The sequence below is a fragment of the Peromyscus californicus genome, unplaced genomic scaffold, assembly GCF_007827085.1.
Source record: "Peromyscus californicus insignis strain IS unplaced genomic scaffold, ASM782708v3 Scaffold_12__1_contigs__length_115047231, whole genome shotgun sequence".
Lineage (NCBI taxonomy): Eukaryota > Metazoa > Chordata > Mammalia > Rodentia > Cricetidae > Peromyscus > Peromyscus californicus.
In genome coordinates this window covers 23,324,818-23,613,175 of record NW_026294413.1, presented here as the reverse complement: position 1 = coordinate 23,613,175, position 288,358 = coordinate 23,324,818, and the positions used below count along the sequence as shown (strand labels likewise).

General features: G+C 41.4%; 1 protein-coding gene, 1 long non-coding RNA gene and 1 pseudogene across 8 annotated transcripts; 1 reads left to right on the top strand and 2 right to left on the bottom strand.

The window, feature by feature from the left end:
- Positions 1–114,494: 114,494 nt before the first annotated feature.
- Positions 114,495–274,153, bottom strand: Tbc1d4 (TBC1 domain family member 4). 7 transcript variants are annotated; one of them, XM_052732574.1, is made up of 21 exons: positions 273,601–274,153; positions 177,375–177,977; positions 175,056–175,145; positions 171,057–171,161; positions 165,922–166,054; positions 162,626–162,717; positions 162,288–162,398; positions 160,248–160,367; positions 149,054–149,128; positions 147,494–147,720; positions 145,599–145,763; positions 142,133–142,156; positions 135,746–135,906; positions 133,706–133,915; positions 129,595–129,756; positions 128,865–129,023; positions 125,407–125,651; positions 122,949–123,108; positions 120,487–120,656; positions 118,775–118,951; positions 114,495–116,787 (listed from the first exon to the last, which is right to left on the bottom strand). In XM_052732574.1, the coding sequence occupies exons 1-21, from the start codon at positions 274,096–274,098 to the stop codon at positions 116,554–116,556; spliced, it is 3,921 nt and encodes a 1,306-aa protein (XP_052588534.1). In that variant the 5' UTR covers positions 274,099–274,153; the 3' UTR covers positions 114,495–116,553. The 7 variants fall into 7 exon arrangements, with proteins under 7 accessions (XP_052588534.1, XP_052588535.1, XP_052588540.1 ...); XM_052732575.1 differs by having other exon boundaries at positions 129,595–129,753; XM_052732580.1 differs by lacking the exon at positions 273,601–274,153 and adding an exon at positions 182,135–182,155.
- LOC128107087 (spermidine synthase-like) lies at positions 151,429–152,329 on the bottom strand (annotated as a pseudogene).
- LOC128107088 (uncharacterized) lies at positions 273,063–275,361 on the top strand. The gene is made up of 2 exons (XR_008216950.1): positions 273,063–273,675; positions 274,147–275,361. It is a non-coding gene; the product is annotated as an uncharacterized LOC128107088 (long non-coding RNA).
- Positions 275,362–288,358: the final 12,997 nt, after the last annotated feature.

Here is a 288,358-nt window from a genome sequence, read left to right as displayed (position 1 = left end):
TGTAGGATCATACAGCAAACATATTTCATATTTTCTATTACTAGATGCTCTTTCAGAAAATTTAAAGCTCTTTATTGTACTATGAGCTATATGAGAGAATGCTATGGCCCCAACCCCCACAAGTTCAAAGTACTGTCAATTATTTAGTCTTGGATAAATAATGATTTGATGTAAGGCCAGCCTCATACTAAGTTTACTTGTCACTTTTAATGTTTATTTATTCAACAAAGAAGTGTGGATACCGGTAGTTGGGCTAGGCACTGGGGATCAACAAAAAAAGATGTGGACTGTGGCCTGGACATAAATAAATAATTGAACGAGTGAATGAGTGAATGAGTCGCAAAGTGCTTGCTTTGCGTGCATAGGAACCTGAGTTCAATCCCCAGAACACATGTGAAAAGCTAGACATGGCAGCATTGACATGACTAGAAACAGGCAGATCCCTAGGGCTCACTGGTCAGAGTCTAGCCTAAGGCAAGTCTTGTGTCTCAGAGGGACTTTGACTCAAAAACCAAAGTGGACAGCTCCTGAGGAACACCCAGGATTGACCTCAGGCCTCTGCTGGCGCATGCACTCACATACATGAACATGTGCACACATGCACACACACACACACACACACACACACACACACACACACACACGTTGCATATTTAAAGAAATAGTGTTTCTGCCTGTGGTTAAAACAAAAATACAAGGAAAAATGTGTTTCAGATAGAGGCAATGGTGAAAGAGTGTAAGGCAAGAAAGACTTGGTGTGTTCAAGGAAAGAAAGGTGGTCAACACTAGAGTCCAGCAGAATGAAAGGAGGCCTGTGGGGGCGGGGGTTGGCAGTAATAGAACACACTTGACTTTGAGGAACACAAAATGGATTTTGAATTATACTAGTTCTGTGGGAAGCCCCAAGAGACTTAACCCTTGCTACATTCAGATGTACCTTCCTGTTGTCTTCCGTTAACTCTGAAAATTAGATGCTGTGAACACACACACACACACACACACACACACACACACACACACACCAGAGAACTTTTAAATGAAAAACAGTTAAATGGATGTAACACAAAAGCATCAAAAGGGATCAGTGGCCATAACAAATAACCCAGTGATACTCTCCACACTAAAGAAATACAACTGAGACTTTTCATCTCCTAAAACTGACTGCTTTCAACTTTGGATGCCTTGGAATTGTTGGGGGAATGAGAGAACGAGGGAACTACCTCAGCCCCACGATATAGTCTGGGCACGCAGTGTGGAGAAGAAGAGAGCTACATCATGCCTGAAAGTCAACCTTGACAGTAAACTGTCTTCCTGTAGCCTCTCTCAGAAGCAGCACATACCTTACAGGGACCACCAGCATCCAGTGTGTGAAAAGAAATTCATCTTTCCCCCTGTAAAAGGAGGCAATGGTGTAACCAGGCATTTCAGATCCACACTAGCCTTCACTGGCATGGCCTTTCCCTGTTAGGAATGTTACCACTAATTGATACTATTTCCCCTGTTGACATAGAATTGAGAAAGAAAAGTTCCAGGAGGGAGAGTTGATAAGGAACTGTCTGTATTATAATATGATGTAACTAGAGATGATGGTCCTCATACAAGCAACTCTAGACATTGTAATACAACGAATTACAACATCCCAGCCAAAACAACATTTAGATAATGATCAATTCCTATTACACCAGGTCAAATACAAGCTCCAAAGAATGGAAGATAAATTCATCTTTCAGTGGCCTGTGTAAATCCCTTCATTGAGGGAGGGGGAATGAAATATCACTGGAAAAATCAATATCATTATCGATTAATCAAGCCACTGTGATTTATTGGGTACTCACTCATTTGTTTGTTACAGTCATTTCATGCATTGCCTCTGGCTGTGATAAATGGTCTGGCCTCAGCTTTGGAAAGGAGGGGCACTTTTTAGCAGTCTTCCCCCTAGTCTGAGCCCTCCAGGGACAGGCATATCTGCTCCCATGTTAAATGGAAGTCTGTAGACTGCTGGGAAGCATGGCCTGGAGATTGTCAGCCTCAACCTGTATGAGAAGTCCCAGCAGCACTGAACACAGACAACACTTGAGAGTCTTCCAAAATGAAGCCCTAGACAGATCCTAAAAGCACGTGTGACATCCAGGACATACATGATGCTGTCTAACAGAGCAAGGATGATTTTTTTTTCTCTACCAATTAAAAGCTAAGCAAGAAGGGTATGACCAGGAATCTTGGAAGTCATGGTAGAGCCACCATATGATACCTGGAAATATAGACCCACTCTTGGGGTCTTGGCCTCATTAATAATAAAATTTAAGAAGAGACTCAAACAGAAGATTGAGGACAGTTAATGAGAGTTTCAAAGAAAAATTCCAGGAGAGGCAAACTGTAAATCTCACAGCTGCCTGAAGGAGGAGGAGAGACAAGATAAACTGGGACAGGGGTCAGCCACATGGGGGTGGAGGGGAGATTAGAGAAAGAATAAGGAAGCCCAAAGCATCAGGGAGTTTAAAATCACACTTAGGCTCTGGCTAACATCCAGAAGGAAAAGAAATAATTACACCTAAGTAAAGACTCTGAAAGGCAGATGGGCCCAGCCAACCCTCATGGCAGCTTGTAGGTGCTGCACTAGAGGGTAGGAATTACTGGAAGGAAACGTGTATTATCCTAATGTGAACCATCTTTCTAAGAGTCATTCCCTAGTCAGGTCCTTGACCTGCCCAATTGAGTTAACTCTTGTTAATTCATGTCTCCATCTAGAAGGAAATTCCATTCTCTACTATAACACAATGAAGCTTACTGGTGTGGATCAGACTTAAGGTCTCAGAATGTGTTTGGCATTTTCTGTATTATCTATCGTTCATATTCTCATTAGAGTACTAGTAGCCTGATTCCTATAGCGGCTTGATTAAAAAACTTACCATACAAATTTGTTTCTGTTGCCGAGGTCTCTTCAAACTGCATTCATTGGCTACATGCCTCTTTTCTGCTGTGGGAAAACTCTTGCAAGATAGAACTGTTGATTCTAAGTGTTCACTGGTCTCTGCTTTGAGTGAGTGCAGAAACAAATGCAGTAATGAGAAGTGCAGTTCTAGACATCCAAGTGTCAGAGTTGACCTAGTCAAACACACCAAGGACAGCATGGCATTCCTCTGCACTCTTACCTGGAACTTTACCCCTACTAAACTTCAAGTCACTACTTTATCCTTGCAAGGGAAGGGTAGGAACAAATATGGACATGTTGATTCTTCCCTAATTTGGTTGCCTTCCTATATCTTAGTCTGTCAAATTTGTATCTCTGGGTGGTACCCAGCAGACTGATGAAAGTGACTCTTTTCTCTCCAGGGATGTGCTACAAGGGATTCCTTGTAGATCTCTCTGATCTACTGTTGCTCTGTCCTGGCACTAAATACCTGTTCCAAGAGTTTATTCCTGAGTGGGTAGACTTCCAAATGCTTTCCTTTCTCAGTTCCTGAGCATACCTAAAAATATTTTCTGCTGTTGTTTTAGTTGAGTTTTCTTTTGCTGTGAAGAAACACTATGACCTAGAGCAACTTGTGGGGAAAGGGTTTATTTCACTTAAAATTCACATGAATCCATCATCCAGGTAAACTGGAGCAGTAACTCAAAGCAGGAACAAATACAGAGGCCATGGAGGTGCGTTTTTGACTGGCTTGTTCCCCATGGCTTGCTAAGTCCGTTTTCTTACAGCATCCAGGACCACTGGTCAAGGAAAAGCACAACCCATAGTCAGCTGGGCCTTCCCATATTAATTATCAATCAAGAAAATGTTCCACAGGCAATATAGTGGGGGAATTTTCCTCAATGGAAGTTCCCACTTCCCAAATGACTCTATATAAAACTAGACAGCACCACTATTTTTTGTCACTCCCCATCTGGCCTTTCTGGACAGGACCCAGGTGTCCCCGTGCTTCCTCTTTCCCATGGGGGAAACCCCACAGCAAGCTCTTCAACCCCCTTCATTCACCTCTTTGGCTAGGATACAAGCCTATCTAAATACAGCATCTAAGGTGAGCAAGCACCCTACAATGACTAACTCTGCCTTTGCTCTAACGAAATTCTAGAACACTTGCCTGCCTGGCTGTTCCTCCAGCTCACACCTCCAATGCAGTCAGGGCCACCCAAAGCTACAATCTACCTGAGCTCTCTTGGACCTCTTCCTGGCCCCACACTTCTGTGTTTTCCAACGGCAGACATGTCTTTCAAAGTTTAGGGAGGATCTTCTCTAAGACACTCTCAGTTGGCTTAAGAGTAGGAGCTTCAGAGCTGGAGAGATGGCACAGAGGTTAAGAGCACTGGCTGTTCTTCCAGAGGTCCTGAGTTCAATTCCCAGCAGCCACATGATGGCTCACAACCATCTGTAATGAGATCTGGTGCCCTCTTCTGGTGGGCAGGCAGAACACTGTATACATAAATAATTAAATACATCAAAAATATTCTCATTTTAAAAAAAAAATGGGGGGGGAGTAGGAGCTTCTGCTGCTGTCACACAAGAGACACATCTCAAACATCGCCCCAAGGAGTAGCCAGCATGGTTCAAAGAGCATCTTGATTTATAAGATTGCCATGGGCAATGTAATGATGGTGTAAAGCATCTTCCTATAATTTATGTATTCACAGTTGGGTCAGTTAAGGGGGAAGTTTTCATCTTGTTTCTATGACGTAGCTTCAGCCTTCCACATTCTGGAAGATGCAGGCAGAGTATCTTTCTGTGCTGTCCTTCCAATCTCTTCCTAAACAAATCTTGCTGCACCTAACATTGTTCAACCTGATTTCTTGTCACCTACTGGTGATCAGGGATAAGATTTGAAGCCTAACTCTGGATCTGCCTTGTCCCCACATACAATACAGATTCCTATGAAAACATTAAGAAGCCACACTAACTAGAATGACAGAGCATTGGCTGGAGCTGGTCCAGGAGATGAAACCTGTCCCCAGAACATAATAGAGAGACAGCATAGTTATATAACACCCAACTAGATACCTTTATCTAAATTTTCATAAACAATGTCTTTTCCCTAGACCAGTAATTCTCAGTCCTTCCCATTTTATATCACCATTTGTCTCAGTAGAAGCTTTGAAAAAAGAAAAAAAAGGCCTCTGCTAGCCATTCTTTTTCTGATGCATCTGGTAAAATAACTCCATTATTACTGAAGTGACATGTGGGTTTCTGGAACAAGCCGGCAGGTTCCTCTGAATTTCTATCCTCATCAAAGGCAGAAATATTTCTTGGATCTACTTTCTTTCCAGAGACATGAATCCCTCAGTCACCCAGGCCCAGATTCACACTAGCTTCAATTTGCAGCTTCCCCTGTAGCAACTCGAATCCCCAAGCTGCAGCTTTCCAGACACCCCGATGAAAATTTTCAACTTCTATTCCGGGCTTGTGGCCAAATCCTCATATTCCATGACCTTGCCCCTTCAACCCTGAACATCTGCTCCTGCTTTAGGATTGTTTCTAATGGGCAGATTGCTCAAATCCTGCCAATCAGAAACAACTCTTCCTTAGTCTTCCCAAGCTGTTCACTGCTACAAAGGAAAGGCTCCACACTGCTCTGTAACTTCCTACTTTGGCATCATTATCTGGGGCTTCATTTGCCCTCTCCAAGGCTATTACACTCACCTCGAATCCCCTTAGATATCTTATTTGGGCATGTAGATCTTCCTAGGAAGCACTAACAGAACAACAGAATTATCTGAATTGAAATACACTACAATTCTTCAGGTCACAAAGTAAGATGGCCTCAGTTTCATATAAGAGGTTATAAAGAGAATAACATGTTAAAGAGTTGGTGTCATTTCATAGCCTTATGTACAGCCTGATGAATCATGTTCCTCCAACCAACATGAACATAGGTAGATGCCATAATGATCCCAACATCCTCCTCTACATGGCAGGGCAGAAAGCAGGGGCCTCAAGAGGTCCGCCTGTTGAGATCCACACACTCCAATATATACAGAAAAGGAAAATATTCCCTAGAAAAGGGCTTTGTAAAAACTGTAAGTAAAGTTATAGTTAAAAAACACAGAACTAAAGAGATTTGATTTTTTAAGTGGCACCTTTCATTGAAAGCCTCTGAATGGAAATACAGCCTAAAATAAAAAGAATGAGTGTGGGCTACAGCCAATGGTGCTTGCCCATGTATTTAACCCAGTCTCTGCTGCTTATTTTTCCCAGAGAGAGATTCCTTGACTATCACCTATGCCCAGATTCCTATTTTTTCCTATATTGTTCTCCTTCTATGTATCTACGACAGCTCTTCTTGCTACATCAAAGGTCCCGTTACACTTGGCTATAAAATAATTATTCATTCAGTACAGTGCACTTGACTCCATAATGGCCATTTGGCTCAGGAACCATATTTGCACACTGGCTGCTGCTGTGTTCCCAGTACTTCCTGACAAATGCCACAACTATAACACTATTTGATGAATGAGTGAGAGAATGAACTGACTAAACCAAATGAGCTAGTCACCATCACAGACTTTCAAGGTGTTTGAAACAAATATTGACTACAATCATTTGGATTTAATGTTACATAAGCAAAGAATTTGCCATTTAATTGATATCATCACACTCACATGTTGGATCATAAAATTCACACATGCCATCAAAAAAAATTTTTTTAAAAAGGCTTATGAACAGTATGCTAAATGTGCCTATATCCAATTTACAAATATTCAAATTGCTCACTAGCAGGGCTTCTCAAACATTTTCTACTCACAACACCTTTCTGTCCAAATCTTACTATGTAAACCCAGATACAGAAAGGTAGGTCCACAAATCAAACATCTACTGACAGCAAATCATAAGCCAATTTATTTAAAACAATTTCAGTAGACAAAATTTTACCAAATGTTCATGTTAATGAGATGGGTTCAATTGTTTGTCTTTGCAGAAGAGTGAAGTCTTGGTTGAATATTTAGTGCTGCAGGATACAAAGTTTCTTCAATAGTTTTCAGGATTGATCGATACTTGGTTTTATTATCATTAATGCTGAAAAACAGATATTTAGTGTAAATACTTATAGAAAATGTTTAAGGTCATTTCAGAAATTATTCAGAAATCTGCCCTAATCTTAGCCCAGAATTCATTACATGAATATTTTATGAAACTCCAGTCAGTAACACAAATAGAAAATTTTCAAATTATTCAAACACAATGCAACACAAAAAACTTACTACTTTGATAATTAAACATTGAGAAAAATATTTGAAGTGCTGTTTACAGTGATAAGCTTGTATAATAAGCCATTATGCTTCTATACAAGGAAAAACTTTGAATGTTCAACAAAGCTCATAACATACAATAAATCCAAGCTAATGTAATCAGGCAGCATTCATTAGCATGAGAGTGTGTACAGTACATAGAACTACCATATACTAATATGTTCAGAACCAAGGCTAGAATAAAAAAATCACACTATACAACGTGGGCAAGCACTGTCCAAAACATCTGAAGTTCAGGGAGCATTTGACTTGAATTGATTTTTTTTATCATTGTGTATTCCCAACATTTTTACTACTGCCAAGTTTTTCATGCCCCACACCCCAGTATCTGGAGTTATAACCCACATCTAACTCTGTAACAACCAGATCCTCTGGTCATTTGACATTACTTTAGTTCTTTCTGACGAAAGTTTCAACCTCCTTAATGTCTAAAATAGATTATAGCAAGACCTGCAGGTGGGGACTAAGTTGAGAACCCTCAGCATTTACCTAATTAGAATTGTCTCCTGAATATTTTATTACAACTCTAGAAAAGTTCACCTCATAATATTTTGCTTTTACACATTCAAAGAGGCAAAAATTAATATTGGCAGCCCCCTGCAGTTTGGAAAAAAGGGAAGACTTACACAAAAGTGAAGAACCATTTTAGATTAAGTCTCGGCATGTCGCAAAAAGAGAAATACAGCACACACCATTGCCACAGTCACGCCACTTACAGACAGAGCAAAAATGAAAAACGAAAGGAAAGAAAACAAACAAAAGCCACCTGAACAAAAGAGAAATGTACTTCACTGCCTTTTCCCACTTCTGTGCTCCCCTCCCCCTCCTCCTCCCCCTCCTCCTCCCCCTAACCCCTGTCCCTCCCCACCCCCGCCCCACCCATCCAGCCCATTCTCTTTCAGGAGAGCAGGAGACAGTTTATCTCTGGGGCATCTGCATGCTGCTCTAATTTGAAATCCTATCAGACTGAAAAGTGACAGGCATCACCAGTGTTAATTAGAATTAATCTTATGGAAACATATTTTCCCTCTTTGGGGCTTTAGAAATGAATGGCTTTCCATTGGTGGATTATTTGATAAATGACCTGAGCCGATAGCTTCCTAACATCGGCATCACCTGGTGATGAAGAAGAAGCCTGCACTGTTGAAAAGGGCATCCCACAAAGGCATTCACTCTCCTGCTTCCAGCCATGAGCTGACCACTCCTTCAGGCCTCAAAGCCACTGGCTACTGACATTCTTCAGCCAAACAAAATGTCAACCTTGGTTGAAAGGGAGAGCTTAAAGACCCTTCTCTAAGCTAAAGTTTTCTTACAATATTTCTGCATTAGACTGTCCTGAGTGTCCAAGACCATCTCAAAAGGTTCCTTCTCTGACATTACTCACTCCTCAAAGAAGTGCTGTAAAGTTCTACTCAACCTCCCTGTAGAGTTATGTCAGTGCATATAAGCCATTTTTTCAAAACACTGAATGAGCCCATGTACCATTTCGATACATTGAGTTACCTGTTCATAACACCTCTCTTCCTTGGATGCAAGATCCTGCTCTCACTGCAAGCCCCTGCATAAACAGATCACACTGTTAAGCAAATAAATAGGCCAGTGACTGTTACTGAAAACCTAACAATAACAAGTGTGCTCCTTCCCACTCACTGCAGTGAAATACTCAGCAGAGATCTGTGGGGTGCATGCACCAGCCTACAAGTTGGCAGACATACCTTCCTACTGCCATATGGGATAGTCTTCAAAAAGGCAACCTTAATTTATTTGAACAGATTTGTGTCATTGTCCCTCTTAGGAAAAGGAGCCAGCAAAAAATACTACTTTTGTTCAAATATATTCCCTTCCCTCAGCCAGGCTTGTAATTGACTAAAACGCTGAGCATTGGTCTTTAAGGATTAAAGCATCACTATCCAAGAAAGTGATCAGTAACACAGCTAACACAGTGACAGAGACTACTTAAGGTAATTAATAAGCCTTTGTCACCAATTAGTACATTATTGGAGCATAGGATCCAAAGAAAGGGACATTAGTCTGGGAGGTGGGAAGAACCAAAGGGATGAGGCCACAGGGTGGGAATGGGCAAGGGCTTTGTAGGAACAACACCTAGCAGCACCATGAAGAAACCCAAGGAAGACATACTAACAGCCATGATAGATGAGGACCCAAGACCCTCAGTATCCCTCATACTTTTGCCTGATAATACTTATATTTTTAAAATACCTGGTCTTTTGTGTGTACAAAACACACACACACACACACACACACACACACACACACACACACACACACACACACGCACATGCACATGCCCATATGTATAATTAGCATGGCTATAGAAAAAAACTTAAAAAAAAAATCCTTGAGAAATAAGTCACAGCATTCCATATGAGCACACTACAAAAAAAGAATCCTGAAGATGTGGTGACTAAGCGATGCCTCTGTTATGTTTATGAACTTCACTAAGAACTTTGTTGCTGACATAATAGTTCCATACCTGTGAAACTGGACACTAGCTATGAAACGTGAGATAAAAGCACAGCCAATATCCACATGTGCTGGAAGACACAAGTGTACCAGCTCTTCTATTGAAAGTAGTCAGTCTCCTTCTGCCATTCAAAACGCATGATTACATATCCAACTGGTCCAACCCAATTCACATTCACAGGCTGGAGGAAATACCAATTTTTAACTTCTGGCCACTCTAAACAGAAGAGTAAAATGCAGATTGAATGAACCTTTTCAATAATATGTCATACACCAGATAAACAAGATATTAAAGAAAAATACAAATTTTATATTTTTATGGAACATTCAAGTTTACTTCTCATTAAGAATTTTAAAATAAAACCAGAAGAAATACAGTGTTCTTATATTTTAATGACACATTGTTTAAAGAGTGCCAGTAAGATGGGGGTAGGTGGACAAAAAGCATTTGCCACAAATGTTCAGTGACTTGAGTTCAATTCCCAGGTTCCAAGGTGGAAGAAGAGCAGGGATTAGCAAGCATTGTCCTCTGATCTCCACATGCATGCTGTGGCGCACACACACACACACACACACACACACACACACACACACACACACACACTTGTGCTGGTTTGGATGAAAATGACCCGAGTAGGCTCATATACTTGAATACTTGGTTCCTCGATGGCAGAACTGTCTTGGGAAAGATTATGAGGTGTGGCCTTGTCGGAAGAAGTGTGTCACTGAGAGTAGACTTTGAGGTTTCAGAAGTCCAGCCAGGCCAGCCTCAGTTTCTCTCTCTCCTTCTGCCTGTCACTTATAGATCATGTGTAAGCTTCCAGCTCCTGACTGCTCAAGTACCAGGCCTGCCTTCCTGCTACCATGCTCATCAGCATGATAATCATGAACTCACCCTCCAAAACTGTAAGCAAGTCTCCAATAAACTCACTTCTGTAAGCTGCCTTGGTCATAGTGTCTCTTCATAGCAACAGAAAAGCAACGACTACAAACCAGTCAGAACTCACACACCACATCATATGCAGACACATTTACAATAATAGTACATAAAAAGAAACTACTGATTTCTTTGGCAGCACATATTATAAAACTGAAATTATACAGAGACAATTAGCATAATATGCAAATTTGTGAGGCATTTTATATTTTTCAAAATAAAACGTATTCACATATAAAAATAAATCAATTATTAAATCCTGAAAAAGTTGCAATGAGATTAAAATGTTTGTGCACTGTAAAGGAGTAAATAGATTAGCATAATCTGGAAAACAGTTTGGCAATAACTGCTAACACTTTAAAAATTATTCTTTTCTTTCATTCAGTAATCCTGTTCTAGGAACCTATCCCAGAAGAAGAAACATGGTTTCCACATTAAGAGCAGGAATGTTGGCAATGAGAAAATGGCTCTAACTGTGGAGTATAAAAAAGCAAAGTATAAGTAGTACCTAACTAAAGAGGGATAGATAAAAACCTGATATCATCTATGCCACAGACTGTTACCTGCCTCTGCAGTGAATATTAGAAAATATTTATGATGCTAAATAAAAGCAAGAAGGACAGAAAATTCATATAAATCTTGAAGGTTATTTATTTATTTATTTAGTGTGTGTGTATGTGTGTGTGTGTGTGTGTGTGTGTGTGTGTGTGTGTGTGTGTGTGTGTGTGTGTGTGTGTTTGAGACAGGGTTTCTCTGAGTAGCTTTGGAGCCTTTCCTGGAACTCACTCTGTAGCCCAGGCTGGCCTTGAACTCATAAGATCTGCCTGCCTCTGTTTCCTGAGTGCTGGGATTAAAGGTGTGCGCCACCACCACCTGGTAGTGATTTTTAATTCATAAACTTCATGCAACAAAGAGAAAATACCAGAAGAAAACACTAAAAGTCTGAATCTCTGGTAAAGGGAAATGCAAGATAATTAAATTGACTTTTTTTTTTTTTTAGTTTTCCCTATACTTACAAATGTGCTATAGAAAGGCACATTCCTATTAGAATCATTAAAAGTAAACCAAAAAATTGTCACTTAAATAAATAAGTCATCCTTCAAGGAATTAAATGTTTTCCCTATTGCTGAAAATGTTTAAATTTCTTTCTCAACAAAGAGTTTAATTTCAGTTTGCAATTGGAACTAGATGAGCTTTTGCTTCCTAGAAGCAGGATTTTTAGGGTGGGATGGCAAAAACCACTGTGTCAAATTCATCTGTGCATCTTCAGTCTGCAGAGCACTGAGCTCCCTCTCAGTTCCCTCAAGGGGTGGCTCTCCTCACATAGCAGAGTATGGTTCATAAAGAATATGCTTGGTTCTTGTATTTTTCAGCACTATGCACTCTGAAAACAACTGGGAGTCTTTGTGGAAAAGGGAAGAATGATGCAGATGCCATGAAAATATGAATACATCCGATGTCACGTTTCTTTAAAAATCTCTTTGGGATGGCTAATCTTGGCTACCAACTTGATTACATCTGTAATCAACTAAAACACAAGCAGCTGGGCATGCATATAAGTGATTCTCTTAATTGGATCATTTGAGGTGGGAATACTTTCTACTGTCAACCCACATGAAAGAACACAGAAGAAAAGAACTTTCCCCTTTTGTCTGTTGGCCCTCACTCTCCTTGGCAAGTTCATCTGTTCCATGGCTGAGGCATTCCTTCCCTGATATTAGAACCTGCTTCTTCAGAATTCCAACATAGACTCAAGTCTAGCAGCTCTCTGGGAGTTACCTGGGGTTGCAGCATCAAATTTGGATCTCTGAGACTTCCAACCTCATGGACTGAACAGCTGCCTGATTCTTTGCCTTTCCACTGGGAGATAATAACTGTTGGACTACCCAAACCACAGCCTGTAAGCTGCTCTAAGAAATCCATATATCCATATGTGTGTATAATATATATAAATCAAATATGTATGAATTTATGTTTAAATATAAATATATATTCATTCATTCTATCAGTTCTGTTCCTTTATAGAACCCTAAAACACTCTTTAAGAAAGAGTTTTTCAAAATGTTGTATTTGTGCTTCCATCTTCAGAGATAAGAACTTAGAGTAACCAGAGCTGTCATATGAGGACCAAGTTCCAAAGTGAACAGGAGTATTTCTTTATACAAGATGCACGTTAGCAGCAGAAGCATTTTCCTCTTTGAACACTTTCCACTCTGTTCATCTTGTGATCACAGGATCCTGTACCCTGTTCCTATGTCCTCTGCAACATCTCGCTGGGTAAGGCTGCACACCTGCTTCTCATGGACTCTCTTCCCACAACTGATCAAGGAAACTTCACCTCACTCCTCTACCCATACAAGTTCCTGCTACAGTCTGTGCTTCTCCTCACCCCAGCCAATTATAAGAAAACCTTTGTGTTCAGCCACATCTTAGTTATATCCAAAGTCTTCCCTGAGCTCTTTCCAGGCCTTATCTAGGCTTTGGCCTCTTACCGGTGTTTTGATGCCAATTAGTTCACATATCTAAAAGCAACACGAGAACGACAAATTAAATGGCATCCAATTAGCTTCATTTCATCTTGTTACACTTCTTTTAAGACTTCTCCTCATAATATCCCAGAGATGCTTGGCACCAGCTAAGGCTCACTTTCGAAAGACACACAGGCTCTCTTATAGCCTCAAGACAAGCTGGACAAGCTTCCTCTCAACTTTAGGATCTGCATCAGTTTTGTCCCCAATTCTGCTCATGCCAAGTCTGAGAAATTTGTGAACTTCACCTGACAAGTTTCCTTTCTTAAAAGCTGAGATTCTGTTCTCTGTGTTTGGTGTTACACATGTAAGGCAAACACAAAGCTTTCAAATTTTCGTTTTTTTCATTTTCTTTTACTCTTGAATTAAACCATCACAGTTCATTGATCAGCATCACTCTAACCACTTATGAACAATCGTAACTAGATATTGGTACACTAATGGAACATAAAGCATGGGGTAGATGCATTGGAACAAAAGCAGCTTTCCTCGTCGTGTGGATTTTACCTCAATAATAAGCCTCTGTGCATCAAATTGATTAGATTTCTTGTAAAAGAATAGCTGCCGTTGCAAATCCAAAATAATAGATGGTTGACATGTGACACTAATAGTAGCCAATAAAACAGCTAGAGGAAAATTTTCCCAAATGCTTTGTAAATTGATTATCTATAATACCCTATGATAAATTGACCCATAATGTCATCTGATGGCTATTTATTTAGGCAGAAATTCAGTCTGGGAATTTGAGAAACAAAATCCCAGCACCATAAAGATGATGGGAATATATTTCACCTTCTTCCAGAATGGCAGGCATTAGTAAGGTTTAAATAAGCTTTGGTTTTGCCCATATGCTTAAAATAAGACTTTTACTGACATGAATTTGGACAAGTGATAAAACTATTGTGTGTAGAGGCTTGATGGGACCTTTAGTTGCATCTCAAACTGCAAGTATCTGATTTTATGGAGGAGCAAAGAAATAAGGAAGAGAGGGAGGATAATGGAGGAGAGCAGGAGAAAGGAAGAAAGGGAGGTAGGGAAGGAGGGAGGGAGAGAGGGAGGGTGATAGTGGAGGAGGACATGAGAAAAGTAGAAAGGGAGGGATGGAAGGAGAGAGGGAGGGAGGAAGAGGGAGGGAGGGGGATAATGGAGAAAAGCAGGAAAAATCAAGAAAGGGTGGTAAGAAATCAACTTCCCAATTTCCATATTTCTTTAACAGTATTCACATTGGACCAGATAGCCAGGGTCAAAATGAGTTACCCCCCGAATTCTCCTTTGTGGTTAACTTGATGTTCCATCACTGCCAAAACCAGTTTGTTCTTTCTTCTCATTGTCTCTTCACATGTTCTTTACATTCCCTCAACCAGAAGACAATCTCAGGCATTGTCTTCATTCTCTGTACTGCCCCTCTCTACCACATGACCTCTGGACCTTAAGCCTTCTTCTCTAACCTGGCATGAGTCTGCTGTATATTCTCATTCTAGTGACTGTTTCTGTTCTCATAACACTTCAGTGGGTCTCTATTGCTAAGAAAAGCAATTTTCTAATTGTTTCTCTGCTGTTATATGTATGTCCTATACAAACTAAAGCATAAGACTTGAAACCTGGCTTCAGTGTTCTGCTCTTTATATGGTCTCTTGCCCATAACTGCTGGGGAAAAAAAGTTACCTCTCATTCAGTCTTATTTTATTTTACTCAGACAGAATCCATTGCCTTTTGTTGTATATCGACTATATTGAACTGCCAGACAGCAGTTCCTCTCCTCCACACATTGGGACCACTGAACAGCTGAAGAGAGAAGAGATGCAGAAACAGGACCAAGGTCTAGACACACTTGCACAGGCTGGGGATTGGTACAGCCTAAACAGCCAGGAACTGAAGTATGATGGTTATTTGGGGGGGGGGGTGCTATTTGTTCCTTTGTTTATTTTCTTGTTTGTTTGGGGACAGGGTCTCATGGTAGCTCAGGATAGTCTTATACTCACTGCAAAGACCAGAATGGCCTTGATGTCACCTGCTTGAGCCTCCCAAGTGCTAGAATTGGAAACATGTGATAATTAAGCCTAGTTAATATTGATTTTGAAGAAGTTCAAAACTCATCTCACCAATGAAAAGGAACAGATGAGATACATTCAAATCTATTGTACTTTCATTTCCCTTTGAGTCTTTTGCTTTGTTGTTCATTTTAACTTCATTTCTACATAAATATCCTTTAGTGATCTTGCTTTCATTTTTATTCTGCTTAAAGGGATGAGATTATTGTTCTGCATGTTTCTGTAACAAATTCTATTGAGTATTCTCTACTGCTTTTTGTATAGACAAATATTACACACTGATGGTGGGAATGTAAAACAGTCTAGCCACAAAGAAAATCAGTGTGTAAGTTCCTCAAAAACCTAAAAGTCGATCAGCTTTATCACTTCTGTATTACTATGCTGTCAGTATAGTGTAGAGGTACTTGAATATCAGTGTTTACTGTAGCACTATTCACATTAACTAAGCTATGAAATCAACCTAGGTTTCTGTCAAGAGAGGAAGGGGTGTGTGTGTGTGTGTGTGTGTGTGTGTGTGTGTGTGTGTGTGTCTGTGTGTCTGTGTGTCTGTGTCTGTATTTGAAAAGAGAGACACAACAAGGGAGTAGAAGAAAAAGAGAATATACACAAATAACATTATATTCCTACATGGAGAATTCCTTATGGAACCCAGTACCATATACAACGAACTTATAGCAATTCAAACAATATTAGTCATAACAAAGTGCTGTGGGATGTCTTTCTGTATGCTGTGAATATGCGTTGCTCTGATTGGTTGATAAATGAAGCTGTTTGGCCTATGGCAAGGCAACTTAGAGGCAGGTGGGAAATCCAGGAGAGAGATAGGAAGAAGAAAAGCAGAGGCAGAGAAGACACCATCCCACCATCCAGGGAGCAGCATGGAAAGCCAAGAAACACGTGGTGACATATAGATTAATCGAAATGGGCTGAGTTTAGTTATAAGAGCTAACTAGCAAGAAAATTGAGCCATAGGCCATGGCCATGAAATTTGTTAACTGATACAAGCCTCTGTGTGTTTACTTGGGTCTGAGTGGCTGCAAGACTGGGTAGGACACAGGAAAACCTCTGACTACAACTAAGCAGATGGTCTTCAATGATTCCCACTTCCTGATACTTTTCAGAATCCCCTTCTGTTGCATATGGACTAATCCCAGTGAGTTGCCCCTAACATAGCACCTATAGCAAGCACAATGAGATGCCATTGCATGATTCCATTCAGAAAGACTGTGACTTCCATCTCCTAGTAACTTCTCTCTATTGTCTGCTCAGTTTGGATATTTTGAGGAAGTAAAACACTCTCCATGATAAATAAGATATTGACTAGATGGCGAGAACTGACAATAGCCTCAGGCTAAATACCAGCAAAGGACTGAAGCCCTAACACAAACAGCCCTGGAGAGAGTCTGAATGTTGTGGATAACTAAGGAGTAAATGAAGAAATGGATCCTGTAGAAATTATGCCTTCAAGTAAGACCATAGCTTGGCCTGGCACCTTGACTTTTAGCCCTGTGAGAGACCCTGAAGCACAGTACCTTGTAAAACTATTTGTGGAGTCCTTGCCCACAGAAACTATGAGATGAACATTTTTAAGCTGCTAAATTTATGCAGTAATCTATTGCACATAAGTACATAATCACATGTTACCCCACCTGGTTATCTATATAGCCTCCCCAAGGCAGAATGTGAATGGTAAAACTAGGCCAATATAAAAGTCAACACCTAGTACACTAATTAGCAGGCTGATTAAATAAATGACTGACTTTACTGGGCCAATTTTTCCAGTTGTTTCAGACAGTAAATATCATTTGACTTTCTCCATGTAGCTAAATTATACATATAGTTTGTACTAACCTTTCATACCAGAGGCAATTTTTGGACTTTTTCCTGTGTCTTCTGTCACATTTCTTTTATTGTTCTTAGAAGAAATGCCTTCATGTTATCTTAATTTCTTTGTACCTAAACAAAGGGGTATGTAACTCACAGAGTGATAAACAACAGAAAGTATAGATTTGCTTTTAAATAATGATGCCAAAATAAATAAATAAATGTTTCTTCTATAATTAAAATGTGCCTTATGATAAAAGGATAGAGATGTCATCCATGTCACTTAAAATGCTTTAAGCAGAAAATTACATAAAGATGAAACTCACTTGATTCATACCAAGAATATATTATATATTAATAAGTCATGATTTTCAGATTAGAGTTTTAAGTAGATAATCAAGAATCAATACTTTTCCCATCTTATAATCTCTTTTTCTCAGGAAACTCTACCATGTAACAAGATGGCTGCTGGTATGCTACAAATCATATCCTGACATAAGAATATCCAATAGAAGGAAAATGTCTCTTCCTGTGTATCTCCTTTTTAGTGGAAAAAGGTCCCAGGAAATACATAACAGACTTCCATTTGTATCTTAATGACCAAAGCTAGATCTTGCGATATGTCTTTAATTGAACTGTGGTATGTAGACAAGAACAACGTGATTGCTAGGAGGAGGGCTGAACACCTGAACAAAAATGAAGCAGCAAAATGTTCATTTACATCCACAAAAGATAACATATAAGAGCATGTGACTGACTGATACAGAAATGTGGTTATGTGGCGTCAGCAGAGGGTTAACTCCTGTCACATAAATGATTTGAGATTGCAATTAAAGGCTAACAAGATAGAATAGAAACCATCATTCACCTACACAAGTCACCTACTTTCCAATAATCCCCTTAAACTTTACAACTGTAGCAACCTATTCCTAACCTTGGGATCTTGGTTTTCAGTTGCTCTGTCCTAAGGTATAGTACAGTGTTATGGCCTTAAAAATCAGTTCTGGAAATATGGTGTGAATGGAGTCGTGACAATTTATAAAGTAATAATCAACTGAGAAACATATGTATTTTATTGAAAAGCCTGAATTACGAGAGAATGACTTCCCTTTTATTCCATATACTCTTCATTACATGGGCTTGTACAGGTTAAAACAAAAGAATAGGGCAGCCCCTGGAAACCAATGTCACAGCTGAAAGCCTCTGAAAGAGGAAGCACAGCCTGGGATCAGATAAGGAGCCAAGTTCATTAACTTGTCTCATTGCCACTGTTAGAAGAAATAGATCATGGGTGCTAAGAATGTGAGATCTGGGGTCAGACTTAGCTTGAGTCTTGGCTCCATATCTTATTTGGGATGCCTGATTTAACCTCTATAAACCAAAAGGTCTCCCTCTTTAAAATGGTTATCATTGAATAGACCCCACACGGTTGTTGCAAACGTTAAATGAAAGAATGTTCATGAGCTACTTGATCAGTATAGCTGTTCACCACCATTACTATTTAAAATGTTCTTTGAAGCCCTTCTTAGCCACATCTGATCAACTGATTTCCTCTATCTTCCTGAACCACGCTCTGAAGTAAGGTTGACAGCTAGATGTCTTGTGTGTGGAGCAGTGGGATGGATGAAAAAGGTTCCAGAAGTGTTGTCCCACTTCAAACTGGGTTCCAATGGAACACATCTTCTCCTTCAAGTAGGAGACAAAGGCTATTCAACACAGCCCCCTTGGGGAACATACTACTTATGTCTTCCCTTCTCCAGGGGCTCAGATGTCTTGCAACTTTACCGACTGGCATGTTGGTTTGTCCTGCCAGCTAAGGCTCTATGTATTTACCCAGCCTTGTTCTCCTAGTTCTCACAAAGCAGAAAATATTGTTAAAATTCAGAATATATTTCATCCCATGATTCCTTGAGCAAATGTGAATAACCTCGTAGAAAACTGAATAAGGCATAGGGACAAAGATTTAAAGAGGCATTTATTTCTTTAGTTTTTATTCGGATTTACAATTGGCTTTTTATACTTGATGGATGTGCCCTGGTGAATCACCTTTACTCTACTTTAAAGGAATCTAAATTCATTCTCAGCCCCCTCATGATTGCAAACTCAACCTGTTAAATTGTTTTTCCCCATCACAATCACAGGGTTCTGATCTTAGAAACCTACTTAGTAAGCTGTGAGGAGCATGCAGCCAAGCTCAGGTTATTTGGGGGACATAATCTCCAGACGAGATACAAGGTGACATTTTTCTGGTATATCTTTCCTATTTTCATTCTATTGTTCTATTTTTGTTGTGATTCCAACACAGTTTCCCAATTATCTTTAATAAAACTGTGTTCAGATGTTTGGGTGTAAGAGATCCATCATCATCCATTTTCTGAAGTGGAAACTAATTTTGCTTGTAAATACAGAAAGAAATGTAGTAGCTTGACATTCTATTAAAAATTTATCCTTCCTTACTGTCATATTGGATCAAAAGACTTAAATTTTCTTAGGCATTATATACTAAATTAGCTGAGTAGCAAAATTTAAAAGAATACTAATATAAATATTAACTCATATGGAAATTCTTAGAGAATCATTTGATGAAGAACATTTTGATAGTTTGAATAAAAATGTCCCCCAATGACTCACAGGTATTGGCACTATTTGAAAGGATTAGGGTACTTGGCCTTATTGGCATAGGTGTAGCCTTGTTGGAGGAAGTGTGTCACAGGAGGTGGGCTTTCAGGTTGCAAAAGCGCTTACTCTCTGCTCCTGATGCCTGAAGATCCAGACATAGAACTCTCAGCTACCCATCCAGCAACATGTCTGCCTGCAAGCCACCATACTTCCTGCCTTGATGACAATGAATTAAACCTCTGAAAATGTAAGCCAGACCCAATTCAAAGTTTTCCTTTAGAAGAGTTGCCATAGTCATTGTGTTTCTTCAGAGTAATAGAAACACCTAACTAAGATAAACCTGATGAAAATGAAAAGTGAATGGAAAGGATGGGAGATGAGGCTAACTTGAGGAAAATCCATACTGTTGTTTCAAACCATCTTAACTACATGTATGAGAATGTATATGAAGATGCTTTAATTTTTATGAGAAATGTTAAGAAAGGCTAAATTACAACCCAAAATCTTAGTGTCCTACAAATAGAGTCATGGAAGTATGAATAAAACCAATTTAGCAATATGGATTGCTAAGACTCGGACTAATCATTTTGCTGGAATCCAAACCAAACTTCTAAGGGTAAGGCCTGATTTTCTCCAAGGGTGGGGGAATATTTCTACTGCTATTCTTTCTGTAGAATGTAAATGAGGACCCAATGGAGCTCATATTGAAATAAGAGATTCTATCCCCTTTTCCGGGGTCAGTGGGTCCACACAGGTGGGAATGCCAAGGCACTGGAAGCTTTCCTGGTGGTCAACAAGTGTGAAAAGGTGAAGAGCTCTCTTGCATTTAGACAGTCCGTGCTCCTGTCCACTCCATTTAGCAAAAAGGGACAATCATTTGAATAAGTTCTAACCTGACCCCTACAGCTAGAGGACAAAGAGTTTGCCTTACTTTGTAGGTGGTAACAAAGATGAGAAGTCATCTCTGCACAGGACATAGCAAGGAAAGCTTGGCAGCTGAAGCACCCCTCACAGGGGAGGCAGGAGCAGTGAAAGAGAAAGCCGTGTTGTCAGAGCTGGGTGCGTTAGGTCCCCAATATGTGAGAACCTAGAATCTAACTATTGTTTTGACTGAATTGAATACAGAATAGGACTTAAACTTTCTTTTCAGATGAAGACTTATCAATTGGTCACTTCAATTTATTGTACTAACTGCTTGACTCAGGTCTAGTGTGTAGATTCAGGCTGGGAAAATCAAGAATTTTAAGTAGAAAAATCCCTTGAGCTTCTTAATGTTCTTCATACCAAATTCTTCACACTTCAGAGGGAAGCCCTGTCCTGAGCTTTTAACCCTTTCATCTGCCATATTTCCATCACTATTTAAGGCAAATTCAAGAAAAACTGGTGAAATTACTATCCTTCAGTTCCCAGGAAGTTAATAGCAAAGAGAATTTCAAACCTGTTTCCAGAGAAAATATCCTTGTTTGAATCAATGAAAATTTATGTTTCACTAAAATTTTTCCCTGATTTCTTCATTTTCCCTCCTAATACAATATGCACTTGAAAATAACAAAAAAAAATGATGTTCTTCTTGTTATAGTCCCATTTCCTCACCTCAGAGCTCTATCAGGAAAGAGTTGTGGCTTCTTGTACTTTATAATTATGCATAGTTCATTTTTCTTCAAAATGCACATTTCAGTTTGCTTATACACCTAATTTGATTGGTAAAAGCTTATGATCAGCACAAAAGATACAGAAGGAAGGGATTAAACATCTTGCTTAAGATTGCTCTAAATGGAGTAAGTATGCTTTATCTTAGTTCTAGCATCTCTTAGTCTAGAAAGGCTGAATGAGAATGCATGAGCAAATTTGATTATACTACAAACAAAAGCATCAGGTACAGACTTTGCCAGTTCTCTGCATGTACACTTCACAGCTTGGTCTTCAACACATGATTTTCCATATATAATAACGCTATAAAATGAAGCAAGTCAGCCTTTAAAACACTGCTGATATTAGGAGCAACAATTCATTTCTGGCTATCGAAAAGTCACCATGGCCAGCGGTCAGATGTTTGGTACAAATCAGGGGAAAGCCAATGGATAAGTCATTTTCTTTCATTTACTTCTATCTTCCAGGTCCTATATTCTGTTTTCTGTAGAAGGAACGGCCATGTAGTAAAGACCAAGTCTTTATATTTTATGTAGGATCAATACATTTGCAGGACTCAAAAAACAATTCACCACTTATGCCACCTGCAATGCCACCACATTACCTAGTTTGATGCGTAGCTCAGATTATCATAACTCTTACTAAGCCAGAACTGTGTTTTAATAAATTTTTCTTACATATTAACTTCATATATTAATTTCTTTTTGCTGTCCCAGACCACAATCACGTAGACAAAATCATGTAGAAGACAGATTGTATATAATTGCTTAGAGATGTCAGAAAACAATTGCTTTGAATAATGCTGGGTTCCTTTCTTGCATGCTGCATGTCTGTGGCTTGCCTAAATCTCAGGATTCTTTGTTTTGTGTCAAAGGCCATCTCAACATCTATTTGCTTCAAAGTTACCACTTTTCCTTTTTATATGTGGAACAATTTGAAATCTTTGTATGGTTTTCATTACTTAATGGTGCATTCTGAGAGACTAGGAGGTAACAAGAGCTCCAGCAAGAGCTAAAGAAATACACCAGACACAGCTCTGGCACTCATGGACCTCATATTGTACAGATGGGAAGACAAATAGCAAGTAAATAAACAAAAAAACAAGCCAATTTTCAGGAGATAGCAAGTGTTGCACAGGAAACAAAAACAGAAGCAGTGCAGTCTGGGAGGAATGCTGGGGGCTGGGTAGAAAGGCTAAGGGCTGAGTGATGCAGGAGCTGGTACTTTGCTGTTTGACATCTAGCCTCTGTAACAGTGTTAATATTTCTGCCGTAGCAGACAAACACAGCCACTAAATCAAACACGTATTTCACAAAATAAAAGAATCTCGCTCCACATTAATCCCAACTCACACTTGCTTCACTTAGGATTTAATTATACCAACAACAGATAAAGGGCTGGCAGGATGGGTTGGTAGGTGGGGACACTTGCTGCCAACCCTGATGACCCAGGTTTGATCCACAAGATTCACTTGGAGGAAGGAGGGAACCTATTCATTCAGGTTATCCTCTGACCTCCAAACATGCCCACAGCAAATATATGCAATCAACATACATATATACATACATGAATTTTGAAAAATAAAAGGAACAAATCTGTACACTCACTTCTACAATAAAATAACCCACCTAAATTGGGTAAGAGCGAACTACAAAAAATTTGCATAATATGCAACTTATCAGTTTCTCTTTGATACATAAAAATATAAATGAATAAGACAAAACAGTGGGATTCTAGCCACCAAAGGAGAATAACATATTATAGATTCTTTAAGTAAAACAAAAATTACCGGGCGGTGGTAGCGCATGCCTTTAATCCCAGCATTCGGGAGGCAGAGCCAGGTGGATCTCTCTGAGTTCGAGGCCAGCCTGGGCTACCAAGTGAGTTCCAGGAAAGGCGCAAAGCTACACAGAGAAACCCTGTCTTGAAAAACCAAAAAAAAAAAAAAAACCAAAAAACAAAAAACAAAAATTATGCATGGAGAAATAGTGTTTTGCATTGAAGAAATGAAAATTAAGATATCATGAAATGAGTTTCTGCTGAAAATAGCAGCCATTCTGGAATGGTGTGCTGGTGTGAGCTCGACAGATGTGGTACTCAGAACTAAAAACAGTGAGGAAGCTCAAGTCAGCCTGTGGAAGACCAAATCCCAAAGTTCACCAGAAGCCATGAAGGTGTTTATATCACCTCAGTCAGATTATTTCTCCTGAAAATTTCAATAGAGGCAGAATAATATAAACATATTAAAGTTTATGCAGAACCATGCATTGAATAAAAAATAGAAATTAGTCCATATCCTTAGTATTAAAGAAATATTATAAAGAAGACAAGAAAATAATTACACATCAAAGTAACAAAAGATATGGTCACTGAAGTTAGTATAAGAATTTTCAAAGGTCAAGTGTGGAGTTCATATCACCAATAACAGCACTTGATATGCTGAGATAGGAAGAATATCAATTCAGGACCAGCCTGGGCTGCATAGTGAGAGCTCTTCTTAGAAAAAAAAAGTCTTTTAGAAACCTAGGAACAATATAGAGTAATGGTTTAGAACACAACTATTGAAATCAAATGAACTAGGGGAAGAATTGAATTCTGTCTTTGTCACATACAAATTAGGTGAACTAAATTCTCTCAACTGTAAGATGGAAATAATAGGCTAACAGTGAATGTTACTCGCAAAAAGCAAGTGCACAGCTGCATATCTAACCCCGCTACAGATGATGTTCATTGTTTGCAGGTACCATAATTGTCATCCTTTTACTTGGTAACATTTATTTGCAACCCCCAAATCAATTCTCCTGGTGTTCTCAAAGTCATTTGAGGACATGTACCGAGTGACAAAGATATGAAGGCTCATCTTACTCATTCCAGCTCTCATGCAGGGGAGGAGGGGGATAGAGATGCTATGGGCAATCCAGGTACCATGAGGTTACCAAGGCCAGGTAGATGGAGTCCTTACTCCAATGCAGCATCCATTGGTAGAGCATCCTCCAGCAAATCGAGGCAAGCCACTAGGTTTTGAACTTTGTTTTCTTATAAGTAAAATATAAAAAATAGAAGATGCAAAAGGAATTGGCTTTAAGATTTAAGATTATAATCTATGTGAAGCATAAGCATATGTGTTTCCATACTTCTTCTAGTACTGATGCTTCAGTATTTACTTATCTAGCATTTGAAGGAACTGTACAGACCACACATGCCACGAATAATAAGAATCAGCCATATCAAACTGAAACATCTGGTTCTCACAAAAATTCCTCAGAACAATGCTGAGATACAAACTGGGAGCAGCAGAGACCTCCCCAGGGGCTGGGCATTCAAGAAGATGGCAATGCATTCACTCAGTTCTGATTCCTAGAGACCTAGAGACAGAATACACTTGGTTGGTGGTGGAGGGGACTATCACCCACCTACAGCTGTTTCTCGGGATACAGGACTAGTTGACCACTAGCAGAAGTGTCTGGACATCGTTAGCCATGATTGAAGTTACCCTGCTTCTGCTGGCACATTAGGTCTCTAAGGTAGAGTAATTTTTGCTAAGACAACTTAACAGGACTTTTACTGAGGGTAGACGATTGCAATCAATTAGAAACCACACAAAGATTCTTTCTAAATGGAATTAGCAGCATACATCCTAAATCTGGCCATGGAAAAGATAAACAAAGAGCTCTGAGGTTGAGGCCTCATCAAGAAGGAAGCCCAGAGGATTCTATCTATAGTTTGGTCAAAAGGAAAGTACTTATCCTCAAAGAGAAAGTACTTATACTCAAGAGAAATATTATGTGTTAAATACTAAGTGTCCCAACTTGTTTATGTTTTGAATACTTTCCCCCTTTTTTATTGTAAATAGATTCTTTTCTCATATAAAATATCCTAATTATAATTTCCCCACCCTCTACTCTTTCCAGTTCCTCCCCTCCAGATCCACTCCATTTCTGTCTCTCTTTAGAAAAGAACAGGCTCCTAAGAGATACAGCCAATGACAAAATACAATATAGTAAGATGAAGCAGAAAGTTTCACATTGAAGTTGGAAATGGCAACCCAACAGGAGGAAACAAGTCCTAAGAGCAGGCACAAGAGTCAGAAACCTACTCGTTCTCACAGTCAAGAATCCCATAAGAATACTAAGCTAAAAGCTGTAATAAATATGCAGAGGACCTGGTGCAGAAACTTTAGAAGGTGAAACCAAGCTGCAAGAGGTAGGCCGCTAGACTCACACCACAGGAAGTAATACGAATCTGGTACTAGGAACCTGATCAAAACCCTATGACATGGGGAACCATAAGCACTAGGAAGAACTGAATAGTGCTGTTAAGCTGAATTCACTGAGTGTGAAACTGCCCTGTAAATAATTATGTAGATAATCACGATTCTCAGTCTTAATCAGTAAAGCCTCTCTTTTCAGTGAGCAGTAGTGAATGCAGAGGCTCATGGCTGCTCAAGGTGCAGAGAATAAATAACGATAAGTGCCAAGCCTTAAACAAGTCATTTACAGCATCCTCTCAAGGAACACTGAATAATAGGGGATGGAAAGAATGTGAGAGCCAGAATATAAAGAAACTGCAACTTAGCATCCAGACAAGGCATAGCCATGGCCATCACACATTCATGGCAGCTGCAGGTGTCTGCATGGGGTCTACACAAGAATGGCCCTGTCAATAGTCAGACATGAATGTGGGGAGGGGTGGCTGGGGTCTCAGGGGACCCTACCCCTCACTTCGGAGCTATTTGCTCCAGATAGATTCACAGACAGAGTAAATCACTGCCTTTAGTCATGTACCCACTAATGACTCCATCAAGCTCAAAGAGATAATTCCAATCCAGTTGTCACACAGATGGTCCTGGTTAAACTAAATGGGTCACAAAACAAAACCAAAAGTCATGAATCTGGAAAGAGACTGGTGGGGATGGGGGAGGGGCTGGATGGCACAGATGGGAGGGAGATAAGGACAGAATGTAGGGGAGAGAACAACAGAATGTAGGAAAATGTCAAATAACAAAAATAGTCATTTTTTTTAAATGAAGTTTTTTTTTAAAGTGAAGTAGGTCAAATCCTTTGGGGACTCCTATCCCCAGCCTTGCCTGCCACCCTCTGTGATCCCTGGCCCTTCTGCATGTGAAATGCGATGTTCTACTATGTCTTGCTCATCAGGAACCAAAACCTTAAGCCAGAGTAGCCCCGTCCTAGTAGTTGTACTGAGGCAGCAAAAGCATAATGAATCCATGAAGCAACATCGAAGCCTTTTCCCCAACGGACTGCAGAGCTGGGTCTGAATACAGGTTTGGCTACATGGGAAACGGCGCCTTTATTAATCCCTTTCCATCTTTTCTAAGTGTGTTCTTTTCCAGGCTGTTTTGTCTCACACATTTACAGAGGAGGGACAAGCGGCTTTTAATATGATTATTGGGATGCAAATTCCTACCTTAAGGAAAAGAAGTGGCTATGCCAAGGTGCTAATGGAGTTCAGCGGGAAGCCTATCACCCAGGATTCTTCCTGAGAAGTCCTCAGCTGGACAGCGCCAGAGCCCGGATGCCAAGCCGTGGGCCCCTGTCTCTAGGCAGCACCATCTGCTTCCCTGGAAATTTCCCCCTGGCATTTAGTTGGCAGCTTTAGGGTGGCCTTGAGGTCGGGGCATGTGAGAAGATGCCGCTGTGAGGCTGTCTGGCTGTTCTTCATACTTGGAAACTCATTTTCTATCATTTACTAGAATTAGCATTTGGTGAGATTGGCTTTCTTTAAGGACAATAGTAGTTGAGGTCTCCTTAGCAGGAACTTAGCAAAAAATAAAATTGGGCTCAATTATCTCTCACTGTTCAGAGAATTGTGTTTCTTCCTTAAGATAGCTAAACACAGGTTTTTCAGAGTGTGTGGAAGACCTCAAGTTTGCACAAAGAGTCTGAGTGGAAAAAATAAAAAAGGAAAGGAACGGGTCCCGAAGGCCAGCAAGTGTGGGAGATGCTGCACATCACAGCTTCTTATCACTTCACTACACACATTAAGAAGTAACAATTAAAAGTAATAACTTGGGTGCTGCAGAGATAGCTCAATTGATATCGTAGGGACATAAGGACATGAGTTCAATCCCTGAAAGTGTAAGAAAGGGAGAAAAGGGGGAGGGGTAGAGGTGGGGCACGGACAGACAGGGAGAATGCCAGATGTGATGACCAGCACTGACAGGACCCCTGAGGCTTGCTGGCTGGCATAGACAACTTGTCAAATTCCAGACCAATGAGAAACCCTGTCTCAAAAAGGTAGATGGCTGTACCTGGGAAATGACACTCAAGATTATCTTCTGACCTCCACAAGCATGTGCATCCACACACATATGAACACGCACTCACCAAAACCAACCAATAATCTTACCATGATCTAACCCACTATTTCCAAAAGTTGGGGAAACAGTTTTTCAGTTTAACACTGCAACCTTACAGACTGTAAGTTGTCTCACTTTGCTCCCTAAAAGAGATGATGAGAACACATCAAGGCACATGAATCACCAAAGGGGCTCAGTGGACTAGTGGCAGTCTTTATGGGCTGCAAAGAAGTGTGGGGGAAAGTCCTCTATTGCAGACATGCAGCAGCTATCGGAATACCACATCTATTTCATGAGATGGAGAGAATTCATTTATTTTCATTTTTCTCAATTAGGCAAATATTAGCCATGTCTGTTCTGATACCATCGGAGCACCACATATAAGAAAACTATGATTAATCTAAGTGAATCAACCAGTCATGCTCAAACTAAAATTGAAGTGGTGCTTATATTAAATGCATTAGGTGCTACACTGGAGTCATCGTGCTTCTGTAGATTTCTTTTGAAAGGCTTATTGACTACTGAATGCTCACCTCCCTCATCTGTAAAACAAGGAAGTCCTCTTTCAAGAAACCACCTTCAGCCTGACAGGACAAAGAACAAGTCCTAATGAGAAGAGCATGGGCCAGGACCTAAGAAGTACTAACAGGAAAAATGACCAAGAACAAACAAAACTCATTACAGGCTACCACTACAAGTGACCTCTCAATGACATTCTGTACGCCATTAGACTCGATCATCTTAAAGACTGGGAACATTTCAAATAACTCTCTCCATAATCATTCAGGTGTGCTAAGTAGACATGTTATGAATTTTAAACAAAACAAGAAAAATACTTCATTTCACTGAGGTACAGCAATAATACCACAGTCACACAGTGGACACTCAGTAACTATTTCGTGGCTTGAATAAAAGAATAGTTCATTTCCACATATAAGTCACAGCTTTACAATTCTACAAATTAAGGGGAAGAAAAGTCCACCAGAGTCTAAAGATGGGGGAAGTGAAAAGGCACAATATCAATAAGCTCGCTATGTGCCTAGTATTTAATAAAAGTGGCTCCCATAAGCCTGTATGGGACTAGACTAGGCCCTCTGCTTAAGCAAGACAGTTGTGTAGCTTGGTCTGCTTAAGAGGCCCCTGGAAGTAGGATCAGGATCTACCCCTGGTGCATGAGCTGGCCTTCTAGAGCCCAGTGCCTGATGTGTGACATCTTGCTCAGCCTTGTTGCAGGGAGAGGGGCTTGGACCTGCCTCAACTGAATGTACCAGACTTTGCTGACTCCCCATGGGAGGCCTTACCTTTTCAGAGGAGGGAATGGGAGTGGGTTGGGGGGAAAGGGATGGAGGAAGTGGGAGGCGGAAAGAGAAGGGGATCTGTGGTTGGTATGTAAAATGAATAAAAAAAAATTCTTAATTAAAAAAATAGGTAAAAAATATGGCTCCCATAGACTCACATATTTGAATGATTAGTCACCAGGGGGTGGCACTATTTGAAAGATTAGAAAAATTAGAGGACATGGCCTTATATGAAAAAATGTGTTACTGGGGGTAGGCTTTGAGATTTCAAGTCTATACCCAGCCCAGAGTCTCAGTCTCTCTCTCTCTCTCTCTCTCTCTCTCTCTCTCTCTCTCTCTCTCTCTCTCTCTCTCTGCCTATAGATCAGGATGTCACACCCAGCCATTGCTCCAGCACCTGCCTGCATGCTGCCATAATGATCATGGACTAGGTCTCTAAAACTGCAAGAGAGCTCTCAGTTAAGTGCTTTATCTTCTAATAATTGCCTCGGTCATAGTGTCACCTCACAGAAATAGAACGGTGACTGAAACAGAGCAAATTGCTGGAATCTATGCATCATCCAATCTCAGTGCTAAGGAACATCACAAAGTATGACTCCAATTGCTTCTAAACTCTCATCACTACTACTAACTAGGGCAGAGTAAATACCTAATAAATGAGCAGAAAGGAGAATAAATGTATTCTTCTCATCTCTTAATTTCTCAAGATAACCACTGCAGGAAGAAACTAGACTCTAACATTTTCAGAAAAATGGTGCCTTGCATCTTCCAGGATCTCACAAGCTTTGAAGTATTGGTATTCTGGTATTCTGTCTCTAATTACCTAGCTGCTTTATTTCCTGTAAAACATCTTTCAGATAATTGAGTCTTTCAATTGCTACTTTTCATTAAAGAGAATTTATCAAGCATATCCATACATTTGCCATTTTTAGTTTCAAATTTCTAAATAACTATTTGGATGATCATCAAAGATAAGTGTAATTCTAAGTTTAATGTAACATACTGCAATTCTCAAATTAATCATATAAACATCCTCTCTTGAATCAGAACTTGGTTCATATCTGTCACTTTTCTTACTTATTCAAGAAATTGCCTTGAGGACTAAGGAGATAGATCGATGCAGAAGAGGGGCTTGTTGTGTAATCATGGGGACCAGACTTCAAATCTCTAGTACCCACAGAAAAAGCCAGGCATGAGAATGCCTATGTGCCCAGCGCTGTGGGTTTAGAGACAAGAGGAATTCTGGGATGGGCTAGCTGCCAGTCTAGATTCAAGCTTAGTGAGAAACCCTGTCTTGGAGATAAGGCACAGAGTGATAGGGCAGGACACCCAACATCCTCCTCTGGCTTCTTGGCACACTTCGGCACATGCCCAGGCACACACAGAAGCACATACCCCACACTCTTGTACATACCCATGCACCCATCCACTCACCAGAAAGACAAATAAGGAAGTTGCTTTGGGACTCAAATACCTCAGTGCCTGATTAGTGGTTTGCCCTCTAGGTCTGTCTTCGCCGATGCCCCACTTTCCTTCCTGTTTGCTTTAACTCTCTCCGCATGTGTGTAAATGCACATGGATCCATGTTATTTCCAAATTCATTTCAAATCGATCACTTCAATACTTTCATTTGAAATCTTCAAATTGGCTAGGAAATTAAAGCAGAGAAAAATGGCTAAAAGTGGCAAAGCACAAAGATAAAAGCCATAGTAGCAAATTAGTGAAGTCAATAGATTGTTGCATTTCTGGGTTTACTTTAGAGACCCATTGATCTTATTTACATTGCAGTGTGTCTCCTGCGTCCTACATTCTAATGGGGCTATTTTCCTCCAAAGCCAATGGGATCACCTTTTAACGATATCATATATATATGATGTTAATATATAATATTATATATACCACACATACATAATTAACATGTTATTAAATGCCTGAGACAATATTGACCACTTCAGCCATTAAAAGATTCACACCTTTAATTAATACAGTGTGCTTTGATTCCTGGGAACTGAAGTTTGAATCTGAATTTCTTGAATGTAATAACAGTTAGAAATGGATTGTTTGGCTGATATATTAGTGATCTTGCCCCCAAAAAAAGTGTTCACCAATTAATCATCTTAAGTAGTTAATCAAAGAAATCGGGTTTACTGTTCTTAGTGACCTCTGTGCAAACAATGATGTATGGGAGGTACTGACTAAGTGCAGACCTTGTGTTTGTATTCCAGCATCTCTAGAGAGTCAAAGTCTGATTCACATACAATGCCCCCTTATGGAATATTCCTTACAGGAATATTCTGATTCCTGCAGAGTCAAAGGAGTCGCAAGCAGACACATAGAGAAGCAAAATGGACATGCTGTACTGAGAAAAGGTACCAAGCAGCATGGCAAAGCATAGAGAAGAAATATGGGTTAACATAAGTGTAAGAGTTAGCTAAGAACAAACCTGAACTAGTGGATGAGCATTTATAATTAATATTAAGCCTCTGTGTGTTTATTTGGGAACAGCTGGTGGGACAGAAACTTCCACCTATAGCCCCTCACACTTCATATGAAAGAAAGTGTTAAGAAGCATTGAAATGTCCCAAAGTCAGGCAGCAAAAAGGAAAAAGCAAAATGTCAAGACTGTTCTTGGAGCTTGAGAGAGCTAAGAAGACATGTGGATCTTACAGAGGACTTGAGTACAGATCCCACATCAAGTTGCCCTCAGTCACCTGTAACTCCAGATGCAGGCCGTCCACCATCCTCATCTGGCCTCCACAGGACTGCACTCACAGGTACTTTCCTCTACACAGACATAAACATACCCATAATTGAAAGTTAAATCTTTTTAAAAGATTGTTCTCATCAAGACCATTTTCTCACTAAAAACCTGAGAGGAGGTTCTGTCTGAAGTTCTTTAAAAAGACCAAACCCCTTTATATGTTACTATGACTGCTCCAGAGTGTGAAGAATAAGCCTCCTTGCTGTCTTTTATATGTATACGCTGATGTCTCTCTGGTGCCCCCTTAAGGACAGGCAGTAACTCCCTTCTCCAGAGAAACTGCTCTGTGGAATCTGTATTTCCAGGAAGGCAAGAAAAACAGCCAGCTTGGTCCCTACAAAGAGCAGTAAGTGCTCTGTGTCTTTGTCAAGGGACACTGATGGATAGAGGCTCCAGCCATGTGTAGCTACCTCCTGTTGGGTGACTAATGTCACCTCTGTGTGCTTGCCCTGGTGGGCAGGAAGTCAGGCAGGAGGCTGAAGAGGGGCCTGAAGCTCCCATTTCCAGCAAGGCTGTGAAGCAGGATGGATGCTTGAGTGGAAAAAATTGACACTTGACAGCTGTGGGGGGAAAGAAAAAAGAAAGGGGAAAAAAACAGACTGCTGGTTGAGATGAATCGATGATGATTCTAAGCAAATTAAGCCCTTGTTGGAAAGGGGTGAAAGGCTTTTAAAGCACCCCATTCTAAGAGGCAGCTGAAGGTTTGACCTGTTAAAGTACTCTTGGGTGCTTTCCCAGCCCCAGCCCCAGATTCTCTGTGACCATTCTCTACCTCCTTATCAGCTCATTATCTCATGAAGCAGGTGCTGGCCTTCTGCTGTATAAACAATTGCTTGGAGAAGAGAAGTGGAGGGAGGCGGAGCCAACTAGCTTTTATGTGTGTCTGTGGGCTGGGAAAGGATCACTAAATGAAAAGCTCTGGGTTGTCAGGGCCCTGCTCAGGCACACCCAAAGCAGCCCACAGACATTTCTACAGAGAAAGAAATGACACAAATACCATGTAATCGTGGTTGAGGACACTGCCCCTTCATGTGGCTATGACCACATAGTCATCTAACATAACTCCTTTGGCCCCTAAAGGCCGATTTTCAATACGTGCACTAGATAAGTGCATTTAAAAAAAAAAAAAAGCAACAACTCTGAGGACCAACACTTAACTCCCTCCCCAGTGGACACATAAAAGCCACTTAATAACATCCTAACTTGATTAATATCCCACTTTAACCTGACCTCATGATGGAGACCTCTGTTCTTATTAGAACATGGAAGATCACAGAGATAGAAACGATGGATGTTTGACTGGAAAAAAAAAAACTCTCCTGTTTCCATCAGACTTCACAGAATTAGGAAATGAGGTCAAACAGATGGGAAATGTGTCCCTTCACGGTCCGACGTATCCACAGGGACCCTCGGAGTATTAGAATTTGTCCAGTCTTAGGCTCCCAGTTATGTCAGCTCCATCTGGGGGGAGGTGGCAGGGAGGTCTCAGATACTCACAGTAAAGAAGGTGTGCGGACAGGCAAATGGAGTTCTGGGGCCAGACCATGAGGAGGACTCTTACCACACCGACCCTCACTGTGCCTCCCTGCCCCCGGTGTTCTGTGTCAGGAAAATCTCCTCAAATAACACGTGCCACTCTCTAAAAGGTCATACATGTGCTTGGCTTTTCTACAAACCATGTTCCTTCCAGTTACTCACTTAATGAACACAGCAGTCTAAGAAGCAAGTGAGGCAAGTCTTTCTGCTTATGCAGTTTGCACTGGGGATTGAACTTACGAAGTCATGTGTGCCAGGTAAACACTCTCACACTGGGATGTGCCCCTAGCTCGTGTCTTTTGAAAACATTTTATTTTGAAAGGGGAGCTCACTAAGTTGTCCAGACTGGCCTTGAACTTGTGATAATCCTATCTTAGCTTCCAAGTAGCTGGTAACGCAGACCTATTCCATCACACTTGGTTTATGGAGACGTGGCTGAAATGTTAAATGAGTTGCTGAAGACACCACGGCTCAAAAGTGGCAGAGAGGATGCAAGGACGTAGGCTCTGATACCTGGTTCAGGGTGGTTTCCACCACGGGTTAGCCTTCCCGATTCTTTGCATGATGATTCACAGAAAATGAAGAGCCTAACCCTCAAAATCACCCCCAAGAGGGTGAGGCAAGTACACTTAACTTGCTGTCTATCACCTGCTAAGAGCTTAGCATTCAGATAAAGCTTTGATGTAAAGGACTTACCGAATGGGAGCTCATCAAACATACCCATCTCCAAACCCCCAGAACTTTGGCGCTGTGATGCACTTTTGAGGTAGGACGAAGGTGAATTTTCCAGGTGGGTCCGACGCAACCACAAAGGTCTTTATAAGACGGGGGTGCAAAGGACAGAGAAGGCAATGCCACCACTGAAGCAAAAATTGGAAAGGCGATATAGCAGCTGAGAGAGGGGTCAGAGAGGCAAGGGAGTAAGACCTGTAGTAATGACTTTAAAGACAGAAGAAAGTGGCCGTGAACAGAAAAGCAATTCAAGAAATCTCAAGAAGACTTTTCAAAAAGAAGAAAAGATTATGAAGTGTCTTCTAGAGCTCTCAGAGTAACGAACCTGACCAACATCTTTCTATCCAGCAGGATCCCTATCAAACAGGACCTAGAGAACTGTGCAACAATATGTTTGTTTTATATTAAGCCACTAAATTTGAAGTTTGTTACCTCAGCAATAGGAAACAAAGATTCATGTGTCAGTTTTCCTATTCAATAGCTTCAAGATGTATTTTCCTAAAAGTTACCCCCAATTTTCTTTCTTGGATCAATGAAATTTAAAAAACAGATTGCTAAAGGCAATTATTTTGTCAGATAGGAAAAAGTAACAGCTGAGATTCACTGTGTGTTTGTTACATACAACATGTTTTTCCACATCTTATGTTTCTTTGTGTGTAGGGGAGACATGTTATCTAATTTAAGCACAGGCCATATGCTTTGTTTCCCCTACTATAAAATGAGTATGATAAAGACATATTTCATACACCCAGATATGGCAGCTAGCCTCCAAGGTGCCCCTCAATGGACATGATTTCCTGGTGTTTATGTTCTTATGCCAGGTACCTCCTAAACATGGAGTAGGCTGATGTGTGGAATCAATAAGATATTCAAAAAGGGCAGAATGTTCTTTCCAAGGTTACAACATAGACATCATACCTTCCATCATCTGTTGATTCACTAATTCAGGATGAAGTCAACTTGCAAGAGCCCTAATGAAGGGTCCACAAAGAACTCGGGCCTCCTACTAACACCCAACACTAACTTGTCTGGCATGTGGTGAATAAATCACCTTGGGAACCCTCAGATGATTGCAGCCCCAACCAGTATCTTCATTGTGACCTCAAGAGAGACCCTGAAACCACAAGCTTGCAGCACACTGTGCCCAGATTGCTAACAATTCTGAGGCTTGTGAGATAACTGCTCCTACCTTGAGCCACTAATTCGTGGGGTTGTTGCATAGGAAGAGATAAACCATACAGTTATTATGCAATTAAAATCAATCACAGAATACAGCAAGGTGTATAATAGCTATTATTTAAATCAATTGTTTATTAGTTTTCCACTACGAAGTATCATTTCTGAGATTTTTAACTCAGAAAAATTAGAAGCTTAGTTTAACTCTCATTTTCGAAGGTTTCAGCCTAGAATCAGGATCATCCATCATGTTGGAGCCTGTGACAAGGCAGTGTATCTTGACTGGAGCATTTGGAAAACAAAACAACAACAGAAATGGCAGTAGAAACCCTGCTCACCTCATGGCCAGAAAACAGTAGAAGAGTAGGGTTCACGATCCCCTATAGCAGCTTGTCCCCAGTGACCTAAGGACCTCCCACTGTGTCCCCTCGGCTAATGGTCTTGCCATCTCCCAATAGTGCTGCTCAGGAACAAGCATATAGACCAAGTCCATAATGTTAGAGCTATGAATAACCTACTATGTGGTGGAGCTTGATGAGTACATGGGATTATGAAGGTGACATACAAGCGACCCTGCCATCACCTAGCTTCAACTTGAGAGACAACGGGGAGGAATAAACACACACACACACACACACACACACACACACACACACACACACACACACACACAACTAATAAATTTTGTACAGGCAAAATATAGATTTAATAAGCCATCACAATATGTACACTTCAGCATGTATGTCTGTGGTGATATATTGTGTACCCTAATAAAATTTGCCTGAAGATCAGAGAACAGAACAAGCCACTAGATTAAACATAGATGCCAGACAGTGGTGGCACACACCTTTAATCTTAGCGCTCGGGAGGCAGAAATCCGTTTGGATCTCTGTGAGTTCAAAGCCACCCTGGACTACATGAGATTGGCTCAGTCTAGGAGAGAAAAAGAGCCAGGCAGTGGTAGCACACACCTTTAATCCCAGTACTTGGGATCCCATACTTGGGAATCACATGCACTAGGAAGAAAGTAATATGGCTGGGTGGAGAAAGGTATATAAGGTGTGAGGGGACAGGAATAAAACCTTTTTCAGCTGGAGGCTTTTTGGCAGAAGTCCTTTTTGGCTGAAGCCTTTTCAGCTGGACCACTTTTGGCTGAGGACTCAGTGACATTCAATCAGAGGATTGGTGGAGCTGGCAAGGTGAGACATGGCAGTGGCTTGTTCCTTTGTCTCTCTGGTCTTTCAACATTTACCCCAATATCTGGCTACCAAGTTTTATTATATAAGACCATTTAGATTTCATGTTACATCAACATAAAATGTCATAATAATTAGAATAAACGTGCCAAGCAGTTTAATTTTTCTGTAATTGTTTGTTTGTTTTTACTTAGTTGTTTGCTAAAACCAGGCACCAAGTGAACTAAAAAAAGACGTTTTTCCTTGTGATCATAACTTACATCTCGTTTTCAAGGAGCTTGAATAGTAAAATTGCTCTTATTAATGTAGTCTATTAATTTGTGCATTCTCTCTCTTAGCACATGTGGTAAGCCATTAAGCAAACATCCTAAAGAACCATTTGAAAGTGAGCGTACCACACCAGCCTTTATCAAGGTAATGCTGAAAATTAGGGACAGTCATTTTTTGTGGAGCATGAATCAAAAATCATCTGAATGAGACAAAAGTACCATGTCCATATAGCTCTGCTTTTCTGTGCTGAGACACCCAGCAATTTAGAACAATAATATATGCAGCCATGGTTTAGGCATTATGATTTTTTTTATCATATGCTAGTAGGTTCTCATTACTTCATGAAAATTCTATAATTGATAGATACAAAACCAAAATATTCTTTTAGTTACTAGGGAGTACATAGTGGACATTTATTTTAGACAAATTCTCTGGAAAGGAAGAGACTCCAGGGACAATCTGTTTCATGGAACACTGGGGACATAGGATCTGTCGACTCCTACCACACCTGCCTGCAGTTAGTGTAACTTCTCTGCCCAAGCCAAAATGAATTCATAAGCAAGCAGTCCAATGCTTTCTACCTTATTCAGTCAGTGAGTAAGCTATTTGCCCTGCCCTTCCAGTCACTTTCACTAGCTCCTCACTCACGGCCCAAAGGTTTTAATTGCATAAGCAGCTGTTATTGTCTCTCGAGGCCCTTCATGGAATAATGAGGAAAAAGACTCTAAGCAACCTAAGAGAACTGGTAGAATTATACATTTTGCCTACAAACTTGCAAAGATGATACATACGTATATAACGGGAGATAAAGAGCTAGCCCCTAATAATCCACATACCCCCTGAGATACATTCAAAGATGTGCATTTGGGAATGGAGACAATACCCAGGTGGAACATATGGATTCATCACATAGGATGCATCACAATTTCCAAGTACTACTAAGCACAAGAATAACATGGACTCATGAGGTCAGGGCTGTTTGAGAATCATAGGTAGGTAAGTTTGGTTGGAAGGTTCCAGGAACTAAAATGTGTTCCCAACAGGACTGTGGTAGATTTACATGTGAAACTAAGAAGATTAGATCCTAAATTGGATATAATGGCAAGGTGTGTGTGTGTGTGTGTGTGTGTGTGTGTGTGTGTGTGTGTGTGTACAGATAAAAGTCATGTCTTGAAAAGACAGCACCAGCATTGGACACACTGTAAGAAGAGAGGAGGAATGTACTCTGAGAAGTATCAACTGTCCTAACCTGGCTACCTGGGGTGCTACGTTAGTAAGTAGGAAAAAACTTTATTACATACTTGTTATGATAATAAAACTAAAGTGGGTTTTATTGAATTTTAGTTAATAAGGATGGAAAGAAGCAGGAGAGGAGGGAGATGTATCCAGGAAAGAAAAAGACAGAAACATCTCAGAAACTCAAGAAGAAGCGTAGGTGAGAGTAGTTTGATGTGAGAATACAGAAGACAAAAGCAAGGCCTTGAAGGCTCATTTGAGAGTCCGTCAAAGAGATGGTGATGGAGTATGGAGAGATGCCGTTGGAAATGTGGGCCCAGGCCAGAGGAGAGGTAACAGCTGAACAGAAAAGATCGAGCAGTCACCAGAGTCTAGAAAGCTACAATTATTAAGCGGTTATTTCCTTCAGAAATGCTGGAAGAATTTACACATTTAGATGTGTGAATTATTTTAATTTTTTAGAAGCTCATTGGTTTAGAAAACAGTAGCTTTCCCAACTGAAAGTTTGGTTTCAAGGAAATGGATGGCTGGCTCAAAATCATACAGTTATCAAGTCAATGAAGTGGCGTCCAAAAATCTGTAGACACGCAGCTTATGCTTTAATCCTTCTACGTACTTTAGAAGATCTCTCAGTCTTTTGCCTTCAGGATAAATAGATGCTGATTAAAGCAGGGATTATTTAAAGATAGATGTGTATTTCTTTTTGTGCACACACACACACACACACACACACACACACACACACACACACTTATCGACACACCAACCAGCCTTTTCATATGTCAAAGAACTCTTCACTTACTAGCTGTCCACAATCAGAGTTATGCACCACCATGGATCACACATATAGATCACACTGTTCTTTCAAAGTGTGTGATTTCTAGTTTGCATTTCTTCAAAGGAAAGCAGAACTTACAGCCATTCATTGTCTGAAGCAATATGAATATAGACAGAGTTCCCAATATGCCTCTGTTTCATTGACTACAATTTGACAGCACTGTTTAAGAACTCAATTTTCTCAACTTGACTTTGAAAAGAAACACAGCCTTCTCCCTTTTCACTCAGTCCAATAACTTGTTCAGTGTTTTGATGAATGATGCCATTGCAGTAATTACCCTTCAGAAAAGTGGTTCAAAATAAGCACAAGTCTTTAGGTAGGTGTGGTGGTATTGTGTTCCCCAAAATATTGTGCACCCTAATAAACTGATCTGGGGTCAGAGAACAGAACAGCCACTAGATATAGAAGCCAGAAAATGGTGGCACTCACACCTTTAATCCTAGCATTTCAGAGGCAGAAATCCGTCTGGATCTCTGTGAGTTCAAGGCCACATTGGAAACAGTCAGGCGTGGTGACACATGCCTTTAATCCCAGAAAGTGAGGGCAGAAAGCAGAAAGGTATATAAGGCGTGAAAACCAGGAACTAGGTTGGTTAAGTTTTTCAGGCTTTTGAGAAGCAGTTCAAGCTGAGGTCCTTATCCAAATGGATCTCAGGCTTCCAGTCTGAGGAAACAGGATCAGCTGAGAAAATGGCAAGAAGAGGTGGCTGTGGCTTGTTCTGCTTTTCTGATCTTCCAGCATTCACCCCAATAACTGACCTCAGGTTTGATTTTATTAATAAAATTCTTTAAGATTCATGCTACAAAAACAAGTTGACTATTAGGAGCAAAAATACACTGCTGTCATGAAAATGGTCAGTAGTGTCCAAGGGATGGTCAGCATCACCAGGGTACCAGTCCTTATGCACTGAAAGAGAAGGAGAGCATGGTTAACCTAGAAATCTTTGAAACACAGATGTGCTAAGAGATCCCATGCTCATGCCAAGAGAATTGTTCTTTGGAGTGATAATCCCAAATTACATTTTTAAGCATGTGAATCATTTTATGCAACAAAAGAGCAAAGCCTAATTCCTGTTTCTTAAAGAATTTAAAATCTAGTCTCTGGGATAAAAACACCTTTTTATACAAAGTACGAAAAATGCTATTCATTTTGTGACTGCTCTCTCACTCTCATTTTGTTCTAAATATTGTACCTAGACATTTAGTATTAATTATAAATGATAATAATCCCCATGGTAGGGACTATTAAGATGTTCAGTAGTGGTGCCAGGAAACTATAACATGGGGTTAACTAGCTTATATAAGATGACCTATTTGGTAAGTGATGAGTAAATTTTGAATTCTGGCTGTCTAACTCCATAGCCTCTCTAAGCTATAAACTACCATTATATGTTGATGATTGGCATGTGCCAGAAACTGGGCTGTGGCACTTACCTATTTTTATCTCATTTTGATCCTCAGATTTCTCAATATATGTACTTTAGTTATGTGTGATATATTGTATGTATTCTATACTATAATTATATACATATATGTGTGTGTCAAAAGTCTCATTTTATACCATAGCACATGTAACAGATATAATTCAAATACAAAATAATATATAACTTTGCTTTTCTGGCTTCTTATTCTTTACATACCATCTTCTGTTATTACTTACAAATAGGTATGCACTAATCTACATGAAAAATCCCTGAAGACAGAAAAGCAAACAACTTCCTATCCATATAACTCATGGAGCCAGCTAAGACTCGTGATAGGGTCATGGGATGCCTTAACACTCAGACTGATTACTCTTTTTCTAAATAACAAAACTGGAATTTTTTCACCCTAAGATAATAAATAGAATTAGAAAAATAATTCTAAATAAACACAAATCTTCAGTTTTTCCAATATGGTTATTTCAGAAAAAAAAAGCATGATAAAGAAAAAGCATCCATAATCCCATTATTAGATATACTCTGTTAATATTTTCTTATATGATCTTCCAGGGTTTCTTGTATGTTTATGTGTATACAGGAATTTCTCCACAGGCAGGCTGTTCAACATGAATTGGCAGTGAAGTTCTTAACTATTTATACAACTTCACTGCATCATGTAGAGGAACATTCTGTGCCTTTGTGCTTTGCTTATCATCCTTAGGGGTGACTAACAGGATAAGAATTTGAAAGAAATCCTTTTCTGGGCTTTCTTCCTATCTCCTTCTGGTCCCTGCTGCATATTTTTCTTGATGTAGTTCTCCTTCCTTTCAAACAATTAAATTTTGTTGTCTCCGAGCTGAGAACTGGGTGCCCTGCTTGCTCTGCGTTTTTCTCCTTGGCATTCGCACACACTCCCAGAGTTCCCATATTTGCTTAGTGTTCCCACAGACTCCGAGTCTCCATATTCCCCGTTGAGTATGTTTCATCCATAATGCTGTGGACTGGAAGTGTTTCAGATTTCAGAGATATTTGCATTTTCAAATATTTTAATGGATTTTACCAGTTGAACATCTTTCACACAGAAACCTGAAATTAAGAAAAAAAAAAAAAAGTTCCAAAATCAGAAACTTTTGAGCAGAACTGACTGTGGATTTTCTGATTGGTTTACTCAATCTGTACATGTGCTATGATGCCTTCTACTTTTGTGTTCCTGTTTGTTGTCTTCTGGGTGTGAGATTGACATCCATAAGCACAGAGTCGATTCATCTACATAGATTCATAAAACCCATCTCAAAATCAACTCCTGATATGTCCCCTCACATATGTGCTTCCTGTATGTGGTGTGCATACACATGTACATGTCCGTGTGCATGCACATATTCATATGGGAAATGTGTGCTCTCTGTCTGTAGAGGCCAGAGGTCAGTGTCAGGTGTCTTCCCTGTCACTCTCCACCTTGTTTTTTGAGTCAGGGCCTCTCACTGTCCTTAAAACTCAGTGATCTGGCTAGACTGGCTGGCCAGTGAGCTTCTGGAATCTGTCTGACCCCACTGCTGGGGTCATAGACACTTAGCACTCTGCTCAGCTTTAATGTGGGTGCTGGAGAGCTGAGCTGAGAGCATCACGTGTGAGCAGCAAGCATTTCATCAGTTGAACCATCTACCCGTCCCCTGTCCCTCCTCCTGCCTATCTTCACCACTGAGTGTAGTAAGCCGTGAGAAGCATTTGTGACTTGTCCCTTTCACTCACATCCCAGAGCCAATCCATCACCAGGTAGGTCTGCAGGAAATATCACTGAAGTCTCTCTTCAATTTTTCTCCTCTCCTGTCTTAACCTTTGTTCGAGTAACTGTCACTTATCAGTCTGCTCTTATGTTTTTTCTGCCTTAACATTTCTTCTCCACACAGAAACCAAAGTGATGCTACAAAATTAGAAATGGATCTAGTGCCTTTGCTTACAGGTGTACATGGTCCTTCATTGCACCTATGATAAAATCTGACTCTGACATTGTCTGCAATCCTGTATACCTTAGCTCATTTCCCTTTAGATCTCATCTTCTAATTTATGAAATAGAATTGACTCTCTTCTATCCTTGGGTTCTATATCTCAGATTCAACCAATTTGAATCAAAAGTATTGAAGAAAAAAATGCGTCAGTACTTAACATGAACATATGTTTTTGTCTTGTTACACACACACACACATATATATATGTCACATATATATCTTGTCATATATATATTTATACATATATATCTTGTCACATATAGAGCTGCTATACTAGGTTGATGTCTTTTGCTGTAATAAAACACTGACCAAAAACAACTTGAAGAGGAAAGGGTTTATTTGGCTTAAGTGTCCTAATGCAGTCCATCACTGGGGGAAGTCAGTGCAGGAGTTCAAGCAGGAGGAGAGGAAGGAACCAGAAAGGAAAGCTGCTTACTAGCTCACTCCCCTTGACTTGCTCAGCTTGCTTTCTTACCCAACTCAGGACCACTTGCCTAGGGTCACTTATATGTAAACACTACATCATTTTATAAGGGACTTGAACAGCAATGAATGCTGGTATCTCTGGGAGAATTCCTGGAACCAATTCCCAAAGTACATTAAGGGGCAACTTTCAGGACAAGGGAAAATGAACAAGGGACCTTGTCAAAAGCCAACGAGTAACTTTCACCTAGACAAGTGTCAGTCCTGTTAGTCACTGTAAACCTTAGAAGTAATGCAATAGACAATGAATGAAGGCTTAAAGATGGAAGAAGGCAAACACATTTGAAACCACAAGACTCAAGGAACAACATAGCAGGCCCTCTCTCTACTCACCAGAACTTACACCTCACTGAAACTCACGTTTTTCAGACTCCCTGCTGTTAGATCTCAAACCCAGGAGAAATGGCTAAACAGGGGTGCCGAAATAACATATCAAAGTAGACCTGGCCACCAGAGTCTCTCAGTTTCTACCTGTTACAGGGTGTGACTGGCATGCCCTGCCCCCTACTCTAAACTCTCCTGCTCAGGGGCTGGGCTGCCTTTCTCCCAGCGGCCCTTTCCTATATAATCCAGCCATTTTGGTTAGCCAGCCTTTTGGTCTACCTCTTACCATCCTGGCCTCTCGGTCTCCTAGTCTTCTGGTTCTCCCCTCTCTGCTCCCCTCCCCTTACCTGGCCCAGCTCAGAGTCATGTCCACTCTGGATTCTCCTAGATGTCGCTGCCTCTGACTATGCCCTCACTTTTATCTATAATAAACCTTCTCCTCCACCATACCTAGAAGCAGTCATGTCCTTCCTTTTTATATTTCTTTTTCTCATTCACCTACCTAAAAACAAAAGCCAGGCTACAGGAACTTCCTTCCCCATGTCTTTATAGAAGACAAGAAAAAAAAGAAAACATAAAACTATCTGGATAGGAAAGGACATTAGTGGTCCCCTCTTCTAGATTCATAAATAAAGATATATTGAAAGTACATTTTGCAATGCAAGGTAATACAGTCATGAGTTTTATGGATTAGAGCAAAGACATCTTAGAGCAAAGAGCATTCTGGTTTGTGTATCAGTGCGTTAGATGCTTCTATGTCATAAAACCTAAAGAAATCACTCTGAAAACTATGCAAAGGTATTTTCAGAAACACTATGATATACTAAAAAAAATTCAATTGACCCACAAGATGCAAAAAAAGAAGAAAACGAGAAACAAGAGAAAGAGAAAATAAAACAAAACTTTGCATGCCGACTTAAGCATTAACAACAACAAAAATCTCCTTGTATGTAAATGCTCTAATTGTACAAGAAAATCATTATTGGCTAAGTGGATTTTTGAATGACCCGATATATACTGTTTACTTGCTTTGAACTCGGTAAAATAGTTTCACTGAAAGTGAAAGGACAGAAAAGGTTACACCATGAGAACACCAAAGTAAGAAAACAAACAAAAAGAAAAACAAAGAAATGGTTATATGAATGTTCGATGAAGAAGACCTCAGAGCAAAGAAAATGGCTAAAGATGAATATGACGTGAGACAGGCACAGGAAAATGATGCCACACAGCCCAGTGAAACTGAGAGTCACCAACAGCCACCAGGAGTGGAAGAGAAGGGTGGGAGAATGTTCCCATGAAGCCTCCAGAGAGATCACAGCCCTGACGAAAGCTTGGTTCCAGACTTTGGGCTCCAAAATTAATTTCTCTGGTTTTAAGAGGCTAAATCTGTGTTAATTTGTTGCAGAAGTACTAGCATATTACTATTCAATATTAAGACTAGTTCTCGGGGCAGTAATAAAGACAGTGATGCTGTCTGAAATATAGCCAAAGATCTGTGGAACAGGGTAGAGAGCTGCTGTGATTTTGAGTATACCCCTGAACCTTGTGAACTGAAATGTAATCCCTAATGTGAGGTTTAAGAGGGAGAATCTTAATCCTATGTTCTTTAGAGGTGGGACCTTTGGGAGATAAATAGGATTATGTAAGATTCTTACAGTAGAGCCCCCATGATTGACTCCTAGTGACTTTATAAGAAGAGAATGACCAGAACACACACACACATACACACACACACACACACACACACACACACACAAACACACATGCACACATGCAACACACCTTTGTCTTTCTCTCTTGCTTGCTCTCTTTTGCCATTACCACCTCAGGACTCTGCCAACAAGATTTCATCCCACAATGGGATCCCTCAACTTTGTCCCACCAGAACCATGAGCCAAATAAAACTTTTTCCTCATAATTTACCCAGTCCTTGATTTTTACAACTGGCAATAGGATATGTACTAATTCAGGAATAGATCCATATAAATATATTCAACTGATCTCTTTGAAAAGATATAAAATCAACTCAGCAATAGCAATAATAAACACTCTTGTCAGTAAATAGTTTGGGAACAATAACACTACTGAGGAAAAGAATAACCTGGACCCAAACCTCACACCATAAACAAAAATGAATTCAAAATAGTTCATGAACTTAAATATAGAACATAAACTACATTTTAAGAAAAATAAATAAGATAAAATATTCAGGATTCAGTGTCAGGGAAAGAATTCTTACACTTGACATCAAAACTATGATCTATAGAAGGACAAATAAGTAAATCAAATCTCGTGAAAATGGAAAGCTTTAAAACACAATGGACCTGCCGGGCGGTGGTGGCGCACGCCTTTAATCCCAGCACTCGGGAGGCAGAGCCAGGCGGATCTCTGTGAGTTCGAGGCCAGCCTGGGCTACCAAGTGAGTCCCAGGAAAGGCACAAAGCTACACAGAGAAACCCTGTCTCGAAAAACCAAAAAAAAAAAAAAAAAAAAAAAACACAATGGACCACATGAAGAGGAAGAAAAGGCAAATATAAAATTTGACTATACTTATAATTAGTACAACTAATGAAGAACTAATACTGAGAATATATAAAGAATCATCAAAGTCCAAAAATTTCTAAGTGTACATTTAGGAGGAGGTAAAAACCATAAATGACATTCAACTGAGGAGGATATTAGAAATGAAGCATATACAAAAGTCTACCATCACTAACCATCAGGGAGCTGCGGATTTAGACAACGGGCTATCATGAAGTAACAATCAGACTGGCTAAAAATCAAATAGTGACACCATCAGATGCCGGGGAGAATGAAGAGAAAGGGGATCACTCTTAATTGCTGCCAGGGCTTATAAGAAAGGTGCATAAATTCTGGAAAATAGTTGAGCAACTTCTTGTCAAGCCAAACATAGAACTGACATAAAACTGCTGTGACATGGACTGCTTTCCTCTCTAAATAAAAGTGTGAGTTCCACAGCAATCTATGAATAGGCATAGAAGCTGTGTGCCCAATAGCCCCAAACTGGAAAGAGACTAGGTGCCCTGCAAATGGTGGCCAATAATACAGTGGTATATCCATTAGATGGGATTCTAATCAACCAAAGAGAAATAAAATGTTGGTAACTGGGTGGTTCTGGGGAATAATAATAAGGAAAAAATGCAATTCCTGAAAATTACACTCTGTGATTCCACTTGGAAGCATAACTATTGAAATGGAGAGCAGCTTTGGGGTCAGAACGGTGAGGGATGGGGATGGATAATGGAGAGTCCGTGGGCAAACCCATAGGAATGGTGATAAAAAGGTAAAAGTTAGAAATGCTGAATGGAGAAACTATTAAAAATAAGCAGAAGCTTCTATTGTTAGAAATTGGATTGTTTAACTCTTCAGTGAGTATGTCAAGGTGATTTGTCTATATATATAAATGTTATAAGACCATGAGAGCCGACTATCATTATTCTTTGGAGACAGAGTGAATTTATATTAGTAAAGTGCCTTCTAATAGATGTGCTTGCTCTCAAATACAGACAAACCTAAAATAAACAACAGGAAGTAGAACACATCCATCAGAAGCTCACATCCATTTACAGAGTGAATATTAATACTGTGTGCATACTCCACTACATGAAACTTTTCATTTAAAATCAAATCCAATAAAACATCTTTGATTCCTGCTACTGCAATCCATGCAACTCTTATAACAGATAGGAGAACGTGCCGGAGAATTGCTAGAAACCAATTCTATTTCCATCAGACTAGAACAAAACTCAGGCACACATCCTGTGGTACGCTTGTGACATTACTAAGTGAACATCAGTTGTTTGGAGTCTTGAATTATTGAACAAAAATGCCCTGACTTTATTGATATCATGACTCCTGATTTGCTAATTAATATGGCTCTCCTATCAAAATTCTACATAGAAGTACGCCCACTTAGAAGTTTGCTATTTAAACACACACTCTTCCCAAATTATACCATCTTGAGGCCTTTGTGTTTTTAATATAAAAGAAATAAATTCCCATTTCACAATATTTAAACAAAAATATTTTAATTCACATAAATGCATTATTTTTCTAGCCTTGAAAAGTCACCACAAACACATTATTTTCTACTATTCTATCTTGTTCTTATGACTCTATGTCTATGTTATGATAATTACTTTCACTGAAAGTTTGTGACATCTTGTATATGATGTGATCATTTGGCTTTGGCTATGATGTGGGTATGTAGTCACTAGAAGGTCAGTGAGTGGGATGCTTGAATCCTGGTCCATGGCACCATTAGGAGGTGATGGGATCTTTAAAGGTGAGTCCATGTTGAAGAAGTTAGATGAGTCAAGAAAATTCTAGTTCCCTTGTTTCCCACCACCAAGACTGGGCCTTCCTCTCTTTCACACACTACAGCCATGACGAGCTGTCATACCACAGGCTCTAAGCAACAGAGCTGAGTGGCCATGGGCAGAAAACTCTCAAATCGTGAGCCAATAAGCCTTCATCTTTTTCAGTTGTTAGAGCTGAAAGTTTAAAATCTTCCCGCTCAAAGAGAAACATGTATGTGCCATCTTGCTACACTACTGAATTGTATTCCATTCTACAAATGTATTAGTTACAAATCGTTGAGCGTTTCTCAAGAATTAAATATTTTACATGTCATTTTTTATTTCCTTATGATATACTGCTCCTAAGTAGAATTGCTTTATGTCATAGTTCTAAAATACCTAATAGAATGTATATATTGATGTATATTGCCATTCATCAGTTATTTGACAAACAGCCGGTGTAGAGGGGGTGTCTTAGTAATGTAGTTCGGATTTCTATTGTTGTGATGAAACAACATGACCAAAAGCAACTTGAGAACAAAAGAGTTAATTTTACTCACACTTCCATGTAACAGTTCATCATCAAAAGATATGAGAGCAAGCACTCAAACAGGGCAGGAATCTGGAGGCAGGAGCTGGTGCTGAGGCCGTGGATAGGTGCTGCCTTTTTTTTTTTTTTCTGGTTGTTCGAGACAGGGTTTCTCTGTGTAGCTTTGCGCCTTTCCTGGAACTCACTCTGTAGCTCTGGCTGGCCTCGAACTCACAGAGATCCACCTGCCTCTGCCTCCCAAGTGCTGGGGTTAAAGGCTTGCTGCTTGTTGACTCCCCAGGGATTGCTCAGCCTGCTTTCTTAAAGATCCTAGGATCAGAAGCCAAGGGATGGACACCACTCACAATGGGTTGGACCCTCCCCCATCAATCATGAATTAACCAAATGCCCCACAGATTTGTACACAGTCCAAAGGAGGCTTTTTTATGTTTGTTTGTTTGTTTGTTTGTCTGTTTGTTTAATGAAACAGGATTTCTCTGTGTAGCCCTAACTGTCCTGGAACTCACTCTGTAGCCCAGGCTGGCCTTGAACTCACAGAGATCCACCTGCCTCTGCCTCCCAAGTGCTAGGATTAAAAATGTACACCACCATCACTCAGATGGAGGTATTTTCTTAATTAAGGTTCCTCTCAGATGACTTTAACTTGTGTCCTGTTGGAGTAAAGCTTTTCAACACAGGGAATGACAATAATTATTTTCTTTGGTTTTAATGGTTTTGAATATTCTCCTCACTTGCATATTTGTGTCATTAATCTATTTTTTAAATAATTTTTTTTTGGAGAGAGGCATAATGTATCATGCCTGTAATCCAGCATTCAAACATTTGAGACAGGAAGATTGCTGAGTTCAAGCCAAGCTGGATACAAAGACCCTATCTCAAAGCATATGTTTTACACAATAATGATATGAAACCTTTGTCATATATTGTTAATGTTTAACTTTTTTATACTTTTTATTGTTTTAAAATTGTGTGTGTGTGTGTGTGTGTGTGTGTGTGTGTGTGTGTGTGTGTGTGTGTGTGTGTGTGTGTATACATTGGTGTAGGTGCCCGAGGAGTACACAAATGTCATATCTCCTGGAGATGGAGTTATAGGTGGTTGTGAGCTGCCCAACATGGGTATTTGGAACTGACTTCAAGTCCTCTACAAGAGCAATACATTGTCTTAACACTGAGCCATCTCTCTAGCTCCTTAACTTCCCATTTAATTGATATTATTTGTTTATTGGATATATAGCTATGTTCTAGTTTGTGTTATGAAATCTATAAACTTTTCAGTTTCTCTTGGCATAAAGAACATTCTTCCTCATCTTTAGGTTATTTCTTTCCCTACATAAATTGGGAATTGGAAAGCACATTGGGTTGTTAGTTTTATAATTCAAATTCATTATTTGATAGGTAGAGAAAGCAGGATTCTTGAGCAATTTCTCTAATTTCCTATGACCACATCACTCATTTCTGTTATTTCCAGGCTTTGACATCCCCCCAGATGTTAGAAATATAAGCACATAATCCCCTTTTCTTCTAAAAGAGTATGAATGAAAGATTTTGGCTAGAGACAATTGTGATAACCTCCTGAACTGACTTCTCATTGGGGTCACCTGAATTCTGCCCACACTTTCCAATTCTCTGAATGGTGCCTGATGCAAAGAAACTCAAGCATGCTATTCAACATCATTTGAGTGAAGACAGGATATTTTAGTGGCCACTGTGTTGTCCTAGTTGCTTGGATATGTGGATGTGGGTTATAATGGGTGACAACCACAGACCCTGTTGGGGTGAGGGTGGTCTTGCTAGTAGAGGTAACCATGTGTTTACTTTAGTGCTTAATGAATGATAGAGATAGCAAGAAATGGGTTCGTGGAGTCAAAGAAATATATTATAGAAGAGCAGTATTTTAAAGAGATTGGCAGTAATTTTACATCTTTTTCATTGGTCAACACAGTCTCATTTGAGTCTGGCAAGCTGTTTCTCCCAGATTCCAAACCACTGAACTTCCTTAAGTTTGTCCAATGAGGAAATATTTCCAAGCCTCTGCTTTCCTTGAGGCTATCGTATTGAAGCTGGAGTTCTATTCTTGGGCTTCAGAGATCAGCAGAGCCCAACCTTTCTCTGTTATCCTTGCCAACCAGCTATACAAAGAATACTATCCAAGGACCAAGCAATGCTTTAAAAACAAGGACCACATTTCACACCCAAATCAGCCCTATTTTTTCAACCTTGTCACAGAGCAATGATGATGGATGTTTCCTTTATCTGTGTTAAGACAACTCCGCTAGTGAAGACTGGAGGAGCCTGAAGATAAAGTGTCCTCAAGTCACTGCTGAATATTTTGCTCTCTGAAGTCATCTAACTTGGAACCTCACAGTCATTTCAATACTCTGCTGAGAAGGCTCACAAGGCCAGAGTAAACATATTCCGGCTTATCTGGATTAGCCACCACTGCCCAAGACCTTCACTTTGAAGTGCTTGATTATCCAGCCAGAGAGAGAAAAATTCTCCGAAAGATTCTACAGAGGGAAAATGTCTTCACACTATGACCTGGTTAAAAACTAAGGCTGAATACAAGGAGTACAAGAAAGACTGACAGTATAATGAGCTATTGGAAAGAATCAAGGATCCAGGTACCAAATAACAATTTAAATAAAACAGAATGAATCAGAAGCTTGTTTGCCACATTTACTGTGCATATTTATTTTTAAATGAACAAATCTCTGAACCAAACTAAATTATTTTCCCTCCTCCAAAAATTACGTTAAAAAAATCTATCTTAGACCCATCACTGAACATCTAATTATAGCATGCACTACTACTCAGTGATGTGCTTGCAACCATTTTAAGGAGACTGAGATCTCTTTGTGCACTAGGGGAGGGACAAAAGGGTCTGGTTTTTTTTTTTTCCAGGAAAATATAGATTGTCAAATGAATGTGACTTGAAATACAATCTGCTTTAACTCTGCTGGAAGTGGACCCCTTGACCTCTGGCTTCCAGCCTCCACCACCACACCCACCAGCCTCCATTTCATGTTTCACCCTGGCGGGTCCCCAGGATGCCAAGCTACAGAACTCCCTCCCATTAGCTGCAGGAATCCAGAATATCCATGGCAACCGGTCTCTAACCCCAGGGAGAAGGCAGCAGAATTGAAAGGCTCCATTCTGCTTCTACATCCACAGCTCAGTGAATTGACAGCTTGGTGGTTTCCTTAGTTCCCTTAGATTAGGATGCACTTTTCCCTCTTTCTCTGTATCATCTTTTCATCCATGGAGGTAGATCTCAGCCACAGTTAAGGATTTTTTGTTTTTTACAAAGGAGCATTATCCCTCCTGGTCACCACCTCTGCACCCATCAGAAAGCACAGTCTTTAAACAGCACTGGCATTATGAGATTTACCCAAACAAAATAAATCATAGTTCTGCTATTGGTCTTTCTGCCTTTCTATGCAAACATCCTGTGTTTAGTGTGCATGTTTTACAAATTACTGGTGGATATCTGATTTGGAGCAATGCAAGTCATGTGTGTGACATGATTTTATAAAAACTGGCAGAGAGATAACAGAACACATACAATTTTATCATGAGATTAAGTTGTAGCATCAAATAACTATAATCATGTTTAAGTCATTGTTTGTGCCACAGATATTTAGACAGGATAACAGATTGCACAGTGCTCTTGCTGTTTGCCAATGGAGCCTGAATAACTAATTTGCACTCCATGCCCTGTGGAATGGCAGCTGAGTCCCCAGTGAATATGGGGAGAAGGAGACAGAAGCAGACCATTTGGTCTGCAGAATCAAAATGAGGCAGAAATGTTATGTACGGTACTTAGTCTACAGTCGTATGCTGAACCCGCAGTTGCCTGACTATTAGGACTGCTAAAGGAGGTCAAACTGTCTGTCAGCACTTCTTAACCCTTTGAGGTATAGAAAACATTCTTGAAAGATAATATAAGCTATGGGACCTCCTCTAGGGAGAATGTAGTAACATGTGAATTAGAGAGGTAGACATGGCACATGGCTGTAACTTTGGTATCCAGTAAGCTGAGGCAAGGAGAGAGAGAGGGAGAGAGGGAGAGAGAGAAGAGAGGGAGAGAGAGAGAGAGAGAGAGAGAGAGAGAGAGAGAGAGAGAGAGAGAGAGAGAGAGAGAGAGCGCACCATCTAACCACAAGGTAAATTGGGAGGGAACACCCTCTCTAAAAAGTAACTACAATCCCAGTATCCTTGGACAGTAGGATTTCCATGAGGAAGAATGGGCTGAGATGGTTTCAAGAAATAACTGTCACATTCTCAACTTCCTTAGGTTCTTCTGTGCAAAGTATTGTGTCTTCTATTTCAGAAGCTTTTCTCTTTTGTCCTTCAAGAAAGGCAAATATCTCACCTAATCCCTCCTTCAACCATCCAACCCTGGCATTTTGTTTGGGTGGTGAGCAAACCCATGTTTCCAAATAAAGAGATGAGAGATCAGTAACTGCTATGTTGCTGTTTATCAATGCACAAGGTTTAATTCTTACTATTTCATGTGAGGAGGAAAGAGACAGAAAACCCCCACTGAACTGCTAACATAACAGTACAGTCCTGAATAAAGGAAATATGGAGGAAAACATCTTCTAGAACATCTTTAGAGACCATTTTTAAAGAAATTAACTTTTAATGATACTTGTTAAAGCACAGTAAGAAACTCTTTATCGAGGCCATCACAATAGGTAAAGGGACTGTCACAAAGTAGTCTTACAGTGAAGGAGACTGGGTTCAACTCAGTGTACAGTGTGAGCAAATAAGAGTTCATAACCTAAGTCAGAATGGAAGTTGGTGGAGGAAAAATTTACCGAGAAGACACATCACATTGGTGGTAAGAAAGACACTGGCTAAGCCAACCCAACAGAATTCTTTGTAGAAAACAAGTCACATGACAAGGTGTCACAGGAGAGATGGAGGAGGAAGCTGGTCAGAGATCTGTGGTCAGAGGTTCTTATCACACTGGCAAAGCAAGGGCTCTTTGTCATAGCTAGATCTCACAAGTAGAAACATAGATGAGACCAAGAGACTGCTAGCCTGTTAATTTTGGTCAAACAAAAAAATCTTTGTCGGGGCTGGAGAGATGGCTCAGCGGTTAAGAGCATTAACTGTTCTTCCAGAGGTCCTGAGTTCAATTCCCAGCACCCACATGGTGACTCCTAACCATTCATAATGAAATCTGGCGTACATGCAGACAGAGCACTGTATACCTAATAAATAAACAAATCTTTAAAAAACATCTTTGTCACTATTAAGAGAATGGTTTTAACTTTCACCCAAAAATTACTAAACACTCTAAATATTTATTTGATGTCTATTCTTATTGTCTGTCACTCATCAATTACTTCTTAGTTACATGCACATAAGTTATTTGGGTTTACCTAGTGGAAAAGCCCTGTAGATTTCACCAAAAATAATTCAGGTGAGTTTGTGGTAATTCTTAGTCATCCCATGCTTACGAATGGTCCAACACTTTCTTTTATTTTTGTTGTTGATTTCCACTGATCCTTAACTAAGCCTCAAAACTGGAAGAAGTAGGAAGCAGAAGAAAAAGAGAAAGGAAAGAAGGGATGGGGAAAGGAGAGAGAAAGAAAGAGAACTACAGAAAAGGAAAAGGAGGAAGAACTCCATTTCTCTCTTTAAAAAGCTATATTTCTGGGGCTGGCGAGACGGCTCAGCAGTTCAGAGCACTTTTTCCAGAGGACATTAGTTTGGAATCCAACACTGGCTAACAGCAAGCTCCAGACATGCTAACACCTTCTGACATCCATGGGCACACACACACACACACACACACACACACACACACACACACACACGTGGATATACTCACACAGACAGAAACGGAAATAGAAATTCATCTTTTAAAAATATGTATTTATGATCATAACACAAAATACACGTTCTTGTGAGAGAGCCCTGAAGGAATGATACTCAGAACCAGAAAGCAGTGTTTCCACAATCATGAAATAGGCACCAGAGAATGATGAACCCCAGAGAGAAAGCAAATAAAGTCCAAGGAGGCATCTCTTACATTTACCAGGGTAAAGTGTAGTGGGTAGTCATTCCAGCTTTGATCTGGAAGTTCCAACCCCCATTGAGACTTCGGCAACTGTCACGCCTCCAAGGCGGGGCCCAGGGAGGTGCCTGGAGACCCAAGATCGGGATGGGGAGCTGAGGAGCATGCTCTCAGTTGCTGGACCCTGAACGGTGGAGGTGGGCCAAGCAGAGCTCCAGAGAACACTGCTGGACTGCGATACACCTTCCCCAGACCCCGCGACCTACCTATCCCTTAATTTGTAAGTTACGCCATTAAATAAATCTCCTTTTAACTACGTGGAGTGGCCTTAATAATTTCACCAATAGTGAAGCCATTTCTAAAAATGCACAGAAGAATCCAGGGAGAGAAAGAACCAACTTTTGATACTGCTTCTCTTACAGTCAGAGTATCAACACAAGAAAAAAAATTAAGTAAAAATCTTTTTGTAAAACCCTTTACCTGATGGGTGATGGTGGCACACACCTTTGATCCCAGCACTCTGAAGGCAAAGGCAGATGAATTTCTGAGTTTGAGACCAGCTTAGTCTACAGAGTGAGTTCCAGGACAGCCAGGGCTACACAGAGAAACCCTGTCTGAAGGGGAAAAAAAATCCTTCCTGTTTAAGGGAGGGGGAATGATGGTCATTAAAGGCAGCTAGCCAATAATGAAAAATCAAAGAAGCTTTCCCTCCCTGGAAATTTTAAGTGGGTACCACTGGGGATGCACAGGAGCAAACAGGATTGGAGTTAGTTAAATATAATCAATAAATTGGACTATTGGTTGTAGCACATAAGGAAGAAAGTCTGAGTCCTACCAAAACTTCCTTCAACTGGGTAGAGATTAAGCAGAATGGGTGTGTCAATTTGAGTGGAATCATGTTGAGAAATAATATAGCTGGTTTGTGCTTACCCTACTGAACCAGTACATTCAATAGTACAGTTTTGTGTCCATGTTTCCATGCATTAATAAAGACAATCTACATTCAGACTCCATCTGGACGGAGAAGATTTGGGGAGAAATTAGCCTCTGTGGGAAGGAAGCAAGCATATAAAAATAAAATGGTGTTGGCTTAATAATAACCTTAAGATTGTCATTAGAAATTGTGGTGATAGTGTTTACTTGACAGGAGTTAGAGCCACTTGGGGGATGGGCCTCTGGGCATGTCTGCAGGGGATTATAAGACCTTCTCACTGTGGGTGTTACCACTCCCTAGGCAGGAGGAATCCTGAACTGTGTAAGAGTAGAGACAGCCATCTGAGCACTGCCACTCCTGCACTCGCTGCCCTCTTTTGCCTGTACCTGATGTGAGTAGCTGCTTCAAGCTCCTGATGCCTTGACTTTCCTGACTCGAGTCTATAACCTCGATCTGTGAGCTAAGGCAAACCTTATCTCCTTAAGTGGCTTTTGTCAAAGTATGTTATCACAGCAACAGGAATAGAAACTAAGACAGAAGGGAAGAAAATGAATTACCTTATAGATTACTTCAAATTTTTTTTCTCGTTGATAACAAAACTGGATAGAGGAAAGTAGGATATAATTGTGTCCTTTTAAAAAAAAAAGCAACCTTTTCCATGTTGAGCTTTTATTTTGAAATTCCTGCAAGAAGGAAAAGCATGATTGTTGACTGGTGAGTTGAGAGTAAAAATTCATTAAGCAACACATTGAAAAGAGAATGGATCTATGGCCCTACTACCCTGAATGCCCTCAGTCTCATCCACAAAGGGAATGGGCACGAGATGAACATTTAAGGAGTTGCACAGGGAAAGAGTCCTCAGGGACTGAGGTAGTAAACAGTAAGAGATGAGAGTTCAACCAGAAGAAAGTGACAGATACAAAAGAAATTGTCACTGTGATGATGGTCTGCACTTTCTTTCTCTTGATTTAACTTACACTTCATTTCCTTTCAGCGGAAAAATTCAAACATAAAATGTATCCATATCAGTGGGGTAACTATGATTTGATACAGGAACATAGTGTAAAGTATGAATCAAGTTGAACATCTTAAATCTGTGTCATCATTTTATGATATGAACTTTAAAATCCCTTTCTTCTGCTCTCTCTCTCTCTCTCTCTCTCTCTCTCTCTCTCTCTCTCTCTCTCTCTCTCTCTCTCTGTGTGTGCATGTGGTGTGTTTCTCTCTTCCCAGGCTTCAGCAATCATCATTCCACTCTCAACTATGAGATCAACATTTCTATTGTAGCAAAACAAGTACAATGTGATTTAAAAAAACACCCTGTGGGCAAAGTGATGAGGAAATTGTTTGTGACTGACAAGTGTGGCTTGATTAGAGTGGTAGATGCAGAAATCAAGTGGGAATGTATTGATTTTTTAAATAAAATAAAAATAAATAAATAAGGTACACATCTCATTCATTTTTTTAAAATATGGTAGTAGTATTCACACTTGTGTAGATTTCCCCCAGTTATGCTCAGGACACAGATGTTTGGGTGAGAAAGGTAGGGACTGAGTCCCACCAGGCACATGAGGTAGAAGCTAACCAGGGAGGGACTGGGAACACTGGGCGGGAGTGCTGATGCTAGTTTTGACTGATGCCAGCTAGTTACAGCTATTCTTTAAGTTTTGAACTTGGGAGGCAAAGGGAAGAGACTGAGTGTGAGGCCAGTCTAGGTTACAAATGAGACTATCTCAAGAAAACAGTGAAAAGTAAAGATACATTCAATCAACCTTTTCTCATGCATATTCTTTATAATCCTCTGGAAAAGCCACTGAGTTTAATCTTTAAATTGCCTAGAGTAGCAAGCCCAATTGCTGGTGAAAACTTAAAAGTTTTCAGGGAGGGTGCTAATTTTTACCCTAAGCTGAAGGACTACATAGTCCTTCATAGTCCAGGCTACATAGACTCTTTTTATTATTTTATTTTGGTTTTTTGAGACAAGTTTTCTTTGTGTAGCCCAGACTGGCCTCTGAAACTCACAGCTATCCACCTGCCTCTGCCTCCTGAGTGGTGGGATTAAAAGTGAGTGCCACCACACCCAGCTGCCATGTAGACTCTTAAAGAGAAGCTTGGCTTCATCCCATCCCCTCTCTTCCTCCTGCTCATCCCTCTTTCTTACTTGTGTGGGTGACCCTGCCCCACCAAAAAAATAGAGGATACAAGGGACAAAACTCTGAGGTCACTCCACACTTCATGCTCTGCTAAGACTCAAGATGAAGTCAGATTGCAATGCCAGGAAATCCTGCTTTGTGCCATGGTCTAAGAGCACCTCCCATTGATTCTTCAGGAATGGTGCCCCCAGAAGCATGCATCACCCTCCCCAACCCTGTAGTGGGTAGCCATTCCAGCTTTGATCTGGAAATTCCAACCCCCATTGAGACTTCGGCAACTGTCACGCCTACAAGGCGGGGCCAAGGGAGGCGCCGGGGGACCCGAGATCTGGATTGGCGGGTGCTCTCTCTGTTGCGGGACCCTGGACTGGAGAGGTGGACCGAGCAGAGCTCCAGAGAACACCGCTGGACTGCGATACACCTTCCCCAGACTCCGCGACCTACCTATTCCTTAATTTGTAAGTTACGCCATTAAATAAATCTCCTTTTAACTACGTGGAGTGGCCTTAATAATTTCACCAATAAACCCCAGTCTCTCATGGCAGAAACTTGTTTCCATTGGTGATGCACCACTATAGACACAATAGATAAAAGACTTGCCAGACTGGCCAATTTACAAATAATTTGACCCTCAACCCCCCTGATCTCTTATGCCTTTTTAAAATTTTATTTTCTACTCTATGGATTTTTCTGTCACAACATGTACCCAGTATAAAGGACCGTCTATGTCCGGCTTTGCCATCTGTGTAGTTTTGGATGTATTTCTCTTAGTTCCATTAATCCAAGATGGGACCATGACAGCCAGCTGCTCCAGTTTTCAGTCCTTCCTTCTTTCTTAATAACAGGGTTAGAGCTCTGTTCTCTTAGTAACAAAATGATGATTGTTTTAACTTAGCTAATTACCTCCCAGAACAAAATATTTCATTTCCACTTCTTTGAAATAACAATGCACTCACATGATTACAATATGGCCGGTGACATAAAACTAGATGTATTGGAAGACACAGAAAGAACACTCATCTGCATGTATGGATGGATTCCTATGGATTCCTTCTTCCTGGGACCTGGAGATGGTGTTGACATTGTCTGAGGCTGTCTTACACACCTAGGTAAATTCAAGAATAGAAGTCCAGTACTGGCTATAGTGGACCAAAAAGAGCTTGGATCTTCCAGTTACCTCACCTTTTCCCATTGTCAACATTCTAGTGCTCAGACATTGATGTCTCCTTGCTCTTTGTACCATCTTATTCCTAAACCACTATGTTCACTCTTCATGTGTAAACATCAAATGTTTCCTGATATTTAAGTCTAAAGGCTTTAGTCTGCAAACAAAGGCTCTTCTTAATTTGGCACTCACTCTCCAGTTAGACCATATTGGTCTCAATTTCTGCTTCTGTAACAGAAGCTTTATCTTTCCTTCCTGGAAAGCCCATTGCGTTTCTGTTTAGCTACCTACTGTTGAGAGAGTATTTTCTGTACCTGGAAGCACGATATAGGCAAAAAGAAATGGTTTGCTTTGTTTTGCTCATGATGTACTATGGTCATACGGGGAAAGCCTGGAACTCCCCAGTGTATCATGGGAGTTCAGGTGCTCTCTCTGTTGCTTATTTACCTGGTTACAATCTAGGTTACAACTGTTATATACCTAAGTTACAGTCTCCAGTCCATCTGAAGTGGGAATGTGTCTGTTTATGATTGAATTCCTATTAACTGACAGAATGCTTGACGTGTTTGGTGAATGAATAAATGTTTAATATCTGTAACTGCCTAGGAAGTTGCAGAAGTAGACTTCAACCTAAATCTTTGACATCGTTTCCTAGAGTCTGTTTCTTTATCTATAAAATAGCAAACAGTTTTCATACATCAAGTAGAACTTTTGCATTCAACCTACTTGCTCCCTGAGATTTCCTCACAACACATAAAGTATCTGTGTCCTCCAGATAAATGATGGCAGTACAGGCTAAAATACTGAGGTTATAAAACATTTATTACAGCCCCTGGTGCACACTAGGCAGTAAATAATGTTTAGGGGAGGAATGAAAGAGAGGAGGGAACAACAGTCACCAGGAAGACAAGATAAATAAAGGAAGAAAGATGTACAGAGACTAATGGTTATGCTCGTTACTGATTCTTTCCCTATTAGGTTGTTATAGACTTTTTAGCTGACTGTGTGGCTGTGTAAAGGAAAAGCTGATTTTCCAGTTTCCTCTAATCTAAGTATTGTGCAACTGGGTTGTAGCTACTATGAAAAGACAAATTTGTGAGGTGGCTTCTTGGACTCTTCCCCTAGGAAACATCTGTATCACATCTTTAGCTAATCCTTCATTCTTGCCTTCATGTTACCACATGGAAAGGATGTCACCTTCTTGGACTACAGCCTTGGGCTCACATCCTGGGAAGAGATGGGACCTCACTAGTGAAAGGTCTCTGTGAAGCAGATAGACAACTTATCAGCCTTACATTGCTCACCACCATCTTGTCACATGGAAATCAAATAACCTTCCAACTTGTTTGCTAGTCACAAGCAAACTAATTCCTAAATAATAGAGAACACAAGAATAAAGGAATATGAACAACCAAAGCTGCTAAAAAGCACCATACATTTTGCTCATAGGACACAGTGAAATTGAGATGGAACCAAACTGGAAAATCTGTCCCTGCATATGAACATTCATAGCACTAGAAGGACCTATTCTGTGGAGAAAATTCATCAGTGGTTGCACTCAACTCTAGATCATGCAGGCTACAACACCAGCCCACCAGGAAAGATTTGCCCACTGGTGATGTAGTGACACACTGATTGGGAAATAAACAATTGTAGTATGATTGGATTTTAGGTCTGCTCCATGGAGGGAAGACTTACTTGATATAATAAATTTAGGCAAAAGCTTGTGGATGAAGAGGACATGGGCCCCAAGGGGAATACACGATCATTGCTTCCCTAATTAAATATATTTTCAGATTGCCTCCTAAATATTTATGTTTATACCCATAGACTAGTGTGGCTTTCAATCTGAGGGAGAGAATCTCCTTTTTAGAGGGTTCTGTTTAATAGAGAAAATCATATCTGGTCAAGTGCTGAGAAAAAGTGATTCATAAAATCCCAGTCTTAAACAATGTTCTCTCTCTCTCTCTCTCTCTCTCTCTCTCTCTCTCTCTCTCTCTCTCTCTCTCACACACACACACACACACACACACACACACACACACACAGAGAGAGAGAGAGAGAGAGAGAGAGAGAGAGAGAGAGAGAGAGAGAGAGAGAGAGAGAAGGAGATAGAGAGAGAGAAGGAGATAGAATATAAGGGCCAGCAGATGGGAAAAGATGTCATGAAATGCTGTCATCTAGATATGACATGGTCATTGTGTCCATGAACATAGAACAGCTATGGTTACTGGCACAAGACTGGATACTCCAAATTGAACAGAGGAAGTACTCATGAGGACACACATCTTCACAAGGAGCTAATGATTGTTAATGGCTGCTGGAGAAGGGTATTGTTTTTCTCTAATGGTGTAACCACTGGGGACTAGGGGAAAAGAAGGGTTTTAGAGGAAAAGGGATATCAGAGAGTAATGGGTAATAAAAAATGATCAAAATACATTGTACCTATGTGTAGATTGTCAGGGGAAAGGAGAACATGCCTGGAGAATGTCGTCAATGTCACAATATTGACAAGATGTATGCACTTATAATAGGAAGACTCCTGGCTTTCTACAAAAATATAAAATACAAGAAAGATGAACATGCACTAATTTAATTAGCTGAATATAGTGGTGCATGCCTTTAATCCTTACATTTGGGAATGTGGTGATTTGAAAGAAAATGACCCCCAAAGGGAGTGGCACTATTAGGAGGTGTAGCCTAGTTGGAGGAAGTGTGTCACTATGCTGGCGGACTTTGAGGTCTCTTTTTCTCAAGTTTCCCTCCGTGTGACAGTCAGTCTACTTCCTGTTTACTGCAAGATGTAGCCCTCTCAGCTCCAGCACCATGTCTGCCTGCACGCTGCCATGCTCCCCTTCATGGTCCTAATGGACTGAACCTCTGAAACTGTAAGCCAGTCACCCTCAATTAAATATTTTCTTTATAAGAATTGCCGTGGACATGGTGTCTCTTCACAGCAAAAGTAAACCCTAACTAAGACAGAGAGGCAGAGGTATGTGGATCCCTGTGAGTTTGAAGGCAGCCTGGCCTATATGGCAAGTTCTAGGCCAGTCAGGGCTGTGTAGAAAAACTCTGTCTAAAAAATTAATAATAATAATAATAATAATAATAATTTATTAAAATATCAATTGATACCAACAAAAAAGAGAAATATAGACAGAAACATGTGACATGTGAAGGAAAATAGCAAGATAAGCACAAACCCTGCCTTCCAGGAGCAGGTAGTCTGAAGACATAAACACTCCAGAAGCCAGAACGGTGTGCTTCATGGGGACATTCATTGTACAATGAGAAAAGAGAGGGGCTACCTAGATGGTACTTGCCTCCTTTCCCAAACTAGTCATGGAGAAACTCTAGCAGAGGAAAAGGAGGAATTACCACATTTTCCACTGTAAAAGCCTCGTGCTGTTCGAAGCACTAGGGAAACTGAAATTGACTTGGAAGAACAACTGGAGGGCAGGCCAGAGAGAAGCTCTTCTCTTCTGTTTTATCTCTCCCAAGCCTTGCCTAAGGACAAGCTCCGCCTGGTACTTCATGGCAGAAATTGGTCTCATCACTGGCCGCTAGGTTATATCAGCTTAGTGGAAATGAACTCCATGCCCAGAGTGCTAATGAACATAAAAAGGGCTGATCTGGAACCCTCTGTCCTCAATCTCCCCTCTTCAGGAATCCACACCACCTCTCACCAAGATGGCTTCTCTCTGAACGCATAGAAGTTTTAGCCCAAGAAAAGTACCATTGCAGTAAGCTCTATGGAATCTAAGGAACTGTCTCCTGTGGTTTGAATGTGTCCTCCAAAGTCCACTTAATCCCCAATGCAACAGAGACAAGAAGGTCACAAAGGCCCTGCCATTGAGAATGGATTAATGTCGTCGCTGCAGGAGTGAGTAAATCATCTCAGCAGTCAGCTTCTTCTAAAAGCAAGGCCAGCCTGTACTGTTCCCTTGCTCTTGACCTCGCCCTCCCTTGCCTTCCTGCTCTCTGTCATGGGACAGCACAGATGAAAGGCCTTGCCAATATCAGAGCCATGCGCCTTGGTCTTTCAGTCTCTCGACCATGAACCAAAGGAATTTCTCTTTGTAAATACACTATAGTATTCTAATACTGCAACACAAAACCCATTAAGACTGTCTTTCTTCTACTTAAGCCCACTAGAATGGAAACAGATTAGTACACATCCTGTAATCCATTCTCAAAACATAGAAGTTAGTCCTGCTAAAGGATGTAAGATCACAAGACAAAAATACCAAGCCGTCTGAACAGTGTGACCACTATGAAACAACAGCAGGAATCATTTCTGAAGTGGATGTCTCAGAGTTAACAAAATATTTCATGTCATTAACCATCTTTCAGAAGCTAAGATATGATGTTAATAACAAGAAAACCAAAAGTCCTAAGAAAAGGAGCCTACTAAAATATTTGATATAAAATTGTAGTAGCTGAAATTTTAAATTATTGAATAAACAAGATGGGAAATGTTGGACTGTAAATGTATGAGCTAGAATACTAAACGGAGAAGGTAGTGAGAAAAGATAAGGAGATTTTTTTTAATTTCAAAGATAAGAGATATAGATGTACAAGTTTCAACTTCAAGAGAACAAGAATTTCCAAAAAATACCCAGGAGGGAAACAAGAATATAAGGATGTATTTTAAGAAATAGTGAAGTTGAATATTCCAGAATTAAAGAAAAATAGACAACCTCAAATTGATAGTGTTCACAGAACACCAGGTATAAGGGCAAGAGAAAGCTATGTCCAGATGAAGTATATTGAACATGAGGACAAGAAGATTCTTCTTTTTTTTAATTGAACAATATTTATTAAAATACAAAAATACACTGTTCTCACATTACCATCAGTGTTCTTTTGTTGGCATCCCCCCACCCGTACCACCCCCTTCAAGTCTGAACCCTTTATTTCCTCTTAAAGCTAAAATAATAACTGAAAGTTGCATCATTAAATGGACCAGAATAACACTTATCGTGGCCCCCTGCTTCTAGCTCTACTGGAGGTAGGCCTAGGGGAGGGAAGCTTCCCTCCATGGCGCCCCATTCAACAGGACTCCATGCAGAACTCATTTGTGTGTGCCCGCTGGTCACTTTTGTTGTCACTGGATTTCACGTCTCTCCTGCAGCCGCGACCCCAAGAAGATACTTCTAACTGTTTCTAGGAATAAGCCAGCCTGGGTGGCACAGGCGTGCAGCATTAGCTGCTCTGTGTGCTAAGGCAAGTTCAAGTTTAAAGCCAGCATGAACCACCAAGTGAACCCCTGTTCCAAAATTCTAAAAAGAAATGCCTTTTCCAAATTCCTTGGAACATTCTATTTTGCTTGTAGAGATTTTCATGGCCAGTGCAACAACTGTCTTAGACATACAAGCTCACAGAGTCTGAAACTTAGACACCCACACTGAGGGGTCATGGAGGAATAACTCCAATATAGAAAAAATTATTCAAGAAACTTCCAAAAACTGAGCAATCAAAAAACAATGTGAAAGGATAATTGTTACTTTAAATTTTTGAATAGAAGTGGAGCTAATGAAGATAAAAATAGAAGTCATATTAAAAATCACTAAGGACTAAATCCTGGACAATGCCAACCTTATAAATGCACAGAATCATTAGAACCAAAGGGATATTAGGCAATATAGATTCATTTTATTTTCAAGGACAAAACATGGATTTTGGTAAGTGTTTAAAATGCTAGTTGGGATAAATAAACATAAGAATGAGTTTGAAGGCAGGGCAGCTATCAAAGTAAATTTAAAATAGAATGTACAGACTGGAGAGATGGCTCAGTGGTTAAGAGCACTGACTGCTCTTTCAGAGGACCAGAGGACCCGGGTTCAATTCCCAGCACCCACATGGCAGCTCACAACTGTCTGTAATTCTAGTTCCAGGGGACCCAACACCCATAATAAAACACTAACGCACATAAAATTAAAATAAATTAATTAAAATAGAATGTAGACCTTTAATTAGAAAAAAATGAGATGCCTTTCTAGACAAAAGCAAGAACAGGAAGGGTGAGAGAGAGAAAAAAGACAATAAAAATAGAAAGTGGTAAAACAACAGTAAATTCAAAACAGTTAAAACCCAGGTCTAGTGACAACATGGCTCCAGTAGGTAAAGGTGCCTGCCCCCAAGCCTGATGACCTGAGTTCAATCCCCAGAAACCACAAAATGTATGTTGAAATACGTGATGTATGTTAATGAGATACATTTGCCAACCTCAGCACAGAAAGTCACATCTTGAGGGGCTGGAGAGATGGCTCAGCGGTTAAGAGCGCGGGCTGCTCTTCCAGAGGACCCAGGTTCAATTCCCAAAACCCACATGGCAGCTAACAACTATCTGTAACTCCAGTTCCCTGGGATCTGACATCTTCACACCAATGCACATTAAATAAAGTTAAATAAATTATTCAAAAAAATTTAAAAAAAAAGAAAGTCACATCTTGAATTGAAAAATTATCTATCAAAAATTTTAGAGAAAAGGAAAAGAATCTTCCACTGGACTGGGGATGTAGCTTGGATGGCAGTGTTTGGTGGGTTTAGTACCCAGCATCATACAAGACTGCCGTGAGACCTGCAACCCCAGCACTCCGGCGCTGAGAGCATGTGAGCCAGAAGTTCAGGGTCAGCCTGAGTTACATGACACTGTCTCAAAAATCAGAGTTGGGGAGCTGGGAGTATAGCCCAGTAGTAGAGTACTTACTTTGTTAGCATGCATACAACCTTAAATTCAATTCTCAGGAGAAAAAAACAATCCCTTTTACCAGTCATGGTGGTACAAGCTTGTAATCTGCTACTCAGGAGGCAAGGGGTAACCAGAAGTTCAAGGTCAGCCTGGTCTACACAGTGAGCTCCAGGTAAGTCAGGTAATGAGACCCTGTTTCAAATACCCCTTCAAAAAAAGTCATAAAAATACTGTCATCTCCAAGATTTAAACTAAGACACAACATAAACATTGAAAACACAAGATACAAATGGACATCACAAAGAAATGTGAGCAGAAGAAACAGTTGAGTTCACCACCCCAACACCTTAAAGAATGTTTGTTTTCCATTGGACAGAAAGAATGGCCCAAAGCTAGGACTCCATCAGATCTATTTTTTTTTTGAATCTCTGTCTCTCCTATAGGATTCTGGCAACAAAACTTCCGCACATTGACCAAGAGACGATAACTCTCCCATATGCAGTACATCAAACACCAACAGTCTGGCAATATATTAAGATAACAGCCAGATACTGGGCTATTTCTATAAAAACAGACTTTCAACAACTGTTGCACATTGTCCAAACTTTGTACAATTTTTCAAAAACGGCTATGAGGCACAGGACTCTTAGCAGTCTGTCTGATGAAAGTAGAGAAGAAGAAGGAGTGAAATTTCCCTTTCCTGCATTGCTCATGTGCACAAAGATACACTTACAGGGGCAGACTGTATGCTTCAGTATACAGAGAGCTCATCAGGAACAGACACAAGGTTCGACTCGTAAACCATGCCCAATACTGCTAAATATTGACCACTTAACTGTTGAGCCACAATACACAAAAAGAGACCATTATGTCACAATACACTGTTGAATTTGAAACACACATCTCAACAGAAAAGAAAAATTCTAACGCTAAACAAAAATTTAAGCCTCAACTCCTGAAAAATAAAAGAATGTTACAGAAACACTATAGGGTTCTCTTTATTGTGTAGAGAGAAGCATGTGTGTTCCGTCACCAGACCCGAGAGTGCAGGGGATTCAGAACAGAACTGTGCACTGAGGCATGATTGACAGAACAAGTCAATAGGAACATTTCTTCACTGAACCAAAATTAATTTTAATATAAATCACAAGCATACTGCTAAAGCTACAAATTTCATCTACACTGTAATTTTGAGACCTCATAAGCTTAAGAAATATACCTTTGATCACTTGTAAGACATTATTAGTCAAACAGCAAGTAATGGAAATTGTTACTCTAAAACCCACTTAACGTTTCCAGTATCTATGCAAGTTTCATGCATAACAATCTTTTTTCATAAACAACAAAAGATAGTACAGTGCCTTTAAAAAAATGCCTCAGTGCACAGTTCTGTTCTGAATCCCCTGCACTCTCGGGTCTAGTGACGGAACACACATGCTTTTCTCTACACAATAAAGAGAACCCTATAGTGTGTCTGTAACATTCTTTTATTTTTCAGGAGTTGAAACTTAAATTTTTGTTTAGCTTTAGAATTTTTCTTTTCTGTTAAGATGTGTATATTTCAAACCCATGCTTTTGGCCAAAATCCAGGATTTAGATTTTGCAGGTACTTTTCCTACATCAGCAAAATAGCCTGAATTTTTCCTTGTCACCAAAGCAAATGGCATCTAAAAATTACTTCAGCATAGAATCCGTTTTCCTCTCTCCTCCCTCCCAGAGTGAAATCATCACCATACTGTTTTATGATGCTACAGTCTGTTGCCATGAAAGTGATCGTAACACCATGAATTCAGAATTTCAACTTTATGACAGGCTCGCAATGGGAAAGATGGCAAAGCTGTTCATTTGATGATCCTGGGGAGAGTGGAAACAGCAAAGTGGACCAGGAGAATAAACACAGAGCTCTGAGGCTAAGTCCTTCTATGTAAGTCACAAAACTGCCTCCCACCCCACCCATAAAGGTTTCAACACATGGCCACTTCCGTCAATAATTATTGTGTGCCCAGGGTGAGAGCAAAGGACGTCTGTGCCCTCCGTGTGCCAAAGCATCTGTTCTTTGAGATCAGTACCTGAACTCTGGACCAGAGCTTGAGCTGAAGCAACAGTCAGTACCCACTTAAAGTGCTACCATTAAGGGTTTCCCATTAGCTAATAGGGGTGTTTTAATCTCATATTTATAACTCACTTTAAGGAGATCAGTGAAAAACAATTCAATATTTAATTTACAAATAAAAATTCCATGGTCAGAAGGAAAGCAGTTGGATCCTGAAAAGCAAGCACTGTGCACTTAGCTGTCCTCCTCATTTGATGTTTTATTGTGTTATATCTCCTTGTATTACAGAGAGGCTGAGCCCAGACCACATGCAGATGAATGTCACGTACCATATTCATCCAGTGGCTCAAACATACCTCCAATTCAACTTTCCATGCCCTCATCATAAACTTGGCATCCTCCCACAGACTCAGTCCTGTTCCAGAAGTAGCTTTCAGTAGATGTCACTGTCTCGCAAATCAGAAGCCTTACCCACTCATGCACCCATCAGTTTGATTCCATTGCCTTCCATATGCCACATGACACTATTCTGACAACACCCAGAAATGGAGAAATGTTACCCTTTCCATCCATCCATCATGCTGATGCCTGGAATCATTTCTCCTTGGTGTAGCAGAAACCAGTACAGGTCACTTATACTATCTTTCTGGTTAAACTCCTTCAGTTCTTTTCAGGTTCTCTTAGCACTAAGGTCCCATCATGACTAGAGGGAGATGGTCCTACATGACCTAACTGGCGCCCATTCCTCTTCTGCTCCAGCCACCCGACTTTTTCATCCTCAAATGCACCTCGTGTTCTCACCTCTTACTTTGCATGTGATTTTCCCTCTTTCTGAAATGCTCTCCCCAGCATGTTCCCATCCATCCTCCAGTTCACTCATCCAGTTCATCCTTCATCACCATTTGGCCTGACAAGTCTTCCCTGACTTTGGGTTCAGTAATCCATTTACTATCCTATTTTTTAAATATAAAATCACATTCCTTTTCTCCAGAGCGTGTATATCAATGGATAATCATATCATTATTGGAAGTTGTTTAATTAATATCTCTCACCTACCCATGTTATAAGCTACATGAAAACAGGCAAGCCATCTAATTTTTTGTTGTTGTTGTTTCCACGGTGGGTCTTTCTTGACATAATAATTAGTAATATTATATGTTTAAGAAATTTTTAAATTTTTGTCTGATGGTATCTAAAACATTGAGATTGTATCACAGGTTACATTTTTAAAATTCAGAAAACAAACAGTAAGCATAAAACTGTATCTGCGCCACTACCCAGTAATTCTATTTCTTCATCATTTTTCATGGTAGTTTTATTAACAATGGAAAAGAAAATGAAAATCCTAGAAACAACTGATTGTGCAACAGATAAAGAAAATGTGAACTATCCATATGATAAATTAGTATTCAGTAGCTACATAGCTCAAAGACATATGCCCTACCCAAAGGACATTTTCAAAAGAATGAACTCTGATATAAGCAACAATAATGCAGCAATCCCCAGACTCTTCATTCTGAGTAGAAGAACACAGTTATAGCAACAGTATCTTCTGATTTCATTTCTGTAGGTTGGAACGACAGGAAACATGTCAATAATTCTGGGAACTGAAGGGGGTTAGCCAGGAACATAGTATAACTGCCTCTGAACTGGCTTATATGGGCTGCACTGGAAAGAAAAGAACATGGGGTGAGAGATGGATTTGCGAGGCCAACATTTCTCCTCTTGGAGGTTTTGATGATGGAAAACATGTCGATAGTTGGTTGAGAAAGGGAAGAAATGGTAAAGGGGTGTGATAAAAATTGGGAGTGATAGAAATCATTACTTATTCTGAGTGTGGTGACCACTTCACACATGTATGTCTATGTCAAAAACAGTATATCTTGAAACAATGATTTATTGGTTGTCAATTCTACACTGACAAAAAAAATATAGAAATTCAGTAGAAATCATTGAGATCTGAATGTAACTGCTTCAGACTTACCAGTTTATATAGAAGCATGAAAGGCGGATGTGAAAAGGGGGGTAACAAGTTTTAAATTGCACAACTTGCTCTTTTAAAAATGTGTGTTATTTCTTCCTCCCCAAACCAGGAATCTACACCAATTTTAAAATCATAGAACTTTTAAAATCATAGAACTGAAAAGCAGCTAAAAACAACATTCTCTCTTAAAAAGTTCCAGGTACATTAATAACAAACAAAATATTTTTGTGTCCTGACTTGCTGGCAACCATTGAAGAATGTGATGGTTTAAGGCTCATAATCTTTGAGGATGTAGTACACACAATACTCTTGGAAACAGCATGATCAGAATTTTTTTAAAAATCAAGAGAAGCATAATTTTTGAGTCAGTATTTCTAAAAATAACTAGAGTAGACAACTCTTCTCCATTTACCTTATCTCCTCTTTATTTGTTCACTGGAATCTGACATCTGGGCTTAAATAAATGCTCTGAGCACTTTTGCTACAGACAAAATTTTATATCCTCTTGGTTCTGTGATATGGATGCATCAGCTATTTCAAATTTTTGCAGACTAAATAGAATATTAATGGCCCTAATGATTTTTAAATACTATTTGCAAGGTTGTTTAAAATGTCTTAGCAACAATCAATAAGATAATGAACGTGGAAATACTGTGTACGTGGCAAAACGCTACCCAAGCATAAGTGAAGAGATTAAAACATTTTTTGAAATTATTTTCTATGGAAATCAGTTGAAGGAATACAATGGATGGTAGATAACCACAACTTATTCAAGTAGAGGAGTCTTAAAAATAAATCCAGACTGCCACAGATCCCTAGACAAAGTGGAAACCCACGCAGTTCGTTGTTTTAAAACAAGAAGACATAATTTTCCATATAGAGGAAAATAAACCAGTCCAAGGTGTGTTACTTATTTTTAATTGTCCAGAGTGAAATGTGCTCTCATTGTTTTCTATTCTGAGAAGCTTAAATCTGGAATGAAAGTATTTTCATATGAGTTTTATACAGAGGCAAAGGGCTTCAGAAGTCTGGGGCATGTCGTTACAAGACGCAGTCTGGAATGATCGTGACACAAAAGGAGGTCAGACGCTGAGGGCACCCGTGCCAACCTTTCGGATGGCCTGATCTGCTTAAGTACTTTTCCAAAAAGCCCCTCAGAGTCTAGCAGGGTTGATAGTCAATCCTTCTTAGAGGTGTGTGAGTTCAGATAGTCAAATACTTTCAAGATTCCAGAGCCCAAGTGAAGACCAGAGTAGGTGGGACTTGGGAGGGGGGACCTTGTTTAATTGGTATGAGCCAATGAGCAGGTTATTCTTGATTGTTGATGTAGCACGTGAAATCAAAGGGAATTTGGTTACAGAAAAATATAGGAAATATCTCTTCCAAATACAGGAGCAAATTGTGGGAAAAAAATAAAACTAGCTAAAGACACTGGCCAAAAAATAACTTGTATTTTTGTAAAGCCCGGTTTGTGTGAAAAACCAGATCTCTAATTAAAGCAAATTCTAACACACAGAGTAGGATGAAAGTAGAGAGCACAGGAAAGCTACAGGTGAACACTTCTTAAACTCATCCTCGCGGATTTCCAGCCATCTGTGCATACCCTCTGAGAAATCTCTCCTGCCTGATCCCTGCGTGGCTGTTAAAGATGGCTTTACCATGCACCAGCCTGTTCCGGGAGCTCCCACTACTGCCCCAGTCCTCCAGCTGACCAAGGAGGTCTTGATTCCAGAGCGTCACAACAGAAGATAGAAACTCTGCACACTTATTCTCAGGCTCAGGGCTTTTGTGTATGGTTGAGCTTCAGACTTCAAAAAGGCCTAGTCAAGGGAGCAAATGATTCTTAAGACGCCAACTGTATGACACTCAGCATGTGTGTCCTGGGATTTGGGTGCTTCCACTGAGAGACTAGAGACGGAGACGGAGAGAGGGAGGGGAGGAGGGAGAAACAGAGACAGAAAGACAGAGACAGACAGACACACAGAGAGAGTGGGAGAGACAGAAATAGAGAGACAGACAGACAGACACTTAAATGTTTTGCAAAGCCAGTGCCAAGCAGACTCCTCCACAAAGAGGGTGGTTTTTCTCTTCAGTTCTGCACCCAGAGAGAGCATCTTCTCCTAATTCTCACAGCGTCGTTCCGCCGCATTCTATTGGCTGGCAGTTTCTGACCTGAGCCCAACTTCCTCCAGCCCCGTTCTGAGAGTGGCCCTTGACTCTAGTGACAGGCAAGGCACAAACAGCTCAACCACAACCTGCAACCCAGTGTGGGAGAAAGCACTTCATTCCTTCTCTTCACCAGGATAAAAACGTTTCTAGAGGACCTCAGAAAAAGAAATAGGACAGTGGGTACACTTGAAGGAAAATGTCACAAATAAAACCTCCGTTGTGGGTCTAAAGCAGGCTCTGTGGAGAGCATCCCTAGGTCCAGTGCCACCGCCTGGTCTCTGCCGCATAGCCATTTGAGGGGCGCGTGGCTGCTGGCAGTGGGAAGAGAGAAAAGTCTCTGAGAGAAAGTGAAGAAGGCTAGATTGTGAGACATCAACTACTATTGTCCTCTGAGCTTGTGGACACTATTTTTATGAGTTCAATAGCTCTGATCCTTTAACTTGCCACATTGTGTTTTATAATCACAACTTCTTGAACTATATCACTTTCATATACACTTTCTGCAAGTTTAAAGTCCTTTTTAGGTGTGAAATAGAGAATTTTATAAGCACTTTGCTAAAGGTCTGAATCCTGAGATATATGAGTGTGAATGACTTGGTTATTCGTCCAGGTTTATGCCTGTTCGCACTTCCTGATAGCAGGTACACCCTTTTAAACATTTTCTTGTTGTTATTCTCTTTAGCCTCCAATAGGAACCTATACTTGAGAAAATAAGCAAACTCTCTCACCACAAATAGGAAGGCTTTGTGAAGGGAGAACTTCCTCCAGCTCCTCCCCAAATTCCTCCCCATTTCTGACTTCTGACTGAACCCAAATACTATCTGGCATTCCCCCAACTCTTAGGATGATTTTTTTTTAGGGAGAGGAAAGAAAACAAGCAAACAAAAGATTCAGTTAGATATGACAAATCCATCCACTTTCTTCAGCCCAGGAAATTAAAGCACTGTCATTCTGTGTGCTGGTCTATGACAGAACCTGGCAAGGGTCTATGTGAGTGTGTCCAGAGCGCTCACCTCAAGACAGGGAGACACTGGTAGGGAACAAGGATGCACAGAGAAGGAAAGAAGAGATAGAGGGAGGAAGGAAGGACAGAAAGGAGGAAGGGAGGAAGTAAAGGGGAAAGCGGGGGAGGCAGAGAGGGAGAGGGAAAAGAATCTAACTTTCCCACAAGAACCCAGTCTTCCCAGACCAGCATAGAATTCCCCCAGTCTAAAACTGTAGTTTGGAAATAGACGTAAGAGAAAAGTGAGACATCAAAAGGATGACCACAAGCTTCTGACAATACAAATGACACCAGGCAGACAGCCAGGCAGGGTCCTTTGGATCCTAGCTCCTATCCCTTCAGAGAAGTATGATGATTAGTTTTTTTTTTTTCCAAGCTAGAATTAGCTGAACATTCAGTTTTGGTGATCTCTCCATGTGTCAGGACCCTGCTCATTCAAGGATAGATGGATGTGGGAAAAGGCTTCTCCATAAGAGAAACAAAGCTCAGGCCAGGCCTGTGTAGAATCACCCTTGCTAGATTTCTCCCCAACAGTATAGTGCAGGCCACTTGCAGCTCAGTGCTTTCCTACATGTGAATCAACCCTACCCCTCCCAGCAGAGCGGGACCCATTTGATGAATGGTGGCAGAGGGCTGAGGTGAAAGCAGGTTTTGATTGCAAGAATCCAGGCATTTAAAATGAGCAAGATGGCTTAACTCTTCATCTATCTGTGCTATAACAAATGATAAAACCAAAAGAAAATTTTGTATGTTCACAACACAAAACAGAAGATGGAATTGGTGTTTTATCCAATGTGTGTCTAAAGTAGAGTGATGGGATGTGTACTCTTCAAAAACTATCTTATTACATGAATAATACATTCACATATTTCAGAAAAAAGATTCAAACACTATAGAAAATAAAATGTAATGAGTTCATGTTTTTAGCTTTTGCATGCTCATATTGTTCTACCCAAAGGTGACCAAACCTAGGGCATGTTATTTCATTCATTTTTCTCTATGTTAAATGAACAGCAGATTTTTTTCTAAATATTGCTTTTCTTTTTCTATTTAACCTCATATCTCTGAAGCACCTACCCACTCCATGCTGGGATAGAGTTCTGTTTTGCTCTTTCATAGCTACAAAGTCAATGTGGCTGATGAAGAAGAACATTATAATTGTGCTTTTGTGGCTTAAAAGGAGTTTGAAAGGTTATGCAATATTGGCCTGGTTTTCCTGTAACTTTTTAAAAACTTTAAGTGGTAGCTTGCAAGTGCATGTTTAACTTGTTAGTCATTGAAAGCCCACTTAACAAAATAAACCACACTGCTCACTGCTGAGGATCAGCCTAGAACGCATTCTGCCTTGGAATCTAGCAAGCATTATTAGAGAAACTTACTGGTTCTCTCTCTACGGTACCTACTCGAAACTGGTCACGGTCAGATACTTTCCAAATCTAACTATGTTTTATATGAAAGCTATACTATCCTGTGACTCTGTAGGCTTTTAACACAACAGAGAGATGTTGGGAAGAGGACAAAAACAGGAAAGAAGTCAACTAAATTGTTTGGGGTGGTCTCTGTGCTTATTCTCTGCGTCAAAGCTGAACGGCTGGACAGCGTTTTACTAAACTCCGTGTTGTTCGTTGGATGACCCACCTTACTACTACAGTCTTTGCTCTCCCCTGTGAATGATTGCTGTCTGACTTCCAGCCAGTGGAGGACTCTTTGGCCTTTTTGTTTACCAGTGCTTGGTTATTGTGCCAGTAAACAGGCGCATTCAGAAGTTTTTTACAACCGCTTTCTATTTAAGACAATGAAATGAGCTGGAAGTTTAGAGAAAGGGGAAAATACGAACAGTATGCTGTTCTTAAAAGCTTAAACTTTTAAGACAAAGTGTATTTTAGCTACTCCCCAGGAGCTAAAAACATGATCATTTCATGTCAGCTTGTAATGAATTAGCACAACTCTTTGATCAATGACATCAAAGGCTATCAGCAGTACCAATATTACAGATGTTAGAAAATTTTGCATTGATTAAATGCCTGAAATCAATCAACCTTTTGCCATTCTCTCCCCCTCCCTCACTCTTGCAGGAAACTGATGTGATTCAGATGAATTCAAATCTGAACGCACACAGCCTCCTATGAAGGAGAAAAGAGAGAAACAGGATCAGCTGAACAATCTACTCATTATCAGCTACTGGGTCCGAACCCACCAAAGGCTAAAATAGTTCATTTATCCCAAGCACGTTCCTTCCTTTAGGAAACGCCAAACCCCAAGTGGTCCTCACACGTGAAATACCCTTGTTTATAGGACTTCCCAGTTGTGCTTCTATGGTTCACTGTGGTTCCTCTCCGGTATCGCAGCCAACAGAGTCAAAGTCTGAATGCAGCCCAGGCTGGTGTCCTTGTTCCGTTTGTTCAAGTAACTTTTCCAGGACTCTGCAGTCGGGCCAATTATCTCAGAAACAAGCAATTATAACCACATTCACAGCTCCCTGAAAGGGTGAGTGCATTCTAGTAACAATTTCTCATGAAAGAAATATAGTAATTGAAGGATTGGCAGGGCTATTGCAACAGATCAAGACCTCTCTCTCTCTCTCTCTCTCTCTCTCTCTCTCTCTCTCTCTCTCTCTCTCTCTCTCTCTCTCTGTGTGTGTGTGTGTGTGTGTGTGTGTGTGTGTGTGAGAGAGAGAGAGAGAGAGAGAGAGAGAGAGAGAGAGAGAGAGAGAGAGAGAGAGAGAAAGAAACATACACTATGTACTTGCTTTTCCATTGGAGAAATTGGTCCTTTCTATCCAAGTACACTAAATACATTCTACAGGAAAAGACTACATAGCCACTGTAAAATTGAGGAGTTTGACATTCTGGGTTCTGGCCATGTTGAAGTCTTCAGTATCTGTGTGTTCATCATCTCTTGCTTACACATTGCTGAAGGTAAGCACAATGTAAAATATTTGCAGCATGTTCTCCCCGAGGTAATACATGTAGAGGTGCTTTAGAAAGGCCGATTATCCTGCCAACCTAAGGTACATTTAGTCCTTTGGGGAATTAATTCACATCTTTATCAGTTCAGCAACTCAAATCAAGCATGTCAAGTCTTTGAGGCAACCAAGCTACCCTATATTCACTGCTAGATACCATGCTCTGAATGTCTAGAGCAGATCTCAGCCTCGAATGAATATAATAGACCAGCACACAGCTGCAGCCTGGATGCAGACATTCAAATGCGTGTCCACACTGTTTTAGCTCTGCCTGCCCACAGCTATTCTTCTAGGACTAGGTGGTCAGTTCTTCGACATTAAGGACTTATCCCTGCATCCCCCACAACACAGAATAAAAGGCTTTCTCCATCCTCCTCATCAGTACCTAGTTGTGAAATTGATTAACCATCATTCTTGATAGTTTTTCAAATATCAGACCTCTGGAACGGCAAATAAACACACACTTACTGCAGACTGCTGAAAATCTTGTCAAACATTTTACCCAAAGGAAAGAAAATTTTGCTTACTTGTGTTTATTTATACATTCCCTTCTGGCAAAAGTAAATGTAGACTATGTATGACACTATTCACGTCGGTTTGTACATACTCACATGCCTGCACTTGTGTTGGGGCAGGGAGACCACTTATTCCATTTGGTTCTGGAAACAAGAAAAGCAAACCATTGTGGGAGAGAGAGTAAATGTCTAACCTTGCTTTGTTTTTCATGCATCCTACCAGAGTATTAGAACAGAAGGGAGACAAAAGGTAATTGAGCTGGGATCCTGGGGAAGCATTTTGTAAGTGAATAAAAGGCCACAGTGATGAGTTCAGTGGCAGAGGGAGTTCCCAAGCACATCTCCGGAGACTCCGGAGTGAACCTAAAAAGAAAGGCTTTCTTTCTCAAAAATGCATGGAATGCTAGGTTTAATATTTGCCTCTTGCCTGCGCTGGTGACATCCATTTGGACCTAAGAACCCTGCCAACGCGTGACAGGGCTTGACGCATGGCTGAACGGAGACAGAGCGCCATCTACTGGCGACGGGAAGAAGGAGCGTCCTGAAGTGTCCTGCGCTGCTCCTGGCAGCAACCCTCCATCTTTTATTGAGCTACTCCTCGAAAAGAAATGATAAATTGTATAAGCTTATGATACCCCTTCCGCCTTAGCTCTCCTCCCCCAGTTAAACTTTAGAAGAAAACACAAAGGAAACATTCTTAGGAAATAACTGGATAGCAGGTATTTTGTCCCTTTGAGGAGGGGTATGGGGTAGCCTGAGAACCTACTTACTTTTACCTGTTTGGTAGGGTTCATGCCGGGGACTTCGTCTCTATGACCTCAGCTCCTCTGACTAAGGTTGCTGGATACCTGCAGGCTCAGAGGGTGACCTAACACATAGGCAGAGTGACCTGGAGGCCCTGTCTCCCAGGGCTATCCACCACACCTCCATCCCACTACGCAGACTCTGCATGAAGGGTTGGTTTTCCATCCACTCTGGCTCTCCCTGCCCAGCAGCACAATCATTTAATGTTCACTCCCCTTGCTGCCCTCTTGATTTCTGAGGAGGGTGAGGATCCTCTACCACTCAGTGGTTCCTGAGACATCTTCACAGTATTCAAAGAACCACAGGATTACCTGATTCAAAGAGTTAGCATAGGAAAGCCTGAGCTCACCCCAAGGCCCTAATGAGGAACAGCTTTCTCACTATCAAATTGGAAGAACAATACAACATACCACTTTCTGTGAGGTTTCTGGTGTGAACTCTGTTGAAATCAGAAGCCATTTACAGAAAGCACGGTGACCTGGCTGGAGGATATGACATGAGCACAGGGCTTCTCTAGGGTCCCCAGCATGCCCTTCCCCAATACTCCTGTTTTGGGAGGCCTGCCTCACCCACCCTGCTTCTCAACACAGTCCCAAGGGGACTTCTTCATGGCTGGGTTTTCCATGACCACCACAGACTTGGGCAGCCATTTCAAAAGGATGGAAGTGTGATGATGATGATGATGATGGTGATGATGATACAGAAAACAGAAAAAAAATATTTTCAAAGGATTTGATGACAATTTTTGAAAAATCAGGCAAAGGACTCTGTATTTTCTAGATTATCCCATAGGATTGAAATCTTAGCTCAGAACTTTGTAGAACATAAGTTCTCAGTGGCGCCTTGCTCTTCACAGTGCAGTCTGCCTCAATTTCTAAGCAAATTCATACTTAATGTGGAAATATGGAAAGTATTCATCTTCAATGAGGCCTTAAGTGGCCATCTCAGACGCAGAAGAGCATAACTTGAGCAGGTCCAGAATAACCACCTGCTGTAGTTCTCAAAAGTAATATGATTCCAAGATGGTGGAAGTCTTGGCCTGTGGCCCCATTGTCCTTTCTTCCTCCACCATCTTCCACATCACCCTGGCCATACATGGGCTTCAGCCATGTGTCCAGAGCAAGGCTGGTAATTCCAAAAAGTATCTGCATTCCTCTGCATTCCTCACATGTGAGGAGCAAGTGTACCCTTATATGAATGAGCATTCATGACAAGAGCATGGCCAGGCCAAGGACACCAATGCCTCAGAACCGTGGAAATGGGAAGGTCTTGTCCAAATTAGGCTCAGAGGAATGGCAAGGCCTTCCCCCTTGAACCAGTGTAGATTTTGACAGTGTGTGCAGTATCAACCACAGCTTGCTCCTCTAGGATGAATATGGCCTGGGATTGGTCCCTACAAAGACTTCCCTACCTCGATTAGCTAATCTTCCTCCCTAGTCAGTTGTACACAAGAAACAAGTTGAGTTTCCAGGCTGCTGTGCCTTTCCACTAGAGTGCAGCCCACCAGATCTTAGCTTTTCTGTACATGTGTCTACTTTTTCTTCATTTCCTGTCATCCCAATCGGGTCAAAGCATGAAGGTCTAGGCACTCAAGCACAGGCTTGTTTTGTACTCGTTGTGGATCCCTGAGCTCAATTCCTGAACGATGATGGATGCCTGCCTGCCTGGATGCTCCATCTCTCTGGTTTGGACTCCTCCGGCTTCACTTAAATCTCACTTTGAACTCTTGGGTATAAATGACTTTCCCAGGTTGAGATTTCTGACTCTTTGCAAACTTTTAGATGCCCAAGTACTTTGAATGTAGAAGAGCTAAATGTGAAAAAAACTTCAATGAACAAATTCATAAATACGTAATACTGATATTCACAGACCAATGTGACTTATGGAACAGGATCCGTAGCTCTCCAGAAATAATTCATCTCTAATGTGTGCCTGGTCTCAGCATCTCCTGGTCCTATTACCTTCCATTCTCAGTACTTTTCTAGAGATGTGTTAATGCTCCAGACTTCCTCCCTAGAACCTGGCCCATTCCAGCATGCAAATATGGACCTAAACTTGGGTCTTTCAGGAGTACCACCAAGTCATAATAGGACAGCCAGAGCTCTAGTGAGTTTTTAACTTATGTTAGCTATGACATAGACAGGCTCGGGCTGAACATCCCACCACACCCTCATTTGAGATCATCATTTAATTATTATAGTAACTCTGTAATGACACATCATCTCCATTAATTTACGAGTAAAGTAAAACATAGTATTGTTTATTTGTTTATCCAAAGTCACAAAGTGATATGGCTACATACTGAATTTGGGGAAGTCCAGAGCTCAGATCCTTATCCTCCTGACTATACTGACTATCCATGCTGGGGGCACTTCAGTGGCCATACTGCTTATTCGACGTTTTTTGTGGGTTTTTTTGCCACGATAAAACATTATGACTAAAAATATTTAGGGGAAGAGAGGGTTTATATCACCATTTAGGTTACAGTCCACCATTGAAGGAAGTCAAGACAAGAACCCAAGGCAGGAATTTGAAGGAAGGCCTTCTTGCTTTTCCATGCAAAAGGACCTCTAGCCAGGGAACTTACTTCACAGCCAAAGAACAGCAGGAACCATGGAGAATGATGCTCGATAGCCAGCTCACTTGCAGGCTCATGCTTTGCTAGCTTCTTTTATACAGTCCAGAACTACCTGCACAGGGAATGGTGCCACCCACAGTGGTCTTCTCACTCCCATATTAATTGACCATCAAGACAATCAAGACCCCAGAGACATGCCCATGGTCCAATCTGATGTAGGCAATTCCTCTCAGATGACTGTGACCTATGTCAAGCTAACAGTGAAAGCTAACCAGGACACTAGCCAGGAAAGAAAGTAAAAGATACTTCAGCAAAGGCGCAAACTTACACCAAATATGGAAGTACAAACACAATACCACCTAGTTCACTTGTCTGTTCTGTGCCCCATCAATGGTAGCTCATTTGGATCTGGGAAGAGACAGTGAAGATCCTTCAGTTGCAAGGGAAGGTTGAGGCAAGGGAAAGACAAATGGATGAGTAGCTTAAGAACTGGAAGAACGTGATAAATACAGCAGGCGTTCCTATAAAAAATGAGGGGCGGGGAGAAAGAGAGCAGAGGGGCTGGAGCTATGGATCGGTTGGTAAAGCACCTGCTGCACAAGCATTGGGACTGGAGTCAGAATCCCGTGTGGGGAGACCTGAGGGAGGAGGCAGTCTGGAATGGCTGCTGAGCTCATGCTGTTTGACTGGGTAAGGGGTAACACCTTTTTAGCAAAGGTTAGGAAAATAAACTCAGGTGCAAGCTTAAGTCAGGGAGGAATGGAGTTGACAGCTTACTTCTCCTTGGCTGAAAATGCGAAATGATTCGGTATGCCATCCCCCCAAGAGCACACACGACATAAATGATAGAGCATTTACAAAATTGCAAAATGATCTGAAAACATTTCAGACCTTCAGAAATTTCCCTTTACCCAAAATTTGGTTATATTCTCCTCACAGGATTATTCAAATACATCATGAAATGCACAGCATTGCTGTCACTTAGATGATTCCATATTCTAACTCACACATGGACACAATTAGCCTTCCAATAACTGGGGTTGTCCTCCCAGCCAGCAGAGTCCAGGAGGCAGAGGCCCATCTGTACTCCAGATTCCTGTTTGTCTCCCCAGAGGCTTCCAGGAGACCTGGCTGTGACAAGAAATTCCTGCCAGGCGAGTCCCAGGTGTGGGAAACTTGCACAAACATGGTCTGTACCTCACTTGGGAGGGAGAGGGCCAGCTGGGCCTTGTTCAGAGGGATTTAGAATTGAGACCACAAGTATGATTTAAAGCAGGCCACTTCTGGAGTAAAAGAACCACAGGATGTAACGTTGGGATCATGAGTGGAATGATTCCCTAATGTTGGAAACATGCATCCATGCTTCCCCACAACTTCAGTTGGCTGCCAGTGGAAACAGCATCAGGTATGACCTGAGAAGGAGAATTCAGAGAAGCTCTAGATGTGATGGGAAATTTGAGGCCAGTGACAATAAACTTCAGACCCACCTACATGGATAGAGTAGCCTCAACTCGTGGGAAAACGGCTCAGAGACTCACATTAAAGTTTCAACAATAGTCTTTCCTGCCCCACTCCAGTCCACATGAGAGCCACACCTGTGGAAAGAGCCTCCCTGCCACGGTGTACCCATGGCCATTGAATACAGAGGACATCCTCATGTTCAGGACAATTTAAATGCAGCTAGGAACTTGGTTTTGCTAGCAAAGAAAGGCCAATTCTTCCAGTAAAGTATGAATTTTAAGAGAACAGTGATTTTTTTCAATAAATATATGTTCAGCACAATGCATAGACATGAGCATACTGTAGCAATTATTTTTTTGAAATTATCTTTTATAAATATAAGCTTTAAATATAGTTAGCCATTAGATGTTTTATTTCACAATCCTACATTTTAAATCCTGGGTTTTTTTTTCTATTTTGACATATTGGACACTTGTAAAAATCCACTACACTATTTAGGTTCTCACAAGAATGGCAAAAAAAAGTAAATAAATAACCTGCTGCTAAATATAATTTTATGAAGTACTCAGAATTCTCTTTACTCAAATCCTCCCAGAAACTTCTCTTCGTGTTTCCTAATCAAAGCAGTCACTAATTCATCAATTCACCCAAACAGCTATTCTAAGGAGCATTCTAGACTCTACTCTAAGCCCCTGCACTCACTGGTCCACAGATCTATCACTTCACCATAATGGGCTGAATGGGCTCCCATATCCTCCAGTGGAGAGTCACTATAAGCACATCTCTTATCAATAGGTCAGCATCAAGTGATACAATGTTGGTAGTCAAAAGTAGATAGCTTCTTCTCCTCTGTGTGTGTGTGTGGCTGTGTGTGTTTGTGTATGCACATGTGGAGTCCATAAATTAACACTGGATGTTTTCCTCTATCTCAGGCAGCATCTCTCACTGAACCAGAATGTTTAAAGCATCGGGCCAATAATCCTTTTGTCCAGAACAGGTGTTATCCCAGAACTGCCACATCTGGCTTTTATGTAAGTGCTAGAGATTCAAACTCTGGTTCTCACGCCTGTGTAGGAAGCACATTACCCACTGAGCCAGCTCCTCAGTTCTGAGATCTCTTCCTGTTTAACTGTAGAGTTTTCAGGTAAATAATACCAGATCACCACTGCTTCTTTAGTTACCAAACATCTAGCAAGAAAAGGAAGGAAGGAAGGAAGGAAGGAAGGAAGGAAGGAAGGAAGGAAGGAAGGAAGGAAGGCAGACATGCTGGCAGGAATGCTGGCAGGCATCCAATGACAAGTCAGCCACTCATTCTCAAAAGGTGGTCCCAGGTCAGCAGCAGTTTAGGACTTTTTTAGAACACAAGGTATTAGGATCTAACCCTAGACATACTGAATTATAAGCTCAGGATTTGGACCAGTATGTTAAAAACAGGCAATCCAGCAGAGTCTGTGTTCATCAAAGTTTGAGAGCCATTGACTTCAACCCTGCTCTCAAACTATAGCCTTTTATATTAACTAGGGAAGCTTACTAAAACATAGGTCTAGTTTAGTAGTTCTGGAACAGGGAATGAGCTTCAGTATTTCTAACAAGCTCCCTGGTGGTGCCAATGCTGCTGATTCCCCAACCACATTTTGGAATAGCAAAGGTTCAAACCACAAAAAAAAAAAATGTGTAATTTGTTTTAAAAGTAGCCAGAAACAAACAGTTCAGAACTTGTTCTGTGGCTCAGTGACTTCATCATACACTTACTTCTACACTTCTTTTCCCTCCCAGAGTCCTTGACAGAGTTCCCCAAAACTGAACATGCCTTTGTCACAAGCCTCACAGGACACCCAACACTAGTTCTACTCTGTCTCTTTCTCTGGTCCTTTGTGTCTCAAATGATGGCTAATCTCTCAAGAAATCAAAGCAGAGTCATTTTCCTATGAAAAAGAAAGTAAGTAAACAATGTGTTCCACAGACTAAAGTAAACCCAGTCATACAGTTGTGGACATGGGAGACTATAGAAAGCACATGATGTTCAGATTGTAAAAGATCTTAAAGACCATTCCAAGGATTTTAGAGTTTGCACCATGAACAGTAGTTCCCAAACTGGCAATCCATAGAACTAAGTCCACAAGATCGACTGTATGGAATAAAGACAGAGGCAGTGAAGGGAGTCCCCCATGGTCAATAAGAATGGATGCCATAGTACCCAGCAGACATCTCCTATGAATAATCTTAGAAGCCCATAGTGGAAATAAGCACATCTACAACTTATTTGTTCTTTTTCTATGTTTTAAATTAAGATAAAATTATATCACTTACCATTTTTTCTTTCCTCCCTCCAACTCTTCTCATGTCCCCCTCTCTCCCTCTCAACTTGATGGCCTCTTTTTCAGTATGTATGTATGTATGTATATGTATATGTGTATATATATATATATAGTGTGTGAATAAATATATATAATGTATCTTTTGATTATATATATATATATGAGTGTGTGTGTGTGTGTGTGTGTGTGTGTGTAACCTGTTGAGTCTGTTTAGTGTGGCCTGTGTACATATGTTTTCCAGGACTGACAACTTTGCATTGGATAACCAGTTAGGAGACTCATCCCTAGGACAGACTAACTCTCCCTCTCTCTGCATTAGTTAGTTGCTTGTGGATTTTTTGTTTGTTTTGTTTTCTTGTTTTTTGTCTAGGGGTGAGGACTCATGAGATTCCCCCTTCCCACATTAGCATATCTAGGGATATTATTGTTCAGGTCTTGTTTAGGCAACCATATTGCTAAGGTATCATGGGTTTATCCTTTCTGTCATTCCATGAGATAAAATCTCACAACAGCTTTCCTGGGCCTCAGGTTCTTTCCACAATGCTCTTTCAGAATGCTTTCTGAGTGCTGGGGTTGTGTTACAGATGTATCCGTTGGTACTAGACACCCCATGATCTGACATCTACGTGATGGCTGGGTGCGGTTTTATGCAATGGTCTCTGTCAGTTGCAGACAGAAGCTTCTCTGATTGTTTTCCTTTTTACTCCAGTGTCATCAAATCTTTGAAAACTTTATATTGTCATACAAAATTACCATGTTTTGTGACATTTTAGGAAATGCACTTAAGGAAGTAAGTTGCGTACTTAGTGAGAAAAGATGCCTAAAGGAAGAAAATTGTGTCACCAAAGCAATACAGTGGGAAGACTAATTCGAAGTTCAGAATACATTGAAGAGAAGGGCAGGGGAGCCATCAATAAGAGAGTTTCAGAATGAGTAGAGACATAGTGTGCAGATCAAGCAAGGAGGAAGAGCGAGAAGAGAAAGGGAGTTTGAAAATTAATAGTTACATGGGAAGAGAGAACTTACTGACTGAAATTAGGGAAAGAAAGGAAATTTTCTTAAATTAGTAGCAAGTTTCTGACTAAAAGGATCATTTCTTGGCTGGGATGAACTATCAGAGTGTGAGGGTGGATATGATTTCAGATGTGGCCATTTTATGTTCACGATTTCAAGTAATGTGTCTCTCTGCATTCCTGGTATCCTGCTCATGGTTGCATTTCAATGAAAGTGTTTTACAAAGGAGAAGGACTCTAACATTGACCTGCATGTAAAACATGTAAGGAAAATGTGGGGACTCATTTAAGCAGAATAGTGTTGACCTTGTGGAAAAGCTTCAGAAAAGCTAAAATTGAATCATCTTGGCTTTTGCACACCATCTCAGTCTAAATTTACATGCAGAATGGGAAATTAAAGGTCTTGGTAGCCAGAGAAAGAAACGATGGAGAAGGAAGACATCCTTCTTCAAACATTGACTTGCATTCTAGACAAGATAAATGGGGAAGTCAAATAACCAAAGGAGATAAAAATAGTCATCAGTAGTGCATGGGGTGGAACAGAAAAAGCTAACATAGTGATTGAAATTATGTCAAGGGGAAAAAATAGAGAAAACAAACGCCAAAATGCTAAATGTGGGCAGGAATTTTAAATATACTTTACATGTGCAATATTCGGAAAGCTTATCATTTTTCTATGTGGGGAAAAAATCTCCTCCTCCTTCTCAAGAAAGAGGAGGGGGGAGAGAGCGCTTTTAAAATTGTCTTAGGCTTGTGGAAATCTATTGTCTGCCAGCATCAGACATGGTATTTACTTGAGTCCATATTCAGCCATGTACGGGATTTCAGCACTGCCACCTAGTAATTTAAAATGACAAGAAAAATAATATAATGGATGCATGCCTGATTTCTCCTTCTCCCATCCCACAATAAGGGTGAGGTGCCGGAAGACTCCTGATTATTCTCTCAGCAGAAGTTGAAAAAGACTTCCGTGTGAGGAAAGAGGATTTGAGTTCCACTTGGATGTTTCCTTGCAGGACCTGGAACACATGGATTCACTCCCCAAAAAAGAGAGATTCAGTCCCCCAAAAGAGAGGCAAGCTCTGAAGCCGTTTCGTCCAGAAGTCTGGACTTGTGGTGGCATGGCCTGAATATTTGGGTTGACATGTTAGGAGATAGGGAATTTGACAGCTGACTAGGTCCTGAGTGCATTGAGAAAGGCATTCTCACAAAATAGCCTGTGGGAATGTGTTGTTCCTTCCACCTTGTGAAGAATCAAAGGGAAGTCACCATTTGTAAACCAGGAAATGGGCCCACACCAGACATTTAATACTGGCACCTTGATCTTAGACCTCAAGTACAACGAGGAATATTCCAGCCATCCATAAGCCACCTGTTTGTTGTCTTTTTGTTACAGCAGCAAGAACAGACTAAGATGAATCTGTCTCATGCTTCCGGTTTCCCTACAGGGAAGTGTTCAGAGTGCTGGAACCAAGTCCCCCCAGTCACTGATGGGATGCTTTTAGAGAAGCTGTGTGAGACCCTGTTGGAGCCCGAGTCTTCACTGTCCCCAAGCTCACACCCTGTCTGTTCTGGCCTGGAGTTTTCTACCTAAGCAGTGAATACACTCACCGTTCGTGGGAAGAAATCCCAAGACTCCAGCTCAGTCTGTCTCCTTGTCTGGGAACTCTTCCCACTGTCTGCAGTTCTCCTTTCCACCCAATTCTGACTCCTTGGAGAGACATCCACCATCCACCACCACCCCAAGTAAACCTTCCTATTCCACCATAGCCATGAGACGTGCCAAGTGTTCCACACAGCCACGAGATGTGCAAAGTGTTCCACACAGCCATGACATGTGCAAAGTGTTCCACACAGCCACGAGATGTGCAAAGTGTTCCACACAGCCATGACATGTGCAAAGTGTTCCACACAGCCATGACATGTGCAAAGTGTTCCACACAGCCATGACATGTGTAAAGTGTTCCACCACAGCCATGAGACGTGCAAAGTGTTCCACACAGCCATGACATGTGCCAAGTGTTCCACCACAGCCACGAGACGTGCAAAGTGTTCCACCATAACCATGACATGTGCAAAGTGTTCCACCACAGCCACGAGACATGCAAAGTGTTCCACACAGCCATGAGACGTGCAAAGTGTTCCACACAGCCATGACATGTATAAAGTGTTCCACCACAGCCATGACATGTGCAAAGTGTTCCACACAGCCATGACACGTGCAAAGTGTTCCACCATAGCCATGACATGTGCAAAGTGTTCCACACAGCCATGACATGTGCAAAGTGTTCCACCACAGCCACGAGACGTGTAAAGTGTTCCACCATAACCATGACATGTGCAAAGTGTTCCACCACAGCCACGAGACGTGCAAAGTGTTCCACCACAGCCACGAGATGTGCAAAGTGTTCCACCATAACCATGACATGTGCAAAGTGTTCCACCACAGCCACGAGACGTGCAAAGTGTTCCACCACAGCCACGAGATGTGCAAAGTGTTCCACCACAGCCATGAGATGTGCAAAGTGTTCCACCATAACCATGACATGTGCAAAGTGTTCCACCACAGCCACGAGACGTGCAAAGTGTTCCACACAGCCACGAGACGTGCAAAGTGTTCCACCATAGCCACGAGACATGCAAAGTGTTCCACCACAGCCATGAGACGTGCAAAGTGTTCCACCACAGCCATGAGACGTGCAAAGTGTTCCACATAGCAACGAGACGTGCAAAGTGTTCCACACAGCCATGACACATGCAAAGTGTTCCACCACAGCCATGACATGTGCAAACTGTTCCACCACAGCCATGACATGTGCAAAGTGTTCCACCACAGCCATGAGACGTGCCAAGGAGAGAAGAGAACTAAACCTAGAAGAAAATGAGGTGGATGACATGTATGTAAATCACAGCTCTTTGCCTTAAAAAGAAACTGCATGTACATAAATACATGCACATACATACAAATACATATACACACAAAGATATATCACTCCCAGCAGTGATAATGACTGCTAATATCAAAAAGGGAACATCCTGTCAGACTGTATTAATGACGGTAAACACCATCACCTATGAAATATTCTCGCCAAAACATATCAAATCTGAATGTACTCGAGCCTCACCTTCTGAATCCTGTCTATAGGAAACACTGGCCATGGTAACACAAGGAGATCAGCAACAAAATCCAGATTTTCAAAAGCAGTACTAGACAAATGATCACATTTTGTCAGTGATGCAATTATCAGGAAAAGAGAAAGAATGTTGAGGGTGGTTTTTATTGAGACTTGATATATCCATAGATTAAAAGGCATAGACCTTTAAATCCTAATGCAAACTACTTGAGAATGACATGGAATGTTAGGAACCTGTCTTGTTCAGGAATTAATTAAGAGCTCTGAGGACCTCATTTGAAACCCCAAGCCCTTAAATTCACACTGGTTCTAGCAGTAAGATCCACAGCTTAGGGATATGCTTCAATGTCACTTTCCCAATGGAAGACAACAAATATTAAAAAGGAGATGTGACCAGTTATTTAAGGATAATTGTCAAAATATTAAAAGTGTCATTCTTTACCCAATATAAAGTTAATACATATCAAAGCTTATATTCAACCCATTCAATGATGAAGAAAATGGATGTGTGTGTGCACACATGGGTGCATGTGTGCGTGTGCACACATGTGGCGGTATTGCTTCAGACTTGCAAAGCTGGCTCTCATCTTATAGGGAAACAAATATAGTATTAACTGCATGTTGTCTATATGAAGAGGTCAAGAGTATCTCTATTCATCAAAATTTACATGCATTACTCTGGACAGAAATCATTTATATACACCTTTAACAAATCCCCATCCCCCCGGTCCATGTTCTAACAGCCCAGGCAATAGAAAGATAATCCCCAAATATCAAGACAGGAGAAATTAAAAATAACAGTTGGCCCAGATGCCCTTCAACTGAAGAATGGATAAGCAAAATGTGGTACATATACACAATGGAATACTACTCAGCAGAGAAAAACAATGGCATCATGAGGTTTGCAGACAAATGGATGGATCTAGAAAAAATCATCCTGAGTGAGGTAACCCAGACTCAGAAAGACAAACATGGTATGTACTCACTCATAGCAGGATACTAGACATGAAACAAGGATGACTTGTCTGCTACTCACATCACCAGGGAGGCTACCTGGAAAACAGGACCCCAAGAAAGACACAGGGATCACCCAATGACAGAGAAATGGAATGAGATCTACATGAACAGCCTGGACATGAGTGGGGGTAATGAAAGGCGAGGGTTGAGGGAAAGAGAGCTTGGGGGAGCGGGAGATCCCAGCTGGATCAACAACAGAGAGGGAGAACAAGGAATAGGAGACCATGGTAAATAAAGACCACATGAGAATAGGAAGAAGCAAAGTGCTAGAGAGGCCCACAGAAATCCACAAAGATACCCACACAACAGACTGCTGGCAGTGGTCGAGAGACAGCCCGAACTGACCTACTCTGGTGATGGGATGGCCAAACACCCTAATTGTTGTGCTAGAAACCTCATCCAACTACTGAGGGATCTGGATGCAGAGATCCATGACTAGGCCCCGGGTGGATCTCTGGGAGTCCAATTAGTGAGAATGAGGAGGGTTTATATGAGCAAGAATTGTTGAGACCAAGGTTGGATAAAGCACAGGGACAAATAGCCAAATGAATGGAAACACATGAACTATGAACCAATGGCTGAGGGGTCCCCACTGGATCAGGCCCTCTGAATGGATGAGACAGTTGATTGGCTTGATCTGTTTGGGAGGCATCCAGGCAGTGGGACCAGATCTTGTGCTCATTGCATGAGTTGGCTGTTTGAAACCTGGGGCCTATGCAGGATTGTTTGGCTCGGCCTGGGAGGAGGGGACTAGACCTACCTGGACTGAGTCTACCAGGTTGACCTCAGTCTGTGGGGAAGGCTTTGCCCTGGAGGAGATGGGGATGGGGGGGGGGGTTGGGGGGAAGGTGAGGGGGACGGGAGCGGGGAGAACAAGGGAATCCGTGGCTGATATGTAGAACTGAATTGTATTGCAAAATAAATTAATAAAAAAAAAATAACAGTTGGCATACAAAGGTGAGTTGGAGAAAACTCCTTGACTTTTATAGTACCTAGGAATTCAAACTCTACATGGAGCCTCATTTTTATAACAAAGACTGAGCCAATGATACTACCTAATGTTACTTGCCTATCTGTAAACCTGGTTATTGTAAAGCATGACTTCTTTTTCTTTTTTGTGCGTGCATCTTCCTCCCATAAACAAATTAGTTATTGTTGTGGAATATAAGGTGTGTTACTTTTGTTTATGTTTCATTTGTTTAGCTCTGTGAAGCTGCGTTACTGTGCCTGCCTAAACACCCAATGGTCTAATAGAGCTGAATAGCTAATAGCAAGGCCGGAGAAAGGATAGGTGGGGCTGGCAGGCACAGAGACTTTATAGAAGGAGAAATCTTGGAGTAAAGAAGTAAGAAGGAGCCAGAAAAAGAGGAAGACTCTAAGGGCCAGTCACCCAGCTACACAGCAAGTCACAGAGTAAGATTTACAGAAGTAAGAGAATGGAAAAAGTCCAGAGGCAAAAGGTAGATGGGATAATTTAAAGTTAGAAAACCTGACAAGAAACAAGCCAAGCTAAGGTCAGGCATTCATAATTAAGACTAAGCCTCCATGAGTGATTTATTTGGGAGCTGGGTGGCAGGCTCCTCAAAAGAGCAAAAATAAACAACAACAAATTATATTGAAAAGATAAAGATACCCTATAAACAGATTATTTAAGACCTCATTCAAAAGAAGACTCGCACTGCCGGTGGATATGTTCTAGGGAGCTACTAATAGATGCCTCTTTCTCCTGAGATTAAATACATAGTATGAATGATAAACCTTGTAAAGAAAAGTGGAGCTGCATTAAGATACATAAAGGGTGGCCTGTGTCAGACTGATTGTTCAGAGGACACTTTTCTGATGAAGTGACTTTCTTGCTAAAGTTACTTTTCTATTGCTTTGGTAAGATACCATGACCAAAGCGACTTGGAGAAAAAAGAGTCTATTTGGAGCATACAGTTCCAAAAGGTTGGAGTCCATGGCCATCATGATAGGGAGCATGACAGCAGGCATGGTGATGGAGCAGTAGCTGAGAAGTCACATCTTGAGACACCACTGCAAGGCAGAAAGAGAGAGAGAGAGAGAGAGAGAGAGAGAGAGAGAGAGAGAGAGAGAGAGAGAGAGAGTAGGAATGGCTTGAACCTTTTGAAACATCAAGGCTAGACACCTCTTCCAACAAGGCCACACCTCCTAAACCTTCCCAAACAGTTCTACCAGCTGGGGAGCAAGTATTCAAATACATGAGGCTATGGGGGCTATCTTCATTCAAACTATCACAGTAACATATAAAGAAAAAGAACAGGCCATGGGCCTCTTATCAAAAAAAAAAAAGAGTTTAACAGACATAAGGAATAATTACCTCAAAACCTAGAGTTACAAGTGTTTAAGAACAGCAAAGAGAGCAAAGGTAGAGAATGGTGGGGCTAGGAACAAGATTATGGAGTACTTGTGACTGTGGAAAGGGTCTTTGGGGCTTAATGCTGATGAGATGGGAACCCCTTGCAGACACCGTAAACAGAAGAACAGAATGATGTGGCTTAAGTTTGTTTAAATTAGGGGCTGAGCATGTTTAGTGGAAAGGTTTTATTTTTACCAAAACTGTAGATCTTACTGGACCAGGACACAATGGAGTTGGTGAAGAGTTTTCACAATGCCACAGTCAACACGTTTGTTCATAAATTAATATACAGCATGAAGGAAAGATTGAGAGACAACTGAATTTTTAGCCTGGAATTATCACTTGTTGAGAACTAGGTTTTTAAAAATGCATCTTGTCGAAAGAATTAGGAGTTTTAAAATATTAGGTGGGTTTTAAAAAAGAGGTTATGCCTAAGAGTATATAAATGGAAATCACCATCATGTGGATGGTATTTAAAGTCATGTCCTTTATGCATTTGAGGTTTCCAAGAGGAATTTTGTCTTGAAGTCCTTCCCAATTCACAGAGAAATGTCAGTGTATTACCTGAAAAAAAAAATCTTGTAGCATAGATAATCTTTTACAACCACCTTAAGTATTTCAGTGAGATAAAAAAAATAAACATTTCTATCCTGACAGATAGTATTCCAGCTAGATGATGTTAAAAACTTGCGATTTAATGAAAATTTAGAACAAAACATTAACATCTCCCTTCTTACAGCCCTTCTCCACTCTATGATGCATATTTTAAATGTTTGTGCTCTGTTTTCAGAAGCATACTACAAGACGTATCAAAGATACAGCTGTTACAATCATCCAGTAAGTATGCATAAAGTATTAATTAGTTGTTACCAGTCTGTAGAGTTGCTAAAACAAATACAAGGCCACACATCAGAAAATTCATGTCCATTTCCATGCTGTTTGTTTATGTCATGTCAGCACTTCATAAAGTCTGAATTTACTTTCGACACTTGAAAAAATAATTGGCTTGGGAGCAATTAATTAGACCAAGGCAGGTCCAATGCTTGGAGTTCCAATATCTGCAACATAATGCAATTCATCACAAACAGTCATACTCAAGACAAAATGGAACTTAACATCAGAAACTGCTAACCAGTCTACCATTAGGAACTCTCTGCCTCAACAATCCAAATAAGGTGCTTGCTCCACTGTAGCCAATCAAGTCCTTTCTGTGCTCGGCTCTGATCACTCTTTAACAATCTTAATTGACAGTGTTGTATAACCTATGCGAAAAATTTGAAAAGTGTTTTATTGATACTAATAAATTTGAAGTTATTTTATAATTTATACAATGCTCCTTTGAATTTGGTGTTAAAATTCCACATTGACACAAGCCAGAGAATTTATTTCTCTGGGATATGGTTCTGAAGTGCTTATTTGGCTCTGAAGTCAAATTAATGCTTCTAAAAAGTATAAAACATTTTAATCAGTGTCAATGTGAATATAAGAAATAGTCTTGGTACTCAAGTTTGTTTTTAGAAAATACAGCTTGGAAAACTTAAGCATGTGAAATTTCAAACAGAAATACTAATACAGAGAGAGTCTTGCCAAAGTTCTACATTTAGAATATAAATTAGGATGAGCTGTAAATACAAATGATAGAAGATCTCAAAGATAGGAGAAAATGGACTAATGCTTTTGTTGACCAAGTGTTAAATGATAGCACATTGATAATATATTAAAATTGACTTTGCATGTTTATTTTTGCTTTTTTAGTGTTGCTACTAGAAAATTTAAAATAATCTACATGGGTTGAGAATGTGGCTCAGTGGTAGAGTGGGTCCTCAGCATGTAGAGAGCACAGGGTTTAATTCTCAGCACAAGGTGGGAGAGGAAGGTGGCCTTAGTGTGAGTGTCTAAGTTTTTATCACTACAATGAAACACCATGACCAAAGAGCAAGTTGGGGAAATCACAGGGGCTGGCTCCCCATGGGAGGCCTTACCTTCTTGTAGGAGGGAATTGGGGGATGGGTTGGGGGGGAGGCTAGGGAGTGGGAGGAGGGAAGAGGGGGAATCTGTGATGGGTATCTAAAATGAATTTCTTAATTTAAAAAAAAAAACAAGTTGGGGATGAAAGGGTTTATTTCAGCCTTACACTTCCAAATTGCTGTTCAACATTGAAGGAAGTCGGGCCAGGAACTCAAATAGGGCAGGAACCTGGAGGGAGGCAGGAGCTGATACAGAAGCCATGGAGGGGTGCTGCTTACTGGCTTGCTCCCCATGGCTGGCTCAGCCTGCTTTCATATAGAACCCAAGACCACTAGCCCAGGCATGGCACTAGCCACAGCCGGCTGGGCCCTCCTACATCAATCACTAATTAAGAAAATACCTTAGAGCTGGATCTGGTGGAGGCATGTCCTCCATTGAGATAACTCTAGCTTGTGTCAAGTTGACACAAGACCAGACGGCATAGTGAGCAACAACAAATATATTGGTCATTGCACAGCAAAGGGCAACTAGAAGGTAGTTATGTAGCTTGTATTAGATGATATGTTTTGATGGGAGTTATGGTGAATGGTTGCTTCTCGTTGCCTTGTTTTTATCCATAAAGCATTCATTTTCTATTGAGACTTTAAGTAAGACGTGGTTTTTCTCACATGAAATGATCACATTCATTCCTCCACATTAAACTTGACAGTTTGGCAGAGAGAATGGAAAGCTGAAGCACATGGATATTATTATGCTCTTAGAGAATAAAGAGGCTCAAAAAGCATGTCCTGAATTCTGTACGATGATCCAGGGGCTCTGCCTTTAACAGGAAGTCATGAAGACATCAACATGTGTGGACAAGACTTCATATGCAGCTATCATATCTTGAACAACAGCAAATATCAACTTTTCCCAATGTCCCGCGAGCAGCCAGCCCAGGATAGACTACGAGAATCTAGAGAAGGAGCTAAATAAACAGAGACAGAAGGAGAAAAGAAGCTGGCCCAAAGCAGAAGCTGGGGACTCAGGCGCAGAAGCTGGGGACTCAGGCACACTAGCCAAGTATGGCCAGAAAGAAAGCTGGAGTTAATATTAAAACTCACTATAAACCATTCATACTGATACATATTTCATGCAGTTATTATTTATAAAACAAAACCAACAGAGAAATATTGCTCAATAATATGACTTTATATATTCATGGCTTAAATTTTTAACATTTTCATGAAAATCTAAACAGGACAATTACAGAAAGATACAGGGACTGAGTGGTCCCTCCTTGTTGAGGATTAATACGGTGCTGTGAGCATGTAAAAGACAGGAATGCCACTAAAGAGCTCACTCCTCTTTAATACTCGGCTGATGTTTGCTTCTGACTGACTATGCTACACCTGGACCCAACACCTTCCCAAAGCAGTGAAGATCCACACATGGTTACTTCAGCACTTGGAATGTGTCTGTCCTAAAGAACAGAAACAGATTGCTAGAGAGGCAAATTTACACTTAACATCCTCAAAGGATTTGCAAAGAAATCGGCCTGAGAAATAGGGATTTGAGGTTGGTGGGAAGGAATCTCTGGCTTTCTATGTGTCTGTGTCTCTCTCTGTTTCTCTTTGAATATCTCTGTTTTTCTCTCTGTGTGTGTGTCTCTGTATCTCTGTCTCTCTGTCTCTCTGTGTATGTCTGTGTGTGTCTCTCTGTCTCTCTGTGTCTCCTTTTGTGTCTCTGTTTCTCTCTCTCATTCATGCTCAGTCTAAATGTTATTAGTTTCCTATCCTATGTGGTTTCTATAAATAAACATTCTTACCTGGGGGTGGGGGTCACCTGCAGTGATTCCAGGAGGATGTGTGTCATCTGAAAGAGGAAGTTAGTTATACCACCTTTGAAAAAGTTCCCAAGCAGAGTTTTACAGGCTTTTCTCCTTGTCCATCCTTTCCTCCACTCAGTTCTTTGCTAATTTAGAACCACTGGACTAGATAAATCACCCTGGTGCTTCCCAACCAAAACAGTCCTAATTCTGACTCATTGAATCATGAAATAATATAATGGATATGGCACAATATAAAGGATCCCCTGCCCACTGAACTCACTGACGTTTGACCCCAAATAGCCTGTAGAGGGTAATGAAGTTCCCATGACTGAGCATCCCATTTCTACCCCCCCAAAAAAAAATCCTAACTCCTAACCGTTTCACTTTAACTTAGGCAAATCAACGTCACCCACAAACCAGAACCAAATTAGAACATTAAACCTAGCACACAAAAACGCACCACACATTTGCAGAATAAGCACATGGAAAGTACAAAAATCAGTTTTTATTATGAAATTTGTAAGAGCCACTCGTTTCCAGTTTGGAACTGTCTTCCTTGTGAATCATCTCCTGCCTCCTCCCAGCTGTGCAGGAGGGCGAGCTGTCCCAGCCTCCCTGCATAACTCCAGTGGTAAGGAAGGGAGAGGGGCAAACGCTCTGCTCTCATCCCACTTTACTCACTGTATCAACTTCATATTTCACTGAATGAAGAGTGCACCTGCACGTGCTGTCTTTCTTGAGGACTGGAGGTCAGTTTGCAGGTAGAACAGGGTGGTCAATGACAGGCAATTCAGCCAATGGGTGTCTTAAGTTTCCCCCTGGTTCTCTTTGGAGTCAGGTGTTGCTTTATTTAAAGTGTTAAATTATTTTGTCTTTTGTTTGAGACTAAAACAACACTAAAAGTTGCACTTTAAAAAAATAGTGTCATAGATAAAAGAGATGATCTGCAAAGTTTTGCCAGGCTTTGTGAAAATGTGCTGTGACGGTACAGGTATTTTTTGTTTTTATTCATAATTTCTGTCCTTTTAACTTCCTGCCCAAGGAAGGCCATGGGACTAGAATTCCTTTTCTGCAAGGCAGATCTTAAGACTTTCAATCTCTCTCTGCCTTGGAGGTTGACCATAAAGAAATTCTCTGACCCTCCTTGTCTGGTGGTAGATGTTAAGACTCTGTTTGAGAGAGTATATGGCCTGTGTGTGGAGGAACAAACACTAGACAGACCAACAGCAGTCTAAACTAAAGAGTCTCGCTAGGTCTCACCACCCAGTCTAATCCCATTTTATCGACAATGAACTCTCCATAAAGCATGGAGTTCTGAGACAGCTGAGTGTGTGGAGGCTTCTGAAGACAGGTGGGGGACAGCATGGAAGTTCTGCGCCCCTTCACATGCACAGCCCTGCATGTTTCTTCATATGGAGCCTTTATAATTCCTTCCCAACAAACAAGTGTGTCTATTAACTCTGAGTCATATGAGCAGCTCAAGAAAATTTAGTGTGGAAACATCCCCCCAGACAGAAGAAGCACAAGTAAAACATCCTAGGTCTTGTGATTAGCATCAGAAGTGGAGGATGCTGTCTTGGCCACTGTACCCCCAGCCCTAGATTGCCCAACATTACAGCTGAATTCGTGGACACCCAGCTAGTGTCCAGTGCAAAACTGCTTGCTAGCTTACTGCTGGGGAGAAGCTACCATACCTTTTCTAGTCACAGAAGTGATTGGTGCTATGGGTGCACACTATAGTGGTTATCCATTCTAGTTGAGTTTCATTTTTTTTTTTTTTACTGCACCTTCAGATGCCAATAGATGAGGTGTCCACCTGAGGAAATTTTAGACCGACAACAAAATGTAGCCCATAAACACAAATGAAAGTAACATTTCCAATCTCTCTTTGCAACAACAGTTTTTAAATTACTGCGTCATTCATACTATTTATAGATAATAACCACAATAAATTCCAAAGCAGAAGGTGAATATAATAAGTCTATGTGTATCTGAAGTTCCACAGCCAGAAGAGCAGAGCAAAAAGCTTTAACTGTGTGCACGACTTCACCAGCATCTGCATTTCAGACTATAAGCAAATCATGCCCACAGTTATTGTAGAAATTATTACAAACATTCTTATGAGTGGAATGTGTAGATGTAACCAACTGTCTTATTAAATAAGAAACACAGAGCCGATTCAGAGAAGAAAGCCAAGAGGTCAGAGCTAAGAGCCTTACCCTTCCTGCTTCAGCCAAGAGAGCTCTCCAAAAAGGGGGGATACTTCCTGTCTGTTCTTCTTTATATAGACTGTCTGTTCTGTCTTCTTATTGGTTGTAAACCCAAACACATGACTGCTTCGTCACTGCCTGTATGTACAGCCCTCCAGGTCCTCTATGGTATTGAGATTAAAGGCGTGTGTCTCCAATGTTAGCTGTATCCTTGAACACACAGAGATCTACCTAGCTCTGTCTACCAAGTGCTGGGATTAAAGGCGTGCACCACCACTGCCACGCTCTTGCTATGGCTCTAATAGCTCTGACCCCCAGGCAACTTTATTTATTAACATACAATTAAAATCACATTTCAGTACAAGTAAAATACCACCACAGGAATGAAAACAATAGAAGATTAAAACCTACAGACAATGCCATGTTCTGTTATCAAAGATAAATTCCAGGTGTGCATATGTGGTTTATGTCTTCTACTCAAGCATTGTTTGTTTTCTTTGTGCTAACATTTAATATTTTATCATCCAAATAGCATGTACTTACTGAGAAAAACAAGAAAGTAAAGCACTTTCTATATTATTATCCAAAAAGAATTACCATTAACACTTTCTGTGGACTTCAGAAAGGGAGGGTTAAGAAATGAGGATCAGCATTGAACTGATCATATTCTGAAAGATCCTTCCAATAATGGATACTACACCTCTGGGTCCTTGAAGAAATGTGGTAACAAAAGACCTCAAGAACTGGGTAAAACTCTGCTAAGACAGAGCACTGGGATCCCAGAAGATTGGAGGAAAAGGATGAGATTATGTTTGCAAGCTGGTAAGAAAACATATTCACAGGAACCTATGTGTTTTTAAACCTAAACATCCATACAAAATATAAATTCTAATAAATGGCTGGCTTTCTGCTTAGGTTTTTATATGTTGATTAAGATATTGATCCACTTATTAAGCAAACATTTATCAAACGTCTATAATGTACTGGCACTGCAGTTATTAGGTGGAGTAATAGTATAGGCCTAGCTCTCAAGGGTTCCATAGAATAATAGAAGACAATAACTTACGACACAATGTGGTAAACACTATTATTGAGATATGAGCAAAGCATTACGGGAGCCAGATTAATATCACAGAGAAAAACTTCTACTTCCCCTTTCTCCTTCCTATCTCTTTTCCGCATTGACCACAGGCCAGGAAGGCTCCAGGGGAGAAGAGGATGTAAGATACTCACCAATGTCAAATGGTTAAGTCCAATGAACACTAATGATGTCATTGATTTGGGACTTAAAAGATCACTGGGGAATCACTCAAAATATTGTTTTTAACATTTCAGCAAATAGGGACTCAGCATGAAGGTACGTTCTGGTGTAGTTTAATGAAAAAATTTGCCAATCTTTTACAGTAGTCTACAAAAATAGATGTTGTTCCAACTCTAGCTTTGCTCTCAGGACCTCATTATTCATGCAAAGTGGTGGCTGGGTGAAGTGTGCAGCCTAGGTCCCCTCACTGGCTTATAGATTTTGCTAAAGGGAAATAGCTCTGTTTATGTGGGCATGGTGCCATGCACCAGGTATCTCAACCCTCAGGAGGCTGAGGCAGAAAGATCATGAGTTTAGGATAGGTCTGGGCTACAAATGAGATCCTGTCCTGAAACAAGAGCAAAAGGCCCAGTGTCATCTATGGCAGCAAAGGTCTGGGAGGAACTACCTTCGAAAAGACAGACAGGCAATTGCTTCTTTAATTCATTCTGTGACTTTCTGTGTCTGTGTCATCTGACCCCTCTCTGGGGTTAACAAGGCAGGGAGGACAGAGATGGAGAAAATGGTTTTCTGTCCTCAGGATGAAATAATCCTTCAGCCCCTCCCTATTGTCTTCCACCTGTTCTCCAGGGAAACACATAAAGTTTAAGGTGGGAAATGGGATTTATGGGTCTGGCACTTGACAAGCACAACAAAGTCACTTGATGGATTTATTCACTCATTAGACTTAACCTGAGTATAATGGCAGCTGCCACCCAATTTTCCTTTTGAAAAAACCTCAGATGTGTGGGGCAATCATTGTAGGTCCACCAGCTGCTAATCTGTTTTTACAAAGTGCAGGAGTCGCTATCTAAAACCTATAACCTGTCACACTCTGTCATCCTTGCAGGGATGCAGCCATTATTTAAATTAGACTGTGAATGATTTTTTTCCTCTGCAATGGCCTTTTAGGTGGTGATATGTCATTCCAGGCCACTATAAGCTGGTGGTGAGCGTTCTCGGCATATTAGTTCTGCTCATAATTTGCTGCTTTCAGAAAAGCACGCTGGTGATATAAAAAAGATTTTGTCTCTGTTTATGCCTGGCAAAGAAAAAGAAGAAGAGTCCAAAGAAATACATTGGACATCATTACCTGAATATGAGCTGGGCATTATGGAATGTAGAAAATGTAAAGTAGCCTCACTTACTGCCAACTAGAATTGATCCTTGATGAGATGTCTCTTTTGAATAGAGGAAGAAAATAATCCCTCACATTTGATTAGTACTCAAGACTTCATAATGCCTTAAAGAGACATGATCTCATTTTGTTTCCACAGCAATGCTTTGCCATGGTCCAGGATGTCATCTCATCCTTATTCTCCTTTTACACAGAGGGGAACAGGTTCAGAACACTTTTGGAGACTCACTCAAGGTTACAAAGAGTTCATAAACTGTGAAACAAAACAAACTCAAAATTATACCTTCAGAGCCACTTCTAGGAAAAATCTGCTGCTTTCTGGGGTGGTGTTCCCACCCATAAATCCTGGAGGCCCATGACTTCCAGACTGGCCTGATCATAGTGACCTCCAGGCCACAAAGGGCTGCACTGTCTGTCTCAAAAACAACAAATGGGCCTGGGTGTACTAGCAAGTACCTATAATCCCAGCACTTACGGAGGCAGGAGGATCAGAAGGTTAACATTATCCTCGGTTAAATAAAAAATTTAAGGTCAACCTGGGCTACATGAGACCCTGTCTCAAAAAAAAGCAAGAAGCAAAAATAAACCCAAAAAAAAAATGCTTTTGAGACTTCCTGGCTTTAAGCTATTTTCTGTAATGAATTCATTTTCAAATGTTTAAAGACATGAGCAGTCAAGTTCAAGAGATGATACGTGGGGCCTGTGAAGTGGTTTAGCTGGTGAAGAAGTTAAGGTCCTACAAACCTAAAGACCTGAGTTCAATCCCTAGAACCCATATAAATGTGGAAGGGAAGAACTGGCATTGAAGTTGTCCTCTGACCTCCACATGCACACATACATACATCATACACACACGCAATAACAATACATGTTTAAAGATTACAAGAAAGACAATATCTAAGTTCAGTGTGATTTTGACAGTTTTCAAGCTATGTCCTAGACTCACCTGGGAAGAGCATAAATATCCTGGTTCCTAAAATCCTGCAGCTCAAGCAAGTCAGATTATCTGCAGTGGGAGCAGAAACCACCATCTTTGTAATTTCCAAGAGATTAGAGAAGGTGTAGCCAAATGAACTCATTCTCAAAACTGCTGTGCATTATAATCCACTGAGAAGCACATCAGATAATAGCCCTTCCTGTTCTCAGATTCTGATGAATTAGATAGCGGTGGACCTCAGACCCCTGAATGTTAACAGGTTCTCCTATTGATTCTGATACACACAAAGTTTGAGCAGCTACAGGATAAGAAAAACCTTCAAGCTGAATGAGTTTGATAGTCATTTCCATTTGTATGACTCTAAACAGGTGATTTAACCTCCCCAAGCTGCTAAGCTTTGAGATCCTTGTCTTTAAAGAGTTGATAACAGCACTACTGTTCCTTCACAAGTATCTTGATATTGAGGCAGCTCCACTCACAATATAGTAGTTCTCAAAATGTGTTCCCTGGACCAGGACATCATTATTATCTGCCTGCCTGCATGCTTCTTCCCGCGTGATTCTAAGTTGTGTAAAGACAACAGATGAAACAGCACCTAAAAGAGACTTGTAAGGCCTGTTAGTAATAATAATAATAATAATTCACAGCTGGAGATCGCATTGCCAAGGAAGAGACGATCCAGTGTCAGGGTTACTACAATAATTATCAACATAAACAGTTTTGTCTGCATGCCCCATTCAGCATTCCTGGTGAATTTTAACCATCTGATGATATCATTTCCCTCTTAGAAATGCTACCCATAGTGATGATGACCCTTAGTACACAGTCTTACAACCCTATCCCTGCTTTCTACACCAGATATGTATGTATAACTGGCCCGTCTTTTTTTAAAAAAACAAATCTTCACATGAGTAATGTTCCTGTCTAGCTCCTGACTCTTGAATGTTTATCTGTTAAGAACAATTGCCTCTTCAGAAAAAAACTACAAAGTAAATTGAGTAGCTCTTTGAAATAGAACTTCTAAGATCCTACTTTGTGCTAGAGTTTTGTAAATGAACAAAATGGACCTCACCCATGTGCTGTGGGATGGTCTGTATGTCAAGTGTGTTGCTGATTGGTCAATAAATAAATCACTGATTGGCCAGTGACCAGGCAGGAAGTATAGGCGGGACAAGGAGGAGAATAAAGCTGGGAAGTGGAAGGCTGAGTCAGAGAGACACTGCCAGCCGCCACAATGAGAAACAGCATGTGAAGATGCCAGGAAGCCACAAGCCACATGGCAAGGTATAGATTTATAGAAATGGATTAATTTAAGCTGTAAGAACAGTTAGCAAGAAGCCTGCCATGGGCATACAGTTTGTAACCAATATAAGTCTCTGTGTTTACTTGGTTGGGTCTAAGCGGCTGTGGGACTGACAGGTGAGAGAGATTTGCCCTGACCATGGGCCAGGCAGGAAAACTCTAGCTACACCCATGACTTCCATTTATTCTAAATCTAAGGGGAGACCAGATGTTAAAATACTCATAAATAGTTAAGTGGCTACATGTGCACAAAATTCTACAAAGGAAAAGACAGGTGTCTTTGCGGATGGTTCTGTGCTGTGGATATTACTGTATAAATAAAATGCTGATTGGCCAGTGGCCAGGCAGGAAGTATAGGTGGGACAAGCAGAGAAAAGAATTCTGGGAAGTAGAAGGCTCAGAGAACATAATGGAAGAGGGAGCAGATAGATTGAATTGGAAGGCATGGGGAAGGACTGGGAGATTCTGTGTTCAGCACATGACACAGCCACTGCAAACCTGGCTGCCTGCACTGGCCTACACAACACTGAGCCTGCCAACCTTAAATCATGGATTGAAGATGTGTAGTGGGTCCCTATGCCTCCCTGCTTAACTATTGGCCACCGATGAATTCTGAGACAGGAACAGTCATTGCCTTCAGTTGTGTTCAAAATAGTGAGCCCACCAGCTCCAACGGATAGTTCCAAACCCACTGCCACACAGACTATTCTAGTTAAAATTAGTGTGGAGGGGTTGGTTTTTTTTTTAAAGGCATGAGTGTTGGAAAGGGACTTGGGGGCTAGAATGGGATGGATATAAGAGAGAATGGGGGTGAGAACAGGTATGCACACACATTTCTGTTGGCTTTGTGTTTTGGAAAAGCTTTTATATATAAGAAGACGGTCTGTTCTGCTTCAGCTCCATTGAGAACAGAAGGAGTAGTTAAGATTTTAAACAGCAGTGAAAACAGAGATTCAGTGTGAAATATTTTCTTGACATCAACAGATAGAATTGTTTTAGGAATGTTACAAAGGTAGATTTGGGTGGCTCCTGAAGGTGTTGCTAAATTCGTACATTTTCTTATTTTGGAGCTATTTTCCTTGGAAGAATGGTCAACTCTGTAATTCCTTCATAATGTAGTGTTGTCCTAAGAGGGTCATGCCAAGAAAAATAATGAAATTGAAACAATAGTGTCATCTAGTGGAAATCTCAAGAATAGCATTCAATATGCCAATCTAGGATTAAGTAGAACACTATATACTTAAAAATTAAATTATTTTCTGATATCGTTTTCAATTTCTTTCTTTAAGGACTTAAAGTTCTTGTCATACAGGTCTTTCATTTTTTGGTTAGAGTTATCCCAAGGTATTTTATATTATTTGTGGCTATTGTAAAAGTTAATGTTTCTCTGATTTCTTTCTTGGCCCATTTATCATTTGTATATAGAGCTAGGGAAATTCCCAGAAATCCACAAAGATGACCCAAGATTAGACTACTAGCAATAGTGGAGAGGGTGCCTGAACTGGCCTACCCTGGTAATCAAATTGGTGACTACCTAACTGTCATCATAGACCCTTCATCCAGTGACTGGTGGAAGCAGATGCAGAGATCCACAACCAAGGACCAGGCCGAGCTCCGGGAGTCCAGCCAAAGAGAGGGAAGAGCGATTATATGAGCAAGGGGAGTCAAGATCATTATGGGGAAATCTACAAAGACAACTGAACCAAACTCAAAGGAACTTACAAACTTTAGACCAACAGCTGTAGAACTTTCATGGGACCAGACTAGACTCTGCATATGGGAGACAGTTGTGTAGCTTGGTCTGTTTGAGGGGCCCTGGCAGTGTGATCCTGATCTATCCCTGGTGCCTGAGCTGGCTTTCTTGAGCCATTACCTGTGGTCGGACACCTTGCTCACCCTTGATGCAGTGGGGAGAGGCTGGGTCCTGCCTCAACTGAATGTACCAGGCTTTGCTGTTCCCTCTTTTGGAGGAGGGGGGAGGAAGACTTGGTGGGGGAAGCAGGAAGAGGGATGAGGGAGGATCTGTGATTGGTATGTAAAATGAATTAAAAAATTTAAATAAAAAAATCAAAATTTTTACAGAGTTGCAAATTGTTTCAAAATATTTTCTTCATATTCAAGTCTTCACCACACACACTGATGCAAAAGATAGGCCCAAGCCATCGGGCTGGTGGATGGCAAAATCCCTGGGGGTAAAAAATTACAGTTTATAATATAATCTGACAGTTTAAAGGCTAAACCTAACAGAATTAGAATGTTTTCATTAAATTCCTAACGCACACTTTTAATGTATATCATTTGTTTTCCAGATCTGATATCAAGAAGAAATCTCTGATGCTAGGATAAAAGGTGATTGCTGATTACTAACCAGAATGTGAAAATAGTAACGTGACGTTAGAGTGTCTTCTAGTCTTTTGTAGACTAGGTGACATTCTCAGGCAGTCTCATAGAAAGCATCTTTTTTTGTTGTTGTTTTTTGTTTTTTGTTTTGCTTTGTTTTCTAATTTTTTTTTTCGAGACAGGGTTTCTCTGTGTAGCTTTGCGCCGTTCCTGGATCTCGCTCTGTAGACCAGGCTGGCCTCGAACTCACAAAGATCCACCTGCCTCTGCCTCCTGAGTGCTGGGATTAAAGGCGTGCGCCACCACCGCCCGGCAGAAAGCATCTTATATGAGCCTTTCTCACAGTAGAATCAAACAACAGCTAAATCCAAACATTGAGCAATTCCTAAATGGATGATCAGTGTCTCATGCTGATTTCGATTACTTGAAAGAGAAAAGGATCTTGGGAGAGTTGAATGTGGTAATGAACATGACTTACATGTAGAAACTACATATGCCAATTATCAGTCAATTGCCTTTCAGCTATTATTCTTTGCCATAATGAAGCTGGATCTTATATTCCTTCTTTGTAGCTTGGATGGTGATGTAATCTAAACTTTGCAGGAAGAGGATGCAGGAAGGACTCAGCAGGAGGAAGTTGTGCCTTTGGTTTCCATGGTACTCCTCTGGGCAGACACCTGCATCTGCTGCCTCCTCTAGAGCACCGAGGTGCCAGGAAGCTGGCTCCTGGGATGCTCACTAGCTGACACAGAATGACACTGCCCGTGTATGGCTTACCTCCATGCTCAACAGACATCTCTCTGTCAGGTGCCATTGGCCTGGCATCAACTCCTGTGTGTCTTCCAAGGGACCCTTTGGGGAGGTTTCACATTTCATAAGACTTCTCCCCTCTGTTAAGAGCTGCAGCCATTCTTTCTCCAGTTAAGCACAGCTCTGTGCTTTCTGGGGGAAAGGATAAGGAAGGGAGGATGCCTTTTCTAGGTTCGTCCTTCATTAGGTTTTTTCCCCTGAGCCCGTGTATCCTGCACCAGCTATTTTATAGTCTTTCAGTTCTCTTTACTTCTCACTCTACAATTCCTATTACTTCTCGTTATAGTTAAGAAATCACAGTACCAACTATTCCCTGTACAAATTACTCTGTCTCCTGACTGGACCACAACATAAAGGGTAACTAGAGGAAGACTGAAGTTTTGTGGGTTCTGAATTTCACATAATTTGATATCCACCTAATGCAATGAAATATTGATAGAGAATCTTGGAAAGATCTCATGCAAATGAGGGACCCTGAAACAAAGACATCACAGAACAGCCTCCCCCAACAGTGGTATTGTTTTTATCATAAAGAGTGTGTGGGGCTCATGGACCTTCCATGGGCTCACGGGATTTGAGAAATGAAGCCAGTTGCCACAGATTGCTGAGACCGTGGTTCTCAACCTGTAGGGTGTGAACCTTTGGGGGTCACATATCAGATATCTTGCATATCAGATATTTATATTACAATTCAATTAATAACTGTAGCAAAATTACAGTTACGCAGTAGCAACAAAATAATTTTATGGTTGGGGGTCACCACAACATGAGGAACTGTATTAAAGGGTCCCAGCATTAGGAAGGTTGAGAACCACTGTACTGAGGGAATATTAAAGTTTAGCTAAGAAGCTCTGCCCCATGCCTTTTTGTGTGTCTTCTTCTATATCCCCTCTCACACTTTGGCTCCCTGTGGGTCCTTTTCTGGCCCATCATGGATCAACTAAAGAGGTCTGTCCTTTCCTCATGCCCGCCAGCCACAGCCACCCTGGACACAGCTGGGGTTTTTTTGTTGTTGTTGTTTTCTTATTTATGTGCAAACTGACCTGCAGTACATCTCACCATGTGATTCTGCGAACAGAAATGTTAGTATAGAGCTGTGTCTCTCTTGCTTAGTTCAGTAGGAGCTGAACTAAATAGAATTAAATGATACAAATTCCTGAAATTAGCCAGTGCCCTTCAAATCACACTTTGTGAGTAATTATTCCTGCTATTCAAATCTCTGATGATGAAATCATTTATATAAAATATCTCCCAAATTGAGTTCTATAGACAACAGTCTAGACTGAAAACTGCATGTTAATCTAACAAAGCATCCCAAATCAGAAAAGATGATGCAGCTTTTCATTGAAGGCAAAACATAGAAGAACCAAACATCCATGAAGTGTTGTGAAATGGATGTTATTTAAATTATATTAGCACTGAAGTTATAGCCACAGTGAGTGCTTTTCCATCCTTTAATCTTCCAATAAAAAGGAAACCCATTTATTAGAAGATCTAGTCTAGGTTGTTCTGTGAGAGGCAGAAAAACCACAGTTTTCTAATATTATTTCTGCCTTTGTTTCATTTCCTGTTGCTGTGATTAAATATCTTGACAAAAGCAACTTGTGAAAAAGGATTTATTTAGCTCACAATTACAGGCTCCAGTCATTGTGGTGAAGTTAAAGCAGCAGAAACTTGAAGCACCTGGTCACATTTAATCCAAAGTTAACAGTAAAAAGCACTATATGCTAGTGCTCAGCTGCCTTCCTCTACTCATACAGTTCAGGGCTCCAAACCCAGGGAATGATGTCACTCACAGTGGATGAGTTCTCCCACAGCAATTAACGTAATTTAAATAATCCCTCACAGACATTTTCAGAGGCCCTTCTTCTGGGTGATTCTAGATTGTATCAAGTTGACAATTAAAACTCCCCATCTCAACTTCTTGGCTATGTAATTAAGTGCTCTGGACCACTGAGATTTCTTCCATGCACTCACCAAGTCATCCAGCCAACCAGACAATATAGAACAATGGTAATCGGAGTTCTAATCTCAGTAATCCCACTTTCTAATTTGTGGGTCCTTCCTCTCTGCACATTTTTCCTCAAAGTAAAACAAATCTTTTTCCTATCATACATGCATGCCCCTAGAAGCCTCTCACTAAACTTGTGTCATTATGTAGGTTTCTTTCTGTAAGCATGAACAGTGAAATCATGGTAGATAAACTTGATTTATGGTCCCATTTGGAAGGAAGGAAAGAAGGAAGGAAGGAAGGAAGGAAGGAAGGAAGGAAGGAAGGAAGGAAGGAAGGAAGGAAGGAAGGAAGGAAGGAAGGGTAGGTGAATGGATGGGTACATGGGTGGATGGACAGACAGACAGATGAATGGATGAATGGAATTAGAACATGTCCACAATTCTATTTCTCTATCAGCCCATTCCACTTAAATACTGTGGCTCTGCTTCCTTTCCTGTAAGGATCATCTTCCTAGTCAGAACCATAGTGTAAGGCCAGAGAAGGAAATAAGGCATGAGACTGAAGGACCTGAGTCCATTTCATCTCCATTACTTTCCCAATGTCTCCAGAGTAGAAAGCCATGGGGACTTGGAGGTACAATGACACTTGGAAGGTTATATTAGGGGATCCATGCAGGAATTCCTTAGCCTTTAGTACAACTCTATTGAGACAGAAATTGCATTTTCCCTATTTCATTGTGCTGAGAATGCAAGAAAAAGATACATCATTCAACCCTGTAAGTTTATTTAAACATGAGCATCCAGTTAGACAGCAGTAGGAGTGCACTGTCCTCTCTGGCTTTATTCAAAGTTTTCCTCATAGCTCTGAACAGCTCAAGTCATCAGAAGTATAACAGTCATTCATACCCCACCTTTCTCATGCCTAATCTTTAAATATCCCTCCCTCTGACTCCTTAGATTGCTTATTAGTGGAACCATGGTGAAAGCACTCTCAACAGAATAAATGTAGAAAACACACACACACACACACACACACACACACTCACACGAACATTATAAAACTCTTGGAGATGAAGTGATGTAGATTAAGCTGGGACTCCCTTGCTTCTTCTCATGGGTTTAGGTGTAAAATGTCCCCAACACTTGGTTCCCAACTGGTGATGCTGTTTGCAGAGATTATAAGGTCTTTAGGATGTGGAGCCCACCTTTAAAAAGTGGGTTACTTGAGGGTGGAGGGCACCTTGATGTATAGCCTGATATGCCTCTGCTTCCTGACACATTGCTCCATTTACTCCAGCTTCTATGGAGCCACCCACTTGCATGTCCTCTCTGTTCTGGCAGGCAGTGTCCACACAAGCTATGAGCCAAAATAAATCCTTTTTCTTTTAAGATACCTGTTGTCTGGGATTTACACACACAATGGAAAAAGTATGGCAAGGATGTTGAAAGGACCAGTTCGCCAGACAGACCATGCAGAATTTGAGACCCAATCTCCCTGGTTTATTTGATATGTCATTTTGTTTTTCTCATCTGTAAAAGTAAGATAAAATTGTTTTAGTCTATGAAGTTGTTGCAAAAAATAAATAAATGAAGGGATGAATATAAAACACCATTGCTCTAATAAGTTACCCATAGACAATAATTCCGATTGCTACTTTTCATTAGTATTAGTATCATAACAAAAGTCTTTCCCTCACCCTTTCAGATCAATAAGAAGTGATGATTTATGACATTTTCAAGAAGTCACATTGTCAAAGCAGAAAGGCCAATTATAATATGTTCTTGGTTACTCTTATTGGTAGTCATAGGTGAGAATTGTTATATTTTGCTTTCTTGGTTCCAATTTATGGATCAAGTCATCAGCAAGCTCCAACTCCAAAGACCCACAGTAACAGCAGGGACAGCTCTATTTAGAGACAGGACAAACTAGACACATCCTACGAACAGCTGCATTTAACAAAGGTGCCTTTGTGATTAGTATATCTCTCCCCTTCTTTCTTTTCCTTGAGAAGAGTCGATTTCCAGATTTTTGTGTGCATGTGATTGCTGATGGTAGTTAAGACAGTACCATGTGTGTGAAGAGACTGAGGTTTGGGATAAAAAAAAAAGCAGGGGGGGTCAAGAGTCAGATACAAGGTCTCAGAATTTGAAGCCTGTGTGACTATTCAGGGGGCAAACTAAAAGCACTTTTATTATCTTACTTGCATTATCTCTCTGGTTTCATGATCTACACTCACACCTATGTGCACTGTGCTGATTATTTTTTCAATTGACAAAAGCTGGAATAATCTGGGAAGAGTGATCAGAATGCATTGTAGGCAAATCTGGGGCATTTTCTCAATTAATGATTGACTACTGGTGATGGTGGAATGATTGACCCCTTGTGGGCTGTGACACCCTTGGACAGGTAGTCCTGCCTTACATCAAAAAGCAAACTGAGCAAGCCATGAAGAGCAAGCCAGTAAACAGCATTCCTCCATGGTCCTTGCTTCAGTTCCTGCCTCAGGTTCCTGCCTGGAGTTCTTGTTTTGACTCCCCCTTCGTGATACACTTGAAGCTGTAAAATGAAATAAACCCTTTCCTCTCCAAGTTGCATTGGTCGTGGATTTTATCACAGCAGTAGAAGCCAAACTAGGATTTACACATATATAAAGATTCCATTTCCTGGCTATTGTGAGTAATAAGATGTGTGGTATCCATGTGGGAAGGATCACCTGGATAAATGTCCAGTGGCGTAGCTGAGTCTTGTGGTGGATCTATTTTTAGTTTTTTGAGAAACTTCCATTCTTATTCCATAGTGGCAAGACTAATTTACACTCCCACCAGCAGTGCATAAGTATCCTTTTCCACATCCTCATTGGCATTTGTTGTCAGTTATTTTCTGCTAATAGTCAGCTACTCTGGCTGAGGTAAGATGGAATCTCAAAGAGGTTTTGTTTTTGAGTTTCCCGATGGTTGAGGTGCTAAGCATTTCAAAAACAATATTTATTGGTCATTTTAAATCACTACACTTTAAAACAAAGGTTTTGATAATAAAAAAAAAAATCAAGCCCGGTGAGACTCAGCCAGTAAGGGTGCTTGCCACCAAATTTGGTAGCCTGAGTTCAATCCCTGTAACCCACATGGTGGAAGGAGACACCTGACTCCCGCAAGTTGTCCTGTGACATCATAAGTGTGCCATGGCATGCACCCAGCAACACAAACACACAAAAAATAAACATAATAAAAGTGAATTTGAAAAAAGAATGGTTTATCAGTGTAGTTTTAGAAAATAAAAATGAGAAATACAGTCTTGATTCTTTGACTATGTAAGAAGTCTATCCAGAAGCAAACACCATGATGGTAAGTCTAGCTTTAGGAAAAACGGGAAGAAAATCAAACGTATCAGTGCACCTCTGTTACTGGTACTTCCCTCTCCACTTCACCTTGTGATTTTAAATGTAAGTACTAGGAAAGTCCCACTAACTGCTTTAATTGCATGAGCTATAATCGATTTAAACAGTGAATGGTGGTTTCTCTCCCTGAGTATACAATTTACTATAGAAAGGCTAAATGAGGGTTCGGAGAGGACTGAGGCTGAGGAATTATTTGCTAGACAAAATAAAGCACAGATATAAAAAGAAAATTGAGTACATCTGAGCTGCTGAAAGTCAGCATAGAAAATGCTCTCATTTCCTTTTGAAGGGTCCTATTTCAGAGACATCCTTCAGCATAAGAGCAAAAGATGCATTTTAATGGCAATAATTATTTCTGAATAACATCATGTTCTATTGAGATTAACAACTGTGTATTTGCAAATTAACTCAATTTGGGAAGGGAAACAATGTCAGGCTACATAAGGATTCTACTTTGCGAGAAAAAAAAAACATGAATCTCAGCAGCATTTGAATAGCTTCTAGAAAAAGAAAAATCCTTCTCTGGTGTCTGCAAAGCACCATTATTACCATGAAAACTAATTTGCTAACACCAGTCTTATACATTCTAAGGTCCTTCCATGTAATAATAATAACAATAACTCACCCTAAAGCTTCACTTACCCTAATGCATTTGCTCCAGTTTAGGACCTTGAAGGCTCAACAATTTGATTTCATAGAGCACAAACTACAGATTCATTCTTTATGGGTAGATTCACAAAACCTAAGTTCTTAAGACAGATATATCATAGCAGCATTAAGCATAATAGCCAAAAGAGCATAAGGAAAACAAGTATCCAAATACAAAGATATTAAAGAATCAAAATGTGGTAGAGGTGTATACTATGGGATAGTAGTCTTTAAAAGAAAGAAAATCCTGGGACCAAACTGGTGGTTCACTGAGTAAAGTATTTGGTGGACAAGCATGAGAAAATAAATTCAGATCCCCAAATCTGTATAAAGCTGGACACAGTAGTGTGCACCTATAAGCCTAGCACTCCTATGGCAAGACAGGAGCAGTGGCAGAGACATTAGAATCCCCCTAAAAACTCATGGGGCAACTAGTATGATGTGCACAGCAATAAACAAGAGATTCTATATCAAACAAGCTAAAAGGTAAGGACCAACACCCATGGTTGTTCTTGAACCTCCACATACATACCATGACACATATTCACCACCATTCACACACACACACACACACACACACACACACACACACACACACACACACTGATGTGGAAACTCTGACATATGCCACAACATAGATGGTGATTGACAAGGGCCAGGCCAGAGTAAGAATGTTTTAATGCAAGAAGAAAAGAATGAAGTGATATGGAGAATGGTTACACACAATGTGGATGCAATTAATGACATTGAACCTTACACTTAAAAAGTTAAGATACTAATTTTTACATTGCACATATTTCACCACAATTTTTAAGAGTCAGACTTTCTGTTTTTAATGCATTTAGAAGAACACATTTGTCACAGAGCCTTGGGTATTTGTATTATATACAAAGCTTCATATTTCTCTGTGACAGAGAGCAAAGCTGAATGATAAATGGAAAGATGGCTGTAGGGCACAGACTTTAAATAAAGGGAGAGCAATGAGTTGGGTGTCTAGGGCACCAGTCCAACACAGATGGCACAGCAGTCTTACAATGGGGACAGACTTGTCAGAAGGGCCAGACTGCAGGGATTACAGAGGCCAGAACTCCCTGTATTCACATTCACAATACCAACTTGCCCGGGGTCTTGACAAAGGTTCCCTCTAGTGTATCTGCCAAAACCTGCCATGTTTTCTTTCTTCTAAGACTAACCAATTCTTTTGGGATTGACCTAATCTTTTTCTAGATATGCAAATATATTCAATTATATCATAGTAAAGCATTCAGGTCCAGAGGCTATGGTGCCTAGAGAAACCTCATAGATGAAATCAAATCATGTTGATGTCACTTTAAAAATTCTCACACTATCCTTACTTTCAAAGTTTCAGAAGAACTTCATGCTAGTTCCATGTATTAACCTTTATAGCCCTTCCTCCTGTGATATTTAGTTCAATTTCTTCTGATTTATAACATTTGTAACTAGGAAGGTTAACACTGCTCTATACCAAAGAGTCACTAATTATGGCTTGCTAAGAACAATTGAACAGTCTGAACAGATGGCACAAGAATAATAAAGGAGGATGTACATGGGAAAAAAAGGAGATTATAACAGCATGCATGTGGTCAGGTATTTATGTGCACATTAGACACTATTATCAAAAGCTAGTCACCTAAATTTCCCCCAATGTGTCTTATTAATAGGAAAGACCTGAGGGTATTGTCTGTCATGGGAGGGGAAAACATAAACTCCAGAACAGTGAGTGGCTCTCAACCTTCCTAATGCTGCAACCCTTCAATACAGTTCCTCATGGCATGGTGACCCTCAACCATATAATTATTTTGTTGCTACTTCATTGCCAGTGACCAGGTCAGAGGAGCAGCAGGTGGCATTTGAAGTTCAAGGTGTCAACCCACCAGGAGGCAACTCTCTGATGGATCAATCTTGGTTAGGCAAGGCCACAAGACCCCAGACCCCAGAATGTCTTTAGGTTCTGCTGTCTTCCTCTGCTATCTGGCATGGTATGAATGGATGTGGGGAGATCCCCACTGCCTGTAATGTAGTGTGTTTATCTCATGGAAATACCCCATTCTACTGGGCATTTTTATCTGTAGATTATTATGAAGATGATTTCTTCCTAAACTGTACTGTCTAATTGATAATAATATTGTTAGTTTATGCAGAGTTTTGATGAATAAAAATAAATACAAGGAAGTGTCACACAGATAGAACACATGAGTTTTTTTTTTGAGGAGCCATATAAACTGTAGCTTAGGTTAATAATTAAGAAAAATAATTGAGTCCTAGTTAACCAAGCTAGCTTAAATGATTTTAACCTTAATGTTGGGAGATGTGTTCACAGGTTTCGGAATGCATCACAGCTGAAACAAAGCTTTCAAAATAACTTAAAGTTAGACTGAGATGTTTTCACCAAATAGCTTTGAGGTTAAAAACCCAAGAAAATAATCTAAAGTTTTAGAAAGGCACATAGTGGAATGCAGAACTCTTTAAGGTCAGGGAACAAGAACAAAGCATCCCGATTGTTCCTAGCTGATGTACTTTCCTTGCTAGGTTTGGTTGGTGATCAAAGGTGATGATTAATTCCTTGTGCCCATTTTGCCCTCAATCTCCTGATATAAGAAACTATTGATGAGTGGGTATGTACCCCAAAGATTTAAAGTAGAGCTGACTGGTTTTTTTCCATATATAAAAGTTTAGGTTTGTGATTCAATTAAGGTTCCTTATAAGATTACCTCTCAAGATAAGTAATAAAGTAATTGTTCCTTTCTTTGTAAGTGCAAACTGCAGCTTGCCAGTAAAAGATCTAACTGAGAAAAATAGTTTGCTTGCCTACATCGTTAATTTATAACACGTTGCTTGAGTATAAATGTATGTGGGTTCTTGGGATAATTTGTTTTTCACCTGTAATATGTAAAAATGTTTAATCATGTAAGGGATATGAAAAACATGCTGTTTTTTACTGTTTATTTTGTATTCATTGTAATCGTTCACTTGAAAAACAGAACGTAGCCACATTGTAATTTTTATATTGCCTGAAAGATTTTGCTAGGGTATATAAGCCAGAAGAAAAAGAATAAAGATAGTGTTAAAATGGACTAGAATGAAAACATCAAGAACGAGAGTTAGAAGGAAAACAGCAAGAATGAGAGAAGGAAATCACCAGGAAAATAAAAAATAGAGAATGCAAAAGAAGAACAAAGAAAAGGTCCAAAGGAAACCATCAAGAGAGTGTGTGAGTGTCTTTTTCCCTAATCCCCTCAGACAGGAAAACCTTAGTATGCACCCACATGGTAGATCCCTTTCAAGCCCTGTGCTGCTGGAGCCTGGTCCCTGAGGCAGCAATACTCCATACTGTAATTTTGCGACTGATATGAATTGTAATGTAAATATCTGATGTGCAGGATATCCTCTTCATAGTCACACTTAGGAGAGTATCACTTTATGGTATCGAACAAAATGGTTCATGCCATGAGGTGATAAAATTTCTTATTCCTAACCCATCACTGTGAGAAAAAGAAAATTGGTAACAAAACTGGTAAGCCAGTATGGATGTGAGAAGACTATACCATTAAGAGCACCCTGTGGCCTGGGAGAGTCGTTAAGAGTACTTACTGCTCTTGTTAAAGACCAGGGTTTGGTTTCCAGCACCCATATCAGACAGCTCACAACTGCTTATAACTTCAGCTCCAGGAGATTGGATGCCCTCTTCTGGCACTGTGTACATGTGATGCACATACAGACAATTGGGAACACACACACATATACATATAAATAAATAAATAAATAAATTTTATAAAAGACCCCACTACATCCTTCTCTAACTTTTTACGAAATACACTGCAAAGATAGCTAAACAGTGATTGGTAAGGTTAGTATCCTTTTAGTATATTGCAAACATACTTAAGGATAATTTTAAAGAAATATTATGTAAAAGTACACTCATATTGTATCCATCAGTAAGTGCTTTAATTCTTAATTATTTGGAAGCAAACCTAATAGAAAAATTCTGCAATTTTATATCCTCTTCCCACCTTACAAGAGGACCTAAACAATAAAAGGCATATAGTTGAAGATACCATTCAATGATAGAGTACTAACATGCATGAGGTCTTAGTAGTAGTCTAGGTAGTACCTAGCATGCACGAGGTCTTAGCTTTCATACACAGCACTGGAAACAAAGAGAGGGAAAGAAGAGAGGGAAGGAATGAGGAAGGGAAGGAGGCAGAGAGGACAGGATGGAGGGAGGAAAGAGAGAAATGGGGTGTAGTGCAAGTCTGACAGCTCAACCTCCCTTTTCTTTCTACCACCACTAGTAAAGGCTCATTATGAAGGAAGTTGGAAATTGGTAACAATATATTTTCATAATTGTCTTAAATTATATTTGTTGTCCTGGATTCCTTGTTCATCATTTTCATGTTTAAGTAGCATCAATCCAACCCATGCAGGTTTTGACTTCAAGTCTCTAAGCAAGAGCTTGACCCCACCCTATTCTACACTGCCCAAAAAAATAACAACAGCAACATTCAGGAAATGTCAGCAACATATTTATTGGAAATGAACTACACATTACATGACCTGATGGAGAGGTAAAATGACAAAGCAGAACCAACCGGTGTAACATTTTTTAAAATCACAAATGAGAAAGAAAAATCATTTTCACAAGAAAATACTATAACCACATTGTCTGAATTGCTGACTTTGAACATTCAGAATATAGTTCACTTTTAACTGAGAAACAGAAAGAAAATATTTCCTTCCCCAACACGAAGACCTCTCAGGCACCACCTGTGCATCACACCCATAAGGCAATTTCTAACATCAGAAAGTAAGACTGTGCTCCTCTTCATCTTGGTAGGAGAATAAAAGATGCTACAAATGAAGAAATTTTCAGAAGATACAAGCAACTGATCAGCTAATAGCCCTCAACCAAACAGAAAATCTAGAACGAGAACTTCCTAGATTCTAGAAGCTGTATCAACTCTCCTAAGTCATAAGACTTGGTTGTTTGGGGGAGGAAACCCCCTGCATCCAAGGACACCCTGATCCCAAGACTTGGGACATTCAAGTGGGGAACAGTCTAGAAGGGTTTATAGATGCTTGGCATCTACTGATCTGTGTCTTCTGAAATCTTTATATCTTGACTTGTGAGTTACATAATAAAACTTCATCTTCTGTCTAATAAACTCTCTCTGAGGAAAATTACGCCCAAATAACCCATCTGCAAAAAGACAAGGACTGCAAAAGGTGGCGACAATAAACACTGTTTGGAAAGGCAAAAATGCTGCCTTCATGTTCAGAGGCACCATCGTCAGGGACCGAACGTGCATTGGGAAAATTCCTTTCCATCGACGCACCCAACATGCATGAACATTCTCTAATAAGCGATCTATACGTGGCCGAAGCCAGGAGTCCAAATACAGAATTGTACAGGTTTTAACTGGGTTGGAGACATCTCACTTCCCTTCCATTGTGCTTTACACAGTTCATTCCTAAACATTTCACAGTTCTAAATTTTTCACATGAAAGGGGAAAATGATTAATGAGATGTTCTGTTATTGAGCAAAACATAAAAAAGCAACTCAACACGGTATATCATCTTTGGAAAATCAATCGCCATTTTATTTCCCTATTCTAAACTGAAGGTCACAAGAAGTACGTGGAAAGCTCCCATAATTTTGTGAGAAAATAGCAACCCCTGTCACTTGGTAAATACAGCACCAAGCAACTGTTTACCACTGTTGAAGTCACCTAAATAAAAAGACAAAGAGCTACTATAGGCAATTCAGGAGCTTAATTGTGTTTTTGAGGCCTGATATTTTCAGTTTGAATATCAATGCTGGTCTAATCTGCTAGAAAATTAGCAACATTCCTCTTCACCTTGAGGTGGGTGGACTCAGCCACAAGGTCCTGTTTTGTCCCTGTGTCTCAAGCAAAACCTAACCAGACTCAAGATGAGTGAAGATTTGAGATGCTGGTTATCACACAGTGGGCAGGGCAGAAGGGCCCCACCTTCCTAAGAGACTCCCAGGGGCGAGACTGGCAGCTAGTCATGTCCCTTATATAGACACAGACACATACAGCTACAGAAATGTGTCTGCCTACCACGCTGAGTGAAACATGCTAGTCTTTAGGGGCAGGGGGAAATACATTCATTTTTTTCAAGTATATTTCAATATACAAAGATGTTCTAGATTCGTTTCACTAGAAAAACAAAAAGATACCATGTGTGTCCAAAGGGCAATTTCACTTGAACTCCCCTTTGGTGTGGATTTCATGAAGTTTTGATGGAGAAAGAAAAATTGCTTTGAATACACATCTACCGTCTGATTGGAAAGCATGAATCTTTATGTCCACTTATATATATTTACGTACATAGTTGGCGACAACCAGAAGAAAATACAGTCTGGATGTCTGTGATGGCTTAGGAGTGGAGTGCTCTGAGGAGAGCTACATCACCTACTGATGATCTCAGCACCAGTAGTAGGTGTCCCACCAGATTTCTGGTTGGCATTAAGTCAGCAGTGCACAGTGCCTCCTTCCGGGTATTGTCAGGAAGCGCTATGCTGAGGCCACGTCTGAAACTATGGCTTATTTCCTGTCTTGGCTTTGTCATTACTGGGGTAAGTCAGGTCGCGCAGCAGCAATTCACAGTTGGCCAGCGCCTCTGCTGGTAGCAGCTTCCGGATTTGCTCCACTGTCTTTTGATAGGCCATCTTATCTTGTTCCAAGGTCCGGATTAAAGCCTTCATTTTGGTCTCTCTGGTTAAAAGAGTTTCTAGGTTGGATTCCAAGGCCTGGATTTTAGCATGAGCTACCTGTTTGTCAAGAAAAAAAAAGTCCTCCATATTAAAAATTTGAGGAGTCTGGCTCTTTATTACAGTAACAGCCATGTCTTACATTTGTTATTAGATAATTACATCACATTAGTTAAAAGAATATCATGTGAACAAACAGTGAGAAAAATGCATTTTTAAGTATATTTCAGTATATAAAAATATTCTCTAAAATGGAGTTCATTTTTTCTTTCCTAGAATGCTCAAAAATATAAGTATTGGAAACCAAAGATGTAGTTCAGTGATAGAATACTTTTCTATCATCCAGAAGATCCTAGATTCAAACTTTAGCAACATTTTATATATATAATATATATATATATATATATATATATATGTGTGTGTGTGTGTGTGTGTGTGTGTGTGTGTGTGTATTTAACAGACATGCATGTACAGACATATATATATATATATATATGTGCATACTTTATACTGACATGATTTCTCTCCAGTCACTAATGACAACAGCAATGAATTACTGTATCATTGCCCCATGATGCTGGGCTCATCACTCATACCCACTGGTGTTCCCCTGTCTTGCCTGACTGAAGGCAGAACAAGGACACCCTTGATGATTTTTTGTTATGTAACTCAATCTATCTCATAGTTTGGGGAGATGCTAGTCTAAGCAACATGAAACTCACTCTGGCAAGCACTCCTCGTATCCCCACTGTCTCATGCATCATAGTTTGAGCACACTGGTGAGGAAAAACTCATACGTTTAAGAAGGAATCCAAGTGATTGGTCATTTGGGGCAGCCTTGCTCTTTGGTAACAACCCTCCCAGAAGAACCAAGTGGGGCGTTAGGAAAACTCCCTTAATCCCTTCCAAGAGCAGCACCTTCAATAACCTAAGGCTCTCCCAGGTTTGGTTCCTACAGACATACTTGGAACTCCATTCATTTCAACTGATTGGGAAACTTGATGGTGACTACCTGGAACTGTCAACAGAAAGTCTGTAGCAATGAAGGACCATCAGTCATGGGAAACAGGCACAAATGCCTTCCCCAGCAAGAAAAACCTCAGTGGATACTGCAATAGTAAAATAATAAGGAACAGTACAGCAACCATTTTTGTTTTGAATAAATTACATAGGCTCACTGATTAACAGAAAAAGATATTTTTAAAAAATTTATTTTGTGTTTATTCACTGGTAATTATTATAATTATATATGTTTTATATATATTTTGTATGTATTTATATGTATTAATGTATTTAGATCATATATACCCCCTCTTTCTACCTACAACTCCTCTGGACCTCCCCTATGTTCTTTTCTTCACATCTCCTTTACTTTTACTTTCTTAACAATTTTCTATGAACCAAAGCTGATGTAAGACAACATGAAAGCCCTCTGTCCGCTTGAGCCCCTCATTTTGATTTTTTTTTCGCCTAGTAGGTCTTTACAGAGGACTTCATAGAGACAGAGTTGGGGGCTTCCTAGTTTGGAGCAGGTGCAGCTCTGGAAGTAGGGGCAGGAGTGTGGCTAAGAATAAAGGGGCCACAAGGAACATCAGCTCCATCTCTAGAGTTCATCTTCCTCAGTGGGTTCAACTGCTGCTACCATATGGGTTTGGTGCAGCTGTGCCCCCTCCACACACATACAGGCACCTCACTCACTGCTCATCCCTCAGAATCCAGCCCAAGCTCACAGAACCACATACCTGTTTCCTTTCGTTTTACTCTTCCTCCCCTGAACTTTATCTGAATTATATATAACATCCAATAAAGTGAACCCAAATTCTACTTTGAATTGCTATTCTACTATTTTGTGGGTGTTTTCTTTTCTCCCTCAAGTGGTACTTAAGCTCCTAAGTACATCTGTAGACCTCCAAACACATGAACCTAATGAGATAGCTAGGCTGTTGGTCTTCAGTGGTTCAACCCACATACATATCCTAATCATTCTGAACAGTCCCATGCAAACAGGGCTCCACGCTCATAGTTGTTACAATCTTTATTTCTGTACCTGGAGTTTTTCTAGAAGGTCCATGTTCTGTCTTTTCAATTGGTTGTTGGCTCTCTCCAGCTTCTCCAGAGATTCGTTATCCTCACAGGCATAGGAAGATTCCAGAAGCTCATCCTGTAGCACATGATATTCTACCTCATAGGCATGTAGCTGTTTAGAAATATCCATTTCAAAAACCTGTTGAGATATGAGTTGGTTAGTTTGGCCTTCAGTATCTACACCAAGATACAGCAGTGTATAATGGCAGACTTCATGTTTGTTTCCCAGCACTATTGGTAACATTAAGAGACACAAAAATGGGAAAACAGGCCTGGTGATCCATATAAGAACAAATGAGATACAGATCTAACTTTTAGTACATTAGCATACAGAATATTTCTACGCAATTGAAACATCCTAGGAATGAGACCAAGTCACAAGAATAAACTAATGTCCAAGGGTAACTGGCAATCAAGATGACTGTAATCTAGTAACTGCCTCTCAAAATGTAGAGTACCAGGTCAACATTTGTTGTGAAGCAATGATTGTGCCAGAGAAAATCACTGATGATTAGTAAGCAAAGTTACATAGGGGCATTTGGGATGTATGTGTTAACGGAGCTGAAAGGTCTTAATAAGTGCCTTTATTCATTGCTAGTCCTTCTGAGCCTTTCTCAAGATCAGCAATTCATTCCATGGTCAAGAAAGTCCCATTAATTTCATTATTTTGGGTTTGGGGGGGGGGGGGCGTGCAGAGATTTACGAGAACATACATGGTTTCAAATCTCCAAAATCATAATATATAACTACTTGATACTGATAGAAGTTATTTCAGCCAGTAGTGCATGGCAGTCCATGCCCACAAGCCCAGTACTTGGGAGACAGAAGTGGGGGAAAAGCAAGTTCAAGGCCAACATGGACTCCACAGTGTGACAATGCTTCAGACATATCAGAAAGGATATTAAAAAAAAAACTGACAAATAATAAAATAGAAACAAAAGCCATGCCTGTTAACTTAAAGATTTTAATAATTAGAAACTACTGATTACTATTTACATAACCTGAATATGAATTATGCTTTGTGGTGCTAAGGATCAAATCCAGGGCTTTGTGCATGCTGGACAAACTAATGTTCAATCACTGAGCTACATCACCATGGTGGCCTTCAATTTGGGATCCCACATCCTCCACTTCCCAAGTAGCTGAGGTCACAGACCTGGCTCTTCTTATAAATTCTGAAAGAAGCCGGGCGGTGGTGGTGCACGCCTTTAATCCCAGCACTTGGGAGGCAGAGGCAGGCGGATTTCTGTGAGTTCGAGGCCAGCCTGGTCTACAGAGTGAGTTCCAGGAAAGACACAAAGCTACACAGGGAAATCCTGTCTCAAAAAAACCAAAAAAAAAAAAAAAAAAAATTCTGAAAGAATTGCTGATATTGCAAAAGCTAGTGAGCTTCACTTTATTTTCTGGTCATATTGACTCTTCAAGTTCTGACCAAGATCTCACCATTGGTTTAAATTGAAAGGATTCCCGGAAAAACCACTATGCATCACTATAGCATATTTTCTGTGCATATGCAGATAGACAATGTTACAATGCTGATAATTTCATAATCGCCTCATTTCTAAATAAAATGTGCCTAATCAGACAAAAGCAGACCTTAAAGAAAATAGATGTTAGGCAAACTACATTTTTATGAGAAAGAATTTAGTACATGTCAGATCATTTACATCATACCTGGGTAATGATTTTTTCCATTTCAGTGGTATTCATATCAGGTAATGTGCTTTTGAGAAATTCAACAATATTTTCAAAGTTTTCACACTCCATTATAAGTGCTTCCTGGCTGCTCAGTAAGCTGAGAGCAACCTTAAATATAACTTCAGTTCCCTGAAGAAAAATAATATCTAGAACAAGAGATAAAATTTTCACAATCAAACTTGTGTATCTACTATTGCAAAGAGCATATTCTTTGTTTTACTACAGTAGCAGAACCAGAAAACATGTCAAAGAAAACTGGTCAAAACTGGTTTTTATTTTTTTAAAAACAAGTTTAACATGACTGAGACAAACAGAATGTTGTCTATTCTTCTTACTTATTAAGGATCTGAGATATGGTTAAGGGAAAAAAGGAGACATTATATATCTGTCTGTCTATATATTGTTTACAGCTTTTAACAGTAAGTTGAATGGATTCTAGAGAAAGTTCAAAGAAATTTATCCAACTAACATTTCTGTTTTTCTTCACAACAGAACATAACAACAAATCAATGTAATCAACTAGTACTATTCAGATTTTCATAATCCAAAAGCAAATGAGCCAGCTAATGTGCAATTAAATCTATATTCAGGTAGGAAATTAAAGAGAAAACCTTAGCATACACATGACCTGTGCAGGCCGGACAGCTGGCATGATCAGTCCCAATCTCTAACAGGGAACAGACTGCTAGGAAAGGGACATTAGGATCATGAACTCTGACATTAAGAGGCCAAAGCAAGGGAAATAAACATCCTTTCAATTAGACACAAAGACATCTAAAAGGGTTTTTAGGAGGCTCACTATAAGAATCCAAAGCACCAGCGAAAACTCCACTGGAAAAATGTGGTGTATATCCAACAGGCAAGAAACACCCAGGGATTGTGAGTTCACGCAGTGCAACTGCCTGTTACGTTTCAGCTCCAGCTTTGTCAGAAGATGGTATTAGACCTCCCATTAAAAAGGTACACAAAGCCACAGTACAGAGTATGTATACATAAAATACATATGTGCTCAAAACTCATGCTTCTCCTAATGTTTTTCTATTTGTTGTAATCTGATTTTCTTCTGAGTTTTATACTAATTTAAAAAAAAAAAACATGTTAATGACTTCAAATTAGAGAACACTTAATATTTGACCAAAAAAAATAAAAAGCTTCAATTTAGCACAGTGGTACATAAAGACTAAGGTTTTTGCCATGGCCTCTAGACAAGTGTGTAAAACCCAGCAGTGGCGGGAGCCCACTCTAGGATACTGAGGTCCAAGTCAACATCACTGAGTAAGTTTCTAGTGAATAGTAATTGCTGATGTCTTTCTTTCCTTTTCTGTTTTTAGATGCTGTGCTGGTTGGCTTTATGTCAACTTGACACAAGCTAGAGCCACTGGGGAAGAGGGAACTTCATTGAGAAAATGCCTCCATAAGACTGTCTGTACACAAATCTGTAGTGTATTTTCCTCTGATTGATGATTTATGTGGGAGGGCCTAGTTCACAGCAGATGGTGCCACCCCTGGGCTGGTGGTCCTGGGTGTTAGAAGAAAGCAGACTAAGCAAGCCATGAGGAGCAAGTCAATAACCAGCACTTCTCCATGGCCTCTAACTCTACTCATGCCTCAAGTTTCCTGCCTTAACTTCCCTCAGTGATGGACTGTGGTGTGTAAGCTGAAATAAACCCTCTCCTTCCCAAGTGGCCTTTGGTCATGGTGTTTTATCACAGCAACAGAAATCGTAACTAAGACAGATGGGGATTTGTTACATAGCTAACACTGACTCAAACTCATAATCCTCCTGTCTCCGCTTCTCAAAGTGCTCAGATTACAGGCATGCACCATCACACTCAGCCTCATGTTTTGTTTTTTTAAATGATACTTTGATGAACTCATTTAAGAGCTGTGAATAGATCTCAAGGCCACCAGAAGGCACACAAACCATGCCATACCCTCCTGCTTTTCATTGCCAACACTGTGGTTAGAGCAGGGTAGCTAGCTACTTGACAATGTGCCTGTCTTTATTCAGAGATTTGCCTCTTGGCCATAGTCTTGGGATTGGCTATGGCTCAATCAGTGGCAGTAAATGCAGCCATGTAGGCAATGAGACAGGAACAAGAGTTACGTGTTAGCAACAGAAAGACTAAGAAATGTCACTAGAAATAGTATCCATAACAGCACAGAAGTTCCTTTCTCTGTATTGTGACTCCAAATGATGAGAGAAAGATGGAAGACCCAGAAAGACAAAACTCTAGAAAAACATGCAGAGTCTATCCCTGATCCACATCTGAAAACTGTGTTTTCTAGGTTTTCCACACAAATAAACCTAAGAGCCCAATTCTTTTCTACTACAGTTGAGTAGTACTTAGGACTCTCCTGGTCCTCTGGGGTCTTCATTGACAATGATCCCAGGGGAACAGATAACACTGTCCTTATTGGACACAGGCATCACTTACCAAAAACTCTGGCTACAAATCCTAAGGGAAACTGAGAGGCAAAGAGTGTGAGGAACCAGGGTGCGGCATACAGGCTGGGGCTGATCTCATTCTCTTCAAGATGACTGTAGAGTTCCCGGTGGTAGTCATGAAGGAGTCTGGATAGCTGGTACATCTGGATCTGCAGTTCATATAGAGAAGAAAAATAAAACTTGTAGAAATCTGCATGTGTATACAATATACAACCTTTCGATAACTCACACACATATAGTAAAGTAACATGTCTTTATTTTTTTTGTTAACTTGAAAGATGATGTTCAAATCCAGGTTCACGACGTTTAAGGCATAATTCATGTCAGTGCAAATTCAACCATGTCTCATAAGCAAGGGTTTCTACTATGTGTTTGTATGGTGTGCATACGTGGAGAGAGCATCATTCTTCCGATAGAAAGTAATTGTTTTTGAGTCTCCTAACAGATTTCCAATACCTCCTCCTGAATGTGAACTTTTTCTTATAAAAAGACATAAATTAATAAAAGTACATGTTGTAAATCTAAGAATGATTTCCAGAGCATAAACTAAAAAACAAGACAACTCCTGGAGGAAAACGAATCACAAAATGCTGTACTTAAACACTGCGATTCCGTCTGAGCCTTATCTACAACACAAACCTTGAAAACTGCATTTCCACACAAACTGTAAAAGGAAGGACTTGGGGCCACAGGAAGTCATGGCTATAAAATGAACAGCTTGGCAGGACGCAAACACAAAAAGAAGTTTTGTAATGAGATTATTATCTCAGTAAGTCATATCAAAAAAGAAATCATACATTTCCCTTAGGCCAGCTCCAGTTTAGAAACTAGACAGGGTGGGCGTTCATCAGTTGGAGAACTAGTATTTTGGAAAGATCAAAAACAAACCTAATTAGCAGAGTAAAAAGAAAGCATGTTGATAGAGACATCCTGTTCTTGTTCAGTTGAGACCATAATGAAGAAACAAATGTTTGCCATTTCATTATTTTCAAGGATCTTATATTCTGCACCTTATGTTCGAAACTCAAGGTTAGGGTATTTCCTCCACTGAAGTAGATTTGGGCAGATATGAAAATGTAAGGTTCCTACAAAGGAAGTTTTAATAATAAAGCCCTACTTGCCAAAAAAAATCATTCTTCCATTCTGCAGTGCATTTAAGATGGCAAAGCTCCAGCTAGAAGAGACAAAATAAGAGGAAGAGATATGGGAAGGGTGGACAGCAGAAGAGAGGAAAAGGCCACACGAGACTTCAGAGAACAGATAGAAGGCTTGCACATTCAACACAGAATCAGTAGAGACAGAGTGTGATGAGACAGATGTTGAAGCAAGGAGAAATCGCCCCTTGTTCACAGTTAAGATCACTGAAGCAGACCCTGCAGTGCCCACACTTGAGAGTGAAGCAAGAAAACAGACATCCTCTCAAGGAAGCCAGGCTCAGTGGCGTAGGACCCATGCCATCTTGAAAACCTTAGGGATCAAACCTTACTGGCATCCTGCTCTAGACAATTAAAAGGTGTCCCGTTTCACTTTCTGAGGAACAGAGTTCCGTGCTCCTATGAGGAGAACATCCCTACTGTCAGGACTGGTAGGAAGGCTGCCAGGCAAGATTTACAGCATTTGCATTTCCAAAATTAGAAAGAATAGTATTAGTAATTATAATGATCATTTTTATAATTTTCTTTGAGAATTTCTGACATAGTACGCTGTTGACATCATTGCGACCACTCCCTCATTCCCACAAGAATTCCAACTTGGATTCACGACCTCTTCTATAATTATTATTGTTACATACATATACACACCCACCATTTGATGCTGGTTATAAGTACATGTATTTAGGGATTACCACTTCGGACTCTTCTGTGATGTTTCCTGAATCATAATGACTATTAATGTACAAATCCAATTTATCTATGCTTATGCTGTGTTAAATTTTTATTAGGAATTTTTAATAGGAAAAAAACATTGCATTTTAAATTTATAGCTAAATCTTTCTGCCTGTGGCCCCAAATCACTGTTACATATAGTTTCTCTTCTCTGAAACTTAATAACAAAGAAATTGTTTTCTGAAAACCAGAGTTAATTTAATTCTTTACAGTGATCCCAATGTTTCCTCTCTGATGTAAAGTATAAGTAAACTGTTTAGAATAAAACAACATTTAACCTGTTAGGTAGATCTATACACAGCTACCAAGTAGAAATTGGACTGCTATAGTTATATACCTTGGTGAGCACTTTCTGTATGCCTTCCAAAGTACATGGGTATTGAGCAAAATCTCAATTCCTCCCCTAAAACAATGACTAACACCTATCCATATATTTGCCCAAGTTCTAAGACACTGGACCTAGATTTCGTGAACTCTGAACTGTGATTCGGAAATAGCTGGTACTGAGATTTCTAATGAAAGCCTCCTGGACACCTGATTCCTCAAAAGTCATTGCCTCACCTGAAGTGACATCATATCCGGTCGGTACTGCTTGCGGAAGCCCAGGTCGTACATAAGGAACTTCAGCATTTCAAAGGCTTGCTCTTCACTCATGTGCAGAAGCAGGACTCCGGCCACAAAGCTGATGCCCTGACAGTAGCCCACCTCTTTGTCCAGCAAAGAGTAGGCTTTCAGCAGGTTAAAGAGGGACAGCTGCCCTGCCCCAAGCTGGACTGAAAAGTAAGGGTGAGTGGGAAACGTCCTCCCTGTGGAAGGGAAGAAGAACCATGCTTAGAAATCAGAGGGGAAACCAGTGCAGTGACCTCTGGGATTGACCAGCACTCTGTCAACCAGGGAGTTGCTGGGAATGTTCCTCTAAGAGGCTCCTCTCACTTCTCTCCCTCCTCCCACTTCTCCCCCTTCTTCCTCCCCTTCCCCCTCACTACCATGTAAGTCCTGTGTTCCACACACATGATACAGAGATGGCCATTTTATGCTAAGCAGCACTGCTTTCTACAAAAGCAGTATCATTCAACAGAAATCTGTCCTCCATGGTATAGCTGAAGGATACTACAGAGCAGAACTGAGATTTATTTTGAGTTTGAATCAAGGCAAAGTCTAAATTCATGTAAAGACCACTTTCTAACCAAAATCAAATTCTATAAGGTGTCATTACATTAGTTAAGGCAAAATCTTGGTAATCTACAACCAGATTTACTTTTAATTTTGTGTGTTTGTAATAGGACACTGGAGGGATTGTTTTGGGTTTTATTTTGCTCTACATAGTGTCTATTTAGGAATTCTACTTTTTCAGATAAATTTTATCTCTGTTTCCATAAACCATGTAGACTCCTTTTAAAAAATATATACAATATATGAATATAATATATGCATATATGTATACATACACACACACATACATACACACACATCCAAAGAAGATAAAGACAATACAAGTTCAATATGATTTCAAGTAAATTTCTGCTTAAAATTTACCTCTGGATAGAAAATTACCATGGAGACACCAGCAAGCAAACAAACTCAGGAACCCTGCCTTTCTAAAAAGCTGGTGCTTGGTACGAACACAGACCCACCCTCCTCACCAAGGCTGTTTACACCAGTTTGGGACTTCCCTTGAGCCACTCAAAAATGAAGGCGATGTGAGCTTCCTTGTCAAATGATTATTTGGGTCAATCAGAATTTGCAAGAGTGTAAGATTTTAAAATGTTTTCTACCGCATATGCTTAAAAGTGCTTTCTGCTTTCCTGTTCTGTTTTTCCAGGAACTGATAAGATGACTTCTGCAGAGTCAGGGGGAGAAGTGAGAGGAAGCACAGGAGAGGGAGGTTGGAACACAGATGGCCACTGGCAGAGGCAAATAAGCAGTTTTTAAAATTAATAGTCTAATTTCTCCCTTGAATCTTTTGCTTAAAAAAAAAAAAGCTATAAATATACTGTGTGTCCAAGAACTTGATCCTGCCTCCATCTTTGCTGACATTCTTTCCCTGAAACTTCACTCATCATTTCCCTGTTTGTCAGAGACATCTAGACTGCAACACCCCAGCCCTACATCTCATCACCCATTTACCAACACAGTTCCACAGTCTGGCAGGGACCACAGGAAGGCCAAGTCTAGTTGTTCTCAGTTAACAAAGGATTAGGGGCAAAGCAGCCCGTTGACAACCACAGCCAGGACAATGACTCAAGTGTCCAGTTTCTCTATAACACTTCCACTTTCATTCTATTGGAATCAAAATATATTAATTGAGTTGAGCCCTTCCCCCAAGAAAAGTTCTTTATTAATGAAAGGAACAGAGGTCAACGCTAGTTTTTAGCCAGTGATTTTTTTTAATACGCCAATTCCCCTCATTTCCCCCAGGGACTCAAACAACATATCTGGCCAACTGATGTCTATTAGCCTCGAAAAATATAGATTAAATTGTTAAACACCAATATGAAATATTTAGATACCTCAAAATAGTAAAATATATATGATAATATGCTTTAGAGAAAAATGATTTTTAAAATCATACTATCGGGGGCTGGAGATGTATCTCAGTTAGTAGAGAGCTTGCCTAGTGAGCAGAAAGCCTGGCTTCTATCTCTAGCACCATCTAAACCAGGTGTAGTGGTAGGAATCCATAATCCCAGCTTCAGGGAGATAGAAAGGATCAATTCAAGGTAATTCTTGACTACACAGTGAATTTGAAGTTGGATAATACCTTGTCTCAAAAAAAATAAAAATAAAACCATACTAATTTTACTTTTTATATTAAATTCAGTATTTAAAAGACTGCTTTATGATGCTGCCACTGGAAATTCCTCCAAAGACTGGAAATCCTCACCCATCTACACAGAATTAACACAGCTAACTTGTTTCCTATCCCATATGGATGTGTTAACTATTTCTACAGCTTAAGCACTTACTGGATACCTTCTCTTCTTTAGGGGTCCTTGCTGTGGGATGTCCTGTATGTTGTGAATATATGTTGCTATGATTGATTGATAAATAAAACACTGATTGGCCAGTAGCCAGGCAGGAAGTATAGGATAGGCGGGACAAACAGAGAAGAGGGGTTGGGAGGCGGAAGCTGGAAGAGACGACAACCTGCCTTCCAGGGAGCAGCATGTAAAGGCAGCAGGTAAAGCCACGGAACATGTGGTGATGTATAGATTAACAGAAATGGGCTGAGTATAAGTGTAAGAGCTAGTGAGTGGTAGGCCTGAGCTAATGGACCAGCAGTTTAAATAATATAAGCGTTTGTGTGTTTATTTTATAAGTGATCTACGGGACTGCTGGGGCTTGGCAGGACCTGGAAAGCAAAACTGTAGCTACAGGTCCTAGAAAGTGGCCTCCCCCCTCCTCTTCATAGAGAGCATGATCAGCCCACCTTTTTACCCCTATGGCTGCTTGCTTTCTGATTTGCCCTTATCTAGCCACCCCTGAGTCCCTACTTGGATGACTACAGCATTACTTTTTACAGTGATTGCTAAAAGTTGGTGTTCAGCAATGTCTGAAAGTCTTCAAACTCCTGTTAAATAATTCTTTACCCTTTTAACCTATTTCAAAATCAACATCGATCATGACAGAGTTGCCTGGCTGAGTGGATAGCTCAGTGGAGGAGCACTTGCCTAGCATGCACAAGGCCTTGGGTTTTATCTCCAGCACTATAAACACACACACACACACACACACACACACACACACACACACACACACACACACACACAGTTGTTCAAAATTCAGTAACTGAGAGCACTCCATAATATGACCGTCATAGTGATTCCCATTTCAGAGGGATAGTTTGGGGGTGAATATTCCACTCATGGTTCTTTATTCAGAATATAAGGCCAACTTACCCAGACAAAGCAGTCAGCCTCTCAGTAGATGCCAACAAACCCTCTTTATCAGTGTTACCAACCAACAAACACTAAGATGGCTTTTGCTTTTGTAAATGACAATCCACTTCAGAGACATACCCAAATCCACCAGTATGGCGTGCTGCTGAGCAGTGAGCTGCTTCAGAAGTTCCTTATAGGAGGTGTCTGGAGGCTGGTGTTTGTTGGGCAATCTGTGCCTCAAGCGGTATTGTAATGCTAGAAACTGCCAAATTTCCCCTCGCCGACTTTTGGGGACCCCTACAATCCAAGAGATGCAAAAGTCAGATCATGAGTGTGGGAATAAAGCCATTAAGCCACAGTAGATGAGCCACGTCAGAGTGAAAACCACAGCTCTCCTTTCTGTACGCCACCCTCAGCTCATGTTCTCCAGTGTACTAACAGGAGCATATTTTAACAAGTTTTCTCCTATAGACCCTTCACCATTATTATATGTAAATAAATATTTCTGATCAAATGATGGTGATGAGTCAAGTTGGTGAGTCTGCACCATTTTATGGCAACAATTAGAGATTTCTACTAAGGCATGCATCTCTTCTTCAGTAAACAAGAACACCAAGCATCAGAAAAGTTGCAGTAAGTATGAAGGAGTAATAATAAGGTCAGCAATCTTTCTGGGGACAGCATCATCGATTTCTCATCAATCTCATTAGCAGGGTATAGGTGGAAACAGAAAACCCATCCATCCACATAGCACTATACTTTCCTTTCTTTATAAGCAAGCTATAAGACAATATTATGTTTCTGCTTCATAAATCAGAAACACTATCACAGCTTTCCACAAATAAAAAGTTATGAAAATGGTCAATACCTTCCTTAAGGGACGTGTGAATGTCTTCCATGTCACATCTGATTTTAGTTCTGCAATTTAGCAACTTCTTATCCCATGTGATTAAGACTTCCTTCTGACATGTACCAACTTCTTCATAGTCTAACTTAACTTTTCTAGACTGGAGTTCATCTCTTCTTGCTTGAAAAAGAAAAGAAAAAGAACGAAAAGCAATGAATCAAAAACCAACTTGTTGTTAACATACAGCATTGTAAATATTCGATGCATTATTAAACTATACCTAATTACTGTCTTCTGGTGGGGAAAAACTTAAAATGTTGAGAAAATGGGGCTGGAGAGATGGCTTAGTGGTTAAAAGGACCCAAGTTCAATTCCCAGCACCCACATGCCAGCTAACAGCCATCTGTAATTCCAGTTCCAGAAGATCAATGCCCTATTACAGCTTACATGGACACTGTGTGCAGGTGATGTCTACACACATTCAGGCAAAACATCCAAGTACATAAAATAAGGAAAATCTTTTTAAATCTTTCGAGGAAAATGTAGGAGGTTTTCTAATGTTGAGTCATTCCTACAAGAAAATACTTTCAATAACTAAGAACATTTTATTATCTTATATTTAGTAATTTGGCTTTGTATAAAATACAAGCTGCGACTGAAGAGATGGTGCTGTATGTTCAAGATATTTGAACAGCAAGCCTGAACTTGACCCCCTGGGACCCGCATAGAAGAAGGAGAGAATCAGCCTTCAAAAGCTGTCCACTGACCTCCATAGTCACACCGTGACATGCACATGCACACACACGCATGTGCATGTACACACACACACACACACACACACACACACACACACACACACACACGGGTGTATATGTATTCAAATAAGTAAATATTAGCTATGCTATAAATTTCAACTCTGGGCAACTATGAAATCCTTAGAAGCAACAGCTTATATTATCTTAAACATTATTAAAGCAGGCTGGAGATGTGGCTTAGTGGACACTGGCATGCATATGGTATACAAAAACACATGCAGGCAAAATGCTCATATACATAAAAATAAAATAAATTTTAAAGCCCCATTAAAGCATTAATATTTTGTACAGGATGTATATATAAGGCAATACCTCATGCATTAACCTTAAACTGAAAACCATTTTACTGTAATTTTCATGCATCCCTATTACCATTTGTAGAGTTATTTAAATTCCTCTTACCACTAGGCTATGTGTTCCTATATTCATCTTTAATAACCTTTTGTTCATTTGAGGTGCTGGGGATTGAACACAAGGCCGTGTGCAGCTAGGCACATGCTCTACCACTGAGATATATACCCAAGCCTCTACTCTTAATAACCTTAAGAAGGAAAATTCATTTTATTAAAGTCAACACTCATTCACATTTTAATGATAGAGAATTCTCTTTTATTTGGTGATCTAAAACACAAGCCCAGACTCATTAAAGGAAATGTCTACAAAGGCATCCACGGTCTTGACCTGTCTGTGTGTTAAATAACAGATTCCGAAAGAAAAGGGACACAGGCATGGGGGTGCACACCCCGTCCTTCCGTACGGTCCCTTCATGGGAATCTGAGGGGTCTCCATTCCCTCAAGCTCCGGGTTCTCCCCTGATCAGCTTACCTTCTGCAACACAAATCTTTGTCAAGCATCCAAAGTCCTCGACAGCACAGAAACAGTAACAGGATGAATGTTACTCTTTACTTAATACAATGGAAACCATCCACAAAGAAATGAAATACCTTAAAATGGACTCTTCTTCAAGTAGGGTGGGAAAGATTCCTATTTAAAAGTCTGGACATATCCAAAAGACAAACCGACTACAAAAATATTCCTCCTGGAGTCCACTAGGTGGCTTTCTAGAGCAGTCCTGCTTTGCTTCTCTGTATTCGCTGGGGGCATGTCTGAGATAATTCTTTCAAAGAAGTAGGTTTGCCAAAGCTAATAACAAACACAACTCTGTATGTACACCACTGCTAACGGTGTGTGCCACAGGGAACTGAGCATCTTTCCTCAGCTATCTCTCCCACTCCGTGCTCTACCAGTGCACATCCCAACTAGTCTGAAGAACCTCCTCTATGCTAGCCACGGGCCCTGAGGACAAAATAAGAAGAACATTGATATCTATCCTCCCTCAATTGTTTAACTATAAGGAAATGTTGAGAAATGATTGCCATCAGACTAGAATGTTATCCTTTTTGCTTAAGCTAGGAAGTAAACATGGAGTTGATAAAGCCTCTTCAGAAGAGTTCTTATCATCATCCCTGTCCTTACCCTGTAAAATTATATAGTGTAGCTGACCTCAGGGCAGACGTGTAATCATTTATATTAAAACACTCCATCATTTCATACTTACATGCACGGTTGGGAAATAATGTAGAATACTTAAAAAAGCCTTGGGGTTATAATAGGCAGCCCTGTGTTCTAGAATTTGTTCCACTCGTGTGCCACCGTGTGGATTCGGGTGAATTCCTTAGAGTCCCCGCACCAGTCACTTACTGGTCTGTAGGATGAAGACTGAGCTAAACAACCTCCAAGGCCATTGTCCATTCAAACAGCCTAAGATTCTAAAACTATCCTTTGATATTTAATATAAGATTTTATTTGAATATACTCTCAACTGAAATATAATCCATGCTTTAAATGTTTAAAAGAATATTAATCATCTTTTTGCCAACTTCCTTTTTATGTTCAGGATACTCAAGATAAAAACCAATTGCTGAAAAATATGAATTCCAGTCCTACCAAAAATCTTTGAAAGCTCCAGAGGGAATACTGTGTGTCATACAACTTCTTGAAGCCACATCCGTAGCAGCTAATTGAGTTTTTAACTTTACAGAAAAAAACTTATTTCCTAAGGATATTTAGTAACATATGCATTTTCCATTCTGGTAAGAAAATGGCAATAAAAATAAACTGTCTTTACAAACTAAATAAATAGTGCTAAAAAAATTTTTAATTAAAAAAACTGAATCGCATGGAGGTACAGTAACAAGGATGTAAGGGAAGAAAACGAACTCAGAATGTGAACGCCTACACTTTTAAAGTGTCTTTTGGAAGACAATGTAACAAAAGCAAGTGAGAGAAAAAAAGCTATTTGTACATCTGCCAGAAACCCGGGAAGTCAAAGGCCCACTTAAGCTAATCATTCATTTCACAGATGGAAAAACAAACCCTTTAGGTGAAGTCATTTGCCCAAAATAATGGTATTTGTATATGTTTTGAATGTGGGTACTGTCTGAGATCTCTTTGTATGTGGATCTATTGGAACTGAGACAAATTACATCATCCTTTCAAAGGGCTCAGAAACACATTCTAAAGCATTTAGTATATACAAACTTAACAGTCAATGGCCTTAACCAGTGTACCAGCTTTTATGAATATTGGATTATAAGTTTAGTGATTTGAAAGTTATTTTATATAGAAAAGTAATAAAACATAGAAACTTTGATTTGGTTATATTTAATTGATGATAGTTAAATTGCATATGACATAAACAAATTTGCTTGAAATAGGCATATTTCTCTCAGAATGAATGAATATACCTGGAAGTTGACAGATTGCTTTCAAAAAGGAAAAGTTTTTGTTTTTTTATGTTTCAAAGTTTTTCTTAAGAAATGCACACCAGCCGGGTGGTGGTGGTGCACACCTTTAATCCCAGCACTCGGGAGGCAGAGGCAGGCGGATCTCTGTGAGCTCGAGTCCAGCCTGGTCTACTGAGCGAGATCCAGGAAAGGCACAATGCTACACAGAGAAACCCTGTCTCGGAAAAACCAAAACCAAAACCAAAAAAAAAAGAAATGCACACCAATATTAAATTTCAATCCTGGTAAATACAGGGATCCTATGTATCTACACTCTTCATTACATAAAAAGGCTACTGATATTTCAACTTTTTTAAATAAAAAGGCAAATATGTTAAACCTTTCTTTCTCAAGCCATAATACACACACACACACAGAGAGAGAGAGAGAGAGAGAGAGAGAGAGAGAGAGAGAGAGAGAGAGAGAGAGAGAGAGAGAGAAATAGTGATAACCAACCAATGTTCCAACAGAGTACTATCTACCCAAAAAATGAGTGTGTGTGGCACCCTTAGCCCTGCTTGAATGGCTAACCTTCCAGTTTCTGGTTTTCTTTCTCCATCCGAAGCAACAGGATTTGCTGATGTATAGCTTTTTTCCACAGACTCTTCAGTTCCTTTGATTTTTTTTTCTCTTCAGCTTTTCCTGTGTCCTCATCACCAGACAAAAATATAACAAGAGGCTCTTCCTCCATGGTGGGAGTCAGAGGGGATAACGGGAGCAGCTCAGTCCTGTCCAGTCCATCTGCAGAGAAGAAGACAGTGAGAGGCATCCCTCAGTGGTCCCCACACGGGGCTGCCCTGCAGAACGCTCGCTACTCAGCACCAGCTTCCACACAGAAAGTGCTCGCTCACACACCACTTTCCCAGTAGCTCTGAGTGACTGGAACTAGTGATTTAAGTAGGTTCAGACTGAATTCCCCTTCCAGGTTTCCCTCTTGCAGTGAAACAAAAACACGCCTCAGGTCACCACTTCTTCTTTCCACCCAGAACGACACATGAGCCAGTGACAGCAAAGCAAACCGGCCTTTCCCCAGAAGCTGATACTTCTGCAATTCATAGGTGTGTGTTCTCAGCCTGTGGAACACAGGGCTGGGTGAGTAGGTGGGAGTGATCTCCTGAGGTCTCTGTCTACCCAGCTGAGTCCCACATGAACACGGCAGCTGAGCAATGCTGGGCCTTTCCACGCTGAGCAACAGATAGATCAAGGCCATTCTCTCCCGGCATAGTCTCCTTAACTGGCTTGTCCAAGCTGTTTCTCTCCTGATACTCCAGCTGAATACGCCAATTATTTTTCTATTAACAGAATTATCCTATCTCTTAAAACATTTCAATAATGGCTGACATCCAAAAATAATAAGGTGTAGCTCTCTGGGAATAGCATGTAAAATCCTGTCAGGAAGACCCCCAAGCTGATTTTCCAACCTCAGGTCTCAATCTTACATCCATGACGCCCTTCTTGCTCAGCCCCTCACAATCCTCTGGCCTGAACACTCTCTCAATAGGACTCTAGAACTTTCCCGGGATATGTTTCCCACAAAAATGAGTGTAAATATTTGATTTTTGTTTTCTGTGAAGCCCTCAGATCATCCTAGGCAGAGTCAATGTTATCTTTAGCAATGCCAGTTGATTTTGTTTATAAATTCACTGATCTCTGCTCTTGGGCCATTGCTACTCCTATGTCTGTATACTCCTTGACAGCTCAGTACACTTAATCTCTCCTTTCTTGCTTTTAGATAAACATAGATCATTAACTCCCCTCCCCTGCCTCTCTTTCCCACTGTGATCAGAAAATAAAGTACATATGAAACTCTCTAACATATTTATATACTTTGGTCAAATATATAACTAATGTGTGTGAGTGTTTCCTACATGCTCCAAATGGATTAATTTTCTCTACAGTGGCAAATTATTTATCAGTGTTACCTGAAGCTTGTTCAATTGCATTATTCAAATGTTATATATGGTTCACTTCCCTATACAGAATTTTCAGAAAGGAATGTATCAAAATCTCCAATATGCACTATTGGTTTATTTACTTTTCTTCACCATTCTCTTGCAGATCGTTTTCTGGCCCTCAGGTAGACATAATAGAGCATGCTCAGTTTACAGTCACATCTTTCGTTTGCTGTTGTTCTGTTTAGGTTTTGCCCTGATTTTAATGGGTCTAATATATCACAGAAAGCGGCCCATGCTCCCTTGTGGTTGCTATGTGACCAATGTGATCTTTCCATTTATGTTGTTCAACTTTCCTGTCACTTTGTGTCTGACTCTTGCACAAAGCTTCTCTTGGCTTGCCTTCCGATCTACGGCAGCTCTGTCATCGCCATCGTTCCCCAGCATTGTAGAGTATCACCCCAGTCAGAAACCTCAGTCACTCACGCATCCATATAAGCTCATCCCAGATGTGTAATCCAATGCGTTACCACGATCACTCAAAAGAAGCTGCTACGGGGCACACAGGGAGCTATGATTCCCCCCATTCTTCTAAATCTCTACACATTGAGCATCCCCATTCTCTTCCCTAGGACACTTAGGAGGAGGAATTCTTGACTGACTTCACACACACACGGACCTTTTTGCTGCATTGCTGATGAGGACTTGTTCACAGGAGATGCAACCCGGAGGAAAATGCGTTGCCTCCAGGAGATTCTGCGGGGGGTGACAGGGGTTCCTCCAGCACTCAGGGACTCGTTGCTGCAGGTGGATGAGGTCCTTTTTCTCCCTTCTCCATCACTGTGGAACACCAACAGGAATGTAACTGGTAAGGAAGACACACACTTCACAGAGAAATGGGAGCGCAAGCCATTCCAAAGCTCTGCCGCAGGCAAGCACAAGGCACAGGCAACAAGGAGAGAGGCAACACCAGTCCTCTGGCCACCCAGCCGCCACATCTTGGGGAAAACTGCCATCCAGGCCACAGCCCTGTCACAGAAAGTCGGCTGTTTCTACTCCTTCCTTAAAAGGCAACCAGCCCTGGTTCTAATCTGAGGAACAGCAGTCCTTATGCAGGTAAGGAACTTGTATGCTTAATGCAATGCTTAAGTAATGAACTTGTGTACTGCCCAGGAAACAAAATGGATCCCATGTAAGCCATCTGTACAATGCTCAGAAAGACCTCTGCTTACATTCTAGGTAGATACAAGATGGTACAGCCTAATGTGACTGTTAAAATTGATAGCTACCAAACATCCAGATCATGGCAGGAAATAACCTGAATACAGGCAGAATGGTCAACCTGAGGGTTATTGTTAAGTTATATATAAATAATTTTAAACAGTTCACCAGCCAGGTATGCCTTTGACACCAGCACTAGGGAGGCAGATGCAGGTGGATCTCTGTGAGTTCCAGGCCAGCTAGAGCTACACAGTGAGACTCTACCTCAAAAAAAAAAAAAAAAAGTTAACTCGGTTTGTATGCAACATGACTTAAAGATGGTTTTGTATGCTGATGTGCACTGAGATTCCCCATCAGGGAAATAGTGGACAGATATTATCCATCTTAGTTAATGACCTAAAATTCCTAACCTTTGGGTGGGAGGAATGTCCCTTCACTGTACCTTGGTGCTCTGTGAAACTCACACTTAGAAATTCTCTTCTGTGAGAAGAACTTTGTTTTTAAAGAAAGGAGAACTTCTGCATTTGCTAGGCTATGTGCAAATGAAGGCCAGTGTGACTCAGTTACTGTTGAAACCAACTGTCTTTGCACTTAGAAGACCATGCAATGATGGAAGCTGCTGGTGATGGTGATAAAAATCTTTTACTTGTTGACATTCTGTAGTCTCTGATCTGTCCTGGGAGAATGATGAAGACAGCAACATTTACAGGTAGTGATGCCCACAAAAGCTAGTCTTCACTCAGAAGCACTACTCAACTAGAAAAGCCACTGGCTCTCCAGGACCCAGAGGAGCTCAATGGTGCTAAGGCAGTTAATGTGAGCAGAGAACTTCCATGCTGCCCATTATGTTTTCTCTCATAGTTACTCTGTATATCTGCACTTACGGTGATCAGGAAATGCAGTTGCTACTGCTGCTGCTCCTGCTACTGCTTCCCTCCTCCTCCTCCTCTTCCCTCCTCCTCCTCCTCTTCCCTCCCCCTCCTCTCCCTCCTCTTCTTCCTCCTCCTCCCCCTCATCCTCTGCTTCTCCTCTCCCTTACCTCCCTTTTCCCCTCTTTCTCTTTGTTCTCCACCTCCTAATTTTTCTTGTTTGGCTTTTCATTTTATTTTGCTTGTCTGTTTATTTGACTGGCCTCAAACTCTTAATGTAGCCAAGGATGACCTTGAACTTCTGATCCTCCTGTTTCTGCCTCCTGAATGTTACAAGTGTGTACCACCATGCCCAGTTCACATCAAACTTCAGGGTTTCATGAAAGCTGGGCAAGTACTCAACCAAATGAACTCCATCTCTAGCCTCAAGAACAGTTATTTCTAATCTGGACTTGTCTTCTTAAAAAAACTACTTCTGGATTCACTAAATTAAGGGTGACAAATGATGTAAGCATTAGCTAACTTGCATATTGCGGGTATCGGGCTGTCTTATTTTTGGAAGTAGCTGATTCATACATCTCATATACTCACATCTCCTTTGACATGTATCCTGGATAAGGTGATAACCTCACTGGTGACCAATGTTCAAAACTCCCTGCAATACTGAAAAGCTTCACGTTTATATCAGCTTGGGGAAGCCATAATTCAAGTATTTCCCCTTCAGCGTTTCTGTTCAAATATTCTCTATGTGTCCTGATGAGTATTCACGGACTGCTCCTTATCTTCATTTCTGCAATGCCACCTTGCTGGGGTTACTTGCTAACCACTAGGCTAACAGGCCTATTACTGGCTTCGGGTGGGTAACAGCCAGTGGCAAGAACTCTACCAATAGCCATTCAACACATGAGCATTTTATAAAGCTATGTAGAAGGTCTTAAGTAAAATGGACAAAGACAATACTGAATGATCTAACAAGTCAGGAATAAATAAAAGATCTACCTCCTTCAAACTCTTCATTGGTCTATCTTACATCTTTCCAGCACAAAGTTCTAGTAGTTGTTTCCAGAAAGAATAGACTGAGCTGTCAACAGCAATCATAGGCATTGACAATGGCAATATTGTTAATCAAAAAATAGCTCTTCTTTTTCCTATTAGGTATTATCCCTCATCTAATTTGTAATTGATGTCTCGGACACTCTATAAAATAAATACTGAGTACCAACGGAGCACCTAAGGCAATGAATGCCTTGCAGGCGAATGTTCAACAAACCATATTTTACTTTTTGAATTTTTTAACATAGTTCTACCAAAACTAGACTAAAACAACCTAAATGATTCTGAACTATGTATACTTTAAGGAAGGAATTAAAACACCTTTTAATACAAATCATCCTGAAACCCTTACCTAGAGGCAGCATAGTGAGTGTTTAGAAAATATTGAAAACAACACTGAATAGAACTGGTGTCAGTTTCACTGTTGTCTGTCAAAGGCAACCCTTGAGGGGGCTATGTTATACAGTACCATGGCATTAGCCCACTGGTACACATCTGAAAACTTTGCAGCATCTGGTTTCAAGCCCTGGGATATAAATAAACTGCCAAATGACATATTTTTCATCCACATCTGGAATTGCCAAACTTCAGTGGTTAAAATGTGAGCTAATAATACAGGAAGGAAACGCGTACCTAGTAGAATATGGACCCCTTAACTCATAGACAAATCCTCACTTTGCAAAAGCAATTTGTTGTTGAGATGAGCTGAAAGCTGCCCTGTTTCATTTAATAAGAGAGGAAATGCATGTAATTGTAAATGCAATTGGAAGGCAGCTTCCAGGAAAAAGCTTAACCAGGCAGTGTGCATGTGCTTCTTACAGCAGCTCACTGTCTGGCCAGCATGTGGTCAGAAGTTTGCATGGTGAAAGTGGTCACTTAAGGAATTGAAACTGTATGAAACATTGTACACTGATATACCTATATCCGGACTTGGGATGCGTGATAAAATGTAGGAAGGAGATGAGGGAGAATTTATTTTTTTCTTAATTTCTCTTGATTTTATTTAGTTTCTCTTGTTCATTAGTTTTCACTTTAATGTTCTGAAACTTAATATTCGGAACAAGTATAACGTCAAAAGTGAAGTTCTGTGGTGTCTACTACAGCAGTGATGATTCTGAGGAAGATTGAGTACACACACCACATACAATGCACTGTTCCGAACAGTTCCAAGCACGGTTGGTTTCATCCTTCTAGTAACTACATGGGGTGGGTGTTGTGATTTTCATTGCTAGTGAGAAACCCTAACTAGAAAATGGCTAAATAGCCTGCTTATTTCTGTGACAATGAGGGATGGAGCCAGAACTCAGAGCCAGGCAGTCCACAGTCCAGACCCTCAAGGCATTATGGTTGACTGTGAAAATGTTTATGACCTTTGTATCAGTTCCTACAAAGCTCTAGGGTCTTCAAAAATGGAGATGTCAGAGATCCAATGATTCTTGCTCTTTTAGCAGGGGGAAAAATCAGTCTTTAGTTAGCATGAAATCTTTTGATAGGTCCTTTCCAAGCAGAGAGGTAACTTATTCCAGCAGAGAAGTAACTTCAAAGTTACAAAGAGACTTATTTATGTAAATGTCCCACTACTTTGCTTTGCAATAAGTGCAATTCAAACTGTGTATGCTTATTTAAATAGAAGGATGAAGTGAAAGTATCTCAACATGGTAGAATATACATACACGTATGCAAGTATTTTTAAAGTAATCAGACACAGTATATCCCTAGTTTCCCTTAGTTTCCATATAAGCCCAGGCCACTTCCTTTTGTGACTGAGAATGTAAACATGTGCCCTGTAAAGTGTTTCAATAGGCTATAGTCAGGAAAAGCATTCCGGGCCAGGGCTTCCTCTATCAGAAATTTATGAAATTAAAAATGAATAACTAGGAAGGAAGTCCAGCTTGGAGAGCGTACAACCATTGAGAGGTTGGTATTTTCTTTACATACTTCCTACTACTAGGAACCAATTAATCAAGAACCACAATTCGTGAGCATTGTAAGAAATTTAGTTGGGGGGGGGATGTTCTGTGTGTATCACCATGTGCGCTGAGGAGCTAGCTCCAGGTGCTCTCAACACAGCACTCATTAAACTATGGATAGAATGTGATAACTAGTGCTTGAAGATGATGTGTTGATATACCCTCGGGCAAGCAGGTATAGTCCTGAACGAACATCAACTACTGTTAATGCTGGGCTTCTGTGAACACAGAAATTTCACTATACACATGCTTTCTTTAAGAAGAATCAATCCTCTGGGTATTGCATGGAATGAAGGTGTGCTGGTAACAGTTATTCTGCTAAGGCAAGAGAGGTCCACTTTGCTCTGAGATAAATTCTCTTGCCAGATTTACAGCATATTCTGCAGAGCAGCAAACTGTCTCCTGGCCCCCCTCCACCTCCTAGCACTCAACAAAAACCAAAATCATAAGGTTCAAGCCCATGAGCACCTGCTGGCAAAATCTTTATCTAAATCCTAGTGCATTACAAGTTGGGAGGAGTAACAAAACCTCCTAAGAAGACTGCATGGGACAACAAACCGATGAAACTTTGGTTCTTTCCTACACAACCCACAGTACTCGCTAATTTATAATTGCATCATCAGCACTCCCCGGGTGTGACAGTTCTGGCTTTCAACTGGGCATATGTGTGTCGCCCTGTGGAAAATCTTTACTAACTACACAGAACAAAGATTCCACCACTCTAGTGGAAATCACTACGCTAGCTGAGTGTGAACCAAATGTGAGAGATTAGTCAGTGGAACAACACACAGGGAAAAAGATCAAGACAAAGGCAGAGTTCCGTACCCTAGACTCTACACGCCAAATGCAGAGAGTTTAAAATAAAATGTAGGCTAGACAATGTTCAAAGCCAAAGGACATGAGGCAAAACACTTCTATTAGACTGACAACTTTTGTCTTTTTTCTTTTTTCAGTGCTAGAGCTTAAACTCAGAGCCTTGTCCGCGCTAGGCTACTGCTCTGCCACTGGACCACGCTCTTGCTGTTAGACTTTCGAAATGGGAGAAATAGTCTCTAAATGATCATACACACAACTACCCAAAAAAGTGCCATCGGTTATAACTCTCAGAAGACTCTCTTTTTAACTTAGCATTTGTGGACAAATGATTCTCCGAAGATGCTTTTGTTTCTTTTCCTGAATAGCTGCTCATAGTGCAATCTTTAATACTTTTATTACAACTACAGAGAAATCAAAGGGTTAAGATTTTGACCGGGAGACGGGCATATGTTCTCATGAGACTGGTGATGCAGGCAAAGCGTAGAAAGTAGAACAGGCACAGAACAGCTGCTCAGAGTGACATTGGGCTCCATCATTCTGGATGCTTTCCAGAGAAAGTGAGTGATCCTCCAGGAATGGGTATCACCACGGTCATTCTCATCCATAACCAGGAACTTGGTGTTTTCCTGACTGTGGCCAAATGCGACATCTGCAAAGTATTAGCAATGCCTCACAGAAACCAATACAGCAACAGTTACGTTGAGTGAACTATGTTCACCCCCAGTTCCCACTGCATTGGTGTGCTTCCTGAAAGGATGCTCATTTCTCTATCTTCCTAGGACCCAAACAAACAAACAAACAAACAAAACTCCTCATCTGCATATTAATATCTCTCAACTAGCTAAAATATTGTTGGAACTTTAATTTTAATTGGTATTTTCTTGGAGACCTCAGTTTTAAAGGAATTTCAATACAGAATAGAGTAGAAACAGGACTTGAGCTCTCAATAGTGTTTTACGTGGCTCTCCATGATCTCTGATTACACCGCAGGGCACATTTCTGTTTACACAGCCCTCAGGGAACGCAGAATGACAGCATGCATTCAGATGACAACCAGAACTGTGTCTTTAATTGAAAGGCTATCCACTGGGAAAGTCTGAAAATGTATGAACGGAAAATGTTTCCAGTGTTAATCACCTTGATTCTGAAGCAGTGTCCTGTCTAGTAACAGGAAAACAAGAACATCATTAGCACAAAAAGAGATCACTGCGCCAAATCAGGACTTAAAATAAAATGCATTTCCATAAGTCATCAATACACCACAGGCAAATTAGTAAATAACTATATTGAAAGTGAATACAAGTAAAGTATAAAATCAAAACTATACTACAAATACTTATCAGAAATACCTTATTGTTTCTCATTAAAATTTTTATAAGAGAATAGAAGTAATGAATATCACTTTTTAAAATAACCATTTACTTTAACTAATTACTTCATTATAAATAATTTCTAAACATAAGCTTAAAACTTGAGAAGCAACTCCTCACCAACAAAGAAGTCTGTTGCTGGAAAGAAAATATTGTATTTGGTGAATATACATTATAAAAACATGAATCATCAGGCACAATTATGACTTAGCTACCAAGAAAAATTATGTTAAGCTTTCAAAAACTAATTTTAATTAAGATATTAACTATTCCCCACCTGATGATGAATATTTAGAGATTCATTTTTGCAACTAGTAAGATATTAGGTTTGCAAGTGACAAGAAAATTTTAGCTGGTAATATCATATACTTCCTTCCCTAATCATTATGAATAGTTGAAGATATCATAATAATTGTAGGTACATGATGTTCTCTCTATAAAAAGTGATAATGAGAGATGTAGAGTTCAGAAGCCACTGAATTAAAACCATGCTCTCAAATGCCATCATTCTTGGGACATACACCCTGATGTACTAAGAGCAAAGGATGTAATATTGGTAATCTACTTATATATAACCTAGTTTGAAGAATATACGTATTTATTTGTGTATTGAGAGAGCTTTGTAAATGTACATGTATACAGCAAATGCAACAAATGTTTAAAATTGATTAATCAAGATAAAGATTAAAGGGAATCCTCTAATATTTTGTAATTATCTATAAATTTTATATTATTTCCAAATAGAAAAATATATATTCTCTTCAAGATTGTATTATATTTATGTCTAAGTGAATTGTTAGAAACCTAAGAATATAATTTTGTCCAATACATTTACAGGACAGATACCCATTAATAATCCATATGTATTACAACTGATAATATATACAATAATTGTCACAACAGCACTCTAAAAAACCAAAATCCTGTAACTACCTGTCCATTCATAATAGCATAGATGGGCTGGGATATATTAGGAATATACTACATAGCAATAAAACTAAAAATACTGAAGCACACCTAAAGCCAGGAATGTCTCTCACAAAGCAATGTTAAAAGAAGGCAGATACAGAAATAAAGGATGTTCTATCATTCCATTTATAGAGCATCGAAAAGCAGCAAAACTCAGCTCTGCTCTGTGAGGTCAGAAGGTAGTAATGACCCAAGAGATAAGGGCTGCCAGCAGGCTTCTGGTTCCCTTCCACTTATGGCCTGGGGAGTGGTGACATGATGGTGTTCTCTCCCTGGTGAGCCACTTAGGCTGTTAGGGTTGGTGTGCTTTTCAATGAAAACGGTTTGGGGTTTTGTCTTACCCAAACTGTACTTCAGACCTACTGACTCTAGGCTATAAAATTAAAAGAGTTGGGAGGGGGGATGGAACTATTCTCTGATTTTTAGAATTTCTCACAATTGAAAATAACATCTAAAAGTACTTATAATCTTCAATGTTCAAGAGATGAGGACTTTTCTACATGTTCAAAAGCAACACTGCAAATGACATAAGCTACTAAATAGTGAAGTTTTCCAACCCTAAACTCCTGTATATTTGCCTTCTGACGTCAGTCTCCTTCCACGAGCATGAGGTATGGGGGCTATGGGAAGCAACCACAAAAAGTAAAACACACAAATAGGCATGAATTCCTAAAGACAATGACCAAACTCACATTAAACAATGGAAGCAACCTCTGTGTATGTATGGCAACCTCTAAAAAGGTCTATGGCCCACATCCAGTCACTGCTAACCCTTCAGCTTCTTAATGGCTATTTCTAACTGTCATTGGGGTGGGAGGATGCCTGTTTCCTACTTAAGAAAGGAAGCTAGGGTTTCCCTTTATGCTGATTTCAACTAATGCAGCAGTTAAAGCCTGTGAACAGACTCGCTGAGTGGTCCATTCCTGTAAGAGGACAGTGTTGGAGATACTATGGTGGTGGAGACGCTTGACTACCTAAACTCACTGCATAGTTCATCAACATTATGCTCTTTTGTGGCAAGCTTTCTTAGAAACTCTCCTCACAGTGTTCCCCTGCAAACTATTTCATGGGCTTTATGTCATCAGAAATGAAATTATGTTTGAGCACATTGCACTAATTCAAAAGGAAAGTTCACATTCCTAATCATGCTAATCCAATATGAAGAGTGGGCACATATGGACAAAAGATACTCAGAAATAACTCTAGGATGTATCTAATTTGACTAGATAATGAGATCTATCTACTTAAATGCTAACATTTAGATGACCTTACATCTACAAGACAATAAAAACACGAGCGTATTTGAGAAGGTATCAGTGGCACACTTGCTCGCTGCAAGGATTGCCAATCATCAAACAAGTAGAAACAGCCAGCATGGTCCATCAACAGGGAAGTAGATAAACTATGCTCTATATTAAGCAGAATACTAGACAGTAGTAAAAATGAATGAGTCAAGCTTGAAACAAAAACAGGAAGAAAATTCAGATTGTTAAGCCAACAGCAATTCCTTTAAAAGAGTCTTACCATGCCCCAGAGACTAACAGCATACCACTTAGTATTTTCATGGCCAATATGATCTCAACTTACACAGACAGTTCTGTAAAGTTCACTGTATCTAATTTTGTGAAATGTGGGTGCTGTGAGAGTTATGTAAATTTTCTATACCAAGGGCAAAAAACAAAAGAAAAGCTGCAAGGTTCAGATTTCTCTCATGTTCTGAGATTACCTACTGACATTATCCTGAGCCCATTACACAGAGGCATATAGTGAGACTCAAAAGCATAAACCTGTCATTGAGAAAAATCAAAGAAATGCCTTGGAGATACTCAATGTACTTACAGATATTGCACCTAACTTGTTAGCAAGCTGTTGTAGTCAGTGGCTTTGGGGTGCCAAGAAATACACCCAGAGACTAAAATCATAGATGCAAGACAAAGGAAGGTCTTGTTATTACATGATGATACCAGTTTCTATTTCCAACAACACAAAGCTTAGATTCTGGGACGGCAGCAGTGAAGGCATTTATTAGATAAAAACTTAATTCAAAAGATATAATCACATCATCAAAAAGCTTTGTAACTACAAGTTGTAATCACTTTTATTAATAAAATTAATTGGAGTCAAAGTCAGTACACTAGAAGCAGATTAGAACAAGCACACAGATGCACACGAGTCACTCTAAAATTAACCCGCCACTTTTTAGTAACATTATCAATGTTATCACTGGAGAAAATGGCGCTTTGCAAAGAGCACACTGATCTCACCTGATTTCATTTTCATACTGTGGGGACAGTCTACCTGAATTCTGGTAAAAGCTTTTCAGGAAAGAGGGGGCAGTGAAGGAAGGGGCAGAGAAGGAAGTGTGAAGGCTTGGAAGGCTGGAAGAAGAATTACTCTCCTTGTACATGCGTCGGGCTGACGGGAGAATGCTGAGTACAGAAAATACAGCAAATTTGTCTTAAAATTTGTATTTTAGCAAAAAAAAATCTTCATTTACCAAGAAAAAGCATAGAAATAGGTTCTGGCTATTAATTTACTCTTTGCTTGAAAGGCTGCAAGCTGGAGCTTACACAGAATCCAAAGAGAGGAGCATGCAGTCCTCTACTTAGGGCTACACTGGCAGTCCACCCTTTCACAAATCGTATTTCTTAACACTCTGGGAACAAAAAGTATGTTTACATGCAAAAGAGACTTCCGGTCAGGATAGGAAAACACAAACAGTCACAGGAAAACAATTTCCAGAGGGTAAACTGATCATGAATAGTACAAGGATTAACTATTCTAAAGATAACAGATCCCTTCTAAATATTATGAACAAAATGTTTGGTTGATGTCAATCATCATCCACAGTATCTCTGGCTTACCAAACATTAGATTGGTGTTATTTCCTGTGTGGACGGCAGCACTGTTCATCCAAAGCCCTGAATCTCGCACATGGCTTTTTTTTTTTTCTAAATAAACAGGGGGATTTTAGTGTGGAATGCTTTTACAGAACATAAGTGGCACCTTTTTTATACTGATGATGATAGAAATTATTTGAGTGCATATGATGCAACATATGGGAAACTTGGGGAAGAATTGAGAGAGAGGTCATTTACAGTTCGAAATGACTGGTATCTTTCACTCTTGATGACACTTTGTTCTTGAGGGGAAAGAGATTTATTTATTGTCTTGGGTAAAAATAAGTGAAGTAATTATTTGTAAAATCTTTGTTTTCTTATGAATACTTAATCTCCACACACATACACAAGATCTGAAAACAATTAATTGCTTTGATTTTATTTTTGTAATTTTTATTTTGTAATTTTTGTGTGTTTTATAATCTACTGGGTTTTTAGAATTCAAGTCAATCAGAAAACTACAATGAAAATTGTATAGTGAGAAGGAAAACATGATGAAAACATGAAAGGAAACCTGATAACATTTCATATTAAAATTGGTCTTTTTATAAGATGTTTTACTTTCAGTTGGTTTTATTTATGCCTGTGACCAACACAGACAGTCAACCCTGATGTCTACATGAAACACACAGGGAGGAAAGAGAAACAAAATTAGCGGCCAGACACGTGAATCTGAGCTAAATAAGAAGCTCCATACTTCATACCTGACAAGTAATTTTCTTCAATTATTTTTAATACTATTTAAGGTCATTCTAATGGACAATGCCTGCAATTACATAGTCTCCTTTCTAGATACAGGTTTAGACAAAATGTGTAACAGTTATCAAACTTAGCTTTAATTTGCTATGTAGTAGCATGAAGGGAACTTAGGTGAGTCCTCAGCCTGGCATATTGCAGGCTGACGAGAGGCTCTGGGTCTGACCATTTATGCTGACGACTTCCCCAGAGCCAGCATTAAAAAGACAGGATATAATATGTGCCAGCACACATGATTGCATGCCATGTTTTCTCTACTTTTTTCTGAAGGAAACGGTGGAAAGCTTCCATTTATAATGCAAACTTAGAACTTTTTCAGGGCGTATCTTAACCTCACCCATCTTCCCTTAACTCACTGAAGAAAACAAAACGCATCTCTTACTTCTCTGCTCCTTCTGAACCCTAAAATCTGGCTAAGGCATGAGACACAACCCACACTGACTCCAAAGTGACCCAAACAGAATGACATGGTGTCCCATGGTGGGGGACAGGCCAGGACCTACCTGCATTGCTCGCTGGAACTCTGCCTCAGTAGAGGGGACCTTAGGCCATGAGCCCTCCCATCTTGCAAGTTCAGCTTCCTCCTTGAACTTGAAGGTGGGTGGCTGAATGTGTGAGCCCGTCTTCGAAATTGTGGAGAGTCCGAATCCTCCTCGGGGAAGACGTGCCAGGCAGAGGATAGTGGAGAGGCTGGTGGTGTCCCGGGAGGAGAGTCCCCTGGTGAGAAGTCCTACAACACAAACCAGGGAAGTGTCTGCCCCTACCAGGCTCACAACAGACACACAGATACCCAGGGTTCAGTAGTGACAGTGGAGTCCTCTTCCTGACTCATGACAAAACTGTTTTGTTTTTCTTTTTACTCAACCCTGGTGAAGACTAATCAGCTTCACCACATCCCACTGCCGCTGATAAGCAGGTGTCACAGAACATCCGAAAAGATGGGCAGGAAAGCGAAAGGCTGATAAAAGGTACTCTCCCCTGAGGGCTGTGGTAAAATGCTAGGGCTACTGTACTCTTCCCATTGTTGGCAGAGAGATGAAAAGGGGCCATAACCGAAAAGGGGCAGAGCCTTTGTTCAGGGATCTCCTAACCTCTGCGACCTAAGGCTCTGCATGTTTCCAGTAAAGTCAAAACAATATCACAATGCCTCAGTGCCTGGGGCTTGGAGCAAAGCTTTTAGAAAAATAAATTAAAGTCTGTGAATTATCTTCCTCCACTCTGGATGTTTCTGTCCAGTGGCATGATCCCGGTGGTGAGTTTCTTTTAAAAGACATGAAAAACAGGAAATGAACAAAACGGAGCCCTCTGGAATGCCTCTCCCGCCCAGTGAAGAGCCAACATAAATCTTTCAATCCAGTCAGGTATGCTACGTAAATGAGTACCATGGTAAATAAACCATCCGGCTTGCTGAGCCGGGCTCTGGGTAAGTCAGACACATAGCTGTTAGGTCTCTGGTGCCAACAAAAGTTTAATAAAAAATATTTCAGTGTTCCTACTAGGACAACAAAGGTTGATCGAGCCCCAAGTTGCCTATTGCAGAAAACAGGAAACAGGAAACCCTCACTAGGGCTGTCTTTGAGACAGAGAGAATGATGTTGCCGCTGAAATGAAGGAAAAGAGGAAAAGAAGTAACATGGAGAAAGAATAACAAGCTGTGTGTGTATGGGGGTGGGGGGGAAGCCCGGGGGTGTGTGTGTATGTACGTGTGTGTCTGTGTGTGTTGGGTGTGTGTTTGTGGGGGAAGTGCTAATTAGGTCGTTCAGTTTGTTTTACTTTTAGATCAACAGTTGCTCAAATACTATACTCAAACTATCTGCAGGGCCAAACGTAAGAGCAGAGTTAGCCAACGAAGGGAGCACCCTGTCCCAACAGAAGGGAACTTAGCTGGGTGAAAAATAAACTGGTAATACCCAGAATCTCACTTAAAACAACAGAGCATCAAATGTTTATTTCTTAAAGGCCATAAAAAAAAATCTCACCACAAAGTAATTAGGCATGCATGTTTTGCCACAGCTTTGGCTAAGCAGCAGTGTTTGGTGAACTGGAGAGCTATGACTACATACCTTCTCCGAAGCAAGACTGTTGGACCGTTCAAAGCTGTCCATGCTTCCAAGCCGACCTCTCATCCTGTTAGCTCCCTGTGTGCAGAGAGTACATAGAACCATTACTACTACAACTTGCAGTTGTGCAGGAAAAATACAGAAGGAATTTGAAGTTTTCACTCCACCTAAGCATTAAATTAATCCCCTTGGTTCACTCAAACTTATCAGCTGTCTTAACGGCCATCAAAGCATGCAGTATACAACTCCTCCAAACTCCCAATGTCTCTAACTCAGCTGTTAGATGATCACATGGCACACTGAGGTTTTTGAAGTTATTCTGGCTATAGCCTTAAAGGTTACTCAGCCTCAAGATCAGTGAGAAAGCCAGTAACTCTGACCCCACACCAACAAATGCAAATGTGAACAGAGCATTAAGTCACCAAGCAAGCTATGCATACCTTCCTTACAACATATCATAGACGTCACAATTCACATAACAGAATGTAACAAATACGTTAAAATAGAATAATGTAATCCTGGGACTTGGGAGGCTGAGGTAGGAGGATTACAAATTCCAAGTTTGAGACCAGCATGAGCTTCATAGTGAGTTCAAGACCAGTCTGGGCAAGCTCTGTATCCAAGTCAGAAATGAGTACTGGCTAAGCCTGTGCAGAAACCAGAGTTCTGCCCTTCATAGTAATGTAGCAGGAATCTTACAGAGTCTTTATTAATAAAATAAAACCTGAGTCAGGTATTGGGGTGAACTGGAAGATCAGAGAACCAGAACAAGCCTCAGCTACCTCACCTCGCCAGATGCTCAGCTGGTCTTGTTTCCTCAGACTGGAGGCCTCTGAGTCCTCATCCAGAATGGGTCTCAGCTGAACTGCTGCTCAAAACCTGAATGCTTAACCAGGACAAATGCTTCTTGTTCCTGGTCCTCACGCCTTATATATCTTTCTGCCTTCTACCACCACTCCCTGGGATTAAAGGCTCACTTCCTGGGATTAAAGGCGTGAGTCACCATGCTTGGCTGTATCTCTGAACACATGGATTTCTGCCTAGCTCTGCCTCCCAAGTGCTGGGATTAAAGGCGTGTGCTACCACTGCCTATCCTCTATGCTTAATATTGTGGCTGTTCTGTCTTTGACCCCAGATAAGTTTATTAGGGTGCACAATATTTTGGGGAACACAATACCACCACATAGTAAGACAAAAAAGCCTCTTAAAATTTATTAATTTTGCTTTATTCATTATTCAGCAATACTTGCCAATGCCAATGAATCATTTCACTTTTCAAGATTGTATGTCAGTCAATGTCACTATTAATGACTGGTTCTTGGTAGACATCTCAACACAATGTAAAAGGACATAACAGATAACTATCTATTCCTCTCACAATACAGATGAAGAAACTAAGCCAAATGAAGGAGAGAAAACACAAAAGAGGGTTGGGAGGCACGTCATATCATCCACGGAGTCTTAAGAGGTGGAGCATTAAAAACTTGGGAAGGATCTAAAGGAGTGACCAGGAGCATGGGACAGGAACAGCACCTCTGCAAAACGAAGAGATACACATCTCACAGCATTTACTATTTAAAATCTCTCTGCATATATGCTGGGGGATGTCTTTCTGTACGCTGTGAATATATGTTGTTCCCATTGGTTAATAAATGAGCTGCTTTGGTCTATGGCAAGGTAGCTTAGAGGCAGGCAGGAAATCCAAGGAGAGAGACAGGAAAGAGAAAGGTGGAGTCTGGAGAGATATCACCCTGCCTGCCGCCCAAGGAGCAACATGCCAGCAGACCAGTAAAGCCTCAGAATATGTGACGAAGCATAGATTAATAGAAATGGGTTATTTAAGATATAAGAGCTAGCTGGCAAGAGGCCTGCCACAGGCCATACAGTTTGTAAATAATATTAAGCCTCTGAGTAATTATTTTATAAGCGGCTGCAGGACCATGGGGCTGGGTGGGACAGGAGAAAACTTTCAACTACACATATATATTAATAAATATTGTATAGACATGTGTGGGTGGAGGGAATTAAACTTTATTTTAATTTTTAGTCAAAGTAATACCTGTACAAAGTTTCAAGAGTCAAAAAAAATTTTTGAGCATGTTATAAATACACATGTATTTTGTTGGGTAACAGAGGCCATAGATGGTGCTGTACAGAGCTGGTATAGGCTTGTGCCCAACGCCACAGAGATAGAGAGACAGACAGACACAGAGACTGAATCCACCCAGCAGGGCAGGCCAGGCAGCATTCTTAGGTCTGTAACTCTTGGTTGGTGGGCAAGAGTCATCTGGGAGTCTGGTCCAGGGCCCCAGACACCTTGGAAGCTCCTTGGTCCAGTCCGACTGAGGTCTTAGATGGTGTTGCAGTGGCACCCAGGCTCAGCTTATGTCATTCAGGGCCTTTCTGCTAACTTCTGGCAGCACGAAGGCTGCTCAGTGCATGTCCGAGTTATAGTATTTCATCTGCATCTGCTCCACCTGGGCCTGTGTCAGCTGCTGCACCAGCTCCCGGAAGACGATGGTTGGGTTTTTGCTACATAGCATGAAGTCAGTCGGGTAGCTTGATAGGTGGGGATGGTGCAGTAGGCATAGCCCACCACAGGGAAGAGGGATTTGCAGGAGTGTCTCATCTCCTTGATGAGGTCCAGGTGCAGCTACTGGCACTCACCCTGGCAACAGAGGATGCTGTCTTCCTTGAGTGCTGTCTTCATGAACTGGTTACCAGAAGCCTTGAAGAGGCTCTCATCAGGGCCTGTTGGGTCTGAGGAATCGGTGATGATGACATTGAAGGCATCTGTTTCATTCTGTTTCATGAACTCAGAGCCATTGCCCACAGAGAGGGTTAGCTTTGAGCTGGAGTAGCCGACGACCATGCCCAGCAGGAACTTCTTAGAGTCTTTCATGACATCCTCATCGATCTCACACTGAATCCACAGAGAGATGCTTCACCACTTCCCGTAGGACCCTTTCATCTCCACCCCTGATGATCAGCATCTTCTATGGGTTGGGGTTGCTGCAGAGCGGCAGGTTGGCAATCATCTTCTGGTAGGAGAACTCGTCCCTCTCAGTACACTGGATAACACCATCCAGAACCAGCACATTGTGGTAGGTTTTACTACGGAAGACAAGGATGTCTTGGTACCAAGACAACCGTGGTGCAGCAGCTGTTCCACCCGCAGCGACAAGTCCTGGCCAGGCCACAGGCTGCAGGTCTCTGGAACCAGCCCTTGAGAATGGTGGTGGGGCCGGATGCAGCAGCATTATCAGAGCCCACCTCCATGGTGGGTAGGCCTGGGACTGCAGGCCACATGGAGCCACAGCACAATGGGACCAGCTCTACCCACTGCCCACACTACAACCTAAGAGTAAAATTTTGTTATCCAATCTTATAAAGAAAAGTTTGGGCTCTCACCCTTATCTCTCACACTTTGAGCCACACCCCCAAAAGCAAGTCTTGTAATGATTTATATACCACTTATACTGATGTTTCCAGTATTTCAGCTCACAGTATTTTTCCTTAGTCTTTCTGGTTCAGACATAATCAGGAAGATGAAACACACACACACACACACAAACACACACACACACACACACACACACACACACACACACACACACCCCAGTTAAATTGGTGTTTTCTGCTGTGATTATTTCGCCTTTGTTAGGACTATTTGCAGCTAAGCTACATAGTTACCACGATTACAACTGACTGTATTTTGTGTCTTGTCCTTTCCTCTTTCAAAGTGTCCGTGACCTTTTATTCAGAAATCACAAAATTTACCAACATCTCATAGTATGGTCAAACATCACATGATCCAACAATCACAGTCTGCAGCTTTGAACTCAGCATCAAGATGTTTGTCTCCCTGCCCTGATCTGGACTCCAGGTCTTCCTGGTACCCTCTTCACCATCAACCTAAAATTTTCCTTTGACCCCCGTGGCATTAGAATCACATCTTCCTCCTTTTCAGTTCACTTCCTCATTTTGGTGGCACACATTCACCAGGTACTTTCTGAGAAAGGGGAGACTGGAATGTAATTAACTTTAATTTACATATGTGCGAATGTCACTACTCTACGCTTATGTTTCACGAATAGTTCAGTTGGATGTTTGGAAACTTTCCTTCCTCATTCTTTGGCCGTGCTCATTGTCCATTCAACAATCCAGAGGCTTTGTGACTCTAAAGCATCTGTCTGTAGTGCTGTTTGCTTTTCAAGCAGCGTTCAGAAACTTCTTCCAATGCCTTGGAGTGAATTTTACTCAGCTGCCCTAACCCGTGTGTTCTAAGCCCATTAGATCTAGAAAGTCATGCTCCTTAGCTCTGACAGATTTTCTTTAATTATTTCTTTGAAAACCTGTGTTTTCCTTGTGGGAGCTCTGACCCTTGACATTTGGATTTCTGAACATATCCTTTAAATTTTTACATTGTTAAACTTTTCCATTGACTTGTCATTTCATTCAGTTTTCCAGAAGATTATTTTTCTGGCCTTCCATTGAATTTTTGCTTTATGGTTACTACTGAACGTTTTAAGAGCTCTTCCTTACTCTTGGTCAATTGTTTTATACTTGTGGTAGCCTATCTTGTTTTATAATGTAAATTCTTCTCTTTTTTCTTTTAAGGAGAAAAGATAAAACTTTAATATGCTTTTGAGAAAGGTTGTATCTCAGAGCAACCTGGAGGGCCCAGTTGATGAGGCACACCCCTTGACAGCAGCATCTTTGTGTGTGTGTGTGTGTGTGTGTGTGTGTGTGTGAGAGAGAGAGAGAGAGAGAGAGAGAGAGAGAGAGAGAGATATTTTATTTATTTACTTCTTTTTTCTTTATTCTTCTCAAAGCATACATCCTGACTGCAGTCTTCCCACACTCCCCACCCCGCCTCTCCCCAGATCCATTGCTCCTCCAATTTCCTTCAGAAAAGAGCAGGACTCCCAGTGACATTAATGGCATACCCCCCTGAACACACACAACCTCATCTGTAAATTATTCATACCCATGTTCAGTGTATTAATTATAGTTTTAAATCCCCATAGGCTCCTTATAGACTAACAACTATATCAATAATAAAAGTCACAGCCTTGGACTATGAGTCACAGCTTGGCAATTCTGTGAAGTAGGGTTGATCACTGAGTATAAAGACTATAATTCTGATAGATTATTGGGGCCAAGTTAACTTCACAGCTAGTAAAGGACAGGAAGCAATGTGAACACAGGAAGCACAATTAAAAGTGAGCCCTCTTAGACACACAGGAAGGAGTAGGGAAGGACTTAGAGATTTGCAGTCTTTTTTGGTTTGAGATGAATGGAGAGACGTTCTCTTGCTGGGTCTCTAGCCAAAGACAAAGGTCAGCTGATTGCTTCTAGGCCTCTCTAAGCTAGCAGCCCCTCCCTATCCCACCAAAAAAAAAAAAAAAAGGGAATCCTCTTACATTTTTGGTTGTGAGCCTAGATTAATGGCTGAGCCATCTCACTGGCCTCACCCTTTGCTGGGGCAGTGCTGGAGAGCTGGCCCTGAAGGCATGAGGAGAGGTGGGCCCACTCTTTGCAGCTACCATAGTGAGAGGAGCTGGCCCCAGCCCTCACCTGGGCAAAGTGGGAAAGCTGGCCCTGGTGGCATGTGGACTCACCAACTTACCTACCACCTGGCCCAGATCCAGGGCTTTAAATTGGCCTCGCCAACATCTACCCTATCCATGAACTGCTGACACATGAAGGGGACAGCCCTGCAGAACCAAAGCTGCAGGACCTCCATGACACAGGGCAACAACAGGATATCTGAGAGGAATCCAAGTGAGAATCCAGCACTAATAGAATAGCAGAAGCCAGGAGCCTCAGAATAGTCCAATGACTCATTGCATGAATATTTGCAAGCAAAGCTGTTTGGGCAAAAGGATATATATACACTGTGTGACACACCAAGAAATACCATGGCTTCCATGGTGAGATTTTCTTTTTTTCTTTTTGCGGGAGGGTTGCAAGGGCAGAGGGCACATATGGAGGGTTGGGGAGATGAGTGCGACTGGGGTGCATGATGTGAAATTCACAATGAATCAACAAAAGGGTTTTTTCTTTTTTTATTTTACTTTTTTTATTCATTTTACACACCAATCTAAGATCCCCCTCTTCCCTCCTCCCGCCCCCCCCAGCCTCCTCTCCTAACCCACTTCTCACTCCCCCCACAAGAAGGCAAGGCCTCCCATGAGAAGGCACATCCAGTAGAGGCAAGTCCAAGCCCTTCCCCCTGCCTCAAGGCTGCACGAGGTGTTTAAAAGTTTTTAATAAATAATGGTATAATTACAAGAAGAAAAAAAAAAGGAGGGAATCCTAGAGCCCCTTCTCAGTGATGCCCTCCTGTGGTCGGGCTTTACGGGAGGAAGGTGGAATTATAACTAAAGCAAATTTTCTGAAATGCGCACCACCTCATCAGGGTTCTTTAAGTCCTTCAGTTCTGCATTATGGCAAACAAATGTCTAGTAATAAAATATATTTACAGCTAATAAACTATTGCGTTAGTGTGTAGCTGAGAGACAATCAGTAAAGCTGATTGATATCTGCTATTTTAGCTGAGGCTTATATGCCAACCTGCCCAAGGTCTCAACAGCTATCAGTCATACTAGAGAAAGCAGTCATACAGAGCCAAAACATTTTCACGAGCAAAACAATTGAAGTCACGTATTTTGCTCATGGCGGTGTTTTATCCTTGACTGTGGGTTTGTTTTCATGTAAAATAAAACAAAGTTACTTTAAAACTAAACTCTACCACAAACTTTAATTCTCCCACTTCCTCGGGGACACCATGGACACTACTCTAAAGAGAGTGGAAAAGGAGATCGGTATTCAAAATAAATCACACTTTACACTGCTGAGTATCCTGGAAACTCAAGAGACAGCAGTAAACAACAAGAAACCAGGTTTTGTCTGTAACTCTAAACACACAGCTTTCTCAGTTTTACCGCATGACGAATGGGTAACTCCTGTGCCAGCCATTTGCCTTAGGCCCACTTTTGAGTGTTAACGAGCTGAGCTTCTAAGTAATTCTAACAATCTCATCAACAACTACATCTCGCTCCGGAAAGCAATTATGACCTACACTCAGGCTGGAGTGAACTTCCTACGACACAACCCAAAACAGGAAAACAGTAAGTTGGGGAACACAAACTTCTTTAGAGCTGTCCCACTTTTATCAGACAGATGGAGCCACCAGCCTTCGGTTACACTTGAAGCACCCAAGACCTTGTTAGGCCACAACATTTATAGCATTTGGCATCACTCTAGGACACAAAAGCGACAGTATTCACGGAGACCAAAATAGCCCGGCCGTGTCCTTGCTGAGAGCCATCGCAGCGATTCACGGCATGCAGAGGAGCCGCTGCAAAGTCAGCCTGGCAAGGACTGTGTGTGCAGAGCACCAAGGTCTAAATGGAGAGGAAGGGCAGCCCTTCAGCTCTCTTGGAAACACCGGGTTTCCAGCCTACAGTGAATACCCACCTCTGATCTACAGTGTGGCCCTTTCACACTGACGACTCGGAACGTGACTCAGTACTGCAATGCACATTTGATAAAGGGAGACACTACAGCTTTGGATTGGGAATGAAGCTGCCCGAGTCCAAAGCCATGCAATGTGTCAAGGCCAAGTCATACTTTCAGGTCCCCAACAACCTATTTGGTCAGGCTCATGAAATTGTTACTAAAGACAGTGTTCTGCTCTGGCCGCTGACATTGGCAAACACCAATCCCCTACCTGGGATGGCAGAGCTTCAAGCACTGGGTTTGTCTGGAACGGGAGCTCTCAAACTTAGGTTGTATCAGTGAGACTTGGGGGGCTTTAAAGTCCACACTACTGGACCTGACTCCAGAATTTCTGATGAAGCAATTCTAAGGTCAGACCAGGCTTCCATATGACTGACAAGGGCCTAGACCAGTGGTTCTCAACCTATGGGTCATGACCCCCTCGAGGTTGCATATTGGATATTTACATTATAGTTAATAACAGTAACAAAATTACAGTTATGAAGTAGTAAAGTGAAATAATTTTATGGCTGGGGGGCACTACAACATGATGGGTTGCAGCATTAGGAAGGTTGAGAACCCCTGGCCTAGATGATTGTAAAACTGCTCACATGTGCCCATACTTTAAGAATAAATGGCCATCCCAGAGCATGAAAACTCGCAATGGCGAGTTAAGTTGCTTGTACATCAGAATCAGGTGTGGAGCTTCTACACCACAGGGGCCTCAGCTCACTGTCTCTATATTTTAATACGATGAGCTCAGGGTTCAGTTTCTGAAAAGTTGCTAGTATACGATCGTGATCAAGGAGACTGGCAAAGAGGTTCGATCCACCTCACTATGTATTCTGTATGTTCTTTTTAAAAATGAAAGTAAAAGATTGCCCATGTTCCAATGGGTAACCCTACCATTCGTGCATTAACTGGACATGGTGGGATATAAATATATATCCACAGTAATGAAAAAGCCCCACTAACTTCTAAATGCAGCTTTTTACAACCATTGTTTTTTTTTTTTTTTTTTTTTGGTTTTTCGAGACAGGGTTTCTCTGTGTAGCTTTGCGCCTTTCCTGGAACTCACTTGGTAGCCCAGGCTGGCCTCGAACTCACAGAGATCCGCCTGGCTCTGCCTCCCGAGTGCTGGGATTAAAGGCGTGCGCCACCACCGCCCGGCTTACAACCATTGTTTTAAACTGAGTTCTTCCAATGATTTTTCTCGAGACCCTAATTGTGTACATCTTAAATAAACTTGAAAATGACAAGATAATTTATAAGCAAATTGACTGTGAGTTTATAGTGGGCTGTTTGGTTTCTGCTAAGCTATTAGGCATGTTCACACTGGAGAACACTGGTCAGTATCTTGTTATCATGTACTCCCCTACAGGGCAAGATTATCAAGGTTCATGTTACTGAAGTCATGCTTCCACAGTGGTACACGACCTTAGAGGAGCATAATACTGACTTTGAGTGTGTTGCTATCCCTCTTCCTTGGTGGCATAACTCAGTAAAACGGTTACAATGGAGGCCTTATAATGGTGAGCTCCTCATGTTAGTGAATTACACCCCCCCCCAAAAAACTGCTACCTGGAATGGCCTTGGCTGGATAGATGGACAGACAGACAGACAATGTATAGATAAATAGATAATAGATAAACTGATATACATATATATATATGTACGTACATGCATGCTATAGTCATATAATAGTTCAGAGATAATTGCTAAATGACACATACGACATTCTTTTACAGTAACAACAGCCAGGCTAGGCAGTGCTTTGAGCAATGTCGTGTATAATAAGCTCAGGTACTGCTCATCAAATCCCTAGGCAGTGGGTATGCCACTGCCCTCACTCCCCAGGACACGCTGAAGTAGAATAAAAGGAAAGAACTTTATTCCTTGGGTCTTCTTCTGTTTTCTATTGTTTATAACACCATGCCATGGGGCAGGTCACTAACAAAAAAAAGTTTACTTTGGGCTCACAATTCTAGTTCAAGGTCAAGAGGTCACATCCAGTTTTGACCTTCCTGCTATCAATGTGGTGAGGTGATTCAGAGCATCACATGGTGACAGAGGAAGCATAACAGACCTGGCCAAGCTGGCTGTGGCAGCAGCCCCGCTTTACAGCTAACCTATTAACCCATTTGTCAACTAGTCATGTGAGGGTTAATCACCTCGCTAAGATGCCCCCTCCTATTCTCTCCTTGTAGAGGTTACATTCCACCATGAGTTTTGGATGAGATAAGCCATAGCCCCCTCATAATAAGAGGTAGTCTAGGTTCTGACCAGCATGAGCAAAGTGATAGGCTGGAGTCCTTGTCATCTGCCATGACAAACATAGTGCCACTTCTGCGTTGCAACAGCCACAGAGGCCATGCCTGAGTTTAATGAGGGAACATGTCAAACACAAACACCAGCTGAGGGAAAGCACACAATACAGCAAGCCAGCTGAATTCAGGAGTGTCACGGTCCAGAAAACAAGGGAAGTCTGATAACAGGTATAGCCAACTTGTAGGACATAGACAACACACAACCAACGACAGCCATGAATGTGGCCCAACACTATCTGCCATGTAGAAACCAAACTCTAGAAATTAGATGTCACCCAACCAGGCTTGTTATCAAGTGTGTACAGGAAAACTGCCCCCCCCCAGGTTCTCTTGATGGACAAAGCCAGGGGCAATATATAACATTACATTTGTGTGCACATGTACACACACAGACACAGTTTCATGTTGATAAGTCTAAGTTAAATCCAACAAAAGAGAGTTCCTTCTGGGTTCCTCCTTTTTCCTCTTTGCAATTCCCTTCGCTCCTGGATGCCATGACCATCCTCTGACTGTGTCCATTCTCCTGTATGTGGCCATGCACTCTCTTCACCCCACTGAGGCTACCACACTCCCACTGGAATCAGCCCCCTCAGACTCTACCTCCCGACATAAGGCACCTCTCTCTGTGAATGCTTGCCCCTCCCCTCTGTCTCACATACCCAACCAGACTTCCCTTAGCAAGCTACACCCTCCTTCACCACTCTTCTCTAGACTAGGCGCCTCCTCTCCTGGCAGCTGCCTCCTGTAGGTTGGCTCTTGCACCACACAGGCAACACTCAAGTCCTAAACATGGCACCCCAGCCTCAAGACCTTATGATTCAGAAAGAGGAAACTGAAGAGCAAGGGGAAACATTTTGCTAACATTTAAATGAAATATATAAATTTACTAAATTGGATACAAAATTTTCTATTACTTCATACTGTTTTTACCATTTTCTATCAGCCTCTAATAATGGATAAAAGAAAGGCAGACATTTTTGAAAATATTATGAGATAGAGAACTATTGAAAATTCTTATAGAACTGTACATCAGGAATGATTTCCTCCTTTCTATACACACGTCTCTACACAGAAATCTCTGTGGCTTGACTTCAGATATCAGAGGCTAGAGAACAAACTAGTCCTTTAGAAGGAAACTTGTTTATAATACTTTAAGACACAGTACTGCTATGTCGCCCAGGCTGGCGACCACCTGCAGTCTTGCCTCTGCATCTCAAGTGCAGGAATTACAAGATTATCTTAATGCAGTGTTAACGAAATTAAAGTTATCTTAACAGGTTCCCCATCACCACCAAAGGGAAATCTTCAGTGAGATAAAGCAGAAAACAGATGGGTTTACCTAAGACAGCCCAGTTCAATCTTACCCTAGAGAAGATATTTTCCAAGGAGGAAGTCAAGGATCTCTTCGCTTTGTTCTTCAGAATGTCAAGCTTGAACCTCCCACCACTTGTCGAATTTTCTGGGATTGTACTATTTGAAATAATCTAGAAAAGGAAAAACAGCAAAGTTATAGTGTAGACACACTTGAGGTTAGATGAGGCTTTAAATGAAGGCTAAGGAGTAAGCCATTAAAAAAATGCAAGCAACCTTCAGGAGCTCAATTAAGAAGTAATGATTTATGTTCCACACTGTGAACACAGAGATTATAAGGAAAAGAGTTTACTACTGTAAGTAATAAAAAAAGACAGAAATAAAACCTTTTCTCCATGCCTTTCCATTTCACTCACATATTTCTACTTCATTTACCAAAAATTAAACTCAGGATGAAAATTTTTCAACTGTCTTCCAGCTGGCTACCACCATCCCTTTCCAAGGTGTCTGTTTTGTGTCCCAATCAGAGGGGAAAATAAGTTCCAAAGAGCAGAGCACTCTGTAAGTCAAGTTGCGGACTAATGGCGCTCCTGTCAAACTCCCTTTTCAAGACTGGAGAGCGGCTCAGTCGTTAAGAGCACCAGTTACTTTTGCAGAGGACCCAGGTTCAGTTTCCAGCACACACGGTAGCTCACAGTCCTCTACAACTCCAGTTCTAGGGGATCCAGGGCCCTTTCTGACCTCCATGTACACACATGGACAGACAGACAGACATGCAGGCAAACAATCATACACACAAAATAAATAAGTATTTTTAAAAGCCTCCACTTTTATTTGTATGCGGTCATGTACTTTTCAGATTAGCAAAGCTTCACCCAAAACGTGAATCAATGAGGTGTCCACTGTTAGGTACTTTGTATATTTAATCCAATAGCAGTCCTCTGGTGACAGAGAAAGTGAAGCCAGGGGAAACACTGAGTGGGCCCTCAAGCGCTAGATAAATATGGAAAATGTTGATGTAAACGCTAAGAAGGGAGGCGTCTGTGAAAAAGTTGTGTCTTAGGGGAATTTATCTCCCAGGCATGTTTAAAAACACACAAAGGTCAGGGAAATCGGAGACTGGAAGAGCAGCCATCTCTGAAGGCTGCTGGCTTCAGGACCATGCAGGAGGCTCTGAAGGGCCACACTTGATCATCCCCAGCAGCTTTGGAAGGGAGGGTGAGATGGCTCAGCTGCATGCCTGACCATCAGAGTTAGATTCCTGGGAGACTTGTGGGGAGAGAGAACTGACTCCTGCAAACTCTCCTCTGACCTACACATTCATGCACACCCACAATGAACAAAACGTATTAGAGACAGCAGCAGCGGCTTTGGCTGCAAAGCCAGGCATGGCAATACCAGCCTCTAATTCCACCACTGGAGAGACTGAAGCAGGATAAGTCAGCATTTGGGGGCAGCCTGGGCTACATCTCAAGTGTCTCAACATCAAAATAATTTACTGATGCAAACATTGCAGTGAAATACAAAACCAGGATTTATAGGCATCCTTAAGAGCCACACGTGTAAGTAACCTCTTTGATGCTGTTGTAGTGGTGGTCTTTGTTTGTTTGTTTGTTTGTTTGTTTGTTTGTTTGTTTTTATCACTATGCAGCTGAGAGTAAGTTCAAAGCTTGTGTACAGACATGCCATTCTTCAGTTTATAGCAGAAACAGGCAGTCACAGGGAAGACTGTTGTGCGTGTCACCATTCATATAAAACAGGCATAGGAATATGGTAAAAAAAAAAAAAATAGATTAATGTGACTTTTAAAGTAAGTACATTGTACATCATAAACATACATGAATGTCTTTTCTCCTACCCAAAATACCAAGTTTTCTTACATTTTGAAACCATACTGACTTTATCTCAATGTGCCAGTCAGTGTCTGCTAAAATTTCCCACACACTTCATAAGTTCTGAAATTCTTAAAGTATGATAGGCTTTCGCCCTAGAAAAGAGGAGAGCACACAGGAAAGAAATGTCTTCCTGTCTTGGTGGTATTTTAACCGCATGAATACACAGACAGATGTAAGGTGGAGGAAGTCAGATCTCACCGACGGCCCTTCCCCGATGTGCACATGGGTCTTCTGCTTGGCTTCGCAGAGCTGCCGGAGGTGCAGAATCACGAGTTCATTCTCCTCCTGGTCACTGATGGGCTTCATTTTCTGTTGAACAGAGGAAGCAAGAGCATAGTAGGGCAAAGCAACCTCTCTCCACTGGCCGTAGCCTCAGTGCGATTTATATGACAAGAGGATTAATGCAAATCCAGCTTTCCCATTCTGCTAACCCTGGGGATGGACATCTTAGAGGCAATGGAACAGAAACAAGAATTCAATGATAGGGCCCAATGTTCTTCTTTCTATTTATATACGGGAAATGTGAAGAGTGTTACCTGGACTCGTTCAAAGATGTCAGCTTGCTCATTATCTGTCAGTGAAGAGAGATGCCTCTGGATTACTAGCTTGGCTCGTGGTGGGTAGAGCCCTAGAAGAAAGATGAGGGAAGCATGAGGTAGAGGCTGGCTGCAGAGGCCTAAGTGTACATCAGCCATTACCCTTCACTGTCCCCCAGCTGGCTCCTAACTTCAGTCTTCTCAGGACCCTGGAACGTGAAACCTGATGGCAAACCACTGCACCTAAACCAACAGATCCCACAGCGGACCTGGACAGAGAACCTCTACGAAGACTCTCTAACACTATGAAGAATCTCCAAGCACAGCCAGCTTCCACTCACTACACTCACGAACTGAGCACTCTGAGAACTCCCATGGGAACGAACATGCCAGCCCAGAACCTGTGTTAGAAAGTTCAAAAGAAAGTCAGAGGCTCACCTTAACCAAAACTGCTAAGCTTCTAACTTCAGATCATAAATATAAATCAACAATAATATTGAAAAACAGAACCACTAAAACAGGGGTAATCCCCCGCACGGGCTCCCATTCTAAAAGAATAAAACTTCATTTAGGACAATTATTCCACAAAATATTTTACTTTTCTGTATTGTGATATTTATAAATCTTTCAGATTTTTTTTTTTTTGGTTGTTGTTGTTGAGACAGTCTCATGCTATAGTCCAAGACAGCCTCAAGATCTGCTCACCCAGCATCCTCACTGCCATGCAGTGCACCTTTCCAGATGGATCATCAATTCCAGCCAATATTCTATACTCTTACACATAGTTTATATTAAGTCTTTGGAGAAATTTTTCCATAAGAATGCTTCTATTTTTAATTTTTTTTTTTTTTTTTTTGGTTTTTCGAGACAGGGTTTCTCTGTGTAGCTTTGAGCCTTTCCTGGAACTCACTTGGTAGCCCAGGCTGGCCTCGAACTCACAGAGATCCGCCTGGCTCTGCCTCCCGAGTGCTGGGATTAAAGGCGTGCGCCACCACCGCCCGGCTATTTTTAATTGTTTTTTAAATAAGAAAAGCCTAAATCACAGTTACAATGATCAAGTGACCATCCATTCTAAAAAAGCAGGTGTCCACTGTGTGGTGAGGTGTCACTTTAAGCAATGCTGCTATATTTGGATTATAAAGAAGACATCTAGCTATACACATACACACACACACACACACACACACACACACACACACACACACAGAGATATATATATATATATATATATATATATATATATATATATATATATATAATAAACTTTTAGGTAGACTAGCAATTTTTAAAAATAGTTTGGTATTGAGCAAAATGGATCGGAGGGTAAAGGTGCTTGCTGCCAAGTTTGAACCCCAGAAACCACATGGCAGAAAGTAAGAAGTCATTCCTCCAAGTTGTCATCTGACCTCCACAGGTATGCTATGGCACACTTGGACCCACACATAACAAATACATAAATAAATATAATTTAAAGACTGAAAATATGGTATTATTTTCAGGCTGTTTTTCTCTCTCTGCCTGCAAATCAGGATATCAGGATGTAGCTCTCAGCCACTCCTCCAGCACCTGCCTGCATGCAGCCATGCTCCCCGCCATGATGATAATGGACTAAGCCTCAGAAACTGTAAGCCAGCCCCCAATTAAGTGCTTTCTCTTATAAGAGTTGTTGTGGTCATGGTGTCTCTTCAGAGCAGTAGAACACTGCTAAGACTGTGATGTTTCCAGCCCCAGCAATGATTTCCTTCTTGTTGAGAGGGTCTTAAGTGTAAACCGAGAACTGTTGATTACCACCAAGATATATGAGCCCCCTGAGAAGTGTTTTGAAAATGGATTCCAAAACTTCCTCAGTAGTTTTACCTTTTTCTTATTTGCAGAATTTTGGCAAGTTTGGGTACCAATCTGCCTACTATTACTTCTAAGTAAGCAGTGACTGTTAAATAAACCCTTGGAATTAGTAGGTCCAAGTTGTTAGCAATTAATTTTAATGTTTCTGGTTTTGTTTTGGTTTTTGCTTTTTTATATCTGAATACAGTTTTTCCCTCTTTTAGGAATAAAAATGCTTTTCTCTTTTAATACTTTTATTATTTGGTTTGTTACCTGGGGACATTCTTTGATCCAGCTGGAAAATCCTGTGAATAGGTAAGTGGAAAGAATCTCTCTCCCTCTGTACAGTTAACTAATCTAACAGCATCACCTCCCACATAGATTTATAATGCTCCCTTCACCAGCCATACATGCACATACACACACACACACACACACACACACACACACACACACACACACACTATATACACACATATAGGCACACACAGGCATACACAAACTGCACAGACACACACACACACACACACACACACACACACACACACACACACAGGCACACACACACACACATACATGTTATATTTTGTAAATGTTTCATGTTTTAAAGTAATGACTATTTTGTAAAATCACTCCTATAAACTTTAAAACACAAATATTACCTTAAAATAGTTTTAGATCATGTAGTTGTGTGAATATTCAATAAATCTACAGTTTAGGACACACTTCTTTGGAGCCTATGGGATAGAAATTACAACTAGAATTCACAGTGAATCGACTGGCCTTACTGTGGAGTTTGCCCTGTTTCCATCCATTACAACACTTATCATCCTGAGCTGCACTTCTCTCTGCACACATGCCTGTCTTTTCCTCCAAACAGAAAAGGTTCTGGAGGCACAGTATGTGGCACACATTTCTGCATCCCCAGCACATCCTGCCTGGTCCACAGTGGACACTCGACAAGTGTTACTACATTGTATCTCAGCACAGATTTAAAAAAAAAAAGACAAAACTTGCTTCATGATACCACCTCCATTATTTCAGCTTTTCCAAAGACTCTGAAAGCCATGCAGGTTTGACTATAGTTCTCAACTTTCAGAATAAAGGAATACATCACCAAGTGAGAGAGGGGAGAAAAGGAAGAATTGAACAGTCAGAGGTGAGTTTGCCTCTCTCTGATCATTCAGCAAATGTTTGCCCCGTTCCCACTGTGCACATACATAACTGGCCTTAAGAACTGTGGGAAATACAAGCCCTTCGCTTGAATTTGCCTTCAGAAGAAAAGGGAAAGAGATAGAAAGTCAAGCATGCAGATGCCACTGATAGCACAGTTGGGTTTGACTGGGCAAGAGAAACGCCTTTGGGGTTCTTGTTCACAGTGAAACAAAGAACTATTCAGCGACAGTGGGGACCTCAGCGTGTCAAAATGCCAAAGTAAACCCTGCTCATGCCAAGGCCACATTCTATGGTACCTTCGATCCTCTCGCAGAGCTTGTGCAAAGAGTGCATGGGGCAGGCCTCGCACAGCTTGATCTGTGTCTTGGCACTCTGCAGAGCAGCAGCCGTGCTGAAAGCTTGCTTCAGGGTCAGCATGACCTCATCCACCTACAAGAAGAAACAAAACTCGGGTCTATAAAAGTTGGCTTTCACGGTAACATTTTTAAAAAACACAGCAATGTGAGCCTTTATAGATGGCTGACTAAATAATAAATAATAGAATTCTGATGACTAGCAGAGCTGGCAGAGAGCAAACCGCAAGTCTTGAAGTCAGATCTTTCATCCATATAATTAAAAGCTGGATGAAAAGACCACTGCAGTCTGTGGCATATAATACGGATCTGTTACTCGAATGCTATTTTCAAGTCCCACGGGCGGCTATACTATCACAGACAGCTTAATTAGTAGATCAAGTCTTTGCTTAATTAAATGGCTTATCAGATAAAAACATGCCTTTTGGAAGTTTCCTTGGATATATACTGGGTACAACAAATTAGAGTCACTATTCAATTGTGAAAATAGGCATCTTTTTCCTCTAGGTTGCTGTCAGTGCAAAAGCAAACAAAGCTTGTGTGTGAGTATAGCGGGGAGATCTAGGAAGACCGCTGGCCTTATTTCTACACTGTCTGACTTATTACCATTTTCATTATCATTTGTGAGGCTAAGTTGTGACAGCTAAATGCTCAAGAGCTGGCTGTCACCATGGGGCCAGCAGCCCCAGAATGGCCAGCCTGTTCTCTGCAGAATCAACTACCTAGCATCCCCCGTTGCTCCTCTGAAACCAAATAGTTCATCTTCCTCAGGCTGCAGCACCTTTCCTGTGACCCAGCTACTCATGGAAGAGATGTCCCCACACTCAGTAGGAGTCTCACAGCATTCTGAGCCCCATGGCGGAGATACTGCATCCTAACCGCCTCATCCCGACCGTGGTTGGCAAACACCACTGCCTGTCATGGCTAGCAGGCTCTGTGTTCACTCTACTTTCCCTTTTCTTCTCTAGTCTGGTTTAAGAAGCTGTTTTGAAAGAATAGCGATCTACTTCTGCATTTGAAGGGGAGAGAAGGCCAGGATACAAAGACACTCCACTAGCCTAGTGAAAGTGAAAGAAAGCCTCAAGACTTAAAGTCGGCAGCCATCATTGCTGCATTTTATGGTCTGACCAACCTCAGAATAGCATAGGAATAACTTCACAGCGCTCCATAAAAAAAATGATTTTTTCATAAAATGTCACTTTATACTCCAATTAGAAAGAAAGATTCCTCATTTTTAGAACTAGAAGTATTTAATGCCTTTATATTTTTATTTTATTTACTTAGTTTAGTACTCAAAGGCAATTTAATTATTTATGCAAATCTCCTTTATTCTATTTCTTGTTTCTCATTTATGTCAGACACTGATGGGGCTGGCAATGAATTTGGTAGTATATAGCATGTGTGTGTGTGTGTGTGTGTGTGTGTGTGTGTGTGTGTGCGCGCGCATGAATATATGTATATACATACACACACATATATATATAATTTGTACATTAAATATATAATATATATATAAATACCTTACATATAAATAGTGTGCATGTGTGTGGTATTTGTTACATAAAAATTTTGCCTTGAGAAAAGTTTCCTTTGGAAATATTGGATGTTTGTGTTTTCTTCTCTTTTTCTAGATGAAACAAGAGGCCATATCAATGGTGTCTGAAATGTGACGACTAACCTCTCCTTACAACGAATACTACTGAAAATTCTATCTGTCCTCCAAAATATTATGTGTTTCCTTTTCTAAAACCCATTACTTTTTCAGATGGCCTATAAACTCGGTCACAAGATTAGTGCACTTCAGAGTTCAAGTTAGAGCATTATGAATACAAGAGAAAAACATCCCAGGTCACATCCAAAGGGCAAAAGCAAAGGGACAGGCAGAAATGTCAGTCACAGACAATCAAAAGGCAAGGATTCTCGGCGGATGCCACCTGCCACAGTTCCCATCTCACCATAGAGTGTGGGATCAGACAGAGAAAGTTCATTCATATTATTAGGACATTCCATAGTGCAGATAATGTCTATAGATCTATTGAGCTTAAGTATTATATTAAGTTTTAGATTAAAAAAAATAACTGAAGACCATGTAGTCTTCTTTTGCTAGAAAATGCCTTCAATTTTTCAAGGTATCTGGTGAATACTGGCATTTTAACAACTGCTGATAAAAGGCAATGCTCAGCTTAAAAAGCTAACCAGCCACATAATGGAGTACCCTATATGTGTTAGACTGAAGCCTATGAATCAGGCTCATCCTGGGTTTGAATGCACATACTACTGTTCATATGCCCAGTCATGTCTCATCCCTCCTGTTCTGAGACCAAATGATACAGCATTTTCTTCAAATAAGATAGATACTTTTGTAAATTAGTCCCATTTCTTGAAACATATTTCTCTCTTCCTTACCAGTTACAATACAACCCCAAATTGGAGTCTGTCCCTTTATTCATTCTCTACACATTGCTTGTTTCTCATACATTAAAGATTTATTTTCACAAGTACCATTCACATCAGACATGAGAGAAAGATGACCTCTAGAATATGAACCTCATTCTCCTATCAGTATGCCAGTATTTCATTAGAAATGTTTCTCTTGTTATCTCACTACATCTTAAGTTCATATAAACTCTAGATCAGGAATAGTATAGATCTTTTTCTTTTTTTTACTTTTAATTATACTGTCATAGAATATTTTCTATGTGTGTGTGGAGTTTAGGAGGGTTGTTTATTAGTGACTGTAACTTTTTGTTTATATTTTAAATCAATTTGGAAAAAATTCTGTGAAGAGATGATATTTTCTATAAAATTTAAGACTTTATGAAACAGTATCAGCTGGGGTAAAGAAGGGAGAAGGGGAGGGCAGTATCTCAACGTGTGCACAGCCCTGCAGGACCCATCCCAAACTGCCCAACTTACAAACTCATTCCAATTGTTACGAAGAAGCAAAAGAAAGTGCTAACTGTAGCTGGTACTCAGCAGGACCAGTCAGCATGTGTGGTCTGGGAATATTCCGTCTTCTACAACTGCCAAGCCCCATCACTCATCAAGGTGACGGGACAGGTATTACCGACTTGACTGTTTCGTTCTGTTCTATTTGTCTGGGCTTGAGCTGCCCTCTCTGCTACACAGGAAGTACACATTACATTTCTCTTCTAACTTTCAGTTCTGGTGCCACACAACGCAGTTAAGAAGCTGACTGATAAAATTCGAACAGAGGGGGATCAAAAGATCTTAGCTTTGATCTAGTCTTAAAAATCATGAGGGCCAAGCTCAGCCTGACAGTGCCTCACAGGACAAGAGGGCACACAGCCAGTGTGGTCAGCAGCACTGGCCAGAGAAGGGATGTTGAAAGGCCGGGTATCTCACACTGTCTATCACTGTTAGCAGTTTTCAGAACAAACAAAACCCAGCTAAACCCACAAAATTAAATAAAACCTGTAAACAAGACTCCAAATAAGTGAGTTTTACCAAGTTCTTCCTCCCAGGCAAGAGATATAATGAGCACAGTTGATTTGTCCCTGAACCGTGACAGCCTCTGCCCTTGTGAGCAATGTGAGCATTCTGTCATCTAAAGTTCAAATACAGGAAGAACAGAAAAAAAGAAAAAAAAAAGAGTTGACCTGACTGTAAAGACCTGTGAGCACGGTGTGTGAGGACCACAGTGTGAGGACCAGTCACCCGCTATCCACCACAATCATCCAAGGAAAACTCCCTCAAAGTTCAGCCCTGGATCCCAAGTGGAATCTGTTTAGCTACGAGGGGACACCTGGATAGGTACATGTGGATATTATATTAAATAATATTAATTATCTAAAGGGAAAATGAAACTCAAATGGAAGTTTCTAGAATAAGAAATCACTAAGAACAGGCATTTCATGTTGCCTAGAGAAAAAGCTGGACACCTAGAGGACAGGGATCAGAAAACATCTTTGTACCAGTTCACACCCAGGCTTCAGTATCTCAGTGTCCTCATCAGGACACGGAGGTCAGAGTTAAATGTAAGAAGGTATACTATACACAGTGTAGCCTGGAGTAATGGATATGGGGAAATGCTGATGGGAGGCTTATGTGTTTAAGAAAACTGTGGAGTGGGGATTTAGCTCGTTTGATAAAGTGCTTACCTCACAAACCTGAGTTAAATCCCTAGAACCCATTTTAAATGTTGGGTGTGGTAGCATGTGTTTATTATCCCAGTGCTGGGAAGGGTGACAGGAGGGTCCCTAGAGCTCCCTGGGGAGCCAGCCTAGTCTAAATGGTGAGCACAAAGAAGACAGACATCATTCCTGAAGATGACACCCAAGACTGTCCTCCCATCTCCATTCATATAGGCACATATGTACATGTGCACACATACAAACATGTGCACACATATTAAAATTATACAAATCAAAAATTTCCCATAAGTGCATCTAATAATTCAGATGATGATGTACACATCTGAACGTTTGTATGACAATGGATGAGAAGCCTGCATGTCTGGAAGGACAGAAAAAAACTTCGAGGAGAAAAAAAACAGCATATTTCTTGGTGAGATGTATTTCCAAGCCCGCCTTACACAGATTTTCTAAATAGAGAGGTGTAAGGAGTGTTGGAGGGAAACTGACTTGCAAATTCCAAAGAAACAAAACAAATGAAGCGTTTTGTAAAATTAAGATGGAGCAATGAAAAGACAGGGGGAGAGCATTTCTTTACTCCCCTGATGGAAGTATGGTCTAGAGTATGACATCATAGCAATAAACAAGAGCTCAGTGGCCTTTGTCACTGTCTTTGAGTAACAGGAAACATAACAGCTTTTCTCTGTCATTAGTTTCCCCCTCCCCAGCATAATAATAATAATAATAATAATAATAATAATAATAATAATAATAATAAAAAACCCATGGTAGCACAGCAAAGTTTGTTAAAGCCAAGGGCACACATACTTAAAAGTGCCATGATGGTCTGTCTGTGGCTCTGACTTCTGTGCATCCTTCAAGGGTAACACCATCTCTCTAGCTGCCCTTTTCTTTCCTCACCGAGGACAGAGTTCCCAACAGATGAGATGAGACAGACAGATGCACAGCAGAAGTACCACTTACCAGAGATTCGTTGGCACACTGGAACACATAACAGATGTACTGGCTCAGTCCCGGCTCTGGAGACTCCCGACAGATGAAGCCAAAGTGATCAACATGCTTTATTCCCTAGATAAAGAGGGGAGAATACAATACAAGCTTACAGGAATGTTCCCTGACAGAGATCCACATCTTTTCTACACTTTCCTAGCTGCACAAATTCCTCCTTCACGGCAACCTGACAGAAGACATAACATCCTAGCAAGCTCACAGGGTGCCCTGTTGATGCTGCAGATAAAGGGAGACATCCACTCAGACCCTTTGGTTTGTTATTAAAAATGAAAAACGAAACAAACAAACAAAAAACATTGCTAGTAGGACCCATTTTTTTCTCATAATGAAAACATGATGTTTGCCTGTAAAGAGTTTTCAATTTATTATCCCAGCACGGTAGTCAGTGACTCACCATAACACCTGCTCTAGTCTATGTGAAGCTAAGAATCTCAGAAAAAGTACAAGTGACAATCCTCAAATTAAGGACCGTACAGCTTTTTCCATAAAGCTTGTATAGAAATTGCTGGAATATTTGTCAATTTATAGATATTCAAGGAACCACATAAGAAAAGATTGATATTCCTGTTCACTTACTTGTTAATTACTGCAAGTGCCAATTATGCACATTCACAAATCTTTGTACTTTCTGTATCCAAGTTAAAGGACTTTAGCTATATTTACTTTAATTAAAAATGCAAGCCGGGCAGTGGTGGCGCACGCTTTTAATCCCAGCACTCGGGAGGCAGAGCCAGGCGGATCTCTGTGAGTTCGAGGCCAGCTTGGGCTACCAAGTGAGTTCCAGGAAAGGCGCAAAGCTACACAGAGAAACCTTGTCTCGAAAAACCAAAAAAAAAAAAAAAAATGCAGCCTAGTAGTCGTGGAGCTCGGTCTTCCTGTGGGACTCCTAACAGTGGGAGGGGGGGCTGTCTCTGACTCTTCTGCTGGTTTTTGAGACCCAATTCCTCATACTGGGTTGCCTTGCTCAGCCTTAAACAAGGGGAGGAGCTTAGTTTTTCTGCAACTTGATATGCCATGTTTTGTTGATATCATGGGAGGCATGCATTTTTCTGAACAGAAATGGAAAAGGAATCTGGGGGGGGCAGAAGGGAGGGGGAGGGACAGGGGGAGAGAAGGGAGGGAAAACTATGGTCTAGACATAATTAATAAATTAATTACATTTAAAGTAAAAAATTAAGTAAAATAAAATTTATATTGAAAAAATCAGTCTAGGGGTGATGAGATGGCTCAGCAGTAAATGCACTGGGTGCCCAAGCCTGAAAATGTGAGTTCAATCCCTGGAACCTACATAAAGGTGGAAGGAGAGAACCAATTCCACAGTTATCCTCTGACCTCTACATGTGTGCTAGAGCATGCACACGTACACATACACTAATATTAAATATGTTTTCAAAATAATTTTTAAATGAGTCTGAGTACACACAGCAGTAAGTAATGATTACCTTGTTTCAATAGCAAGCCCAGCGATTTTAAAACTAGGTTGACGGAAAATACTGAGTGTGCCTGACATCCCCTAAATTCAAATGAGAAGAAAGGAGTCTTTGGGGCCAGATTTGCACCTAAGTGTTGTCTCAGCTACTGACTGATGAGGTACTGTGCTGAGCTGCTGACTACTGTCTCCGGGGCTCTATTTTTTTTTTTATCACAAAATAGATAACAGCACCTACTATGAGGAAGATGTGGAGGCTAGAACTGAGAAACGGCTATGATGATTTATCAGCAGTGACCCCATTCTTTCTTACTATAATGTACTCAATCTATCCAGTGGACATGGAAAAAGAAATCAACTCTGTTTTGTTTTGTTTTCAAGTAAGGGTAAGGGAAGCAAAGAGGAGTGAGGCTGTAAGCCTTGTAAAATAAGCTCCACCTGCACACCTCTGCTGAAAGAGCCTTTATTACTGGCTTAGTACTAAGTGGGGGAGCTCACAGGGCCTCATTAGCTCCGTGGGTCTTCAGATGTGGACAATATTTTCAGGAAAAAAAAAAAAACACTCCCTGACTCCCATGATGACCAGAAAACAGTGACATGACTTTCCTTTTAAAGAAAGAAACATTTGTAGGTATAAGGTACTCAAAAGCAGGCTAGTTAGTTACTGAACACAGCCACCTTGTATCCATTCATCTCCTGCAAGGGGGTTGTGGGAGTGGGCGAAGACAAGAGGATGAGGCGGCTGAGACTGGAAGCCTTCCCACCAGTTTCCCTCTGGCTGCTGCCTGATTGTTTCCTGAACCATAATATCATAATGCAGAGCTCATCTTCAGAAAAAGGAAAGGGAAAAAGAGATCATATTTGAACGTCCACATCCACATATTTACTTTGGATCTATTCTTTGTCTTTATGTGTGCTTGATTTCACTCTGATAATCAATGCACATTGACATATGCTTCCTGTGCAGCTTAGGAAAGTGGGGTCAGGAGGTGCTGCCTTCACCGATGCTCCTTGGTGCCTAGTACGGCATGAGCTAAACGTGGGTCACACTTCACTCTTGCTGTAGTACTTGGCACAAGGCCGGCCATGGAGACAGGTGCATTCACAGTGGCCATGTGTACCAAACACCTAAGGGATCTATCTCAATACATGAGATTCTAATGTTCCACCAAATAAGACATGTTCACACCACAAGTCATCAACCCCTTCGAGGCTTATGATCTTGCAGGGACCTCCCAATAAACAGACAACTGCAAGAATACTTAGTAAATGTTTTGAGGGTTAAAACCATATTCCCACAAAATTTCTGTGTTCCTTAAATAGGAATTTCTAAATTCATAATATAACCTTCCTAGAGTCAGATGCTGCTGCTCCCTAAGATGCTAGATAGAAAAATGTTTATCACTCAAAATTTCCTATTACAGAAACAATATTAAAAGAAGGTATTAGAAATAAAAGTGAATCAGCTAAAGCAAAGAACTGATAAAACATACAAAAAAAAAAATCCTGTCATCAAAAGAAAGTCTGAACGTCACACCAAGAGCAACGTTGACTCCAAAACTCAGAGAGAGGGCACACGATCAACAAGATTTTCTTGTGCAGAGGTTGGATCCTTTGTCTCTAATGACTGGGCTGTCTTTCCAGCCTGATTTTTCAACATCAAGATGTAGGGACCCTGTAAAGAATATATTCTTGAATGCACTTTAAGTCACCAGGCCCCAAACAATTCTCAGCCCCACAGAAGTGTCTTCAAATATGTAACCTTTCCACATTTTGACTTAAATACGCCTTCTTCTCTGACAAGTACAAATTTTCTTCTCATATTTACAATATATTCAGGTAGCTCAAACTTTGGGTAGATGTTCTAAAACATTACTAAGGTATATGACTAATATTATATTTTTATATTATGCACATTGGTCTCTACTGATTTTTTTAAATCATAAATGCATGCTTTGTGGAGTAAAAACTAAAAGAATGAAAGTACCAAAGGATTCTTTTCAAAATTTACCATTTATGGTAACAGACACTAAAAAGACTACTTCCCCTTTTATTACCTGCTGTGGGATAAAGAACAAACTTTTATCTTGGTGACACCCACAAGACCCACAGTCAGAGGAACACTAACTGTGAGGTATTTTCAAAAGAATTCACCACCACAAAACTCCCACCAGCAGAAGGGACTTGATGAAATGTCACCAAGACAAAGAGCTGAGGAAAAAGTGGTGTGACGGACACTCGAGGTCCTGGGAAGGATCTGTTGCCACAGAGCCAAGCATATGAACGAATGTCCTGCAAGGCATTATTTCTCTTAAATTTGGAGCAACTGTAAGTGTAAGAAAAGTCCTAGGTTTGTTCCTCAGGAGAAGGAAAGGGAGAGGAGATGAGAAAGGGAGAAAAATAAAAAACACTTCATTTTACAATAATAACATGTGATGTGTGGAAGCCCCATTGTTGAGCGGCTAATGTTGGAACATGTCAATGGGTTTCTTCAAATACCGTGCTGTACCATGGTAACATACTTGAGAGCAGGAGGAAACATCTTTGAAATTCTTCTCGAGCACAACTGATTTAGTGTCTGGACTGATGAGGTTAATCTCAAAGCGGCCGACCTTTAAAAAGAAAGGAAAGTACTCCAATCACGTCAGCTCATGAGGGCCTCAGCAAGTAAACGTGTAACAATGGCGATTCAAATGATGTGGCCCGAACAAACCTACCCCACATGTGCTTCACCATGTGCTTCAACCCAAAGCCAGTGGTTCCAAATCATTTGTTGAAAAATTAAGCGACCCTTAAATAGTAAAAAGTCAAAGAAAACAAATCTTTTTCAGCAGTAAAGAAATGGCTTCCTTTTCAAAAATGTGCCACCTGGGCTGGAGAGCTGGCTCAGCAACTAAAAGCACTTATTGCTCTTGCAGAGGACTCAGGTTCGATTCCCAGCATCACATGGTAGTTCACAACTATGCATAACTCCAGTTCCAGGGGATCTTATGCCCTCTTCTAACCTCAGCAGGTACCAGGAGGGATCATGGTACACATACATATATGCAGGCAAGACACTCATACACAGAAAATATATAAATCCAAAGAAACCTTTTTAAATATGCAATCTTTGCTCAAGTCATGAATCTTAAAGTCATCAGTTACTGATGTGCATTATAATCAGATGCTCTCCAAAGTAGTCAATAAAATGCTATATGCAGAACTGGGCTCGGTTACATTTTTGGAAAATAGATATTCCAAAAGGAAGAACCATGACCAGTAGAGAATAAATCTGGCAGTCTAAAGAAGAGAGGAAACTGACTTTACACGTCACCACACAAAGGGCCAGAGCCACTCTGCCCACAAGCCCAGATAGAGACAGGACAAGACGATGACAAAAACCAAGGATGCAAGGCCCCGCTCAGCTACAGACTAACCACAAACCTTCTCCAGGACAATATCCTACATCCAGTTCTCTAAGTGAAATGACATTTTCCATAAGCCTGTAAAATTTTAAACTATTTTTTAATTTAAAAAAACTATCTTGTAGAGGGACTAAAAAGATGGCCCAGTGGTTAAGAACACTGGCTATGCATGAATGAGGACTGGAGTTGGGATCCTAGAAGCCACTTAACAAGCTGGTCTTGGTCTTACGGGCACTGGAATGTCAGTACTACAGGGGTTGGAGGGGAGCAAACACAAGAGGATGGCAGAGGTTCGCTGTCTGCCAGCCTACTTGATAAAAGAATTCTAAGTTCAAGGAGAGGCTCTGCCTCAAAGGAATAAGGCAGCGAGTGGCAGAGGATTAAACCTAACTTCTTCACGAGGCATCAGTTAGACACACGTGCACACACCACAAACCACTCTCTCCTTCCCTCCCCCTCCCACACACACACACAGAATTACCTTTTACATTTAATGTAGCTGTATCGAGTTACTTAATAACTGACCTGGTGAACCATCAGGCCAATGGTGTTTCTTTATTTCTCCATTTCTGGTGGCAGAGTGAATTGGTGTGTATATGAACGACATCTGTAAGTCCCTACAACCCCCCCCTCTCTCTCTCCCTCTCCCTCTCCCTCTCTCTCTCTCTCTCTCTGAATTCACTTGGCTCTGTTCCACGCCAAAGCTTGCTTTCTAAGAGTCACCTCACAATCATCGCTAAGATTCTGTAGCTTTACTGAAGAATGCATGTGGGAATCAACCCAGGCCAGAAGCTGGTTGATGGACACCTAGTATCCGTCACCATGACTTGTCACAGATGTTATGAGAAGTCTTGCATTCTCTTTGCCTCCCTGGGGTCAATGACACATCTGTGTTCCTCCTTCACCTGATTCTTCTTCTGCTTTTGAGGGAGAAAAATCTGAAGGCTGGAAGTGTTTACTGGGGCTACTGGGGTGAGCAGAAAGAGAAGACTGACAGATAGAGACAGAACTACAGGGAAGAAAGCTTAGTACAAGCAAGAGGACCTCAACTCCCAGAGGCCAGTTGTTGGTTGGTTGGTTGGTTTTTAAAGCAGGGCATAGTCAAGTGCTAGTATAGCCAATACTGGGAAAGAAGAGAAGTGAATCCCTGGGACTCTGCTAGCCAATCAGCCCTCCATACTTCCAGAACTGCAGACCAATAGGAGACCTTGCCTCAGAACAAAACAATGTAGACGATGCCTAAGGAATGGTACTCAAGGTTAGCCTCTGGCTTGCACAGGCACCCAGGCACATGTGGGCAGCACACACACACACACACACACACACACACACACACACACATACACGCATACACTCACACATCCACTGACCAAGGAGGAGCTATAGTTCCTCAGTATCTTAAGAAGCTGCAGGCCAAAACCCCCACCAGGCTACCTGGAAGAGCATGGTCCTGTTCTTCTCTGAATCCGAGGGCTGCACGTGACTGGGGGCGCTTGCGTGCCTCCTTCTTGGCTGTGGTTTCTGGCTGTTCTCATGAACCTTCTTTTGCAGGACACCTGTGACGCTGCTGCACCGAGATCGGAACTCCTGCTGCTCGTCAAAGCCACAGTCTTCCAAAATCCTCTCTGGGAAGCAACCCCGAGAGCTGGCCAGTGCAGGCTGGCTAGCCAGGGTGGGGAGGCTGGCCAGGGAGGGCAGGGCACGGTGGCTGTTAACTGTACCATCTGCCTCCTCAGGCAGGCTGTCATCTGGGGACACAGGAGACTCGGCCTCAAAGACACCCAGCTCGTCCCCGGGGTCACCACCCCTCTCGCCCTGCAGCTTCCGTCGCTGCTGCTCGTGCAGGCTGAACTTCTCCTTGCAGTCATCAATGAGGCTGGAGGGCGCCTTCTTATGGGTCACGATCACCCTCCCACAGTACAGCACTTCAAACTTCTGCGAGTTATAGAAGGCGTCCTCATTATCTTTGCTGGGTCTGGAGTCCTCCTTCATGGCAGCCTTGGATAACTGCCTGATGCTACTGATCACATCTGGAACCTGGGGAAACAAGGGAAGTTCTCCTTTTAGTGGCATGTCCTGAGATGATTTCTGTTTACCTGACCTGATGGGAGCACACAGAACAGATTTTCAATCTGAATGAGAGGGCGCAGGATGCCTCCAGGAGACAGAGTTGGTGAAATGGGACTACTCTGACATAAACTGCTTCAAGGTAAAATTGAAATGTAACGAGAGTGTTATATTTTCCCACTTAACTATGCTAGTGCCCATCAGGCCAAGTGACTCATACGTGTAAATCTGTTGGTGGTAGGCTGAGGCAGGAGGGATTGTTAGGAGGTAGGGGCCAGCCCAGGCTACAGAGTGGGAGACTATCTCAAAAACAACAACAAAAGGACTAGTTTGTCCAAAACAAAAACATGAGATTGTTTAGGTCACAGAACTTTCAATAAATTCACAGGGAAAAGTTTAAATGCATTTCTGCTGGAAGGAACTGTAGTTCCAACCATGAGATAAAAACCAGACGCTCTCATCAGCACTAGCAAACTAAAACCACCCGAGTCAGACTTCACTGGAGAAGCTGACACCTGGAAATGGATGAGGAATGGCAGTTCTCAAGCAAATTATGCAGGAATATTAAAGGACACAGGACTTTACAACGCTGTTATGGCTTCTCAGGTGGAGCCAAATGCCCCCCACTTCAGTACACACACACAGACACAACCAGCGTGCCTCCAGATGTTTCCCTGCTCTTCCATTCCCTGCTGCTTAGTACCTTCAACACTGTGTAGAATTGATTGTGGAAGACAGAATTTACGTTCCCAGAGGATGGAGACGTCTATGTCTATTTTTCTCCCATTTTTCCCTAGTTTCCTAAGCATCTAGAATAACTCCTGGATTGTAGCAGATCCCAATATATGTATTAGTCCCACCAAAACTCCTTCCATTATTTTAGGAAAGGGAACAACCATCTTATACTCGAGGATGTTCCACACTTTGATGTATGTGTCTTGTCCTTAAATCTTCTAGTGACTGTGTCAGGACCAAGGTTTCTTCTCCTTCGCAGAGTTACTTAGGATTCAGTGCCAGAGAAGCCATTGTTTCAAAACAATACGAATGTCAGCAGGCAAGCATGAAGGTTCTCTATGGAGGATAAAGTCCCTACACTGTCCCTTCAGTGACTCGCCCTGGACTTCCGACACATCTCAACGATGAGGTCAGGTGTCTGCACTAACATGTCTCCTTCTACTCGCCTTAGTTCATTACTTCCTCTACCTGAGTCCACAGTGTTGGAGAGTGAACTAGTTGATATTCAACCCTACTACAAAGTACACTTATTTCAGTAGGTTGATTACAGCCTTATGAGACTTTCTATCCCTCCTTGCCAACTCTGTCCCAGTAAACACTTAGTCCAATTACCAACCCAAAGATCCCTAAACCTCAAGTATCTGTAGTACAAAATCAGAAACACTGTCTGTAGGAACTCTTTTTCATTTCAGATGTATATGTAAGGTCTGCATTTAATGTATATTATATATGTGTGTATTTACATATTATACATACATATACAATATATGTATTTATTATATATATATGTGTGCGCGTGCGCGCGTGTGTGTGTGTGTGTGTGTGTGTGTGTGTGTGTGTGTGTGTGTGCATGTGCGCGTGGATGTGCACATACATTAAATGAGTTATTGATGCCTACAAAGGTCAGAAGAGGATATCAGATACCCTAGAACTGGATTTAGAGATGGTTGTGGGCCACCAAGCAGGGGTTGGGAATCAAACCTGGGTCCTCTGCAAGAACAGCCAGTGCTCTTAACTGCTGAACCATCTCTCCAGCCCCTTGAAGGAACTTTTTCAGCTTTTTTTTTCATTACTACCATAAAAATGATCCAGGTACAGCATCAAAGTTACATTCCACAGTGAGACTGCATACAGCCAGCTCCTCACTACTTCTGTCAAATCCTCTGGACGTCAAATGTTTGACATTTCTGTTGTTGTATGAAGAACGGAGACCTCTTCAGTGAATGCCTAACCAGTGGCTGAACTGCCACAGCCGCTGGAATTCCTTTCTGTGACCACAGAAAAGGCCCAACACCTCAGTGGAATACAGTAAATGGTTCCATTTACATCAGCAGAGCCTGCCACCCTGAATCCTGAACTGCGTGGGTAATTTAACCTTCCAGTAATTTAACATGTTTACACCATAAAACTGATTCCAATTGCCTTTAATATCTCCTCCCAGGCTGTGACTCACCACAGCTTCAGTGACCCGGGCCACAGACGCTAACCACAAAACCTAGCTGAGGAGATCCAGCTCTGTCTATGCCTCTCCTTATGTGAAAGACAAGGAGAAGCAAATCGAGCACCCTACAGCCCCTGCCCACACACCCATCATGCATGAGAAAGGTCACACTGTCCATTGTCATTACTGTGAGGATAATAAAGTATCCACAGTAGAGAGTGTTATAAGAGAAACACACACACACACACACACACACACACACACACACACACATACATTCCTTTTTGGCATTTGTTTATGGGATCCACCAGAAACATTGTAATAGAAATAAAGTCTTTCTCCAGTACTGGCACAGACCTGTTTTGGTAGAATTAATAACATTCTCCTGCAGCACAGTGCTAAATGATGTGTATCTATCTGTGCAGTTATAAATACTGCTGAATAAATATGAGTCCTCTGTGCATGTGTTACATCTCCATCTCTTTCCTGTACTGTGAAACAGGAGTTTTTATTTGAGAGAAAAATGTAAGCTGCAGTAATTTGTGTCTTACCAGAATTCTTCTCTGTGACCAATAGGAAAAGCTTGGTCTCAGAACTTGGTGTATGTGTGTGTGTGTGTGTGTGTGTGTGTGTGTGTGTGTGTGTGTGTGTGTCTCTGTGTGTGTATGTGTCTCTGTGTGTGTGTGTCTATGTCTGTGTATGTGTCTGTGTATGTGTGTGTGTACGTGTGTCTGTATGTGTCTGTATGTGAATGTGTGTGTGTGTGTGTGTGTGTGCTGCCTATATTTAGGAGACATGGCCCCTCAAAAACAGGGAACCATAGCTTCTCCCTCTGCTTATTGCTCACCAGAGTAGAAAGTGCCAATGTTTTTCCAGAACACCCCCAAATGCTGCCGAGCGCCCCACCATATACACTTAGCTGTGCATTCCAGCTATTTGTGTTCTGGCAACAAATATCTCTACTGCTCAGACGCTGCCTGCAGCCCACACAGCCTGATTCAGACTTAGAGTTAATTCAAGGCGCCGTTTTTATTCTGGGCAACATTTACTCGCTAACAGAAACAAAACCGGAAAAGACGCCAGCCAGACAGACACTAGGAAGCTTATATTCCACAGCCAGCTCCGCTGATGTTTTGCTCGGTTCCCTCTGGAAAGTGGTTTTTTGCCTCTGTAAACTAGAGTTGTCTCAAGAATGAAAGATGACAGATGCTCAGAGTTCACTTAGAGAGCCAAAACCTGTGAATCTGTTTCTAGATGGGTGCCAACGTAACCTAAGAAAAGGAAAACTTTTATCATTTTAAGTCAGAAAAGGCCTACATTGTTGGAACTATTCATTTCCAGGAATGCATGATAATTTAACAGACAATACAATGAAGGAAGCTTCTTCAAGTGCCTCGTGCCATTCAGAAAAAGCACAGTGCCACCTTTAGCTGATATTTTGTTGTTATACCTCCAGGGACTCAACAAAGCAACAGATTCAAGAACCAAGACTCAGCCATTAAAGCAGTGCACACTCTAGATCCCTCCAGCTCCCCCCAAAATTACTACTAGCTCCTTTGATGCCATGTTGCTGCTTATCATCAATCAAACACTATTATTTAACATATTAAAAAATATTTGTACTTTCAAACTATAATTTGCCTAACTCGAGAGAACACTAATTCTACCACTACATATGTTTCCACACATGGCTAAAGCATGGTTCTCAACCTTCCTAACACGTGACCCTTTAATACAGTTCCTCATGTTGTGCTGACCCCCAACCATAAAATTATTTTCATCGCTCCTTCATAACTATAATTTTGCTACTGTTATTAATCATAATATAAATATTTTTGGAGACGGAGATTTGCCAAAGGGGTCACAACCCACAGATTTAGAATCACTGGTCTAAAGCCTTCAGAAAGCCCAAGATAGAACCCTGAGTGCAAAAAGCACCAAGGAACGATACCTTTGATCAGGAAGCCAGCTGACACCGACCTCCTCATAGACAGTATGGAGTGTGCTAGACCGTGGGCCTCCTCAGCTTTCCCCCTCTGCCCCTCTCTTTCTGAACAAGCCAGCTGCAGTCTGAGTGGTGGTGTTCAAGTCCACATTATCACTGTGTGGCCAATGAGAAGACTGCCCAGCTGTAATTGCTTCAAATGTGAAGTACTTTCTGAGTCTGCAATCAGGAAAACATGCAGATTGCTGGGGATGAAGGCGCCAAAGCTATGGCTTTTTACAAAAAGAAGAAATGCTTTATTGTTGACGACTATTCCTTTTCTTCTGCTCTTTAACCATGTGGCTAACATTTACTAATTGTATAGATAAGAGAAAATTAATCTATAGGATGAGGTTCCTTTCCTCACGGAGCTCAGATGTCCATCAGCAAACACTGGTAAAGGGATGTAAACAGGAATATAAGAGTGCACTTCCTAAAATAAGGCTCTAAAAGATCAATTAGGTCCTTGTTTACAGTTGGTCGATCCTAGCTGATTGGTTCATTATTCATCTTTTTCTAATTGTTACAAGCAGGCACAGCAGTATTGAAATAAAGGAAAAACATAAAAGTTGAGGGAAAAATATCATGGAACATGTCAATAAACTGAAGGAGCTGTCTACTGGGAATAACAGTTTAAAGTAGCCTCACCCACACAGAAAGAATATGGAGTCTGTCTTGTAAATAATGTATGCTTTTGGAGAAAGGGTAGTTCTTTGTAATTCTGCCATGCCTAAGAAACAAGATTCTAAGGGCGGGAGAGATGGTTGAGGGGTGAGGAACACATTTGCTCACACAGAGAATTGGAGTTTGGTTCCCAACACACACATACAATGGCTCACAGCCACCTGTAACTCCAGCTCCAGCAGATCTGAGGCCCTCTTCTGACCTCTGTAGGCACTAGCAGTAATATACAAAAACTCCACACAAAACACACTTTAAAAAAAAAATAGATTATCTAGGCAGTGTGGGATGTCAGAAGTAGGAAGGCATAAAGTGAAATCGAGCATTTTAAGAAAGAGTAGTTTGGTAACTCAATGTTACCATTTCTATTGGACTCCCTAAAAATTTCATGACCGTGCAATGGAGGACAATGAGAGGTACACACCATGAAGCAGCTTGTTTGTATTAGAGAAGCAGCGCTAGCCTTAGCTACTTTTCCAGACACTGTTGCCTTGGCAGCACCATCCGGTTTGTCCTGTGATATGAGGTGAGGCTGTCTGAAAACTTCATCGTGATATTTCTAGAGGGTATCTTCCCATACAGCCCAGGCTGATCCGGAAGCTCATGCAATCCATCACCCAAGCCTCCCAGGTAGTCGCGACTACAAACGTAGGCTGTAACGCACAGCCTCACTTTGAACTTTTCCCACACGTCCTTCAAAGTCTTTGCATTTGGTTTAAAACCCTAAGTTATTGTTCCAGAGTAAACATCCCACAGTTGTTAGTATTCTGACCCGCCCCTTGGAAACCCGCCCCTTGGAGCCGCCCTGCATCCTAATGTAGAAGTCTCATTTTAAGGAAAAACCCCTCCCCTTCCTCTCCTCTCTTCCGCTCTCTCTTTCTCTCCATTCCCACGAGGTGTGCACCCTCGGTTCCCCCTTCCTCTCTCTTCTTTCCGTCTTTCCCTCCTTCCCTTTCTTTCTCTTCATCTCTCTATTATAATAAACTCACTTCTGTGAGGATGCAGGACCTAGGTTGTGAATGACCTACCGCCGCCCTGCCACTACATCTGCCCGGCATTTTCCCTCACGCGTGGGACTCCCTGGTCCAGCCAGCTGGGGGGGAGGGGGTCCCCCACATGCAATACCATAACAGAAGTAAGATAAAGTTTAATTTTGGGTGGGTGCAGATTCAAATTATACTAGAGTAATAGAATGACTTTAAAATAATAAGATTGTAAAGCTCTTGGTGCCCTTGAGAAGTCTCTGGCCTACCCCATCTTGTTTCAAAACAAACTTCTTACATCAAAAGTTAAAGCAATAAAGAAGATAATGAGATTAAAAGCGTCGATTCGGGGCCAAAGAAAGCAGAGCACAGTAGCTCTGTGACTCGAACCAGACTCCTACGAGCCGCTTTGGTTTTGATCTCCGGGCTAGGAGCCAAGATGGTTTCCTCTTAGCCCAGGGTTGCTTTGGTTCTTAGCAACCATCAGCTATTTTGCTCCAGACCCTGGTACCATCCCGGCTTTTCTCTCACCGCGGTTTGCCGGATACCAAGTTAGCACGGAGGAGATGTGTTTAACCTTCTTCACTAAGTCCTTCCCCACTCTGTCTTACTGCTCTAGGCACGGAATGCCTTCCATGGGAAGTTAATGTTTTAGTTTACTTTTCCTTACGTGTTTGTGCATGGACACATGTAGGTGGGTGCCCCCAGAGGCCAGAAAGGGACATCAGAGCCCTTGGAGATGGAGTAACAGGTGGTTGTAAGCCGCCTGCCATAAGCACTGGGAACCAAACGCTGATTCTCTGCAGAGCTCTTAACTACCGAGCCAGCTCTCCAGACCCCAGGTATATCTTCCTAGCCTATGACCGTTACAAATTGCAGAAGCGTATGCCATACACAAGTGTAATGCACAGGAAATAAATAGTGGAGAATCACAGGATGTGATCGAGAGTAGAATCCCATAAGAAGCGGTGGTGCTCAATGATGGAGGGAAAGAAAACGGGACACAGGGTAAGGTGGGTGACAAGAAGTTAGAAGGAAAAACTCATGTGTCGTATTCTCTGTCACAAACAAACCATTGTTTAGAAAGAGATGCAATTCATTATGTGGCATGGTAGAAAAGCACAGAGCATAAACTTCACCCTCAGTGGCAGCCCCATTCCAATACCTACTGCTGCCTACAGAAGGTCTACATCTGTTGAGGGCTTCATCTGGAAAGTGTAAATCACAATGCTTAGCTCAGGGAAATTTTGAATAAAGTGTGTGAATATGCCTGAAAATGTTGGGACAGGAAAATAGCCAACAATATTTAATTAAAGCTAAAGTATAATTCTGTTTTGTGCTACCTAAGAAAATGAAAGAAACCATGTCAACATGAACATCCTGGCCCTCACAAAATGGGAGAGGTGAGAGGGCTGGGGAGAAAAAAAAATACTGTGCAAGATAAGTAAATTCTTGAGGATTTTAGAGAGGGAAAAGTTTCGAGAAGGAACAGACTGATGCAAGGAATGAGGAAAAGATGTAAGGAAAGGAAATCCGTATAAGACTCCTCACAGTTTTAGAGAAAGGACTCTCTGTAAGACATAGGGCAAAAGCCATGGCCAGTAAAGACCTTAGTCCTGCACACATCTGGGGGAGGCACATTCCAGACATCAAGGACATCAAGTCCAAGGCTCAGAGCCACACACTAGCCTGGTGTGTCCAGGGAACTGCAGGAAGTCCGTGTGGCTGGGATGAGTGAACGGGGAGAGATTTTTGAACCTAGGTGACTGAGGTAATTGTGGGGACGCAGAGACTGACATCATGCAGGCCTTGAAAGGACTTCAGCTTTTATTCTTAGTGTGACCGGCTGAGTGAAAACATGACATGATTTAGGCTATATTTTCAAAAGAGCCTTTGGCTACTGCATGGAAAACAGACATCCGTGCTGACCCAGGACGAGCTACCAATGACTCACACACCAGCAACCATGAGGAGGGTGGCAAGCAGCGGACAGCATCTCCATGTAATATTAAAGGTACAGTGTGGGTTTTGATGGCCCTGAGGTGGGGAACAGGAGACAGAGAAGTCATGACAACTTCATGTTTGGGAGGCAGAGGAATTAGGGAAGCAGAGCTGCAGTGCACCAGGCTGGGAGGGGCAGCTGAAGGCATCAGGAGCTTGGTTTGGGCTATAAATTGAGATGTGCATAGACATCCAAGGGCAGTGTCAGCAGGCCGCTGAATCTATGTCTGTCGCTCCGAGTGCAGAGTAGAACTGACGCAGAAAACTTGAAGCTATTACCATATAGAGAGCTTTAAAGCTGTAAGATCAGATGGTTTCATCGAGAGACTTTATAGAGGGGCTAGGGAGATGGCTCAGTGGGTAGAAAGCTTGCTGTGCAAAAAATGGGAACGTGAGTTTGAACCCCAGAAATAATGTAAAGTCAACCAGGGAAACACACATCTGTAATCCCAAGGCTCCCACAGGATGGAAGGTAGAGACAAGCTCCCAGAACACTCCGAGGCTAGCTAGCCTGGCATACTCAGCAGTAAACAAGAGGACTGATGCCCAAGGCTGTCCCCTGACCTCCACACTGTGGTCTGTACACACCCACTTCTACACTGTTTAAAAAGATAAAGGGTTGGTGTAGACAGAGGGAAACAGACAGAAATACGGTAAGTGAGGCACACAGAGGAAAATACCCCAGTCTCCCCACCCCCAAGTCTCCCCACCCCCAGTCTCCCCACCCCCAGTCTCCCTCCCAGTCTCCCCACCCGCCAAGTCTCCCTACCCCTAGTCTCCCCATTCCCAAGTCTCCCCACCCCCAGTCTCCCCACACCCCAAGTCTCCCCACCCCCAGTCTCCCCACACCCCCAGTCTCCACACCTCCAGTCTCCCCACCCCCCAGTCTCCCTCCCAGTCTCCCCACCCGCCAAGTCTCCCCACCCCCAGTCTCCCCACACCCCCAGTCTCCCGACACCCCAGTCTCAAGCGCTTACAGTGAGGAAGATGAAGAGACATAAACACAGGAAAACACATCAAGAACCAGGAATATAAGCACCCAAGAAAAGGACCCTGAAGTCAGTAATCACAGAATACCCAATGTGGGATCATAGGTGGCTTTGGGGCGCACGCGCGCGTGCGCACACACACACACACACACACACACACACACACACACACACACACACACACACATTCTGTGAACTGCAGGCAAAACCTTTACTAGAGTAGGTTCAAAAGACAATTTATTTCCAGAGAGACCAGAGAGATAGAAAAAAAGTGATGGGGCTGGAGAGCTGGTTCAGCTGTTCCTTGTTGCTCTTTGAGGGGACCCAGGCTCTATTCCACGCACCTACACAGTGGCTCACAACCATCAGCAACTCCAGTTCCAAGGGATCTGATGCTCTTATGACCTCTTCACGCACCAGACACACACTTGGTACACAGACGTACATGCAGGCACAACACTAACAATCCACACAAAAATAATAAAAAAAATCCAAAGAAAACGTCATAAATAAAAATGTTTAAATGGTGGTGTTCACTGAAGAATGCTTAGTAGGAAGGGACAAACTGGTAAGCTAGAAAAAGATGGCAGAATTGTGGGAACAATGTCCTCAAGTGGGCAACGCGGAAGAGACACACAACCAGCAGGAACAGTTCGACGAACAGGGAAAGGGAACTGCCAAGGCCTGGTGTGGGCCGATGTGGGGGTGGCCATGGCAGGCTTCCTCCTTCCACTCCTTCACTCCCCTGCAAATCCCAAGGCACACTCATGAGCAGAGCTCAGATCCGACAGAGCATTGAGTGGGAGACGTTGAATGTAATGCAAAGTGTTTTTAAGCTGAGTTGTGAGGCAAAGTTGTTTGGGAATCTTAAGGCTACTCTTTATGGGGTCTCACGGAGGCAATTATGATTGAACTGAAGATTTCACCAGACAGCTTAAATATCTTAAGTGAAACCTGGCAATGAGGAAATAGAAAACAGGAATCTGTGCCATTAAATGAAGTCATGCAAATGAACTCCATTCCCAGCACAGGCTGAAGCTGGGAGCCATCCTAAGAAGTACTGTATCTATCGGTTGCCTTTCTTGTTGCAAGGACAAAGGATCTACCAAAGGCAACTTAAGGGAGAGTTTTGGTTCCTAACTTGAAGGTATATAGTCAGTCACAGAAGAGGAATCTAGTCCCGTTGCATCTGCAGTCAGTAAGAAATGGGGGAAAATGAATTTCTCTTGCTTGCTTCCTCCTTTGTTCTGGAACCGCAGCTGCTGAGACGATGCCACCCACATTCAGGGTGGGTCTTCCCTCGACAGGTAAATCTCTTGGGAACACTCCCACAGACAGGCCCAGGGCTGTGTCTCCTAGGTGATTCCAAATCCAGTTTGGTTAACAGTGAAGATTAGCATCACAAATATATTTTGGAAATAGTCTGCATAGACTTAGGATAAAGGAAGAGAATATTTTTGTATCTTTCCAAAAATGTCTGTATCAAGTATTTGGGTCACTTGTGAAAAATAATTCCCTACTTATTTCCTTGTGTAGATACACTTTTTAAAAAGCCAAATGAAAAATGAAGTCATTGAAACTTCTTATACACATGTACTCAAGAAAGTTAATCCTTTTTCTAATTGTAGTAACACAGAGTAACAGTATTATGAATCACTCTAAATTGATGTTGTTTATAATGGCACTGTGAGATCCATGGTTCGGAATGCTGCATATCTCTGCAACCAACATAAAACACAGTGAGTTAACCTATTAGCTGATTTTATTACTAGGAATATGTACTTAATGCGGTTTAATACTACCTGCAGTTACTGTAATGACCACAAGAGGGAGCTTTCTCACATGAACTAGTGTCAGTAATGTAACCACAATAGAATAATACCAAAAAAAGATAGTTTATAAAATTATTACCACTGCTCTTATTTTAGGCTCATAAAATCAACCACTTTGAAGTAAAGTAACTGGAGATTTGAATATTTTAACAAGTATGAAATTAGCAAGTTAATAAAAATAAGGTTACTTTGAAAAAACTATTGTCACATCAGGATTTAATGACTTTGAACCTGTTAAATATGTTCACGGAGGACATAATAAACATAATAAAAAAAGTCTTGGTATTTTACCAGGATCTATGAAAATATGAAGCCTTCTAAACAAAATATCAAACGGGGACAGTTAATAAATTTCAACTCATGCAATGTCTGAACCCCAGAAGAGAGACGGTTTGAGCAAGGCACGCTTGTGCAATGGAATGGGGGCCAGGGGCCGGGCACTAAGCCCAGAGGACCTGAACACCACAAGTTCGCTGAGATCAGTAGATGGAGTTGTAACAGTATCAGGAGACTAAAACGCCACACATTTCTCAGAAACCTATTTCTGTCCTGACGCCCCATATTGCTTCAGATATTAATAACAACAGCACAACAGATCTTTCACGTTGTAAACAAAGTAACAGACAACTTTCTTGATCATGTTTTCTGGGGATTTCAGTTGCTTGCAAACATTATCATTAATCACTAAAGGTGCACATGCCCCTCTTCTCCCAAGAAGAGAAACAAAACCAAAACCATGCTAACTTCGTTATCACTCAAAGATAAAAAGAAAACACACAATTGCCTCTCTCCAAAAATAGGCCACAAGAAAGGGCAGCCACAAGCAGCCAGATGCCTGCTCTCTGACCCAAGCTGGCACATTTCCTGAGTGACAGCAGAGGGCTGGTCTCCCCACAGTCACTATTTATACTGGAGCTCTATATGACCCTGTCTCCAGCTGCACAGTAGATTTTATCCCCGTGGAAACAACAGGAGCCATAGTGAGGTATGTCTGATTCAGCAATTGCCAGTAAATGAAAATTTAACAGTATGATGTCTTCCAGCAAGGTTGCCTTTTGTTCGGAACTGGGAGCACAGTTGATATCAATCACCCAGGGAGGGCTCTTACCAGAAAAGACAACTCCCGCTCTCACATCAGTAGACCTGAGGAATTCCTCACTGTTCATTAAAAATCACAAAGCTGTCTCCCCCTTCCACACCTACAGAGAATGTAACCATTTAGGTGGCTCAAAGGATATGATTTTTCCTGTCATCTTCGATGGAAGAAGAAGAAAAAAATGAGACTTTCAGGGTCTCTGAGAAATAACATACTTATGTGTACGTCCCTGATTTGAAATACAATTAGTAAATGTAATACACACTGTCACAAGCAATAAGCCTCTACCCCTGAGGTCTCTGAAATATCGCCACATTGCTTGAGAGACACTTGAAAGAGTGCACCTTTACCCAGCTCATAAGAGGCCCTCCCCACATTTGGATGCATATTCTCTGATAGGTTGCCTCTCCCATTCAACAGAACTCAGTCTTGCTCCTCCTGATATGTTCGATAACAGTATAGTCAAAGACCTCAAGAAGATATTTCTACTTATGAAATTCATAAATAGCACACATTTAGCAATGAATTTATAAGTCTGTTAATTTCTTCATCCTTTCAAATTAAAGCAGTTTTGTGACACTAACCTATTTTTAAGAATATAGTAGTCTTGGGGTAGGGAAATGACTCCGTAAGTGCTTGTATGAGGACCCAAGTTCAGATCCCCAGCACCCACTCAAAAGCCAGGGATGGAAGTGTCTGCCTATAATCCCAGCACCAGAGGGACTGAGACATGTGGGTGCTAGAGACTCATTGGCCAGCTAGCCGATTCTGACATCAACACCTGAACTCTACAGGTGCGCACATGGACACACATAGAGGAGGGGAGGCAAATTTAATACCTGAATATCTCTGAGGGTGAAAGAAGCCCATGCTTTGGTGTTAACATTACAATGAACAGGATTTGAGATAAAAGAAATGAGTAAAATCTGGTCACTAATAATTAATGTGTATGGTGTGATTCCATGTGATCAATTTTGTCAGCTTTCTCAACAAGAGATGTATCTAAGTAACTTCAAGTCAGAAGAAACCAAATTCAAAGCTCCTGATATGATTAAAACTCTATCTACTGATCTCAGCGAACTTGTGGTGGGATGGTCCTTCAGGTTCCTGCTTCACAGAAGAAACTGCCAGACATTCTACAGGACACAGTGGAAAGTGACTGACGAACGCTGCTAATATTAGAGGGACAGTCCTTCAAATTTCCTGCTTCACTGAAAAGTCTGCCAGAAACTCTAGGCCTGTAGGCTAAAGATGGATGCCTCAATGTTGCAGAGGAACTTTGGGTGACTGTCCAAATGTCTCTGTCATTTCTAGAATTGTGAAAGTTGTTTACAGTGCACTTCCTGTTTACTCAGGTAATATTATATCCTTCTGGGGTCTTTGATGGAGTTGAAGACTAGATAGTTATAATTATAATTTTCCTTAGTTATGATAAAAGATAAATTAAATATGAAACTTTAGACTCACAAAGATAGGATAGACAATAGAATATTTTCTTTAATTTTGCCAAATACAAATAGACTAAATATTGTAACTGTAATTCTTGCTTGATAGCTGTTTGTTATATATAATTTTACTATGTAAAGGTTAAAACCTTCCTTTTTTGATTAGACAGAAAAGGGGAAATGATGTGGGATGTCCTTCTGTATACTGTGAATATGTGTTGCTCTTATTGGTTGATAAATAAAACTAGCTGATGGAGAGGCAGAATAAGGTTAGGCGTACATTCACACTGAAGATAGAGATGAAGAAGGGCAGAGTCAGAGCAGATACCACCCAGTCACCCAAGGAGCAAGATGCCAGCAGACCAGTAATGCCACAGCCACGTGGCAATACATAGATAAATAAAAATGGGTTAACTTAAGTTGTATGAGCTAATTAGTAATAAGTCTGAGCCATCCACCAAACAATTATAATTAATATTAAGTCTCTGAATGGTTACTCGGGAACTGGTAGGCAGAAGAGAAACTTTCAATTACAGGTCAGAGATCAGACCCAGCACTCACATAACAAGGAGGATGTCCTTGAAACATCTAGAACCCAGCTCCTTCCAGACTGGCCTAGCCATGATCCACAGGTTCAGGGAGGGCTATTCCTCAAATGAAAAGGCAGAGAGTGATAAAAGGTAGACACAGGACACCCTCTTCTGGGTCTCCCTGCACACACACACACACATGCACACACAGATAGAGAGAAAGACCCCACACATACACCATAAATAAATTTTTTAAATTAATATTTCTTATTGAAAGTGCAATTAAAGGCTTAGGGCTATTTGGTATTATTTATCATCCTTAAATACTTAAGATCAGGTTTCTTCTATTTTACTTATCTATCTTGGGGACTCCAATCTTTTGATCTTAAATATTGGCAACTGTACTCTGGACTACAGGACACAAAGAGAAGAACAAAGAAGGATTACACACACACTCGCATGTGCGCGCACACACACACGCACAAGCACATGTACACATACACACATATACAGATATATACATGCAAACATGCATACATATACACACAGATACATACACATGTACCCACAGGCCAAAACACATACTATGGACATTCTCTTAAGCAAAGTCTCTTAAGGAAATGGTGCACGATAAATCTACTTAGACCCCATTGGCCAGAACAAGAAGGACTTCTAGCAAAGGAATAGCTAAGAATTATAGTCCTGGCTCCAGATGGCAACGTACCAAGTTTAAAACTCTATCTCCAAAGAAGGGAGAAGAGGCGTCGGGAACAACTTGTGTTTTTGTCATGATTGCCAATGATGCGCTGCAGAGAAAGCATTCGTCAGTGCTCCTCAACAAGAAAGGCTGGTGATAGATGCAAAGCAAATGACTAAGCCACAGAACGACCCTAAAAAGAAAGAAATCAGGCCAAAGGTACAAAAAAAATATGTACTAAGTAAAGGTAGATTTTACTGGGTACTTTTTTAAAAAATTCCCAAATTAGGCTTATGGTATCCCACCCCTCCCTGATGAACTTCAGGGTAGGGGGAGGGAGAATCATTATCTTCAGATTGTACCCACTAATGAGCCCACCAGGTTCCACTGGATAGTTTCAAAGCCCTCTTGCCTCCCATCATCGTGGTTACACTCAATGGGTCACAAAACAAAGCAAAAAAGACAGGGTGTTGCACAGTTTTAAATGTCAACTTTCCACAACACAGAATGATCTAGAACAGTGGTTCTCAGCCTTCCTACTGCTTTGACCCTTGAATACAGTTTCTCATGTTGTGGTGACCCCCAACCATAAAATTATTTTCATTGCTACTTCATAACTGTAAATCTGTGACTGTTATGAATCATAATGTAAATACCTGATGCGCAGGATATCAGATATGCGACCTCTGTGAAAGGGTCACTTGACCCTCAAAGGGTTGAGAAACATTGATCTAGGAAGTGAGCCTGAATCGGACTACCAAGATCAGTTCAGCCAGTGGACATTGATGTGAGAAGACCTAGCCCATTGTGAGTGGTACCATTCACTGAACTATATGGGATGGGTAAAGCCTAGGTAAGAGAAAGCAAACAGTAGGCGGGCTTCTGTTTCCCTGTGCTCCTGACTGCAGATGGTGTGACCAACTGTCATGGGCTCCTGCCGCTGTGACTTCCCTACATAAAGGGCTGTAACCTGGAACTGACAGCCAAGTAAACCTCTCCTCTGTTGATTTTCTTTTTTCAGAATACTTTATCACATTAACAGAAAGGTAACTAGAACAGACCTGATCATGAAGAGGAGACCTGTAGGAAAGGGGGGACTTAGAAGAGTGGGGAATAAGAGCAGGGAGGGATGAGAGTAATCAGAATGCACTGTATACATTGTCTGAAATTACCAAAGAACAAATTTCATCAATAAGATCAGCTTTCTCAAATCAAAGAAATAAACACAAAGACAAACCTTGAGAGACAATCATAGGACTATTCCTCATTACTCACAAACAGTACTTCGGATGGTACCACTAGCCAGCTCCATCCACATTCACCACTGAGGACAGCAATAGTCTGATGCTCTTCCAGTCACTTCAACATTGCCACAGGGGCAGCAAAAGAGCAATGGACACCCACTTAAAACGTGTGTCAATGTGCAATGTGTTCCTGTGGATAGTGTGGTAGGCTCACAAAACAGCGACATTAATAAATACATTGAAGTCATCATTTAAATTTCATAATTTCTTTTTAGCACAGGAAATACAGGTTCAATTCATTCCAGCAGGCCAGATACAGGAATCATCATCCTGTTTGTAGCCAGCATTTATCTTGTCACAAGAATTTACAGAGTAGTTGAGAGTCACCTGTCATTGCCTATAGCTTTCCATTTCAATCACCTGAGGTGTGCATTACAGACATCCATCTTCACAGACAGTATGCACTACGTGTAACATAAATTTTCTGTCTGACTCCTAGTGGGGGTCCCATGCTTTGATTGTAACACAGTGGGGCTCTCCATCTTCTAGTCCTTTACTAAATAAATCTCAAAAATGGCAGCAAGAAAGAAAGCCTACACCAAAGTGAGACAGTTAAGTGTCAAAATATGCCATCAATTCTCTCCAAGAACTATACACTTTATCACAGCTGGAGCTGTGCAAGAGTAATGGCCATGACTATCTGCTTGTTTTTATGGACTTTATTCTTCTAATCTATAGAGGGCTGACACACAAATTGCTTTTTGATTCTCTACCAACCTCATACTTGTTTCTAGAAGAAACTATCCCAGCAATTCCCTTGAATGTATGTTTCAAAAGTCAATAGGAACCAAAAGGCCCAACAAGAACATGAAGGCCCAGCTGAAATAATTATGCAATGCAAACAACACTATACTATCCTATAGGCATTACAGGTCTGTCCTCAAAGAGATGAGCAAAACAGATCATCACTTACTCCAGTACTACTCAAGCGTGACGTCACTGAGTCAAGTCCAGTCACAGCATGCAAAAGCTTGAATTATAAAACTTTGTCTTTCCTTTTCCTCTGTCTCTGTCTTTCTGTCTTTCTCTGCCTGTGTCTCTGTCTCTGTCTCTCTCTCTCTCTGAGACACAGTTTCATTATATAACCCCAGGTGGCTTAGAACTTGGGATGTAGACTCAGCCTCACAGAGTTCCACCTGCCTTCCAAGTGCTGGAATTAAAGGCAAGCTCCACAATGCCCATCTTTTAATGCTCTGGTTTACACACACACACACACACACACACACACACACACACACACACACACACACCAGGACATTGGTTGGCTTAGTAAGAGGCCTAATAGAGTTTTCTGGGCAACTCCATTGGTAAAATGAGTACATGAAAGTAGTGTCCAATAGTATATTAAAGGCATGGAAATTATTATTCTAGTTACTAAGATCCATTGATTGCATTTTCTCTTTTAAAATAAAATAATCTTATGATTTGGGAGTTTTCTATCATAAAAGTTCCAAAGCTACAAATTATAATTTTTAGTGTGTTAAAGAGTGGGTCCTAATACTATGGTCATAGATGGCATTTTGTTAGTGTAAAACCCATTTGATATCTTTTTTTACCTTACATTCTGACTTCTGCAAGCACTAATTTGTATAGTAAACACTTGGGAACATATTTTTACATTTTCTTCTGCTGTGGAATAATCTTTTTGTATACTGTGAATATTTGTTGCTCTCATTGGTTTAATAAAGGACTAAATGGTCAACAGCTAGACAGGTAGAGGTTAGGAAGAACTTGCAGACAAAAAGAGAGCAAGGGGATGAGAGAGGGCAGAGTTGCCATTCAGATGTAGAGGAAGCAGGAGATGAATATGCTGTGCTAAGAAAAGGTATCTCCATGTGGTAGAGTGTAGATTATATATATATATATATATATATATATATATTATATATATATATATATAATATATATATAGGTTAATTTAAGTTATAAGAGCTAGTGAGACAAGCCTAAGCTATCTGCTGATCATTTATAATTAATAATAAGTTCCTATGTGGTTATTGAGGAGCCATCAGCCCCAACAAAGAATTCCACTTACATTCTTCTCTTAAAAGTTAAATTCTCTGCCCATGCATCCTCAACCAGGAATCAGGGAGAAAAGAAAAGTAGTACTCAGCTTGTTTTCCAGTTTTTACTTAACCAAGGTCCCCAGCTCCTAGAATGGCGTTTCCTGCAATCAGGGTAGGTCTTTGTGTCTCATTTAGACATGACCAGAGGTGTGCCTGCTGGATATTAAATCCAGTGGAGTTGATGATTAAGACAAACGGTCACATTGCTATTAACCCTTTACTAGGCTGAGCTCCTCATTCCTATCCTTACACTACCTAGCAGATGTCCTCCCCTCTTCCCTGACCCTCAATCCCAATGATACAGTCTCAACCTAAATGATAAATTGTCAGGTTGATTTGCCTAAGTCAGTGTTTGCTGATCCCATTCTCCCTGGGATGCATAGCCCAAGAAGCTTCTGGAATGACGACAGGGTGCCTACTAAAAGAGCTTCTAATCTGGAGAGTTACCTGGTGCTCATGTGGCCCACTGTATGCTACACAGACTTTACTCTGCGTGCATAAGGAGGTGTTCCTGCTTACAAACACTTTCTTTTTAATTTCTTCAAATGTTCAAATCACTGAACAATGCATGACTTTGAAACTTATGCATTGGCTTTTTGGAAACTATAGGTTCACTGAGTTGTGCAAATGTTGACATGTTTTTTGAAACATCAAAATGTCATGCTTGTTAATCTAACCACCAATCCATTCAAGTCCTCAGTACTGGCAAGGCATCAAACCCATCAACACAAGTTTTTTTTTTTTTCCCCCAGATTATAAATGCTGGCAGTTCTTTTCCTTGACAAGACAAGATCACTTTGCTCATTTTCAAGAAAATGCCACCGAGTCATTGCTGTTGAGTCATTCTATGAAATAAAAATGTTCCGTGAAACAGCTGCTGCTCAACTCACTTGTGGTAGTTTTCAGCCGCTGCCTAATGGAGAGGGGCAGACTGTCCTGACCCCTTGCAGTTCTGTAGGTCAGAGTTCAGTATAAATCTCTCCAGACTGACATGCCAGTTGCTGGTGACAGAAATCCTTACTGAAATCTCCAGTGAGAAATACTTTCCATGAGTCCACAAGGCTAAGAGAATTTCCTAAGCGTCCCTTCCCTCTCTTGCTGTTGACCAGTTCTCTCTTCCTGGTAGCAGTGACACTCCTTGAAAGGGCTGGTTACCTGGGCTCATTGTCTTGTTCCTCTGTTTCTTTATTAAACTCACATCAATCAGGCAGCTGCTCCAGTCACCCAGGAAACCACCTGTGATGGAGGCTTGGCTAGGTCCACGCAGGGTTCCCAGCCACCATCTGACTAGCCCTAAAGGAAGCACTGCTGGATGGTAGCACTTCCTGCCTTTGAAATACTTTCTTCACTTGGCTACCACACACTCTCCCGGTATTCAGTCAAGTTTCTGGCTCTCCTTCTTCAGAGTCCTTGGCTTATTTCTTATAGCCCAGCACTCTAGGCTTTAGTCATTGGTGCTCTTCTCTTTCCTACTTATATCTCTCTACTTCAGTCATCCTATCCAGTCTTAGGGCTTAACAAGAACCTCTACGTCTGCTTCCACCCCGTGGTCTCTGAGCTCAGTTCCCAGCACTACCTGCTCACACAGTCAGCCTATCCACTCTTTACTGTTTCTCCCACACAGAAGTCAATGTGGCTTCCTCCTCAGCTCCAGGAACACACCATCCCTCTCTTTCATCTCCTTTACTCAACCTTGGTCTTTCTCATTGAAAACATAACTCACCACATTCCCTAAAATAACCCTCTCATCTTCATTTTTTCTTTCTCTCTCCTCACCTTCCCTCTCCTACTCCCACTTTCCCTGGAACATTTCTCCTCAAGCATATATGCTACAGATTTTACTCCCTTCCCTTTTGAATGGCTGTCTTCCCACAATAAAATACGAGGCCTAAGAAAGCAGAGATTTTCAACAAATATGTATTTCTTAAACAAATTAGCAAAATACTACATCTAAAAGTACAGACAAAATGATCTGATTGGAGAATTATAACAGCGTGTCCTAAGCATTCCATAACAGCCATCCAGCCTCTCTTCCCACTTTACGTCCGTCTCATCATCACTGTTCACTCCACCTCTCCCGTCCTCCCTCGGTGAATCTCCTACATGTTTATTTCTTCTCTAGTCCCGTTGGTCTACAAATAGAGGAGAAGGGTGGTCCTCCCGGCGAACCATCCACTTGCAGTCTCCTGGCCCTTGTGACACCAACTCTGTGAATTCTCTCTCAGTTATTCCTCTTCACTTCAGGATCCCCCCTCTCCGCAGCTCCTTCCTCCTCCTCCTCCTCCTCCTCCTCCTCCTCCTCCTCCTTCTCACCTTCAACCTCTGAAAACATGTTCCTTCCTCCTCTATAGTGAATCCTTTCATTTTCCAAGGCCCTGTCTACCTCCCTTCCACCAGGACCCCAAATCCTAACATACACTCTTCCTCAGGATCTCCAGCCCTTTCTTGACTATGAGTGTCAGCCCTTGGCAACGTGAAATTATTTTAAATTAAAATACACACATACACAAAGAGCCTCTGTTTGACCTCACTGCTGAACTTGGTTTTGTGTTTTCCTTCCTTCTGCTACCACACTCTCTAACCATGAAGGAAAAGGTCATCTCTTGGACACCAGTGAGGCCCTTGAAGTCTCCTTTGACCTTCTTTCTGCAGGGCTGTGGAAAGTTAACACAGAACCACCATTCTAGAAAAAACAATTCATAGTTTCTTAGTTAGTATTTATATAACAAAAACTACCTAGGACATATGGTCGGCCAGGCTATGTTCTAAACAATTTATTGGTGGGAGTGGATAGCTCCTCATTTCACAAAGCCCACTAGATAATACATTACAGACTAACAGCCACTTGGCTTGCTATGCACAGGCCAGATCTACAATAAAGAGATTTTTCAGTGTAACAACACAGAAGTTTGGGTTTACCCACACCTGGGAAATTTGTAGGTTCCACATTCCTGGGTAAAGGTTTTTTTGTTTTGTTTTAAGTGGCATAAATAAAAATGGGCAACACCGATGTTTGCTTTCCAAAAGGAAAAGTTGATAGGGATCAGACTGTCCCAGTGATATGATTTCCCGAAATGTCTACATGAGTGCCTTTGAAGCAAGGTTACATAAGATCTCATAATTATAAGCTTATATGTACAGCTTAATAGCTTAAAGGGTGCTTTTCAACTAATTTCAAGTTAACTGCTACAATTACCTTATGAAGAAAAAGAAGAAATATAATTAACTTGGGAAAGTAAAGGTCACAAAACTAGCAAACACAGAACTGAATCCCGAACTCTGAAGTTTGAAGTTCAAGTTTACCATCATCTCAGACCCCCTTAATTTAAGCTAAATTCGTATGACCATTTCACTTCCTTATTTATTTACATAAGTCTGGCAGGACCACAGTTTAGATTCCACCAATTTCCTATCTCGCCATAACCCTTATGAATTCTAAAACAGAAATAACACCGTGAAGAACATGAGGCCATAGTAGCATTGACATTCAGAGAGAAAACAATGGTAATTTGAACTGTGTATTAAGTCGTTTTTTCAGATGCTCCTGATACATTTTTTAAATTTGTTCTTTGAAAATGTCATGTATCTGGACAAGGTGTCTGGATCGAATCCATTTCTTCTCTCCAGCTTGCCCAGCCCCAAACACCACTCCCTCCCAACCTCATATCCTCTTTTGATAAAAATAAATAAAGACAACTGGATCCAATTAGTGCTGCCCATTTATACATAGGTCTAAAGGTATCCACTCAGGCTTAGACAACCACCAGAACCCTCTCCCTGTGGCCAACAACTATTGATAGCTCTTCATTCAGCTGCCTAGCGCTGGGGACCTGGGAGCCCCTCCCCACTCCATGTCAGATTTTTAAAGGGGGCTGATCTTGTGCAGATAACCACCGTGCTGTCAGTTCACATGGGCAATGGTACTGACATGTACGGGGACAATACTACTTCACAGCACTCTTTGGCATCCTCTGACTCTTACATTCTTTCCTCCCCCCATTTTATATTGTTCTTTGAGCCTTGGTGGAAAACAGGTTCATACAGCTGTCCCGTGTGTGGATGAGCACTTACTTACTCTCCTACTCTGAACAGTCCTGAGTCTCTATGTTAATTGCTATCCACTAAAATAAGAAGCCTCTGTGACAATAGTTCAGCTACACACACACATGCACACACAAATGAGCTCATGTGCATGCATGCACACACACAATTACAGAAAATTCAAAAAAGAAAATACTTCGCAAAAATCTCTACATGCCAAATAAATGTCAGGAAACTTATCTGTTATTAAAATAGCGCAAGGAATTATATACAGTAGAGGTCAGATTTGTCAGCCAGTATTTTTAAAATTGCAAGCATGCAGCTAGTTGTTTTGTTCTGTCTGTCCATTGTTGTAAGCCATGAATTAAATGTGTTCTTGGCAATAATCCTGAGCACTGAGGTCCATAGTACTGTGCTTTCAATACAGTAGGCGCCAAGGTACAGACACTCAGGAACAGAACCGCACCTAATTAATTTCATTCAACAAACATCTACTGAGTTACTACAGACCCTTGCTAGTGTCTGGCAGAGAATATATTAGGGGATTAAAGAAAAATAAACTCTCCATACTCTGTCAAAGGGAAGGCATCTAATATAGAAGCTACAGACTGAATACACAAGCACCCACTGACATTCAGTAGGCAGGCACCACGTACAGAAATGTGCTTGCAAGAAGTACGTGAAATAAAGCGAAATTTTCAGTTTATCTTCTAAACAAAATGCCCTTTAAACACTAAAGTAATCTTGTAATGTAAGTCTGAGGACAGAAGCAGAACATCCCTGAAATATGTGGGCCACTCTCTCAACACCAGACAAGGACGGGTATAAAAAGCCTACATTCCATATCACTTCCTCCTCGCCCACTGCTGGCCATAGCAGCTGCCACTCTTAACCAGGCAGTGTCTAAACAGGAAGAAGTGAATCAAAGACTCGGTTCTAACTACTATACTCCCTCCAGACAGTTTTTTTGAAAGTGAATGGTGACCTGCTGGGGACATGCTAGGCAATCCACTCCTCTGACACTAGAATAAAACCTCTGTATAGGATCGGGAGCTATTTATAAAAATTCCTTGTATTGCTCAATGAGTTACTAGAAATAGCTAACTCATAAACAGTTTGCAGAGCTCATAACCTGCTAGTGAAAACAAATGAAACCCTGGTATGTCCCTGACTCCATAGCAGTCAATAGGTGTGTTCCTTCCATCTTAGTTGGTTGTATTGTTTAAGCGTCTTTATTTTTTTTTTTTGGTTTTTCGAGACAGGGTTTCTCTGTAGTTTTGCGCCTTTCCTGGAACTCACTTTGTAGACTAGGCTGGCCTCGAACTCACAGAGATCCTCCTGCCTCTGCCTCCCGAGTGCTAGGATTAAAGGCGTGCGCCACCACCGCCCAGCTAAGCTTCTTTATTTATATATGAGACCAGGCCGTTTTTGCAACTTGTTAGTCAGGGACTCCCTGCTGAGTCCTTCATTTATCTCCTGTCCTGCTATTAATAACACAGTGCCTGATTTCAAGCACTATTTCGCACAGGTTTCTTCCATCCGGTTATAATTTATGTTAAGGGTGAAAATTTAACTCAGTTTCTCTCCTTAAAAAGTGCATGCTGTAAACCTCACACTTCACAGGAGGTAGAAAAAAGACCCATGACAGCCTCCCAGATAGTCCCAGTCATCACGCTAAAGTGCTGTTCTTCTTCCAGCTATGAAAGTTCTTATCGGAGTCGACACCTCAACCTTTACCATATCAGCAGCCTTGTCAAAGGCTGGCAGAACTGGTCTGAACCGCTGTCTGCCTCCAGGCTGCAACTCCCCAGACCTTGTTTGAACAGTCAAAGCCCAATTCACTCCCAGAACACTTCCTCTCCAAGCAATCTAGGCTTGTTTAACCAGAGGAAATCTGAGTCCTAAATACTAACAAGGAGAGGACACTAGATGGGTTGTATGGGTTCCTCTAAAAAAGGCCTATTTGCTTCCTGACAAATATTTCCCTGTAAAGTCATTGAGGAAAAATTTCACACAGTTGCCCCTGACTGTGGTTATCAGTTTAAAAACCCCAGCAAGTAATGATTGATTGTAATTTCTAAAATTTCTAAAACAAACAGCAATAATGAAGCAGATAATGCAATATAATGTACATTGGGGGGAAAACTGCAAAGACATCAGGGGAGCGGCACATGCTAGTGAAGGAGTACAAAGAAGTGGATTCCATAAGCTCTTAGTGTTGGAGAGGTTAGAAGAATTTAAAGGTCTGATTGGAACAGGAAAGGCAAGAAAGAATGGGTAAATGTGAATTCCCAAGAAAGAACAAAAAAAGGAAGAAAGAAAGCCTACACACCAAGAAATCTAATCATGGCTCTCACGCTTTAGTAAATACACAACCTGTCCTACTTGGGGTTACTATTGCTGCAATGAAACACCCTGACCAAAAACAAGCTTGGGAAGAAAGGGTTTATTTACCTAACACTTGTCACTGTTCATCAAAGAAAGTCAGGACAAGAACTCAAACAGGGCAGGAACCTGGAGGCAGAAGCTGATGCAGAGACCATGGAGGAGTGCTGTTTATTGACTTGCTCCCCATGGCTTGCTCAACCGGCTCTCTTATAGAACCCAGGACCACCAGCCCAGGGGTGGCAGCACCCACAATGCACTGGGCCCTCCCTCATCAATCGCTAATTAAGATAATACCTAGAGGTGTGGCTGCAGCCCGGTCTTGTGGAAGCATTCTGTCAGTTGAGGCTCGTTCCTCTCCAATGACTCTAGTTGGTGTTAAGTTCACATAGAACTAGGAAGCACAACTGACCCTTGTCAGCCTGACACACAAACGTACCATGTTAAGCCCCAACCTTTCCTTTCTTGTTCATCCCCAAGATCACACATTAATAAAGACATCACAATATGAAACATTTTACAAACTTAAAAAGTCCCACAGTTTTATAAACTTAAACACTTCCAAAGTTGTCTCTTTAGAAACAGTCAGTCTCTTTTAAAATCCAGTCTCCGTGAAACTCCCAAATCTCATTTTTAAAAGTTCAAAGACCCTCAACTGGAGGCTTCTGAAAAATCAAAAATGAATTAAATACTTTCTGACTTTAATAGGGAAGAATCAGGGCACAGTTAGAATCAGATCAAAGAAAAGCCAAACGCCGGGCGGTGGTGGCGCACGCCTTTAATCCCAGCACTCGGGAGGCAGAGCCAGGCGGATCTCTGTGAGTTCGAGGCCAGCCTGGTCTCCAAAGCGAGTTCCAGGAAAGGCGCAAAGCTACACAGAGAAACCCTGTCTCGAAAAACCAAAAAAAAAAAAAAAAAGAAAAGCCAAACTCCAACAGTGTAAATAACTAAATGTCCAACGTCTGGGATTCACTTATGGTCTTCCAGCCTCCTCCAAGGGGCTTGGGTCCCTTCCCTGGCTCTGCCCTCTACAGCACACACAGCTTGCTGCTCCACTCCAATGCAGCTACTGTTCCTGGTAGCCACTCATGGTACTAGCATCTCCAAAATGCTGGGGTCTTCTGCTCCAACCAGGCTGCACTATAACCAATAGCCTCTCTCAGGCTCTTTTCATGGTCCCTAGCCTCGAGTTCTCTACATGAGCTAGGCTTTCAATCCTGGGCCTTCAACTGCCACTGAGGCTGCACCTTCACCAGTGACCTCTCCTGGCCTCTCACAGTGGCAAGCCTCAACTGCTTTCCATGACCCCTTCATGCCTTCAAAACCAATACCACCTGGGTGACTCTTACACCACCAAGTTCAGCTGCCAGGTTCCAGGTACAACTCTGCCTGCCTCTGGAACACAGCTCCTATGCACTGACTGAGGAAACACTTCCCAGAAGATTTCCCTCTCTGTGGCAGTTTGAATGAAAATGGTCCCCATAGACTCATAAGGAGTGGTATTATTGAAGGTGTGGCCTTGTTGGAGTAAGCTGGGGGGGGGGGGGGGCTGGTCTTTGAGGTTGCAGAAGCTCAAGCCAGGCTGTGTCACTCTCTCTTCCTGCTGCCTGCTGATCCAGATGTAGAACTCTTAGCTACTTCTCCAGCACCACGTCTGCCTGCATGCCATCATGCCTCCCATCGTGATGATAATGGACTAAACCTCTGAACTGTAAGCCAGTCCTAATTAAATGTTTTCCTTTATAAGAGTTGCTGTGGTCATGATGTCTCTTCACAACAACAGAACACTGATTCAGACAACCTCAATGATGCTGGTCTCTTAACCACAGCTAATTTCTCAGTTCCAGCTGACCAGCATCAATTGTCCAGTAACACAAAGGTTTCATTTCAATGGTGCTGGTTTCTTGTTAATCATCGCTGACTTTTAGCCCCAGATGACCAGAACAACTGAATCTTAATTCAATATAACAAATGGCCCCAAAGAGTCTTTAAACTTCTCTCTGAAACTTCATAAGCAAGACTTCCATCATCTGCATTGCCCTCAACATATCTTCCAAGCTCCTACAGAACAGCTCCCCAAGCCCTGAACGGCTTTTCTAGCCCAAAGTTCCAAGTCCTTCCACAACCCTCCCCAAAACAAAATGATCAGGTCTGTCACAACAATACTCCACTATCCTGGTACCAATTCTGCCCCAGTTGGGGATACTATTGCTGTGATCAAACACTATGGCCAAAAACAAGTTGGAAAGGAAAGGATTTATTGGGTTTCTACTTCAGCATCACTGTTTATCATCAAAGAAAGTCAGGACAGGAACTCAAACAGAGCGGGAACCTGGAGGCAGGAGCTGATGCAGAGGCCATGGAGAAGTGTTGCTTACTGGCTTGCTCCCCAAGGCTTGCGCAATTTGCTGGGCTCTCCCCAATCAATCACTAAATTCAGAATATGCCCTAAAAGGCTTACCAATAGACCCATCTTATGGAGGAATTTTCTCAACTGAGGCTCCTTTCCCTCCAATGACTCTGAGCTTGTAACAAGTTGACATAAAACTGGCCAGTTTTCATCCGCAACAGTAAACGATCAACCTCAACCTATGGTGAGAATGTCTGGAGCTGCACTCACTGGGACGAAAATAAAATGAGACAAGAGGAGGGCTCTGCACCCCTCAACCCCAGATCCTCTGCAGCTGGCAGCAGAGTGCAAAGGGCAAAGACAAGTACCAGCTACTTCTTAATGGAAAGAAAGGCTGGCAGGGAAGACGGAGCCAAGGACCACAGAAAACCATTCCCAGTGAAAACTGGACCCCATAAAAGGATTCTCTTGTCTCCAAAGATCAGGAATCAGCTGACCTTTACACTTGCTATGGACCATTTCTTGTCACGTGACTCCATAAACCACTCCTGCACATCATTTTGAACTGAGAATCTAGCATGCTGATCTGGTCCCTCTTTACAGTGGGATGAGACAGTGAACAGCTTGTCCATTTACTTCTCAGGTTTGTGTATGTGATAAGGCACATCCAGTCTACCTTCTTTGTACCCAAATATGACTTAAAGAGTGAATTTCTGATATTCTGTGTCTGAGCCTAGTGCTATAATGAGAGAAGACTGCTAGGCACATGGAAAGTGAGTATATTTTGCCTCTAAAGGAATGTGAATATTCATGGCCAGAAGGCAGGCTGTGGTGGGTTAAATAGGAGCCCACACACTCTGTGATGGAAACTGCTTCCTAGCATCATGAATCTGTTCTAACCCTATGACTACTTTAGCCAATTGAGTGTTTGGAGACTGCTCCAATCCCAGTTTGAGAAAGCTTTCGGTTTTTGCTTTTGAACTCTGAGAAATAGCAATTCACCACATTAAAAAAAATAAAAAAAAAATAGAAAAACTACTACAAGACCAACATCTTGGAAGGCAGCTTGAGCTAGCCCTGGAGACAGGTCACACCAAGAGATCCCAGCCAGCTCCTACATAACAAAGCATCTCAAATGAGAATCAGAAAAGGGCAGACAGCACCCTGAAAATCCCAGCTGCAGCAGATGCCTCATGAAGTAGAGATGATCCACACAAACTGCAGAACAATGGACAGCTGAAGGACTGCCACTGGCTGGTAAGTGACTGCTGGTGGGCTAAGCCATTGTTATATAAACCCTCGAAACCCAACACTGAGCTGGACATGGTGGCACAAGCCTTTAATCCCAGTACTCAGGAGGCAAAGGCAGACAGATCTTTTTGAGCTCAAGGCCAGTCTGATCTAGGACAGAGAGCTCTAGGACATGACTACATAGAGAGACCCTGTCTCAAATACACACTAATACAGAGAGAGAGAGAGGCAGGGGGGAGGAGAGAGGAGAGAGAAAAAAGAAAACAACCATTTGTGTCTTTGTATCCTTTCTATGAATACCCAGATGCTCATCACATCCTATATCTCTAGCTCTTCAACACTGCTCTAGCCCATTCCCACTTCTTTTCATCACCACTATGTATATTAGCTCATCATTTTCTCACGAGTAATTCTCAGGAGCTTCCTAATGTGTCATTTCTCCCCAGTCACCCATCATTACCCTCCCTAACATGCACCATTATCAAAATCATAATCGAAGTGCTCTTCACACTTGTATTAGACCAGTCCTGTCACATGAATCCATTAACTATCCCTACATTAGTAGGGAAGAGCTTGGTCCTGCCTCAACTTGATGTGCCATGCTTGGTTGACTCCCATGGGAGGCCTTACCCTTTCTGAGGAGTGGATGGGGCGGGGGGAGCAGGCATAAAGGAGAGGAGGGAGGGAATGGGAGGAGAGGAGGGAGGGGAAACTGTGGTTGGTACATAAAATAAATTTTAAAAATTAATAATAAAAGAGTTTAAAAAAAACATCCCTGTATCTCATTCTGAATAAGAAAGTCTACCACACTGATCTTCTCTTTCTACCGACTTTGTATTTGGAGAGTGGGAACAGAATGGTACATAGCTTGTCCTTTTATTGGGCTGCCTCAGTCAGTGTTCTACTGCTGTAAAGAGACACCAAGACCATGGCAAACATTTAATTGAGGCTTGTTACAGTTTCAGAGGTTTAGTCCATTATCAACATGGCAGGAAGCATGGCAGCATGCAGGTAGACATGGTGCTGGAGAAGTAGCTGAAAGTTCTACATCCAGATCTACAGACAGCAGGAAGAAAAAGAGAGAGCTGCTGGGCCTGTCTTGGGCTTCTAAAACCTCAAGGCCACCCCCAGTGACACACTTCCTCCAACAAGGCCACACCTTCTAATCCTTTCAAATAGTGCCATTCCATAAGCATTTAAACACATGAACCCATGGGGGCCATTTTTATTCAAACCACCACAGAGGCAAAGTTTTCTCTTGGTATAGTAAATATATTATAATTTTCATTGCAAAGCTAAAGTCATGCTGACAACCCTTACTTGCTCTTTATCACACACAGGATCAAAGGTAGTTCTCCAGCCTGGTTCATAGAACTTCCACTTCTTCAGTTTCATGACCCAGTGTCTCTCAGGAGCAATGAACAAAAGAAAGAAAAAAAAACCTGAGGTCTAAGAGGAAAAACTGAGACGGTTTCTAGATTCTACTTGTATGCATGTTACCATGATTAAACCTGAGAAGTTGTACAACTCACTGTAACTAAGCACTTATTAGTCAAAATGTTTACCTAGATAATATCCTTCAATATGACTACAATTCTCAAAATACTTGGAAGAAGTTAAGTCAGAAACAGGAAGTGTGCTCCTAAGGGGAAGTTCTACATAACCATCTTTCGTGTGCCTCAGCTCTACCCTCAGCCTGCTTGAGAGCTCACATGTAGGCTCAGCTCTCTCATCTGTCCTGAAGTTCCCCTTTCTTCCTCAAAAGTCACAGTGTTTTCACAAGTTCCCAGCTTCCCAGCCACCATGGATGGCTCCTGCAGTAGTGGGCAAGGCAAGAAGTAACAGGACAGCTGCTGTGGTGAGTCTGCCCAAGCTGTTTGAAGACAGGGGCTTTCCCCACCAAGGACTATTTGAGCAGTTATCTCGGTCCTAATACTAGGTGTTCTCAGCATCAGGCATGGTTTTATTGCTGTTATTGTTTGGGGGGGAGGTATTTTATTTTTGTTTTGTTTTGTTCTGTTTAATAGCTAAAAGCAAATTAAAATACAACAAAAAAACACAGTATTTTACCTTCACTCAAAACTACACAATTAATTCTTTCCTACTAAGACTTACATACAAAATGCAAAATGCAATACTCTATTCTGCCCTACAAAGTGCAATTCTCTCTTGACAAGAAATCTCTTTTTAGCAATGATTATCTGAAAATGCAGCTTCTCTGACAGCAGCAGGCTTACCTGCAAGGTAATGAACACACTGCTGGTCTGAGGCTTTGAGGCTCTGTTTTGGTTGTGATTTCAGCTACTAGAAAATAAAGGAACATATTCAACTAGTTTTTCACTTATCTGCAGAACTAGAAATCATTGGGAAACACCAATGAACTCCATGAAGACTCTTCTTAAGTCCTGGAGATTGGAACATTTGTCAAGTGAGAGGAGGTGGAATTAAGGTCTCAAGTCATAAACACAGTATTCAAAAGGATACTGCAAATAAACATTCTGCTTGTTAACATCTCAAACATCCGGGTTGTGAGCCAGTCTTCTTCTGTCTAATCCAAGGCTATTTGCCCAAGTTCTGTTTACTCTGTAGGCAATCCCCTGCCAAGGGTGTCCCAAGATCAAAGATAAAACAGCACCTCTTTTCTCCTCATTCTGACTTAGAGAGTGGAAGGAAGGAGGGTGAAACCACTTTACCGGCATTCAATTTAATATATTTCACATTAAAATAACATGTAGTATAGATTAAGATGAAATCTACATTAATCATTGGTCTACAACAAGGGGTCTCAGTGATTTAGAACTTGTGACAGTCTGCAAGTGGACCACTGCCTCAATAAAGAGTAGGCCTTCAGTTGCTCCTGTCCTGAAACTTTTAGAAAAATTCCAAAGTATTAATCAGAAGTATCCTGTTTATTAGGAAAGTAGTAGGCTTCCCTACACTTCCAATAAGAGAACTGATAAAATAAAATGTATTTTAATGGTATAATAAATACTTCTATTCTCAGGTAACAGCTTCAGAGAAAAAGACAAAACAAAGGTGAGCTGGCCACAAATGAGACATCTATACAACACACACACACACACACACACACACACACACACACACATATGCGCGCGCATGCGCGCGCAGGCACCACCACAGAACAAGAAGAATGAAGAGTGTAAGAGCTGGAAGTTAAAGAGGACCAGGGTGAAAGAGCATCTCCTGGACATGGCAGGACCACCACACTCCTCATGAACTCACAGCAGTTGTGGTTGCCTCCAAGAACCCCGAATAAGATCAAACTAGTCAACATTCTGACATGGGGTAGGGCCTTGTGCATCCTCACCCCTAACTGCGGACAAATGATGGCTTCCACAGGAGGGAGAGAAAGTCAATTTTCTTTAAGGGTACAGCCCCTAGTAGGTCCACCACACTCCAGTGGATGGTACCACACCCATAAGTATATGGCCAGCACAAATTGGCATCAGTGGGTAATTTTATAAAATAAATAGATCAGAATAGGGCATGAAGTTGGGAAGGGGTAGAAAATGGGGAGGGATTCTTGGAGGAGTTGGAGGACAGTAGGAGGTGAAAATGATCAAAATACAATATATGAACATTTCAAGGGATAAATAAATATATATTAGGAGCAAATAAATTTGAGCATTCTGATCACATTTCTCATCTAAACAGTCTTCTGCCTGTCTCACTCCATACATTTTATTTGGAACATATAGTTTTACTTTCAAAAGCATTTTAACTTACATGTGTTCTTCCACCCTTTGTAAATACATGCACTCATGTGTGTATTTTAATTCAGGTCAGCAAAGAGGAGAATGTAAGAGTTGGGACAGCTAACCCTGAGTGTTTTAGTTAGGGTTTATATTGCTGTGAGAAAACACCATGACCAACAGCAACTTGGGGAAGAAAGGGTTTGTTTGGCTTACACTTCCACGTCACAGTCCACCTTGGAAGGAAATGAGGACAGGAACTCAAGGCAGAAACCTGGAGGCAGGAACTGAAACAGAGGTCATGGAAGAAGGCTGCTTACAGGCTTGTTTCTCATGGCTTGCTCAGCCTGCTTTCTTATACAACTCAGGACCACCAGCCCACTGGGCTGAGCCCCTCCAGCATCAATCATTAATCAAAAACATGCACCACAGGCCAATCTGATAGAAGCATTTTCTCAATTGAGTTTTCATATGACCAGATGACTCTGGCTTGTGTCAAGCTGACAAAAAAAAAAAAAAAAAAAAAAACCTAGCCAGGACATTAACAATGTGGGAAAAGTCCGTAGGGAGACCTACTATTTCATAAACTTCTTAAAAATATACATAAGAACCAAAAGTCTGAGAGGATTGGAACAATATGGTGTCTTCTGGACATGACAGGATGCAGGAGCTCATAATAGCCATGGTCGCCTGCACAAAAGCAAGCCAGGCAACATTCCAAAATGTATGGGAGAGGGACTCGTCATCCCCCACCTCAAGCTGATGAGTGGTTGACTGTTGATGGCTGCCAGAGGATGAAAAGTCAGTTTTCTTTAAGGGCATGACTTTTGGTAGGTTGATCATTTCCCAGCAAATAGCCTTACACTAATGCTATGTGGGCAGTATTAATTGGACAAACTGAATTTAACAAAACAAAATAAAAAGACATGAAGTTGGGAGGGGGATATGAAAAGGGGGCAGAGATCTGAGAAGTGCTGGAGGGAGAAAATGGGTAATAAATATAATTGAAATACATTATATGCACGTATGAAATTCTCAACAAATAACCTTAAAGTATTACACAAAAATTTTAAACAGTGAAAGAAAGAAATATAAAGTAAAGGAGATGTGTTATATCTAAAATAATACACTTTCTCAGCACAAAGAGAGACGAGCACACACACACACACACACACACACACACACACACACACACACTCACACCAGATGTGAGAATATCTTCTCCCCTGTCACACAGGAGGAAGCTGTGAGGCCTGACAGTCATCAGGTCCTGGTTAATGAGCACCGCAGTCCAAGATCACAGCATGTCTGGCATCTGCAGTCATGGGGAAAGAACACACAGCCCTCTGCCTAAGGACAGTCTCTCAGGAACTGCTCCAAAATAAACCAAAGCAGGAGACAGGCCTGCCTCTCCCCCACGGAGGGTGATGTACCCCATACCTGGCCAGGTACATGTGCATTCAGAGCCTGCCTCTCTTCCACGGAGGGTGATGCATCCCATACCTGGGCAGGTACATGTGCATTCAGAGCCTGCCTCTCTTCCATGGAGGGTGATGCATCCCATACCTGGGCAGGTACATGTGCATTCAGAGCCTGCCTCTCTTCCACGGAGGGTGATGCATCCCATACCTGGGCAGGTATCCGTGCATTCAGAGGCAAGGAATTTTTAAGTGCCTCATCTTCCACCAGGTCCTAAATTTCACAAGATCATCCCTTTCATTTTTTAACTAAACTTACCTTCTCTAGTTAGATTTGTCTTTTAGTGGTTTCCAAAAACATAAAATTTTACACATTAATGGAGCGCCACGTGATATCTAAAAGATTTACACATGCTTAAACATGGGTAAACATCATCATTTATTTATGATGAGGACATCGAAATCCTTTCTACCAACCTTCTGAAATCTGTACTAATTTGCTGTTCTCTGCAGCCCCACGACTGGGTTTCTTACAGCTATCTACTCATCCAATCTTTAAGAAAAATGTTTTGGGCTAGGGGAGGGAAGATTAACATTAACTATCCATTCTATTTTCAAAGCCACTAAGGAAAGGCTTACTAACAACTAACATATTAGTTTCCCATTTTGTGTTTTTATAGGATTTCTGTGTGTTTGAATGTGTGTGTGTGTGTCTCTGTGTGTTTCTTATGTTTATTTATTGTTTGTTTTGTTCTGTTCTGGTTGGGGTATTTTTATTGTTGTTTTTAGTTGCCTGTTTTTGAATGAGAGAGAAAGGGTGTGGATTTTGGGTGGGCGGGGAGATAGGAAGGATCTGGAGGAAGGAAACCATGATAAGAATACTGTATAAAAATTCTATTTTCAATAAAAATTAAAATTATTTTAAAAAAATAAAATCTTTTGCGGGAAAAAGAGGGGGTGCCAAGTGGCTGTGAGACACCTGCTCCCTGAACTGCTGAACCACCTCTCCAGCTTCAAGTTCATCATTATCATTTTTTTGTTTGGTTTGGTTTGGTTTTGGTTTTGGTTTTGGTTTTTTGGGTTTTGTTTGTTTGTTTGTTTCCGAGATAGGGTTTCTCTGTGAAAGTCCTGGCTGTCGTGGAATTCACTCTGAAACCAGGCTGACCTCGAACTAACAGAGATCCGTCTGGCTCTGCCTCCTGAGTGCTGGGATTAAAGGCGTGCACCAACACTGCTCAACTCAAGTTCATCATTATTCCTAAACAAAACGTTTATGTTAAAGTTTCCATTCATATTGTTTCAATATACTAATTTTAAATGTTTTAGGGTTTTCTTGTATACAGAGAACTTACTATTTTCAATCCAACATACAGGTTAAGACATAAAATCAAGAAGTGTAAATAATTTGATCAGATTCAAAATTTCTAAAACCCACAGGCTTCTCCAACATGACTGAGACATAAAACAAGGAAATAACTGAGAGCTCATTACCACTTCTGTTCCTTGTATCATACAAAGTCCAATTCATTTTTATACTTTTTCTCCCTAGTTATATTCAGTGTCATTATAAAAAAATACACTGTAAAAGACATAAATTTATTTGATACAGAATTTTGCATATGCATATTAAATGCATACACATTTATATGTACAACATACAGATAAAATCTCTCTCCTATGAACAAACAGCTAAATGAATTATAGCACGCTCACTCTCAGGAATAGTAAACAACCACTAATTCTTTTTAAAGGCCACAGGAGGAGCTGAAGAGATGACTCAGTGGTTAAGAGCACATACCTACTCTTGCAGAGGACCCAAGTTTGGCTCCCTCTTTTGGGCTCCAAGAGCACTGCACTCAGACATGCATATACCCCCTCCTGCTGCCATCACACACACACACACACACACACACACACACACACACACTTAAAAATAAAAACGATCTTTAAAATGTAAAAAAAAAAATGAAAGTCATAATAACATTAGTCAGAATACAGAACTGTGTACACAGTATCATTATACACTTTTAAAACCATTTTATTTTTAAAACAGTTTTAGATTTACAGAAAAGGTTGGATAAGAATATAAAAAGTTTCCTTGAAATCCAGCTATTTTCTCCTATTTTAACACCCTCCTTTTGTGTGGCACAATGAACTCATATTGGTACCTTTTTATTAACTAAAGCCCGTTTTTTATATAGATACCTTAGGTTTTTCCCAAATATTCCATCCAGGATATGACATCATACTTAGTTGTCATATTTCTTTAAGATCCCCCTGCCTGGGATAGTGTCTCAAAATTTCCTTATCTTTGACTATGATAGTTCTAATAGTTATTCACCAGGCATCCTTAATTGGGATCATGTTAGCTTCTCATACAATTAGAATGGCATGATAGTTGGGGGAGGGAGTCCATGCAGGTAATATGCCATTTCTAACAAGACATTTAATAGAAGGCATTAAAAAGAGAAGTCTAAAAAGTATATTAGCTGGAATCATGATAAGTAATTGGGGAATAATAAAATTGACAATTATTTTCTTCTCTAGATTTGTATGAATCACTTTCAAAGCATTTCACTAATAGACATATGTCTGCCTGCTGTCCTTGTAGTCATGCTCGGGCACAGGATGGTCACACTTGTGCATCAGCCGCCCTTCCATCATCTCATGTCCCCAGCAGCTGTGCGACTGGCTTGACAGCTGCAGTGACTTCTAGACACCAGCATGTCATTAAGGCTAAGGGTTCAGAAGGGCAGCCATGGTGGGATGGATGGCTGTGGTGTCCCTGACATCTTTCTCACACAGAGGCCATCCTATGTCCAATACACTTAGGGAAACTTACTAAATCCCATCAATCTGGGAACAAAACCACTAGATATTAAGAATGTTTTCAGTTCATTGTAGTAGAAATAGTGATCAAATTTTCACAAAAAAAATGTATAATCTATATATCATAATATATGGGTATATAATTCCTAGGAAGAGCAAGTATTAGAAAAGAAATAGCAATAGGGGGTTGTTTCTTTTTATATTTTATATTGTACATAATTTACCAGTATCATATTTTATTTATAAAAGGTCATAAATATATTCAGAAGATTTATGCCAAAACTTCATTAATTTAAAATTAAATTAACCATCATATATGCATGTGTGTATGTTTGTATGCCATTCTCATGATTATACCAAAACAGAAGATGTTTTAATGACCTCAAGCATGCCAGGCTAAGAATCTCATTCTTCATTCATCTTTTCAATGTCTGTGCTACTTTTGTATAATTTTTTCCCTCTTCAACTGAAACGAACTGTAACCATCTAGAATGTTCTTCACACATCTCCTTCCCACAGCCACATTATTTAAGGAATGAGTTCATGACAAGCAGTAATATGGGAGAGAGAGAGGATGCCCCACCATAATTAACAAGGTCACTCAGGCCCTTTGAACAGCTGCAGTGTCGAATGCATCCAACTGTGAAGGATTCCTGTTTCTCATTTTAACAAGCTGACTGCATCCAACTATACCTCAAGGGAATCTGCTAAGAAATACATCCCAGTGCCGAAGCCAGAAAAGTACCATAAACATCTTCACACACATTCTGAACCCAGTAAACACAGTTCCCATGTAATTTCATGATTTGTTCCCATGACTTATGGCCAAGAACACCGGGCATCACATGGATTTGAAAAATAACAAGGGTATTGAGTTTCCCACGTGACTTCCCTTGAAATTGAAGTATTGCTGGATTTTGTCAAAGCAGCAGCAAATTCTCTGGACAGAGAGCCCATTTCACGTCTTCATCCCTCATTTCCTCCCCCAGAAAACTTTCTCAAAGAAAAGAAGGCAAATCCCAGAGAACCAAGGAAATAAAACTGGGGGAGAGTCGAAGAGACTATGAGGAACAGAGTGGATTTAGCACATCCCCTGGGTGCCCAAGGCAATGGGGAAGTGGCAGTCAAGTATAGAGCTTTGGGGAAGTATGTCTTGTGACAGGTATGTAGCTCTGTTTACTAACATTCATGTGTTTTATGTGAGTAGAATAAACGGGAGTAGTGGACAAAAAGAGCCCAGGAACATCCAGGCAGCTTCCTTCCTCTCCCCGATCAGAGCAGAAAGTTCTGGCACGACTAGAGACTGCAAGTGATTTATTTACCCACAAGCAAGGTTTAGGGCAGGAAATAAAAAGGAAATTATGAAGCTTTAGGTATTTAGAACACAGACCCAGCAAATAAGGCCAGCTAAGGACATGAGACACTGAGTCTGGTACACGTACAAGGAACAACTCCAAAACCCAACGCGGTGGCTACAGTTCATTTCCAGAAGTTCTTGAGACACCAAGGCGTAGAAAGCAGAATGCTGAGATGCAGATGAAGGCTTCCGTGTGGCCAGGCAGCAAGCTAAGAGTTCCAGCACACCTCATCCATGCCGCCACTCATCTCCTGGCGTACCCGGTTGTCAACAACTATCTGTGTGGGTGCTTACTAATTGCAAGACCTGAATCAGGGGGTGGATTTCAAAAACGTAGTAAGATACACATTGTTTCTCAATAGCATGGTGTTATTCTGTATTTTCACCAAACCAGTTCCTTCTAAATCTCATCTTCAGTTGTCCAAAAGATGGAAGTCCAGATGGAAACCAATATCTTGGATCTTCCCAAGTCTACATGAAAAAACAACTGTGATCAAAATCAAACAACAGCCACAACAAAATTAGGTTTTTAAAAAAAAAGTCCTCTGGAATCTAAAAACAAGAGGGTTTGTACAACACACAAGTATGGCTTGCAGGGTCTCAGCATCACTGAGAAAAAAGAAGTCAAGGAAAGTAACGGTTGTCTGATGGAGCCAGACACCAGACAACCACACACCAGTTAACAAAACTCACAATGAGTCCTGGCTGTGCAATATGAGTGAAGCGGCTGACCCTGGAAGGTCTACCCTCTCCAACCAACGGGTCCTGACAAGACGACCTGCAGCCAAGTCCAAGGAGTTCAAACTCAGGAAGCTTCCAAGGCTCCAACTAACTCAAGAACCCATCTCAACAAGAGACTATGAAGCATGGACTCAAACTTGAGCAGGACAGGGAACACAGAAAAATTAGGAATGAATGACCAGCTCAAAGAGAAAAAGAGACGAACAGGAAGTCTCAGAACATCTCCTAGAGGTGTTACAGTGGCAGAAATGATGGAAGTTCTTCAGGCTGATTGATCAGACTATAACTGAGAATTAAAGGTGTGAGGGGGTGGGGGTAGGGAGTGGGGTGCTGGTGGTGCTGGTGCTGGTGCTGGTGCTGGTGCTGGTGGAGTGGAGAAAGGAATGGAATTTTCAGGGCATGTCTTTGGTATGTACATTTGCACGTCTGTGCCAGGGGAAGAAGACTGAGGAAGATGAACCAGTTAAGAGGTGTCAGTAATCGGAGTATAGTATCCAGCTTCAAACTAGGAACATGGGAAAGAAAGGGGGGAAGAATTCATACCAAGGCCATTCAAAATAGCAACATGAAAATGCCTTCAATACAGAGGTGGACAGAATGAAAAACCAAAGGTAAAGTATGAAACTCCAGGATAACACTGAATTATTCCCATACACTGAAATGGGGGTGTCATCTTTTAAAAGATGAGTCTGTTTTAGAAATCCAGAGTTTAGAATGAAAGAAAGGCATCCATGTGTAGGCATTCATCCACACTAGTGGCTAGCCAGCTGCAGAGACCCAGTGTGCGATGGACTGAGAACAGGTGACAGCAGAAGAGTGAGACTTCCTTATGTAACCTCTCTGCAGACATGAGCTTATGAAGCCATTATTAAGCAGGCACATATCTGAGAGGACCTCTAATCTCAGCAGTTAAGAACAGTGGCTGCTCTTCCAGAACCTCGGTTTAATTCAACACCCACTGGCAGCTCACAACCTTGTGTAACTCCTATTGCAGGGGACCAAAGGCCTCTTCTGACCTCCATAGGCACCAGGCACACATATGTACTACACAGATACACAAGCAGTCAAAACACACATACGCATAATTTATTTTTAAGTTACACCATAATAAAACTCATTGTGTTGCTTGGATATTTATTGGGGCTCTTTGTATTTTCAGTTATTTATTTCGACAGGCTTTTCCTTTGTAAGTATTTTGTGAGGAAGGCCACACAGTTTCTTTGAATCAAGGTCATAAAGGCTAAACTCTACTTAGGAAGGAAAAATGCTCAGGATTAAAAATTTTTACTTCATCACCTCTGATATTGCGTGGTTATTTACAAAACCACTCAAAGCAAAAATAATCTTAACTGTTGATTCATGTAACTTCTGTCTACAATATAAAGTACTCCTCATAAAGACACAGTCCAAAAAAACAGCAAGTAAGTCACATAATCTCTTCCATTTTTGACAGTGTTCTATAAACAACTCCCACAAGGCTGTGGTTAAACTTCTGTGAGGCTGAGTGCAAAGTGCATTACATGGAAAATAATAAATTCCCCATATATATTGATATACTAGTCAGAATATGACCAAAAGCAACTTGGGGAGGAAACAGTTTACTTAGCTTATGCTTCCACATAACTGTTCATCACCAAGAGAAGTCAGAACAGAAACTCAAACAGGGTAGGTAGCTGGAGGCAGGAGCTGATGAAGAATCCATGGAGGGGTGCTGTTCACTGGCTTGCTCCTCATGGCTTCCTCAGCCTATTTTTTTTTTATAGAACCCAGGACCATCAGCCCAGGGATAGAACCACCCACAATAGACTGGGCCCCTCCACCTCATTTTATGAAAAATGAGGTTTCCCCCTCTTCAGATGACTTTAGCTTGTGTCAAGTTAACATAAAACTAGCCAGCACAGTTGACAACCATGTATTAACATCACTATCACTATTATTGAAGACACTATTAAATGTATCTCCTAAAATCATAATGTCAGATCAGTCAAGGACTTGAAAGCCTGGTAGGATTCACTTAGAGCTTTACTATAATTTCCATAGTCTTTCACTCTCACCCATGCATGTTTGTTTTCTGAGTGCCATGAGCAATGAGTCCAGAAATGGACTATTTGAGTCCTTACAGTTTTCAGGGAAATGAGAATGGGAGGAAAAATTATAATCAACATTATGATTCTCTGTCTGAATCAGAGAATCCAGGTGGATGGACAGTCATTCCCCATGATGGAAAGGGGATGAATCTGAAATAGGTAGATGAAGCATGAGGCTCTAGTGAACTAGGTACATGGAGCAGAGGAAGAAAGAGGCTGCCTGTCTAGTCAGACACATTGTCCAATCAACATTAGTGAGCAACAGTGTGATAGAAATCACAAGATTGCTTTCACATCCCAAGCACTGTATTTGAATTACTTCATACATTCACTGTCTGCTCCCTACTCACCCTCAACCCCACCAAAGCTCAAAGTACACATACACCCTGCTATTATTACAGAAGCAATTCTCACTCTGCCTGTCACCTAAAGCAATCAGGCCACAAGCAGGATGACAGGGATGTCATAGCTTCAGAAAACCTAGGGTCACTGATGTACATTGTCTCTGGTAACTAATTCTTATCTATCTATCTATCTATCTATCTATCTATCTATCTATCTATCTAATCTATCTACCTATCTACCTATGGCCTCTCACTCTCCACAAGTGGAGATCATATAATTCAAAGCATTATGTAAATATGACTGTATTCAGTCCCTCTACTATATGCTACTATTTTCCATGACTTCTCAAATAACTGCTTAAGAAAATTTGGCTAGTGTCAGTGCTACTGGTAACGTGTTGCAATCTAAAAGGAGCTGTTAAGCAATGATTTGGTCTCTTTATAGCTCTGCCCTCTTCCCACTCCAGGGTTGGAAGAAAAATCAAAACACTGTTAAAGTATTGTGCAACATTCTCACTTATTCCCTGATGTCTGTGTAAGGATAAATGTGCTAAGAGTACAGAGAACCCACCTTTTCAACGTTAGTATTCTATTAGCAGCTTTCAGAAAATACAAAGTTTTAAAAGATAAATAACTAGGTTCTAATTAAGCTATCCTAAAATTACAAGGAAAACATTATTGAAATAATATGTGTTGAAAAAGTCCTTCCAACTAGTCTGACGGGTGGATTTCTTAAATCACAAAAGAAAATGAAGTGAGAGCACACAGTAGCACCAAGGAGCACAGCAATTGAGTCTTTCAAAGGCTAGGGCCAAAGTGCATGCCATACTTGAACTGCAGTCACTGAGACAGCACTTTGTTCATAACCACACCTTTGCAATCACACATTTCATTCAATACAGACATCTTTACGAAGTACTCAATGCTCCAAGCTCTGGAAACATAAAAATAAACTATATGATATAATGTCTCTCCTCGGGAGTGATAAGACAGACACAAATAACCACAGTAAAATGTCCAATATGGTAAGTATTAAAGAACACTGTGCCCCCAGCACAGATTATAGTTTCTAGAAGGATCAGAAAGACCATGCAGGAAGAGGCCACAGAGTATAGTTTCTAGAAGGATCAGAAAGGCCATGCAGGAAGAAGCGCTTGGCCTGAATTACAAAGAGCAGAGTTTTACTTGGGAGACGTGAGAACACTTTAGGCACAAAAGAGAGGAGGAAAGAATTTGAAGAATGGTGAATAACACAATTTGGCACAGAGACAACAGGCAAAGCTATGATATAAAACCTGGATCTGGTAAATCCTTCAGTGACCAATGAAAGGCTAGAAGATGCACACTCTAGAAGTAGGGAGGAGGCTGGCACTGCACACAGCTGTGGAATCAAAAAGCAAATAAGTCTTCTAGTCAAGGGACACAGGGCCGTGGAGAAGTCCCAATGAATCAGAACTGCCACCAGCCATTGTGAGCCATCTAACTACATGGGCTCTTTAAGAGCAATCAAAATAGCCAAAAATAAAAATAAGAGAATAGAAAGCCTTCTGAGGTAAATTTTAGTACATGGAGCTAAGGTACTAGGCCAGCATCATTACTGGATATTTTTAATGTTTGAGTTTCTTCTTACAGTGTCATACAGGTGAGGAGTTAACAAAATGTACATGTGTATTCTTCTTTTTGTTCAATTTTTGTTTGCTCTGTGTGCTTGTGTATGTGTGAACACAAAAGTGCACACTTGAATGCATGAGAGAGTGAGTAAGGCATATGAATGCTATAGCACATATGTAGAGGTCACAGGACAATTTGGGGGAGTGACTTCTCACCCTTTAACATGTTGAGGCAGGGTCTGTCTTATCCTGTAGGGGTGCTGGCATTACAAATAAATACCACTGCAGCTGCCTTTCTTTTTCTGATGGGTCCTAGAAATCAACTTAGGTTGCCAGGGAAGCACTTTCACAACACAAGTCATTTACAATGCTCACCCCACCCCGCCATATGGTCCGTATCTTTACTTCTACAGTTTAAAATCCATATGGGCCCCGGGATGGGGGGGACTTGCTGAGAGTAATAAACAAGGACCATAGATGTGCTTAGCATAGCCAGAACAAAGACCTTCTGTTTCCATGCTGATAAGCAAGAGACATCATCAGATCCCAAAACTTCCTTGACCATAATTGTTTCAAATAACCCTGACCACTTGTTCCTCATGAGATTCTTCTGAACTGTTCAGATACAGTGAAATATGATCACTCCATGGGGAGAGGAAGAGAACAGCCCAAATATTTTTTAAATGGAGAAACGATTCACAAAAGGGGTAACAAATGCTAATGAAGAAATGTAACCTATATTAGAGTTGAACGAAACCTTCACAAACCAGATCTTGAGGTGTGTACTTAATAGGCTCAACTACTCAGGAGACTGAGTTCAAGGCCAGCCTGATCATACTACATATCAAAAAGTAAAGGAAATAAATCAGGGAGTGGAGGGACCAGTGAGCAGGAGAAAGAAAAACCGGCCTCGAGTAGGCCCTAAGTGCAAAGCAGTCATTAGACATGGAAAGCCAGGCATGGTGACACCAGTGAATCCTGAGCATTCAGGAGGTTAGAGCAGGAGTTCGAGGTCGGCCTGAGCTATCTGGGCCTCTATCTCAGAAACAGGGAGGGAGCGGAGGGAGGGAGGAGAGAGAGGAAAGGAGGGAGGGTGGGACAGAGAGAGGGACGGAGGGACGGAGGAGGGACAAAAGGGGGGAAATGAGAAGGAAAGGGAGGGAAAAGAAAGAAAAGAAAAGAAAGTTGAAATGATTTAAGCCAACTCTATGTGATTATTAGAAACCCAACTTTAGGGTGCTGGAGAGATGGCCAAGTAGTTAGAGCACTCTGTGCTCTTGCAGAGGACCCAGATTCAGCTCCCAGCATCCATGAGTCCACTCACAACTTACAGAGACTCCAGTTCCAGGGGCTCTGGAAGCCTTCTTCTGGGCCCCATGGGCCCCTCATGCATGTAGTACACATACAAATAAGCAAGCATATGCACATACACATAAATTAGCATGTCAACATTGGGCAATCAACAAAGGAAATGGTTTCTTAAAGAGCAGTGGATGATTGCTCATCAGCGGAAACCCAGCATATGCACCTACCTTGACACTCTGCAACCCTGCCACATTTACTCCCGTGTTCTTTTGAGAACAGTGATTAACTAACTGGAATTGGGGCCAGTAGCCATGACTCAAACATTGGAGGGCCTTCAGCATGCTGCCCAGAGCTCATACATCACTTCAGAACAGAGACAAAACAAATGAACAAAACACCCTCATAATATGGCTGTTCTAATCCTTTGGGCCACAAACCCCCACTGAGCATCCTTAGCTTTAATCTCTCCCACCCCGCTCATTCACAGTATCCCTATGTTGTCTTTGTCCCCAATTTAATTCACAAAAGTCCTTAAAGATAAATTGTGTTGCACTCATCTTTCCTACCCTTGGGGCCTGGGTGCTCCCTGGGAATTAGCTGGATTAGAAACTCTTGGGAGTTTATTTATACACCTTTTCCTGTAACAAAATGTTCTAGAACAATAACTCCAGAATATAATTATTTTTGCTAAGAACAATCACACTTCAAAGGGGCACCAATGGTTTTGTGTAGTCTTGGAAGAAAAACATACGAGTCAGCACGTTATAGACTATTTGGTGAAAACACCGCCAACAAATTATGACTTAAACTGCTTTAGGCTTCAAATGCACCGCTCCCTTCCTTTACTATTAAAAAGAAGAGAGTACTTTAAAAGTAACAATTTTCTCAAAAAAAAATTACTACATTTGAAGTCTACAAAAGATATTTGCTTTCAAGTGACTTACCGTGACTTAATTATTGATGTTGAGATGAATCAATTATTTATGTTCTTTGCCCTTCCATTTCCGTCAGTGTTCTACAGACACTTCCCTATCTGTGTGTACAAAGGTGGGACACACAAGTGCACATCTCATATACTCAGAACCATTTTGAAAGTCATACTGCTACAACGCAGCTTTCAGTCCAAGAAGCTAGTGTAGCTGACCCACATTGTAAGATACTGAGCAAAGATGAACTCATCTTGCCCCAAATTCGGCCAAGTTCTCTGGCTGCTAAAGAAACACATAGTGCTAAAACTCAGGATATGAAAGACAAAATACATACAATAAAATACTTCACACCAGAGCAAAGAAAACTTCAGCTCTGGGATCACTACAGGGTGAAAAATCTGAAGTGTCCTTTCTTCACAACTGAGATAAGAAGTTCACACATATAAATTCAGAGAGAGAGAGAGAGAGAGAGAGAGAGAGAGAGAACGACAGGCAGACACATACACTCCCAGAGAGATAGACACACACATACATATATTGGTTCATTTATCTCTGACACAAACTCTTTGATTAATTGCATTGTCTTCATATCAGGTAAAAATTCATTCACTGGAAAAAATGGAAAATTAGACATTTCGAATCATAGAAAAATGGAAATCCATGTATTTGGGATTAAATGTGGGGCTTCATGCATGTTAGGCAATTGTGCCCTAAGCGACAGACCCAATGTAGAAGCCTAATTTCACTTAGGAGAATTTCTACTATACTGATTTTATTAGAAAAAAAAAAATGTTTGCAAAAATTTAGTACTTCACAATACAGAATCCATCTTTCATAAAATTGTTGTACTTGTTAACATGTTTATTGAATTAACTCCTTAATCTGTGGCAGGAAGATTGGACAGCAACTGTGCAGGCATTTATGCTAAGGCACCAGGAAAAGCTCAGCGGCATAGCTGTGGTTAAGTGCCTCTTTTGCCTAACACACACAGTCGAGGCAACAAAAGCAAAAACAGATTGGTGAGGTTACATGAAACTAAAATGTTTTTACACGGCCAAAGAAACAACCAACAGACCTAAGCGACAACCAGTGAAATGGCAAAATGTATTTGTGACCCACACATCAGATTAGAGCCACACTGTGTGTAAGAAACAACTCCTTGAAACACCCGAGGGCCCGCTTCCAAAAGGGGCAGAGGGCTTCAATAAACATTTCTCAAAACAGACAAACAAGCGATTAACAGACACAACAGGAAGGGCTTACTTTAAACTGCCCAGCACCATGAGTCAACATAGAAATAAAAATGAGAGGGACAATGGGAGATGGCCGCAGAGTTGTCAGGACATCGGTCCCAGAAGGGCCAGTGGGAACCAGTGCTGGCAAGACCGTGAGGAAGAAAGGAAAATCACTTTTCATAATGCTGACAGTACAAGTCAAGTTCCCTTATCCTAAAACAGTAGCGATGAAGTTCCTAAGTGATTCCCCAGAAAACTCAAGTTCAGGTGGTAAAGAGGAAGCTTATTATTAGTGAAATAATTGGCTCTGTCTCTGGTTACAGCTCAAGACATATAACAGTTACTGTACTTAAATTGAATGACATTTGATCTTATTCACCTCACACTTACTGTATTTCCTGGCAACTGACACGAGAACCTAAGAGGTACTCCCTTCCACCTCACCAGCTTACCTACAAATACCTACAGATGTCTGAGATCAAACTTGTATGAGCCAACATGTGTCGATCGCAAAAAGCTAAGAATATCAAAAACTAAAGGAAATGGAAAGACATAGCCAGACCAAAAATCTTCCAACAAAAATAAATGAGTGACTAGACACAGACACTTCTTTTTACAGACCCGTGCACATTAACAATAATATTGAGACTGAACTTTCAGGACAGGGAGGTGGGGTCACGCCACTGAAGCTCCAACTTGAAGCCAGAGGCTTCCCTCTGACACATAGATGTCATCAGCACTTGCCATTTCTCCTTCACTCTCTCAATGTCATCACATGTGTGACTCTCCACCTCTAGACATCATCCCCTGGGAGGGCTGGACCTATCACCCTGCATCACCCTACACTTAAAATGACTTACAATGTATTAGTCACTGTGCATGTAAACAGTCTTTAAAGCCTACTTTTCTGTCTTCATGCTCTGTGTGGCTTCAAATAACAAAAGAAAACCATTCACTTTTTCATTAATTTATTTTATGAAGTTTGCCTTGATTTCTGGTATCCTTGGGAACCATTTCTTTTGCAGAAATAAAGGCTGAACTATGGAACCAGCTGGTAAAAAGTAAGGACCATAGAAACAAAGGCAGGAGGCAATTACTTACGTTCTCTCTGAGAACTAGAACAAGAGGTGAGATGATTGCAGCCCGGTGTAATAGAGTTCTTCTGTGCTTTGCAATTGGTTTGGGAGGATCTGGGAGGGTAGAGGGATGTGGGGGCCAGGGAACAATCAAAATCCTCAAACTCCACAGTATAGACACTTTTGCTCGGGAGACTGACTGAAACGCTTACCTGTTTTTGCAGTTCTCAGTTTGTCTCATGCGAAATGTCAAATGAGGCTTTTTAAGGAAAACAAATTGAAAGCTTTTCTGGGAACTGCTCATGTTTTAATATAGCCTCCCAATGTGTTTCTTATTCTACCTTTACTTTAAAAAAAAAAAAAAGAAAAAGTACATGCAGAGTAAGTATTGGAAGGCTGGCATGATGTTCGATGGTATGAATCTTTACTAGCACTTTCTAGAAAAACAAATCTGGGTTTAGTATCAAATACTTCCTTTAGCTCTTATGAATGAAATCAATATTCCTAGGGTACATCATACTATGTATAAAGCCAGGAAACAGAACATAAGAGAAATGAAAATACAACAGAGAAATGAGAAACAACCTTCTTCCAAATGAATGTTGGCAGCCTAGTTCTCTAGATGAGCTCACTTGTTCATTTTTAAATAGACTCATTCTTCACTTGAGGCAATATTGCAAAAGCTTTTGCCTTCTTGGTCAGAGGCTTGCCCTAAACACAGAGCAGAAATATACAGGAGATCATAAGGTCCTTGTCACACATTTCCTTTATTCCCTCACAGGGCTGAGCTTCAGGAGAATGAGATTAGTCTTCATGTAATGACACCACAGTGCCCCTGCCTAAATCCATGACTCTTATAGGCTGGAGAGATATCTCGTAGGTAAAGTGCTTGCCTCACAAACATGATGGTGTAAGTTTGATCCCCAGAACACACATTTTTAAAAGCTGCTGTGATGGAGTGTTCTTATAATCTCAGCACTGATGAGCCAGAGACAGAGGGATCCCTAGGCCTTGCTGGCCAGCTAGCCTTACCTATTTGAAAAGTTCCAGGCAGTGAGAGACCAAAATATAAGATGGACCGCTCCCGAGGAATGGCACCTGGGGCCGTTCTCTGGCCTTCACATGCAAGTGTGTACAGATGCACTTGCATACATATGAACATGTGCACACATATGAACATATGCACACATATACACACAAAGAAGGTCACTGATGCAAACTGCCACTGCTGAGCTGGTCCTCACACAGAGATCACCACCATGCACTTACAGTTAACCTAAGTATTCTGAGCAACCTAAAATATTAAAATTGTTGGCATATCCTGAGGGAAAACTATTTGGCCACTGAAAACGAGGACCTGAAAAGATTACCAAATCAAAATAACAAACTCCTTCTTAAAAAAGGAAAAAAGCAGAGGGCAAGGGAGATGGTTCATTGGATAAGAGCACTTGCTGCTCAAGGATGAGGACCTGGGTTCTGTTGCTCGAAACCTAAAAGGTCTTAATAAAAACCTGGAGCCAGATATTGGGGTAAACGCTGAAGGATCAGAGAGACAAAGGAACAAGCCACTAGAGAAACTTCTCACCACTACCAAATCCTCAGGCCAAATGGAAGGCGAGATCCTATCTCCACGAATCCTCTGACTGAAAGCCTCTGAGTCCTCCACTGAAAAGGGTTTTAGTTCCTATCTCCTCACACCATATGTGCCTTTTTCCACCCAGCCATTTCACTTCCTTTCTAGTGCTGGGATTAAAGGCGTGTGTGCTTCCCAAATACTGGTAGCAAAGGCATGAGATCTCAAGTGTTGAGATAAAGTCGTGTGCCACCACTGCCTGGCTCGGTTTCTCTCCTAGACTGAATCAATCTCACATAGACCAGGGTGGCTTTGAACTCACAGAGATCCAGAGGGATCTCTGCCTCCTGAGTGCTAGGATTAAAGGCATGTGCTACCACTGCCTGGCCTCTATGTTTAATCTAGTAGCTGGCTTTGTTCTCTGATCCTCAGGCAAGCTTTATTTGGCACACAATGTATCACCACAGAGTTCCGATCCCCAGAGCTCACATAAAAGCTGGTCGGGTCTACCCTCAACTGCTGAGCTATTTGCTGCTGATAGATGTGAGGAGACCTGGAGGGATGGCCTTCAGTGAAGAACCACTAGTGAACTCACCAGGCCCCAATGGCTAGTTCCAATCCAGGGCTCACAGACGGCCCTGGTTTAACTGAATCGGTCACAAAATGAAATCAAGTCATGAATCTGGAAAAGGGACTGTGAGAAGAATCGGGTTGGGGCTGATAAGGGTGGGAGGAACACTGGGAAAGGTGGAAGGAAAGAGTAACCAGGATGCATTATACACATGCATGAAGTTGTCAAGGAATAAACTTAATTTTAAAAATAATAAATAAATATCATTATAAAAGTATTTTTAACTCTTTCAATGAAAACTAAAAAACTATATATGAAGATGCCATAAGGAAACGCATTACCTTGAGTGCTAATTTTAAAAATCTAATAAAGGATAAGTGTGTACATTACCTAAAAGGTCAGGCATAGTCAAATGATGCCAGTAGCCCCCGAGCTTGGGGACAGGGCCCAAGGGGACTAGTAAGGCCAGCTTGTTGGCTACCAGCCTCACTTCAAGTTCAATGAAAGACCCTGTCTCAAGGAAGTAAGGCAGAGAGCATAGAGCAGGGCACCCACCATCCTCTTCTGTCCTCTGTACATACTCGTATCCACACACCCACACACAACTGCACATAGATCACGCACAGATAGACCACACTCTCAAATACATACACATAAATAAAATAAGAAAAACAAAACTAAGTGGCAATATTGAACTGACTGAGAGAATTACCAGGAAAAAAAAGTAAGTGTTCCTTAAAAGAATCAGTCTGTAAATAAACTGGTGGTCCAGGACAAGGGTTCTAGGGCAGCTCTTCTCAACAAGAAGAAGGCAGTCATAAAGCCACAGGGCAGATTCAGATGACAAACTGAACCTTCAATCATGCTCTCCTAGGCTCTGCTTGCATTAGGTCAGGAGCTTAGACAGACAGAATGGGGACACACTGCCCATCAGAAGGACACATTTTCCAGACAACCCCACTAGAAGACTAGTGAACCCACCAACTCTGCCTCCTGAAACTCCAGTGTAAAAATGGTAACACCATCCTGTCAACATAAACCAGGTTACCCATGCTTATGATGCTGGCACCTTAAGGAAATGCTTGTACACTCCACTGTAGAGTCCTCTGGCCTTCTAGGAAGTCCGTGGTCTCAATTGTAGAGGGAACATGGTTTACTGGAACAGAGATCAGATCTGTATCCTGGCTCTAGCCCAGTCTTGTTAGTAAAGGTGTTGTGTGGTCTTCAGCATGATGCCTACCTGTTGATTCTCACATCCATAAAACCTGTTCTGACAACTTAGCAAACTGCTATGACGGTCACATGGCATGAAGTGCTTTAGAAACCCAATCCAAAAGTATCAACCTCTGCTCCTTCCAATCAGAAATGACACAGTCTGCCAAGTAGAAGTACACCAGGTTTTAACAAAGACTTGGTTAATATTACATTGTTATCCCACACCCATCCATAAAGAAAACCACAGCAAAAGTAAAGCTGAACCAAGAGAATCAGGGATATCATACTGCACAAAGGGCTAGGGAGTCAAGTGTGATGACCAAAAATCACATTAACCTTTTGCCATCATTAATAATTCAAATATGTGACATGAATATACTTAATGATTTCCCCTCTCAGGTATCATAACAAGGACATTAATTAGTTCATAAAAGTCTTATCCTACTCTACAAATAAGTCAATATGAAAATGAGCAGGCTCATGATGGCAACGTAAACCTCTCCTTCATTCCATCATTGACTAATCCTTATTTTCTGATCACAAAGTGTCCACCTCTGTGGGTTGCTAATACACTGGAAGTCCTAATGTGGAAAAGAACTTCAGGAGTATGTTTACAAAACAGTGATTCTGTCTGGCCTAAAGTTTCCTGGATCTTCTAGTCTCTGAAGACAACATCAAGGCTTCAAAGCCCAAAGAACATGGTGTGATCCACCTGCAAATTAATGTCTCTGTTGGGTAAGATGGTCTAAACAGTTTTCCTACCAAAAGAAAAGCTGTGAAAATTGCCGTTGTTGAGCAAGACCATGCACACTGTTTACTCAAACAAAACAAACAGATGTCATTAAAATGATGCCAATTTTTTTAAATTTCTGTAGAACCAGTGCTTTTCAAAGGTGAAGTAGGGGTGAAGAAGAAATACAAAATACATGGAAGAAAATTGGGGAAAAGTTAATAAGAAAAAACTATGGAAAAGTTGATAAAAACAGAAAATGCTCATGGGATCTTCTCCCAGAAAACCCTTCTAACACTGAAATGTGGAGAGAAATTTAAAACAAACAAACAAGAAAAAAAAAACTGTAAAACTACCAGAGCACAGAAGATTCCTGAAGGACTTGAATAAACAGATCTTTAGATGAATTTCACAACCTACACGATAATGAATCTCCAAATAGCCACCTGGAGCAGGGAAACTCCATAGTGTCCCCATGAAAGCAAGATTAGAGGAAAGTGCTTCACCCTAAACTTCCCAACAAGGGGGGTTAAAGTGGACAATTAAGTCCTGGGAAGGTGACCTGAAGACAAAACAAAGAAAGAAAATGGTGACATGTTTGCCAGTTATGTCTCCATAGTTCCACTGAGTCTACAGCTGTGGCTCTTCCGAGACTCACTCCACACGAGAAATCATTGATTTCACTCTGTAAATGGAAAGAGACAACCAGAAATTTTTCTTACCATGAAACAAACACAGAGGCTGACAAGTTGCTACTCTGAAAAAAAAAAAAAGTTGATGAAATTTTTCTTTGAAAAATTAAACAAAAGGCCTTTTCTCTGAATTCTAAACTAAAGAGGGCGTTTAAACAGTCTATGGCTATCCCTTACACCCTTCCAAGTGTACGCTCCAAATGACCTCTTCTTTCTTAATGTCCCTTCTTCCCAAACATAACCTTCTCCCCAAACATGACTGGCGTTTATGGGGCGGAATGGGCGGCTGGCACAGCAGGGAAGCAGCACTGCTGGGCTTCGCCTGTGCCTTTACTTTCCACCAGTGCTCCAGGCTCCTGGGACAGATGGGAAAGTCGGCACTCACCAAATGTTTATTATATGTGCAGATGGCTGTTTCTGTTTTGAATCTTCCGTTCTTCTACTTCCTAGTTCATTTGTATAGGTATGGACAGTTGCTCCCTGAAGGCTTTTTGGTATGCAATTAGGGCTCCTCACTGTCCCTCCGCCCACCCCTCCCATCGAATAAGGTAAGTTCCATTCCCAGAGCACCTGTTCATGCTCTCAATTTCCCAGACTACTCCACCCAGAACTGACAATATCCTTGCTGATTCCCCAAAGGGAAGGGACTCATGCAGCTTAAAATGAGCTGGACTCAAACTCAGCTCCTGAGGGAATCCCAGCAAATGGACCGCATGGCAAGCTAAGGCTAGGCTATTTCTGGAGGTGCCACAGAGATAACAAAAGGGACGTTAGACTGCCAAGTGAGCTCTGTGACAACTTTACTAAATTCCTTCATAAAGAACCAGATGTGGAGAATACTTAACAATGGGAGTTGGCACAATCTGCTAACTGATGTGTAGGAACACATATGAGCAATATGACATCTATCTTTTTCCCATTCTGGGATTTTTCATCCTTGATAATTTTGAAAAAAATGTGCACCATAAATTTTTTAAAGATATGAACAAGTTGGACAAGAATGTATCGACAAAAGTGAAATTTGAGGCATTTTCCTGCAAACCCAAGACCTTTACTAAGGAGCCATTGGCATATCATACAGTTCAGGAGGATGCAACCCATGGCTTTGTCATTGTCGTGTATTAAGCAACCACTGACTCTAATGCATCTGATCTGGGCTGACTCTAAGGACTTATACAATTTACCATCAAGAAGCTGAATACAGTGGGAGACACAGGCTTACACACAAATCTTAAAATTATCAGTATGTCACAGATTAAAGCAAAGCCCTGAATGACAGAAGGAGAGCTCAGTCTGGTTTAAGGGACAGCAATGGACTTTTGCTGAAACCGAGCCTAGAGGAATGGGTTAAAATGGAAAAGATAAGGAGGATTCCTGACCAAGTCCATACTTAAGTGAGAAGTAACAGACACCCAACCAGGAACTACAGTAAAGAAATAAAGAGTATTCATTCTCCTTGTAATCAGAAAGAACCAGGGTAGAGTTGGCTCCGCAGACAGCTGAAGCCAGCACTTTTCCGGTTCTGTAATCAGATGGCAGGCTCAAGTGTAAAGCATGTAGGAAATAGGTTTGTCAGGTTTGCCCTACCCCCAAGGCAAGCACTGAGGCTATGCAGTCAAGACCAAGTGCCTGAACAAATGTCTACATCCCCAGGGACCTGGTGGGACATGGCAGAAGTTACACAGAACTACATGTTCAGAGGCAGCAGTTGCTTGTAACATAATGTGATCCTCAGCAGCTAAAACAATAAGGTCAGCAACACAGCAGCAATGTCAACAGCCACCCAGAGAAAGTGACGTCATGAATGGATGGAAGGAGTGTGAGGCTTACTCAGTAGACATCACCTGCTGGATGATGCCATTTCACTAGAGAGGCATGGCAATTCGAAATGTGTAGGTCATGTTATCTACACATGAAGAAGTAGAAAATAAAAACTGATGCTTCTGAGTATCTGGGCTTCCTATAACCTCAGACATATCCCTAGACAAGGACCACCATCTTTATTTTATAGATAAGTAAACTGAGTTACTCGAACAGTCATGGCACTAAAATCTCACCCATCTTAGGATCATGCTTGTCTCTCAGAAGGAGCAAGAGAGAGAACTGGAAAACAACACAACACAGAAGAGCCTCCTTCCCTTGCACACCTTGTCTCAACTCACACTCACCATCCCACACTATTCAACAACCGCAGAGTATCTGCTACGAATAAACCATGTGACCCACATCATTGTGCCACCCACTGGTAGATGCAGCTCCAGGATCAGAGCATAGCTCAGCCTTACTGCACACTGGAGAACACAGGAACCTAACCCTGTCCACTTATCCTAACAGCTCTGTGAACCAGACTGCTTTACCACACAGCATTTTCTGAGTGCATGTGGCAAGAGGACTTTGGAAGGGGCTGTTATGGTTTGAATATGAAATGACCCTACAAGGTGCACGTTTTGAGTCCCTGGTCTTTACCTTACGGTACTATTTTGAAGGCTGTGGGGCCTTTATGAAGTGGGGCGGAAGTAAGCCACTGGGATTCAGCTTTTGAAGACTACACGTACCCCAGGTTCCAACGTGTGGCCTCTGCTTCCTGCCTGCTGTCATGTGAAGAAAGCACACACACACACACAGACACACGACCATAGACCCAGTCACTCTACTTTGCCTTCTCCACTGTGATGAACTGTGACCCAGTAGAAACCATGAACTAAAATCAGCCTTCCTCCCTTAAATTGCTTCTGCCAGATAAGTGCCTAATCCAGAGTCAATGGATTCTCACACAATCAGCTCCTACTTCCTATTCCAGAGCCAATGGATCCTTCACACAATCAGCTCCTACTCCCTAATCCAGAGCCAATGGATCCTTCACACAATCAGCTCCTACTCCCCAAAGCATCAAGACACAGACAACACAAAAATCCTAAAATGAAAACAATGTGCTTCCCCTTGTTAAGGAATAAAAATGTAAGCCACTTTTCTTATTGCAGATGCTGAGGCAAGTGAGTGTAAGCAACACATGTTGGTGAGCAGAGTCCTTCCTAATATATTTGATTCCTCTACTACACTACACATAAAATTCACACCAACCTTTAACTCATATGAAAAGTAAAAGAGACTCAGTGGCAAATTAGTAAGCTTTCGATAGCTAAGTATTTCATAAATAGGGTGCTTTTAATTTTTACTTTAGTTATTACTATCACATGTGTGTATGTGTAAGCCCAAGTGTGTGCATGCTGCACCATCCATGTGGATGCCAGAGCACAACTTTCAGGGGTTATCTCTCCCCTCCAAAATGGATGCTACACATCAAACTCAAGTCATCAGGCCCATGGGCCAAGCACTGCCACCCAATGAGCCACCTCGCTGGCCAATACACAGGGTTTTTAAACATTTTGACAACGTAGACTCAAACAAGGAATATAATTCGCATGTCTTCAAATCTGTAGGGCAAAAAGAGTTGTAAGAATTCCACAGACCTAGAAAGAGTTGTTTTCATTGCTTCTAATTGTATCCACTACATTAAGGGAAGGAAGAAGGGAAAGGTCAACCAGGTCATCCACCATATCAACAGAAGAAAGCGCTTTGAGAGCAGAGATGGAATTAAAGTGCCTTGGAACAGAGAGACTATGATTCACTCAGCATCACTTCAAAGGAAGGCATCAGCGATAATACATAGCCAAATTTCTAATCTTGACTATACAAACTCGAATACTAGATACTAAAGAACTAAGGCAAATAATAATCTTTTTTACATCGTGTTGATTTTGTTAATCACTTGAAACACATGAGACGGGGCCTGGGGATGTAGTGTGGTGGCAGAGGACTTGCTTAGTACCGAAGCCCTGGGTTCAATCTGAAGAGGGAGGAGAAGAAGGGAAGAGGGGAAAAAGGAGTCTAGAGGTTGAATTTAGTGGTAAAGTGCGAAGCTGGCATGCATGAGACCTTGAGTTCTATTTCCAGCACCATGAACAAAAAAAGTGGGGGGTTAAAATACCCTGACATAACTAGCTTGAGACACAAGAAAATGTTCTACCTTTTTCTTCTTTAAATTTTATTTTCTGTACTATGGAGGGGGGCACTAGGGCAGACACATGTGTGAAGAACAGAGGACCAACCTTACGGAACAGTCTTTCTCTGTATACGCTTATGTGAGTTCCAGGAATGGAACTTGGGTCATCAGGCTTGTATCATTGAGCAGGAAGCACCTTGGCTCACTGAGCCGCCTCATGGGCCCTTAACGACTTACCCACGATGCATTTGCACAACCCTGTGACACTGCCAGGCTAGCTCTGTACTCAGCTGGCATTACTGGCATGTCCAACTGAGCCTGAAGCCTTGGACAATCTGGCTGGGGTCATGGGCTATCAGAAAAGATCAGGAAACTACAAGGATGCAGCAGGGCCAGCAGCTGACCTGACCAGAAGGCCCAACACATCTGGGAAAGCGAGCATACATGCCAGTGCAGCAAAGATTGCTGGAGGCATCTTCAGGGTTTTCACCCATGAAACAGGAAGGACCAAATCAAAACCCTAATGTAGAGGCACCTTAAAATACCTGCTCAAAAATAACTTGTCCTCTTCAAAAATAAAAGAGAAGGGCTGGAGAGATGGCTCAGAGGTTAAGAGCATTGCTTGCCCTTCCAAAGGTCCTGAGTTCAATTCCTAGCAACCACACGGTGGCTCACAACCATCTGTAATAAAATCTGGTGCCCTCTTCTGGCCTGCAGGGATACGTGCAGACAGAACACTGTATACATAATAAATAAATCTTTAAAAAAAAATAAAATAAAAGAGAAACCTAAAAGTTCAGGATTTATAAGGTAAATTTGGTTAAAATGTTAACAAACATGAAACTTGATCTAAGCAAGTAAAACAAAACAAAACAAAAGTGTGTTGTACGGTTCTTTCAATGTTCCTACACATCTGAACTTACTTTAAAACAAAGCAAAGCTGTGCACAGCATACACATGGCCTGATCCAAAGGAAATTTATTTGCACGGAGTACATTCCTTGACAGCCACAGTCTCATAAATATTTTTTAAGGTGAGGCTATTCCTAGCTTCTCCAGAAAGCACTAGCCCACATCTTTTTAAATTTGATCCCCTAAAAAGTAGCTGATGTCAAAACTCTGGCAGTTCTCCAGTGGATAAGTGACTGTCACACAGCAGCTAACTCCCCAGGAACACACAGCAGCTAACTCCCTGGGAACAGCTAATTCCTCTATAAAACTGAGTGAGTTGCTAAGTAGCCCCGACTTCCCAGAGAGAAGCCATCGCTGTCAACTACTGGAAGGTACCCCACCTTTGACCCTAGAAGAGTGCCTGCCCCGCAGCTTTGCTCAGTATGATTAATAAACCCAGGCATTTTCAATCCATTCTAACAACTTTTAGAGAAAGTGTATCCAAAGTTACGACAGTGTAGGGAAACGTTCTTAGCTTTGTAGACTAATAAACACGCACAACCCAAGACATAGATTTCTCCATCATACTCTCATTTTCCAACATGGCACAAACCTTTCCTCACTCAGCTACATGTAATAATTATGTGACGGTGAACTAGTCTTTCTACAAACGACGTTGACCTTCTGAATCTCTGCATGCTTCCTTCTTAAAGCACAGCCCTCTTCTTGTGAACATCCCACTAACTAGGTTTTCCTAGAAATTCTAGAAACTTGTAACTGATGAAGAACACAGGAGATAAGCATCTCTGTAACTTAACCATGCTGTTTGAACAATTCCAAATGAGTCGTCTGAGCAAGCTCTACTAGAACATTCCATTTCTATGCTCTGAAAACTCACCCCTCCTGAGGGAACTTTCTTGACAGTGCCTAAACGTTGCTATAAACACCTCAGGAGGCAGAAGAGCTCCACCAGAGGTGCTCAAAAAGGAGCACCGCCATCGGCGTCCTCCAGAGCACTCGTCCTCCTAGGAAGCAGAGCTAAGAGCATTGTGTCTGGTTCCCGGGATAGTTCAACGTACTGAAGGAAAGAGCAAGCTTGAGAACCCAGGCTGCAAACATCACCCTACCGAAAACTTTTACAATAGTAAGGCTTTCATCCAGAAAAGCAGGGTGTCTCTTCACTTATCCTGTGTGTCAATTCAAAGTCAACTTCATGCACTCCAGATGAAAGGTGACTAATCCATGTCCCAAAGACTCCTATTTTAGAAAACCTAGTTTCCCACGGTTTTGTACCTACGCAATAAAGAGACATATGACACAAGACAAAAGCATTCACAGTTTAAGAGGAGTTAAGTGGAAAGCTACGCATTTAGTAGCAAATGTTTTGTACGGTATTCTGTTGATCATTTCTTTTTGTATTATTTTTATCTCACATATTTTAATTAAAATATAATTACATCACTTCTTCCCTTCCCTTTACTGCCTCCAATCCCTCCCATGGTGCCCCTCCTCTCCCACTCAAACTGAAAACCTTTTTCTTTAATTATTATGTATAATATATATCTTATATAATAATATATATAACACATATTATATATTTATATATATAATAGAGAGAGAAAGAGAGATGCAAATATATGCTTTTTGGCTGTTCAGCCAAAGATGATCCTGAACTCCTAATCTCCTGCCTCCACTTCAAAGTGTAGGGATACAGGAGTGAGAAACCACACTCAGCTTCATGTCCTAATAACTAATGAATCACATGGCAAAAGAACTTTGAGGGGTTAAACAAAGGGTCATGAAGTAGGGGCTATCCTGGGTACTCTCAGCCAGCCCAGTGCAATCGCAGTATCCTTTCTTGGGAAGGCAAGAGAGTCAGGGAAAGAGATATGACCCCTGAAACAGATATCAAAGTGATGCAATTTCTGGAAGTGGCCACAAGCCAAGGAGTGCATGAAACCTCCAGGAGCTATGAAAAGTAAGAACAGATTCTCCCCTGGAACATCCAGAAGGAAGACAGGCCTGCCAGCTCACTGCCTTTAGCACCATAAGACCTATTTCAGGTGTCTGACCTCCAACACAGTAAGGTAATAGATTTCTGTTCCTCTAAGTTTATAGTAATTTGCTAGAGTAATTAAGGCCAGTGTTATTAGTTGCAAATATAAACAGGGCTAGTATTAAAGCTAACTAATATAAGCAAAAAATATCCAAAACTACTTAGAAAATAGTATACTAAAAATTAAAATGAACATTTGATTTTAAAGGGTATCATTTATTAAAGGATTCTTGGTAAGCATCATAATTATGTAGGGCTCTGAAAGAGAGGACATATCATTAGATGAATAATTTTTAATCTGCAATGCACTGAACACTGATGATCAAAAAGATGAATAATAAAATATATCAGGGTGGAAATTTCTATCTTTGGATTCACTGATACACACACACATGAATGGGAATTTTACAATAATATGATATCTCCTACAATGAGAGGAGAAAACTAAAAGGCTGGTGTGGTAAGCACACAAAAAGAATGGCTAATTCCCCCAATGGGCAGTCATTGCATAGGGAAGTCTGAGACTAAACTGAGTCAGGCTACAGCAAAAAGCAGACAACAATTCTGAAGGAAACTAGACTTTATCTTCAAACAATGAGAAACTGGAAGGGGCTACTAAGCAGTTGTGTGATTGGCACAAACTCAGAAGGACAATGGGCTGGAGAGATGGCTCAGCAGTTAAGAATAGTGGCTGCTCTTCCAGAGGACCTGGGTTTGATTCCCAGCATGCACATGGCAATTCACAACCATCTGTAACTGTCTAGTCCCAAGGGATTCAACGCCCTCTTCTGGCCTATGAGGGTACCACGCACACATGTGGTGGACAGACATATATGCAAGCAAAACACACTAAATAAGTAAGAAACTTGAAATATTATATTTCAGAAAGTCAAAACACTGCCTACGGTGTGAAGTATATGAAAACTACGCAGAAGCTGAGGGAAGATATTTATTCTAGAACAACACAGTTTTGACCCATCTTTTTTTATCTGTAGAGATTCAATTTGACTTTATTGTAGCCATCTTGAGTCACAGCCATCATGACTGTCCCTGGCTACTTTTCTCCATACTGGTTCCCACCATACTATAAATACACAAGGCCATTAAAGTGGGTGGAGCTTTATGATGGGACCCTAGCATGGAAAGTACCTACCATCTTAAGTGTTACTTAGAGAGAAGCTGGGTGCATCCCAGCTAAGATGAAGTCACTCTATCAGCTCCCTCCTTTCCGACTCAAATACTATGGCTCCATTGATCTTGCTGCTGCCTAAGACATGCTTCTGTGCCTAAGTTCTCCCAAGAAACTGCACTCTATGTAGTCTAGATTCTGTCTGCTTCTCCCTTTGCTCTCCTGGCACCTTCACGCTGGTTCTCATACACTGGAGCCAGGTTTTTCTAGAATATTACCAAATCTTAATAATTTGCTCACGAACACTCAGAGATCATTATCTTCTATCAGGCAGGTGCCTTGTAAAATACTAGGCAGTTAAAAAAAATATGATATGATGTGTGCCTATGGGTTATATAAAACTATAGAACTGTATATACAGTATGCAAAAGGAATAGAACAAAAGCAACTAATTACTTTGTGAAACTCATCTAGAAATTATATTTTCAAGAAAAGGTGCCAATTCATATCACAAAAAAAAAAACTTAATGTGAAGAAACAGTGATAGGTATACTTTTTCAAAATGTGATCTAGTCTTAAAAAAAATGTAAACCTATTCTTGAAAAAAAAAAATCCAAAGTACTTTTCCCCATAGATATTTTTAAACCATCATATTTCTAGTATCTATAAGAAAATTAAAAGTATTTTTATATAGCCCAAGAATGTCTGTAGTACCAACTTTACTGGGAGATTAAGTTGTGATAGAACGTTGTATCAATTTGAAACTGCAAGCTCTATCACTGTTCAGCTCAGACACACAACGGCATCTGATAGCCTTCCCCACTCTTGCCAGTAAAACCTCTCATCTCTGATTCCATTGCAGCTCCTCCCTGAATCACAGCAGCCAGGACAAGCCTCTTGGTATTGCGGCCTCACTGCATGTGTTTCACACTTCTTCATATCTGGAGGAATGGCATGAGCCTATGCACACTTTATGTTCAACCAATGTGCTCAGGAGAAAGGAGCATCACATACTTGATTAGCAGTGGTTATTCATAATTCCCATTTCAAGGCTGCTCAGGTCATGGTTTCAGAAAGTATTCGGACAAATTGTAAGCATCAGAAAAAGAATACTATGTTGGTGAATATCTTTGACTTCCTCAGTTTTATGTAGTAGGATCTCAAATAAAAATGTGAGCTGCCATAGAGGAATAAGTGGTATTTAGTTTTTAACAAATGCTTTTACATTTAACCTCTAAAAATCTCCAGTGTCCCCATATATGAAATAGCATTAACAGAAAAGTTGACTCACAGAATCATGGTGAACCAATATTTCTTTAAATTTATTAATTTTGGTAATATATTTTGGTAATTTATTTTGGTGTGTATGCATGCCTGCATGTCTTCACGTACACCACGTGCCTGCAGGTGCATGAGAAGGCCAGATGGTTTCGGATCCCCTGGAAATGGAGTTACAGACTGTGGTGAACCATCTAGTGTAGGTGCTGGAAACTGAACCTGGGTCCTCTGGAAGAATAGTAAACCCTCTTAATAGCTAAGAGAGTTAACACTCCAGCACCAGAATTAGAAAGAGATAAAACATCCATGCAAGTACCCATCACTCACAGATAAGATTAAAACTGTGTAGATCCTAGTGTTTTATCATGATATTGTATACATGTATGAAATACCACACTGCACTCCACAAATATGCAACACATATACAATTATTATGTGTTAATAAAAAAGGAAAAGTGAATTATGAAAAGCAATTATGAACAGCCATAAAATTGGCCTGTGCTTTGGGTACCCCAAAACAGAAGGGAAACCTAAAATATTAAACTAGTATTTAAATTTGACAGTAACTGATTAGAAGTTAAAAACTGAAGAAAAAAAACAAGGGTGAACAGAAGAAACAAAAAAGGTTCAGGCTCCCTATCCTGTCCCAGCTGAGAAGCTTCCTTCGGGCCTAATCTAAGCTAAAAATAGCTTCTCCACTTACCATGATGAAAAACACCATCGGTGATAACTGCCACGTGCTTTGTTTAGTCTGTGGTTTGTCACCGCTCCTCTGGGCTTAGGTGAGTCATTAGTGACTTCCGTGTGAGCCACCCACCTCCCCCCCCCCCCATCAGATGCAGACAGAGGGAAGAGAACGCAAACACTGGCTAGGGTACAAATAACTGCACTGTGCTTTGAACATGGCATGCACACAACAGGCTCATGTGTTGAAGGCTTGGTCCCCAGATGGCGGCACTGTTCTGGGAGAGCTAGGAACTTTTATTTGGTGAGACTTGGGTGGGGTAAGTAGGGCACTGGGGGCATGTCATTTGAGGGCTATATCTTGTCATGGCTCCTTCCTATCTGTCTTTCTCCACTCCCTGCCCACCATGAGGGGAGCAGCAGATGCCCTTTGGCTAGGACACTCTGCTTCATGAAGGCCTAAAAACAACAGAGCCCACAGACCATGAACCATCTGAAATCATGAGCCAAAAGAGCTCTTTCCTCTTTCAATTGTTTCTCGGGGTGTTCTGGGTATCTAACAAGAGGCATATGTAAGCAATATGTCACTCTCGGATAAGACATGCTACCTATGATGGTGCTAGACCAGCCAAGCTGCTTAAGGAGGCTCAGATCAGCTGAGCTTCCTGGAAGACACCCCCTTACAGGGCCAGCAGACGGGAACCTGTGCCTGTGCCGCGAGCTCCCGGGTTCAAGCTTTCATGGACCCTCACCCACAGGTGGCTCTGCTTTGAGTCCCTTCTGCTTCTGTAAGTAGCCCAATAAACTCACAAGTCCACCAGGATGGACTTGAGCAATAGCCTTCCTTAGGTCTGTCACTGATGCCCCCGCAGACAGCTGATCACTGCTACACAGCACCAAGCCCTCACAATAGTCGACTCACCTGCAGTGAAACAAAAATATATCCAGACTAATGAAATTAAGCAAAGAGAGGCCAAATACTATGGCTCTGCTGTCTGAAATACTTATCATTGTATCACAGAATAATACTGTGCCCTTTACTCTTACTGAAGATTATTACAGAACCTGCCGTATTATTTCATAGTATATACTGTGAAACTGCAACTGCTCAATGTCAATCAAGTCCCAGTTGTAGAATTTCATCTAGAGCTGAGTATCTAGAAGAGCCATTTCAGCTAGCCAGGCATGATGGTACACGCCTTTATTCTCAGCACTCAGGAGGCAGAGGCAGGCAGATTTCTGTGAGTTCCAGGCCAGCCTGGTCTACACAGTAAGACCCTGTCTCAAAAAACCAAACAAACAAACAAAAGAACAATCTTTTCTCTAAGCAGTTGTTATACGTTTTTAAAATTAATTAATTTACTTTTTCCCAGACCAATTAGTTTCCCTTTCCTCCCAGTTCCTCCCCCAATTCACTCTTCCTCCTTTCTCTTCAGAAAAGGGCAGGCCTTGCATAACAATCAGCCAACCATGGCACATCAAGTTGCAGTAAGACTAGGCACCTCCTCTCCTATTAAGGCTGGATGAGGCAACCCAGCAGGAGGAAAGAGTCCCAAAAGCAGACAACAGAGTCAGAGAGAGCCCTTGCTCCCACTCTTAGGAGCCCCACAGGAAGACAAAGATACACAACTGTAATATATGTGCAGAAGGCCTAGGTTAGCTCTCTCGTTGGCGGTTCAGTCTCTGTGAGCTCCTATGAGCCCAAGTAAGTTGATTCTGTGGGTTTTCTTGTGGTGTCCTTGGCCCCTCTGGCTCCTATAATCCTTCCTCCCTGTCTTCCACAGGATTCCCTGAACTCCACCAAATGTTTGGCTGTGGGTCTCTGCATCTGTTTCCATCAGTTGCTGGGTAAAGCCGCTCTGATGACAACTGGGCTAGGCACCAATCTATGAGTATAGCAGAATAATCGTAAGGAATCACTTCATTGACTTTTTTTTCCCAGTCATGTTTGCTTCTATCCTAGATCTCTAGGCTATCCAGCCTCTGGTCCTGGCCCTCCAGGCAGTGTCAGGGGTGGGCTCCCTCTCATGGTATGGATCTCAAGCTGGACCAATCATTGGTTGGCCACTCCCATAATTTCTATATCACCTTAACCCCAGCATATATTGCAGGCAGGGCAAACTGTAGGTCAGAGGTTATGTGGCTGGGGTCCTAGTTCCTCTACTGGAGGTCTTGCCTGGTTACAGGAGATGGCTGGTTCAGGCTCCACATCTCCCATTGCTACGAATCTTAGCTAGGTTCACCCTCACAGATTCCTGGGAGTCCTACTATATTAGGTTTCTAGCTTATCCCAGAAATGCCTGATTCCAGTTTTCTTTCCCAGAACTCCTCCCCTGACCCGATCCCTCCTGTTCTCATGCCCAAACCTCCACCATACCCCTCTCCCATCCACCTGTGATGTCTATTCTATTTCGTTTCACAATGAGATACATGTATCCCCTCTTGAGCCTCCTTGTTACTTAGCTTCTGTGGGTCTGTGGATTCTGCAGCTGATATTCTCTGCTTCTTCTGGACAGTTTATTACACGCAATGCTATATTCTAAAGCTAAGAGACTCAAAATTATGTTAACTTGTTATTTGGTTCTGATCATTCATCTATTTATTAATAGCCTTTATTTCATGCTACTCTCATGTCCTTTTTTAAGGACATAAATAAACTAAGGGTATAAATAAACTAAGTAAGTGATTTTTTTTAGAACATAATGATAACATGCTTTGGAGCAAGACAGCGATGACAGTTGCATAATATGAATGTCGCAAAAGGCACAAATTACATGCTTTATTAACTTTGTATTAGATGAATTTCCCCATCTTTTTTTCATCCTTTTTTTTAGCAACAACAAAACTGTATCAAAGAACATGCGATTATCAGCTCCACAATCATCACCATCCTTTTATTTTCTCTGTGGCGTTCAGAAGGAAAGCTCTCTCTCTCCTCCACCTGTAGCTCCTCTCCCATGCAACCCCTTCCCTGTGTTCTAAGATCATCTATCGCTCAGCTTTTGTTAAAAATCCTTGAACATTCTGTGAAGCCAGTGAGTTCTAAGTTAGCCTGATTGTGGTTTGGACTTGGAATTACTTTTCTCAAAGGATGTCTTTCATAGTCTATGTTTCACTGAGTACATGAATCAAATAAAACCAGCTGTTCTGGTTAAGGAAGTTTAGCTAGAAGCCAGGAGACACCATTCCCTCTCAGGTTTCCCCATCACACCAACAGGCCACACAGAAAACAAGAGGCAGAGACTTTACCAAGAGAGAGACAAAAAAAAAAAAAAAGAAAGAAAGAAAGAAGAAAAGCAAGAAAGGAAGGAAGGAAGGAAAGACTTGTGATATTTCTAGATAAACACAATGAAAAAGTTGTTAGTGCATGTAATCCATACAACTGCCTCACTCCTCCACCTCACTCATACATAAGGGATACAAGCATTTTAAAAGAGAATATAGTTCAACCTCCCCCGGATTCTTTGGCAAAAATCACTGTGGTGGGAATTTGTAACAACCTCTAAGGCAGGGTTATGCAACAGAATGTGGGCTAATACATAATCATAGAACTGGTAGATTCTTAGAAATAACCATGGAATAAAGATAACTTTTCTATAAACTCAATAAAGATGAATCAGTTGATAAATTACTACCGTTAATAAGGGATGCAAATTACATTTCCCTGTTGTTAATTGGTGTTTTAATTCAGCTTTGTCAGTGAACATGACATGTTTTAGGAAGATGGGCTTATAGTTATAAATGTTTGATTGGTGTTTTAATTCAGCTGTGTCAACCAATGTGACAAGTTACAAAAAGACATGCACATCCTATGTGCATACTTTCTGAACAAATGGAGTTTTCGCTGACATTGATCAAGGTGTTTTAGATCACAGACTTCAATACAGTATCTTTCCTTTCTGTGGATAAGGTTTAAAAAAAAGTCATCTAATCTCTAACTTCTGAGCAGGCAGTAAGACTTAATGAGTAATCCCATATATTGTATACCAATTAAATAACACCTGAAATAAGCTGTTTGCCCAAGGTAAATGTGAGTACACCTGTAATCAAGAGGCACAGGCAGGGCTGCTGCAACTTGACAACAGACTGGCCTACTTAGCAAGTTAAGTTCTAGGCTAGCCAGACCTGTACTGTAACAAGACCTGGTCTCCAAAAACCTAGTAAATAAATACATAAAAAACAAAAATAGTTTACTTGAGAGGAAACACCAAAACGGGTATTTACATAATAAATTAAAGCAATTAACAAAAATACAGGCAAATTTTAAGTGGTGTAAAGAAAGTAGCCAAGAGAAAAGAGATACAAAATTAGTCAAATACGGGCCAAAGGAGATTTCATTAAAATCACATCCTACATTTGAGAACTAGTTTAAAGAGCCAGTGAAACAGTGAGTGAGACAACTGTCACCATGTCTGACAACCTTATCCCCAAAAACCACACGCTCAAAAGAAAGAGCTGACTCCCACAAGCTGCCTTCTGACTTCCACACTTGCACACATGCAAACACACACATAAATAAACAAACAAACAAACAAACAACAATTTTTAAAAGTTTACACATGTCACCCAAAAACAGGAGACTGAATTATCCTGGTGGCAAAGAGTATTATTTAGTTTGCTTTGCACAAAATCAGCCACACATCTGCATAACCATACATCTTATATAGCTGGAATAGATTTTTTTATATAACTAAAATATGGTACACTTTATACACATTTACATTTACTAGATATAATTATATAGACATATATGTTACATATGGTATTATGTACATATATGTAAACAGTGTGCTATAAATATTGTTATAGCTCGTAAAAAATATAACACACACAATACATATTACATACATGTCACAAATGCCTAACTTGGATGAAGACAGTCCTAACTGCTGTACGCTTATAAACGTTAAGATTAAAACTATAGATTGTTTTTTTGTTGTTGTTCTAAGACAAGGTTTGACAGTACAGCCCAAGCCAGCAGGACTCCAAATCCCTCCCAAATGCTAAGATTATGGGTTTGCTCCACCAAGTGAGGCCTGTATAAATTCTTACACACAGCATTCAATTATAACACAAATAGCACATCATAACAGTTATCACTTACAGAGCACATCATGTATGCACCCTGTAAGAAACTTGATTCATTCTCTAGCGAGTATATGCTATTAGTTCCATCACACACTTATGGAGGCTCAAACTAGTGACTTGTCAGAGTCACACTAACCTGGCAGAGGGAGACCTGAATAGTCTTAATGCCCACTGTAACCAAATATGGCTTTTTATTTAGAAAGAAAGACACACAGTCCAATCTTGCAAGTGTCAAATAAAATTACAACATCATTTTTAATGGAACAAAAGGGAATAAAAATTTGTCCCAGTTCCTGAGAAGTCGCTGTGAAATGCTTCCGATTTCCCTATTGGTATCTTCGTTATATTTGGTGGGCCCCTTTAATCACATTTGACAGTTTATGCTCATTAGGGGTCTCATTGTGAGTGCCTATTTATTCTAATAAGCTAAGTTAAAATCGGGCTGGCTACCCCAGAAAAAAAACAACCATGGCATTGCAGGGCAGCGTCTGGATCCACATAGTATTATCCCCGCCTCCCCCTCAGGAGTCAGACAGTAACTAAAGACTTCTATCCAGTGACTAGACCAGTGCTGGCTGGCTAAGGAAGCCTCAGTAAAACCACTAGACACGGAGGTCCTGGGGAGCAACAGTCTATGCATACTGGGGGGGGGGGGGGGGGGGGGCGGGGGGAGCTGTAGTTTTGGATAGAAAATCAAAGTAATAAACATAATGTTACATACTTGTGCAAAGTGTGTCAAGTTTAAATCACTCAATGCCAAAAGTGCTATTGAAAGGCTGAACACTGGAATAAATAAGTAGACCATTATAAAATCTGATCCATGTTTTCAGGGATAATTCTGTAACACTAAACTCCACTTCTAATTCAGCAGTTAAGAGCACTTGTACTAACTATAGAAGACCAGGGTTCAGTTTCCAACACCCACACAGTGGCTCACAACTGTTTGTAACTCCAGTTCCCAGGAATCCAGTGCCTCCAAGTACATCAAACATGCATGTGATGTTGTGGTGCACATGCATATATATATATATATATATATATATATATATATATATATATATATATATATATATATATATATATTTCACACATATTTCACACAACAAAAAGAAAATGAGTGTTGGTGACATGCAACTATTTCTACATTATCCATTCTCTAATCTATTGTAACTTTAAACAAATAGGCCACTGCTCTGACATATAGCATAAAACACCTATTTACATTATCTAATAGCGTTCTTTCCAACCTTTAATACAAAGATACAAATGTGACCACTGAGGCTCTTTACATTCTTATAAGACTACTATGGTTTTCTTTAAAGCATTGTTCACATAGAATTAAAACTGCACGCAGAAGTTGCTTTCAACTTTTTTTAAAGTTTTTTCTAATTTTTTCATGTTTTTGAAGATTTATTTTATGTGTTTGAGTGCTTTGCTAGCATGTATGTATGTGTACCACGTGTAGCTTCGATTTGGCAGGCTGCTTTCCAGCAGAATTTATGAGGCCGATTGCAGCATGTCGGTGCAAGGATGACTCCAGCTACAAGGAAACAGGACCTAACAAGCTCCCAGGCCTTTTCCCAGGGTATCGTTTTTGAATTGCGATCTGCAAAGTCCTCTGCATGACTACATTGGAAACAAACTCAAACAAAGCCATTTGTAGGTTGCATATTCCTCTGTCTTTCAGATGTGAGAATTAAGTACTCTCTAGAAAATAATGTCAGCATGAGCATGTAAGTGCGACGCTGGATAAGTATACAGCTGCTCTCTCATGGACATCTGGCTCCTCAGTTAGAGAAGGCAGACACTGTGCCTGTGTAACTCACCAAAGAAATCAGGTCTTCCGATTTGTTCTTCCACTCGTCTGCATTTCAAACAACGTGTGTCAGTTGGACTCAGAAGCTCTCTCAGTCTGTCCTGTAAGGAGAGAGCTGACCCCATACCCTCTGCTATGCCCACTATAGCCATGTGCCCACTACCCACGAGCTACTGTAACTGTTGGCTTCCTCATTCACCAAAGTGTCTCTGTCCTCTAAGTCAACTCCTATATTGAAAAGTCTGAGGTGGCACAGGTCTAGAGAGACGGCTCTGTGTTTAAGAGCACTGGCTGCTTTTGCAGAGGACCCAGGTTCAGGTACAGCATGAACATCAGATGGCTTACAACCACCTGTAACTCCAGTTACAGGAGATTCAATGCTCTCCTCTGGCTTCCATGAGCACCTGCATGCACATGGTGAACATGAACTCAAGCAGGTACACACATACACATTAATAGAAACAAATAAAATTCACATGGTGCCCATGAACTAATGCAGGTACACACATACACATTAATAGAAACAAATAATTCACATGTGCACATAAACTCATACAGGTACACATATACACATTAATAGAAACAAATACTTTTTATGGCAAAAGACATTTTTTTAAAAATCCCTATAGCAGCTTTCTTCAGAATAACCCAACCTTAAAACAGGAAGGCCCATCTAGAGTAAAAATGGTAACTAAATTGTGGTATACAGACCAAGGAATAAAAACATTAAACTTCTGTCATATTGGAGCAATGTGGCTACCTTCCAAATAACATGCTAAGCAAAAGAAGCCAATACAAAACAATGCATACCAGATGATTCCATTTATATAAGGCTCTGACACAGGCAGTTCCTACCTATGATGAAGAAATCAAAGCAATGATTTTGAGAGAAGAAAGGGAATGTTCCAGAATAGGATGCAGGAAAGTCTGTGGCTGGAGTTCTCACAGATGATGGCAACTTCATTTAGAAACTAACCAATTTACATGTTAATAAAGATGGACCTTGGGCCTGGACCAGGGTTTCTCAGGCTCCGTGTGGTTGACATTTTAGAACAAATCGTTTTTGTGGCAGGCTACCCTGTCCACTGTGGAAGGGTTAGCATGACTGCAGCCCATCTAGTCATCAATGACTTAACTCCCGGTACCGTGGTTTGACATTCACAAGTGTCTCCATACTGCTGGATGTTCACTGGGGAGTCAAATCACCCCTAGTAGAAAACACCTGCGTTAAACTACTAGTCAAGTTTGAAAAATGTTGTGTAGGACCTCTCAAAGAGAGAAGCAGAGGACAATCAGGACATGACAGAGGATTTTAGTGCTAGAATCCTTGACCTGCAAAAAATGAGGTCTTTCATTGGACATAGGCACTATTTATCCCAGGCTGCCCAAGTTCAAGTGCCTAGAATGCTTATAAACACGAATTCCTAGGCATTTGTCCTGGAGATGTAATTTAAGTAGGTATAGAGTAGGACCTGGAAATCTCAGTTGTTCAGCAAGCTCCTCTGAAGATTTACATATCCACCCATCTATACATACTAGGTTGTATATAAACAGATGATGATGGAGATAGATGATGGATAAATAGATGAGAGAGAGAGAGAGAGAGAGAGAGAGAGATGATAGACAGACAGATAGATAGATGATTGATAGCCATAAGTCATTCTGAAAGCAGAACTCTCAGATTGTTCTATTTAATGTAGAAAGTATTTTACAAAGCCTGACAAAAAATGTTCAACAATTCCACAAGCATAGTAAATGGCTATTTTTTTTTTTCATGATTTAAAACTGTAGCTAGGTTTACCAAAGCTGAGATAATGGACATAGGACTTGTCTGATACTGACAGATTTGTCTCTCAAGACGTTTACACCCCACCTCCCTCCCAGAGGCCTGCGGGACTAAGCACTCTCTGGTGTCACAGCTCTCAAGACGTTTACACCCCACCTCCCTCCCAGAGGCCTGCGGGACTAAGCACTCTCTGGTGTCACAGCTCTCAAGACGTTTACACCCTACCTCCCTCCCAGAGGCCTGCGGGACTAAGCACTCTCTGGTGTCACAGCTTTCTCTTGACTAGGACCTTAGAAAAGGAAGCACATCGGACATCCAAACGGGGTCCTGCTTCCCAATAATACCCTTTCAGCCTCAGCTATCTACTTACAGCCACCCCTGCTCTATCGGGTGTTACAATCTGTGCCTGCCGCAGTCCCCACTTTCCACTAGTTAACCTAATTATCAGCTGCCATGTCTGGCACACCTGCTTTCCCCAGCAGGCCTTGGGCTGGTCACTCTGCCATGGCTCCAGTCCCAGCCGGAGGCTGACCGTGTTTTCTCAATGCCTTAGCCTCAAGGTCACGTTCTTTCCACTAGTGCCCTGTGTTTTGTTCTCCACGGCTCCTCAGACCTCCTTGCCTCTGCCCTCCCCCAGAGTCCATTCCCATTTCTGCGGGCTAATCTACTTTCCCGTCCATCCACTGCCTCACCTGTGTCTTCTCTGAGGCGTCAGACTGCTGGTCTGGATCTGCCTTGGGTTCCTTTACGGTTCAGTCCTGGCCACTGCAGTTTAATGATAACAACTATAATGGTAACAGCTGGGGTGACGGTACAGGCCTGTGACCCCATGGCCCAGGAAGGAGCAAGACCCTGCACACCCCCCCTCCCAAAAAAAAGACAACCTGCATTGCTATCGTGTGAGTTCTTTCCTCGGCATTATGCTAAGGCATCACAGGAATCATCATATTTGTCCTCTGTGATTCTGTAAGGTGAGTACTGACACCTCCACAAATGGGGAAAGAATTCATTAGTTACTCTTTCTTCTCATTGTTAAAACAAAAAGGAGGAAGAAAAGAAGGGAGGGAGGGAGGAAAGGAAAGGAAAGAAAAGAAAAGAAAGAATAAACAGGTAAAGGCCACCTGTGAAAGGAACGGTTTGTTTTGGCTCAGGGCTTGAGGGGATGGCCCTGTGAAAGCAGGAAGGCATGAGCAGCTAGCCGGTCACACAGCAGGCACCTCCAGTGAGGAGACAGAAATGAGCACATGTCCTCAGCTCACCTCCTTCTTATTACTCAGTCCAGGACCTAGGCCCATGCTATGGTGGCACTGCCCACATTCAGGGTAGGTCATCCCCCTCCCCTGGAGAACCCTAAAGGTGTGTCTCCAAGGTGATTCTAAACCCACTAACATTGATAATGAAGATTAACCACCATAGAGCGTTAGATCAACTAGCTGACTAGTTCTCCAAAGTCCACCCAGACTGTCCTCTGCCACAGTCATGCTTCTCCAGAGCACACATGACCCTCTACCCTCGGATAGAGCTCCTCCCAAACTGAAGTTCAGGGTAGAGGAGAGAGCTGAAAGACTGAGAAGCCAGGGTAAGGAGCCAGGCATTCCCTGAGTCACTGTAATGGGCATAAGAAAGGACAGCAGGACTGACGAATGGAGCTAAGCAAAAGTCACCCCCACGGGCAACCTCAGAGTCTTACAGACGGCACAAACCAGCCACACAAGATCAAGGTCATCCATTCACAGCGCGCACTCCATGAAGCCACTAGCTTACACAGGGGGACTCTAATTACTCTCCTGTGTGATTGGAGGGGATCAAGTGTCTGTCAGCAAAGGCAGCAGAAGCTCACAGTCCACTCAGTCACCTTTCCTAGCTGTTGTTTCTTTTACCTGTTAAGAGTCCTTGATGCATTGAGACATGAAAAGAAATGTGAACAGTAACTTAAAAGAAAAAGAATTTAAAGACCATCTGTGCTTCTCTGTTCCTGGCCTCATTGTGGAAAGAACTAGAAGTGAAGGGCTGTCTGTGGATTGCAATCATCACATGCTACCCACCGCGCATTTTCCATGAATAATGGAGCTATTAATCATCTTAATACCACAGCTTCGAAAAATTACTAGGTGCCATAAACTTCTCGCTTCATCAAGATGTTCTTGCAAAGTAGTATGATTACATTTCTGAGCAACTTGGAAATCACTAGGACGCCACTAATAGAACTTCTTAACTTGACTGAACCCATAAATGCCACATTCTTTCTAAAATATTGAAAATGACAGGGTGGAAAATAGCACTTCCATTAAAATTTCCCAATCATTGAGTCCCATACTTTAAAGTCAGATTAAAAAATTCATTTAGAATGTAACTCTACAAAAAGCTTAAATTTTAATTATTTATCATTTGTCCCTAAACTCCTGAATCAGACATTAAACTCCGAATTCCTTGAGACCAGTTAGTTGCTGGCCTGTCAGAATAGAGAGCACCCCAACAACAATATGCCTTTTCTCCCCAGCTTCCCTCATAACCATCATGAGCTTAGGCCCCTCCAATGTCAGTCTACCTGTCTCTTAAAGCCCTGGATGAGAGCTCGCTGATCTTACATTTGATTAGCTCTGGTCAATACTTGCTAGGGCCGTGGAATTGTTGACACAGGTAGTCACAAAGGTCATTAAAACCCTCACAGCTACTTGGTTCTCATGACTTTCATTAATATGAAAACAAAAATTAATTTCTGAAATTCCTATGCTGACACCAGCATTACCTGTATTATTCTCATATCAAGCGATTTGTAAATATCCAGGCCAGCTTCATTTTTGGATCACAGACAATCCAGAGGAAATGTGTTCAGTGCTGTGAGGCTCAACATGATGTCACCTCCAAAACATATCAGCAATGAGAATAATGTTGTGGCTGACATCTTGCTTCCTGGCAAACAGAAACCCACCCATGGGAACTTGGTAACCTATCGCTTTGTGATAGAATAGTTAATATGTTACATCCTTGGTTCCTCATGAAAATAGAACTCCCATATGATCCATCTATACTACTCCTGGAAACAGAGCCAGGGGACTCTAAGTCAGCATACCACAGAGATATCTGCACATCCATGTTTACTGGGAAACTATGTACAATAGCAAGTTGTGGTACCAGCCTAGATGCCCATCGACTAATGAACAGACAATGCAAATGTGGCATATACACACCATAGAGTTCTACTCACCTGGAAAATCAGAATGAAATTGTAGCATGAATCTTAAAAGTTCTTATTAATAAAATCAAGCCTGTGAGCCAGGTATTGGGGTGAAACTGGAAGATCAGAGATACAGAACAAGCCACAGCTACCTCACCTTGCCGGATCCTCAGCTGGTCTTGTTTCCTCAGACTGGAGGCCTCTGAGTCCTCATGCAGAATGGGTCTCAGCTGAACTGCTACTCGAAAGCCTGAATGCTTAACCAGCCAAATGCTGCTAGCCAAATGCTTCTAATTTCTGGTCCTCACGCCTTATATACCTTTCTGCTTTCTACCACCACTCCCTGGGATTAAAGGCTTGCTTTCTGGGATTAAAGGCATGATGAGTCACCATGCCTGTCTGTATCCTTGAACACATGGATTTCTGCCTCTGGAATGCTAGGATTAAAGGCGTGTGCTACCACTGCCTATCCTTTATGTTTAATATTGTGGCTGCTCTGTCTCTGACCCCAGATAAGTTTATTAGAATGCACAATATTTGGGGGAATACAATACCACATTAAATTATGTCATTTTGTCAAGAAAATAAATGGAATTGGAGATCATCATGTTAAGCAAAATAAGCCAGACTCAAAAAGTAAACATCATTCATTTTATCTGATATACAGAATCCAGGTTCAAGAGGGGATGAACTATTTGGGAATAGCAAGGAGACCAGAGAGATGGGAACCAGTGATAATGGAGGGTATAATTAAAGCATAATATACATGTATGAAAAGTCATAACCGAACTCATCGTTTTATACAATTAACATACATTAAACCTTTTAAAGAAAAATATGTTGCCTCTTTCTCTTTCTTGAATTCTTATTTCTCCTCCCTTCACTCATACCCAGCTTACAAAGGTGGAGGGAAGAAAGAAAGAAGGGAAAGAGGAGCCAAAGAAAGGGTGGGAAGAAGAGGGGAAGAATAGGGAAGGGGAGGGGAAAGATGAGGTAAAGCAGAATTAAGTATCCCACCCCTCTCTCTCTCTCTCTCTCTCTCTCTCTCTCACACACACACACACACACACACACACACACACACAAGAACACACACCCATATATACACAAGAACACACAAACACACACACACACACACACACACACACACACACACACGCATACATGCACATACCACACCTACAGTATCATCAAAATTAAGGCAGTCCTTACCACATTGGGCAAACCAGCTAGCTGCAAATGCACCCTCAAAAGAATATAAATAAAGTCTCAATTACATTAATTAATTTTTTCTTGTGAATCATCTCACTATTTGGGCACTGGCTCAGCTTTGGACTCATCCATATCACAAATCATCCCACCTCTCTACTGCTCAAAGCCCTGTTCTTGATTGCTTCAGTGTGTCTTAGACACGTCTTCTCCAGACCCCACCTCACGCTCTGACACCTGGTACTATTTATTGGTATTATTTATTCTCTATGTCAAAGTCCAGGTAGCAATGCCCATGCAACAACTGCAGAACATAACTTGAGGAGCAAAGGAACATCTACCAACTGACTCTGTTGCATGATGTGCCACTTTAACTACTGCTCAAGTAACAGACATTTACAAGTACCATTCAAGTGTTCAAGATCCTAATAACTGTTAATGCACTCACAATATTGATTATTGGCCCTCAGGGAGAAACGATAGATATACTACCACTCTAGGGAAAAACAACAACTTGGTTAGATGAGGTGCAAAGCAGCCAGAGTAGAGGGGTGATTTTGCTGATGGCCTTTTTATTAAACTATGCTGTGGCAAATCCCATAGCTTTTGTCCTTTCCTGGCTTAGGTTGCAGGTTCCTGGTTATAAAGGAAGGAGTCTTGGCTCTCCTGATACAGTGATTTCCCCAAATCCAGGCTGCAATCAACTGCTGAAGGTTTTCTCCTTCCACCAGTGGATCCTGAGATAGAAACAGGGTAGTCAGTCTCTGCAGAGAGTGCCTTTCCCTGCTGAGTCGCCCACTTGCTCAGCAATTGCCTGTTACTAACTAGCTTCCCAGGGCCAACCCTAAGGTTCTGGTTCAGCTTATCTAAAGAGGAGCCCAAGAATCTTGTCTGCGAGTAATGAATATTTGAAGTCCCATGAAGTTCTCAGGAGCAGTCTGTTGAAAAGCACTCATGGCAGGCACCTTTTCCATCCTGTGGGGAGATTTTGATTTGAACAGGCTCAGAGACAGTAAAATGGGGAGCCAAGCACCTAAAATTCACAATTACTATGGTGAAGTTTTCTCTCTCCCAGGAACCTAAGATCAGAAAGTGTAACCGTATCACTGTTGCTAATGTGGAGCTGTCTCATTCAACAAGGAAAACCCTTGACTTTGCCTCTAACCCTGTTTCTCCTCCATCCCCTAGGCAGCCTCCTCCCTGTTCATGGCATTGAATCTGTCCACCACTGAAAACTCAGCAAACCTGGACACGATCCTCAATAGACATCCCCACAAAAGACCTTCTCTCGCCCACTTATTGCTTTTGGCTACAAACAGCTGGAAACCAACTGGACTCATGTAAACTGAAGAAATGTCCAGGCAGGTGCTAATCAGGTTTGGTTTACTGGGACTTGAGTCCAGTTTAGTCCAGTGTCTCCCTGGTGTTATCATCATCTTCACTCTGGTGCCACAGGTGGTAGAGCTGAGAGTCCCAGCAGGCAGACGCCAGCGCCGCAGCAGCGCTCAGCTGCTTCAGAAAGCAGATGTGCTGCGTTTTGTTGTTTGTTTGCTCCGTTTGTCTCACTAATAAAACTGCTAGATCCATGGGGTCAGGGGTACTACTTCCAGGAAAACCTTTCTCACAACCTCCCAAAAAAACTCCCTCATCGTTCACAGGCACAAACTGTGATGCATTCCCTGGAAACACGAGATCTCTTGTACGAATTTATAAGCTGGCTTGAACCCAGTTTCCTAGACATATCAATGGCATGGTATGGTGGCCCCTTCCTGTTTTCAATTACCCATAACCTGCCACAGTCCAACATATATGGTCAATCTAGAAATAAGTCCTAAGTTTTCAATCACATGCCCTTCTGAGTAGGGTAATAAAATCTCACGTTGCCACAGTCTACTGCCTAGAATCATTCCCTTGCCCAGTGTATCTACACTGTATACACTACCCACACTTCGGGTGCTTGTACAGTCTTGGTTATTAGATAAACTATTGTGGTGCTTGTGGTCAAAGAGTATTTACTTTGTCAATAATAGAGGAGTGACGCTTCAACTTGGTTATGCCAAAGAGAGGCCATAGAAGTGAAGAGGTGAAATTCTCAACTCGGTAAGAAAAGGGGGGAGTCATATACTCAAGTTGTTTAAGAAAAAAACACTGTTACGAGCAAGTTCTCTCACAGCCAAACACCAGGCCGAGCTCCAGGAGTCCAGTCAAAGAGAGAGAAGAGGGATTCTATGGGCAAGGGGCATCAAGATCATGATGGGGAAATGTACAGAGACAACCAGACCGAACTAGTGGGAACTCATGAAATTTAGACCAACAGCTGTGGAGCCTCCACAGGACTGGACTAGGCCCTCTGCGTAAGGGAGACAGTTGTGCAGCTTAACCTGCTTAAAGGGCCCCCTGGCAGTGGGATCGGGATCCATCCCTGGTGCATGAGTGGGCTTTTTGGAGCCCACTGCCTATGGTGGGACACCTGGCACAGCCTTGAGGCAGGGGGAGGGGCTTGTACCTGCCTCAACTGAGCATACCAGGCTCTGCTGACTCCCCATGAAAGGCCTTATCTTCTTGTAGGAGGAAATGGGGGGTGGGGAGGAGAGGCTGGGAGGGGGGCGGGAGGAGGGAAGAGGGGGAATCTGTGATTGGTATGTAAAATGAATAAAAAATTTCTTAATAAAACATAAAAAAAAAAGTTCTCCATCACTGAAATTGTGAAAAGGGAAAGAGAAACGTGTGCTACCTTTCCTGTTGTTTCCCAAATACAGACATTATGGCCACGATATGCAACCTAGATCTCACTCCGTAGCCCAGGCTGGCCTCGAACTCACAGAGATCTGCCTGGCTCTGCCTCCCGAGTGCTGGGATTAAAGGCCTGCGCCACCGCCGCCCAGCCCAGAACCTAAGTTCTTAAAAGGCATTAAGTCTGTATGTTGAACAGAAAAAAGCTTAGCATATGTGGTGCTCAGTGCCCCCCTTCGGTTTAGACTTCCACTGGGATTTTGGGACATATCCCTGAAGGTAACTGAGGACACTAGTGGAATTCCCACATTGGAGCTAGGAAGAAACTGACTTTACTAAAGTGTATGGGTGAGTGATAGACAGAGAGACAATAAATTCTACAAATTAAGAATTTTATGAAAAGAGAACTGAAGACTGTACCTACTGAGCAATTTTGAGTTCGATTATTCATTCTTTCACTCTTTTACACCCCCATTTCCTTTCCCTCCACAGCCCTGGTCACAATTTGAAATTTGGTATTTCTGGGTGTGTGTCTTACATTTATACAGCCCTTTTACAAACGGTTTATATGAATGAACTCCCTTGGCATTCACAACGACCTTGTGAGGCTGGCCTACTTTACTGACTCCACATTGCAAATAAGGACATTAGGGTGCAGAGGAGTGCAGGAACTTGTGCAGGGCCACAGGTAGTCAAGCTGAGAGTCCCAGAAGCTAGACCCCAAAGCCAGGGCACTCAGCTGCCACAGAACAGAAAGGATGGACTTTGTTGTTGTCTGCTTGCTTAGTTCATCTCATTCATAAAACTGTTAGAGCCATGCAGTCGGGGTTACATTCATTTTGCCTCTGGATCAGTGTTCCACACACCACCAGTTACATAACAAACATTCTCAACAACAACAAACATGGTTGAAGGAATGAGGGAATGAGTATATGAATGAACAAGGTAATGAACCAAGGACCAACTAGAAAAATACTGTTTCTAGCTGGGTGGTGGTGGCGCACGCCTTTCATCCCAGCACTCGGGAGGCAGAGCCAGGCGGATCTCTATGAGTTTGAGGCCAGCCTGGGCTACCAAGTGAGTTCCAGGAAAGGCGCAAAGCTACACAGAGAAACCCTGTCTTGAAAAACAAAAAAAAAAAAAAAAAAAAAAAAAATACTGTTTCTGTAACCAAAGGATCTGCCATGTCACATGACTGACCACAGAAGGATCCCAGAGCACCAGTGTCCTATGTCTGCTCTCACGTCTCTGGCTACAGACCTGTTACCACCTGTGGCATCCAGTAACAATAATTCTTCTCGTCCTTGACCTCACCACCAAACAGCCAATGAAAGCTCAAGCTGGATTAATTCAGTCTGGGGCAGATCACTGTGAAGAGACTCAAAGCAGTGAATTCTGTGGGGTGTTGTTTTCTGTATTTACCCCTCTACTTTACGCACAGGAGTATTTTAGTCATTGAGACCAAGAACCAAAAGCACAAAATGACTGTAATGAAAAAGTCTGAAGAGCATCAAGAAGAAAATGTAATGTATTTTAAATCAACAGTGTCTCTCTGTCTGTCTGTCTGTCTATGTGTGTTCACGTGTGTGTGAAGGGACAATGTGCACGTAGAGGCCAGAGGTCAACCTCAGGTGTCCTTCCTCAGGATACTATCCACCTGGTGTTTTGGAGAGAAGATATCGCACTGGTCTGGAACTCACCCAATTGGCAAAGCTGCCTGGCCAGCAAGCCCCAGAGATTTGCCCGTCTGCACCTCCCATCCCTAGGACTAGAAGGACACGGCCCACCCACACACCCCCAGCTTTTTAAAGATGGGTTCTGAGGAATCAAACTCATGTCTGAAAGCACTTCACTGAATGAGCCAATCCCAACCCCAAGTTAATAAGATTTAAATAAACTAACGAATTTGGTGTCTCCACATGAATGAGGTGGATACAGACATATTCAGAGCATTGTGCTGTAATTCCCCATCATGATTAGCAGCACAGCTTTGAAAAGAAAATTGCCTGGAAAACATGGGCAGCTAAAACCTTCCTGGGCAAACATACGCTGACTCTCACTGTCTAAAATCAATTCTCTTCTCAGAAGGGGAAAAAAAAAATCATAGCCAACAGGACTTGAAAATAAACTATTACATGAGATAATCACAAGCAGAAAAACTGGTTCCTAAATAAACAGCTAATGTTCTGTGCCTCAAATCCAATGCCAACGGGGATCAGCTCTCATGCTGAAGGAAGCTCCCCCACGTAAAGACATAAACTGGAACCATCGAGCTCAATCAGTAGGTAAAGCTCCTGCCACCAGGCCTAATGACCTGCATTTGATCCCCGGAGCCAGAACTCACACAAGTTGTTCTCTGACTGCCACACTTGCTCCCTGGCTGGCATGCATTCGCATGTGCACATGCATGTGCCCACACACAAAAAACAAACAAACAAACAGTTTGTTTAAAAGAAATGACTTGTGAGTTTATCCTCCACCCCAACAGTGCAAGGAAAGAGTTCTAGTAAAGAGGCAAGCGTGTTATGAAATGTGTTTACCTTGACGCCTTAATAAGGAGCTGTACTATGTTGTTTGCAGGACGCACCACTAACAAGGTCTGTGTCTTCAGGACAGGCTTATTAATGGAAGCCAAGTTTCAAAGACTATTTCAATCATTACAAATGACAAGAGAAACACATATCCAAGACGCACACTTCATCAGGGAAGTAAAAGAAAGCTGTTTAGAACTGCTGATAGTTAATCTCTCATCATCTGTCATATCAGACTGAGAGGGGTATTAATAGATCACACCTCTGTGCGTGTCCCAGAAGGCGTTTTCAGGATCCTCTGGATCATAAGAGATCTATCTGATGAAACACTGACAGATTCAAATTCTGAATAGACTACTGGGGAGGAGAAGCCTCGTTGGAGGATATGTGCCTTTGAAGGATGTACCTTGACCTTGGCCTCCTCCTGTTCCTCCTCTTTCTTCCTGTCTCCATGAGGTGAATGACTTTCCTCTGCCATGCTCTTCCTCCATGATGCTCCTGCCTCTCCACAGGCCTAAAAGCAATGGGCCATCTGACCATGAACTGAAACCAGGCCCAAAATTAATCCTTGCTCTTTATGGTGATTTTCTCAGATATGTTGTCATGACAACAAAAGTGTGACTAATGCAGAACCCATTATATGACAGAGTCTCTTACCCCCTGCAAGGGACCAAGCGCTGATGAAATATAGGGGTGAGTGTTGCTCCGAGGTAAACAGACTGTAAGAAGGAGAAAATGCCCGTCGTGGAGGGATGGAGTTAGAGGAAAGGGCCTGAGCTTATAAAAGCATATGATCACTATGGCACTTTCAGGAAGAGAAAGGCGGCGTGAGGGAAGGGGGATATGGGGGGGGGGGCGACATCCTTTCAGATTCAGCCCACAAAATACTTTCAGAAAATACTTACATTACTTGTTTAAAATGTGATTGGCCCATGCTTATAATCCTAGGATGCAGGAGAATTACAAGTTTGAAGCCAGACTGGGTTACATAGTTAGAACCTGTCTCAAGAATATTTTTAAGTTTCCATTTAAAAACATGTTCCATAATCCCATTTAGCATTATATGCTGTATAATTTCTCTAAAATTATAAGTATCCATGTGGGAAAATACTATTGCACAAACACATTACAACTGACATCTGTCGAAGATGATGATAACTGAAGATGGGGGATTTAGGACCACACACGGACTCTTGCCGGTGGTCTGCATCTAGCTGTGGATTTTAATTCCCGAGGACAGGGACCAGTTCAAACTCATCTTATGTCAGTGGATTGGAATGAACTCCTCCTAATGAACTAGGTCCTGGTCATACAACCATGAACAAAACAGGAGCTCCCAGCACGGAGCTTGCATTCCACAGGTGGAGAGATCCACAAAATTCAGCAATCAAAACAACGATGTTTAAGCGCCAGAAAGAAAGCAAACACCCGACACAGAAGTGGAAAAACTCAGGCACCAGCCTTCAGCTGGAGGTTCACTGGAACCCAGTCTGAGGAAGTGACATCTGCCATGTAAGCAGGAAACCGAAGGGATGGGGAGCTAAGCCAGCAAAAACTAGGAAGCATGTAAAGGCTTCGAAATCATCTAAAATCTGGACTTGTTTTGAACAGGACAGCCGATCTGCACATTAGCATTGGGAAGTATCCAGATGAATGAGATTCTATGACAAGGCTTGGTCAGCCAAGACATACCACAAAAACCGTGCACGTGTCCTGAGTTCAGAGCGAGGCCGGCTTGTGTTTCCAAAGGACCACTCCTTATAGCTGCACGGAAGAATGAGATGGAAGGGTAAGAGCTGAGCAGGAACAACGGCAAAGACATCGTCTCAGCAGAAGATCCCAGCTGTTACATCACATCTGAGGTAATGGTGACTAGAGAGATGTGAGCACACTAAAAATAATTTCGGGGGACAGGAGAGATGGCTCAGTTGGTAAAGTGCCTCCCATGAAAGCGTGAGAACCTGAGTCCAGTCCTGAACACCCATGTAAAAATGCTAGGCACAACGGCATGTGCCTGTAATACAGATGGGGGCGGGGGACAGGAAAATCCTTGAGTTTTGGGGCCAGCCAGTCTACCTATAGTGGTGAGCTGTAGGTTCAGTGGGAGAACCTAACTTTAAAAAAAAAACAGTTAAATGAAGGGGCTGTACAGATGGCTCAGTAGTTAAAAATCGCATGTTGCTCTTGCAGAGGACCTGGGTTCAGTTCCCAACACCCACATTGTGGCTCACACCCATCTGTAACTCCAGTTCCAAGGGATCCTATGCCCTTGTCTGACCTCTGAGGACACTAGGCATGCATGCAGTACATATACACACATTCAAGCAAAACACTCATGCATGCAAAAAATAAAAAACAAAATAAATACATTTAAAGAAAATAAAGTGGAGGATGATTGAAGAAGACACTGGATGTCAACCTCAAGTCACCATGTGCACAAGCATTTGAGTCTAAGTTTTCACATCTATAAGATAGGGATTTTTAAATGCCTACTCTTTTACAAGCTTGTCCAAGAGCAAAAGTCAGCAAACTTTTTCTGTAAAGAGACAGAAGGATAACAAGTTTAGACTTCTGTCATAAATGCTTCCCCAGATTAAGGTGGGTTTAAGAACTGGGGGGTGTAACTCAGTTGGTAGAGAACTTGCCTGGCATGCTTGAAGCCCTGGGTTCAATCCCCACTGGCGGCTCACACCTATAATCCCAGTACTTGGGAGGTGGCTCACACCTATAATCCCAGCACTTGGGAGATAGAAGCAGGAAGCTCAAGAGTTAAAAGTGAGAGAGAAGTCAGTTTAGGCTACATGATAGATACCCAGTCTCAAAACAAGACAAGGTTGCATCTAATTTTGTCATGTTTATATTCTGTTTATTAAAATTAACAATTACAAATTTATATCTGTACCATAGTTTCCAACAGAACCAGTATATGTCAATTATTTTCCAAATTTCCTAATCAAATATAAACTTTGTTGATAATTTTTATTTCTATAACTAATAATGCATTTCATTTTCTCAACAGAAAGCAATTAAATTTGTCAAATGCCCTTACTCTAAAAGACTAATTTCACTCTAAAAAGGTTAGGCTTTTTGGTGGCTGCTAAAACATAAGAGACAGTGTTCACATATAGAAGATTTTGCCACCTTTGCTTACTATTTTCCAATTACTCCTAGAAACTAGAGAAAGATCTGACCCTGTATCCTGACACAACTCAGACAAGAGTTGTGAGAAGTTAAACAGGTGTTCAAGCTCACCACCACCACCACTATAAAAAAAAAAAGCCAAAATAAAATCTCCAGCCAGCCAGGCACAGATTGAGCCAGTGGCATATGCCTTTAATCCCAACACTCTGGAGACAAAGGCAAGAGGATCTCTGTGAGTTTGAGGCCAGCCTGGTCTACATAATAGGTTCCAGGATAGCCAGGGCTATGTAGAGAAACATATAAACCTGTCCCAAAACAAATAAAAGCCTCTATACATGGACTAGACAGACAGCTCAACGGTTAAGAACACTGACTGCTCTTCCAGAGGACCCAGGTTTGATTCCTAGCACCAACATGGCTGCTCACAACCATCTGTAACTCCAGTGCTAGGAATCCAATGCCCTCTTCTGGCCACCGCAGGTACTGCACATGTGGCACACAGACGTATATTCAGGTAAATCACCCATACATATAAAATTTAAAAGACATCTCTACCCAAACGGTTACCCCTCTGGAAGGAGCTAGCTAAGGACTACATAGAGGATATTCTCTTAGATGAAAGAAGACCAACAGCATCCACAACTAGAAAGAAATCCAATCCAACTACAGTAGGCAGGACACGAAGAGCAGGAAGCAGGCACTGAACAGAAGCAGCAGGGTTAGGACTCGGGATATCCAACAGAGTGATGAGGTGTTCCAACTCACATCCTAAAGAGTACATCTGGGAAGAACCAATGTCCAAAGAGCCGAGGAGGAAGGCCATCATTTTCAGTTAGGTAAACTCAGCAGCCCAGGCTGACCTAGAACTCACCATGCAGCCCAGGTTGGCATCAAACATGCCACAATCCTCCTGCCTCACTCCAAGTGCTGGATTAAATATGTGAGCTAACATGACTGGCTCATTTATGGTTTTAAATAGTTCATATTTATATGGTAAACATTATGATTCAATTAAAAAGTATCCAGAGGCTTTGTTTTAGCTATTCTTAAATACATATCCTAATGTTTTTCTTTCCTAAAGTAATGTTAAAAAGGTTACAAACTGTCTTGTGATCTAGCCTTAAAAACTAAATAAGAGACACATCAGAGTTCAACTCCTATACCATAAGAGCTGGGCACAGCTCAGTGGTAGAGCACTTACCTAGCATGCACAAAGCCCTCTGTTCAGTCCCCACCACCATAAAATGATCAACCTAAGTCACACAGATGTCTGAATTCCCATTAGCAGAAAAATACAGCCAGGCACAGTGGTGCACACCTATGTAGCAGCTACTCAGGAAGCTAAGACAGGAGAGTCACTCGAGCCCAGGAGTTCAAAACCTATATTGGACATTGTAGAGGAGCACCATCTCTTCAAAAACATGTAAGTATATATTGACATAAATACACCCAAGCATAAATATTAAAGTGCTTAAATAAATAATAGTGTGCTCATTACACTCGTAAAAATATTTATGTTGAATAAATGTTTTTACAAATTTAGTGAGCACATCTAACTGAGAAAATTGTAAGATAAGTGAGAAAAAGCAAGAACATAGAGTAAAAACTAACTTCTGGGTGCATTCTAGAGCAGCATTTTCAAAAAGAGCCAGAGGAGATGGCCTGGAGTGCAGTCGGCTTCCAGCAATACATGTCTGCAGACCTTTGGAAAAGAATTTACCTTTCTATACCTCAGTTTCCCATCTGTGGAGAAAATACTGATAAATAGTTCACACAGTTACAGTGACATATTAAAATGCATATCTAAGAACATCATCAAGAGTCCAATAACTGTTCACTCTGTGTATGTTTGTGTGTGTGTGTGTATGCATGTGTGTGTGTGTGTGTGTGTGTGTGTGTGTGTGTGTGTGTGTGTGTGCAGATGAGCTTGCCCTTGTTTGTGGAGGTGGAATCCAGATGGCAATTCATTATTGTTTTCTACCTTATCTTATTGTTGTTGTTGTTGTTTGTTTGTTTGTTTGGGGGGCAGTTGGTGATTTCAGCTAGACTGGCTGGACACCTAGGCCTTCTAGGATCTGCCTATCTCTGCCTCCCTAGGCCCCTAGACCCATTCACCATGCTCAGATACTGTCTTAGAGTTTCTATTGCTGTGAAGAGACTCCATGACCATGCAACTCTTAGAAAGGAAAACATTTAACTGAGGTGGTGGCTTACAGTCTCAGATGTTTAGCCCATTATTATCATGGTGGGACATGGCACCTTCTGGTCAGACATGGTGCTAGAGAGGCAGCTGAGATTTCTCCATCTTGCAAGCAACAGGAAGTGGACTGTCTCACTGGGAGTAGCTTGAGCATAGGAGACCTCACAGACTACCCCATATTAACACACTTCCTCCAACAGGGCCACACCTACTCCAACAAGGCCACACCTCCTAATAGTCCTACTCCCTTTGGGGGCTATTTTCTTTCAAACACCACAGGTACCATGTGGATGTGCAGGATTTGAACTCAGGTCTTCCTGCCTTCTCAACAAGCACTTTACTCACTGAGGCATCCCCTGCCCATCATTTATTTTAAGGAAATAACTTCAAGGTCGATACAGGTGACTCATATGCCTGCATGACATGCATACGACACTAGAAACCTGAGGTAATGAGCCAGGGGCATCTTTAGTTCGCAAGGTCAATCAGCTATCAAACTTGTATTAATACTTTATACATGCCATATTCCTAGCAAAGTATGCTGAACATACTATTGAATGCATCCTAACTTAACCATGAGGTGGTGGTGCATGCCTTTAATCCCAGCACTCAGGATGCAGAGGCAGGCTGATCTCTATGAGTTCATTGTCAGCCTGGTCTACAGAATGAGTTTCAGGATAGCCAGGACTACACAGAGAAGCCCTGTCTCCGAGAAGAAAAATGCATCCTAACTGACCTGTCACTCATTTTACAATGGAGTACATGGACCTTAATGAAATGGGACTCTAAAGAAATCACCTGAATTTTTTCATTTTTAAATTTTATCGATATTGTCTTTAATTATATGTCTATGCAGGGATATATATATACATATGCACATGAATTCAGATAGAAGCCAGGAGTGTTGACTCCTTTGAGATGAGAATTACAGGTAGTTGGAGCTGCTTAATGTGGGTATTGGGAATTGAACTCTGGCTCTCTAGAAGAGCAGTGTATGCTCTTAACCACTGGGCCCATGTCTCAAGCCCAACCCAATTTTTTTAATAAGATAATCACCTTAAAATAGAGGGAAAGGAAGAGTACATGGGTAAAGAAAAGGAATAAGCATAATATTTGCAACAATTTTCCAGACTGTCCGTCATCTTATCAAATTGCACAACTCTGTTTCTCCTGCCTGATTTTCCTCATAACTGGTCCATAAAACAAGCTGATATGCTTCCTACTTGTATCTTGTGTTTCAGATACAAATAACCCACTAGATAATCTAAAGGGAAAAAAATCACTGAAGTTACCAGTTTCCTCACCATGCAACTAATTCACTCATTCCACGGTGGAGGAAAAAAAAACAGAATTTGAATGAAGTTTGTCATGCTGAATGCGATTATTTATCAGGATACAAACAAGTAATGTCTTAGTTTTTGTACAGAATCTCATAATTTGACACTGGAATATACCCCTCATGTCACCTGAGCTTCCCCCCGACCCCCAAAAAAATATGAAAACTGTTCACCTCCACAACCTAGAGGTGAACACAAACTTTTCCATTCAGCACACCCATGGACCTAAAATGACTGGCGAGGGAAGGAGCCACTAAGATGGAAGATTAAGTCCCTGTCAAATCCTCTGTAATCAGATGTTACTCCTCATCTTACCTTAAATTTATTTTCACCTCCGGGAAAGACCCTGAAAGTAAGCAGGAGTAAGGAAATGGCCATACAGCAAACCACATGAACATGGTTTTAGATCTACAGCTCCCAATCCTGCAGTCTGGGCATCAGCAGGAAGAGAATGAGACACTGAATGGGGAGATGTGTTTAGTATCCCCCTAGATGATGCAGACATATGTTCCAGCTGGGCAGCCTGTGTGTTCCAGTCGTGAGGCTGGTACTGAAGCTGTCGTGTTACAGGTCCCAATCATAAGGCTGGTGTGAGAAGTTCTGTGCACAGATGTTTGTCTTTCCTCCAGATATGGCACTTCTTTGATGGAGTTAAGCCAAGTTAATATCCACCGCAGGCCAGCAGGAGAAGTGTACTAGTTGGGGTTACTATTGCTGTGATAAAAGACCATGATCAAAAACAAATTGGGAGGAAAGGGTTTATTTGACTTACACATCCATATCACTGTCCATCATTGGAGGAAGTCAGGACAGGAACTCCAAACAGGACAGGAATCTGGAGGCAGGAGTTGATGCAGAGGCCATGGAAGGGTGTTGATTACTGGGTTTGCTCCCCATTGCTTGCTTATAGAACCCAGGACCACCAGCCCAGGGATGGCACCAGCCCAGGGATGGCCCCACCCATAAGGGTTAGGCCCACCCCCATCTGTCATTAAGTCAGAAAATGACCTACAGGCTTGCCTACAGCACGATATTATGGTGGCATTTTCTCAATTGAGATTCTCTTCTCTTAAATGACTCTATATGGTGTCAAGCTGACAAAAAAAAAAAAAAAAAAAAAAAAAAAAAAAAAAAAAAAAAACCTAGCCAGCACAAGGAGGAGACAGAAAGTGCTTACAGCAAACAAGAGCTGCTTGAGGATGCAGCTCAATGGTAGAGAGATTGCCTAGTAAGAATCAGGGACTGAGTTCAATCCCCAGCGCATGCACAAGAGCACACACACACACACATACACAGAGGGAGACAGGGAGAGGGAGAGGGAGAAGGAGGGAGAGGGAAAGGAAGAGGAAGAGAGAGAGAGGGAGAGGGAGAGAGAGAGAAAGAACCAGTTATAGAGAACAGAGAAAGGAAAGCAGTGAAAACTTCCAGGTTATATTTCTGCACTTCTCTATCTAGTATATTCCCAGCAACTACAGAGACTTGAGAAGGACCCTGTTGAAATATACTGACAAGTGAACTTAAAATCAGGTTCCGTGAGTAAACCCCAGATAACATTTTTAAGATTTTTAAGAAAAAAAGCAAAGCGGCAGATTCTATGAAGAAAGACCGAAAAGGAATTAAAATTAAATTATTTTTCTTAGTTCTAAGAACATAATTTGCAAAACTTCTTTAAGTCATTCTTGCAAAGTTCAAGAAATATATACTTAAACATAACCAATAAAAAGTATAACTCCTATGATATGTCTTAAATGATCACTCTATAATTATGAAATATGAGGCTTGGTGAGCTGGTTCAGTGGGTTAAAAAAAACTGGCTAAGCAAATCTGAAGACCAGACACACACACACACACACACACCACACACACAAAAAACCACACTAATAATAAAATAATATTTTTTCTTTTAACATAGGGTCTCCACATAGCCCTGGCAGTCCTGAAACTCACTATGAAGAATAGACTGGCCTTGAACGCACAGAGATCTACCTGCCTCTACCTCCTGAGTGCTAGGATTAAAGGTTTGTACCACAACATACAGCTAATAAAATCTTTTTTTTAGCCAGGCGGTGGCGGCGCACACGTTGAATCCCAGCACTCGGGAGGCAAAGGCAGGCGGATCTCTGTGAGTTCGAGGCCAGCCTGGGCTACAGGGTGAGTTCCAGGACAGGCTCCAAAGCTACACAGAGAAACCCTGTCTCGAAAAACCAAAATAATAATAATAATAATAATAATAATAATAATATTTTTAAGGAAATGTAAGCATGTCATTAGTCACAATGAAGTGCTCAAAGCTTTACTCTCTTTGTAAAAACATTTTAAAGAAGCCAGGCCTAGTGGTGCACACCTATAATCCTAGCTTTCAGGAGACAGAGGCAGGGGGATCTCTGAGTTTGAAGCCTGTCCCGTCTGCACAAAGAGTTCCAGGCAAACCAGAGCTACATAGTAAAACCATGTCTCAAAAAAATTTAAATTAACTTTTAAAAATCTTTGATTTGGAGCTGAAGATATTGCTCAACAGTTAAGAGCATTGGCTGCTCTGGCAGAAGGCCCAGTTTCATTTCCCATTATCTACACGGAGGCTCAAAACCATGTGTGACTCCTGTTCCAGGGGTCCCAAGGGCCTCTTCTGGCCTCTGTAAGCACTAGACATGTAAGCGACACACATACATGCAGGCAAAACATCCACACACATGAAATAAAAACTACATTAAAATATTTTTATTTTTGTCAGGCGGTGGTGGTGCACGCCTTTAATCCCAGCACTCGGGAGGCAGAGGCAGGCTGATCTTTGTGAGTTCGAGGCCAGCCTGGGCTACAGAGTGAGTTCCAGGAAAGGCGCAAAGCTACACAGAGAAACCCTGTCTCGGAAAAAAAAAAATTATTTTAATTACATATGTGGAAGGGGGATGGTATGTCATGTGATCACAGGTGCTGGCATATGTCAGAAGAAAGTTTTAGGTTCCTTCCCCATAGCTAGAGTTACAGGCTGTTGTGAGCCACCTAGGGTAGGGTGGGACTGGAACACGGGCCCTTATCAGGAGCAGTACATGCTTTTTAATTTTTTCCAGACAAGGTCTCACCATGTAGCTCTGGCTGTCCTAGAACTCACTATGTAGACCAAACTGGCCTCGAACTCACAGAAGGCCACATTCCTTTGCCTCGCGAGTGCTGAGATTAAAGTTACATACCACTATGCCTGGCCCAGCAGTCCATACTCTTAACCACTTAGCCATCTCTTCAGCCCCAGCATCTACAGTCTCTAATTCTTACAAACATTGACTGCTTTAATTATTTAAATGTATATAACATTAAAACTTTTTTTTTTTTTGAGGCAAGTCTCATATAGTCCAAGGCTGGCCTTGAATTCGATTTGTAGCTGAGGATAACCTTGAACTTCTGATCCTGTCTCCACATCCCAAGTGCTAAAACCTGATGGGTTTGTGTCACTACACTGTCTTCATGGTTCTGGGAATGAGCTCAGGGCTTCATGCATGCTAAGTAAGTATTCTACCAACTGAACCACATGCCCAGCCCCAAACCTCCTTTTGAATGGAGAAACTGAGGTAATGTTATACACATACAATCCCTTTTTTAAAGGAAGTAAATTAAGCATTTGCTGATTTAGTGACCTATCCCAGCTTGTAAGGGTCAGGTATCCCATAACCCAATTCATGCCAATGGAATTTGTAAAGAGTTTCCTCCAGTAGGTCCTTTTCTGGTTCAAGTACCAGGTTGAGCTGAAATGCACTAAAGCTGACACTCCTTCCACATCACACTTCACAGGCTTGCACAGATGGGGACCACTGGACACACGGGACACACACTTAACCTCCTCTTCACCTCTCTTTGCACCTGAAAGGCCTGTGCACACCAAGCCTTTCCAGCTGAGTGCTTCTCCTGACACACATCCTTAACTCTAACTCAGGAAGAGGTGTGAACCCAGAGGGCCTATCACCATGGGAACTCCCCACAACAGACCCAAGCTATCAGCTTGGCACTCCCATCTCTGAGATCACATGGAGAGCCACCCTCAGAAAAGATATGTGAGAGGATCTTCTGTTGAACATTAGCCTTTCGGTTAGACAAGCCTCCACATCGGTGGCCCAACGTGAATACAAACTCTATCGTTTGCTGGTATGGATGTGAAACCCAGTCAGCCCTACCTACCCAAGCCAGGTGTATAACTTATTATACTTGGGTAATTTGCTGGTGGAGCCCTCGTTCACAATAAAAACTATCCCAGATCGATAAAGTGTATGGTCATCCTCCAGGCAGGTCCACATCAGAAAACAGCCAGGCTTGTGAGACAAAGCAAGGCACGCCTACCAGAGACGTTTGCACACGCACTGCTGCCATGCAGACTTGCTCAAGGAATGCAGGCAACAGCAGCCTCCCTTAACAAGGGGTTTAAGTCTCCACTTCAAAGAAAGAACTTGGGACAAGGCAAACAGCAGGTCATCTTTCCCCTTCAGAGGCACCCAGGACCTCCCAAACCCTACTTCGTATGAAGCAAACTCGTGGCTGATAAAACTGTTGAATGCCAGCATGTCTGGCTCAAGTCCGCCATGCTTTGGAGCACGTTCACTATAAACACTGCGAAGTCAGTTGTCCCCACACTGCCCACGTGAAGAGTCATATGCATCAACTCAGGTGCTCACAAGGAAATGTGGCAAACAGTGTCAATGACTGAATTCGACAAGTTCCCAAATATTTACACTTGGTGGAAACTGGGAGAGATCTGAAACCAAACTTCCAGTGTACTGCTTGACCCAAAGACGGTTCCTAAGTGTTTAAAATGTTTGCCAATGCTGTAAAATGTGAGGAGATAGATATCTATCCCATTTCAGCTCTTTCTTGTGGAATCAGAAGTTTCACACTGAGCTTGCATCCATTCCTGTCATTTCCAGATACCTCCGAGTAACACGCTGAGAAGGGACACCCCCTGTTCAGCTCCCTCGCAGTCCTCACTCAGCACTCTTCTGGGGCACTGGAGCTTAGAACTACTAATTCTTAGCAGAGATGAGACTACCATAGAGACCACATCTGGCCCTTCAAATAAAGATCCTCTGACAGGAATTTGCTCCCTCCCCTGTGCAGTCTATCTTTTCTAATATCAGAAGGTGCTATGCAAGCCGCCCGAGGAGGGAAGCAATGAATTACCCTACCCAGATACCCTACACACACGAACCACAACCACGACCCGCAAGGTAAGACATCTTTGAAGGTGCAATAGTGGTGGATCTGGGTGGTAACCAACAGCTGTCTAATTGAGTTTAAGACTCACTCAGGAGTGAAAGCATCCCGAGCCAACTACCCAGGGGGAGTAAGGCCATGGTTCTTAGAGGGGAACCTACTGGATCAATAACCACTTTATCGGACAAGCACATTCCTAACCGCATTCTAAAACTTCTCCTTGTGCTGTGGCTCTTACCTGTCATCAAAGACGTGTCCCTTTGCAGAAGACAGAGACTGCTACAGAAAACCACAACTGCTCAAAATGCAGAGCACAACTGGTTGTGGGGAACCCAGCCCCAACAGCGACATCTACAACCCAACTCCTGCCCCTAAAGCTCCAAGAACACCTTGGAAGAGTGGGTAGGAAGACTAGGTGGTGGTAGTGCACACCTTTAATCCCAGCACTCAGGAGGCAAAGCCAGGTGGATCTCTGTGAGTTCAAAGCCAGCCTGGTCTACAGGGTGAGATCCAGGACAGGCACCAAAACTACACAGAGAAACCCTGTCTCAAAAAAAAAAAAAAATTGTTTTAAAGAATCCACACATGGCCGGGCGGTGGTGATGCATGCCTTTAATCCTAGCACTCGGGAGGCAGAGTCAGGTGGATCTCTGTGAGTTTGAGGCCAGCCTGGACTACAGAGTGAGTGCCAGGGAAGGCGCAAAGCTACACAGAGAAACCACTGTCTCGAAAAACAAAAACAAAAAACAAAAAAAGAATCCACATAGTAAACCTAGGACTCTTCTGGGAAATTATAATAAACAAAAAAGATTTTTTTTCTTTTATCAAAAAGCCGTGTGGCTTTCACTGTCTTCTCTGAAATAAAGGCGAGGTGGGGTGGGGGAGTTAGCCTAAGCATTTTATTTGTAAAGTAACAGCACATCCAGCCCTTAACATTTAAATATATGGTGGAGGCAAATCCAAGGATGTGTGTAATCGACTACAAAGCCTTGTGTCCAGATGGGACAGACCAGATCCACAGGGGAAAATACTAACATAAACCAGCCAGGGTCATCAAAAGTGAGTCAGAAACTCATTCCCCCCACCCCACCCCACCCCACCCCACCCCCGACACACACCCTCTCCCTCCCCCTCTGGTTTTTTGAGACAGAGTTTCTCTATGTAAACAGCCCTAGCTGTCCTGGAACTCCGTAGGCGAGGCTGGTCTCGAACTCAGAAGTCCCCCTGCTTCTGCCTCCTGAGTGCTGGGATTAAAGGTGTGTTCCACCATGGCTGGCTTCCAAAAGTCTCTTAAAGGCCTGGAAACTGTAATGGATTCTTCCTTATTTCCAGAGCCAGAACATTGTATTAGAATACAATAACGATAGTGATAATCTCAGGAAACTTTCCAATTTCATTTGTGAAATGAGTTTTAAATAAATAAGCATGAACTGAACCTCACTGGCCAACCATGCTAGAAAACTTCAAGTCATTTGTAATGAAGTATTCTGTTGCAAGCATAACAGTGAACACAAATTAAAATTGCCACCAGGAGGCCTCAAGCCTACACAGAGAACTGCAGGCAGCTAAGGAACACTGAGAGGGCAAGAAATGGTCTTCCCAGGGAAGAGCGCATCAGTTGGTTAGCCAGTACCAAATGGTCAGCCCTGGAAACACACATGCTAGTAACACTACACGGACTGAGCAGGTTGTGTTTCACACACACAACACACAAAACACACACACATACACACACACATACACACACACATAGACACACACATATATACACACACATACACACATACATACACACATACACACACACATACACACACATACACACACATACATACACACATACACACACACATATACACATACATACACACACATACATACACACATACACACACACATACACACACACATACACACACACATGCACACACACATATATACACACACATACACACACATATACACACACATATATACACACATACATACACACACATACATACACACATACACACACACATACACACACACATACACACACATACACACACATATATACACACATATACACACACATATATACACACACATACATACACACATACACACACATATATACACACACATACACACATATACACACACACATATATATACACACACATACACACATATACACACACATACACACACATATACACACACACATATATACACACACATACACACACATATACACACACATACATACACACACATATATATACACACACATACACACATATACACACACACACACATGCAAAAACCAACAATGAAAACAAGAGGCCATGAATTTGAAAGAGAGAAGAGAAGGGTATATGTGAGAACTTGAAGGGAGGAACGGGAAGTGGGAAATGATGTAATTATAATCTCAAAACTAAAGAAATTATTTTGAAAAAAAAAGCTTAATTGCCCTCTTCACATTGGCCTTTCTGGCTGTTTAGGGTTTTGTCCCTTGGGGGCTGGCATGAGTGCCAGCAGTCAAAAGCACTTCCTGTTCTCCCTTAGGGACCAGAGATTTGTTCCCAGCACCCACACAACCACCTGGAACTATAGTTCCTCAGGGGAATCCAAATCCTTCTTCTGGCCTCTTCAAGGACATGTTTGTGCACACACAAATAAATAAGTAAATAAACTTAAAATAATAAAAATAAAAAGATGCTTTTCTCTTTTGGATTGTGAAGAAGAAACTGAAGACAATTGTCTTTTACTTCAGTTGTATTACAGGACATTTGTGGAATGCTATCACCAAACAATAACTTTAAAGTTCAATTATGGAATAAGAATAAAATAAGGACTTGATATAGGGTGTTTTTCTCATCTATTCTTAATCTCCCAGCTGCCAAAAGGATACCACGTGTAGAACCTGAGACTTTATTTATTTATATTTAGTCAACAGTGATTTCCCTAAAAACCTAAGTCACTTTGAAAACACAATTTTAAAAAAAAAAAAGCACAAAAAAATGTTGAAAAGCATACAGACACACCCACGCACAGGCACATACTCTTCTTTCCACACTTCCAAGCCTGTTTCCCAAGACACAGTCAGTCATTATGCTGAAGTTTCCTCCTGTTAGAACAGTGGTTCTCAACCTTCCTAACGCTGCAACCCTTTAATACAGTTCTTCATGTTGTGCTGACCCCCAACCACAAAATTATTTCATTGCTACTTCGTAACTGCAATTTTGCTACTGTTATAAATCATAATGTAAATATCTGATATTCCCCTTCGGCGAATCACTGTGTTGGCTAGAACTACATCTGTTTATTAAGGAAGTCAAGGTTTCGTTTAGCAACAGAACACTTCGAGTTAGTAAACGCTGGAGAAATATTGGACACTAAGCTAGAAGCTCTAAAAAAAAAAAAAAAAAAAACTTTTTAAAATGACATTTGAAGCCTCTTCTATCACAATGATTTTTAAGTCACATACGCACTTATTGTCTTAGTGGCTGTGAAAACAACAGCAAACGTCTTCCGACTTCAAATTCGCAGAATCATACTTGGCTGACAATCTGACAGTTTTAACTCTAACCCTAAACACTGCTCTGAAATCACACCTCCCAGGCCCAGACACCTGGAGGTGCTTTGGTGACAGTGACGTGCGGGCCAAACAGGTATAAATGCAGGACTACCAGGACTACTAAGAACCACCGCGGGGCGGGGGGTGGGTGGATCTCCCACACTTCTAATAAACACACACTTGCACACATGCACTTCTTGGTGAAAATCAGGCAAGCCATCTTCAGTCCCCAGGTTCCTCCTCCGACCCACGGTTTCCCTTGCGTCCTCAGCAGACTTGCCATCTCCTCCCGGGTCACAGGACCACTCCGTGTTTACTTTCCTTTCTCCCACTCAGGCCGGCCAGCGGATCCCTAAGCTAACTAACCCCGTCACCAATTGCTTTCCCTCTCACTCCCAGATCCCAAAAGCGGAGCGAGAGGGGCACCCGAGCGCGCCACGTGGATCGCGAGCCAGCAGCCAGATGGAGACAGTTCTTAAAAGAGGGGTCCCTGCCTCGCCAGTCCCCGCGGCTCTGCTCCCGCCCTGGGCGCCTGAGACTTGCCTGGTTAGGGTCGGTGGCTCTGAAGACGTGGCAAGCCATCTGCGACTCCGGGTCGTCCGGCTGCGCCTTGATCAGGTAGGCAAAGTAGGTGAGGTCGTGGCTGTTGTGGATGAAGCGCGAGATGTGCTGCGCCTTGTGCTCGAAGATGAATACCCCGGTGTGGGGCTGCACAGTCCCGGAGCCAGCGCCCCCGCCGACCCCGGCCCCCGGGGCGGGGACGCAGCGCAGGAAGGGCGCGCTGAGCACCAGGAGCACCTCGCGGGCCGCGGGTGCCCCGCAGCCGCCCGCCTCGGGCTTCTGGCTGCGCCGGCGGATCTCGGCCATGAGCCAGGGTAACATGGGCAGCGTGGTCCTGCGATCCAAGCACGACCCTCCCACGTACCACAGCCGGAAGCGCTTGTCACCGGGCTTGGCGGCACCTGGCTGCGCTGGGGTACCCGGCTCGGGCTCCAGAGGGTGCGGGAAGGGCTCATCCTGAATGCAGCTAGGCGACTCCATAACTCGCGCCTTAGCGAGGGCACCGCGCCCCCAACTCTCACTGTGCAGGCGCCGCGGAAACTGCCAACTGTCGCCCCAGGCCCCCGCGCCTGCCTTGGTGCCACCAGCCCTTGAAGTCCGCGCTTCAGCGGCCCTGCCCCATGCGACACTTTCCCCGGCGCGGCGAGGAGGCTCCGGCTGCAGCGCAGTGGACTAGCAGGAGACCGAGGCTCACGCGTGCATCCTCCTTCCTGGAGATCGCGCCTGCGGAGCCGCCTGACCTCCTGCCGCCCGTCCTCGAGGTCGGGGACCACGCCGACCCGGGTCTCCTGCTCCGGCTCCTGCAGCCCGCTGCGGCCGCCGTGCTCGCCCAACGCTGGCACTGGAAGGCTGGGCGGAGAGTGGGGCTGTGGGCGGGAAGGGGTGACTCGGGGCGGAGCTGACTGCTAGCAGGGTGACCGGCTGTCACCTGGAAGGTCGGGGGCGCGGGGTTGCGGCCCGCTCAGTCCCGGAGAACTAGTCCAGTGGAAAATAACAAAAACAAACGTGGCCTTTCGCGGGCGGCTCCTCCAAGCCGCCGGCTCTGCAGCCCAGCTCGCCGCTCCTCCTCCAGGGTTCCCGTCCCTCCCTCGTTTCTTCCTTCCTTCCTTCCAGGCCGCTACTTTAAAGCCGGGCTGCTGCCCTGCCTCCAATCCCGCCAGAGGAGAGCTTTGCCTGCAGCCGCAGATCCTCCCAGCTTCTTCCTCCTGCCTCCGCCCCTCACCTCGCCTCAGGGGGCAGCCGTACCCAGCCTAGCGCGGGCACTTCCCGGACCTGCTCGGCCTCTCTCCTCTCCTGGAGACTCTACTGCCCCCTGGAGAGGGGCCACCCTCAGTGGGGCGCTGGGATTTTTCTTTTTTTTAAGCAATATTTGCTTGGTTTTATTTCGTCTAAAATCTGAACATCACTATATTCTGCACCCTTTTTCCTACTCTCGAGCCCTGCTGGTGTTTTCAATCACAATTTTATGACAAAATAGTTTAATTACAATATTCACCTTAAACTTTAACAGTTCGATATGAATCTTCCCATTTCTTAGTGAAGCTAACTTCTTAAAATATAAAGAAGTTAAACTTCTTTACGTATCCCCACTTCAGAACTAATGTAAATTTCTTCCCTTTTATGTATGAGAATACATATTTCAAAAAGCATTTCAGTGATAATTTGGTTATTCTATTTGTAAAGCAAAACGGTAGTAATATAATTGTGTTTTCCATTTTAGCAAATTAAACTGGTTTTGTTATTGCTGCTGTGTTTGTTGTTACTATTTTAAGAAAGTCTCCTTCCTGTGTAGTACAGGTTGATTTAGGACACTCCATCTTCCTGCCTCAGTTTTCCAAGTCCTGAGCTTACAGAAATGTATCACCTGGAAGAACTCTCATACTCTATACCCTTACTGGATGATAAGGAATTGGTAAAAGAAAAACAAAATAAAAGGGGAAACTTTAAACTTACTTTTGTCCAGGTGCTTAAAAGAAAAAATGAAAACATCGGTTTCTCTTATATTCTGTATTTAATGGTGTTCTTACTTTCTCTAACGTCCTATGGTCTAATGGGATTAATCCACAGTCTATTGAATGATGAAAGGAATTTATTTGGGGGTAAACTCACAACTACGGGAGATGTATCGTAGGGTCCAGGAAAGCTGAGCTATGTCACATGCTGAACGGCTTGGTCCAAGATCTCAGCATCCAAAACCACGAGGTAGCCAAGAGAGGGGGTGAATGTGCTTCCCAAGTTCTAAGGGTCTCCAGTGGCCATGCCCGCAGGTACCTCAAGGTCAGAGGCAGGTGTGACAGCTACAGCTGCCTCACCAGGGACGACGGTGCTTCAGGGCATGCCTCAGACAGCTACCCACCACGATGGTCATTTTGCTTCCTGTTCATGCAAAATCAGTATAGTCAAATTTGCTACACTTCTGGGGCCATCATGTAAATGGCCTCTTGTTAATGACCATCTAAGATAAGATAGAGATGTTATTGGTTAAAGTCATTTATTTTAACACTTAGAAAACCTTTGTGCAAAATACAACCCAAGTCTTCAAGGAATAACAAAACGTCTGAGAACATAAACGGAGACATCCTAAGACCTCAACAGAAACTTTCTCTCACAGATCTTCCCCTGGGCTGTACATCTGAGGCTTGTGAAAGAGAAGGAAAGGAATAAAGACATGGGTCAATTACAGAAGCCTTATAGACCCCACCCAATCAATCGGTGTGAGGATTAGGATTGCGTTTGGAGCCCCACTCGGCCAGTTCCTACTGGCATAATAAATTCAAGCAACAGAGAATAAACTTTCAGTAATTGACAGGAAAACAGGGATATTGTCTTCTAATGTATAACAAGCTAAATAGGGTTCCTTCCTGCTCCAGAGCCCTTGGCCTGTGCTTTATTTCTGTGTTTAGCTTACATTTATAAATATTACTACATGGGAAGATAGTTCTCTCTGCCTTCCTGAAGTTAAATATGGTCATGTGACGTGACTTAGTTTGACAGAGACATGTTAACAGAAGTGATTCGGATTCTATCCGAAGTAGAAGCATGTAGATGGAAGTACATTAGTGGACAGACACTTGGTCCACTCTCACTCTCCAGTGGCCCTCGTGAAAACAATGCAACCATATGGAGGTGCCTCATGATCAGAGACCAGGATGCTGAACCATCACTCGGTGGACAGCTGTCCTGGAAAATCTGCCAGGGACAAGAGAGATTCCTCACACATAAATAATAAACTTTTGTCCTTTTAAGCCATTGAGATTGTGGGTGTGTTTGTTTCCTTATTAATCTGTCCTGACTTGTCAAATAAACTGCACTCACTAGCACACATTTATCACAACTTGTTTGATAATTACTGATGTAGTTGGCTCTGTACTTACATGAACTCGATGGTAAACTAACAGTTTCTTAAAATCACAGTTTCACCTCCAGAACTTTTACGTATACAGAATCTTTTACGTATAAAAAGCACTTAAATTGCATAATTATCACTTAAATTTTGAAGACAATATACAACTACAACATAGAGGAGTTATTACACAGAATATGTAGGCCTATGGCGTTTACTATATGCTGAGGCAGAACTCCACCTCTAGCCTCCAGCCCTTCCATTCTCAACCTCAACTACCCCTCCAAAGGAAGACCCAAAGAATATGCACACAGAAAGCATTTCCAAAGAACTGGTAGACATCTCTCTCCTGGTGAATCTTGGAGAAATCTCTCCATGTGAAACCCAGAAGTAAATTTCATATACAGCTAAAATGTTCCTCTACTACTCCAAATACTACTAAAAAGCTGTAAAGTGCTCAATCCTTAAATAACTAGTACATGAGAAGCAGAAGGCCCTGAATTAGTGTGTCGGTGGAGGAGGACAAAGGTGTGGGTTGTTGTAGTCTCTTATCCTGGTTTCTTCCTCCCAAACATAAGGATCTTCCTCTCTCTCCTCCCCCACTCTCCCTGTCTCTCTGTCTTCTCTCTCTCTGCCTCTGTCTCTCTCTGTGTCTCTCTCTCTCTCTCTGTCTCTCTCTCTCTCTCTGTCTCTCTCTCTCTCTCTCTCTCTCTCACACACACACACACACACACACACACACACACACACACGCACATTTGGTGTCCACATACACGTGCATTTTTCTTTCTTGCTGAAAAATAAAGATACAGGGTTGAAGAGACGGCACATTGAATAAAGCACTTGCTTCGAAAGTGAAATTCTCAGAACCAACCGACATAAAGCCAGGCACAATAACAACGCGTATTCCCAGAAGCTCGTAGGCCAGCACACCTGATGTCGGGGCAACCAGCAAAGAGACCCTGTTTCAAACAAGGTAGAAGGCAGCGACTGACACTACGGTTGTCTTCTGCCCTCTGAACGTGTTCTGCGGTGTGCATACACACACAACATACACACCAAAAAGATTAGAAGTAGTAACGATAAATGATTTCATATTCATGCATTGATGAGGCTTTACCAGCCTCTTCCTCTCCAACTGCCTTCTCTTCCTATCACCCCACAACCTGAGCCTCTTCCATCCTTCATGACTTGAACACCTTTCATTATTCAAGATCCAATAGGAGAGTCATATCTCCTGAAGCTACCCAGTCACAGCTGGTAGCTGCTCCTCTTTGCTCCGTTTCTGGTGTATCCCACTAATGTAGCTCTTATGACATTTTTCATAATTACTGAATGACTATGAATGAATCGATGCCACCAGGATGGTGCCGTTTGGAGGTCCAGGAATGAATTCATTTTCTCTACTGCCTTTAAGAATTAAAAAGGCAAGAAAGACAGCAATAAGTCAAATTTTATTGTAAATGAAAATACATATACAGCACAGCACATAAGGAAACTCTCCCAGAACTGAAGGGAACCAGAACTGGCAGCCAAACCCAACCAGATTGTGGAGATTCTTCTAAGTTTGGGAGCATGAATTGGCTGGCTTGGGCTATTGTTGGGGGATTGAGTAATGTGAACAAAGACAGGGAAGTTGATTGGTTCCTGCCAAAGGATCCTGGCAGCTGATGTGAAAGTTCTGATGAACAATTCCTTCTTGGAGGACAGGGAAAGGGGAAGAAGAGAGGTTGGCCATCCTAAAACTGATGGTACATTTATTTACCCTAGGCCTCCTTTCCATGGCTGCCTACTAGCAAGCTGTATAATTCTTAGTCCCTCAAAGACAGGAGCCCGAAAGAAGGGTTTGATTCATCTCACATTTCCCTCCCACAGCAGCGCAGCAGCTGATAATTACTGGGTAGTTAATAAGTACTGAATGAGTAAAAGAGTTGAATAAGTAGCTAATTAGAATTTAAGAAATGAGAGAGTTTTACTATCACAGAGGTGATATGCCAAATTCTTAATTAGATAATCTCTGATTAACAAATAGACCCACTGGATAATTATAAAGCTTAGAAAATAAAAGAATGCCGTCTCCAAATGCACAGTGGAGTTCTGACTGGGGCTAGCACAAGCCTTGGTGGTTGAATGGGTTTTGAAATATGATCAGTTTCCCCTACTCCCTGTGACCTTGCCCCAGCCCAGGCAGCTGGGTTATCCTATGTTCTGGCTTCAGGGAAAGGATGACGCAGCAGAATGCAAAGAACAAAAGAGTCCATTCTTAGCGTTTATGCTTCAAAAGCCAGAGGCTGGCAAAGGCCAAAAGGACGTTTTTTTTCTTGCTCTAGATAGTAAAGAAAAAAATCCAAATGTAGAAGATGGAGAAAGAAAAGGTAAGAGGGTTTCAGTTCTGTGAGTCTTCTGAGGGGCGATCTCTCTGTCTCTCACAGTTGGGCTAGTGAAGGGGAAATGTAGACCCCCCCAAAGCAGAAGCCTTGCTACTTTCTCTGGGATAAGCACAGAAAGATGCATTTTCCCAAGCCAGCTAAGACACGGGAGGGAAGGGGCAGATAGAAGACTGGAAATAGCCTGTGGAACAAACCATTGGTCTGGCATGGCAGAGGAGATGTAACTTTCCTCATGCAGGGTGGAGTACAGAGACAAGCCATTCTGACTTGCTGTCACCAGGAGGAGGAAGAAGAGAAAGATGAGGAGGGTGGAAGAGGAAGAGGAGGAGGAGGAGGAGGAGGAGGAAGAGGAGAACAACTCCTGGACTGTGTAAGTTGCTGCCCTGGCTACACCTACTAGGACATACATTCTTCCTCCCCATGCCCCCATTTCTTTCTGAAACATTCTGCCACGACACTTCAGACAGGAAAGAATGGGAGGAGGGAGGGAGGGAGGAAGGAAGGAAGGAAGGAAGGAAGGAAGGAAGGAAGGAAGGAAGGAAGGAAGGAAGGCAGGCAGACAGGCTCCAGCAAGGGAGAGAAAAGTGACACAGAATGTATCATATAACCGAATTCTTGGTTCATATGATAGGTTTGATTGATCCCAATCTACACACAGCCAGCCCAAATATTATAGTGTATTAATTACTTTTCTGTTGCTGGGATAAAGCATCATGACCAAAGCAACTTAGAAGGGTTACAGTTCCAGAGGGATAAGCATCCGTCATGGCAGGGAGACACAGCAGCAGGAGCAGGAAGCTGAGAGCTCACATCTTAAACTACATGCACAAAGCAGAGAGGGTAAACTGGAAGTGATATGAGGCTTTCAATGTCAATGAGCACCCCCAGTTACATACTTCCTCCAGCAAGGATCCATGACCTAAGCCTCCCCTTATTTATTGTTCAGATGACCAGACTATAGGCAATGTTTCTCATTCAAACCGCCATATTCCACTCCCTGACCTCCATAGGCTTGAGGCCATATCATAATGCAGAAATGCATTTGGCGCAATTTCAGAAGTCCCCATAATCTTTCACAGTCTCAACATTGTTTAAGAAGCCCCGAATCTCTTCTGAGACTCAAAACAACCTCCATAGTCCACATTGTTCTCAGCACTTCTACATTCCATGTTCATACTAGAATGGCCTGTTCAGCTCTGCTTACAGAGTTCAACTATCTTCCTAGTCCAAAGTTTCAAAGTCCTCCTCATTCCTCCAAAAAAAAAAACAACATGGTCAGGTCCTTCACATCAACCCACTTTCTTTTCCAACTTCTGTCTTAGTTACCTTCATGTTGCCGTGATAAAACACCGTGACTAACGCCACTCAGAAGGAAGGGAGTTTATGTGGGCTTATCGTTCTGGAAGGATAAAAATCCATCACGACAGAAAAGCATAGCAGTAAGCAGCCATGGTAGCAGGAGCAGAAAGCTGAGAGCACACATCTTCAAACTCACGCAGGAAGCAGGGAGAAAACTGGAAGGGACATGAGGCTTTTCATCTCAAAGTCCACCCCCTAGTCACATGCTTCCTATAGCAAGGCTTTACCAACGAGACATCCCCAAACAGCACCACCAACGGGGCACCTAGGGTTCAAATGACCAACACTGTGGGGAACATTTCTCGTTCGAACCACACCAAGTACAAATGCTAGGTGGGCTAGAGGCTTCAAATGACTATGAACACAAGAAACATTAATTTCCAGACACTGCTCTGCCTCTTTCTATGCCGCCTCCTCTGCCTCCTCCCTAATCCCACATTCCTCCACTGTCATCAGACACCAGGCTCTTGGGCCGTCCGATGAGAACTGAAGACCACGTACTCTCTAGGAGTCTTCCAAGTCTGCGGTGTCAGATTGGGGCTGCTGAGGGATCCGACTTCACGGGCTGAGCAACTATCCAGGTTCTCTGACTCTCAGGCATGCAGATGACCTGGCGCCTACTGGGTAAGCTGTTCGAATGGATCCCCATTTCTGAGGTGCATTCTGCTGGTTCTGTTCCTCAAGAGAGCCCTGCCTAATTCAAATATTAACTGGAAATTGGTTGATGTTATTTTTCCTTGGACCATTCAACCAGCAAAGGCACAGTATAAGGCTAATGGTACAAATTCCCAGAAGTGTGACTTAAATTGAAAGCTGTTAGTGTTTATTCTAATGAGGAATCATGTCACAGGATCCTAGAATCTCAGGAGATCACCCTATTACCCTCAGAGGATATTTTGGTGCTCGACAGTTGGGAACTGACACATTTAACACGTTTTTCTTTTTTGCCTTAGTACAGCCACAAGTAGGCTCTTTTCTTTCTCTCTGAGTTGGCAAAAGGTTGTAGCAGCTCTAATCCAATGTCCTTACAGCAGAACATTGAGCACTTCCCTCTTGCTCAGGAAACTATTCAGACTTGGCTCTGGTTGTTGCTCCATAAGTAGTCATAGCAGCAAGTGGATTTAGTGCTCTGAATGGCCAATCCTAGATTGTATGAACACCTGTGAAAATGTCATTGGGGTAATTTCAAACTTGCTTATGTCATAATAAATATTCTTCAGTGGGGAAAAAAACAGTCATTCATGTCATTATCATAGCCAAAATCAACCCTAAAAAAAACATGGAAAAAGAAAACAAAGCCCATCCAATGACTGAGGGAACTGGATGCAGAGATCCATGGCCAGGCCCCAGGTGGAGCTCCAGGAGTCCAATTGGCAAGAAAGAGGAGGGTTTGTATGAGCGAGAATTGTTGAGACCATGATTGGAAAAAGCACAGGGACAAATAGCCAAACTAATGGAAATACATGAACTATGAACCAATAGCTGAGGAGCTCCCAACTGGATCAGGCCCTATGGATAAATGAGACAGTTGATTAGCTTGATCTGTTTGGGAGGCATCCAGGCAGTGGGACCGGGTCCTGTACTCAGTGCATGAGTTGGCTATTTGAAACCTAGGGCTTATACAGGGACACTTGGCTCAGCCTGGGAGGAGGGGACTGGACCTGCCTGGACTGAATCTACCAGGTTGAACTCAATCCTCAGGGGAGTCTTTGCCCTGAAGGAGATGGGAGTGGGGGATGGGCTAGGGGGAAGGGGGGGGCGGGAGGGGGAGAACAAGGGAATCTGTGGCGATATGTAAAATTAAATTAAATTATAAAATAAAAAAATAAATAATAATAATAAAAAAGAAAACAAAGAAACTGTAAGCCAATTTTATGTACAAGTATATACACATATTTCTATAATAAAATCCAAATTAAATGCAGCTATTTGTATAAGTGGGGAATAAGTTTACAGATAACAGATTTTATAGAGCCATACGTTGCTTTACAACAGAAATAGTGCTGAAAATTGTATTGTAAGAAAGACAATTTCATCATTGGAAAACATAAAAATACTTACATGGTTGGATAAGGGAAAGAACATGATCAAAATATATTGTATGGAAAAAACTGTAATGTACTTACGTGGACTCAGACAGCTATGGCAGACCTAAGGGATGTAATCTTATTAGACAGCCCATGCAGTCCCTCACTGACCACCAATCATCATGTGTCATATGACTATATAAAATATCTGTAAATTTATCCAAATATTATACAATTATTTTAATTCACAAATATATTATTATGGGGCTGGACAAGTGACTTAGCAGGTAAGAGGACTGATTGCTCTTCCAGAGAACCTGGTTTTTTGATCCTCAGCACCCACATGGCTCTTAACTGTCTGTTGCTCCAGACAGTGCCCTCTTCTGGCCTCTTGACACATATGGCACACAGACACACATGCAAGCAAAATATCCATAGACGTAAAATCAAAAATTAAACAAATTCCAAAAATAAATATATATGCAAGCGATCGAGTAGATTAAAATGTCAAAAGAATAAAACTTCCCAACCATGGCAAATGCCTAAGGAAGCATTTGGTAAAAATTTAACTCTTATTCTCAATTCATTCTACTAATTTAGCTAGAAATAAAGCATTGTCACCTTGATAAAGGTTACTGTTATGATTTCAATGTGCAATATCCTTCACAGTTTCGCTTACTGGAGGCTTGGTTGCCAGCTGATGGGTTCTGGAGAAGTGGATCCTGAGGACTCTGACCTAACCAGTAGATTAATCCTTGAAGAATTAATAATATGATGATGCTATTATGGGGTGGTAAAAGTAGAAAATTAACATTGCAACAAGGCAGGAACCAGGAGGCAAGAGCTGGTGCAGAGGCCAAGGAGGGGAGCTGCTTACTAGCTTGCTTCCTCCAGCTTGCTCAATCTGCTTTCTCATGGAACCCAAGACCACCAGCCCAGGGATGGCACCATCAATAATGGTGGCGGGCTCTCCTCCACTAATTAAGATAATGCTTCGTAGTTATGCCTACAAGCTGATCTTATAGAGGCATTTTCTCAGTTGAAGTTTCCTTCTCTCAGATGACTTTAGTTTGAAGAGTTGACATAAAACCATCCAGCACAGACATAACTGAAGACAGGGTTGGAAGAAATAGGCCATTGAGGGCATCCCCTATAAAGTTGTACTCTGTCCCCTACCATTTCCTCTCTCTGTTCTTTTTTATTAAGAGGTGCTGGTCTGCTCAACCACATTCTCCTCCCATGTCTTAAGGTTTCTACTGCTGCAACAAAACAGCATGATTAAAAAGCAGGCTGGGGAGGAAAAGGTTTATTGAGCTCACATGTCAAGATTATAGTCCATCATTGGAGGAAGTCAGAAGAGGGACTCAAGCAGGAACCCAGAGGCAGGAGCTGATGCAGAAGACATGGAGGGGAGTTACTTACTGGCTTGCTTCCCATGGTTGTTGAGCTCACTTTCTCTTTTTTTATAATGTTTTATTTAAAAAAATTTCTTTCCTTTTACATACCAACCCCTGTTCCCCTCCCTCCCCTTCTCCCACTACCCCTCCACCTACCCTCATCCCACCCTCATCCCCTCCTCTTAGAGGGTAAGGTATCCCTTGGGTAGTCAACACAGGCTGTCATACCATGTTGGAGCTAGACCTAACCCCTCCCCTCTATATCAAGGCTGAGTAAGGCATTACACCATAGGGAATGGGCTCTAAAAAGCCAGTTCGTGTACCTGGGGTAAGTCCTGGTCCCATTGCCAGGGGGACCCACAAACACATCAAGCCATGCAACTTTTATCCACATTCAGAGGACCCAGTTCAGTCGCAACCAGGCTCCTCAGCTGTCAGTCCAGAGTCCATGGACTCCCATTAGCTTGGGTCAGTTATTTCTGTGTTTTTTCCCATCATGATTCTACTCATAGCAATAGTGGAGAGGATGCTTGAACTACCATTCCCCTGCACTGAGATTGGTGTCTACCCTAATTGTCATCATAGAACCTACATCCAGTGACTAATGGAAACAAATGCAGAGACCCACAGCCAAGCACTTGGCCAAGATCCTGGAGTTCAGATGAAGAGAGGGAGGAAGGATTATAAGAGCAAGGGAGGGTCAAAATAATGACTAACCCACTTTCTTATAGAACCCAAGACCACCAGCCCAGGGATGGACTGGACCCTCCTCCATTGATCACTACATGAGAAAATGCCTTATCTGGATCTCATGGAGGCATTTCCTTAACTGAGGCTCCTTCCTCTCTAATGACTCTAGCTTGTGTCAAGTTGATACACGAAACCAGCCAGTACATCCCAGGATGTTCAACCTCACCTCAGGCTCTCAGCAATGGAGCTAGCTAACCATACATATAAGTTTCTAACACTGTGTGTCAAAATAAATCTTTCCTCTAAGATAATAACAAAAAGAATAACAGTTATCTCTTAGGAATGTATGGCAACTATACTTAGCAATGAAATGTTTAAACTTCCCTGAAGCATTAATCTAATTAGTCTTATCAATAAAAAGTCGGGAGTCAAATATTGGGGTAAGAACCTGAAAGATCAGAGAAGCAGGGAAGCAGCCACAATCACTTCCTACCTCTCTGGTTCCTCCGACCAAAAGGGCCAAGATCATCTCTCAGTCCTGCCTTACCACTTCCTGTCTCCTCTCTCTACAGTCCTCCAAATCTCTATGGTCAGTTAGTGACTAGCTCTGCCCTCTGACTTCAAGCAAGCTTTATTTGTCAGAACACAACCAAAATATCACACAACACTTCCCTAAACATTAGACATGCCAAAGTCAATTAATGGAATGATAATTAAACAAAATTTGATATATCTATGTATGAAATTCATAAGACAAAGTTTATCGTAAATGAATTAAATTGTATTTACTGACACAAAAAGGTGTCTAGTAAATTACATGAAAAAATTTTTAAATACAAGAGCTGTGGTTATAGCTCATTGATAGAGTTCTTGCCCACCCCACTAATGTACTTCCTCTCCCAAGACCACATCTCCTAGACCTCCCTAAACAGTACCACCAAATGGAAATCAAGTGTTCAATTGCTAGAGCCTATGGGGGACATTTCTCATTCACACCACCTCACAGGACTTAGTAATGTGAAATACCAGTTAAGAAACAGCACAATATTTTATTATTTTTGCAGGCATTAACTCAGGAAATAGTTAGCATGTCTCATGTCTTAGGGATTAAGGACTGAACTCTAAATGAAAGAGAGGGCTTAAAAAGTAAATGAGCACCTATGGTAGATACTGCTTTATCTATGCTTTAGCTATGTCACAACAGGGACCTTTGCAAGAAATTGTGTCATTTTCCTCTAGTGCCTTCTTTCTACTGAAAGTTAGATTATGAACTTGTTACATAAGCCCAGATACTAATGAATATGCACAGACATATTGGTAAGCAGCTGTGGTGTAGCATCTCTGTTTTATCTACCTGTAGATGGAGGCTTTTCTCTGCCCCATCCCATCCTACAGCTGCTTTTAAATAATAACTCAGAAGCTTATATTAATTATAAATGTTTGGCCAATGGATTATCGGGTTTATTACTACCTAGCCCTTACAACTTAAATTAACCTATAATTCTATTAATTTATGTATTGCCACATGGCCCGTGGTATTGGTGAAATTATTAAGGCCACTCCACATAGTTAAAAGGAGACTTATTTAATGGCGTAACTTACAAATTAAGGGATAGGTAGGTCACAGGGTCTGGGGAAGGTGTATCGCAGTCCAGCGGTATTCTCTGCTCTGTTTGGCCCACCTCCACCATTCAGGGTCCCAGACCAGAGCAAGCGCTAGCCCATCCAGCTCTCAGGTCTCCCGGCACCTCCCTTGGCCCCGCCTTGTAGGCGTGACAGTTGCTGAATCCCATCAATGGGGGTTGGAACTTCCAGATCAAAGCTGGAATGGCTACCCACTACATCTCCCCCTTTTTGTCTAAATAAGAACGTTCTAACCTAATACAAGACTATATACAAAGGAATGGTTATCAAATATTGTCCAGAAATAATGAGGGATAATGACCTAGATAAGATGGAACTACAACCAATGCAAACAATATCAAGCAAGAAACACATACTAAAATCCAGAGAAGTATAGAGCATAGGTAAATGGCATGTTACAAAGATCATTCCAAAAGGTGTCCTATCCTAAAGAACCTGAATCTAATACTTAATATGTTCTATCTACTAAGTTGTAACTATAAATGCTAGTCTTCAATCCCATCAAAGACCTGAGAAGGAATATAATGGTACCTGAGAAATGGTAGATAGATGCAAGCAACTTTCGGGAATCTTGCAAGAGTAGACCGAGACAGCTGGCAGCCTGGACAGTCACCTAATGTTTCTCAGCATTGTTGGTGCATTCAAATTGGCTACAGGCCTAAAGTATCTGACAGACCATTTTCAGAAGCAGGAATTCTGAAAGACCATCTTACCCTGTCTTGGCAGAGTACAGTGGTCACTTTCCTTGTGTCCCGCTTGTCCAGAAAGGACAGCATTGCATTTGTACTGTCAGCCGTAGAGACAAGTGCAGTTCTTTGCCCAGTAGGTCATTTTGTGCCAAGAAGACAAACTTCCAAATGGAAATGTCTTAGAAGCCCAACATTCTCTCGGGATCAAATTGGTGCAGCCAGGAGCAATTGTGTCTCACATCAACAGAATTCTAAGTTATTTAAATGCCATATTCTCTAGGTCTATGAAGTGTTTGAAGATTACCTGTCCATCTGACCTATGTATCTGTAAATCTGGATAACCTAACTAATGTAACTATAGAGATGACAAGCATAGGTGACTATAAATCTATAAGTCTTATCTACCGAAATAACCTAAGGACTAAGGCTTCACGTAAACAAGGTAAACAGTCTATAAGCAAATGTATGGTAAAGAACGATGACTTCAAAATTGTGACAATACACAAGATATTTATAACAGAGGTAGGAATATATAGTGTGATATGCAATATGACAATAATCTTAAATATATATCAATATACCGAATATCCTAAACAAAAGTAGAACATACATAAAGTGTGACAGATATAAATTTACATTTATATCAATATACAAATATTTCAAATAAGAGTAGAAATATATGTACATTATTAACAAATATAGTTCTGTATTTTTATCAATATACAAATTATCTTAAACAGGAATATAAAAATAGTTTACATTTGTATCAACATATAAGAATCCATAACAGTGCAAATTACAGTGCAAATTATCTAAGGCTGCTATTTTACTAAATTTGTTTACTAGTATATACAATAATCTACCATAATATCTTATACCTATCCATTCCATTTCTTCTTTTCCCTTTTTTCTCTTTTTTTTTTAGAATTGAGTCTAATATTTTCTTCCACCCCCAACCCTATAACCATCATCCATAACCCTGAGAATTATGAAACCTAAGGGAGAAGGGGTGTCGTTTTCTTAGAATTGCTTCCTGCTCTTTAGGGGGTGATGTTATCTCTGTTGGGTACTGTGAGAAAGCTCAGATAGTTAAGTCTCAGTTAGACTAACTGTAGGTTCTGCAGCAAGTCTTAGAGTAATGGGTAAGACTGTCTGAAATTCTGGCAAGAAGTGTAGTATGATGATGATTACCATGGCATCA

Excerpts from the sequence above, each read along its gene's own strand:
- Tbc1d4 (XM_052732574.1), bottom strand. The coding sequence starts at position 274,098 with ATGGAGTCGCCTAGCTGCATTCAGGATGAGCCCTTCCCGCACCCTCTG. Across the intron at positions 129,757-133,705 it reads AGAAAACCAGAAACTGGAAG|AAGCAAGAAGAGATGAACTC; the intron begins GTTAGCCATTCA and ends CTTTTCTTTTTC. Across the intron at positions 120,657-122,948 it reads ATTTGTAGCCAGAGTTTTTG|ATATTATTTTTCTTCAGGGA; the intron begins GTAAGTGATGCC and ends CTCTTGTTCTAG.